Genomic DNA, 287,157 nt, shown 5'->3' with positions numbered 1-287,157 from the left:
GACTCTAGACAGCTGTGACTACATAGGTGGATTGCGGGCATGCCAACAGAGACTCCTACCCCTGTTCTTGGTGCTTATTGCAACAGTCTGTTGGTATGAGTGAAAATAAATGTTTTAGCCTGAAGCTTAAATATTAACAAGGTAGGCACCAAGCAAACCTCAAGGGAGCAGGTATTCCACAAACGGAAGGCTACCACTGAGAAAGCTCTGCCTTGGTTGCCACCCACCTCACCTCTTCAGGTGGGAGCAGGGCTGGCCTAACCACTGGGCAAACCTAGGCGATTGCCTAGGGTGCAGGATTTTGAGGGGTGCTGAAAAGGCAAGAAGAGCCTCCTTTACTAGCTTGAAAGGAAGCTTGGCATTAACTGGTCTTCTATAGCTGCCATGATGGAACATGGAGGGCTTTTCAAAAGCGTATCTATTTTTATTTTTACTTTGTTCATTTTGAGAGTCCAGTAAGTCCAGTGTTCATTCTAGACATCTCACGTCACTTCTCTGTCTGTTGAATGGGGGTAGGTGGCTGCCAACGTTGTAGTTTTCCTAGGGCACTAAAAAAAAACACCTTGTGCCGCCCATGGGTGGGTGCACAGAGAGCAGGGTGTGGGAGGAACACCATCAAAGGCAGGGTTGCCAACCTCCAGGTGGTAACAAAAAACAAACCTATGCTGCAATAGCAGAGCTAAAGCAAACAAGCAGCATGGAGGCTCAAACTACTGAAAAAATATATAATGCAAACCACAAAGAGCAAATACAAAGCCGTCAACACATACATGGTACAAACTCACAGTCAAAAATAGAAGTGCAAACTTATATACATTCCAGCTACACAAATTCCATGTTGAAGAAAGAAGTTCCATGTTATGGGTCCACAAGAGACAACCTGAAAGCACACGGCTTAATAATTTTCATAAGGATCCATCGGAGCAGGACCTGACAAGGTAAGGCAAGACAAAAATGCTAATTCTAGATAATTAATGCGTTTTGTAGTTCCTTCTTCAGTTTGTACGATGTTGAATCAATCTTTATAGCATAAAATTTCAAATCTCCATAACGAAATGGATGAACTAATACAGATAGCAGACCCCTGTGGGTTCAATGTCGCTTCTCCCGATCGGATTGTATTTTTGACTGGGAGTTTGTACCATGTATGTGTTGATGGCTTTGTATTTGTTCTTTGTGGTTTGCATTATATATTTTCCAGTAGTTTGAGCCTCTGGGCTGCTTGTTTGCTTAACCTCCAGGTGGTGGCTGGAGATCTCCTGCTATTACAACTGATCTCCAGCAGATAGAGATCAGTTCCCCTGGAGAAAATGACCTCTTTGGCAATTGGACTCTATGGATTGAAGTCCCTCCCCTCTCCAAACCCCACCCTCCTCAGGTTCTACCCCCAAAACCTCCAGGTATTTCCCAACCCGTAGCTGGCAATTGGACTCTATGGCATTGAAGTCCCTCCCCTCTCCAAACCCCACCCTCCTCAGGCTCCACCCCCAAAACCTCCAGGTATTTCCCAACCCGTAGCTGGCAACCCTAATCAAGCGACTCTTCTTCAGTGTGGATTCTGTCAAGTATTTTCTAGCATTGCAGCTAGGGTTGCCAACATCCAGGCGGGGACTAGAGTTCTCCTAGAATTACAACTGATCTTTGGACTTACAGAGATCAGTTTGCCTGGAGGAAATGGCAACTTCAGACGTTCGATTCTATGGAATTACTTTCCTACTGATCTCCCTCGCCTCCCCAAACTCCACACTCCCCGAGCACCGCTTCCAAATGTCCAGGAATTTCCCAAGCTGAAGTTGGCAACCTTAAGAAACGTTACGTATCGTTGGAATGGGGAAAATCTGTGGCTGGGGGCAGCCAGGGCCATGCTGCCACGCTGACACCCTGCCCCTACCTCCTCTCCATCTCGGATTCAGAAAAACAAGTTTTGTTGACCATGTCAGAGTTATCTGAGAGTGCCTCTCTTCCTGGAAATGGCTGCGCAGAATGGAGGGGAGCGTTCGTTTTGCCTTTTAGTTAACGTTTGGGGCAGAACGTACGCCAGACGTGGTTTCCCCTAGATTAAAAAGCTTTCAGAGCACAGTGGGGGTGGAGGACGGACGCGGCTTCCTTCGTTATAGTGCTAATGACTCCCCAGAATCCTCTTCCGTCCTGCGGTCTTGTCCCCACAGTGGTTTAAAGCAACTAACCGCAGGGATGGCTGGCCCCGATACTTCGGCGCTTGACAGAACAAACATCCACGTGTCTCTTTTCTGCACACAACCGCATTAATCGAATTGATCTGGGGCTGTGCTCTCCTCCAGCTCCCATCTGTTTCAGTGGGGCTTGTGAAGATGAAGGTCCCTGGGACTGTGCCCCGTGGGTCGCGCCTGTCTGCCTTCCTCCACTGGGAAGGCTTCGACCTGTCAGTTCAGGTTGCCTCTGCTCACACGCGTTTTGACAGAGCTGTGGGTGAACCACGGCAGGCCCCCGGCCACGGAGAAAGACGGGAAGTCAGATGGGGACTCTTGGAGAGAGAAGGGTGATAAATAGAACAAGAGAAGCCACAAAGACTGAAAATGTTACCAAGGAGTTGAATTCTGGTTCTGACTATGAGGGTGGGGGGTTGTCAGGAAGGAAATGTCTCCCAGGGCTGGTCGGTGTGTGTGTGTGTTTGTGGGGATCTTTCTCGCTTGAGTCACCTGGTTCAACTGATCTCAAGCATGTTTCACAGCAGCAGAGTTAACTAGGGTGGGGAAATCCGAGTACCTTGCCCTAATCAGGGTACCTTGGAGAGCCAGAGTGGTGTAGTGGTTAAGAGCAGTGGTTTGGAGTGGTAGACTCTAATCTGGAGAACTGGGTTTGATTCCCCACTTCTCCAGATGAGCAGAGGAGGCTAATCTGGTGAACTGGGTTGGTTTCCCCTCTCCTACACATGAAGCCAGCTGGGTGACCTTGGGCTAGTCACAATTCTCTTAAGAGCTCTCTCAGCCCCACCTACCCCACAGGGTGTCTGTTGTGGGAGGGGAGGGAAGGTGATTGTAAGCTGGTTTGATTATTCCTTAAGTGGCAGAGAAAGTTGGCATATAAAAACAAACTTCTTCTTCTTCTTCTTCTTCTTCTTCTTCTTCTTCTTCTTCTTCTTCTTCTTCTTCTTCTTCCAAATGGAAGAGGGGGGCAAAATGGTTTTTTAAAAAGTTATGTGTTGACAATTATTAAAATCCTGTTGAGGTATGCAGTATTTCAGTTTTGAATAAACACATTTCCAAAGTGGTAGGCGAAAAAGCCACACAACAACTTTGCTTAGAGGCTCAGTGAGGGCAGCAAGCCTGGCAAGGTAGCAGTTACAAGTTCTCCTTGGTGACTATGCCTGAAACCTAAGGTAATAAAGCATATTCAGCCAACAAACATTCTTGGAAGGATAAGAGAAACTGACATCATAAAACGACAAGTGGGTGTTTTGTGCGCAACTTCTTACAGGAAAGAACAGTCTATTTGATCAGCAGGGCTTTCAGTACCTCAGCAACTGTTCGTAATTTGCCTGGTGCTGCTTCTTCCATGTGCAGAATGCAAAGCTTACATCAGGAAGACTAGATGCACTACTGTCTTGTAGCACATTTTATTTATTAATTAAAATATTTAGACCCCACTTTTCCAATAGCCCAAGGTGTCTTACAAATTCAAAAATTAAAACAATAACAACCCTCGTTCCTGGCTTGTAGGACATGGTCATCTGGAGTACGCAGCTTGACCTGAGAGGCAGATAACTACTTATGGGCTAATATTAGGGTTGCTGACCTCTAGATGGGACATAGATTTTACCCGAAATTACAATTGATTTCCAGACTACAGAGATCACTTCCCCTGGAGAAAATGGCTGCGTTGGAGGGTAGACTCTATGGCAGTGATGGCGAACCTTTTAGAGACCGAGTGCCCAAACTGCAACCCAAAACCCACTTATTTATCGCAAAGTGCCAACATGGCAATTTAACCTGAATACTGAGGTTTCCTCCCAGCTTGGCAAGGGGCTGCAGGGAGTCCAGGGAGGGGGGGGCTTTGAAGGGCTAGGCAGCGTGGAGCTCTTCAAAGCCTGGGCGGCGTGGAGTCCAGGGAAGGGGGGGCAGCTTTGAAGGGCTAGGCAGCGCGGAGCCCTTCAAAGCCGGGCAGCGGGGAGTCCAGGGAAGGGGGGGCTTTGAACAGCTCCATGCTCCCTTCAAAGCCCCCGCCGCCCCCGCGCGCGCCCACAGAGACGGCTCGGCGTGCTGGACTTGGCACGCGTGCCATAGGTTCGCCAACATGGCTCTATGGCATCACATCCCCACTGAGCTCCCTCCCCTCACCAAACTCTGCCCTTCCCAGGTCCCACCCCCAAATCTCCAGGAATTTCCCAACCCAGAGTTGGCAACCCTAGCTGAGATAGAGTGGTGATCAGGTGGATTCGTTGTTCTTTGTTCCTGACTGCTATGATTTAGTGGTGAACTCTTAGGCTAAGCTACCTTGGCATGATTTGTCAGCGTGAAGTTGCCATTCTGGCATCTTTGGACAGAAGACTTAGGGATGACGGCCTCCAAGTGGGACCTGGGGATCCCCTGGAATTACAGCTCATCTCCAGTCTGCAGAAATCTGTTCTCCTGGAGAAAATGGGTGCTTTGGAGGGCGGACTCTATGGCATTGTACCCCACTGAGGTTCCTGTCCTCCCCAGGCTCCATCCCCAAGTCTTCAGGACTTTCCCAGTCTGGATCTGGCAACCCTACCCCCCACCCAGGGGGAACCTGGCAGGAGGGACCTAAGCAGACTCTATGGCACTAAACCCTGCTGAAGTCTCTCCCCTCCCCAAACGCTGCCTCCCTGGGCTCCATCCCAAATTGCCAGGAATTTCCCAACCAAGAGTTGCCAACTGTTGGCATTCTTCTACTGGGACATTTTTCAGTCGGAGAAGATCACAAGGCCTTAGCTGAAAGATGTGTATATGTAGTTTCTGAAGAAACATCTCACTTTTGAAAGAAAGACCCTTTTCCCATGGTTCTATCAAACTGTCCCTTTCCATCAAACTGTCCCTTTCCATGTAAACAAGCTGATCTGGAAGAAAGGGTGATGAAATGTCCCATGGAGAGCTGAGAACCCACCTCAACTCCCCGGGGATGTTCTGTCCCCTCGTATATCAACAGCCTTTGTGGATGGATCCCGGCAGTGTTCTGGCTATTTTGGGTCCCTGTCTTCCTGGAAACGGCATGCAGGCTACTAGCAGAGAGATTTTAATTTAGCACTTTAATGAATGTTGGGGGGAGACGTTTCAACCTGACGTTTCTTCTGCAGATTGAAAAGCTTTCAGGGCAAGTTGGGGGCCGCCTCACTCATTATGGGTCTAATCTTTTCCCAGAAGCCTCTTCTGCCTCCTGCGCAAACAGGCATTAATGAGCTTCAGAAAGAAGGCAGCCGAGCAAAGCGTTCGCTGCAGAGATGCAAGGAGTGAAAGGCTTTTGCAGGCCTGGAAGGGTTTCTGGCAGGGAAAGGAAGGTCCTTGCGAACATCCCTCATCCCTTTCCAAAACCTTCGCCCAAACAATTTGTCTTGGCAGCTTCTAGCACTCAAAGTGGTAGATGTCTGTGCGTTACCAAAGCCTACCTCCAGATACTAGCTGGTTGCCAACCTCCAGATACTAGCTGGAGATCTCCTGCTATTACAACTGACCTCCAGCCGACAGAGATCAGTTCACCTGGAGAAAATGGCCACTTTGGCAATTGGACTCTATGGCATTGAAGTCCCTCCCCAAACCCCGCCCTACTCAGCCTCCGCCCCCCAAACCTCCCGCCAGTGGTGAAGAGGGACCTGGCAACCCTACCAAAGCCTGAATCCTCATTTTTTCTACATGGTTTCTTTTTCCCAGGTGCAGTTCTGTTGGGAAGCAGACTTTCCCCCTTTGCAGTTCCTGAGTTTCCCCTAGATTTTCTCTGATCTTGCTCAAACCTGCTTGGGAAAGCCTGCATGACAACTAGGCTTAACCGGCCTCCTGTTATAGCCTCCGCCCCTGGCCTCTGGCCGTGGGAGAAAAATAGGGGGAGTGTAGGGTTGCCAGCTCCGGGTTGGGAAATACCTGGAGATTTTGGGGGTGGAGACTGAGGAGGGCCGGGTTTGGGGAGAGGAGGGACTTCAACATTGTATAATGCCATAGAGTCTACCTTCCAAAGCAGCCATTTTCTCCAGGTGGACTGATCTCTGTCGCCTTGAGATCAGTTGTAATAGCGGAAGATCTCCAGCCACCACCTGGAGGCTGGCAACCCTAGGGGAGGAGTGCTATCACACTAATGCAGGACCAAAAGTGACATCACTTCTGTTTAAGCAGAAGATGAGAGATTCAAAACAGATAAAAGGAAGTATTTTTTCACACAACGCATAGTTAAATTGTGGAACTCCCTGCCACAGGATGTGGTGATGGCTGCCAGCTTGGAGGGCTTTAAGAGGGGAGTGGACATATTCATGGAGGAGAGGGGTATTCATGGCTGTTAGTTAGAATGGATACTAGTCATGCTACATACCTATTCTCTCTAGTATCAAGAGGAGCATGCCTATTATTTTGGGTGCTGTGGAACACAGGCAGGATGGTGCTGCTGCAATCGTCTTGTTTGGGGGCTTCCTAGAGTCACCTGGTTGGCCACTGTGTGAGCAGACTGCTGGACTTGATGGGGCCTTGGTCTGATCCAGCAGGGCCTTTCTTATGTTCTTATGTTATGTAAGCATCCAGAAGTGACTCTTTTTGCTGCCTAGTTCCTCCGCACCCAACCTCTTGAGGGTTGCTAGCCAAGGGCTGGCAATCCTAATGTCTGCTCTCTCTGTGTGTGAAAGTTCAGATTTTCCCTGTCCTGCCCATATGGCAGCCATTTTCACCACCCCACCACTGGCCTGGGGTAGTGGTGGCTTTTTTGAAGATTTGTTTTCTGATAGGTAATGTATCAGCATACTAGAAGAATAGTATAATGCTATGTCAACTGCTGGGGATTTTTTTTTAAAGCCCCCCAGTGCCATGGCCGGGGGAGCAGTAGCCACCGTGGGAACTGGGACAGGGAAACTTGTCATCCGGAAACCTCACTGGCGGTGTGCTGCATTATCAATTGAAACAGCAGTCAGGGTTCTGAAGGAAAGTGTTGCTGTGTGGAAGAAGAAGAGTTGGTTTTTATATGCCAACTTTCTCTCCCACTTAAGAATCAAACCAGCTTACAATCACCTTCCCTTCCCCTCCCACAATAGACACCCTGTGAGGTAGGTGGGCCTGAGAGAGCTGTGACTAGCCCAAGGTCACCCAGCTGGCTTCGTGAGTAGGAGCGGGGAAACAAATCCAGTTCGCCAGATTAGCCTCCGCCACTCATGTGGAGGAATGGGGAATCAAACCTGGTTCTCTAGATCAGAGTCCACAGCTCCAAACCACCACTCTTAACCACTACACCACACACCCATGCCTAGCCTTTCTCTCTCACTCTGGCCCAAATTCTCTTATCTGAAACCCCTTATTCTGGGTAGCTCTCGTTTTTGGGCTGAAGGAGGGAGAAACACCTGCCAAAGAGACAGAACTGAAGAGAAGGGCTTGGAAAGCAGATGGCTAGTCTGAACCCCACCACCTTTCTTTTGAGAAGGGAAGCCTTTTCCTTGCTGGCATGCTGAAAGCACAGTCCAATTTATGCTTTTAATCACCTTTTAAAACTGAGGACAGCACTCCCGTCTCCACCATTAAACTTATGCTGGTACCCACTCATCATTATTACTGGGTCCTCCATACCCAAATATTCTGAATGAATTAATAAATATTCTGAACAAGCTTTCCTGGGACTTCTGTTAGCCAAATTGCTCTTTAACTTGGGGAATTAGCAAGCAAGATGGCAAAACTACAATATTTATATAGCGAGAGCAACCTTTGTATACCACAGCCGGGAACTGTGACCTTTAAATAAAGACAGAAGCAAAGGATTCCGAATTAAGAGAGTTTATGTTGCTTTCTTTCAAATCAGTGATGCATACACACATACAGAGAAGTCTAAGAAATTCAAAGAGAGTAGTACAAGCACAGATGCCAACGTGGCAGGGATCGTTGATGGGGTGATATTTACCGTTCTTGAAGAGGTGTTGTCCAAGTTCACATGGAGTCTCTCAGGTTCACTGGAGGTTGCCCTTGCTTCTGTTTCCTAGCTGCCGGCTGCACGGAGCTCGCAGGAGCAGCCGTGTCAGTTTCAACGGAGCGTGCAGTGGCCATCCAGTAGCGTTTGGAGCGGGCACACGGCTGGAACAGTAGTCGTGTGCCTGCATATCGGGTTGCCAGGTCCAGTCCGGGAGTTTAGGCGGCCCATATGCTTTCAGTTCCATGCAGCATGTGTGTGATTTTTACAAAAATTGATTGCGTGGGCGAGGGAGCCAAACCATGCTGTCCCTTGCCTTATCTTGTTGAGTTCTGTTCCTTTCAGCATTTTCCTCCCAGTCCTTGTCAGAGCCTGGGCAGGAGAAAATGTGCTTCAAATACAGTAGTAACCTCTTTTGCTGCAAGTTCTATTTGACAATGGTGACTGGCAAATATCCTTGTCAGTTTCATTACTACTCTTTGCATCTCTTAAAACAGACAGTGAAGCACCCAAAAAAGCTAATATGAATGAAGCATCATTGGCTTTTATTATAATAATTGCAAGTAAAAATGGGACATTTTTGTTTTATCATTTACTAATAAGGAATTGGACATCCCTTCTTGGATCTGTGCTAAAGTGGCCCTCTGGCCTACCCAGTCATTGAGAGTGGAAGTTAATTTAAGGGTTCCAAGAAAAAGAATAATAAAATATACAGGGCCATCAGAAAATAGTCAGATGTTGATCAAAATTGACTTGAGCGCTTTACATCCCGGAGCTGCTAGAACAGCCTTCACACCTTCAATGTTCAACAACATTGAGGAAATGATCCTAAAGATTTGAAAATATGGCCTTTAGTTCTTCCACATTTTTCATACCTTTGTGTTTTCCATGTTCTTCCTATGTTGGTGATGGTGGAAACTGACTTATGACAAGCCCGTAGGGTTTTCAAGGCAAGAGATGAACAGAGGTGATGTGCCATTGCCTGCCTCTGTGTAGCAACCCTAAACTTCCTTGGTGGTCTCCCATCCAAGTACTAACCAGGGCTGCCTATGATGGTATCCTACCATATTTGGTGAAAAGTCAACAAGGGTGTCCTTTATCCAAATCCCAAGAGCACCGTAGAACCTCGGAAAGGCCTCTTCTAGTTCATAAAACATACATATTTTTATTTGGTAACCTCATTGGTAACCCTAACTGGGTGTAGCTCTTTGAGAGCTACCTGGCTTGGCGTGCAGGGGGGGCGTTCAGAGAGGAATGACTTCTCTGGGTTGCTCCAGTGAAATATCTGAGTACCATCAAGCCAGGAGGAGAGAAAGGTAATCAGTCACTGCAGGAAAAACGGACCAAGTGATGCCGATATGGAAGCCCACCCCATCCTCTAGGTAGCAGTCATGTGGTCCAGGCACTTAATTAGGGGTGATTAATATAAATCGGTGGTCAACATGCATCGCAGAGCAGAGCCACAGCGTTTTGTCAGAGCGACAGACGAGACGTCCAGGTACGGTACATTTCCATCTTTCATGTGAATGAGTTTGTAATGTGGCATGAAACCAATCCCATGGAGTAGGGCGCCATCGTTCAAATGCCAAAGCTGGCATCTCCAGTTCAAGTGAGAGCAATCAGAGCAGACAAATGCTGGGCGAAATAAATCCCGAATGGTCTGACTCAATATGGCATCCGTGTGGGTTCCTGTTTGAAGCATGTAAGGCTCCAGCGTGGTTCCCAAAGTCAATACTCTGTGTGTGCATAACATTTTCAAGAGGAAGTATGGGAAGAGAGTCGGCTGCGATGCAATGCTTAGAGCAGGCGAAAGCAACCTTTTGGGAGGCCCCAAAATTATAATGTCTACCTGTGAAGATATTGTTGTGGTTGCAAACAAAATGGTGGTGGCAGGGTGGGGGACGAGGGTTGCATTTGGCCAGACATGCTTGGAGCAAGCCCTGCTAGCGTCCCAGGGGTTTACCTTGGACTTGGCTGGCGGCTGTGTGGGCCTGGAAGATGATTACAGGTGTTAAGTCCACTAGCACCTTAAAAGTTTACCAACATTTATTTCAACACACTTCTCCAGTGTGTTAAGAGGAAATTGTTTGGGGGAATTCTGACAGGGAAAATCAATGCCAAGCCTGTTACTTTCTCCTGTGTACCATCAGTGCTGCTGGTGTCTTGACTGCTTCGGTGGAGATTGCCCCTCGGTGTCATGCAAAGTAGTCTGGCGTGCTGTTTACAGGTGCCTACCTTGGATTGGACTAGGATTTGGGAAACCAGGTTCCACTCTGCCATGAAGCTTGTTAGATGACCTTGGGCATAACACACTCCTCGTCTAGCCTACCCCCATAGGGTTGTCTTGAGAATAAAACGGGAGATAGAAGAAAAAGGCACGGCAGCCTGCGTTCCTTGGAGGAAGGGCAGAATAAAACCAGCTAGATGGAAGCAGGGCGTTTTGCTGTGTTTCATCACTTTGCTCTGGAGACCTCTAGTGGATTGAATGTTGGACGCAAATCCCGGAGCTGAACCTTCAGCTCAGCCATGATATTAATTCAACTTCCACTCTCTCCCGCTCTCTCTTGTCTTAACCTACCTCACAGTGCTGTTGCAAGAAAAAAATGGAGCGCCCATTTTTTTTTAATGATCCTGAGCACCACGGAGAGCAACACCAAAGGAGAAAGAGAGAGAGGTCTGGGGAAAGAGAGACTTGAGCATAGTGTGGGGTACCCCCGTTTGCTTGCATTGAGGTTTTGATGTGTGTCTTATGTACAGAATGCTTTCTTCTGCAGCAACACGCGGCACTAAAACATAGTACTATTTAAGCCCCTAGCAGGTGAATTGTTCTTCCGAAGTGAAGACTTGCTAGGTAGAAAAAAAGAAAGGAAGGAAGGAAGGAAGGAAGGAAGGAAGGAAGGAAGGAAGAAAGGAAGAAAGAAAGAAAGAAAGAAAGAAAGAAAGAAAGAAAGAAAGAAAGAAAGAAAGAAAGGGAGAAAGAAAGAAAGAAAGAAAGAAAGAAAGAAAGAAAGAAAGAAAGAAAGAAAGAAAGAAAGAAAGAAAGAAAGAAAGAAAGAAAGAAAGGGAGATCCCTCTTAGACTATTCTAGTTTTCTCCAGAGTTCAGGATGGTTCCTAGAATGTATTTCTGGTATTGATGGTGTGAACAAGAGCACATTTTTAGAGAGCCAGCGTGGTGTAGTGGTTTGGAGAGGTGGACTCTGATCTGGAGAACTGGGTTTGATTCCCTACTCCTCTACATGAGAGGTGGAGGCTAATCTGGAGAACTGGATTTGTTTCCCCACTCCTATACATGAAGCCAGCTGGGTGACCTTGGGCTAGTCACACACTCTCAGCCTCACCTGTCTCACAGGGTGTCTGTTGTGGGGAGGGAAGGGAAGGTGATTGTAAACCGGTTTGATTCTTCCTTAAGTGGTAGAGAATATCGGCATATAAAAACCAACTCCTCCTCCTCCTTCTTCTGCCTTGCATGGCTCACCACAAGAAGCAGTCGGCTCCACACTGGAGAGACCCAAGTTCAATCCTGCTCCCTCCTGACAGCACACAAGTCAAGCTGTGCGCCGTTGGGAAGGGGCAATTCCTTTATACCACTCTTTCTGGTGCAGAAGAGGAACTCATGAGAGGCAGCGTGGTGTAGTGGTTAAGAGTGGTAGATTCTAATTTGGAGAACCAGGTTTGCTCCCCCACTCCTCCACATGAGTGGCGGACTCTAATCTGGTGAACCGGGTTTCTTTCCTTCACATGAAGCCTGCTGGGTGACCTTGGGCCAGTTACAGTTCTCTCTGAACTCTCTCAGCCCCACCTACCTCACAAGGTGTCTGTTGTGGGGAGGGGAAGGGAAGGCGATTGTAAGCCACTTTGAGACTCCTTCAAGGTAGAGAAAGGCGGGGTATAAAAACCAACTCTTCTTCTTCTTCATTCACATTGTCTCAGCAGTTGTGTATAACACTACGCTCCTTTTGGCAGTGGTCGGTCCTGCCCTTGTGGACTCACCCAGCCTAGGAGATGTGGATTTAAGGCAGAAAGAGAGAAGCAGATACGGCTCAGCTGACTGTGCTGTCCTTGGACAGAAAACCTGTTTGTCATTCAGAAAGAATGTTCCTTTGTCCAATGTCCTGCTCTGAGCAGCTTCACCAGATCTTGAATGTGTAGGCCGGAAGAAGAGCCACAATTATGTATGATGGGAGAGAGTATCCCAAAGCAGGCAACATGAAAGGGCAAATCCAGCCTGACCCGGGCTGCATCTCCAGGGGCTTGTTTTTGTCCTATTTGAACCAAGACCCCTACAAATCCCCCCACCCTGCCCAATGAACAGGTCGCTCCCTACTTAACCTAGTTCTGAATGGTTTGACTGCTCCGTAAGAGAACGTTGGAACTGTTATTTTGTGAGGAAGCTGAGAGATCTCTACTTGGCACTCTCCGTTCAAACTTTTTTCTTAAACTTAAGTTCATGGAACTACAACTTCCCCAGGATCATTGCACGAAAATTGTAATGGTTACATAAATTACACCTTGCTTGTAGGCATTACTTATACTCTCATTCCCTCTACTTACTGGGGCGGTCCCTGTTTTTAGTTCCTTTCCCTGATAAGTTACTGTCTGTATTGCCTTTTGGGGGAAACACTTCCCCAAACACTGGGTTGGATCCAGCCAGAGCTTGTTCACCTCACCCGATTCCTCTCCTTACTACAGCCTCACATGGCTTTTGTCGGTGCGGGTCCCATGATCACCAGCTTAGCCTTTTTGGGGTAGCCAAAGGGGACTGTTTTGTTTTTAGCAAGCGAATACATTGTTTGAAGAAATCTGTGCGCATATTCTCCCACAATCTCTTGAGTAGAATAGCCACAGCTTGAGTCTACCCAATGCGGTGGGAGAATGGGTTGTGCCACTTCAGATGTCAACTGGGGGACAATTCTTATTGCTTCCTCGTGTAAAAGCTCCCCCTTGCAAATACAAATGGTGCACACCAAGGAGAACGTTCGCAAGTGATCCTTGTACCACCTGTGCTAATTTACCACTTAAATAGAAACATTAACATAGGGACGTTTGAGTGGTGTCATCTAGGGTTGCCAACCTGCAAGTACTAGCTGGAGATCTCCTGCTATTACAACTGATCTCCAGCTGATAAAGATCAGTTCACCTGGAGGAAATGGCCGCTTTGGCAATTGGACTCTATGGCATTGAAGTCCCTCCGCTCCCCAAACCCTGCCCTTCTCAGGCTCCGCCCCCCAAAACCTCCCGCTGGTGGCAAAGAGGGACCTGGCAACCCTACCATCATCCCACCTCCTGCAGTCAGCAGTTATTTTCACTCTATTGCCTCTTCCTTCTAATGTAGCTGCATCTCAAGACACATTCAGAGAGGAATGGATCCATCTTGGCCATGGTGCACATCGACACAAAGGCACACGCACGAACATGAAGACCCCAGCTTGCACATAGCCTGCCATTTCACATCTTGCAGTTCATGAGGTCTGTTTTGAACTGTTTGTTATGACATGGTTGTACAATTCTCCCCTCCCCTCCCCGCACTAGTGTCTCTTTAGCCAGAGAAGATGCGGTCTTTGTTTGGAGATCAGCACATGGTGTGTGTGTGTGTGTGTGTGTGTGTGTGTTTAAAATGCCATCAAGTCACAGCAGTCTTATGGTGACCTCGTAGGGTTTTCAAAGGAAGAGGCTTCAGAGGTGGTTTTCCAATGCCTGCCTCTGTGCAGCGACCCTGGTATTCCTTGACGTTTTCCCATCCGAATATTAACCAGGGCTGATCCTGCTTAGTTTCTGAGATCTGATGAGATCAAGCTGACCTCAACCATCCAGGTCAGGGCAGCACATGGTACAGGTAATTATATATTAACACAGTCAGAGATTTTGGCAATGTTCAATGGTTTCAGTGTGGGCATTCAGTCAACATCGAGCACGGGGATATTGCAGTCCTCCCAATTTTTGTATCTGAAACACTGGAGAAAATAATGCAGGTGTGCCCTAAATCAATGAACTCATGTTTTCCATCTTACTCCAAGTCTTTTTTTTGGGGGGGGGGGCTCCTGACTCATGATGCTCTCTAATCTCAACACGCTCACCCCATTCGTGCAGGTGACCTAGGACCATGCTGAGGCTGCTCCTGCTGTCTTTGGGACTCCTGCAGGGAATCCACACCGTCTTTGCCTCTAGCTCCAGCCACAGCCGTCTGGATGAGGTGGGATCCATTCTGGAGGAAGTGGGAAGGGCCAGCTACCCGAGCCTTCTGCAGCTGGTCAAAGAGGCACCCCCAGGTCAGTTTCCTTACACTGCCCGCATCTGCTTGTGCTGCCTTCCTACATTTGACCCAGACCTCATATTGCAAACGACTGTCCTCTTAACCTAAGAAGTGCTTGGCTGGATCAGACAAGCGGCCCATCTAGTCCAGCATCCTATCTCACACAGTGGCCAAGCAGTTCATCTCTTTTTTGCATGTGGAAATAGTGGTGCTTATTGCCTGTGCTGAAAAGTAATCCTCACTGAATCCAGATCTGAGACGTTCACACTTCACAAGGTACTCAGAGCTTACCCAGTGTGGCTTCTCTTGGCGTGGCACTAAACAAACAGACACACGTGTTTGTAATAGAAGATAAACAGTTGACAGACAGAGCACATGGTTCGAGCCACACGGTATTTATTACATACATCTCTTTGAGAAAGGTGGCTTGGGTTGGGATGAAATATTCAGCTGAGCATTTCACATCCTGAAGGTGAAAACGGGTGTAGGGTTCTAAAAACAGTCAGGCTGGATCCATCACCTACAGAATGAACCCAACTTGTGCTTCGGGAACACATACCAACAAGCTCAGTGACTGATCAGCTTGGCACTGCTTGTCATGCCAAGGGGGTGCATCAGTCAACAATCTTGCCTTATTCTTCATGTACTAGGTAGGCTATCTGCCTTTCCAGATCACAGAAGTGGGTTTGCATGGTTTTTATGGTTGGAGGAGATATGCTGGCCTTGTACCTATAATATGTATATATATGTGTGTATAATGTGTATTCTTTTTATTATGTACATCTTTTTATTGCATTGAGTAAATTAATTTTCTGTAAGAAAATTAAACACATATACATAATCTTCATTCATCCTTGTGAATCAAAACAAAACCCACATTTGAAAAGACAAATGCAAAACTGTCTAGCGGAGGCACATGATGACATGGGTGCTGAGCAATAGGCAGCTGGCTTTGGCCCAGTTTAAACTGGACCGTGCCGAAAACTTTCATTGCCAGTTATTTTATAGGTCACCCTTGGGTCGAAACCTGTAAATGTATTTGGCAAGCGCCCCTGCACTGTCAAACTACCTCGGCCGTTCTTAATATGTTATGTCTGTTTTCATCTTGAGACCTGTTTCTAAAGCAAATTTATAGTGGTTGCAGCAGCAGAGGCAGCTGGGAACCCCATGGAGGTTATTGAAGGGAAGGTATTCCAGAGCTCCCTCTTAGGTCTCTGACCCCTTCTCCTCACACCCAAACTCAATGTTTGCAACCTCCTGTTTTTTTCTTCTTCAGTATTCTTGGCACACACAAAAATTCCATAATCTGCCAAAATCATGGGCACATGTTATTCAGTGCTCAGAAATGTTTTATTTCCAGTCCAGAGGGCACACAATCCTATTCAAAAAAAGTTGCTTGCTTTATTTATACTTAAATGCTGCAGCATGCGTCATTTTATCAGCAACATCTGCTAGACCCCATCTGGCTGACATTCCCCTCTGAGCTCAGCTAATCAGGGAGGAGTTTTTTCGATGCATCAGACGAGGCTGACTGGAGGCTATCAAGGATTGCACATAGCTTAACTAGCTGTTCATTTTTTAGAAGATGCACAAATTCAACTGGCATATGTCAAAGCTAGTATGGACAGCAGAGAATACATGACTTAAGTATTCCATCTATATTAAATCTAATGAATCCCAATTCTAAGTCTCTGGCCAAAAGCCTGTGAAGAAAATGTCATCCTCACTGAATCCAGATCTGAGACGTTCACACGTCACAAGGTAATCAGAGCTTACACAATGTGTGTGCGTGAAAAACCATGTTTCTACAGCACTGCCTATTTCATGTTCCTCTGAGCATACAAGTGCTACTTTTGCAAACTGGGAAGGCTTAGTACAGGCTTCCAACACACCTGCAGAGCCCAATCCTGCAGTTTTGGTTAAAAGCTTTAACCATTTTTCTGTATCTATAGCTACACACATACACACACATGCACATAAACATCACAACAGGAAAATAAATGAAAAAGAACAACACAGTTAAAAAGAAGAAACATGTGACTTAACTGAATGGGCACAAGGGTTTGGATCCTACAGAGGGATTTTCAAAAGCAGAAGGTGGGGCATTTTTGCTGACTCCCAACTCCCACTGCAGATCTCTGACTCCTTCCCAAGATATTTTGGGTGGGGGGGTCACCTTCCCCCCCAGGAGTAGCATTTCAGAGGGTATTTTGGGCTGCAGAAGGAAGGGAAGGAAGGGAAGCCCTACTCTGCACGCAAAAGTCCCTTCTGTGTGCAGAAATCTCCCGTGGATCCAAGCCAGGGTATTTTGTTGTTTACTTAAATGGAGTTTGGAATAGTTTTTGTCATTCCTGTCAAGATTCTGGGGGAACTGCTTCTGTCCTTCAGTACAGTAAGTACATAAAAATATCCCTGCTAGACCAGCATCCTGTTTCCTATAGTGGCTAGCCGGATATCTTTGGAAAGCCCACAAAGCAGGACATGACTTCTGTGCTTTTATTTCCTGGTTATCAATTTAGACTTGCTGATGTATGTTTGAATTGCTGTGGTTTGTAAGCTACTTTGAATACAAACTAGTAGGAAAGAGAGAAGGATGCACAGAAAAATAAGTGTATCCTGGCACTCTGGGGAGTCAGCAGAGAACTGTACATGGGCTGAAGCAAGAGGTTAAGCGGTAGAGGATATGGGGAGAAGGAAGCCTTCCTCTCCTGAGTTAATTTTCAGGTGGCTATACTGAGAAGCCCCGGCTATAGTAGGAGCCCTGTGGTGCAGAGTGGTAAGCTGCAGTACTGCAGTCCAAGCTCTGCTCACGACCTGAGTTCGATCCCGCCAGAAGTCGGTTTCAGGTAGCCACCTCAAGGTTGACTCAGCCTTCCATCCTTCCGAGGTCGGTAAAATGAGTACCCAGCTTGCTGGGGGTAAAGGGAAGATGACTGGGGAAGGCACTGGCAAACCACCCCGTAAACAAAGTCTGCCTAGGAAACGTCGGGATATGACGTCACCCAATGGGTCAGGAATGACCCGGTGCTTGCACAGGGGCACCTTTACCTTTATACTGAGAAGGCCCTGACCTGGATAGCCCAGGTCATCCTGACCTCTTCAGATCTTAGAAGCTAAGCAGAGTTGGCTCCAGCTAGTTTTTGGATGAGAGACCTCCAAGGAATGCTAAGGGCGTGACGCTTAGGCAGGCAATGGCAAACCACCTCTGAACATCTCTTGCCTTGAAAACCCCACCAGGGGTTGCCATAAGTCAGCTGTGACTTGATGGCCCAAAAAAAAATGTACTGAGAGGATCTGGCCCTGATCAAGGGACCCTCTTCTACTTGATATGTAATCCTTAGGTCTAAAGGGGATGGGGCCTTTTGGGTAATGGCAGCACAGTTAAGGGACACTCTCCCTTCTGGGCCTGTGTGGGATTCCTCCCTTTGGCCTGTAGGAAGTATTTACAAGCAAGTTTTTACTACCTGATCTTAGTGAATTCTAAATATGGACACTTTAGAGTTTTTTAAAAAACAAATTATTTTTATCCTTTTGTCTTTTGATGTTACCCCTTCCCCCTCCTCCTAAGAACTGGGATTCATGAGAAACAACACCAGCTTGTTCTGAGAATGAGGCTGTTTGGATGTAAGAAAGTACGCCCTGACTCCAATCAATTAATAAAAAAAAAAAATCTAAAAATATGGCTCCAACATGCAACCTCCATTCAGTCTAGATCCAAAATATTTGAAGGCATGCCCCCACCACATGCCTTAAGATTAGCCATGGAGGCCCCATGGAGTGCATCAAGGGGCTACCAAGTACAACAAGGGGCTACCAAGATTGGGCCCTTCCCTACTGGTGCTGTCCTCAGTGTGAACTCTTTACAACAGGAAATAGGTCTGGCGTGCACACTGTTGGAAATTAGGTAGCGAGCTTCATTGCATGTCAGACAGACAAGGGTTAATATTGATTGTATAGGATGCTGACCAGTTGTAAAGGATGATGTAATCTCAAATGTGTCACTTGGCCATTGGTCAGTGGAAACTTCATTGAATACCTGCTTGTTGTCCCGTATACAAGTAATCTGCATTTTACTGCTTTTGCTATTTCCTTTGTGTTGTAGTGAAGGCAGCACCCAGTTACAATTTGGATCTCATCTAGTGAAGATGGGGTGTTTCTGTTCTTTAGAAATGCCAAGTTTGTAAGCTTAGAACCCGCCAGGACCATTCTGGCAAGTTTAGGGAACTTAGCAATGTAGAGAGGAATTTATTGTTTTAATCTCCCGTGAACCTTTTCCCTGATTTAGAAAGTAAAGGTTGATGATTTTACTAAGACAAACGACTCTGTCTTTGGTGTGTGCGAATGCTTAACTCTGACTCTCACTAGCCATAACCACACGATCCATAACCTCTGATTAATGGTAGCAGCTGATTCCAACACACCCATTCCTTTCAGGAAACATATGCAGTATTTCTGCTTTATTGAGTTAGGCTTTTCGCCGCCAGATCAGAATTACGTTTATGGGCTGTTGATATGATCTGCGTAGATGAGGTTTTAGTATACTATGATGGACGATTCAATCGTTTACTGATTTTACATTGATTTGCGGAGAGTATCTTTACTGCTTTCCGTAGGCCGGTAAAATAACATGTTGGATTTAGTAGGCAGGACATTACATTTTACTGTTCCCCAATTCTCTGAGGGATGACAAGTTCCAGAGGCAGTACGGTCCTGGTGTAGGGTTGCCAAGTCCCTCTTCGTCACTGGCAGGAGGTTTTTGGGGCGGAGCCTGAAGAGGGTGGGGTTTGGGGAGGGACTTCAGTGCCATAGAGTCCAATTGCCAAAGCAGCCGTTTTCTCCAGGTGAACTGATCTCTATCAGCTGGAGATCAGTTGTAATAGCAGGAGATCTCCAGCTAGTACCTGGAGGCTGGCAACCCTATCCTGGTGGGGTGGCCCTTTGAGGCAGAGTACTACAATATTTGCACATACCTGCCATCTCCTCTCAGCTGGGAGTGCTCATCTTCTTCAGGATCTCATGGGTACATGAGCAACTGAGCCACTTTGAAATCATTTCCTAACCATTATTCTCCCCATCCCACCCTTGAGGAAATATCCACAGCGGTAACATTCCTTTGTCATAGGCTATGGCTTCAGTCCCTTAGGGCAAACAGTGATGGGACGCCAAACCTACAGGAATAAATGCATACATACCCTTAAACAAAAAAAGGGGGCCTCTGATTTTTATGTATTCTGGTGGGATCCCAAAAAGAATAGAATTTCTATCCAACCAGCTTTTGCTTTTCAGATGCCCTCAATGTCTTTCCCCCCTTTGTAAAGTTTCACCTTCTTTCTCAGATTTTGAACAGTTGGCTCTGGAGGTGCCAATAGCCCAAGACGACCTTGTGCCAGAGGCCAGCATGATAGAGTCACAGGTATGTTGAAATATTCCATCGGTCCTGGCACATATGAAGCAGTCCATCCATCTCAGTGCTGTCTATTTCAATTGACAGTCTCTCTACATGGTCTCGGGCAGAAATGCATACATACCTTTCCCAGCTCTTCAAGGCATGCACTTGGCCTCTGAGCTATGGGAGTCTCATTTGTCATGTGAACATTAAACTGGAAAGGATTACTAAGACATGTATTCCAATGCTTCTGCACACTGGGACCGCCTGTACTCTACCACACACAGGTTGACCCCACCACACAAGTCCAGGGTGCAGCATGCCACTGCCAGAGAACATGCTGTAGAGGTACTGGTGGGGCAAATAAGTTCAGTTAACCCAAGAGAATTAGGCTGTATTTTTTATCTTCCCTTGCAGTGTGTGAATTAAATGGAGCTTAATTTATATACTGTATTTTAACGACAGATCGATGTACTTAAAAGTTTTATGCCAATAAAGGTTTGAATGAATGAAACGGAGCTTAATTTCAGCTAACTGTGGCATGTGGAAGTTCGCTTGTGCAAACTTCATTGAAATTAACAGGAGCTGAGTAAGAACTTCCCAGAGGGAGGGTAGTGGCCTCAAGTCTTCTCTTTTTCCTTTCATATAGAGCCAGTGTAGTGCAGTGGTTAAGAGCAGTAGACTCTAATCTAGAGAATCGGGTTCAACTCCCCACTCCTCCAGATGAAGCCTCCTGGGTGACCTTGGGCCAGTCACAGTTCTCTCAGAACTCCCTCAGCCCACAAAGAGGCAGGCAATGGCAAACCACCTCCGAACATCTCTTGCCTTGAAAACCCTACGGGGTTGCTGTAAGGCAGCTGTGACTTGATGGCAAAAATCAAACACACGTAGAGGCACAGCCAATACCAGATATACATATATCTAAAGAAATACCATGGTCGAGATACCTGTTAAACAGCTTTATTTGTAGTTAGGATGGGTGCTTGCACCTGTATTTCACCCACTGAAACAGCTTGCTTTTTTGCAATTCTGTAGGAACACAACAGGAAGTTCTCACTCAAATACATCCTTGCCTGCTACTTCTTACAGGGAGGCAAATGCAATGGATCAGGATTATCTTTGAACACGCCCACCAGAAACCAGCAAGCAGGCTGCTGAAGGCTGTTTTTAAGCCCAGCTTCACTACCGCCTTTGCATTGTCTTGCAAATCAAATGCTCAGGTTGCTTGCTGTTTTTCAGAACATTTTAAAACAGCATATATTTGTTAATACATGCATAACATGCTCATACGTCACTGTATCAAGAACAAAGACACCCACTAACATGGTTAAAAAAACTGGAAAACTAGGGATTAGAAGGAAGGAAAATTTTCTCGCAACATTGTCTGAATTTCTCTGTGAATTTTCTGTGGTGCAGAGTGGTAAGCTTCAGTACTGCAGTCCAAGCTCTGCTCACGACCTGAGCTCAATCCTGACGGAAGTTGGTTTCAGGTAGCCGGCTCAAGGTTGACTCAGCCTTCCATCCTTCCGAGGTCGGTCAAATGAGTACCCAGCTTGCTGGGGGTAAAGGGAAGATGACTGGGGAAGGCACTGGCAAACCACCCCGTAAACAGTCTGCCTAACAAATGTCGGGATGTGATGTCACCCCCATGGGTCAGGAATGACCTGGTGCTTGCACAGGGGACCTTTACCTTTTTATTTTTGGCTTTTAGTACAAATCCGCCATTGATGAAAAAAAATTCCTTCTGCATCTGAACACTTCCAACAATTAGCTTGGTCTGCTTTATACATTTTTTGAAGATCTTTTGGAGATCACATACATCACTGTATCAAAAACAAAGACACCCACTAACATGGTAAAAAAACTGGAAAACTAGGGATTAGAAGCGAGGAAAATATGGTGCTAAGCAATGGATACACAGAGCCAGCTTTTATTTATTTACAACATTTTTATCCCACCTTTCAGCCAAAACAGGGCCAACCCATGGTGGGATATAAACTTGCAGAAGCCAGTGCTGAATAGTGGTTAGAGTGTTGGATGAGGATCTGGTAGACCCAGCTTCAAATCCCCACTCTGCCATGGATGGAAGCTTGCTGGATGACTTTGGGCCAGTCACATGCACTCTGTCTAGCCTACCTCACAGGGTTGTTGTGAGGATAAAATGGAGGAGAGGAGAATGATCTAAGGTGTTGTGAGTCCCCACTGGGGAACAAGGGGAGATATAAATGTAAACAAAATTAAAATTGTTTTCTTGCATTGGGGAGAAAAGCAGGGTTACATTACATGTATACCTTAAGGGTATATAAGTATGTCTTCAGGGCAGTGAGTGTAGTTTCAAGCCACATTTAAAAGGTTACCTGTCTTTGCCATCAACATGTGAGGTTTAAATTTCCTTCCTTATTGCTCTCCTTCCAGATGTTGTCATCAGCCCTGCAGGCCCAGGGACGGGAGGAGCGCTCCCCAAGGAGATGCGTCCGCTTGCAGGAATCCTGTCTTGGCCACAAACTCCCTTGCTGTGATCCGTGCGCCATCTGCTACTGCCGCTTTTTCAACGCCAATTGCTTTTGCAAGAAATTCAGCAACACTTTTCCATGTGGCAAGAACTAGCCTGAATTCTGAAGGGGTTTCTCTCGTCCTTGTGCGCAAGCTGGGCTCTGATGCTCCGTTTACTGTTCTAATAAATAGCCTAAGTAAAGGAGTTACAGAAGTCTAAAGTGTTTGTTTTCAAAGCAAAAATCAGTCAGCTCTACAACTTTCTCTTACACGGGCGGTTACTTGGAGTTGACCAAAATGTGCCCTCCCCAAGTACATTTAGGTCCTTAAGGTTGTGAAAAGGAATATTTACTTACTCAAGGGCTTTGGGTGGGTTACATATAGCATATTCAGCCTGGAATAGAGAGCAGGAAGTTACTTCAAGGACATGTTGTTATCAAGAAGCCTACTGCCAAGTCTAGCGCTCATGGAAAAGAACTTGGATCTCTGACAGTTATGAAGCAGATGTAGAACAGGGAGGGAAAAATCAAAGACTGTCAGTCTGAACAGAGGAGCAAAGGACGTCTACTAATCCTTACACCAGGCGGTGGATTCCAGTGGCAGACAGTCCATTCCTAGTAAGCGTGAGCACATGCAAAGCAGGCTAACAGTTTTGAGGAGGCAGGGAGGGACGGAGCTGCATTACCCAGCCCTGGGGGCTAGCCTTTTCTTCACACAGCGCATAGTTAAATTGTGGAACCCCCTGCCCCAGAATGTGGTGATGGCTGCCACCTTGGAAGGCTTTAAGAGGGGAGTGGACATGTTCATGGAGGAGAGGGGTATTCATGGCTACTAGTCAAAATGGATAATACTCATGATGCATACCTATTCTCTCCAGGATCAGATGAGCATGCCTATTCTGTTAGGTGCTGTGGAACACAGGCAGGACAATGCTGCTGCAGTTGTCTTGTTTGTGGGCTTCCTGGAGGCACCTAGTTGGCCACTGTGTGAACAGACTGCTGGACTTGATGGACCTTGGTCTGATCCAGCCATGGCCTTTCTTATGTTTTTACTAAGAGACACTGCAGTGATCAATGGAACATACAGGATAGGAAGAGTTACACCCATTGGGTGTGTTGAATTCATCCATGCATGCTGTTTCACCAGCTCAAAATTCCCTCTTCTGTGCAACTATTAGTGGCACAGGTGCCATCTTCCTTTACAGCTGACCGCACAAGATTTACATTCTATTATGTTTTGTGGGACTATGGTCTTTGAGAATACAAGGAGAGCCAGTGTAGTAAGCTGCAATGTGTAAAATAAATTTGAATACCTCCTTTGCCACAAAGTTTACCAGGTGACCTCTTATTCCCCCTGGAGGAGGGGAAAACCTGTGCTTCTTGAAGAAAGGGTGAGAGAAAAATATAATGAATAAATGAATGTACAGTGACCCCAGACAATCCTATTTGGCAAGTCCAGCTAGGAAGTTGAGAGTGTTGGCCACAACTCAGCTAAATGCCAGGCCACTGAATTAAAGAGGTGTTACTCTCCTTTTAAAACAAAAAATGTTGGGATTTTTAAAATATCAACTTTGTTGGAAATGAACCCAGTAATGTAAAAACTAGGTCACCGCGTTTCTTCCATGTTTTCACATTTGGAATAACCATCAGTGACCCAAATAATAGCCACTGGGGGTGAACATTTCAAACCATTGTAGAGGCTATTTCCTGGAGGACTGGAAGTTGGCCAAAACCTGAGGTCATGGCTTGGGTCATGAAAGCTCTCTCTTCCTCCACACCTAAATCTTATTTGTGTGTTTAGCCAAACCACTGTTAGCACAATGAATATTTAGCACACACAGAAGCGGAGCCCATTAAAGAAACAAAATAGTTTACTTTGGAACTAATGCTACAGGAGGGAAAGGGGGAATACATACCTAACTGCAGGAAATCAGCAGAAAAGGATAGAAGAAACAGAACAAGCTTAATAATTCCATTGTGGGAACAAATGAGGAAATAGCAGAAAGAAGGCAATACCCACACCATTATCTGACTGGCTTTCCCATATACTGTCCTCTGCAGGAGCTTCTTCTTCACTGGTTGGCAACATTATCTTGCTCCATTTGATAGTCACCTTGAGTTCCTCTTGCCTACAGCTCATTTCCATTACTGATTTCCATTACAGCTCATCTTTATTAGATGTCATGGTTAATCCCTTTTGAGTAAAGCAGCCCACTGCAATAAGGCTTTCCTGCAGCCTTGGCATATACCTCTATCCTCCCCAAGGAGTTACCCATCCATAGGACTCTGTACCTGAGCTGATTCAGCAGACTTCTACAGATGGTCCATCTTTCTAATAGGCCATTTATGCAGGATCAATTTTGACGCTCGCTCAAAGCTCTTTTTTAAAATGCAAACTAAAATGCCTATTCACGGTCCCGATGCAAAAGGAGAAATTCTACCCCCCACTCACCTGCTCCTTTGTTCTTGTTTGCATAGCCATTAGCAACAGCTGTGTGCATAGCTAATGCGCCCATGTTTTCTTGAGGAGATTCTTCCTGGCAGCGGCAGAGCAAACACAAAAGGTCGCATTAAAGGGGGTCTTAAGAAATGCGAATCAGGTATGCGCCAGCTTTGCAGTCAGTTTCTGAATGACGTTCAGCGTGAAAAACTAAAAAAAAATATGCGGGGCACTTCAGCCTGGAACCACTGCTAATTACCAAGTATAAATGGCCATAGAGTTTCTCCTTTCTTTTGTCATTAAAAACTTTGAAAACATTTCTATCATTAGTCATGTGAGATGCTCCCAAATCATTGTACCATTGATTAGTGACTTGATCCAGCATCGATTTAAAAATTTCTGTAAATCCCCTCTGTCTGTAGTGGGTGGGACCTTTCCCTCCTGTTTCGTTGCCCAGAAACCTGGTCACTTAGCTCTTCTGACTTGTTTCCCCCTGCAAGTCCCATAATTCAATTAACATATATAATTCATTCTACATATCTGCAGCTGTCTCTAGCCTCACAATGTGGATTAGCTGTTTATTACCAACAGGAAAGATTGTTGCTGCCTTTGCCTTTTCATTCTTTTTGTCTCAGGTCATTTAATCCCCTGTGTTTTCCAAAGGTCTCTCTTGATTTATTACTTCCCATAATAACTCAGCCATGGCTAGCTTAAATTCCACCCTTCTATTCCCTGGCTCATAGTTCTTCCCGATATCTTCTCCATTCCAAACCACAGATTGCTGCCCCACGCAGATGCCATATTTATGCAGTTGTTTCCTTACAGCTTGTTCACAACTGTCAGAGCCTCTGGCTATTTTTCTAAACCCCCCCCCATTTGCCTTGGTCCTTAACCTGTCAGGAAATCAAGTGTTTAGCATGCAGTAAAATGGAGCCAATTAAAGAAAAAAAGTAGTTTATTTTGGAATGAACACTGCTGGTGTTCATCGCCAAAAGCCAATGAGGAAACGGAAACATTAAACTTTTAAGGTGACACAGTGCTCTTATTTATTTTTGCTGTCATTGCTCTTCTAGCAAGATTGTTGTGGTATTGAAGAATTCCTTGCAACCCCCTTTCTAACGCCCCCTTACCCAAGTGGATACTTCAATGACTCTACTTTTTCAAGCCAGTACTCCTGCTGCTTCCCCAGGATGCCTCATGGGCCCACAGGTATGCCTCCAGAAGTGTACATGGGGGGAGGTGTTAAACAGCACAGGGTTGCTCCCTACGGTGGGCTACACTGCAGGAGTGTCCTAAAGCCTCTCTCTTTCTCAGGCCCAGATGATGCTTAGCCCAACTTGCAAAGCTGGCCAAAGACACACACAGAGGCAGTGAAAGGCACATCAGTACCTGCCCTCATCACAAAATAGGGATGATGGCCATGAGCAGTAGAATTTACAAGAGGGGCACCTGTGAGAACTCGGGGGGGGGGGGAGAAAATCCCTTCATCCCCCCTTCTTGTTCTGTTTCTTTTACTTTGGTCCACCCATACAACCAACCAACCATTTACCTCCCTCTCTCCAATCTGCCCAGTTGAGATTTCCTCTCCCCTCCCAGCCCTTCAGTCCCCCCCCCAAAAAAAAACCCTCTCAACTGCTGGATTTCCTCCCACTTCACCGTTTACTCCCCCTTAGGTACACCAGCCTTCAGGAGGGGCCTGAATTACAGCTGATCTCCAGACCACAGAGCTCAGTCCCTCTGGGGGAAACTGCAGCTTTAGAGGATAGTCTCTAAGGCATCATGTCATGAAGATGCCTTATACTGAATCAGACCCTCGATCCATCAAAGTCAGTATTGTCTACTCAGACCAGTAGTGGCTCTCCAAGGTCTCAGGAAAATCATCTACTTGCCTAGTCCCTTTAACTGGAGATGCCGGGGATCGAACCTGGGACCTTCTGCATGCCAAGCAGATACTCTACCACTGAGCCACAGCCCCTCCCCAATAAAAGACCATGGTCTACTCAGACTGGGCAGTCACACTCCAGGGTTTCAGGTAGAGGTCTTTCACATTACCTGATCTTTTTAACTGGAGATGCTGGGTATTGAACCTGCGACCTTCTGCATGCAAAGCGGATGCTTTACCAGGGAGCCATGCCCCCTCCCCAAAATATCCCCGGTTGATCTCCCTCCCCTTCCCAAACTATGCCCTGTTTACCCCGCCCCCTCCAGACACTTCTCACCCCCTCCAGACACTTCCCACCCCACAGGTGTCAACCCTAGGTCTATGAAGACAAAATACCTAATTGTGTCAGGAGGAGTCACCAAATTTTTTTCGGGAGGAGGCAATGAGGGAGCCTGCAGGGCAAGTTCAGGCAGGGAGACACTCGAGGCTGAAAAGCCCTCCATCAGATTCTCGGATCAGTATTCACTTTCCCCGCGTCCTGCGCCCAGGCTCTTTTGGAAGGCGAACGACCAGTATTTAAATTAAAACCACCACCGCCCCCATAAGCCAACACAGTGCATGGGAGGCTTTGCCTTGGATTTACCGCTCTCTCTAGATGCACAGCCCTCAATTTGCAAAACCTGAGCAAGGCTGTCAAAGATAGGACGTTTTGGAGGACTTTAATTCATAGGGTCGCCATGAGTCGGAAGCCGTTTATGCGTGGGAGGTTTTGCCTTGGATTTGCAACTGTCTAGATGCACATTTCCCCTTCCGAATTCTCAAAACTCTGCAGGGGGGGTGGTTATTTTTGAGTTTTGAGAATTTGGATGGGGGAAAATGTGCATCTAGAGAGCAGCAACTCCAAGGCAAAACCTCCCAGGCATAAATGGCCACGCACAGATGCACGTTTTCCCCATCCAAATTCTCAGAACTCAAAAAAAAAGCCCCCCATGCAGAGTTTTGAGAATTTGGATGGGGAAAATGTGCAACTCTGTGCGGCCATTTATGCCTGGGAGGTTTTGCCTTGGATTTGCTGCTCTCTAGTTACACATTTTCCCTATCTAAATTCTCAAAACTCAAAAATAACCCCCCATGCAGAGTTTTGAAAATTTGGATGGGGGAAAATGTGCAACTCTGTGTGGCCATTTATGCCTGGGAGGTTTTGCCTTGGATTTGCTGCTTTCTAGTTGCACATTTTCCCTATTTAAATTCTCAAAAATAACCCCCCATGCAGAGTTTTGAAAATTTGGATGGGGGAAAATGTGCAACTCTGTGTGGCCATTTATACCTGGGAGGTTTTGCCTTGGGTTTGCTGCTCCCTAGTTGCACATTTTCCCCATCCAAATTCTCAAAACTAAAAAAAAAAAAGCTCCCCATGCAGAGTTTTGAGAATTTGGATGGGGAAAATGTGCAACTAGGGAGCAGCAAAGCCTCTCGTGCATAAATGGCCTCCAGAGACAACCGTGGGGGCAGGCGTGGCCGCTCTAGCCGTACACCTCTATGGTCTTTCGGGTCGCGCGAGTTACTCTCGGCTCTCATGACGCCCGGCCGCGCATGCGGAGCTGGAACGGCCCCCGTCGCCCTTTCCCGCGTCACGTGACGCCCGGGGAGCCGCTTCCGCTTGTCACGTGACACCAGGGGAGCCGCTTCCGCTTGTGTAGCCGTTGCAGCTGGAGTCGCGACTGATTCCCCTCCCCCCCTTTCTCACGATGTTGTCGTCTTTCCCTGAATTGTACTTCAACGTCGACAGCGGCTACCTGGAGGGCCTGGTGCGCGGCTTTAAGGCGGGCGTGCTGAGCCAGGCCGACTACGTCAACCTGGTGCAGTGTGAGAGCCTGGAAGGTAAGGGCGGTGGCGAGCCTCTCTGACCAGACGCAGTCTACCTCCCTTCCTCTCCCCGCCCCTAGCGTCCCCCGCGAAGCGGGTAGAAGAGTCCTCTCGGTGTGCCTCTTGCATTGTAGGCCCGGCCCAGCTGTTACATAAAGGCTCTGGAGAGCGCTTCCTGGGAATTCTCCTCTCGTCGTCTCTACAATAAGGAGGCAGCATGGTATAGCCCGGCCTCGGAAGCTAAGGAGGGTCAGCCCTGGCTAATATTTGAACGGGAGACCCCCACAAGCAACACCAGGGTTGCTATGCAGAGGAAAGCACTGGCAAACCACCGCTGTTAGTCTCTTGCCTTGAAAACCCCTGTAAGAGATGGCCATAAGTGGGCTGCAACTTGACGGCTCTTTACGCGCACACAGTCTCTACAACGACCCTGCCGAGTGGTCTGTCTCTCTTGTTTTCCCTGCCCTTCTCACCGCACAGGACCCTGGGTGACAATAGATGTTATAATCTCCTCTTAAACTTAAGTGAGGAAGTAAGGAAGAGCCCCATGGCGCAGAGTGTTAAGCTGCAGTACTGCAGTCAAAAGCTCTGCTCACGACCTGAGTTCGATCCCGGCGGAAGTCGGTTTCAGGTAGCCGGCTCAAGGTTGACTCAGCCTCCCATCCTTCCGAGGTCAGTCAAATGAGTACCCAGCTTGCTGGGGGTAAAGGGAAGATGACTGGGGAAGGCACTGGCAAACCACCCCGCAAACAAAGTCTGCCTAGTAAACGTTGGGATGTGACGTCACCCGATGGGTCAGGAATGACCCGGTGCTTGCACAGGGGACCTTTATCTTTAAACTTAAGTGCATACCTTCCAAACAGGCAATTAAAACAAGTCACTTTGTTGTAGGTGGGGGTGCTGAGGCTCCCTAGCAGAGGAGGCATTCTTATGAGGACTGCTGGGCTTGTGGTGTGGTCTCATTCCCATGGGCAGGATTTGGCCCTGTTGGGCTGACTCTCTTCCCTGCAGCCTTGAGGCAGCCTCTTCCTGTCCCCAGGGCTTGCTTCCTGGCCCTGTTCTTGAAGCCTTATGCAGAGACCAAGTTGTTCCTGCCTGTATGTCACATTCCTGGGCAAAAGTCTTGATTGCATTTCTCTTCTCCCTGTGCTGGTGTCTTACTCTTTGCTGTTGCTGTATTCTGTGAGCACATGGGTATGACTGACCTGTGCCTTCATTTTTTTACCCCCTGTAGCCCCAAAGACAGTCATTCAACATGTGCAATAATGTAGCAGTGTGTACTGACCAGTATTGGTGAATCCTTCTGTGATAATTGACAGTTCTAGAGGCTAATATCACTTTCACTTCTGGGCACTGGCAGGCCATTGATAGGTTCCAACACCAGCAGCATTAGCCTCAAGTTTGCTTGAGTCCAGATGCATTGTCCCCCGGGTGACCCTAGCTCCCCTAAATATTATCTTTTGGTTGGAAAGAGTGCTTGAATAAAGACAGAAGCTCCTTGCTGCTCAGTGGGCAGCAAGGACGTGTGCACAGTTGTGTCTGTGTAGCAGCGACAGAGTTCCTTCTCTGGAGGAGATCCTAGCTTGTCTCTTACGTTAGTGTGAGAGAGGCACCTTCTTTCTCAGGTAGAGAGAGTGCGGTGTAGCCCTGTGCCTCCTACCTTTAAAGGGCAGAGAAAAAGGATTGCAGCAGCATCTTGGTGACTGCTCTGGCAAGGAGTACAGGCATGTAAGAAGAGAAAGAGTAGACAGGGAATAGACGAAGGAATAGGGGTAGGTGGGTATCCAGATTTCTTTGCAGCAACAGGGCTGTCTTCTTTTTTTCAGGCATGTGCCTCTGGTCCTGATTAATCATAAGTGTTCATCTAAGGACCGGGCGTGTTCCCCCTCTAACATAACAAAGACTGGGAGGCAGGTCAGATGAGATAGTGAAAGGCCCAAGATCATCCCAGTAAGAATCGTGGCTAAGCAGAGATTCAAGTGCAGGAGCCAGCATGGTGTAGTGGCTAAGAGCGGTGATTTGGAGCAGTGGACTCTAATCTGGAGAACTGGGTTTGATTCCCCACTCCTCCACATAAGTGGCGGACTCTAATCTGGTGAACTGGGCTGGTTTCCCCACTCCACATGAAGCCAGCTGGGTGATCTTGGGTCAGTCACAGCTCTCTTGGAGCTCTCACAGCCCCACCTACCTCACAGGGTGTCTGTTGTGGGGAGGGGAAGAGAAGGTGATTGTAAGATGGTTTGATTATTAAGTGGTAGAGAAAGTCAGCATACAAAAACCAACTCTTCTCCTTCTAGCTGCCCTCATGTGGCTCTGCTGTCCCTGGCATATAATGGCTTGGGGGATAATTTTTTTCCAACCATGATGAAAGGCAAAAGGGACTTGAGTCTGAGGAAGATTGCTTTGCATGCCTTGTGCCTTGCGTTTGCTGCAATATCTAGAAGTTCTTGAGAGCAGAAGTTCTGCAGAACTGGTATTGCTTTCAGCTGTGCTGATGAGAAGTGCAATTGCTAGCTGTGAATAGAGAGGGTTCTTCCATTGTTGCAAAGGGAAAGATGGGGCTAAGGAAGGCGGGCTCCAGCTAAGGTCCTTGAGTTCTTTTTCCTGTGTTGTGCAAGGGAGTCACGTTACCCTGCATCGTGGCTGGGCCTTCCTTCACCAAATTCAACTCTGTTGAAGAGAACCCATTAACTAGCTGTGAATTGAGAGGGTTTTTCCACTATTGCAAAGGGGAAGATGGGGCCAAAGAAGGCAGACTCCAGCTAAGGTCCTTGAGTTCCTTTTCCTGTGTTGTTCAAGGGAGTCACATTCCAGCTGAGCCTGCCTCCACCAAATTCAGGGTTCCGCAGCTGTCCTGTCCCTTGTTCTTGTCTCTCTTCCCCTGTTTTCTCCACCATAATAGCATGTGTAAAACCAGAAGAAAAAAGGTATTGAGCCTCAGAGTGTCACCCAGGCAGATGGCTTGAACAGGAAGGAGGTTTTTTTCTCTTCTCCCCTGCATAAAGTCTGGGAGATCCCCACCCCCAGCAAAACAAAAATTGCATTGATCAACCCTTTTTGATTCTGGTTATGCAAAATTATGGAGTTTTGGACAATTATGGACCAACCTTCCCAAGGAGCTGTGTCTGGCCTTTTCACTATCAATTTTCAGGATGCAGTTGAAGGGAGTTTTATTTAGGACTGCGTTTGACCGATATAGTTTTTATTTATTGGCAGTCCTAAGTGTTTTTAAATTATGACTTCTTATGGGTTGTTGTTTTCAGTGTTTTTTGTAATGTTTCATTTGTATTGATATTGTAATCCTGCCTTGGGTTCTGCAAGGGAGAAAAGTGGCTAATAAATGTTTTCAATAAATAAATAAATGAGTAGTGGCAGAGAGGTCAGAAGAGTGTGCTTTCCTGAGAATTGCCCTCCCTCCCCACCATGCTTAAAGAGCCATGGCTTTGGATCAAATAACAGGCCCAAGAGATACAAGCAACTCTGAGTGTCACACCTGCCAATCCATCATCCCACTGGGGCCTTCAGAAAGGGGGGGGGAACCTACCAGAGTTCTTTGGTGAATGATAGTTTCACCATTTTTATTTTTAGAAGAAAAGCAATGTAGATGTTTTTGTTTCTGAGTGAAATTGCTGCTGGAGGTCAGTGGAATGGCTTGTAGTATGGGGGGGGGGAGCCAAAACGCTCCTTGTCCTCTGAGTTCTACACCTGTGTGTGCGTGTGCACCATCAAATCACAGCTGATTTATGGTGACTGTAGGGTTTGCAAGGCAAGAGACGTTTAGAGGTGGTTTGCCATTGCCTGCCTCTGCGTGGGCTGAGAGAGTTCTGAGAGAACTGTGACTGGCCCAAGGTCACCCAGCAGGCTTCATGTGGAGGAGTGGGGGAATCGAACACGGCTCTCCAGATTAGAGTCCACCACTCTTAATCGCTACACCGCCCAGGCTCCTCTACACCCACCTGCCTTGAAACTAGCCCTATTGACTTCTGTGGAGCTTAACTTCCAAGTGAGCATGCTTCAGGATACAAATTTTAGAAGCAATTGCAATATCTGAAGAGGAGCTAACATATGTTGCGCATCTAAAGCGACACAGAAAATGACTAGCTGACAGTCAGGATTTCTCAGTCTTCAGCACTTGGTTACCAGGGAGCTTTTACTGGTTCTGAAGCCTCATTTTTGTTTTGTTTCTTTTCTCCCCCCCACATGAGTAATTTATCACACTGTTAACATATGAAAGAGCTGCCAGGGCAAAGAATGTTCCTTCAGATAACGGGTAGTTCTTGATTAATACTGTTCTTACTAAGGTTGGTAAATAGGCTATAAAAACACTTCTTTGTGGTCAGGGAGCTAAACATATTTAGAAAGAGAGACAGAGGAGCTCAAGGGCTGATGTGCCAAATTGTGGTTGACTTGACTGGTGGTCTTAGCTCATAGGTCACTCTTCCTCTTTCCTCCCTTCCTTGGTCCAGCTCTGTGGGCAATTCTTTAGCCCAGAATATGCAAAGAGGCCATTGGAAGGGATTCTCCTATGGCTGACCTTTCATGGATGCTCCCTCGACGTCACCCGATGGAGTTGTCCTGCCATGCCAGTATTTGCATCTTTTGTGATACCAGATTCCTTTGAGATGCTTTACTTGTGTTTGAGATGAGGAGGACATCCTGGCACATTTGGGTACTCCTCCTCCCATCATCCTTGGAGGCAGGAACTAGATTTCTCTTTACGTCCCTAATGGGGAAGGGAGTGCCCCACCCTCTTCAGTTCAGAGGCTTCTGCACTTCCTAAGGAGGCAATCTTAGGAATAGAGAATAAAACTGCTGATATCATACTGCCCTTGTACAAATCTATGGTGAGACCACACTTGGAATACTGTGTACAGTTCTGGTCACCACACCTAAAAAAGGATATTACAGAGCTTGAGACGGTGCAGAAAAGAGCAACCAAAATGATTAGGGACTTGAGCAACTGTCCTATGGGGAGCGGTTAAGATGCTTAGGGCTGTTTAACTTGGAAAGAAGGCGACTAAGGGGAGACACGATAGAGGTCTATACAATTATGCATGGTTTGGAGAGAGTGGACAGGGAGAAGTTTTTCTCCCTCTCCCATAATACTAGAACACGGGGTCATCTGCTAAAGCTGGAGGGTGAGAGATTCAAAACAGATAAAAGGAAGTATTTTTTCACACAACGCATAGTTAAATTGTGGAACTCCCTGCCCCAGGATGTGGTGATGGCTGCCAACTTGGAGGGCTTTAAGCGGGGAGTGGACATATTCATGGAGGAGAGGGGTATTCATGGCTATTAGTTAGAATGGATACTAGTCATGCTGCATACCTATTCTCTCTAGTATCAGAGGAGCACAGGCAGGATGGTGCTGCTGCAGTCGTCTTGTTTGTGGCTTCCTGGAGGCATCTGGTTGGCCACTGTGTGAACAGACTGCTGGACTTGATGGGCCTTGATCTGATCCAGCAGGGCCTTTCTTATGTTCTAACCTTTATACACATTAGAACCACATTCTCACATCATAGTTTTTTCTTAATTTTTTTCCACTCTCTTCATCGGAGGCACTTATGCTGGCTTTACAAGACAATTAACACACAATATAAACAAGTGTAAATAGTAAGCTACAAACTGTCTTGCGCAAAGGGTTTCTCAAGCCCATGTTTGCTTGCAGAGCAGGCAAAGGCTAATGTCTGGCACCCCCAGAAACCAAGCAGCATTGTGCAGCGGTAAGAAAGACTCCAAAAAAAGCAAGCAGGGGTACCTGCTGGGCACAGAGGCTTGTATTTGATAACCTCAGGGAGCAGGGGGCGGTTGCAGGGAAAGGCATTTGACGCCCCAAGAAAGGCAGGTTCCCTATTTCTTCCTCACTGTTCAGATGATGCACGCATGAAGCTGTCTTCTACTGAATCAGACCCTTGGTCCATCAAAGTCAGTATTGTCTACTCAGACTGGCAGCGGCTCTCCAGGGTCTTAGGCTGAGATCTGTCACATCACCTACTTGCCTAGTCCCTTTAACGAGATGCCGGGGATTGAACCTGGGACCTTCTGCAAGCCAAGCAGATGTTCTACCAGAGTATGAGTACTTGGTGGAATCCATAGCCCTTTGTAGAAAACACTTTAAGTGTGTGATACAAGCTGCCTAGTATTCACCCTGTAGCCCTGTTCATGCATAATAGAGTGAGCCACACACGTCCTGTACTGTATGTACATGCATGCATCTGTTTGTAAGAAACAGCGAATGCACCTTCATTTTGCAATAAATAATAATAAACTGAAACAGGAACCAGTACCTGGATAAACGCAGGCTTTGTATCACTTGTTCTGCTGCATGTGCGCTGAATGTACCACGAGTGTTACTCATTGCACCCATTAAAACAAAGTGTACTGTGTACATGAATTATGCATGCGTTCAGTGCAACTTCTGGACAGGGCTTGTACAGGTAGTGCAGAAGAATTAAGGACCCAGAGCATGGCTTAAAGGCATGCAGTGCAGCAACTTTTGTCGAAACTAATCAAGTGTGATCTAATTGGTGCTTGAATGCGGGACCGCCTGGGAATCCTACACGAGCCATCTTGAGTTCCCTGAAGGAAAGAAAGGCAGGGGATGTGCATTAAATGAAATGCATGGCAAATATTCACAGCTGTGATGCACAAGGTAGTGAGATGAATAGACTCATTAGGCACAATACAGGGTGAACTGTAAGAACTGGACAGTCAAAAAAAGGCAATGTGCGGAAGTTGTGAAATAGCAACACTGTCAAAAATAGGAAATAGGTCACCCTTTCTCACAAGTTAGTCCCATGGTGTTTGTGCAATTTACAAAGCACCAGAACTGCTAGGAATCAATCACTTGGGCTGTAAACCTATTTGTGGTTGCTTAGAAGGCAGGACTTGGAAATTGGCAGGGCTGGCTTCTGACTGGGTGTGCACAGGAGCAAATTGCCAAGTGATAGTAGGTGATGTAAAGGACCTCCACCAGAGACCCACTGCCAGAGCAGATATACTGACGATAGGTCAGTGGTCTGACTCGACGTAAAGAAAGCGTCATGTGCTGTTGGGCATAGCTTAGTGTTAGTGTATCTCCTTAAGATGCAGTTGGTCCAAGGTTCAATCCCCGGTATCTCAAATTAAAATGATCAGGTAGTAGGTGGTGTAGTGGTTAAGACCGGTGGTCTGGAGCAGTGGACTCTGATCTGGAGCACCGGGTTTGGTTCCCCGCTCCTCCACATGAGCGGCGGAGGCTAATCTGGTGAACCAGATTTATTCTCCCGCTCCTTCACATGAAGCCAGCTGGGTGACCTTGGGCTAGTCACAGCTCTCTCAGCCCCACCTACCTCTGCGGGTGTCTGTTGTGGGGAGGGGAAGGGAAGGTGATTGTAAGCCGGTTTGATTCTTCTTTAAGTGGTAGAAAAAGTCGGCATATAAAAACCAACACTACTTCTTCTGCTTGAGATACTGGAGAGTCTCTTGTCAGCCAGAGCAGGTAAGACTAATCTTGATGGGAATTTTTCATTTTCTTAGAAAAATCATAAAGGAACTGAAGCTGTTGTGGGCTGTGTGAACCAGGCATATGAAACAATTGTGAGTCAAATAAGCTGGAGATACCTGCATTGTTTTTCATCTGTTATTGTTTTTTCAATGATTTGATGTTGGTGGTCAGGGAGAGAAAAATGAACTAGCTGTTGGTTATGTTGAGACTAACAGGCTTTTTCTAAGAGGGGCAGGGGATGAATGAAACAGTCTTACTGTAACAAGAACGTGCTCTCGCGTTCAGTTACAGAATCTAGACTACTTGGCTCTCTAAGAATTGATCTTTTAAACTATTTAGGTCCAGTGAGTTCAAGGATCTAACAGGTTAAGGTAGTTTGCATCCTTTTTTTTAATAGTACATACAAATTAATTGTGAGCTCTATTCTTTGAGCTCTCGCCAGCAAACCAGGTAGAAAACCTTCACAGAGTTACTACCTTTTATTTTATAAAAATAAATAATTATCTTTATTAGACAAGATGTTAGAAAACACAAGCATGTGAAAATTAACCCTTTAGCAGTTCCCAAAACAAGTGCCAGTATTATCAAATCCCCTAGCATTTCTCAACCATATTAAAGTAAATAAAATTTTATTAAAATAAATAAAAGCAAAACAGATTTCAGCTGATCTTAAACTGCTTTTAGGATTTTTTTCTATAAAGAGTTCAATCCAGAGAAATCCAATTTCCGTATCACATTAACAATCATATGCTAATTTTTTCTGTCTTAAACATATGCTCATCATCTAATGATTGGTTCTTAACTGTTGATGAGATAATTAAACCAGTGCACCTAAAAATACATCTGATACGTGCTTGTTATGTTTTCAACCAAAATAGAAGGCCAAACTTAACTCTTAATGCCTGTTAAAAGGCAATAAGTCTTATTTGCTGGTCATTGACTGTATTATTAAAGATTTGATTTGGCAATAAATCTAATATTTCTATAACTGCTTTAATTGTCAAAGGTAAAAGAAAATCCGTATGCATTCAGATTGAACTATCGATGAACCTGATATACGCTCACGACTATACAGAAACATGCACAATCAGCAAGAAAACTTGCGATATAATCAAAATCCTGCTTTAGTATATTTTAAAAGCTGGAGCGAAGGAAGTCCAAACATGGGGAAGATGGCTGGCTGGTGACTGTATATTTCTTTGTACCCATGGCTATTCTAGCAGTGGCAGAGAAAGGGGAAAGGGTGCCCTTTACACATCTGTGTAATCTCCCCTTGTCTTTGAATACGTTCCATGGTTTCAGGGATTTTTTGTCTGCCGGAATAATTTTCTGTACTTGCAGTTCTTACTTCCGTCACGAGATGGCACCTCAGGCCTTATGTTAGCTGTCTGTCCAGCCTCTCTTAATCTGTGTGACCTGGATATGTGCTATCCTGGGACAGAGTTTCCCCATCCGTGTGCCCCTCTTGGCTGACATAGGATCCCTTTGTCAGCAAGCTTTCCATTTTGGCCTGTTTGTGTGTGTGTGTGTGTGTGTGTGTGTGTGTGTTTTTGAGCACACAGTCCTTGTTTGCCTCGAACGAAACAAGCAGATGTTTAAGAAGTCTTGTCACGTGAGCTTTTATCACTGTGCTGGGTAGGAGATCTGTCCCTTCGGGCTTTGCTTCTGGGTCTTTCCCTTGAATTCAGTGTGCCCCTGTGGGTGAGTTTTCCATTTCAGTCTCCCTCTGGCAAAGCAGTAGATTGCATTCACAGTTTCAGGGTAAGAATCTTGCTGCCCATAATTCTGCATGTGTGCCCCAGTTGTTCCTTTCAGTGACAATGATATGTGGGGTCTAGTCTGCTTCCCTCTTCCAGTCTAGAGTATGAAGGGAGACTGGAAATCAATGCCTGCCTTCTGGAGTAGAGCCGGTCTTTGAGGTTTGCCTAGCTCTAGGAAGGAACTCTAAAAGCAGACACAAAATGGAAAGCAAGCAGCCCAGCAGTTTGGTATTCACTAAAGACCAAGCAGAGAGCAGCTTGCCCTGGGTGCGGCACCCACCAGAGGGGAGAGAAATAAAATGCTCCTGAGCATTGGCAGTCATCGCAAGGGGTAAGAACTGAAGAACATTGGAAGAGCCTGTTGGATAGGAGCAAAAATCCATCTAGATCAGGGTTGTTTCTAACAACCAGGAACCTCTTAGAAGCTTGTAAATCACTGTAATGTAATGACTTTGAGGTAGGGGAACCCAGTTCAAACCCTTTCTCTGCCATTAAACTTACTGGATGACTATTCTCTCTCTGCGTTATCTGCTTCACAGGGTTGTTGTGAGGATAATAAGAAGGGTGGACCTCCTACACCATTCTGAGAGCCTTGGAGGGAGAGGAAGGCTGAAAATGAGGTAGATTCGCAGGGTAGGAAGCTCTCCTGCTTGTCCGTAGCACCTGGGTTTAGGTGATATACTACCTCTGAACATGGAGGTTCCATTGAGCTATCATGGCCAATGGGTAGCATTTACCTATTTGGCAGAGATCCGCAAAATGTGCACTGGTTGGCAAGGGTTTTAGTCCAGTCAAGCTGCTTATGGGAGAGAGTCCTGATGAGGGAGGAATCAGTTCTTGCCTTGACAACCAGATAAATCGCTTACTTGAAGAAAAAGAGAAACCAAGGGTTAACTCTGTAAAGAACACCTTCCAGTCTGCAGTCCCTTCCCCTAATCTCGGATATGTATGGTTTCCATACCTGACCTGGAAAGCCCCAGGCTAGCCTGATCTCGTCAGATCTCAGAAGGTAAGCAGGGTTGGCCCTGATTAGTATTTAGATGGGAGACCTTCAAGGACTACAAGGGTCATGACACGGAGGCAGGCAATGCCAAACCACCTCCAAACATCTTGTGTCTTGAAAACCCTACGGTGTCACATGAACACATGAAGCTGCCTTATACTGAATCAGACCCTTGGTCAATCAAAGTCAGTATTGTCTACTCAGACCGGCAGCAGCTCTCGAGGGTCTCAAGCAGAGGTCTTTCCCATCACCCTACTTGGCTAGTCCCTTTAACTGGAGATGCCAGGGATTGAACCTGGGACCTTCTGCATGCAAAGCAGATGCTCTACCACTGAGCCACAGCCCCTCCCCACCATAGGTCTGCTGTGACTTGACAGTACACACACACGGCTTCCAGAGTCCTCAGTGGAAAGGACTGAGAGCATATGAAGAGCCCTGTAGGATCAGACCAATCAAGCTTGCTGTGTTGTTTTCCACTGTGACCAACCAGATGGCCCCGGAAAGGCCTATAAGGCACCGATGCTCACTTCTTCTGAACATGGAAGTTCCATTTGACCAGCATGACTGCTCTCCTTGCATTTGTCAAATCTGTTCTTGCTAACTTCACGTGGCAGTGAGTTCCTCTGCCTTGTGTAAATGAGTTCCTTTCCTTTGGGAGGGGCTGTGGCTCAGTGGTAGAGCATCTAGCATGCAGATGCTCTACCACTTGGCATGCAGAAGGCCCCAGGTTCAATCCCCAACATCTCCAGTTAAAGGGACTAGGCAAGAAGGGGATGTGAAAGACCTCTGGGAGAGCCGCTGCCGGTCTGAGTAGACAATACTGACTTTGATGGACCGAGGGTCTGATTCAGTAGAAGGCAGCTTCATGTGTTCATATGTCTGTCTGTCTGGAATCATAGCTGCTGGTTGGGTGTTCCTGAAATGCAGTGCACTCTTGCTTGGGGGTGGTTACATCAGTTCTTGACTGCCTGCAAGGTCTGTCGCTGAAAACTGCTGCGAAGCTGAGAAGTGGCACGAATCAGTCCCAGCTTCGGGGTTGCGAGAGTCGTAGCTGCGGTTCTTCCCTTCAACGTTCAGCGGCCAAGACGAGGCACTTCGTTGGGCGCTCTCAGCAACACGCTACAGGTGGTCGGACTCCTCCTGGCTGATGGAAGCCCCTTTATTCCTGCCGGAGGTTGCATTCTCCCAGAGGAGCCTTGCTGGGAACTTGGCTGCGCTCCCCCTGGCTGCAGCACCTGCAGGCGCTTCCAGTGCTGGCGGAGTCCCTGCTTCCCATTCGATTGGCTGGGCTGCAGCTATTTTAACAACGCACGCTGGCCCCTTTCGCATGCTTGCGGACTTCGTCCCGGCCCTTGAAAGAGCCTCTTTTGGAAAGCAGGCTTGGGAATCTTACTGCGTCTTCACCCATCCCCGGCACTGGCCCTTCGGAGCGCGACCTTTTTCCTCGGAACAGCCAGAAACCCATTAACCTTTGGAAAAGTTCTGGAGTCCGATAAGCTTTGTAGGCGAATAGAAGCTGTGAAGAGGAGCCAGAGTGGAGCTACGCACCAGGACACAGCTAGGCCTTCCCTCTCGTTTAGAGCACGGGTGGCCAACGTGTGCACAACGTCTACTCTCCAGGCTGGAGTTTGGGGGCCAGAAGTGTATTTTGCTGCACGGGCTGTACTCCTTGTACAGGGTCGAGTTCTGCAATAAAGCAAATGCTATTCCCATAATAAGGGTTTCACGATTACGGAGCATGTGTGATACAGCACATCTGGGACATGACATCCAGAGAGGTAGAATTCAAGGGTGAACAGTATCTTACAACCTGGAAGCTTGTTTGACTTGCTTATGAGTAAAACTGCAGGCAAAGTTTTTTTTATTAGGCCTTGATGGAAATTGGACATTTGTCCTGCACATCTGCCCGTGGCGCAGAGTGGTAAACTGCAGTACTGCAGTCCAAGCTCTGCTCACGACCTGAGTTCGATCCTGATGGAAGTTGGTTTCAGGTAGCCGGCTCAAGCTTGACTCAGCCTTCCATCCTTCCGAGGTCGGTAAAATGAGTACCCAGCTTGCTGGGGGTGAAGGGAAGATGACTGGGGAAAGGCACTGGCAAACTACCCCGTAAACAAAGTCTGCCTAGTAAACGTCGGATGTGACATCACCCCATGGGTCAGGAATGACCCGGTACTTGCACAGGGGACCTTTACCTTTTTTACCTGCACACCACTGGTTGCTATACAGGCTCACCCCTCCCTAGACTAGCATTCTGTGTGAGTTCCTGCTATGCTCTCTCTTCTGGGAGGGGTGGTCCCTTCTCTGCAACCCCAGCCTGGGCCTGACCTGCTGCTTCAGCAACTCGCAAGTCCTTTGTTCTGTTCTTTTCTGGAGCTGGTCCCATTGAAACAGATTGGAATACAAAGTGCCAAAGCTTCTGGGTCTTGAGACTTCATGGCGAAACTGTGCTCCCTTTGGATTGCTATTTACTGCCGAAGAAGAGCAGAACTGCGTTAGGGTTATGGTGAAGAGCGGCACCTCCAGACCAGTGACATAGGCCAGATTCTAGCACGAGGATTGGATATATCGAGCTGAGGGAAGATGGGTTGTGCAGCATCAGGCTGGATGGCTTTCCCCTGGCTGTTTTAGGCCAGAATGCAATGATAGAATGGAGACTGAAACTCTTCAGACTGCAGGTGGGGGAACAACATTTTGTCTCTGAAGAAGTGAGCTGTGGCTCATGGAAGCCCATACCCTGTGAGAAACTTTGTTAGTCTTTAAGGTGCTACTGGACTCCTACTCTTTTCTGCAGCATTTTGAATGCTTTTCCTACATGGAAAAATACCTCGCAGATAGAAAGCCGTGTCACAGGAAGAGGACTGGGCTGGAATATTTTCTCCCTGGTGTGCTAGTTTTCCTATTTGCGGGGAGTTTTTTTTTTTTTTAAATGAGCAGTCAAAAGTGGTACCCCTATCTGCAGTCTGAAATGCTATGGTCCATTTTACTGCCTCGTTCTCCTGTGTGCATAGAATGAGTCATAAGAACATAAGAAAAGCCATGCTGGATCAGACCAAGGCCCATCAAATCCAGCAGTTTGTTCACACAGTGGCCAACCAGTTGCCTCTAGGAAGCCCACAAACAAGACCACTGCATCAGCATTATCCTGCCTGTGTCTCTCAGCACCTAATATATTAGGCATGCTCCTCTGATCCTGGAGAGAATAGGTATGCATCATAACTAATATCCATTTTTGCTAGTAGCCGTGAATAGCCCTCTCCTCCATGAACAGGTCTTGTTCACACGTTAAGGACAATGGGGGTGGTAGGATTGACTGCACTGTTTCAGTTTGATTGCTGGTGGAGGATTGTGGAAGAGCACACTTCACCACACTCTCCTATGTCAAGAACTCCTTACAATTAGAGAAACAGCAGGACTGATTTTGTGTGGAATCTGCCCCCTGCAGTCTGAAGTGATGCTGTCTCTTCTACCTCCTCAAACCTCTGCCACCCCATTTCTACCGTATTGTCCTGCATGTGTGAATCACACCTCACCTACACAGGTGTCTGATTTCAATACATTTTAGGGGTTTCATGACTTTCCTAATAGCTGCTTCATAGATCCCTGCCTTCCTGTGCAGCAAACAAGTGCTCATAGGTCATCTTCCAAGGGCCTGCTTCATGAGCCCTCAAGCGTCTTGTTAGTCTTCATATCCCTCTTTGACCTTCTCCTGCTCAACAGACTAGCATGATCTCAGAAGCTAAGCAGGGTTGGCCCTGGTTAGTATTTGGATGGGGGAACCACCAAGGAAGTCCAGGGGTGTTGTGCAGAGGCAGGCAATGGCAAATCACCTCTGTTAGTCTCTTGCTGTGAAAACCTTATGAGGTCACCATATGTCAGCTGTGACTTGAAAGGGCGGGGGAGATGTGTGTCAGGAAAGCTTGCAGCTGGGCAAGCAAACCTATAAAATACTTTGGATGGAGGTGCAAACGTGACACGTGCTCTTGGTGATTCTGTCCAGGAGGCTGCCGCCTTCTTGGTTCTGTTGTTTTTATTTAAAAGGGACTGTGGTTCACTGGAAAGGGCCTCTGTTTTGCATGCAGAAGGCCCCAGGTTCAATCCCCAACCACTCCAGTTACAAAGATGAGTTGGCAAGCATTGTGAAAGACCCCAGCCTGATATCCTGGAGAGCCACTGTCAGTCCTGAGTAGACAACACTTACCTTGATGGACGGAGGGCTAGATTCAGTGTAAGGCACCTTTGTGTGTGTTGGTGTGAATACGCCAGTTCTCCAGAGGCATGCTTGAGGTTGCTTTCGACTGATAAAATAAAACAATTAAAACATGAAAGAACAGGTTAAAGCCATGAAAGCGCAACCAATTTTTTTTAAAAAACGAGTCTGTGGTATTAAAACAAATCAGGGTATAACAGCAGCATAATATACACACTGAGCAGCCTTAGAATGGTGTAGATGCAATGATCCTAGATTGAAGTGAAAATTGCCAGGAGAATAGGGATATCTGCGTGTGTGTTTGTGTGTGTATGTGTGTTGCCAGCTGGGCACTTGGGCATGTGTAGCAGGCAGTTTTAAGCAAAGGGCAGCACCGGATCAAATCAAATATTTAGCTTAGCTTGCTCATGATGCTCCTGGTCTCTTCTCCCTGCCCCCTGCCGCTCCTAATCTGGGAAGTGATTTCTTTCTCCCGCTCCTTTGCTGCGAAGCTGAGAAGTACTTACACAACTAACTGCCACCCTGGAGGTCTGAGAATGCCTTGAACTTCAGATTCCAAGAAACCAAGAGCAGTGCTGGAGAGCTCTTCCCATCTGGTTCCGTTCAGCCTTTACCTCATCTGCCTTCTCCGGGTGCCCCTCGACTCCCCGGGAGGATGCATCTGGCTCATGACCTCCGTAAAGCTGAAGGAAGGGCCGGGGGGGAGCCTCAGTGTTGGGGGGCGACAAGTGGCACTTGGCAAGGGGCGCTCTCCTCCTTGGCTCGGTTCGCAGTCTGTAGGGATGCTTTCTGGGAGCCGGAAGGGCGTGGACGCGGACCAAATCAGGGAAGGTTTCCTTCTGTGCACGCCGGGGGTTTCGTCAGAGCAGCTGCACGAAGAATGAGCCGATCACCCTGTATTTGGAATGTCTGGCTTTGGATGGCTTTGGTGAGAGTCTTGGAAGTCAGCTGGTGGGAGGAACGACTGAAAGAACTGGATGTGTTTTGCCTGCAGAGGAGGAGGGGGGAATGACCTCTAAGACGGGGGCTATGCTGGCAGTACTTAAAACCAGGATCCCCGAGGAGGACAGATCCTGTCCATTGAGTCTGGCATCAAAAGTCAAGGGCTTTTAAGATGGGAAGAGTGGCCTCAAATATAAGTGCAGCTGAGCCTTGGAAAAAGCTGCTCAAGGAGGTGGAAGTTTTCAAACCAGGATACCTGGATGTGAGGGCGATCTGGCTGTGACATCTGTCACCCCATTGATCGCCAGGGTTGATTCGGCTGACCTGGCTGGCTAGGCGGGTGTCCCCCACCTCCCTCACCACTCCATGTGCGTCCCTCCCAAAGCTTCGTGCTCAGTGGAAGAGGGCAACCATCCCAGATAGAAGGAATGTACCGTTCTTCGGTCTTCAAACCAGGATACCTTCAGTTTAGGCTTGTAGCAGGCGGCTGCAAGTCGGTGGTCCAGCTGTGGATTGATGGCCTGTTGGCCCGCTGCTCACCTCTGCCCTTCAAGTGGATAAAAAGGAGACCGTGGGCATTAGCCAACAGAAGTCCTCCCGTCAGACCTCTAGTATGAGGCATACACTGCCACACCTGCACGTATGCACCCAGTAGATGGCAGCGTGGTCCAACTCCTTGGACAGGGATTCAGCTAAAGAATCTGCATCAGGTATTTGTAAAAGGGCAATAGCCACCTAGCAAAGGGAAGATACAGATTGACACGGCCAGGCCTGGTACCTAGAGGCAGACTGCTGCTACGCATATCCCAGAGAATGGGGCAGATCACCTCCTACAACCCCCAGTTCAGATTGCTCCAGCGCTTTGCCAGTGGGCTGCTCACCTTGGCAGTGATGGAAAGTGCCGTCAAGCCAAAGCTGACTTCTGGCAACCCTGTAGGGTTTTCAAGGCAAGAGACATTCGGAGGTGGTTTGCCATTGCCTGCCTGCACGTGGGCTGAGAGAGTTCTGAGAAAACTGTGACTGGCCCAGTGTGACCCAGCAGGCTTCATGTGGAGGAGTGGGGAATCGAACCCGGTTCTCCAGATTAGAGTCTGCCTCTCTTAACCACTACACCATGCTGGCTCTCTTACATTGTCTAAGGCGGTCCACCTCAGACAACAAAAATTCTTTCTCAGGAGTGACTGAACTTTTCTTGCTTTACAGGTAAGCCTCACCTAACCTAGAGACGTTAGGTAACTGCAACCATGCTCTGTCTATCAGAGGCAGGGAGCAGACACCGCAGCAAGCCTCTGTGCCAGTTGTCCCCATATTCAGTATTCCAAGGTCTTAAAGCATCAGCTATACACCATCAAGGGCTCATTCATTTTCTCATCTTTGAACATGATATGTAACATCACGTACCCACATGTTGTGAATGGTCGCTGTGCTTATCTTGCATACATTCGAGTCTTTCAGAAACATGTCACGGACTGTACCTCTTGCATTCCTTAGCCAACCCCAGAATTTCCTCGGGTATGTCTGAGTCATCATCCCCTTACTGAGTTTTCACTTTATGCATGAGTTGAACTGGGCTGTGGCACACGAAAGCTTCCGCCACAATAAGTTAGATAGTTTTTCAGGTACCCCAGGGCTTTCTTTGATTTGCCAGCTCATAGTTCTGCCTGCCCTGGGCTTAAAATGGCAGGCTTCCTTTTATGAGCTCACTTGGCTAGAGATGTGAAATTTTAGATTGATGGGGTGTGGTGGTTTCCCTTTGGAGAAGACGACGAATGTTGGGAAACAAATACATGCCGTGCTCACTTTCATATCAAACCTGCACTTGTTTTTTTTCCAATGTAAGGTGCATAATTTATAACTATATATAAAATTGTACTATTTGGCATATTTGTGGTTTTTAAAAGAATAAATGTCTGTTTTTACCAGTAAAAATGTGAATTCTCCCATTGTGAGCTGCAGACAGATGCTTCCTATACTACTTTGGCACATATATGTTAGTTTCTGGCCTCTGAAAGATAGGAGAAACATAAAAATTGAAATGGGAAAATCTTGTGACTGTCACCATGTTTGGATGTCTCTGCCTTGGGGACCCTATTTGGGTGTAAAGGCAGCATAGAAATATTTTACATAAATATACTTTAACACAGAACTCTTAAATTGTTATCACCAAACACATTACAGCCTATTATTTGTGGCAGAGTTATTCACATTTAAGCAGTAAACATCTTTGAAAATACGTTGTATAAGTCTACTGTGTACACCTGAGCATGTATCGCTGTGTAATGCTGTTCTATATAAAAAAACTTCATACTGCACATTGTGGGTGAGCAAAACCTGATCTTAAAAGGATTTCACTCATGCAAAGGAGAAAATGTTTCACAAGACTGTTTCCCCAGTGCTTTCCCACCCCCAGGGGAGGATGCCCTTAAAAGTAAGAACCTTTCCCCCCCACATATTTCTTCCAAGCCGTTATATTTCTTATCGCTTACTCCACTCCTTCCTGACATCTTCAGATAGGTTAACATGTGAAGATCTGAGTTATAGTCCTGGATGGCTTATGCAGGGATAAAAATATTGTTGTCTTCAAGGTGCCATCTGGAATTCTTCCTCCTTGAGAGTCCTTGGCAGACTGTCTCTAGGAATAGCAGGTTTCCTGTGTCGAGGCCTAGCCCTTCCCGTTGGGTGCTACTTTTAAAAAACCTGTTGCGGCACCAAACTTATGCCCAGAGCCCGGAGACCAAGCTTACGGTGGGACCAACAACAACTCATCCAAGATGTCTTTTGTGGTAGAGACCAAATGGGCATGAAACTCTTTCTTACACGTTGGCATAACAGCCTGAGCTCTTAAGCAGTCACTCAGTTCCAAGTACCAGGTCAGAAAGTAGCCAGTTGTCTGTCACATACATGAACACATGAAGCTACCTTATACTGAACCAGACCCTTGGTCCATCAAAGTCAGTATTGTCTACTCAGACCGGCAGCGGCTCTCCTGGGTCTCAAGCAGAGGTCTTTCACATCACCTGCTTGCCTAGTCCCTTTAACTGGAGATGCCGGGGATTGAACCTGGGACCTTCTGCATGCCAAGCAGATGCTCTACCACTGAGCCACAGCCCCTCCCCAGGTTACAAAACAAAAGTGTGTGTTAACTTTGGTGGACTGGTGTCAGAACATGTGGGCATGTGCGTGTTTAGCTATATTTGCCAAAGTAGTGGAGGCAGGCTCTGACCTGGAGAGCCCAGACTAGCCCGATCTTGGAAGTTAAGCAGGGTCCAGCCCTAGTTAGTAATTGGATGGGAGACCACCAAGGAAGTCCAGGGTCGCTACACAGAGGCAGGCAATGGCAAACCACCTCTGGAAGTCTGTTGCTTTGAAAATCCTACGGGGTCACCATAAGTTGGCTATGACTTGAAGGCAAACCAAAAAAGTGGAGCCAGAGAGCTGGATTGGGAGAAATGAGGTTAGAAAGGCAGTGGGACATTCTGATGGAAAAGTTCAGTGGCTGGTTTAGCTGGCGGGACGGGGACGTGAACCGTGCGAATGGCATTTCAGTACAGCCCCACGTCTGGCTTGCCTCTCCTAGGCCCACAATGCTGTCTGGCAGGTTTCAAGGCATTTGGTCCCGTGTCTCTCCTCTCCCCCACCCCAGTGACCTAATAAAGAGACTTTTGAGAACATTTGCAACCCCATTTTTTTTCTGTGACAAAGCAGCGGCACCAGCCGCCAGCGTAAAAGAAAGTGCAAAGTTCAAGGGCGTGCTGCGTGCCTCGATTCTTTCCAGAGCGAAAGACTGGACCTGTGAGCCAAGCGCTCACCTACTCACATCTGTGGGCGTGCACCAGGCAAGGTGCAGCGTGTTAACTGAGCTGCCTCCCTCTGCCCAGCAGGTGTCGCTAGGTCACCTTGTTAGGTTCACAACGCTGCCTTCGGTCAGGAGTTCTGCTCTAATTTTTTTTTTGTCTCCTCTCTCCCCTCCCTCACGCCCCCCCCCCCAGATCTGAAGCTCCATCTGCAGAGTACAGACTATGGGAACTTCCTGGCGAACGAAGCCTCCCCCCTTGCTGTGTCCGTCATCGACGACAAGCTGAAGGAGAAGATGGTGGTGGAGTTCCGCCACATGAGGAATCACGCCTACGAGCCCCTGGCCAGCTTTCTAGACTTCATCACGTAAGTGTGGGCTTTCCCGTCCGACGAGGGGGGCTGCGGGCTTGTGCCGGGGGCCAAAGGCCTCGGCCCCCTGGCAGCTTGAAAGCGGCCGGTTGGAAACAGGCCTGGCGTGCTGCGCTCAGTCGTGGAACCCCGTTGCCTGCGGGGAGTTTGTTTCCTCTAACTGTGCAGGTGAGCACTTAGACAGCTTCTTGGCTTGCCTCTCTGCCAGGCAAGCTGTCAAGAGGCCAATTCAGGGTAGTTGTGGAGGGTAGCCGTGATGGCCTACGGTAGAACAGCTAGATTCGAGTCCAGGAGCACCCCAAACGAGATTTCCAGGGTATGCACTTTCGAGAGTCCGGTATCTGACGAAGGGAGTTTTGATTCTCTAAAGCTCGTATCCCCCAAAATCTCGTTGGTCTCTGAGGAGAGCCTGCGTGGTATAGTGGTTAAGACAGGTGGTTTGGAGCGGTGGACTCTGATCTGGAGAACCGGGTTTGATTCCCCACTCCCCCCACATGAGCGGTGGAGGCTAATCTGGTGAACCAGGTTGGTTTCCCCACTCCTACACACGAAGCCAGCTGGTTGACCTTGGGCAAGTTACAGTTCTGTTAGAGCTCTCTGAGCCCCACCTACCTCACAGGGTGTCTGTTGTTGGGAGGGGAAAGGGAAGGCGATTGGAAGCCGGTTTGAGTCTCCCTTAAGTGGTAGAGAAAGTCAGCATATAAAAACCAACTCTTCTACTACTGCTGGACTTGAATCTTGTAGCTCAGAGTAGGATCGTATGATCTCTTTGCCCTGAGCATAAAAGCCCCAAGATAAAGTAGGGTAGTTGTTACCACGCTTCCCTACGCTCAGGGCAGTATCTTCAGTTTCTGAACTCATAGTAAGCAAGCCGGGATGGAAGCCCGTGGGCAACGGGTGAGGATGTTTAAGGGATCCTGAGGGCCCCCGTGTAGAGATCCAAAACAAGGCAGTGGTGTTGATTCCCAGCTCCTTAGGGAAACCATATTTCATTTAGCACATCATGTGAATACTGTCTTCTCTCCTGCGGTTCTGAAGCATTCAGCTCTGTGATGAAATCCCATAATGTGCATTTCTTTACGCTAAGGTGGTTTCCCTTTTGTGGATGTGCTGTGGGATATACACAAGGAAGTGCTCTTTTTGATCTTTATCACTAGCGCATAGCAAACATCATTCTACTGTTCCACCAGGCCAGGAGCGAGTTCAGTGGTGGAGTGCAGACTTTGCATGCCGAAGGTCCCAGGTTCAATCCCTTAGATAGTAGAGGATTTCTGCAGAAAGCGTTGGAGGGCCACAGCCTGTATTGGGCTAGATGGGCTCAGTCAGTAGAAGGGGATGTTTTATGTTCATCTGCCGGGGAAATCTTTCCTCTTTGGCTTCTGGGATCTAAGCGAGGATAACACAGGTTCCTCCTTGTGGGGAAACTGCCCTTCTCTTTGGCACATGTGACCTTGGAAAAAGAGCCTGGAGTAAACAGACTTTATCTTAACATCCTTGTAAATGGGTCTACAAAAGCTAGTTATTTGTAGTTAAGCTCGTACACACCTCCGATCATGTGTGCCAAACACGCACGCATGGCCCTTCATCTAAATTCCAAGTTGCCCTCTTCTGGAGCACCTTTTACACATCAATAAAAAGGCCAGTAGCATTCTGGTGGTATTTATGTACTTATTAAATATTTTTATCCTGTGCTCTAGGTTAAAAACATCCAAGGCAGCATCCAAGAACAAAACAATTAAACGACTAAATGCGAGAGCGTGAAATCAGCTATAAAGTAGAAAAGCAGCCATGACAAATTCATGACTTTTAAAAGGGTGGCAATAAAACCATGTCGAAAGCAGCTAAAAGCCAGATAAAAAGTCATGCAAAAAACCCCTGCTAAAGCAGCTGGAATAAAGGAAGCAGCTCCAGACTAACAATTGATAGTGCGCAAATGCTTTGGAGAATAGTTTTTTGCCCGGCCAATAAGACTTACTAACCTAGTCAGGTGAAAGTCTACAAAAAGAGAGTTCTGGAGTTAAGGTGCCATGACCAGAAAAGGCCCTGCCTGTAGTGGCCATGAAAGTGTCTGAGCATAAAATTAACGTCGTCTGGGCTGGCTGGCTCATATGGGAGCAGGTGGTCCTTTAGAAACTCAACTTCAGATATTTAGGACTTCACAAATAAGTGAATTGTGCTTGGAAAAAAACGGGCAGCCAATGCTAGCCTTAAGTACTAGTGAGATGTCTGCTCTGTGCCAGTCAGTAATTTTGCCTCTGCGTTTTAAACCGGGTGATGTGTTCAGTCACCAAGGGCAGCCCCGCTTATAGCTCATTACAGTAGTCTAAGAAGAACAGTTGGTTTTTATATGCCGACTTTCTCTACCACTTAAGGCAGACTCAAACCAGCTACAAGCACCTTCCCTTCCCCTCCCCACAACAGACACCCTGTGAGGTGGGTGAGACTGAGAGAGCATGACTTGCCCAAGGTCACCCAGCTGGCTTCGTGTGTAGGAGTGAGGAAACAAATCCAGTTCACCAGATTAGCCTCCACTGCTCATGTGGAGGAGTGGGGAATCAAACCCAGTTCACCAGATTAGCCTCCACTGCTCATGTGGAGGAGTGGGGAATCAAACCCAGTTCTCCAGATCAGACTCCACCGCTCCACACCACCGCTCTTAACCACTACACCACGCTGGCTCTCATTTGGGGTGGGAGGGGTGATCCACATGTGAATAACTGGCCAGTTCTCACTTTTCAAGGAAAAGCCAGTGTTCATGCAGATCGGCTGAAGTTGGTTAAAGGCGCTGATTGCCACGAATAATGCTTGAGCATCTGTTCATAGGAATAGATCTGAAAGCACTCCTAACTTGCTAGGGGGAGGGGTGCCAATTCATCAGCCCCCACCCATCTTATTACTTACTGTCTGCAGATTGCTGTATGTAATATAGTTTGCATATAATGTAGTGACAGCCTGGAAGTAGGGTGGGGGGAGCCTGTTGCCATTCACTAGAGCTGCTTTACATGGTTGCCTGGAGGAGATTCTTCCTTGCCACAAGTAACTGAAAAGGTGGCTGCAGGGCCGGCTTAATGGGGGTGGGGGTGGGCATGAGACCAGTTGCTTATGGAAGTTTTCAGAAAAGCTACAGGAAGAGACATGGTTCCACAGGAAGGAGTTGAAATGTGTCAGGAAACCTGGCTTTGGTTTGACGTCTGGAATATTTTGGGCAGTGCCGTAGATTTTTGGGGGAGCTCTTTTCCTGGCGATGGTTGGAGGAATATAACCCAAGGGCTGGGGATGAGAGAACCACTTCAGGCCCTCTTGGCTATGGTCCTGAAATTGTATCTGGAAAACAGAGATCTTGATAAGATTCAAGAGATACTATTGCCTTATCAGGGAGACACATTTTCTTCTTGGTGACACCAAGTAGACCTCTGCTGGGTCCTGGGTCCATTCTGATACTGACTTAGTTTGAACTTTGCTTACAGCTGCTAAGCTATTTATTGCGGCATATTGGGGAAAAAACAGTAACGGCATTTGAAATTTAGTTTAATTTGCTAAGATCATAGAATCATAAGAGTTGGAAGGGACCTATAGGGTCATCTAGTCCAACCCCCTGCACAATGCAGGAATTCACAACTACCTCCCCTCCGCACCCCCAATGACCCATACTTCATGCCCAGAAGATGGCCAAGGTGCCCTCCCTCTCATGATCTGCCTAAGGTCATAGAATCAGCATTGCTGACAAATCTAGCCTCTTCTTAAAAACCTCCAGGAAAGGAGAGCTTACCACCTCCCAAGGAAGCCTGTTCCACTGAGGAACTGCTCTAACTGTTTGAAAGTTCTTCCTAATGTTTAGACGGAAACTCTTTTGATCTAATTTCAACCCATTGGTTCTGGTCCGACCTTCTGGGGCAACAGAAAACAACTCAGCACCCTCCTCTATACAACAGCCCTTCAAGTACTTGAAGATGATTATCATATCCCCTCTCAGTCTTCTCCTCTTCAAGCTAAACATACCCAGCTCCTTCAGCCTTTCCTCATAGGACTTGGTCTCCAGACCCCTCACCATCTTTGTGGTGAGATATTACCAAAGAATGCAAAGAGGTAATTTGCAGCGTATGGATGTAAGTTTTGAGAACACTGGGCAATCTTTGTTCTTTATTGGAACAAAAAGAAAAAGAAAAGAGAAAACATACTTTGCTTTTTATTAATTGTTATAAATGTCTTTCTCTTACGTATTAAGGCATTATGTAGCATAATGCATACAATAAACATGTGGGGGAGAATATACATGGTGAAGCACAGGCCACAAGCGCTGGCTGGCCAGGGACTTCTCAATCAAGGGACTTCTGAATCAGCAGCCTGGTTTGGATGATTCAAAAAACGCCACTTATGTTAGCTTGGTTGTGGCTATTAGGGAGGAGGCTTTGAACCAAAGCCCCTTTGGAACAGGCAGACAAGACAAACGTACTTGGCTAAATCAAATTTTTAAGGCTGTGTGTGTGCTAGCGAGGGAATCTGCTGTCCTTTCCCCCCTTGGATCCCAGAGAGACTTCTAAATCATTACGAATGCTTTCGCTAGTTAGGATTAGGCAGATCAAGGCCAGCAGTGGAGGAGATCCAGCATCTGCTGTGCTCTGAAGAAGGTCAGAAGAAACCTTGGGGTGGCCCCAGCATCTGCACAGAAGTCTGGGGCGGAGCGCCGGCCGAGCCTTGCGAAACGATTACTGTCCTGCTTCGAAGAAGGGGTGCTGTGGGTGGTTGGAAGCGGCGGACAAGCCAGGCCTTCCCTGATCTCTGGGGGCCTTCTGGGGCCCCCAAAAGCCGGTCTGCTGGCTGACCCTCTCTCTGCTTGCCACTGTGCGTTCCCCCTCCCACAGGAGTGCCGCGGTGGCCTCTTTGCACAGATACGCCGTGTGCTGTTGCCCTTGGCTCACGTGCTGTGCTGTTGTGTGCATCTGGCGCAGACTTGGTCGAGCCAGCTTTTTAACTGCCAGCGAGACTGTAGTGCTTGTTCCTGGGGTGGAGTGGGGTGGGGGGCATTCCTTGTTTGGAATCCCTTTTTAAAAAAAATAAGGGCTTTGCCCTCACGCAACCAGGGAAGGGCTGCAGATCAGTGGCGGAGCATCTGCTTTGTGTGCTGAAGGTCTCAGGTTTAATCTCCAGTTATAAGGATCAGGCAGTAGGTGCTGTGAAAGAAAGCTCTGCCCGAGGCCTAGGAGAGCCGCTGCTGGACTGAATAGGCAGTACTGACCTGGGTGGACAAATGGTCCACTTTAATATAAGCCAGCTTCACGTGTACAGTTGTAGCAAAGCAAACATCTTTTTTTTTTTAAGTGTCTTGCCACAAACAGTTTCCGTGTCGAAGCAGGACTTTTGTCCCCTCTTTTTGGAAGGGAGCTTGCCTGCGCCACCTCTTGGCCCCCATGGAGGGGCTTGGGAGGATGGCGACCCTGTCAGTTAATAACTCTTGATTGGTGAGCCTCATGTCGTGCTTGCAATGGAAAGGAAGCGCCAAAGGGGCTACCCAGATGCCATTGCCAGTGAGGGAGGCTCTATGTTCCGGTCACCACAGTTAAAAGGATATTGCAGAGCTTGAGAAGGTGCAGAAAAGAGCAACCAAAATGATCAGGGAACTAGAGCAACTGCCCTATGAGGAGCAGTTAAAACGCTTAGGGCTGTTTAGCTTAGAAAGAAGCCGGTTAAAGGGAGACATGATAGAGGTCTATAAAATTATACATGGTATGGAGAGAGTGGACAGGGAGAAGCTTTTCTTCCTCTCTCATAATACTAAAACATAAGATCATCTGAAGCTGGAGGGTGAGAGATTCAAAACTGATAAAAGGGAGTTTCTTCATATGACACATAGTTAAATTGTGGAACTCCCTGCCCCAGGAAGTGGTGATGGCTGCCAACTTGGAAGGCTTGAAGAGGGGAGTGGACACATTCATGGAGGAGAGGGCTATTCATGGCTACTAGTAAAAATGGATGCTAGTCATGATGCATACCTATTGTCTCCATTATCAGAGGAGCATTCCTATTATCTTAGGTGCTGTGGAACACAGGCAGGATAATGCTGCTGCAGTCATCTTGTTTGGGGGCTTCCTAGAAGCACCTGGTTGGCCACGGTGTGAACAGACTGCTGGACTTGATGGGCCTTGGTCTGGTCCAGCATGGCCTTTCTTATGTTCTTAGGTTCTTGCCTTATGGCTGGACCTTGGTCACAGCACCGTACAATGTGGTACAGTCCAGACCCAGGCTTACCACCTCACCAGAAGCTATTAATAGTTTGGCCGGGATGGGGGCTGACTCTCCATCTTCATAACTGAACTAAGACCAGGCCTGTCGCGCTCTTTCAGCCTAAATTGCCTCACAGGCTGTAATGAGACTAAAACGGAGAAGGGGAGAATGATAGGGAGAAAAGAATGGTCATACATATCTAAAGATATTTATTTGCCAGTGTGAGGGTAGCAGTCAGTGTCTGGGAGACCCAGGTTCGAATTCCCCACTCTGACGTGCATGCTCTCTGGTGGACCTTGGGCCAGTCGTGCACTCTCCACCTAACCTACCTCACAGGGTTGTTGTGAGGATACAATAGAGGAGAAGAGAATGATGTAAGCTGTTATGAGTCTCCACTGGGGAGGAAGGTGGGTCCAGTGTTCAGTGGCAGTCCACGTGGGATTGACAAAGTATTTCTAACAAATGACGGGGTTTTCTCCCAAGAATTGCCCCAAGTTGCCTCTGCCTTGTGCATAGGGTGCTCCCTTTTCATTCTCCGCACACGCACACACCATTGCTGATGTTCGTGGTGCTCTTTCACAGGCAGAAGAAGTGTCGCTGGCTCCCTGCAGCCCGGGCAGCTCGCCATATTGCGCAAACCTCAAAACGAAGCTCTCCGTTTTGAGGGAGTGTTACTCACATCCTTTTCTCACAGCTTTGGGAGGTGCAAAGTGGGCTGGCAGCTCGCTCCCTGGTGCCCGACTGCTGAGCTGGTAGGATTTATTGAGGCATACGGCAGGCATCAACAATAGGTATTAAGTGTACCTGGAGAACTGCACAAGCATTTCCTGGATTGGGTCACTCACATTTGCCCTGTGGGCTGAGATGACTCTCCACTTGGCTCCAAAGTTCCTTTCTTCTGCCTTTCCATTGAGGATGTGTTCTCGTTGACCCAAGTGGTGGGGGGAGCAACCTCTGGGCTTTCTGCCCTTGTCCCTTAGAGCATTAGCGTGTCAACCTTGCTTCACTCCATGCGAGAACTCTCTCAGATGGCTAGGCTAAGAACGATCAAGGGCTCTCTGGGAGCCAGCATGGTGTAGTGGTTAAGAGGAGTGGTTTGGTGAACTGGATTTGTTTCCCCACCCCACATGAAGCCAGCTGGGTGACCTTGGGCTAGTCACAGTTCTCTCTGAGCTTTCTCAGCCTCACCTACCTCACAGGGTGTCTGTTGTGGGGAAGGGAAGGTGATTGTAAGCTAATTTTATTCTTCCTTAAGTGGAAGAGAAAGTCAGCACATAAAAACCAACTACTCCTCCTCCTCCTTGTTCTTCTTTTTCTTCTTTTTTTCTTTCCTGGGAAACTTGATGCAGGCCACTGCTGTTGGGCGTATTAATTGACCAGCAGATCTGTTCTGCTTCTGCACTGAAAACACCTGATAGAGGATGCCAAGGCCACTGTGAACTGTGCCGCATGGCTGCTACTGGTCTGAGTAGACAATACTGACTTTGATGTTATTATTATCATCCATGTGTGTGTAAAGTGCCGCCAATTCACAGACAATTTATGGCAACCTGTTTTGGGGTTTTCAAGGCAAGAGGCTAACAGAGGTGGCTTTCCTCTGCATAGCAACTCTGGTATTCATTCATTCCCATCCAAATAATAACCAGGGCTGACTCATCATCCATAAGTATTGCTAATAAATAGTGTGTAAAAAAAAAAACCAAAAAAAAAACCCAAACCCCTAAATGTGCCCCGAATGGCATTCAGCAGCCTTGGCGGTGCTCTCCTGGCCCAGTTTAAGGCTTAGACCTTGAAAGGTTCTGTTTTATTCTCCTCCTTCCAGGGACTTCAGGGTGACTTCTCTGGGGTCTTTTCTCTCACCTGCCCTATTTGATCCTCCCAATAACTGTGAAGCTGGTTAGGGAGGCGGACTGGCCCCCAGATTCTCCCAGTGAGCTGTACAGCAGAGCCGCCACACCTGCCTGCCTTGTTTCCTTTCAGGTACAGTTACATGATTGACAACGTGATCCTGCTCATCACCGGGACGCTGCACCAGCGCTCCATCGCCGAGTTGGTGCCCAAGTGCCACCCCCTGGGAAGCTTCGAGCAGATGGAGGCGGTGAACATTGCGCAGACTCCGGCCGAGCTGTACAATGCCATCCTGGTGGACACGCCCCTGGGTGAGGCGGAGACCCTGGTTGAATCCCACAGGGAATGTGTTTTGGGAGAGGCTCGTGATTTGGGGGGAGGGCGCGAGCTTGGAATCCTTCTGTTTCCTGACATTGGCCAGCAGTTGCATGCAAACAGGAAATTGCCACAGTCTGCAACGCAGCAATTGCCGATAATCCTCTTGCTCTCATTAAAGCGACCGACCAGCGTGGAAACCGCTGCAGACTTTTAATGCTTCATACGCAATCATTCAGTCAAACCTTTATTGGCATACACAATACCTACAGAGAACATAATCATACAATTTTACTCCACAGAGCTTGCCTGTTCCTATTTGCGGTGTCTTTCGCGGATCCACATTGCATATTGCAAAAATTTGGCTACATGGTCAATCATGGCCACATCCTGAGTAGACATAAGAAAGGCTACCTTGTGCTCAACTGGGAAACAACGCGTTGATGAACTTAAGGCGGATACTCTGATAAAGGGGCCAGTGCAAAAGAACACCTGCAACCGATTCTATGTGATTCATTCCACAGGGGCACAACCTTGTAGAGAGTGGTATTGATTGAAATCTCCCCTGTAATACTGATGAGGGTAGCACATTTAATCTTGCTAACATATATGCCTTCCTTTGTTTTGGGTCTGTTAAATGAGAAAAATAGGTTGCCACTGAATGTTCACATTTTGCCATCCCCAAACTCACACAAGCCCCATTCCTGACTTTACTGTTGAGTTCTTGAAATTCAGTGTCTAGTAATCTGTGTTGGATAGCTTCAGACGCAATTCGCCGTTTTACATGTGATTGTTCCTTGGAGGTGCAGTCTGCCAATCTCCCTGGATGGCCCACGAATTGAAATTTTTCCCGGCCACCACCCCTCCTCACAATTTCCCTTTGTCTTTCAGCCGCCTTTTTCCAGGATTGCATCTCGGAGCAAGACCTCGATGAAATGAACATCGAAATTATTCGTAATACGCTGTACAAGGTCAGAATTCAGAGGGGTGGGGGCTGCTAATCTCATCTGATAAAATAGAGGGGAAGGGGCGGCAGAAGCAGCAGTTGACCAGGCTTTAGGTCTGTTCTCATCTCCCACCCACCATCCACCCCCAAATAGGTTTTTTAGGTTGTATGGTCATCTGTCAGCAATGCTGATTCTATGATCTTAGGCAGATGATGAGAGAGAGGGCATCTTGGCCATCTTCTGGACATGGAGTGGGGGGCACTGGGGGTGTAGGGGGGAGGTGGTTGTGGGTTTCCTGCATTATGCAGGGGGTTGGACTAGATGACCCTGGTGGTCCCTTCCAACTCCATTATTCTATGAAATACAGTGCAAGGCGTGTTCTGTTGAGAATCAAATTCATTAATATGGTCTGATCAATCACATGCCAGCACCACAAAATATCCAGACACAATAGTTTTGCACCGCAGAATCGCAGACTGCCCGTACATATAAAGGTGTAAGGTCAATAAAAGCAACCCCTGGTTAAAATTATAATCTTAAAATTGTAAAATATTCTAACAATCATTCTCTAATAAAGTTCTGCGTATTCTAATAGCAACAGCACAGAACTTGGCAGTTTGGAGCGTAAGCCGAGGGTCTTCTCCTAATAGGAGCTTCTTTGCCAAAAGCTCAGCTGATTCTTCAGGGAATTTACCAAGCAGGGGGGAAATAAGCTTTGATCTAACTTCGTGGTAGAATGGGCCACTCTGTGAGCAGAGTCTGAGATGTTGCAGAGGAACTGTTTGAGGGGCAGTTCTGTGGATTTTTTCCTTCTACCTTTCGCCAACCATTTGCAACCATTACATCCTTGAAAGAACATACCCCAGCCGGAGCTAGAAACAGCTTTACGAGGCCAAGAGCAGGCACGAAGCTGGCTGCTGCCACCCCTGCCGTTTGGGTGTGCGTGTGAAATGCCACCAAGTTGCTTCGGACTCCTGGCAACCCTGCGATGTAATGACCTGTCTTTTGGGGCCCTGTAAAGATTGCAGCGTCCCGCAGCATGTGCCTCTTGTGGTGAGCAGGTTGAAAGAGACCTGGCATGTCCTCTATGTGGGTCGGAAAGTCCCTAGGTGGTTAAAAGATTGTCCACTAAACGAGCTTGTTCTAGGCGGCCCATATTTCTTCCAGTGTTTAACGATTGCCAGATGGACGCAAGCCCTGATTGAAGGGAGACCAGTTTTGCTCTCGTCAGGGCCGCAGGCATCTCCTTAAGTCCCTGGGTGAGAGAGGCCGTGTGTCTCGGCTGCGGCTACAGCCTTTTTACCTCCCGGGTGCCGTGAGAAACTGGAGGCAAGCTTCTGGGGACGAGTGAGCAAAAGAGGATGTCTTCGGACTGGGAGAGTCATGGTTAAAACCCTTCGAGGACACCCTGAGAGCTAGTGTGATGTAGTGGTTAAGAGCAGTGGTTTGGAGCACTGGACTCTAATCTGGAGAACCGGGTTTGATTCCCCACTTCTCCACATGAGCAGCGGAGGCTAATCTGGTAAACTGGATTTGTTTCCCCACTCCTCCACATGAAGCCAGCTGGGTGCCCTTGGACTAGTCATGCTCTCTCAGCCCCACCTACCTCACAGGGTGTCTGTTATGGGGAAGGTGATTGTAAGCCGGTTTTATTCTCCCTTAAGTGGTAGAGAAAGTTGGCATATAAAAGCCAACTCTTCTTCTTACTCTTCCTCCTCCTCCTCAGTGCCAGGTGCTGAAGTAAGGGGGCAGGTTGCAGCCGGCTGTGCTGGTGTGAAGGCCATTTTGACCGGCTTGTTCTACACACGGGCTCCCTCTGCTAGGCCCACTGCATAGATAGATTTATTAAATACAGTCATTGACCAGCATAACAATAAAAAAGCAATTGCATTAGTACACAATCGTACAATAGTATACTTTGCTGGCTGTTTCACATTGCAACAACAATTTTGGTAGCAATATAGCAAAACTTTGCCCCTGTACGTGAGATGGTGGGATTCTTGTCTTCAAGCAGAAAATTCACCATTAAAACACTATCATGAGTGGCTGGTGTATCCAGGGAATCTGGACAGCAGAGGCAAGATTAGGTGATTTCTGAGATGCCTATAAAATTCACAGTTCGGTAAAATATGAACAATTGACTCGATCGCGTTTGCACTGCAGGGGCATAGCCGTGCCTCTATAGGCCAGCATTGGAATCTTCCACTAAGCAGGGCTGATGGAAAGGCATTAAAATGAGCTCTAGAGAAAACCCATCGGTTTAGGCCTACTGCAGCACCCAGCCAGACTTTTGAGAGGAAGATCATCGCTTCCTGTTCCTCTGAGTTCCCCCTCATCCACATGAGGTTAACGTCCTGCTTGGACTTGGTTGATCACAGGGCTGTTTCTGCATTCACCCTGGCACTCAGAAGTGCTGCAGAACCACTCCGCTGCCTTAACGAAACAAGGAAATCTTGTGTTTAAACATGACCCTGGCTGAGGCGAGAGAGCACACCTGTGGGACTTTGAACTCCCAGAGCCTCTCTTTTCAAGACCAGTAGCAGCCCTGTTAGAACGGGACACCGTGCAAGAGGGCAAAGCCTTTGTCTCAGCCGGTGTGGCATTTAAATCAGTCCTAAGGCCAGTGCTCATTGCGACTGGCCTTGGAGCGGGTAGGCACGTGAGGGGTGGGGGGATTGTGGGGCCCTCTTGGAACGTGGAGGCGTGCCCCTGGGCTCCAGAGAGCCTGCTGCCGCTCACTCCAGCCGGCCTTGCCTGGTTTGAGCCAGATCCAGTTGGCTTTCACGCACTGAAATCAAGAAGGATAGCACGGCGGCGGCGATGCTATCGCTCCCATCTCGCATCTGGCAAGTCACGGGGCATGGATTATATCTGTTTTCTTGGTTCCCCCTGACCCTAACTTGCTAGCGTTGGATCTATAATGGAAGGTTGTTTTCTGCGATAAGCGCTTGAGATTCCCCGAGCTGCCGTCACATGCATTAACGGGCAGGAGTGGAAAAATCGTGCGTGCATAGAGAAGTTTCTGCTGTGGGAGAAGGGTGCGTGCATGCCGCACAGTGGTTGCCCATTGACTCACTCCCGGTGCAGTCCAGTGGACCGGCAGAAAGCCATGGCATTTGGCAGATCTGCGTGAAAGCAGTCTGCATCTCTCTTCTGCTGTCCTTCAACTGAGAAGCCAAATGTAGACAGGCGAGAGTTCAGTGGGTTGGAGGGGGGGGGAGGCAGTGGACTGGAGCAACCTTGCTAAACCTTATGAGACTTAAAGGGAAAGGGGCAGAGAGCTGCTGACTTTCCAAAAGGATAGTGGTGGAGGCAGCGGACCTCACCACGGAGAATTGAGCACTTGCATCAGCCAGTTCTCGTTTTGCCAGCGTGGTGTAGTGGTTAAGAGCGGTGGTTTGGAGCGGTGGACTCTGATCTGGAGAACCGGGTTTGATTTCCCACTCCTCCACATGAGCGGCGGAGGCTAATCTGGTGAACTGGATTTGTTTCCCCGCTCCTACACACAAAGCCAGCTGGGTGACCTTGGGCTAGTCACACCCTCTCAGCCCCATCTACCTCACACAGTGTCTGTTGTGGGAAGGGGAAGGGAAAGTGATTGTAAGCCGGTTTGATTCTTCCTTAAGTGGGAGAGAAAATCGACATATAATAACCAACTCTTCTTCTGCTATTGCTGCTGTTCCTCAACACTTTTCTCTTGTTAAGTTGAGGGGAGTCTAGTTGGGAGTCAGGCAGCTCAATTCCTCGGCAGACCTATTGTGTTAGAGCTTCCTTGGTCAGACACATGTTGTGTGTGTGGGGTGGTAGTGGTGGTGTTTCACAAAATAAAATTAAAAGTAAGCGCATGTTTTTGGAAACAGATTCTACCGTTCAGTTGGTCTCAGATTTCCTAGCGTTCAGCAAAGGACATTTGGTTTTGGCCGTCTTTCCTCTTCTAGGGGAAGAGGGGACACATGGGCAGCCGCAGCTGGCTAATGTATGGAGTCATTTTGTTGGTGTGCTCATGGTGGGGTAGGGGTGAGAGAGGAAGTGTACAGAGGGGCAAAGGGACATGTGAGTGGGGGTCAGTCACAGCTGCAGTATTTGCTCTAAAGGTGACATAGGGCATTTTCACACACGCCGAATAATCCACTTTCAACACTTTGCAGCTGGATTTTACTGTGTGAAATGACAAACTCCACTTGCAAACGATTGTTGAAGTGTACTGAAAGCGGATTGTCTGGACATTAGGAAGAAATGCCTAGACATTAGGAAGAAATTTCTAACAGAGCAGTTCCTCAGTGGAACGGGCTTCCTCGGGAGGTGGTGAGCTCTCCTTCCCTGGAGATTTTTAAGCAGAGGCTAGATGCCATCTGTCAAAATGCTGATTCTATGACCATAAGCAGATCATGAGAGGGAGGGCATCTTGGCCATCTTCTGGGCATGGAGTAGGAGTCACTGGGGGTGTGGGGTTGTTGTTGTGAATTTCCTGCATTGTGCAGGGGGTTGGACTAGATGACCCTGGTGGTCCCTTCCAACTCTATGATTCTATGATTGAAAGTACATTATTTGGCATGTGTGAAAGTGCCCCTAGACACCCCTTGAGTGCAGACTCGGAGCATCAGGGAAGCTGATGATGAGTATGATTGAGAGGCTGACTTGCTCCCTTCTTGGCTCGGTTATTTTTTCCCCCCTCTCAGGCCTACCTCGAGTCCTTCTACAAGTTCTGCAAGGTCCTGGGAGGCACAACCGCCGATGCCATGTGCCCCATCCTGGAGGTAAGAAGCCAGCTTTCGAGTCTTGCTGGAGCGGTGCCAGTCCTGTTGGCATAACCCAGTGGCTGCTGCTGGTGCCAGTCTGTATCAGGGCCTGGCCCGTTGCCTTTCCTGCTTCAAGTGCTGATATTCAGCCAGGCAATCCCATTGACAAAAAATAAAAAATAAATAAATAAATAAAAGCCAAGATGTTTCGCTGCTCTGCATTGACCTCCCTGTTGGCGGTCTGCCAATGTTTCAACCTGAGTGTTTCCTGTAAACAAACAGGCTTCTTATTTTGACAAAGAGCATGTTTGAGTTCAGCTGGCTAGTTTTCTCTTCCCCCCCCCTCCCAATACAGCATTTCTGTAACTTTAGCAACCTAGGGACCCTTATTCTGATTTTAAAATTTCCCAGATTCCCTGAGCCCTCCCCGTCATGACTTTTCAGCGAGTGTGGCAAGCTAAGCGTGCCTCCTTTGGCTGTGTTTTAAAAGCAAGCTTAAGGGGGGGAAGTTTTCCTTGTCTCCACATGGCCTTACAAGGCCAGTAGTTCTCTCAGGGTAGCTGGCTGTATAAGGCCACAACTCAAAAGTCCCTGACCTGCATTCTGATTGGTCTCACCCCTTGATTGGGAAAGATTTCGCACCAGAATTTCCTGGTTGGGTAATAACCTCTTGCCAGAGGTCCACTCAACAGGGGTGGGATAGGAGCTGGAAGACGTTTCAGAGCTGCTCGTGGGACTAAAAGACGACCAGCATGTCACAAAACCTGAATTTCTGGTATTCAGTTGAAAATCACCACTGGTTTCTGTGGATCCCAGAGTGACATCTTTCCGTCTGTCCAGTAGAATCCTTAAGGTTGGGAAACAGTGAAAATAAGTTCAATTTTATACCTGAAGTAAATAGGATAATAGCATTAGGGCTGTGCCTCCTTAATACCCCTCAGCCAATCAGGGTTTCTGGGGCTGAACTCTTGGATCTTGGCAACCAATCAGTGTGTTTTATGATTAGTGGTTGGATAAGATTTAGAAGCTGGGTGGGTGCAAGGGGTGTTGGCTGTCCAAGCTTCTACCCTTAGAAAGAGGGGAAAGCCGCTGCTTTCCCCATGAAGCGGAGGGATCCCATTCTGCATTCCTTGAAGACTGAGAGGGATCCTTTTTCTTATTAACTGGATGGTACTAGGAGAGCTTTCCAAATGATTTGCAGACCCTCTGGAGTGCTCTTGCAGAACACAGAGCTTGCCGGGCACCTGTTTGAGAAACGCTTCTGTGGCATGTCAAAAACTGTTGTTTCTCACCTTGAGACTAAGGAATAGAACATTTTGTGCTTGAGGGAAAAGTCATTCAGGTTGCGTTAGGTATAGAATTTAGTTTTTCTTGGGTGGAAACCGGAATTTATTGCAGAGATCTTGTTCAGGACGCTCATCACAGACTTGTTTTCTGAGCCTTGCAACAACGAATACACTGATTGAGGTGCCGAAGATTGAACTAGGGTTGCCAATGAGGAGGGACCTCAGTGGAGTATAGTGTCGTAGAGTCCACCCTCCAGAGCAGCCGTTTTCTCCAGGGGAACTGATCTCTGTAGTCTGAAGATCAGTTGTGATTCTGGGAGACCTCCAAGGCCCTACCTGGAGTCTAGCAATCAAAGTGTTGGCTAGGGCTGAGCAAAATGGAAGTACTACAAAGAACAGCACTAATAACATATAATTATGCAAAAATCAATATTGAATTTTAGTAGTTATATTGTGCGATATGCTATTGTAATATTCATTAATAAATTACAATAAATACAAGGCTTTTCTATTGCAAACAGTGCACCAATAATACATGGGATACCACAATTACATCACAAAAGTCCAGATGTGAAGGACTAGTGAGGCAAAATTTGCCAATTCCAAATATTCAAACAGTCAATGAAGTGCACCGAAGATGCCACTAGATTCCATGAGATGGGGTTCCAGTATTCCACCCATTTCTCCTATGCAGGTTTCATCAATCAGAAGGGAATTCCTTACGAGGCTGTTAAACAATGCGTGTTCTACAATACACACAAAGTGCAATACAGTAATCATACAATTATACAATATATGCAAGCCCCAAAATTTGACAAAACATACATACAATACATAAAGTAACATACTCCTACCTGGAGGCTGGCAACCCAAGTTCAAACACGCGAAGTTGCTGTACACCCAACCAGACCCTTGGCCCATCAAAGTCAGTCTTGCTTACTCAGACTGGCAGTAGTTATCCGGGACCTGAGTTTGAGATCTTTCACATCACCTGACTATTACCTGGAGATTCTAGGGATTGAATCTGGGATCTTCTGCATGCCAGGCAGGTGCTCTGCTACCGAACCACAGCCTCTCCCCAGATTTAAAGTCTAAATAATGCCCAATCAGTGCAAGAGTTGTAATAAGACGCAGGTGGGGGCGTCTGAATACGGCATATGACAGTGGTTTTGGTGGACTGGAACACACAGATTTCTGCCAGCTGGTACCCCTCATGCCTACACCAGGGACACGGCAGGGGATTGTTGTTGGAGAGGCATTTAATTGATTTGTTAATTCTTTTATGACCCCCACCCCCACCCCTCAGCAACCTGAAACCTGGTTCTGCTTTGCCTGTGGCACCTTTAAAGACAGCATCTTCAATATGAGATTTCATGAGTCAGCGCTCACTGCTTCTTCATGTATCTGAAGAACATGTGAAGAGGTAGGGAGCTCTGACTCACAAAAGCTCTAATTGAAATAAACCTTAGAGTTTTGAAGGTGCTGCTGGCCTTTTGTTTTTAATTAACTGCAACATGGGCATGCCTCTGCAATCTGCTTCAGCTGCCCAAAAGATCCACCATATACTGGAATGGCCAGGTCTTCAAATCAAGACCTACCCTTTTACCTCTTTTAAAAAAAATTGTAACGTCTGGCCTGATGAACACATGAAGCTGCCTTATACTGAATCAGACCCTTGGTCCATCAAAGTCAGTATTGTCTACTCAGACCGGCAGTGGCTCTCCAGAGTCTCAGGTGGAGGTCTTTCACATCACCTCCCTGCCTAGTTCCTTTAACTGGAGATGCCAGGGATTGAACCTGGGGCCTTCTGCATGCCAAGCAAAGGCTCTACCACTGAAGAGTTCTGGTGAACTCTAAAGTTCACACGCTGTTAGGTGTCCTTGTGGCGACCCTAAGAAGAAGGTGCTTCATTGTACATTGAGCTCTTGGCGTTTTGGATTTTACTCGTGCACATAAGCTGGGCAGACTTGGCCCAAAATCCTCTTTATTTGGCACCTTTTCATATGGCCGAGGGCTTCATCTCTCTTGGCTGTGGCTACTGTGCCCACTGCTGTCTCCCGACCCTCTCCATCCTCACCTGTTCCTCTCTTCTTACAGTTTGAAGCCGACAGGAGGGCCTTCATTATCACCATCAACTCCTTCGGCACGGAGCTCTCCAAGGAGGATCGGGCCAAGCTGTTTCCCCACTGCGGGAAGCTCTACCCAGAGGGCCTGGCTCAGCTGGCCAGAGCGGATGACTATGAGCAAGTCAAAGCAGTGGCTGATTATTACCCAGTAAGGGACTCGGGGGCATTCTGGCTAGGGAGGGGAAGCTGGGGCTGGCTTGGCGAACTCACTCCACAGGACTGGTTTGGGGGCATGCTCATTGGGTTCGTTCTTGGCCACCAATGGGCAGAACAGCCTCATGACTTGGTCTCTCCTCCCCCCACCCCCCTGTGTAAAGGCGGTGGAAGGGTAATTCTTGACCATCAGTGGGCCGACATGTAGTGGTTAGGAGCGATGGACTCCAATCTGGAGAACCAGGTTAGTCTCCCCACTCCTCCTCATGAAGCCTGTTGGGCGACCTTGGGCTTGTCGCAGTTCTTTTAGTGCTCTTCCAGCCCCACCTAGCTTGCAAGGTGCCTGTTGTGGGGAGAGGAAGGGAAGGAGATTGTAAACCAGTTTGACTCTCCTGAAAAAGGTAGAGAGAATCGGCAATACAAGAACCAACTCTTCTTCTTCACTGCCTTTTGCAACACCCTGCAATGTTCTAGAGCTCTTGATCTAAGGCTGTCGCCATCTTCCCTGTGTGACTCCTCTGCCTCTCCTTCCCAGATGTGAAGTGGTTCTCTCCAATAACCAGCTTTTTGCAGCTTAATAAATGCCCCTGTGGCTGCTCTTGCATCGCAGGGGTGCTCTCTCTTAAGAGCAGCGCTTCTCTGGCTAGAGGATGGCACTTTCCCAACTCCCAAACTTTTCCCTGGGACAATGCGACTCCCCACCACACACACCCTGGGTGAAGCCTGCTGGCTGCATTTGATCGATTGCAATGCAGAAGCGCATTCCACGTGCCTCAGCCACTTGCTAGAGGGTGGCTTTTGGCATCACTAGTGGTGAACGATGCCTCCCCACCCCCACTACCTTTGTGCTATCTTGTCAGTTTTTTTAATTTTTAAAAGCTCTTTAGCGGTTAAGCTCAGTCCATTGCGCTGCTCAAGGTTTTTTTTAATAACTGGTGATTATTTGTTCAAGAACTTCGTTTATAGCTGCCTTTGTCCCCAGTGGGGACTCCAAAGCAGCTGGCATCGTTCTCCTCCCCTCCTTACAACAACCCTGCAAAGTAGGTAAGATGAAGTGTGACTGTCCCCAGATCACCCAGCAAGGATCCGTGGCAGAGCGGGGATTTGAACCTGTGTCTCGCAGATCCTAGTCTGACACTCTAACCAGTACTCTAAAAGGCTCTTGAAAGAAACACTCCTTCATTCTCTGCTGCTTCATTTATCTCTTTAAGTAGTACTTTCCCCCTGAAACGCCCGTTTCCCCAAGATGGAAAAAGAGCCCTTTAGCTCTATGTCCGTGTTGTAGTGTTGCGCTGTGGTAGATGAGGGGTCTTTCCAGGCCTGCACGTTCTGCAGTCTTTCTTCTCTCCTACAGGAATACAAACTTCTGTTTGAAGGAGCAGGCAGCAACCCTGGTGACAAAACCCTTGAAGATCGATTCTTTGAGCACGAGGTGAGCAAACCTTTCATGCCGGCCCGGTTGCATCGTGAGGCTGGCTCGACTGCCGGCTTGCGTTCTGCAAGCCGTTCGCCTGGTGAAGAGGGCCGAGAGCCTAGCTGCAGGGCCTGCTGCCGCCACTGTCCAAGGAAGCGGTTGGCAGCGAGCGCCAGCCAGGGCTGCGTCTTCGTGTTGCAGCGCCTGCAGCAGAGCGAGCTGGGTCAGGACTCGGTCGGCGCCAGGGCGCTGGCCCACAGTAGCCAAGCCTGCTTGAGAGCGGCAAATCTCATCAGGCCAGGAGCTGCCCAGGAGGGATTTATTCAGTCTTGGCTTGATTTGATAGCAGGAGCAAAAGCCAGTCAGGAAAAGGACAAGCATGAATGGCTGTGGTTTTGGCAGGAACATAGAAGCATGAGCTGTCCAGCTACTCACAGGAGCCTTGCCGGTCCTGGTGGTGCCGCTTCTTTATTCGAGCAGGCTCCGGATCCACTGAAAGGCACGGGAATCGTTTGCCGGAAGGAAAACTGGCCGCCCCATTCTGTGCGATGGGAACCAAATCTGCTTGAGAGAGCTCTAGCCAGAACAGGGGTAGGGTGGAATGTGGGAGCTGTGTTTGGGCCTCCCCCCCCAATCTGGTTTCATGTGGGTTTACCCTGCAAGGCAGTTGCAAAACATGTCTTGCAGTGAAGCAGGAGCTGTAAATCCATGCCAGCAGCTACCAGAAACTCTTGTGGGTTGGATCAGAGTTGCGGAAGTAAGAGGAGATGCCTCTTTCAAAATGCCAAAACTTGAAAAGCCTAGCAAAAGGTGTGTGTGTGTATTTCCTCCTTTATGTCATGGGTTTTGTGTGAATGGTGTCAGAAAAACTGCAAGGCAAACTCACAATACAGTAATGCAGGGGATTGCAACCAAATAGGGGTGTTCAAAAGAAAATTGGTAAAATTCGGGTTTGGGTTTATTGGCCTCAGTTTTTTTCGAGAAACCCGAAATAAGCTGAATTCTCATACTGGTAAATATGGGAATTCGGTTTCTTTTCGGGTTTCCTGAAAAAATTCGGCCCTGGGGGGGCATTTTTTGAGGTAAAGCCCCCAAACTTGCAGGGACTCTCTTTGCAAGAACCCCCAAGTTTGGTGAAGATTGGGTCGGGGGGTCTGAAAGAGGTCGCCCCCTTCCTCCTCCATACAGAAGCAAGAATGTAAGAGTCAGATTCTCTGTTCGCTAATGGGCTAATGCTTGTCTATGGAGGAGGGAGGGGGCGACCTCTCCTGAGTATATAACACCGGACCCTGTGATCCAATCTTCACCAAACTTTGGGGTTCGTGCAAGGAGAGTCCCTGAAAGCTACCCTGAAAATTTGGGACCTCTACCTCCCAAAATGCCTCCACAGGAGCTTTGCAAAAAAAAATTCCCTTTATTTGCTGTTGTGGGAATTTTCCATTAGCCGACTTCCGCAGGATAGCGCCTATGTGGCAAAAGTCGGCTAATGGAAAATTCCCATTTAACTGGAAAAGGGTTGCTGACCCTAGTTGTAATGGCTTCTTTTCCCCCGTCCGCTGCACACAGGTGAAACTGAACAAGCTGGCTTTCCTGAACCAGTTCCACTTTGGTGTCTTCTATGCGTTTGTGAAATTGAAGGAGCAGGAGTGCCGCAACATCGTGTGGATTGCCGAGTGCATCGCCCAACGCCACCGGGCAAAGATCGACAACTACATCCCCATCTTCTAAGCGCCTCCCCCTCTCCTCCCGCTGTGGATCGTCCCGCCGATTCCTCAAGTCCCCATCCGAACCCATCTTCTCCTGCCTTGTGGATCTGGAAGTGGCTTTGGGGGAGGGAGCGCCGGGTGGGGTCCAAGGGACCCTTATCACATTATGTAGGGCCCAGCTCTCGCTCTCTCCTGGGAGGGTCCCCATCCCTCCTCCTCGTCGTACCGTGTCACTGTATGTGCTTGTGTAGATCAGACTAAATCATTCTATATCTGAAGTCGACCTTTTTGCCCAAAGGAGGGGGACCGGTGGGGCGCTGCAGGACAGGAGGGTGTCCTCCAAGTCACTTTGTCTGTGGTTTATGAACGTAGCCCGGAGAAGTTGGTACAGTGGTAGCTGTGCGCAGCTGCCTGTCCGGCATTATTACATTATAAAAATTAAACCAGTTCTCTGACCTTGGCTCCCTCCTCTTCCCGGGAAGTCTGGGAATGCCAGCAAACCCTCACAGAACTGCCATGAGCAGCAGTCTGTCTACAGGCAACTATGAAGGTTAAACTGGTTTAAAGCACTGGGTTGTTGTTGTTTTCTTTGTTTATGGTGTCGACATGACCTTGGCATTCATTACCGAACCACCTGAAGCTCAAGTGAAGGATGCCTACGTTGGCAACAGTCGTTTGGGGTTTACATGCCATCCGCTCCCTTCATAGTTGGGTCCAGACCATTCCACCTGCTAATTGAGGGAAGAGCTGGCAGAGCTTCTGGCTTCTGGAAGCAGTAGCGGCCCACCAAGGGCCCAGGGGCACCTCTTCACAGCTTTCCACCTTTTGGTAGGCGTGACTCATTTTCCAGGAGCCTTGAGAGGAAAGGGGCAATTTTCTTTTCTCCGGCTGCAGAATTTCTCCAGGGCATTCCTCGTCCTGCTAGGTCAGGGCGGAGCAAAGGCAGGTCACTCTTTCCTTGAGCCCCTGGCTTTTTTCCCCCCCAGGTCAGGGTCAGAAGGCTAAGCAACCTCACCGCGGCAGCTGTCCACAGCCTCTCCCCACCAGCCCCTCCGCTCCAGGGCTAGACCTGATGACTCAACCAGAGGCAGTGTTCTTCATAGTATTGCGAGCTCTAAAAGCAAGGCCTCTGGCGGGTCTAGCATTTAGAGTCTGGGCCGGGCCTGGCCCAGGAGCAGCCCACGGCTGAGATGAGGCCTGCTGCATTTGTGGGCAGGCTGCTGGGCCCGCGCAGCCACATCTTTGAATTAGGTGAAACCCCCCCCCCGCCCCGACACATGCTTTCCTCCCCACCCACCTTGGGGCCCAGTGCTGTGCAGTATGCCAGCCCCTTATTCCCCCACCCCTCTTCCAGCCTTGGGTATTGATAAAGCGCCAACTGGCCTTGGCCCTGAACAGGCCCGGTTTTCCCTGGCAGCTGCCTTCTCAGTCACATACTTCTTGGTGCTGCATCTCCCCAGCCCCTGCCCAGGCTCTAGTCTTTGTTGCCTCTTTTTATTATTTTTTTTGCCCGGGGAGCTTGCTGTCACTCTGGTTTCCTTGTGTGCGTGCAGCTCCTGTGCCCTGCCCCCTTTCCACCTTGGTGGGCTCGGGGCTGCTGGGGCAATCCTCGTTTTGGCTGCTGTGCGCCCAAAAGAACGCAGTTTGCACCTCTGCCCACGTGGGCTTTCGCGCGGTGGTTGTGCTCCCGAGTGTTGTGCTTGCTGTTCTTCATCTTCCAACTGTGACAATAAATTATTTACCAAAAGGGTTGCCCGTCTCTTACACCTCAGGGATGGAGTCTCGTCCCGGCCGGCAGGCGAGAAGCCCACCTCTAGGACCACACCTGGCAGGGAAGCACTGTGTGTGCAATGCTGAAAAGAAAAATGCAGATCTTCAGCTTGCAGAAACCCCTTGGAGATCGGGGAGGGTAGTAGCAGGCAGCCCCCTGGCAGGCTGGAATGGAGATCTTGGAATCCGTGCCCTGATGCCCGGCAGATGACTCCATATGGGAGAGAGACACCGAAGAGGCAGTCTGGATGTCCCTGCTTTGGAAGCCGTGTGTGTGTGTGTGTGTGTGTGTGTGTGTGTTCGTGTTCAGAGCATGTAACCCACCTGGGAGATTGGCACCTGCCTCTAAATCGGCCAGTGTGTTTCCAGGACACACCAATGCAACCGATAAGATGTCTTTCTCTCACCTCTGCCCCATAAAACCGACTGTAAAGTAAACAGAGCTCTTCCTACACACTTGACACTGAGAGACACTGTCCTTCAGTGTTCCTCCTCTGAAGATGCCTGCCACAGCTGCTGGCGAAACGTCAGGAAAGAAAATACCAAGACCACGGTTATACAGCCCGGATAACCTACAAGAACCAATAAACAGAGCTCTGCCCGGTTCCCACAGTGCCCTTGATTTTACACGTCTTTAGGTGATGGGGAAGTGGGGATGGAAAATAGCCACAGTGCAAGATGTCAAGTGGCCTGATGGAAGTGCTGTGTGGCTGGCCTTCTGCTTTGTGCTCCTCAGCTAGGGGATGATGTCTGGGAAATGCATGAGTGTGCCATGTGCTTTGGGTGTGCCTTCTCAGTGAAGAAGCAGAAGCCAAGGCACCTGCCTCCAAACCTAGCATGCATAGAAGATGCACTCGTCTGGCTTGCCTCACAAACAAGGGAGACTGTATGGGCCTGCAGGATTCTTTGTTCCTCCCGGCCTGCTCTCTGTCGTTTTGGTTTGCATAACTTTTCTTCCATAATTTTCTTCTATAATTTTCTTCCACAATTCGGGCATTCAAAGATGTGTGGTTCTGAGGCCACAAACACACCGTGGTTTGGAGACATTCTCTCTGACCCATGAGGACTATGAACATGCTTTTAAATATTAGGTTCTAAGGGGAAGGAGAATGAGTGCCCCTTGCTCTGGGTTCTACAGGGTAGTAGAATGCAAAGGCTGGGAGGAGAAACCGGCTAACGCCAGTCTGCTTCCCTTGCCCGTTTCAAGATTTCTCACAGGAGCCACTCAGAAGTTGGGACTGCATGGTATATTTCTTGCATGGGGGAGGGGGGCGGTCTCATTGAGTAGTGCATGAGCCAGGGAGGTGTCAGTTGGAGCATGTGCACCAAGTTAGGCAAAGTGCATGCGCAGGAAGTCTGGCGTGAGAGGAGGCATGGGCGAGAGCTGGTTTGGATCCCCACCCTGTCGTAGGAGCATGCTGGGCCAGGCACACGCTTTCAGTCAAACCTACTTCACGGGGTCGTTGGGAGGATAAAGTGGAACATAAGAAAAGCCCTGCTGGATCAGACCAAGGCCCATCAAGTCCAGCAGTCTGTCCACACAGTGGCCAACCAGGTGCCTCTAGGAAGCCCCCAAACGAGACGACCGCAGCAGCAGCATCCTGCCTGTGTTCCACAGTACCTAAGAAGGGAAGAATGTTGTAAGCTCCTGTGGCTTCCTACTGGGGAGATAAGTAGGGGTATTAATGAAGTTGTGAACAGACGCTGCACTTGATAGGCCTTTGGTCTGATCCAGCATGCTCTTACATTCTTAATAATAAGTAGGCCAGATTGGTGAACACACATGAAGCTGCCTTCTACTGAATCAGACCCTCGGTCCGTCAAAGTCAGTATTGTCTACTCAGACTGGCAGCGGCTCTCCAGGGTCTCAGGCAGAGGTCTTTCACATCACCTACTTGCCTAGTCCCTTTAACTGGAGATGTGGGGGATTGAACCTGGGACCTTCTGCATGCCAAGCAGATGTTCTACCACTGAGCCACGGCCACCACTGATGGTGATGCAGCCATCAATGATCAAAGAGAAGTTTGACCTCTGTTTCCCCCAGCCTAAATTTCACAGTCTCGGGAGGCCTCACGGTTTGTGTGTTTGCAGCAGCTCCCAGCGTCTCTGCCACTAGCTTGTCTCCACGAGGAAAAGTAGCTGGAGCAGTCTCCCTACACCCAACTGACAGTTGCTAGGGGGAGAGGTTGCTGGGCCCTGACTCTAGGCTGATCCTTCAGGTTATTCTGAATGGATTCTGGTTCAAGTCTCCAGTAACTTACAAGCTCACTTTGGCCCATTGTTGAAGTGTTGCACTCGTTCAATCAAGTCTACCTTACAGGGCTGTTGGGAGGATAAACTGGAGGAACAGTGAGAAGCATGCCTCAGAAACATGGTATTCAATATTCAGTCTCTTGTTCTCCTCTCCCTGGTGTACCAGTTAGAATGTCAGAGTAGGATCTGGGAGACCCAGGTTCGAATCCTTATTCTGCCATGGAAGCTTGCTGAGTGACCATAAGCAAGTCACATACTATGCACCTAACCTACCTCAAAGGGTTGCTGTGCGAAAAAAAGGAGGGGGAGGATGTTGTAAACTGCTGTGGGTCCCCAGTGGGGAGAAAAGCAGAGTATAAATCTCTAAAGTAGAATTCTCCTTCATACCTTTGCCAATAAGGTGGAGACCCTTCAGCCCCTCCCCCCCCACCGCCAATCACAGAATCCATTAATAAATTGGTGGCCCGGCTGTGAGAGGAGCAGAAAGAAAAGGTCTTCAACAAGAGGGGCCATAACTGGGATGCTTTCCTATGAATCAGCAAGTACAAAGATGTGCATGGTAACTGAGGAAGGAGGAATGTCCCGCATCAATTTGTACTTCTCTCTCGGATCTTTGGTAACAGGCTGGGTATTTGTGCAAATATACCCCCATGTGCAGAACTTGGCAGCGGGAATAACTGGGGAATCTCCCTGGATTGAAGGCTCCCCCCATTTCCCCCAGCTGTGTGGCTTTTCAGCAGCCACCTTCAAGGCAAACTGGAAGCAGAACTAATTCCCCCCTCCGCAGGGGGGATTGAACCTGGGACCATCTGCATGCCAAGCAGATGCTCTACCGTTGAGCCACGGCCCTCCTTGCTCACTCTCTCCTCTTCTGCCAGGGGGAGAGGCAAGGGGACTTTGGGTTGGCTTGGGATTAAGAACATCATAAGAGCCCTAGTCCAGGACAGAGTCCATCTAGTCCACGACAGCTGCTGGCAAGGTGAGTGTTAGTTTTGCCTTTCCTGAAACTGCTGCTGGGGAGCATTAACAGGTTCTCGGTGAGAAATAATTTATTTTACACATTTTTAAAATCTTGGTATTCTCCCCCCCCCCATTTCCTCCAAGAACCCTAGGGTGGTACACAAAGAGTCTTCTCCTACTTTATCCTCACACCAGCCCTTTGAGGAGGAACAGGCAGACTGCCCACCGTTGCCCTTTTTGGCTGAGTGGGATTTCGATCCCGTTGCTTGTTTGATACCAGAAACCCCACGAGGTAGCTGGACAGCTCAAAAACTGAGATCTGTGGCAGGGTTTCCCTCAGCATTGAATGGGGACAAGCATTCTAGCTGGACACCTTCGCTGCAACCCCCCAAGAGATGTAGCCAAAGTACACATAACTTATTTTATTTTATTTTGCCTGTGACAATATTGGCCTTGCTCTCATCGTGCTGATTTGCATCCTGTGGGCATGGAAGTCTCTGCCCATTGCTGGAGGCGATGCGACCATTGCGTGGCCTTCCTCGCTCAGCTCCTGCATGCCGTTGAGACTCCGGGAAAAGGGTAGGAGGGCTTGCAAAGTCTCTCCCCTGCCCTCAGCAGCAGCAGAGATGGTGGGTCTATAGGCAAGTAAAGAAAAGTCTATCATCTCTTTGAAGGCGACCAACGATGACTGAGATCATGGGTCTCCAAGCAGCAAGAAAAGGTCGGCTTTGGTTTTCATCCCAAGTTCATGGAGGTATATCGCAAGGTTGAGGTGTAGGAGAAAAGCCAGTTTGAGGACAAGGAGCCAAGGATGGAGATCCCTCCCCACCTCGTTCCTTGGCCACCTGTACAACTCTCACTGAATTGGCTACGGGGTCCCCCCCGCATCTTCTGAGAACTTTGGTTCTTGCACTGGAGGAAAGAAAGAGATGGGTGCCCGGTCTCTTCCCCTTGCCTCCCAAAATAATTCCAAACCCTAATGGGGGGGCAAGCATCAAGGATTGCTGGGTAGGATCCCCACACATTCAAAAAGACATATTTTCAGCAGAAGCACATTCCACCGGGGGCTCATTTGGTACCAAGGAGGATAGTGCGGGGACGGCCCTCTTGGCTTCTCCTTTTCGAGGCACCGCGGGCACCGAAACGAGCCTCAGTCGGAGCGGGGCGTGTTGCTCTGCTTCGAGTGCAGGGCCTTGGGCAGCTTGGGGTTGATGAAAAAGGCTCTCAGCAAGAAGTCGCGGACAGTGTGGTGCAGGTAGTTGTGGACGAAGAACATGAACCAGACGCCCACGCCGGGGTAGTATTTCACCAGAGGCCGAGGGGAGAGGAGGCCGTCGGCTATGCTCGTCACCACTGAGCTGAGATCCTCCATGGCTATCTTCATGAAAACGACAAACTGCTGGTTGATGTCCTCGATGTACTCTTTGCCGTACGCCTCCAGCAAGTCGGGAGGTAGGGCTGAAAGCAGCTGATGTTTCTTTTCTTTCCAGAACTCGGGATCACAGGTGCTTCCTGCAGAGAATTGGGATGGCGGGGGAAGGGAGAATCCTTTAGAAGCTCTATTGCAAAACACCCACCGTGCCAGAAGCATCCCTGCACCTGTCCTTGCTCTTCTGGCTCTATCGATTCATTAGCTCCCTGCCCTCTTGGAATGCCACTTTTATGAGGAACTCCGATCACGTTATATCTCTCCCCTTTTAACATACAAATCTAATGCCTCTGTGTCTGACATAATGCCTTTTTTGCTAAGTGACAGGGATCCCAAGGCTACATTGTCAGCAAGATTTGTTTCAGTCCTTATATCCCTCAAACATTAGATTTACGCTGCTCAAGGTCAATGCATCAAGGAGCTTCTAAGGGATAAAGGGAAAAAAACATCCCTGCAAGTTTATGGGTAATCGCAGTGTTTGACAGGGAATTTGGAACCTGCTGCAAAAATCAGCCTGAAGTATTTTTGAAGTCCCGTTTTTATGCAAGTTGCTAGCCCTTATGATCGTGGTTGAAAGTTTTGGCAGCGAGCCAAGCGAGCCTTGGCTCTTATTTGTTCCCACCTGACAGATCTTGCAAACAGAAGAAGCAGATCTGAGTCATTTGCCTAATATCATCAGGACAAAAGATTAACCAGGGGCTGGGAATGATTCACAAGCCACGCTGTCGAGAAGGCCCACGCGGCGATCTTGCCCCATGATGGTGTTCAACACACAAGGAACGTGGCTAAAAAAACAAATAGTTTCTTTTCTCACAGCCTTCTCTAAAAGAAGGCATGACATAGGAGTAGAGAGGCAGAACTGGCAAGCTGCTGGTTTGAATCTCACCTCTGCTATAAGCTCCTCACATGCTAAGATGAGGATACTTGTAGAGCTGGCATAAAAATTACAAGAAAACATGAACTGGACACAGTTTGGATCCTGGGGAGTGTCCTTTATACATGTTCCTTGGCCATTTATGCACGGGAGGTTTTGCCTTAGATTTGCCACTCCCCGCATGCACATTTCCCCCCATCCAAATTCTCACAACTTAAAAATAAGCCCCCCAGGCAGAGTTTAGAGAATTCAGAAGGGGAAAATGTGCATCCAGAGAGCAGCAAATCCAAGGCAAAACCTCCCATGCATAAATGGCCTCTGTGAAAGGATGGGGTGGGATTTGCCCATTTAGAGCAGCGCTGGGAGACAGCGGAGCCGGCACCTGGCTCTTGCAGGGTCTGCATTTCTGGGTGACAGGCAAAGGGAGACCTTTCCCAACCTGAGCGCGCCGTCAGCAGGGCGAAGAGAGGAGTCTCTTGTTGAAGGTAAAGGTCATGCAGATATTTCTTTGGGTAGAGAAGTGATTTCTTCCTCCTCCCTCTCCCCCAACCCATGTGGTCATTCTCTTACCGGTTTTGAAATACCCGGGAAAGATGACGCTCACTTTGACGCCCCAGGGTTCAAGTTCGCACCGGAAGGATTCCATTATGAGGCTGAGCGCAGCTTTGGAGGCCCCATAGGCAGCTAAGCAGGGGAACGGAATAATTCCTGTGGGGAAAGAGAATTGAGTGGGGTTGCTGTCAGCCAAAAGTGTTGTGGGGGGATACATGGCACCATCTCTAGGGTGCCAACCTCCAGGTATGTATTAGAAAGTATTGAGTCTACGTGCTGATCATTAGCTTTAGTTAACCTCCAAGTACTAGCTGGAGATCTCCCGCTATTACAACTGATCTCCAGCCGATAGAGATCAGTTCACCAGGAGAAAATGGCTGCTTTGGCAATTGGACTCTATGGCATGGAAGTCCGTCCCTCCCCTAAACCCTGCCCTCCTCAGGCTCCGCCCCCAAAACACCTCCCGCCGGTGGCGAAGAGGGACCTGGCAACCCCCCTGATGTAATAGGAAGTCATCGTTCGTCTTCGTGGCTTCTGTGCATGCGCAGAGCCAGCCACGGAGAAGTTTCACAAGCTTCCTGAAGAGTCATCTCCTTTGGAGCACTCCCCTCCACTCCATATGTGACCAAGCCCTAATGGCTTTTCCTGCCCAAGGATCACGTGACGGAGGGGCAGAGAGAAGACTGGTTTGTGAGCTTCTGTGTTGACTGTCTGAGGTCGCTTTTTCGTATTTTTTCTTTCTGCTCCGTAGGGTCCAGCTGTTGTTGCAAAACAAAACAGAAGCAGCACCTTTAACAACTACCAGTATTTATTCCATCATGAGCTTTCATGAGTCAGTGCTCGCTTCATCAGGTGCAATGAAAGAAAGAAAATCATTTCCCTCATTTTTATGGTTTCTCCCCTTCTGTGATTCTCTGCATAAAAATGAGGCAATTTTTTTTCTTTGATTGCATGTGAGGGAGTGAGCACTGACTCAGGAAAACTCATGCTAGAATAAATACTCTTTGTCTTTAACATCCTACTGGACTTCTATTTTGTTTTATTCTTGTTTCAGACTGCCTTCCACTTTCTGGAAAAACAAACATTATCATCTGTTGGTAGGAATGGAGAGGGGAGTTCCTCCTGCTACCCCATCTATCTATAGACACCGTTTACTCACATTTTCATCTTGGAAACATCTTGGGTATCGAGCTCAAGAGCCTTTGAGTAGTCCCAGCCTTACCTGCCGGGCTACTGACAGTTACTATCCTTCCTCGTGATGCGCGCAACAAAGGCAACAATCCTTTGGTCATCTCCAAGGCCCCAAAGAAGTTCACCTCCATGCAAGCGCGGAACTTGCTTAGCGGGGTCAGGTCAGCATCAGCAATGACATCGTTGAATCCGGCATTATTCACCAGGCCCCAAAGCCCTGCGTTCCGGGAGAGAAGGGGACAAATGTGCAAATGTTAAGCTCCTCTGCTACCCTTGAGGGCAGGATACACGAATCTGCCTTATACTGAGTCAGATCATTAGTCTATGAAAGTCTGTCTTGCCTGCTCTGACTGGCAGCAGTTCTCCAGGGTCTCAGGACTTTCCCATCACCTCTTACCTGAGATTTTGACTGGAAATGCACAGAGCTTCAACCAGGGGGCCTTCTGTATGCAAGGCACATGGTTCCTGGGAACTGCGGCTAGTTAGTGTCCACATTGGTGTGGGTAGATCAGGAAAATGATTTTTGATGCTACTTCAAAGTGAAACCAAAAACAACATCATCTTAGAATCATAGAGTTGGAAGGGACCACCAGGGTCATCTAGTCCAACCCCCTGCACAATGCAGGAGATTCACAACTACCTCCTCCACACACACCCAGTGCCCAGAAGATGGCCAAGATGCCCTCCCTCTCATGAACTGCCTAAGTTCGTAGAATCAGCATTGCTGACAGATGGCCATCTAGCCTCTGCTTAAAAACCTCCAGGGAAGCATTTGATGACAGCATTTGCCCCGACAGAGCGTGTGCGTGTGTGCCAACCTGTAGCTAAAGCAAATGTGGCAAGAGGCTCTGGCCTCAGTGGTACAGCATGGATTTTGCACCCCTGTTTCCAGTTAGCCACAGGCAAAAGGCCTATATTTGGTGCCACAGGAGCCGAGTTAATATTTTCCTTCGGCGTATCATGCATGGAACGTGATGTGTGTGCAAAGTGAAATGGGCTTTGCAGAAATGGGCTTTGCAGCTGGATCAGGAGCTACGCAGAGGGAGTCAAAGCAACAGGCATACAGGGACACATTCAGACTTCTGTCATCTGGGGCAAGCCCCTGTTTTCACAGCAGCGTGTGTACACACGCATGTTGCCACCAAGAGTTTAACATAAAATGGCCAATTCACAACACTGCCTAAAGCTACCGCCCTGCTGATGTACGAAAATGTGATCTTTGAATTCCAGGAAAAACTGTTCATACAATTTGTTCCATCCGAAGTCTCTAGTGATATCCTAAGCCCAAGGACACCCCTGAAGGTTTGCTGTGCAGAGTGCCCGGAATTGGCACTAACTACACAATGAAAATGGAACCCAGCGTTAAGCTTCTGACACTTGGAAGGCCACCAGTGACAAAATTCACTCCAAATGTAAACTGCCACCACCACCCTCTCTGTTTTTTGAGATCTTTGCTTTTGTTTATTTATTGGACTTACATCCCACTCTCTATCCAGGCCGCAGCCAGGCTCAGAGCAGCGAACATCCATTAAAACACAATAATAGCTAAAACGGAATTGGCGCCCATTTTGCAGATGTCTGCTGGTAACTTCATAATCTGACAAAACCTAGCCTCCAACTTCAAAATATGAGGATTTGATAACCATCTTCAAGCACTTGAAGGGATGTCATATAGAGGATGGAGCCGAGTTGTTTTATGTTGCCCCATAAGGTCAAACTAGAACGAACAGGTTGAAATTAAATCAAAAGAGTTTCCATCTGAACATTAGGAAGAATTTCCTAACAGTGTGGTTCCTCATTGGAATAGTCTTCCTCGGGAGGTGGCAACAGCTCTCCTTCCCTGGAGGTTTTTAAGCAGAGGCTAGATGGCCATCTGTCAGCAATGCTGATTCTATGACCTTAGGCAGATCATGAGAGGGAGGGCATTTTGGCCATCTTCTGTGCATGGAGTAGGGGTCACTGGGGGCGTGGGGGAGAGGTAGTTGTGAATTTCCTGCATTGTTCAGGGGGTTGGACTAGATGACCCTGGTGGTCCCTTCCAACTCTATGATTGTATGATCATTGCACTCCTCCCCACCCCGTTCCAGTTTGCTTCCATGCATGCCAGGAAGAGCACAGAGGGTTTAACCTGTCCTCTCAGTCTGAGCCTTTATAAAGTGCAGGGTTCTCTGGATGTCTTCAGGTTTGGTCAGGTCCAATTCCAGCAGGGTCAGCTGGGATGAGCAGTTTTGCCGCAGCTCTTGGGCCCCGGGGCCGTTCAAGTCCAGTACGCTGGCATAGACTTTAAGCCCCAAGGAGTCGAGGTGAGAGGCTGTCGCTTTTCCAAAGCCGGAATCACACCCTAGAAAACAAGGAGTGGAGGAGCCTGCTTAGGAAAAAGGGGCAAACCAACCAGAACTACAATCTATAGACAATCTACTTTCCCTCTGCCTCATCAGTAGCCTGGGAAGAACAGTAGTAAGACTCTTACTACACAGAGTTGTAGTTTGTGGATAAGAAAATAAAAGTCTTGATCCAGCTGTGTTACAACCCACTGGTACTAAACGGAGTTAAAATATGCTTGATTTAGGCTGGATTGCACTCATAAGTTACACTGCAAGGTAAATATGCATAATAAAAGACATTTTGATACCACAGATATCATTATTATATATGGTTGCAAAAGAGGCAGAAAATTTATGTGTCCAAAGTAATCACAATTCCCAGCACATTCCGGGTTTTCTGCCAATTACATAAAAAGAATTCAAATAGGCACCAGCACTCGAAGTTTACAAAGAATCTCGCTCTGATTTTGGCCCTCTCCAAATTTGGCCCTCTAGTTGTATCATTTTCAGAGTTTCTAAATTTCTTTTTTATTATCACCAAGGCATTAGTAAACACACACACACATCCACCATCTCAAAAAAAAGGATGTAAAATTAAAGTTTGACCACAAACCAGTTAATTAGAAAACAGTATCCAAGCATTAATATAATTGCAGTAAGTATTAAATAATTCCAGTCACCTGGATGGCCCAGGCTAGTCTGATCTCAACAGATCTCAGAAGCTAAGCAGGGTCAGCCCTGGTTAGTATTTGGATGGGAGACCACCAAGGAAGTCCAGGGTTGCTCTACAGAGGAAGGCACTGGCAGACCACCTCTGTTAGTCTCTTGCCATGAAAACCCCTAAAAGGGGTCGCCATAAGTCGGCTGCGACTTGACGGCACTTTACACACACACACACACACACACACACACACACACACAGTGTAGTGGTTGCCCTGACCTGGATGGCCCAGGCTAGCCTGATCTCGTCAGATCTCAGAAGCTAAGTAGGGTCAGCCCTGGTTAGTATTTGGATGGGAGACCACCAACGAAGACCAGGGTTGCTGTGCAGAGGAAGGAACTGGCAAACCACCTCTGTTAGTCTCTGGCCATGAAAACCCCTAAAAGGGGTCGCCATAAGTCGGCTGCGACTTGACGGCACTTTACACCCACACACAGTCCAAAACAAAATGAAAGGATCCTGGAAAATTTTGATTATCAAAACTCACCAAGGCCTTTTATGCATGGCTGTTGTGGTCACCCCTCCGACGACTTTGGGTCTTTGTTTTGATTATGCATGCCATTTCCGACCCTGCGATTCCCCATGTTTTGCCCATGTTTTGAAGGACCTGTTTTATCTCAAATTTGAAAACGTGGGCAAAACGCGGGGAAACGCAGGGGGAGAGCAAGGCAACCTCTGAGGGTCAGAAACAGCACGCGTCATCAAAAGAAAGACCTGAAGTCATCAGAGGGGTGACCACACGAGGGAAACAGCCATGCATAAAAGGCCCCAGTATCTCCAGTTGTTCTACAAATACGTTTCCTTCCTTGGGAAGTGCATGTTAACATTTCCCCCTTTAAAGAGGACTACTAGTTTAAAACAGATTGCCTGCCTATTTCTCTGCAGAAACAGAAAAGTGAAAGCATCTCAGCTGTCTTAAGTTTATTGAGTGTTCCTGATGACAGGCCCCGCAATAACTGAACTGGGGAACTATCAATCATAACATCAGGTTTCTCTCAAACAGTTGTGTGAATCAACCTCTGCAGGCCGTTGCAACATTTCAGCAAGAGAAAGCCTGAAGGAACTTCCCAGAACACTGAGGCCAAAGCAGAGTGGACCAGTCAGCGTCTCCCTGGGCTTCTACAATGTTCAATCCTAATGCAACTAAAACTTTGTTTTTCTGGCGCTCTTGCAGGTATACATTACGCGCCACTCAATTGTCCTTGCAAGCGGCTCTTCGGGTTGCTCAGAAATGCTTATTGGCTCTGGATTTTTAAAATCGAGACATTCCTTTGCTTCATTCCAGCTTTGGCTAAATGCATCCATTTTTGAGTCGGTTGGTGGGAGGGACATCTCATTTGTTTAATCAAACACATCTGGTGGTGGAAAGTGTCTGTAAGTCACAGCTGACATGGTGAGCCCGTAGGCTTTTCAAGGCATGAGCCAAACAGAGGTGGCTTGCTATTGCTTGCCTCTGACCCGGGACTTCCTTGGTGGTCTCCCAGCCAAGAAGTAACCAGGGCCTTTGGTTTAGCTTCTCAGATCTGACAAGATCAGAATAGCCTCCCCCCATCCAGACCAGAGCCAAAAAAAATGTAATTTTTTGTCACATTATTGATTGTAATATTTAGGATTTCATAGTTCAGTAGTTAATAGTGAAGCTGCTATTCTGCATCTGAGATTAGAGGATTTGTATTCTGTCTGTCCAGTAGGTATTCGTGGCCGTCTCCAGTGTTAGGCACAGAATTAAGAGTCTACCCACAAAGGGGGGAAACAGAACATCAGAGATCTAACAGGCCCGTTTTAAGGCTGTAGTTTCTTGCTTCTCCTATAGCAAATAACCTTGTATAGGAAAATTCAGGCAAGACATACTTAGCCAAACTTGAATGAAACACATGAGAATAAAGAAGGCTACCAAGCAGGAAAGGCCTGTCTAAGGGTAGCATGTAAGGAAATTTGTACAAAAGCACAAAATGGGCATCAATGGCTTTGTTATAGATCAGGAGTTATTAGGAAAATAGTAAATAAATATCTTTTCTGTCGAAGGCTTTCACGGTCAGAGTTCATTGGTTCTTGTAGGTTATCCAGGCTGTGTAACCGTGGTCTTGGTATTTTCTTTCCTGACGTTTCGCCAGCAGCTGTGGCAGGCATCTTCAGAGGAGACACTGTCCTTCAGTGTTACTCCTCTGAAGATGCCTGCCACAGCTGCTGGCGAAACGTCAGGAAAGAAAATACCAAGACCACGATTACACAGCCCGGATAACCTACAAGAACCAAATATCTTTTCTGTTTGGTGTAACGTGACATGATGAAAAGCCAGATCTCAGCTTGCCTTGAGGCTTAGTGAGGGCAGCAAGCCAGGCGGCACAGTAGTTTTCTCACTCATTCATCCTCCTGGAAGGAGAAAAATGTAACTTCCACTAACTGGTGCTTATTGGATAGGGTTGCCAGCTCCGGGTTGGGAAATACCTGGAGGTTTTTGGGGCAGAGCCTGAGGAGAGCAGGGGATGGGAAGGGGAGGAACTTCAATGCCATACAGTCCAACTGCCAAAGCGGCCATTTTCTCCAGGTGAACTGATCTCTATCGGCTGGAGATCAGGTGTAACAGCGGGAGATCTCCAGCTAGTACCTGGAGGTTGGCAACCCTATTATTGGATAGTGGTGACTAGCAAGGGTTTTTTTGGGGGGGCGGGGGGAGGTTAAAAGCTTAAGTGTTTCCTCCTTGTTGAAGATCAGGGGCAGTCTACAAGAGAATGTGCTATTCCTGCCACAGTTCCCTCCAAGCATTTTTAACTACTTTACGAAATGCTTCCCACAGGAGTCATCCGAGGGCAACTCCTATTGTATGTGTGTGTAAAGTGCCTTCAAGTCGCAGCCGACTTATGGCGACCCCTTTTTGGGGTTTTCATGGCAAGAGACTAACAGAGGTGGTTTGCCAGTGCCTTCCTCTGCACAGCAACCCTGGTCTTCCTTGGTGGTCTCCCATCCAAACACTAACCAGGGCCGACCCTGCTTAGCTTCTGAGATCTGATGAGATCAGGCTAGCCTGGGCCATGATACTTCTAATTTCCTAACTGAGATTACATATGAACTGCCGTTTTGTTTAAAGGAACAGGCGTGGCACCAGATCCCGGTGTTCCAACAGAGCGCAGGGAGCAGCCTCTGGAGTAAAGGACAGCAAAGCATCTGCCGCTCAGAAAAAGCAGAGGTCTCCCTCTCAAACAGGTGGTGTAAGTCTGCTTGAACAAAAAATATTGCCCGGCGATCCTTCCAGGATTGATTCTCTTTGCCCCCCACCCCCTTCCCCTGCTTTTAAAAAATCTTCTGCCTTGTAACCTGGGGACGTGACCTTGCTTCTGCAGTTTATTAGGTCATTTCACTGCTGCTTCTGTGCCTGGCTGAAGGGAAACAAAAATGCATGTTTATCTGGAAAGCCATTGCACAAAAGAAATCCGCTTTAAAAATAGCCTCTGTTGACCCGCCCAGAGTTGCCGCTCCATTAACTTTGCCAGTTTGAAGCAGGTGTTGGCTGTCGGACCTGGTGCGTCCCGCATTTGTCCGTTCTGGATCATAATGCTCCTGAGGCTTTGGGCAAGCACGAGGGAAGGACCCGAGGCTTAGCAAAGATCCGGCTCAAGCTGCCGACCAGCAGTTAAGCAGGCAAGCCTCAGACGCTTCTCCCGTCAACCCCACACCTTCCTCTACTGTTCACAGTTGCCGCTAGTGGCATGGTCTTCGGACTGTGTGCAGGTGAAGAAATACATGTGCACAAACCCAGGAAGCAGGGAGGCCTGCCATGACGTTCTGGCAGCCCTGTGAGGCAACAGCCCCCGGCGCATGAGCATAGGTGGTTGAACTAACCAGAACACAAAGGTGGCTGCTTAGATTGGTATGCGGGCAGCAGAATTATTGATTGCTTCCCCACGTACACATGTTCCTGATCTGGAAGCTAGATATTGGACTGCAGGCTGTGCTATCATCAATCAAACAATCTTGAATTAGTTAAGTATTAATAATTCTGCCTAATGGAGGAGTTCTCCAATCCATCTGATGAGGTGAGCTCTGACACACAAAACCTTCCGCTGGAATAAACAGAGTTGCACTTACCTATAACTGTTACAGCATAGTTATCAAATACCGTTGGTACATATTCCGATGGGAATGTGTTTGTTGTATAGGAAATTAGAAGACATGTTTTACCAACAGCACCATCTCCAACAACTACACACTTAAGTGTCTGCATAGCTGAACTCTGCTATTGTATCCGGTCCAAGATAAATCGCCACCCTCCATCCACCCAAGGGAATCGATGCCTGCTCCCCTCCCCTGCCTGGTTTTTCTTCTTCTCTGTAACTGCTGGTCATCTTCGTGTCTTCTGTGCAAAGCACGCATGGGACTGCACTGAAGACACGAAGCTGAACATCGGATTCCCGTTTCATAGATTTGCAGAGCTGGAAGGTGCCATAAGCTTAAATTCTTGTGTCCGCAAGTGGGAAGGTGTAGACGCTTATGCAAAGGAGCATGTAACTGCTGCGGTTGAAAAATAAAATTGGAAGGGGCAAACCCAAAGAGGCAAAAACAATCAGTAGTAGAGTTGTTGAACAAGAAGACAATGGAGTCGTCTTTAATTGTAAACAGGAGGGGCCGAGCAACATAGTACTGAAGCCAAAGGAGCCATCGGACGCCACCATTTCCCTCCTCCTCCTCCTCATTAGATTTATAACCTGCTCTCTTCCCAGTTAAAAATGGGGCTCAGAGCGGCTAACAATGTTGTAATAAAGTAAGTGGAGTACAATAATGTTGTACTTAATAAAGTAAGTGGAGTAGCCTGCATTCACACTGACCATAGTTAAAGCAGGGCTATGTGTGATGTCTGAATCAAACCAGATTATTCATCTTGATTCTCTACTTATTTAAGAAAGGACGTAGTTCCCATTTGAAATCTCCACCTGTGTTTAGCTTAGATGTCGGCAGGGCCTGCCCAAGGATTTTGGATGCCCTTGGCAAAAGGGCTTCTTGCTCATCACAGCATGGGGATGCATCTGCCCCACTATGGGGAAACTGCCCCAGAATCACACCACCCTCACTGGCTGTGGCGTGCTACGTCGCCACACCTCCTAACAGGTGCACACTGGGAGGGGAGCAGAACTGGCACTGGAAAAAGGCTGCCAACCCCACAGGCTGCCCACTAGGGTTACCAGGTCCCTCTTCTCCACTGGCGGGAGGTTTTTGGGGTGGAGCCTGACGAGAGGGGGATTTGGGGAGGGACCGTATTGCCACAGAGTCCAATTGCCAAAGCAGCCATTTTCTCCTGGTGAACTGATCTCTATCAGCTGGAGATCAGTTGTAATGGCAGAAGATCTCCAGCTAGTGCCTGGAGGTTGGCAACCCTATTCTGAGGAGGTAGAATGGTGGTGTACCACTTCTGATCGCTCCAGTTTGTGCAGATAAAAGTAGGGTTCACTCGGCTTCACTTTAGAGTATCCCTCTGAAAACTGAGAACAGAGTGAAAGATTTTACTATTGGGTACGATTTGGATATGTTTACTGTTTGGGGCTGAAGAAAAGATTTGAAACGGCCGTCCCCCACCTTTTCCCAAAAAGTGTGCTTTGGGGACAGTACCTACTTTTGGACATTTTGAAGAAAATACAACATTTACTTGAAAGAACATGGCAATTGGTGCACAGAGACTGCACCTTACTTAGATTGTACATACTGTACATCACTTTGATTGTTCTTATATGTATCTTTCACTCTTGTATTGTTGATGTTACACGTGTAAGCACCAAGAAGAAGTTTTTGCTACTTTTGTACCGGAGACTCCGTTGCAGATTTTCTAACCAGTGCCTGGAGGTTGGCAACCCTACTGTCCACTGGGGCTGAGGGAGCTGGCTGCCATTTGCTGGAGCAGACCCCAACGCTACAGATGGGCCACAGGGCTGGTTTTTGCTGCTCCCCCCCCCCACCTCTGGGGCCCTAGGCAACTGCCTCGGTGTGCCGGGCAGATGGGCCAGCCCTGCAGGTAAAAATTCCAATGCAAACCTGGATTCCGGGGGCTGGCCAGCCCAGCCCTTTAATTTAACAGCCACTTCCCTTCCTCGCACCCCACCCCACCCCGGCTGCCACAAGGACCTCCCTAGATTATAAATGCCACCGAATGTGTTTGAGCCGCAGATCTGTCGTCGCTTTGTATTAAACAGAATTAAGTGTATGTAGGTATTGGCAACTGTTAGGTCAGTTTACTAACACGTCCTCTTCCGGAAACAAAACGCAGAGACAGAGCCGTGGGTAACGGGAAAGGGAGGGTTCGGGCTTCCAACTTTGGGGTGGGGGCAGGGGGACAACAGGTACACAAAGGTGGCCTCCTGGCTTTCACGTATTGGAGGGTTTGCATTGCTTGGATCGCACCCTGCTGCGTCTCCCCGCCCCGCCGCCCAATCCTAAGCGACTTCTGAGTTGGTTTTGGAGTTGGCTCACCCAGGGTTGAGCTCGGTGCCAAAGGCAGGGCAGGGCAGAGAAGATTCCTCTCCCCAATCCTGGTCAGGCATGTGACCTCCTCTGGCCGTGGGAATAACTCTCTGTCCTGCTTTGTCTCCCTCCAAGCGAATCTCCCTACGACAGGTTGGTAGCATGTCTCAAGGCAGGAGAGAGAGAGCGTGCAAGGGAGCAAGAGGAAAGAATGAAAACAAACACCCCTCCCGCCCCCAGCCAAAGGGTACACGCTGTTCTCTTCCCTTCTGATGGCCTGGCTGATAGCTTCCCTTCCCAGAGATTACAGACCTCGGCAGGTTTATGGCAACATTAACCATTAACAGTGACGCACCAAGAGTCAGAGGAGGAAGACAATGGGCTAGGCAGGCTGCACGCAGATCCGCGGGCACACACCCTGCGCTGCCTCCGAGAACAGCGGTGGGCCAAGATCCTGCCAGCTCTCTTCGGGTCAGGATTTGCACCTGGGATCAAATCAGCCTGATCCTTGGCTTTTGAACTCCCGCCCCCCTGGTCATGTGGCTAAGAGCTCACTTTTTCCCTTACGCTCAGCTCAAACATCGGGTTGCCAACGTCCAGGCGGGGCCTGGAGATCTCCCGCTATTACAATTTCTCTCCATGCAATAGAGATCAGTCCCCCTGGAGAAAATGACTGCTTTGGCACACCAGTGTGGCATAGTGGTTAAGTGCAGTGGTTTGGAGTGGTGGACTCTAATCTGGAGAAACGGGTTCGATTCCCCACTCCTCCACATGAGCGGCGGAGGCTAATCTGGTGAACTGGGTTGGTTTCCCCACTCCTACACATAAAGCTAGCTGGGTGACCGTGGGCTAGTCACAGCTCTCTCAGCCCCACAGGGTGTCTGTTGTGGAGAGGGGAAGGTGACCTCTGGTATTGTATCCCACTGTGGTCCCTGGCTCCATCCCCAAATCTCTAGGAGTTTCCCAACCTGGATCTGGCAACCTTACCCCCATCTCTCGCTGGTGGATGGGGGGGGGGCAACCCTATTTGGCATTGACTAGGGAAAGAGGTGCCTTTGTCTTGGTGTGTTTAGTCATCTTTTCTCTCTCTGCGCTTGGAAGAAAGTAGGGAGAAAGGAACACAGCAATCTTGAGAGGCGCTTTTTGGCAAATGTCACAATTTGGATTATTATTTTTTTTAAGAGAAAAGAACTGACGAATGTTCCCTTTGCCCAGTTTTTATACAATTCAGAAAGAACATCCAGAAACTGAGAGAGAAAATGAAAAGTGCAAAAGTGGGAGAGAGCCTTACCGACAGAGTAAAACTAAGCCCTGTTGCTCATTTAGAATAGGCCAACAGTCTCCATTATAACTTTGTCACACCTTGTCGGAGGGCTCCCCTTGAGCACAATTTGGAAATTTCAGCTGGTGCAAAAACACCCTTAATGGCCAGGCTTTTTACCTGGCAAGAGCAGATGGGCCATTTGCTCCCCATACTGGAACAGCTACAGTGACTATCCTACCTTTTTCAAGGCCAAGTTCAAGATGCTTGCTGGAGTCTTTAAAACCCTAACCAGTTCAAGGTTGGGGCATCTTAAAGAGCATTTACTGCCATATGAAGCCCTCTTCCTCAAAGGGCTGTCACTTACAGGAGGGCAGGGAGCTGTTCTGTTGGCAGCAGAGGATAGGACTCGCAATAATGGGTTTAAATTGTGGGCGGACAGGTACCAGCTAGATATTAGGGGGAAATTTTTTACAGTAAGGGCGAAAACACATGGTCACTTTGGCCTCCTTTATTCCCTGTTTCAGCCAGGATTCAGCCAGGATCGAACGCACGTTCGGCAAAACACATGCGTTCGATCCTGGCTAAATCCTGGCTGAAACAGAGAATAAAGGAGGCTAAAGTGACCATGCATTTTCGCCCTAAGAGTTGTTCGATAGTGGAATCCGCTACCTAGGTAGGTGGTGAGCTCCCCCTCGCTGGCAGTCTTTAAGCAGAGGCTGGACAAGCACTAGGCTGATCCTGCATTAAGCAGGGGGTTGGACTAGATGGCCTGTTGGTCCCCTTCCAACTCTGATTCTATGTTCTGAGATAAACTTACCAACCTCCAGGGGGGTGGCCTGGAGATCTCCCAGAATTACAACTGATCTCCAGACTACAGAGATCAGTATATCTTGCTGAGGTCCCTCCTGTCGCCAACCCCCCCACCCCCCGCTTCCAATTTCCAGGAATTTTCCAGCCCAGAGTTGGCCCCCTATTCTGACATCTTCTCAAGCAGCCATTTTCTTCAGGGGAACTGGTCTCCATAACTTAGAGACCAGTTGTCGTTCCAGGGGACCTCCAGCCACCACCTGGAGACTGGCAACCCTACCCTAGACTTCTTTGATGGTCTCCCATCCAAATACTAACCAAGGCTGACTCTGCTTAGCTTCCAAAATCTGACGAGATCAGACTAGCCTGGGCCAGCCTGCTCATGTCCCATAATCTCTTGCAGCACCACAGCATGGGTTCTCAAAACACAGAGGCCTCCTCCAGAACCCAATGTGGAAAGAGGCCTGGAGCCATCTGAAAGCCGCTGGCAGGCACGAGCTGCCACCCAATCCACCGGGCAGTTCTCCCTACATGAGCTCCAGAGAAATGAGTAAGAGGTACAACATCTCCCACGACTCATTTTCAGTGAAGCTTGAGCGGGAGAACTTCCCATTGGGAGACAAATTGAATAAGGCTGTCCAAGTCCTCCCACCACCCACACGCACTCGCACACACACACACACACACACAGAACAAACACAGCGCTTCTTGCCAGAAGTTCCTGCCCAACTACAGAGAAAACTTCTAAAATGAAACCACCTGGATTGCTGCAGCAAGAGAGTGGGGCCAAGCTGCCACCATGGGGAATCCAGACATTCTGTGGACGCCCCACATAAATGCCCCATCTGATCCAGCAACCCCTCGAGTTGTCGAGGGTTGCCAACCTCCAGGTGGGGCCTGGAGATAGCCCAGAATTACAACTGATTTCCGGGCTCTGGAGATCAGTTTCCCTAGAGGAAATGGCTGCTTTGGAGGGTGGACTTTAAGGCTAGGGTTGCCAGGTCCCCCTGACCACTGGCAGGAGATGGAGAGGGGAGGGTTGCCAGATCCAGGCTGGAAAACTCCTGGAGATTTGGGGATGGAGTCTGGGGAGGACAGGGACTTCAGAGGGGTACAATGCCATAGAGTCCACCCTACAAAGCATCCTCAGGTCCCCCCTGGAGGCCAGCATCCCTATTTAAGGCATCCCTGCTGAGCTGCCTCCCTAACTCCACCCTCCCCAGGCTCTGCTCCTAAATCTCCAGGATTTTCCCAATCCTGAGTTAGCAGCCCTACTTCGATTGTTTGGGTTGAATCCTGGATTCCACATGTGGTTAGTTGGGGCCCCACTCCGGCCTCCTCCCCTTCTCTTTCCTCCTTCAAGCCACCCACACAGCCCATCTGGGGTCAGGCTTCCAGTGGGGGATCTGGGCAGGGGCCCTTTCTACTGTGCCCTCTAGGGACGGGCCAGATTCACCACGCCCTTGGGCAATTGCAGCAGCCAAGTCAGGAGGCACTTTGCACGAGCGTGGTGAATTTGGCCCGTCCCTAGAAAGTAGGGTTGCCAAGTCCCTCTTCGCCATCGGTGGGAGGTTTTTGGGGCAGAGCCTGAGGAGGGCGGGGTTTGGGGAGAGGAGGGACTTCAACGCCATTGAGTCCAATTGCCAAAGTGGCCATCTTCTCCAGGTGAACTGATCTCTATCGGCTGCAGATCAGTTGTAACAGCAGGAGATCTCCACCTACTACCTGGAGGTTGGCAACCCTAACTCTATGGCATTGAAGTCCCTCCCCTCGGTGGCATTATAGCCCACTGAGGTCCAGGTTGTGGCTAGACATCTCCCGCTATTACAACTGATCAGTTCCCCTGGAGGAAATGGCTGCTTTGGCAATTGGACTCTATGTAGGATTGCCAGGTCCCTCTTTGCCACTGGCAGATTTTTGGGGCGGAGCGTGAGGACGGCGGGGTTTGGGGAGAGGAGGGACTGCAACGCCATTGAGTCCAATTGCCAAAGTGGCCATCTTCTCTGAGAACTGATCTCGGCTGGAGATCAGTTGTAACAGCAGGAGATCTCCAGCTAGTACCTGGAGGTTGGCAACCCTACTAGAAAGGTGCACCCACGGGTCCTTGACTGTGAGGCTTTTACGATGCCAATGACCAAGCAACATTTTTCATTAGCTCTCCACAACATTCGGTAGCAGAAGAGTAATAAACTTAAGTGTTTGGTAAATGTCCTCTCTCATGGGGGCGGGGGGGGGAAGCCTTTCATTCCAAACACTCTGGACTGCATACATCCTGTCTTTATGGGCTACAATTCGCATTTACAATGTTTGCTGAGGAGTTACTGATAAACAGGTTTTGCTCTCTCTGAATCCCAGGGTAGGCCTTCTCACTCGCCTGTCCCTAAGCACTAGGCTTTTCCGCTGAGGTCCGGCCACTAACACCACTCCGCAAACGATTCCACGCGACAGTTACAGCCAGCAGACCAAAGTGTTTCCAAAAATCAGAATAATAAAAATAAATCAGATGTGAAATTGGAATGATAAAAAATTAATTAGCCGTGACGGCTATAGATTAAACACAGGAGCTATCCTGAGTTAGCTACCCGTTTATTTTTCACCAGAGGAGACCAGGATAATGCACATAGTTCTTGCTTCACCACTTTCCATTTTATCCTCTCAATAACCCTGTGAAGTAGGTTAGAAGGAAAGTGCACGACTAGCCCAAGGTCACCCAGCAAGCTTTCATGGTTGAGAAGATATTTGAATCCAGGTCTCCTAAATCCTAGTCTGACACGCTACCCACTGTGCCACGCTGCCTGTCTGAGACTGGGGGACTTTGAGGCCTGGGTGGTAGAATCCTGAGGTGGGTAAAACGGACTGCAGGTAGGAATGTCATTTTTGAATGCTTCTTACAGGTAAAAAAAACCCAAGATATGATACTTGCCATACCACTATAGCATTGAACACATGAAGCTGCCTTATACTGAATCAGACCCTTGGTCCATCAAAGTCAGTATTATCTACTTAGACCGGCAGCAGCTTTCCAGGGTCTCAGGTTAGAGGTCCTTCACATCACCTACTTGCCTGGTCCCTTTAACTGGAGATGCTGGGGATTGAACTTGGGACCATCTGAATGCCAATCATATGCTCTACCACTGAACCACAGCCCCTCCCAAATATAACACTATTGTGACAGAGCAATTACCAATTTTTAAAGAGGCATCAAAAAGCCCTCCAATGGTGTGGTGCAGTAGGGGGGTAGGAGGGTGGGCAGGTGGCAAACGAAGCATAGGATGATCAAAGAAAGCATAGAAATCGGTCATGCGGATGCTCTGCTTTCGCAGCGAATGCCGTGGCAGTGACTGTCGCACAGGGAAGATATTCTTTGAGAATACATCCCAAAGGTAGTTGTGGGAATCAGCCTTTCCAAAGTTATTGAGAGACGGCGGCATCTTGCCCATGGCAGAATTGCTCACACTCTGTCCCCCACTTCAATTTCCCCTCCAACTCCCCTTTCCATTAACATCTTCTCTCTTAGCATGCGTGATAGTATTTATAGATCTATTGGTTTATTTCATGTTTATCCTACCATCCTTCCAAAAATTTCAGGGTGACGCCCTACTTTTATCTGCACATACTGGAGAACTGGTGCGATCAGAAGTGGTACGCCACCATTCTACCTCCTCAGAATAGGGTTGCCAGCCACCAGGTACTAGATGGAGATCTCCTTCTATTACAACTGAACTGCAGCTGATAGAGATCAGTTCCCCTGGAGAAAATGGCCGCTTCGGCAATTGGACTCTATGGCATTGAAGTCCCTCCCCTCCCCAAACCCCACCCTCCTCAGGCTCCGCCCCCAAAACCTCCCGGCGGTGGTGAAGAGGGACCTTGAACCCTACCTCAGAAGCCTACCACCTCTTCAACGGTACTCTTACACCAGGCATAAATCGCAATACTTGGAGGGAATACTGCAACGGAGATTTCTCTACCATCACTTAGAAGCTGCAAACAATGTAGATTAAATTAAGATTTCTGAGGTAGCACAAACCCAGATATCACAGCTGCTCAACTGTTTTCCCACCACACTCTGTAGTAACTGATAGTACAATCCTAAACAGAATTACACCCTTCCAAGCCCAATGACTTCAAGTGACTTGGAAGGGTTTTTAACTCAGCTTAGGATGCTACTTGAGTAGACTGTTTATCGATACTGATACCATTCAGCGTATACTGAAGATCTGTGAACGGGAGATCACCAAAAGAATCACAAGCAGAGTTTTCTGACAGCCAGGGTGGTATAGGGGTTCGAGTGTTAGACTGGGATTTGGGGAAGCCAGGTTTGAATCCCCGCTCTGTCACGGAAGCTCCCCGAAAGACCTTGGACCAGACATACCCTCTCAAGCCCTATTCATGTGTTACAGCGAACGCATGCACTTCTGGCCTGTACGTGCATACATCTGTTTGCAAGAAAAAGCCAACATGTGTTCACTTTATGAGTGAAACCGGAGACTGGTACCTGGATTTACCTGGGATTTCAATCACTTATTCAGCTGTACGTGGATTGAACGTAACATAAGCATACGTACAAAGAAAAATCAAGCATACCATGTGGACAGATTTAATGTTTTGCCATCTGCGCTACTCGAAGGCAGACTTTGGAAAATTCCTCTGCTTGACAGGCTCTGCCCTTGTGACAATAATTGTATAGAAACATTTGCTCACGGTTTATTTTATTGCAGTTTCTACACAGAACCTCGCAATGAACTACTAAGCCCCCTGTTCATTTATTGAACAATCATTCGCCCCAAAGATTGGAGACGGTGGCACAGTTTTTAAAGTTTGTTTTAAAAGCCCATCAAACAGCTAATTAGAATTAGAAGTGTACAATGTACATGTATGGTAAGTTCACCGGAACTTGTGGGCAGGGCTGCTATCTAACCTACTTTGCAGGGTGGTTGTTGTGGGGAAAAAGAGGAGGGGAAAACGATGTCCTAAGTTGGTTTGGGTCCCCAATGGGGAGAAAGGCAGGGTATAAATTATGTAAATAAATAAATTTCTGAGCACAATATAGTTTAAATATTTTCCTCACGCGCACCCCTCCCAGCAGCAGTTAGCCATTCTCTCAGACTCTGTCCCGCACCTGCAAAATGGAAATAACGGTGATCACCACATAAGGGTTTTGTGCTCCAGAGAGAATGAGATATTCCAAAGCTTAGCAAAACACTTCGGGGAAATGTACTCTCGCTGAACGCCACACCACAGCACAGATAAGAACGTGTAGATTTTTAGATTATACCTAGGGAGAGTCACAGCGCAGAAGTCAAACAAAAAAACCAACCTTGGAAAGAATCCAGTGAAAACATCCAAGCTGTGCAGGCTGGCATTATTTGTGTACCCGGGTAAAAAGAAAAGCGAAAATCATTCCCGTTGTTGAGGAAAATGGGTGTTGGCACAACGCGAGTGAGCGGCCACTGATATTTTCAGCACTGATTTCTTAAATTTCCAACACCCCCTTCTTATAGGGCAGGGAGCAAATTTCAAAATGCAGAAGAAAACCACCAGAAATAGCAAAGCCCGTCACAGAGAAATACTTGACGGTGGACGACACCTGCCAAGCAATCTTTGTCAAAATGAAGGCATGCTTGTGCAAACTGTATCTCACAGCACACATGTTTTCTGCCCCTAGTCATATTTTACAGGACACACAAAGAGGAATCATGGAAGAGATCGCCTCTACATTCCTATCCGAGTATCAGATCAGCCCGCCAGGTACTACCTGCAGAGAACAGGCACAGCGCAAAGGTTGCTTGAAGAACCAGCAGCACCAATGACCCAAATTCAGCTTACCTGTAAATAGTTTGTCTAAGAAGAAGAGTTGGTTTTTATATGCCAACTTTCTCTACCACTTAAGGGAGACTCAAACCGGCTTACAATCCCCTTCCCCTTCCCACAACAGACACCCTGTGAGGTAGGTGAGGCTGAGAGAGTGTGACTAGCCAAAGGTCGCCCAGCTGGCTTCATGTGTAGGAGCGGGGAAACAAATCCAGTTCACCAGATTAGCCTCCGCCGCTCATGTGGAGGAGCTGGGAATCAAACCCGGTTCTCCAGATCAGAGTCCACCACTCTTAACCACTATACCACGCTGGCTCTGTAGCTGATCTTTCCACAACGGGGCATTGTACAGCCCTTGAAGATGTGATCTAACTAGCACTCTGCCCCCAAACCTGCTTCTGTCGAGAGGGAGAGCAGTAGAAACACAGCTAAAGCCATCTTCATTAGTCAGTAAATGCAAGCAAAGGAAATAGGAAACATGATATGACTGCTTCCCTTTTAGGGATGTCACAGATTTTGTGGTGAACGCATTTGACAGACGATCAGAGTCAATCACCCAGTCGGTTTGGTTTGCCCCGAATGACTCAGATGCCCGCTGAAAAGGTTTGCATCAGGTTTTTGTTTTGCTTTTTTGCAAAACTGTGCGTACACAAAGCATACTACAGATTAAAACAGATCAGCAGGCATGAACATTGCTAAGCCTTGGCCTGGATAACCCAGGCAACACTAGTCTCACCAGATCTTGGACGTTAAGCAGGGTTGGCCCTGTACTTGGATGGGAGACCACCAAGGAAGTCCAGAGCTGCTACACAGAGACAGGCAATGGGCGAAAACGCATGGTCGCTTTAGCCTCCTTTACTCTCTGTTTCAGCCAGGATCAAACGCATGCATTTTCGCCGAACGTGAGTTCGATCCTGGCTGAATCCTGCCTGAAACAGGGGTCTAAAACGCATGGTCACTTAGCCCAGTTCCATCCCCGTTCCTCCCAGGATCAAATGAACCCCCATTATCTGGAATGAGCAGGGACTAAACTATGTGCAAATGGATCCATGTAAACAGAAAATGCGGGTTCCTGCTGAGTAAGCTTCCCCCCCCCCAGCTCCTGGTGATTGGTCCTTTCGAACTGACTAATGGAGGCTTTCCCCCCCCCCCCGCTTGTAATTTTAAAGCATTTTAAGAACTAAAACAAAAACAAAAACGGAGCTACCTGAAAGAAGGGGGGGGGGAATCCAAGCCTCGTTTTAAAAAAGACTTTCTTTTTCTCAAAAAAAGCTCCCAAGTAGCAGCAGGCAGGAAGCATTTGAATTCCTGCCTCTTCACAAACTGCCTCGTGATTGGCTGTGAGTGATGTCAATCATCTGTGTTTCCCCTATTTCTGTTTCTGTTTCTCCCAGAAGAGGAATGGGAAAAGGCGGGTTCATTTCGCTTCGATACAGAGTAAATAAGGTACCGTCTGTTTGTGAAGATTTGATCCTGGGTGAAACTGGGAGGGAAGTGGGCTGGAACGGGGCTGGAACTGGCTAACTGACCATGCGTTTTAGACCAGGGAATAAAGGAGGCTAAAGCGACCATGCGTTTTCGCCCAATGGCAAAGTATCTCCGCTCATCTCTTGCCTTGAAATTCCTACAGCGTCGCCATAAGTCAGCTGCGTCTGGATGAAACTTTCTGTCACTACCAACGTTGCCAGACTCGTTTTTTTTAAAAACAGTATTTATTTATGTCTTATTAATACAATTTGTGGCTGATTTGCTTAAACAATTTACTTAAACAAGGGAGGGGGCTAGAACGTGCGTGCGCAAAAAGCTCTGCGTTTCGTACTGCACTGTCACAGAGGAACGAGCAACCACAAACTGGTAAACGAACACACGACGCACGCACACAAACAGTGCATCAAAAATCGGCTCCCTGTTCACGACTGGTAAACACGATGTGAGCTGAACCACGGCCTTCCCTACTTCCCTTCCAAGTCAGTCGTAACAGTGAAACCAATTCAGTGACGAGAAGTGTCTAAGAGAGTTAATACAGAGCATTGGTTAGAGAGTCGGACAAGGATCTGGGACACCCGCGGTTAGACCCCTTCGCTGCCATAGAAGGGTGACCTTGGGCCAGTTTCTCTCTCTCGGTCTAACCTACCTCACAGGGTTGTTGTGATGATTAAAATGGAGAAGGGGAGAATGATGTAAGCTGCTTTGGGTCCCCACTGGGGAGAAATCCAAGTACAAATTTCTAAAGAAGGCGGATGCAGGCTTGCATCTAACTAAGCCATTGGGCAGAATACTTCCTGCACATTTCCCCTTGGCCATCATAAGAGCAAGAGACTTCGCTTTAATTTTTGTTTTGAATGAAAGCTAAAAAAAAAATCCAAGCTGATTTCCCAAGGGGTGCAAGCTTAGAATGAGAGTGAAACCTAGGGGTGCCAACCTCCAGATACTAGCTGGCAATCTCCTGCTATTACAACTGCAGCCGATAGAGATCAGTTCACCTGGAGAAAATGGCCGCTTTGGCAATTGGACTCTATGGCATTGAAGTCCCTCCCCTCCCCAAACCCTGCCCTCCTCAGGATCTACCCGAAAAACCTCCCGCTGGAGGCGAAGAGGGACCCGACAACCCTAGTGAAACCCCACTATCCAAGGCCTTTGGGACCTCAATCCGAGGCACAGTCTCCATACACAAAGGCTATGGTGAGGTCTAGCAAGCTGCCTAGCACCCCATGGGAACTGAGTGTTCAAGCAGGGGCTCTCACTAGGGTTGCCAGGTCCCTCTTTGCCAACGGCAGGAAGTTTTTGGGGTGGAGCCTGAGGAGGGCGGGGTTTGGGGAGGGGAGGGACTTCAATGCCATAGAGTCCAATTGCCAAAGCAGCCATTTTCTCCAGGGGAACTGATCTCTTTTGGCTGGAGATCAGTTGTAATAGCAGGAGATCTCCAGCTAGTACCTGGAAGTTGGCAACCCTAGCTCTCACCCAGCATCCTTCACAATAGGTAGGGATTCTTTGGCACGCAGGTCCCTACGAAAAAGATTCCCAGAAGGAAGAAAGCCACTGGAATGCTCTGATATTAACTGTTAATTAGGTAGGAAGCCTCTGCCTTCTCCTTGGAAAGTTTCATTTTTTTAAAAAAAAGATTGAAACCTATTTACTGCAGATGCAAGAAAACGTCCCTAACTGTAGCACACTGTGAAGAACATCACATACATCCCGAGAGAAAGAATGACCTCATGTTGGCTAAAGGGCTTGGTAAAAAAAATCCCATGTCCTTTGTGCTTTCTTTTGGCAAGTTTATATGCAGGCGTCCGTCTCTCTCCAACTGCTGCTTTTTAGCTTTAACTCAGAAAGGGGCTGGAAGAACTCCGATACGGCACATGGGAGGTGCCGTAATTGCATCTGGGCAGACATAGATTGACCCACAGCAGCCCCACTGTTCTGCCCCATGGAGAAACTGGAGAATGTACAGCTGGAATTCAGAGTGGCAGATCTAGCCCCCCTCAAAGCCCCATGCTGATGTTGCTGTGACATAGAACCATAGAGTTGGAAGGGACCACCAGGGCCATCAAGTCCAACCCCCTGCATAATGCAGGAAATTCGCAACTACCTCCCCCGCTCCACACCCCTAGTGACCAGAAGTTGGCCAAGATGCCCTCCCTCTCATCATCTGCCTGTCATAGAATCAGCATTGCTGACAGATGGCCATCTAACCTCTTCTTAAAAACCTCCAGGGAAGGAAAGCTTACCACCTCCCGAGGAAGCCTGTTCCACTGAGGAGCCGCTCTAACTGTTAGAAAATGCTTCCTAATGTCTAGACGGAAACTCTTTTGATTTAATTTCAACCTGTTGGTTGAAATTAACATCAACCTGTTGGTTGAAATTAACATCAACCTGTTGGTTGAAATTAACATCAAAGGGACCCTCCTGGTTCTGTGTTACTTACAGACAAATTTAGGCCCTCCTGATATGAGAGCCTGGGAGATCTGGCAGGGAGGAAGAGGAAGGTTTTAACTCCTCCTAGGATTGCTAACCTCCAGGTGGGGCCTGGCAATCTTCCAGAGTTACAACTGATCTGCAGGCTACTGAGATCAGACTGCCTGAAAAAAATGGCTGCTCTGGAGGGTGGACTCTGTGGTAGGGCTGCTAGGCCTCCCCTGGCCACCAGCGGGGGATGGGGGGGGTAGGATGGCCAGCTGCAGGTTGGGCATCTCCTGGAGATTTGGGAGTCTGGGGAGGACAGGGACCTCAGTGGGGTCCAAAACATCCATTTTCTCCAAGGGAACTGATCTCTGTAGTCTGAAGATCTGGAATTCCTTGGGATCCCCAGGTCCCACCTGGACGCTGGCATCCCTACTCTATGGTATTGTACCATGCTGAGGCCCTTCACCTCCCCAAACCTCACTCTCCCCAGGGTCTATCCCCAAATCTCCAGGATTTTCCCAACCCAGAGTTGGCAACCCTAATTTTTCCACTCTTGCAAGCTTTCACCACTAAGAAGCAACCTACCTCTGTCTCCCCCCCCTTCTTCCAGTTTAACATAAGAATGGGTGGGTGGGTTCTGACTGGTGAAACCGGACAGGGTTCAAAATAGGATGCCAACCTCCAGGTACTAGATGGAGATCCCCTGCTATTACAACCGATCTCCAGCCGATAGAGATCAGTTCCCCTGGAGAGAATGGCTGCTTTGGCAATTAGACTCTATGGCATTGAAGTCCCTCCCCTCCCCAAATCCCACCCTCCACAGGCTCCACCCCAAAAATCTCCAGGTATTTCCCAACCCGGAGCTGGCAATCCTAGTTCAAAGCGCTAACCCCCTCTGCCCTCACAGTCCCTAAAGTGAATCTATCCCCCAAGCTGTTTCCATTGCTATGTTAATTTCTAAAACTGATTGGGAGAGCCAATCAGGAAGCTCCCAGCATTTCATTGGGGGCGAAAATGCATGGTCACTTTAGCCTCCTTTAATCGAAAGGCGAAACGCATGCGTCCAATCCTGGCTGAATCCTGACTGAAACAGAATAAAGGAGGCTAAAGCGACCGTGCGTTTTCGCCCTTGGTTAGATCACTGGTAGTCACTGGTTGACAGAGAGCTTCATTGGCAATGACCATTAACGAAAAGCACCACATGGCTATTGTTAGGGTTGCCAGCTCTGGGTTGGGAAACACCTGGAGATTTTGGGAGTGGAGCCTGAGGAGGACAGAGTTTGGGGAGGGGTGGGACTTCAAAGGGGTATAATGCCATAGAGTTCACCTGCTAAAGCAGCCATTTTCTCCAGGTGAACTGATCTCTGCCACCTGGAGATCACTTGTAACAGCAGAAGATCTCCAGCCACCACCTGGAGGTTGGCAACCCTAGCTATTGTACGCTCCCCTGCATCATGATGATGAGAGGGAGGCATCTTGCCCATCTTCTGGTCACTAGGGGTATGGAGGGGGAGGTAGTTGTGAATTTCCTGCATTGTGCAGGGGGTTGGACTTGATGGCCCTGGTAGTCCCTTCCAACTCTATGATTCTATGCTGCTCCACCAAACACACACATACAATAATGTAGCTACTGATATTAAACTTGTAACTACAACCTTTTAAATTACCGCATAACCTCTTTGCCCCACACTACTGTCGAACTTTAACCAGCTCCATGTGTCTGGAGTGAGGAGGAAGGCTTCCCTCTTGGCCCTCTCTCCTCAGCAGCAGGCACAGCAGCTCAGGTGAGAGGGTGAGACTGCCAAGGGGCCCGAAGCTGGTCATGGAGAAAGGGGAGTAAGCCCACCACCCCACATTCGGGCCAGCTTGTGCTTTCCCCAGGTGTTGCCAGGATGACGCACAGAGGATAGGGTGAGAGGCAGCGGCTGGCCCAAACTTTCCCAGCAAGCTTTCGTGGCAGTGTAGGGATTCAGACCTGGGTCTCCCAGATCCTAGCCTGACCTGAACTGCTACACCTCACTGGCTCCAATGAAACAGAGTGTGGGTTAAGCAGTGTGTTGCAGACTGCCTTGCAATGAGGATGGGGGGGGGGATTCAGCTTCTGGAGCTTGCTCAGGTTTACTAGGTGCACCTACAAATATTGACAGATGCTGCTGAAATCCAGGCGGATCCTGGTTCTCTGCAAGGTTGCCAAGAGTCAACCTGCTCTCCAAAGATTCTCTCTGTCTCCCTCATGTCTCAGACCCATCCAAAATATCCTGTGAATGTCAATCTCATCATGGCCTGTGCTGTTTATGGGCCCCTAGGGAGACCGGGGGGCGGGGGCTGAATTTGGTTCCTCTAGCCCCCCCTTCCCTCTATGTAAGCCCTAGTTCCTGAAGTCTACGGGACTCTCGTCCCATGGCAATTTAACACAGATCAATCCGGAACATCGCTCAGAGGTCATGCCCTGTTTCCTTTGGCTTGGCAGGTTTTAGGCAGCGGAATGATTGAAATTTTAACTTCGGTTTTGCATAATCAATGTTTTCCGTGTGCTTGCTTTTCCAACTGTTGCTAAAACCTTTCTGTTGGAGCAGATGAGGACTTGCACCCTGCGCTCGGCTTTAGCAAAGCCTTCCGCCTAAGGAGCTTTCCTCTGACACGTATGCCCGCAGTGAGGGTTGCCAGCTGACCAAAGAAGTCCACCTGCCTTGCTCCTGTGCCTTTAGCAACCACTTGATCCACAGAAATCCGCAGGAAGAGCTTTTTCCTCCCCAGCAGAGAGGTAAACATTCTTCAGCCTGCACATAAAAGCACAGTTGCAGGAGTGGGTACGAAAGCTGGCAACCCGCACAGAGCAGCTAGACACATTCCATTGTTCCTGTACGTCCACAGTGCTACGTGTCCACAGCCAGCTTTTTAAAACCCTTGTGCTGGGTCTTAAACAAGAAAATACTTATGAAGAAACCTGCTGTCCTCAGAAGCATTCCAGAGTTGATGGCAAACAATCTAACACACCAAAAGAGTACAAGCACAGGCCCAAAATGTATTTCAAAGGGCACCAACGGCAGTATAGAAAAGTGACATTTGGTTTCCTGGACATTCATTTACTGTCCCTTCTGGCTGACAGTAAACTTAAAGGTTTCACTCCCAAACCAGGGCTAGACTCCAACGGCAAAGACAACAATCCTGGCAAATAAGGTTGCCGGGTCCCGCTTAGCCTCCAGCGGGAAGTTTTAGGGGTGGAGCCTAAGGAGGGCAGGGCTTGGGGAGGGGAGGGACTTCAATGCCATAGAGTCCAATTGCCAAAGCGGCCATTTTTCTCCAGGTGAACAGATCTCTATCGGCTGGAGATCGGTTGTCGTAGCAGGAGATCTCCAGCTAGTACCTGGAGGTTAAGTCAACAAAAACGAAACTTGGATGTTGGCAACCCTACTGGCAAATGAAATCAGTCAGGTGCTCCTGTTTGCTTTCCGGCTATAGAATCTTTTCTGCAGGACTGTTGCTGCAGCCATGAGGACCAGAACCCCTGTTTTGTTTTTGCTTCTTTCAAGATGAAAGTAGAGATGCTCACGAGTCTAGAAGGTGCCCCAAGACCAACCCTGAAATGCCTCTTATAATAAATTCTTGCTGGGATCAGGCAAGGAAATATATGCCACACGGTGAGGGTTACCAGCCGACCAGGAAAGAAACCAACCTGGCCTCCTCGTGTGCATTTGACAACCACTTGATGTGCAGAGAGGGTTGCCAGCCTCCAGGTGGGGTCTGGAGAGCACCCAGAATTACAACTGATCTCCAGACTACAGAGATCAATTCCCCTGGAGAAAATGGCTGCTTCTGAAAGTGGATTCTATGGCATTATACCTGCTGAGGTCCCTCTTTCCCCCAACCCTGACCTCCCCAGGCTCTACCCACAAAATCTCCAGGTATTTCCCAACCTGGAGTTGGCAACCCTATCTGCAGATGCTCCTGGTGAAACCAAGCCACAGCTCTGGCAATAAAGTCAAGTGGGTAGCAGGTGTGGAGCACATGTAACCCACGTGGGAAGGGGAGACGGGCTGCCAGGCTGAGATTGGATGGCGCTCAGTATCTGAGCAGATAACAGGAGCGTGGGGAGTAAAAACTTATCTGACGCGGGAAGAAAACGCAGCAGTTAAAAACAAATCTGGCCAAGGTGATTTAAAGAGGCCCTTCCTTCAGCATCATATATGATGCAGGAGATAAGGAGAGCAGAACACGGCAGGCAGAGGAAGGAACAGAGATTGCAGTCAGGTGTTTAATTTGCTTTATGGCCATATCGTATAAAGAAAAAGGTCGATTTGGAACAGGGCGGAGATGAGCTCAGGAAGTGGCCTTCTTAGAGGAAAGGCAAGATAAAAGGTATTAAATCAATTAACTGAATGCAGATTCTTTGCCTCCTGACCTTTCCACAAACACACCCCGCCTCTCCCTCCCCTATTTATTAATTTAGCCCACCTTCCCTCCTTCCGGGGGCTTAAGGCGGAATTTTGAAATCTCCCATCTGGGTAGGCGCGGACCAAACCGCTCTGCTTCCCGCCACCAGCTGGCGTCCCAACGGAGAGAGTCGAGAGAGCTTCGCGAGACAGGTAGACGCGTCCCTATCGCAATAAATCAGTGCAAAAAAGTTTCTCAAACACATTCGGCTCTCCCGAAAGGGGGGGAGGGAAGGAGAGCAGGTACCACAATCAGCCATCCCTCAAGTTCGGCTCCCGAAGAAAAGGTAGAAAAACTGGACAGCTGCTAAAGACCTACATACACATGTATGCAAGAAGTGTTATTTAAGCCATTCCCTCCCTTGCATATACCTGTCCTAACCACTCTTGGAAATCTCCAGGAGAAAAAGAAAAGTTACATCCAGGGAATCAAACTCCTGCCAAGCTACCCAAACCACCTGGGCCGATACAAATGAGGTAAGCATCAACACGTCAGGGGCTTTTGCTCATTCCCTGGCATCTGTTCCTGGGTCTCTGCCACTCAGGCCCAAGGCTCCATCAACACATTACAAAGTCCTCGTGTTTGTTGAGGAACAGCATGAGGACTCTGCATCACACGGGCAAGGGGAGTTTTGTGTCTCCCAGCCGGACACTGGCTCTTTTCTCTTTGCCACCAAAGCAGGAAAGGGAGAAGCCGCTTTAGCCTCTCCCCCCCTGCTGTTTCTGCAGCTGCAGACCACCCCTTTCGGCTCTGTTGTCAAAATCCCATTACTGCTACGGTTTTGTAAAGCGTTGGAGCTTGAAGCCTTTTATGCGGGGATGTTTCCCCGCGGTCACCCCCGCCGACTGCTTCGGGGCCTCCTTTTGATGATGCTTGCCTTTCCCGGCCGTCAGAGGCCGCCCCGCTTTCCCCGCGTTTTCCGGGTGCTGTTTTAGCCAGAATTTGGAAAACACGGGCAAAACCTGCAGGGAGAGCGAGGCGACCTCTGAAGGGCGGAAAAGGCGTGCATCATCAAAAGGAAGCAGTCGGCGGGGGTGACCACAGGGAAATGTCCCTGCATAAAAGGCCTTAGTCAAACCCCTGTAGTTAGACCTGTCGCTAGCGACGTGAGCTCAGGTGTGGGCATACAGCACAACGGGCAACCCAAATATCTTATTACTGGCTCTGTTCATTCTGTTGGGACACTGGCTCCATCACCACCAGGGTAGATCCAGATAGCAGATAACTCACTTGAAAACTTCCTTTGGCACCTGTAAACACCTGAGGAAATGCCACTTGTCATCTTCATCTAATCACTTTACTAAACTGATCATCTGTCAGCCACTCAACATCTGTCAGGAAAGGAGAATGGGGCTAGCCCAGGCTTGGCCCGGGACTCAGATGCCGGCTTGCTGGCACGGTTGTCACTGCGGCGAAGTCCAGTGTTACCCATGTGGCCCTGTCACCTGAGCCTATCTCATGGATCTGCCAACATGGAAGAGTTACTTGATACGCAGCCTCCGCTAACGAAAATGTCTGCATTGCTCGAAAGATCATATGCGTACCCGCCAGCAGCAGATCCAAGAAAAGAGATCAGCGGTCACTTGCGCAAATGAGACTGGAATGGCGGGGTGAGGGGGGGCGAAGGGACCCCAAATAGGGCCTGCATCTCCAATTTGTGCTTTTGGAATCCTGGGCAGTGCAAGGGAAGCACCATATCAGAGGCCCATTCAAAAGACACCTTCATATGTTAACAGCTAGAATTAACTTTGCAAGATATTGGAAAGGAAACTAATTCCCGGATATAAACAATTGGATAGATAAGGTTAAACCTTATGTATTAATTAAGCTGACTTATTATAAAAATGATAAAGATTTGGAAGATCTAGATGCTGTCTGGACACCAATAATCTCCAGAACGGGAAAAATGTTCAAAAATCTAGAATGTGGAGAGGAAGAGTAATATTTTTGCTGGCTTTAATATGTGTAGCTTTCATTATATTATTATTATTATTATTATTATTATTATTAGTAGTAGTAGTAGTAGTAGTAGTAGTAGTAGTAGTAGTAGTAATGGTATGTAATTTTGATTGATTTTTTGTTTCTTTTTCTTTCCCCCGATTTTATGTGTGGATGCAATTTTCATGTATGTAATGAAGTTTTTAAATTTAAAAAAATCTAAAGATACCTCCGGTGTTTCCCAAAGTTTTGACAATGCAGTGGAGTCCCTGCTTTTGCCTGTATTTAGACTACAGATAAATGCACCATCGTACAAACACGTGATTCACGCACCAGGGGGAGGGGAGCATTAGGACTTGCAGGTGCATTAATTATTTAATGCAGGGGTGTCAAACTCATTTGTTACGAGGCTCGGATATGACAGAAATGTCACTTGGTGGGGCTGGGCCATGTCTCGCCAGCCCAGATCGGGACAGGAAGGGGTGGCTGCCTCGGCTGGCTAGCGGGCCAGGTAAGAGCGCTCTCAAGGGACCGGATCTGGACTGCTGGACTTATGTTTGACACCCCTGATTTAATGCCTCCGTTTCTCATGGCTTGCCAGTAGTTCGGTCACGGCGTATACATTGGGATTCACTGAATTACAGAGAGGATGTCTCCTTCCTTCAGAACACGGCCTGGTTGACGGGGGGGAGAGGGGCATTCTCTCCCACATTTCCTCTCGCTGCACTGTCCGTGCCAGGTGGGCAGCGATAAGCTACATCACGCCCAACCTGGGGGAATGAGAGAGAGGGAGAGAGGAAAAGAGCAATAAAGATAAGAGTTACGATTTTTAAAAAAATCCCTATTATCCACATCCCCCAGTGCTCCATCCTGGCTCTTTTATTGTCCATTATGTCTCTAAATGCCCTCCACCTGGCCTGCCAGCCTCCCGCATCTCCGGTGGTGCCCGGAGGCAAGCATCAGCGGTCTACTGGGTCCTGTCAGCACAGCTGCTTGGCAGAACATAACTTGATTTCCATCCTAAAAGTGGCCATTTTTCTTGCTTGCCTTCTCTACACACACACACACACACACACACCTGCAGCGAGGCAGATGGATGAAACTTGGCTTGGTGGCTCTGAGCCACACCTGCAAGATGCAGTTACTATAGAATGGCCAACGAATAGAAGAGATGGAGAGACAGCCAGGCAGGCCTCTTTGGCCATCGCCTTCCTTTGAGCTTCTTCCTGCACCCAGCGTGGTGCAGTGGTTAAAAGTGGTGGTTTGGAGCAGTGGACTCTAATCTGGAGAACCACGTTTGATTCCCCACTCCTCCATGTGAGCGGCGGAGGCTAATCTGGTGAACCGGGTTGGTTTCCCCACTCCTTAACACGAAGCCAGCTGGGTGACCTTTGGCTAGTCACAGCTCTCTTAGAGCTCTCTCAGCCGCACCTACCTCACAGGGTGTCTGTTGTAGGGAGGGGAAGGGAAGGTGATTGTAAGCTGGTCTGATTTTTCCTTAAGTGGCAGAAAAAGTCGGCATATAAAAACCAACTCTTCTTCATCACCATACAAGGTATAATCTATCTTTCATGTTTGTCGACGTATACACATCCTGAGAAGCTTGACATCATATACAAGGTGTGAGCTGTGAGCCATGTTTTAATACACATGGAATAAACATTTCTACACAAAGCCACACAAAATTAAAGGCTTTTATATATTTTTTTTACCTTGTATTACGTTAATGGAGATGTCAGGATGTGTATTATATAATAATTTTATGTATGACCCCTGAGGAAGGCCTAGATAAGGCCGAAACACGTCTGGTCTTCCTTTGGCCCTTGTATGTATATACATCAACTGTGAATGTGTTTTATGTAAATGTTTATTGTTTTCAGGTAGCCTACATTATAGGCTCTGTGTTTTTAATATAACTGTGCACCATATTATTAAAACAGATATATTTGTTGATATTTAATAGTGTTTAGCTCAACCCCTTTTGTTTCGATCTGCCTCTGTGAGACAACCCTGGACTTCCTTAGTGGTCTCCCATCCCACTATGAACCAGGGCCAACTCTGCTTAGCTTTTGAGACCTGATGAGATCGGGCTAGCCTTTGATGAATTTAGAAGAGCAGAGCTCTGCTTAGAATTGCCCCGTTAAGCACCTAAAAACATAAGAAAAGCCCTGCTGGATCAGACCAGTGGCCCATCTAGTTCAGCATCCTGTTTCACACAGTAGCCAGCCCGGTGCCCTGGAGCGCCAAAAAAACAAGGCATAGGCCATTTATGCTTTTTCAAATCCGCCCTTTAAAATGACTATTCATGGCCCCGATGCACTAGGAGAAAGTCAAACAAATTCCACCCCCCACTCGCCTGCTCCTTCGTTCCTTCATTTGCAAAGCCATTACCAATGGTCATTTACATAGCTAAGCCGGGGCTGTGATTTTTCATGGTTCCTTCAGTAAATGCTTCGATGCCGGGGCAGAGCAAATAAAGAAGGTCGCATTAAAGGGGCTCTTAAGAAAGGCTTCACAGCTGGAATGACGGTTCAGCGTGAAAACATCAAAAAACCTTCAGCCTGGAACACGCTGCTAATTACCAAGCATAAACGGCCATAGAGACCAAGGCCTTCCTCTGATGCAGCTTCCTAGCACTGTTACTCAGAGGCTTACAGTCTCTGTATATGGCCATTGATGGACCTCTCCTCCGTAATCTTAATCCCCGTTTACAGTCATCTACATTTGTGGCCATCACTACCTCCACTGGCAGTGTTCCCCACAATTTAACTAGTCCTTGGGTAAAGAAGTACCTTTTGTCGGTTCTGTAGCTATTGCCTATTAGCTTCCACACACATTTTGTCATTCAAGTTTATTATTAACGCAGCATAAACCAGTAAAACAAACAGTAAAACAGTAACACATTTTGTGATCCTTACGACATCCCTGTAAAGTAGGCCAGCATTTTTACCCCCACATTGCAAATGAAAGGGGAGGGGGCTGGGAAAGAGGGGTTCACCTAAGCCACCACTGAGGTCCAAGGGGCAGAGAGTGGAATTTGAGCCTGGAGGTCACAGATTGTAGCTTGTTCTCCTAACAAGCTGCACCTCTATATGAGGACTGGAAAGTATTTGTGTTTGTTTGGGGGGGGGGGGAGCCAAACCAAATTCTATGCAAGCTGCCAGGTTCCAAATAAAGAACCAAACAGAGCAAAAGCTCAGGTGGATCGATAGCCTGATGTTTACTGACCCCAGGGGTCACTTCCAGTCTGGGAGTTGGTTGCCAATGACCAGGTATGACTTCCTACTTACTAAGAACATAAGAAAAGCCCTGCTGGATCAGACCAAGGCCCATCAAGTCCAGCAGTCTGTTCCCACAGTGGCCAACCAGATGCCTCTGGGGAGCCCACAAACAAGACGACTGCAGCAGCATTGTCCTGCCTGTGTTCCACAGCACCTAATATAATGGGCATGCTCCTCTGATCTTGGAGAGAATCGGTATGCATCATGACTAGTATCCATTTTTACTAGTAGCCATGAATAGCCCTCTCTTCCATGAGCATGTCCACTTCCCTCTTAAAGCCTTCTAAGTGGGCAGCCATCACCACAGCCTAGGGCAGGGAGTTCCACAATTTACCGTAACTATGCGTTGTGTGAAGAAACACTTCCTTTTATTTGTTTTGAATCTCTCACCTTCCAGCTTCAGCAGATGGCCCCACATTCTAGTGTTATGAGAGAGGGAGAAAAGCTTCTCCCCGTCCACTCTCTCCATAACATGCATAATTTTATAGACCTCTATCATTTCTCCCCTTAACCGCCTTCTTTCCAAGCTAAGGCTTTTCTTCAAACCATGAGCAGAAAAATGGTTGCCCTGCTGGGCTCCCCCTCACATTTAAGTGGAGGCACACGCTCTAGATCCATCCTGAGCCTGGGGTCAACATGAGGCAAAAGGTGGATGATGATGCAGCCTCCTAACCAGAAAATGGCTCAACAGCATACGGCATTTCCTTGATGCTACCTGAGCATTGGGTTCTCACCTGGGATTAGCAAGAATAAGAAGAGTTGGTTTTTATATGCCAACTTTCTCTACCACTTAAGGGAGAATCAAACCGGCTTACAATCGCCTTCCCTTCCCCACAACAGACACCCTGTGAGGTAGGTGGGGCTGAGAGAACTCTAAGAGAGCTGTGACTAGCCCAAGGTCACCCAGCTGGCTTCATGTGTAGGAGTGGGAAAACCAACCCAGTTCACCAGATTTGCCTCTGCCGCTCATGTGGAGGAGTGGGGAGTCAAACTCGGCTCTCCAGATCTGAGTCCACCACTCCAAAAACCACCGCTCTTAACCACTACGCCACGCTGGCTCTCACGTGTCGTCAGGCATGGGAGTGATGTGCAAGAGTGATAAAAAGCGCATGCGAGCAGCAGCCTTTGCCCCTTGTGTCGCGTTTGCACTAATACTAGTGCAAGGTCACATCCCAGGAATGCCATCTTCAACTTCAAGAACTAGGGTTTCCAACCTCCAGGTGGAGCCTGGAGATCTCCCAGAATTACAACTTATCTCCAGTCAGCAGAGGTCAGTTCCCCTGGAGAAAATGGCTGCATTGGAGGGTGGACTGTGTGGCACTACATCCTGCTGAAGTCCCTCCCCAAACCCCACCCTCCCTGGGCCCCATCCCCAAAATCTACAGGAACTTCCTAATCCACACCTGGCAATACTATTAGTACCTCCGAGAACCCCTTCTTGCTGCGATGGAAGTCCAGCAGTAGAGAGCTGGGCTGCTTCCACACCACGGCTTTGCTCGCGTTTTTTGTGTCTAAATGTGAGCGAGTTTTGTTTCGGAGCCTCCATACAACGCTGGCCCTCTAATCGTCCACTTTCCAGGTTTTCACCCACTTTGTTGCGATCTTTCCCACACGTGGTTTGTTACAACCGTTTCAAAAAGACTGCGGTTAAATAGCCTTTGTATGCTGTCGCCGTGGGGGGCTCGATCTCGGAAAGTGTAGGGGAAATCAGCATGCAGATGCCCCTCTGTCGCCTGTGAATGCCTCTGGATCCACAGCGATAGTAGAGGTAACATAGAGAAACCGTTGCCATGTGCATGCAGTCCTGGTGCGATTAATGCCCCCCCTTCCTTGAAGCTCGCCCACCCCCTTGTCCCCTTCCACGCCACCAGCAACAGAAGCAGGGAAGCCACAAAGAAGTTTGAATAGTGCTATATTTGCCACGCACAAAGTAAAACAATCCAGTTCTACAGAGGTGTGCAGAGTCCAGGCAGGCTCAGGCACTACAAAGGAAACCTCCTCTTTACCTGCGGCTTCATCGTGTTGACTATGCAGGTGTCCTGCATAGAAAAAGAAATATCACAATAAGCATGTTGGTCACCTTGTTCAGCTCTTCACACACACCCAAACCCATTCTGAAATCTATAATGACCGAGATTAGTTTTCCGCTGAAATCTTTCCAGTCTGGCATATTGTACATTGAATTATAGAGTTGGAAGGGACCACCAGGCTCATCTAGTCCAACCCTCTGCACAATGCAGGAAATTCACAACTACCTCCCCCCCACCCCCAGTGACCCCTACTTCATGCCCAAAAGAAAGCAAACAAAAAACCCAAACCTCAAGGGTCCCTAGCCAATCTGACCTGGAGGGAAATTGCTTCCTGACTCCAAAGTAGTGATCAGCATATAAGAAAGGGCCACAAGAACCAAACACTGACTCTTCCTGCCCTCCCTCTCATGATCTGCTTAAGTTCACAGAATCAGCATTGCTGTCAGATGGCCATCTAACCTCTGCTTAAAAACCTCCCAAGAAGGAGAGCCCACCTGAAGAAGCTTGTTCCACTGAGGAACCGCTCTGTCAGAAAGTCCTTCCTAATGTTTAGCCAAAAACTCTTTTGATTTAATTTCAACCCGTTGGTTTCGGTCCGACCTTCTGGGGCAGGGGTCGGCAAACTCATTAGTCAAAAGAGCCAAATATCAACAGTACAACGACTGAGATTTCTTTTGAGAGCCAAATTTCTTAAACTTAAACTATATAGGTAGGTACACTGTTTATTAACTTAATAAACTTTAATTGAAGTTTTAAGTCTTAATTAAACTACACTGAATAAAACTTGATATCATACTTAACAGTGATCTTATTTATTGATAAAAATTAAATTGTAAGTCCCTGCCATTTCCCCCTCCCCGTCTGGAGTCCTCGTCTGGAGGCTGGTCTACCACCATGAAAGCCTATTGGTAGACCTGGCCTCCGGCTGAGTCCCATTGGGAAGCCAGATCTACCCATTGGCTTTCTTGGCAGTAGACTTGGCCTCCGGAGGCCCATAGAAGCCAATTGGTAGACCTGGCCTCTGAAGGGGGACTTTTTCCCCTCCTCGGAGTCCAGGTCTACTGCCAAGAAAGCCAGTGGGTAGACATGGCCTCCCAATGGGACTCAGCCGGAGGCCAGGTCTACCAAAGGAAGCCCACCCCGCCCAACAGCTGATAGGCGGGGGGCGAGGAACCGCCGAGCTGCCCGCCCAGCAGTCGCGCGGCTAGAGGGGAGGCTTTAGCCTCTCAACCATTGAGGGCAAGGGAAAGGGGGACCCGGCCATTCCCCACGGTGGGGGGGGGAGAGCGCACTAGCTCTCTCTCTCAGGCGAGCCGGCTCCGCAGCCCGGCTGCCGGTGTGAGTGGGCGCATGAGCAGGGGGTCCGAACCAAGTTCGGAGAGCCGCACTCAACGAGCCAAAGAGCCGCATGCGGCTCTGGAGCCGCAGTTTTGAGACCCCTGTTCTGGGGCAACAGAAAACAACTCTGCACCGTCCTCTATATGACAGCCCTTCAAGTACTTGAAGATGGTTATCATATTACCTCTTAGTCATTTCCTTTCCAGGCTGAACATAATAAGCTTCTTCAACCTTTCCTCATAGGACTTGATCTCCAGACCCCTCACCATCTTCGTTGCCCTCCTCTGGACACGTTCCAGCTTGTCTACGCCCCTCTTAAAATTGTGATGCCCAAAACTAGACACAATACTCTAGGTGAGGTCTGACCGGAGCACAGTAAAATGATATAATTATTTTGCATGATCTGGACACTATACTTCTGTTGATACAGCCAAAATCACATTTGCCTTTTTAGCTACCGCATCACACTGCTGACTCATGTTCAGTGTATGGTCTACTAAGACACCTAGATCCTTTTCGCACATACTACTGCCAAGACAAGTCTCCTCCATCCTATAATTATGCATTTGATTTTTCCTACCTAAATGCAGAACTTTACGTTTATCTCCACTGAAATTCATTTTATTAGTTTTAGCCCAGTTTTCCAGCCTATCAAGACCATCCTGTATCCTGGCTCTGTCTTCTACCGTATTTGCTACCCCTCCCAATTTAGTATCATCTGCAAATTTAATTAGCATCCCATCTATTCCTTCATCCAAATAATTTATAAAAATGTTGAACAACACAGGACCCAGGACAGATCCCTGAGGAACTCACTTGTTACTCTATACAATAATGTACAAAACAATTTTGTGGTTAGCTGCAGGCTGTTGCAGCAACAGTGAAATTTCTGTCACTGATTGGCTTAAGTGATACCTTAGAACCTTCACTAACATTGCAAAGTGATGGAAAATGAAGGCTATGCCGAATGCCTGCACCTTTCCCTTTATTTCTCAGCACCAAGAAGGGCTGGGACTTCAGCGGAAATAAAATTTAAAATGGAAATAAACAAATGGCAATAGATCATTACAGCATTATAGCACAACAGTAATTACTATGTGTTTGTGTTTTTAAGCCTTGTCGTGGTACAGCTAGCAAAAAAGTTGGGAAAATGACAACTGTGAGGGTGCTAATGGGGGGAGAATGGGGGTAATGTGGACAGGACCTTTACAGCCAGAAAACGTGCACCATTCCTTCTACATGATACGTGAACACATTTGAAGGGGGGAAACCTGGAAAGAGGATTACTGGAGCATAATGTTGATGGAAGCAGCCACGGCTCACTTAAGGAGCTGCTGTCGCCAGACAAAAGTCACAGGCAGAGAAAAGTCACTCCCATCACCTGCTGCTGGTCACCGGACACCCCAAGGATTGACCCCAGAGACTTCCTGAACAACATCCTGAACAACAAGCCTTCCATTTTGCCAATTTTGCTGCCAACTTCTTAAAAAAAAAAGTCACCCAATGTCGCATGCTCCCTGGTTTGCCATGAGCAATGTCACCAACAGTCTGGCTGGGGGTTATCCCAGAACAAGATACTGTGGCTTGAGGCTGGGGAAATGTGATCCTCTGGAAGGACTGCCAAGAGAAAATGATTAGGAAATCAGCATTTCTCATGCAAAAAAGGTGAATGGGAAAGCCCTTTCATCCTCCCTGGTAGGAACTCCTCCAGGCTTTTGCTGACTTATAGGGAAGCCATTGAGCAAAGAGCCCTGGTGTGCTTTTGAGAATCCCATCAATGCTCGCCCTTGGGAATGCCAGAGTTCAAAAGCTCTCTTGTGGTCTATGTGGGAATCCACTCACACGAGGAATCCAGTCCTGAGACTTTCAGCTTTTACGTTTTCAAAAAGATTCTGAGGGCCAGAGGCTTCGGAGATCTGTTTCTCCTGTAGTTGTCAGAAGCATCTTTGATAGGGGAAAACTGCAGCTGGGCTCTGATTAGGGATGCCAACCTCCAGGTACTAGCTGGAGATCTGCTATTACAACGGTTCTCCAGCTGACAGAGATCAGTTCACCTGGAGAAAATGGCTGTTTTAGCAATTGGACTCTATGGCATGACGTCCTTCCCCTCCCCAAACCCCGCCCTCCTCCGCCCCCAAAACCTCCCATTGATGGCGAAGAGGGACCTGGCAACCCTAGCTCTGATGCTGGGGGTACCGTTAACCCTTGCTTCCTATGCCATTTTCCAGCTCTTGCTTGCACCCTTAAGTTAGCTTTGTGACCCACGGGAAAGGTGGACAAGAATCACAACACGGATTTTCAGACATAATTGAAGATGCATCAGCATTCATTGTCAGATTAGGATCTGGGAAACCCAGGATCAAATACCCCACTGGGTGATCTTGGGCCATTTGCTCTCTCTCAGCCTAACCTCCCTCACAGGGTTGTTGTAAGGAAAAATGGAAGAGGAAAGAATGATGTTGTAAGCCACTTCAGGTCCTCGTTGGGGAAAAGCAGGGTATAAATATCCAAACAAATAAACCTTTGTTGTTGGGCAGCTTCTGTGGTATCTTCCTCAGGATCCCGGGTTATCATATTTATGTATTTACTTCATTTATACCCTGCCTTTCCCCTCAAAGACTAAAGTGGCTTACATTGGTCTCCCATTCTCCATTTCATTCTTACCACAACCCTCTGAGGTAGGTCACGCTAGTTTCCATGGCAGAGTGGGGATTCGAACCTGGGTCTACCAGACCCTAGTGAAACAATCTGACCACTTCACTACGCTGGCTTTCCTTATTCTTTGCACATGCTGAAAATACCAGGTTAAAAAATAAATAAAAAAGCATGCACAAACACCGTGCCTACACAAAAACAATCAGTGTGTATAAAAACTATTTGAATGTAGTATCTGAAGTCTTTTTTCAGAAGCTGAATAGTGTGGAAGTCAAAGATGGAACAGTCGTAGTTATAATTTCTTGGGTCTGCCTGCTTTCTCTGAGAATAGCAGAAATTGTAGGCTTGTCCTAACCCTTGGCCTGGTACTTGCTTCCTCTTAGGTCCCTCAATGCCTGTAACCAGCGCAGTCAGGCAGCCTACCTTGCAGGGCAGGTAGTCCAACCATTGAATATAGTGCTCTCTGGATATCTTCCAAGGCCACCTTCACCAGGCTTGACATAGGCCTTTTATGCAGGGACATTTACCCGCGGTCCCTCCCTAGGCTCCAACCCTAAATCTCCAGGAATTTCTCAACCCAGAGTTGGAACCCTAATTATCACTTACACACACACAGTTGCATTTTCTCTAAAAGTAATGGGTACAGAATGCTGAAGCCAGCAAAGGCGTTTTATGCAGGGACGTCTCCCCACGGTCACCCCCCCAACTGCTTCGGGGCTTCCTTTTTGATTATGCATGCCTTTTTCGACCCTTAGAGGTCACCTCGCTCTCCCCGCGCGTTTTGTCTTCATTTTCCAGATTCTGGCTAAAAAAGCATCCAGAAAATGCACGGGGAGAGCGAGCTGACCTCTGACTATCAGAAAAGGCATGCATAATCAAAGGGAAGCCCTGAAGCAGTCGGTGGGGGTGACCGCGAGCAAACATCCCTGCATAAAAGGTCTTTGCTGGCTTCAACATTCTGTATCCATTACTTTTAGAGAAAATGCTAATATAGATCAGCAGCTGCGTGTATGTGTGTGTGTGTGTGTGTGTATAAGTGATAAATAGGGTTACCAACTCTGGGTTGAAAAATTCCCGAAGATTTAGGGGTGGAGCCCAGGGAGGGACCTCAGCAAGGTATAATGCCATAGACTCCATCCTCCAAAGCAGCCTTGTTTCCTGTCAGGGGAAGCGATCTCTTTAGTCTGGAAATAAGTTGTAATTCCAGGGGAGCTCCAGCCCCCGCCTGGAGGTTGGCAACTCTGACCGGTATGTACGTGTGTTTTCTGCTCATTCTCTGTCCTCAGGCAATCTGAGCAGCACAGGCTGGTATTTCAATGCCTTCAAATGTTCTTAAGTCACCCTCAGACCAGATATACCAGTTTGGATTCTTTCCATTCTTCTCCGGCCTCAGGATTTCACAGGGGACAGGGGGAGACAGGCTTTCCGACTAGACTGGCGCTCGCGCGGGGTTGCTATCTCTGAATTTTTAACTCGGACGACATGGGGTATGAGAATCGATGCAGGTGCAACTTTGGATCCTGACGTTAAAACTTTGGAAGTTGGAGGGCAAATTCGCACGCTACGATGTCTTCATGTCCCTCACGTGTCCAGCTGACAGGCATGTGCTGGGAGTTCTCTCTGGGAATTCAGTTTGTAGGTGTATGCAGGCTCAATATGGATCAAGACTGGGGTGTGTGGGGAACCCTCCCCTGATACCCTTTTTCTGACCTGAAGCAGCTGCTATTTTGCCCCACTGGTGAAACTTATATGTAGCACATCAGTACACAAGTAGCCTGTCAAAAGACCCCCCCCCCCAAAAAGGGGGGGTTAAACTCAATCTGAAAGTTGAATCAAAACAAAAGGGTTGAGCTGAACAACACTAAAATAACAACAAATTTATAAGTTTTAATAGGGTGCACAGTATAGTTAAAAACACAGGGCCTATAGTGTAGGCTAACTATTCCCAATAGATAAATACATATGACACGTACACAGTTGATGTATATCCATACAATGACCAAACTAGGACCAGACCCATTTTGGCCTCATATAGGCCTTCCTCAGTGGTCATACATAAAATTATAATATAGTGCACACCCTAACATATTCATCACATGAAGCTGCCTTATACTGAATGAGACCCTTGGTCCATCAAAGTCAGTACTGCCTACTCAGACTGGCAGCCATTCTCCAGGGGCTCAGGTAGAGGTTTTTCACATCACCTACTTGCCTGGTCCCTTTAAGTGGAGATGGCAGGGATTGAACCTGGGACCTTCTGCATGCCAAGCAGATGCTCCGCTACTGAGCCACAGCCCCTCCCCTCTTGCCTTGAACACCTCTTGATTAGGGTTGCCATGAGTCAGTTGCAGCTCAGTGGTAAGTTGTTCTTCTGCACCTCCTGGCAGTAGTCAAGGGGGACAAAAATCTCGGAAAAGGGTCTGTATTCAAAGCTAATTTTTTTCTGAAGGATTTACCCTGACCATCACAATGGGAAATGTATGTGAAGGTGGGTGGAAGATTCTGTTTGAGAAAGGAGGCACCAATGCTGTATTAAACTTTTACAAGGTTGGGGCTGTGCAGTACATGGCAGAAGCCACAGTACACAGGGCACATTTGTTGTTCAAAATGGGCAGTATTTGCCCAACAGTTGATGGGCAAATGGCACTTTGAGATGTCTTGAGGTCTCCCAGGATTCCCAAGCCAGAGATCAGAATTAATGCCCCTTCCTCAACCAAAACTCAGTATTTAAATTCAAATAAAGAACTGTGTGGACACAGAACCACACCAGCTAAAGGCAGTCACAGCTTATTCCCACGCCTAACTGGTTCCATTGGCCAGAGCTAACTTTAGCTGAATTGTCTGATGTGCAAAATGACTTTGTAACTTGGTATCTGGGTTTCTTTTTAGTAAAACATTTCGTAAAACATTCTTTTTAGTAAAATATTTAGTAGACATTGAAAACTGGAAGAGCAAATACAGATCTGGTCTCTTCATGTATTAGGGGAAGGTCTGGAGACCATGCACAGAAGTGGAGAACGAGGGAGGAAAGGCGAGAGAAGTCCTATGAGGAGACCAAGTCCTATGAAGTCTGGAGACCAAGTCCTATGAGGAAAGGTTGAAGGAGCTGGGTATGTTTAGCCTGCAAAGGAGAAGACTGAGGGGTGATATGAAAGCCATCTTCAAGTACTTTAAAGGGATGTCATATAGAGGATGGTGCTGAGTGGTTTTCTGTTGCCCTAGAACAGTGGTCGGCAAACTCATTAGTCAACAGAGCCAAATATCAACAGTACAACGATTGAGATTTCTTTTGAGAGCCAAATTTCTTAAACTTAAACTATATAGGTAGGTACACTGTTTATTAACTTAATAAACTTTAATTAAAGTTTTAAGTCTTAATTAAACTATAGGTACACTGAATAAAACTTGATATCATACGTAATAATAATCTTATTTATTGATAAAAAATAAATTGTAAGTAAGGTATCAATCATGACAATGACTGACAAACACTTAATGTGAACAACGGCCTTGCATCTCCCCGACCCCCACTGACCTCTCTGCGGCCGCCCTGGCGCATCCCGGCCGCCTCAGCCTCCCGCGCTCACCTCTCAGCCTCCTCCTCCTCGCCGCCTGGGCTCTTTCCTTCCTTCCCTCCCCGGCTGGCCTGCCGTCCTGCCGTCCGCCCCTCCTCAGTGCCTCGGCCTGCGAGGAGGAGGAGGAAGAAGAGGAGGAGGAAGGCGGAGGGGTGTCCTCCCCCCCTCCCCTCTCGCTGGTGTTCTCCAGCGGCGGAAGGAAAGGGCAGGCCACGAGGGCGACATACTGGAGCTTACAGGTGAGGAAGGCAGGGGAGGGTGTGTGTGTGCTGGATCGGGGCCTCCCTCCTTCTCCCCGGTGCTCAGGCCAGCACATTGCAAAGATCCGCCCCCCCAGGTGCGGAGGCGGCTCTGGGCTGGTGGAAAGGCGGAGAACTTTTGCGGGACTTCTGCGTGCCAGGGCAGGGAAGGGACGCCAGGCTCTCCTCCGCAGCGATGTACAGCCCCGATCCTCCGCCGAAGGAAGCCAGCCCCCCCCCGCGCCCTCCACGCCCAGGGAAGGTGGCTTCTCTCGGGTGGGCAGCCACGATCCTGCAGCCCAGACCCGCACTCAAGGGGCCAAAGAGCCGCATGCGGCTCTCGAGCCGCAGTTTGCCTACCCCTGCCCTAGAAGGTCGGACTAGAACCAATGGGTTGAAATTAAATCCAAAGAGTTTACGTCTAGACATTAGGAAGGATTTTCTAGCAGTTAGAGTGATTCCTCAGTGGAACAGGCTTCCTCGAGAGGTGGTGAGCTCTCCTTCCCTGGAGGTTTTTAAGCAGATGGCCGTCTGTCAGCAATGCTGATTCTATGACCTTGGGCAGATCATGAGAGGGAGGGCATCTTGGCCATCTTCTAGGCATGGAGTAGGGGGTCACTGGGGGTGTGTGGGGGAGGTAGTTGTGAATTTCCTGCATTGTGCAGGGGGTTGGACTAGATGACCCTGGTGGTCCCTTCCAACTCTATGATTTGATGATTCTATGAAAAGAATTCCTAACACAGGAAATCCCCCCTTTGTTTCTGTCTCACCCAGGCTCAACTGTGGCTCAACTATATAGGCAAACCAGGTGGTCGCCTAGGGTACCAGGCTCTAAGGGGTGTCCAAATAAGACTGAAGCAAATTTCTAGGATTAATGAAAGTATTTTTAAAAATCCCAACAAATATCTGTTTTTACACGGTTCATTTTGAATGCGAAGCAAATAAAGGTACATGTTCATTTTAGATTTCTCATTTTGGTTGGGGGGAGAATGACACCAAACTCATATTTCACCAAGGCACCAAAACCCCTTGGTCTGGTCTAAGTCTCACCTGGCCCTTCATGCTCCTACAACCCAGCCTGACACTAAAGTTCAGGAAGGCTGTTCTCATATAATGTTTTTGCAAGGTCTGCTTGCAAAACCCAGATCTGAGCTATGCGATGGGTCAGATTTAACAAGGGGTTGCCAGAACGTATAAAACAAGTATGCTCCTGCAAGGAACTCTGATATAATCGTTTTCAGCAAGTCTTATTGCAAATCAGTTCTCAGGGAGGAGAAGGTACAGCAACATTGCTCAAAGTAGTTCATTCTAAACTAGAAAGCTCAGCTCTTGGATGGCTTGCCTAAAAACTGCCAGAGCCATTGGCTCGGAAATCTCAAGGGTGAAGTACGCAGGGAGGGGTGACCCATTTCATGAAGGATGGAGCTCAACCTGGAAAGCAGGAGCCTCCCAAGAGGATATAGGGAAGTTTGCCATTTCACATCCTGGATAGGGTGCTTTTCAACCCCCTGATGCAAGGGGAGAAAGGGCAGCTGAGATTTTGTGCTCCCTGCTCCTGTGGTTCGAGCCCCCCACTCACTGCCAGGTTGCCAGCCCTGCCTCAGCAAATGCCTGGAGATTGGGGAGGATGTGATGTCATTTCTAGACTATGCTCTAGGAATTTCCCCTATTACTTATGGTAAACACCATAGAAACATGGGGGAAATCCTAGAGCATTCCTATAGAGGCCATTTTCTGGCCATTTTTTCCTCCAGCTTCTCTTTTTCTTGAGGGCAGGGAATGGGCGCCAGGGGAAGGAGTTTACCCTCTACAGGTGGGCAAACTGTAAGCCCACCCACTGTGGCAAACAGGTATGTCACCCAACAGGTGAGGGGGGAGCAGCCACTTTCTATTCCGCTACCTTGGGAGATTGACAGAAGTGGGTCTGTGGGTGTTGAAGGGTGGCCAAGGGGCTCTTCCCTCATTTTAATCTCATTTTCAGTTCTGATTAAACCCTTCATTTTGCTAACAGGTAAGGTCTGGATTGAATAAGCACACTCTTCAGCCATATCAACACTGCTCAACTTTATTAGCTTAATTTCAGATGAACAGTCATGGCTTCTCCCAAAGAATCTTGGAAATTGCATTTTGGTGAGGAATTATTTATGTTCACCCCCAGTACAGAAATGGTTCCCATGGAATTGCTGTTAAACTAGTTTAAAATCTGTAGCACAGTTCCGTCTTGTGAGTTCCTGCTGTTTCCAAAACTTGGTAGCTATTTACCTGTTTATATATTTTATCATCTGGAAAAGTAAAGGGGGCCAGAGGTGCATTCAGCAGATTTTAGCCCAGGATTAAAGCTCAGGAAACAGTATGTTATTTACAATGCAATCCTATGCTGAGCTATTCCAACCTAAACCCATTGAAACTACGACAGTAACTCTGCAGTTAGTATATAATATTTTTACCAGCATAGACGACACCATTTGGGATCTCTGCTTCAGGCACTAAACTGGTTTGGTCCTACTCTCCCTATAGGACAGGGGTGGGGAACCTTTTTTCTGCCTAGGACCATTTGGATATTTATAACATCTTTCGCGGGCCGCACATTCTGGCCCTGCCCCCTTTAACCCCTCCATTGTTGCACTTCCGCCCCCAGCCCTCTTGTAGTACAGAGGAGATACGTTTCTCCACAACCCGGGTGGGAAAGGGTTGACACAGTTTCTTGGGTGGTCCTAGCAGCTCCATAGCTAACGACTCTTCTTCAAGGGGGAAAGAAGGTTCCTTTTCTCAGCAAAACAAACTCACATCCGCCTTGAATAGAGGCTATTCCGGTCCGCAGGAGGGGGCGGATCGCCAGTCTTAGATCCTTCTGAGCTAGAGATCTGCCAGGACCCACAAAGGGCCAGACCAAATGATTTTGCGGGCCTTATACGGCCCCCGGGCCTGAAGTTCCCCACCCCTGCTATAGGATAACATTTGCCATAGACAGGTTTATATGGGAGGGGTCTGTGGAGCGACTTCCCAACCTTGAGACTTAGAATGTATACATTTCCAGTCCCGAGCCTACCAATGACCACCAAACGATCACTCCAACCTTAATGCCTACTGAAATGGAAGAATGTCATTGAATTATGGAATCCATGGCTAGAGGATGTCATGACGGCTTCAAGAGGGGCTAAGAAAGATTCATGGAGGAAACGAATATCAATGGCTACTAGCTACAATGATCATCCGGAACCTCCAAATTTGAAAGCAGTAAATCTCTGAATACCAGTGTTAGGAGCCATGAGGAAGAGATCATGGCCTCTATACCCCATTCTTTGGTCTTCCAGGGCAACTGTTTGGTCACTGTGTGGAACAGGATGCTGGACTGGATGGACCACTGGTCTGATACAGCAGAGAACCTGCATAGTTATGTTCATGAGCCATTATAGAATGGGCATTGAAGACAGAACAATTCCATACTAAGCAGAGCTATCCTGAGCTTGATTCAAATAAATGCAGACAGGAAAATCCAGAGATTAACCATCACTGTGAGAAAACATCTCATTTCAATAGCTAGAACTAAGAAATACGTTAAGCAGAAATTTCCATGAGTTGAAACTGAAAGACTGCACTTTGTAGACCGTTGGAAATAGTGGGTGGGGGGAAGGGGATTGGAGTTCAAAGGGGAAGCATGGAAATCGCAGAAATGAGCACATTCTGCTTGCACCAAAGAAGAAGCTTAAACTTAAGTGATAAGAGGCCTAGTATGAAATAAAGGTTTAATACATTCTGTTTTGGTCTGGCCAGAACAAAACTGAATATACACATACCACTTCCGATGGACTCCCTGTGATTACCAGGGTGTGAGTTCACAGAAGTGACTAATCAGTAAAAACCACAAGTTAAAATAATGCAGTGCAAACCACAGAAACTGCCACAAATAAACTGAATTGGTGTAGTTTCCCCGGCCATCTCGCAGCTGTACGTGAGACTGGGAACTAACTTGCAACCCAAAAGACGAAAAGGTCTAACATTAATTTGCCGATGTCGACTCTTCGTCTATGGGTAACTACAGCCTGCGCTTGACCTGTTCTCCAGCTCTGAGTCTCTCCCTTCTTTGGCCATACACAGAACCTCACCTATTTGCCCAATGCCTCACTGAAGCTTGGGTATCGACACCAGTCTTCCTGGGCACAAAGTTCTCCCTGTATGTCATTCCTAAGCATGAATCACCTTCACTCCAAGTTTGATTTTGAAATCTACCAAACCCAGCAGAGTTTCAACTGTGAGAGAGACCCTGACAAAATGTCTGAAACGATGGCCAAAGGCAACAAATCGCAGCCTGCTACATGGTGCACGGTGCTGCAAATACGTTGGGTCTCTGAGGGGTGGAGTTTGCTTTGAGCCAAAGATCACCTTGGCATGAAACCTCTGCAGTTCCTGAGCCCAGCCATGATGCATGCCAAGCAGAAAGAGAGAAGAGAATGCTTCTGATCACTACACATGAACACGTGAAACTGCCTTATACTGAATCAGAGCCTTGGTCCATCAAAGTCAGTATTGTCTACTCAGATTGGCAATGGCTCTCCAGGGTCTCAGGCAGAGGTCTTTCACATCACCTACTTGCCTAGTCCCTTTAACTGGAGGTGCCAGGGATTGAACCTGGGACTTTCTGCATGCCAAGCAGAGGTTCTACCACTGCAGTGTTCCCTAAGTACCAGGTGCACTTAGCTTCCCTATATCTAGGATTCAGGGGCAGGGTTTCCAGGTCAAAAGCTGGGATTTCCAGGCAGCCTTGAGTCTAATTTTTTTAAAGAAATCAGTCTGGACCAAGCAGGACTTAGACGTTCTTCAGTTCATTAGTAGTTGGCTGACATCAAAACAGCATGCAGACATCAAGGGCTTGCCCATTGGATGCTTCTCTCCAAAGGTCTAGCTATACTGGCCCAGCCACAGAGGCAGACTAAGCAACCTCCTTGTGCTCTAGTATACCAGATGCATCTGCCTTGGCTGTGTAAGTACCAGGGGAGGGGGGACAGCTCCTCCTTTCCTTCCAAGGGACACAGAGCAGAGCCTTCTGATCTCCATCAACTGCTCTAGGCATAGAACTGTAAAGGGAAGGAATTAAGAGTCCTTTTCAGAGGTTACAATCATGCATACAAGAGACTGGCAGCTGCGCGTGGTAGTCATGTTGTCTCGAAGGGGAAAAGTGTGGATTTGCAGTTTCAGAACACATGACCCAGAACCCTGAAAAACCAGGGCTTTATTTAGCGCGAACAGGGCCTGTACGCACCTGCAAAATCTGTGCATTGCCCCTTTCGGGCAATATGGCAACCATGCAGATCAGGAAGATCACAAGTAGTGTGCACTCCCGGTACACACAGCTGGCAATTACCTGGTACACATGATCTAAAGAAGTGACTGGTATTTGTAGATAACCGGTACATCTACAGGCTAAACTAGACATTATGCCTGCTCCATCGAGTCGGGGTTCTCAACACATTTTACAGACAGACACAGCATTGGGGAACTACCATTCCCAAGCACTCTTTTAATGTTTTGTATGGTAGATTGTGATGGCCTTCGGCCACAGACAATAAACTTTATCACTCCCCCCCCCCAAGCACTCTGGAGCCCAATTCAGCTCAGGACTATGACACAGACCTGCACCATGCTCCCGAGCTGAATTGGGCCCCAGAGGCCTTGGGAACATTAGTTCTACTATGGAGCAGTGGGAAAAGACTCACTTCCTAACAGCCTCCAAGCCAAGCCAGACAACCTGTGGGTGAGGTTCCATGTACACATTACAAATTCCTCGTTGGGGAACAGCACGAGGACTGTGCATCACACGTGCGACGGGAGTTTTGTGCCTTCTAGACACACAGCAGCTGTTTTCTGTTTGCAAACAAAGCAGGCGGAAGTGGCTTTAGCCTTTCCTCACTGCTGCTTTTGCATCTGCAAACTGCCCTGTGGAGATATTATTGGCTCCATCGTGAAACATACATGTAGCCCCATACTTAACATGTTTTTTACAATGGAGCCAATAGTGGCCCCATAGGGCAGTCTGCAGATGTGGAAAGAGCAGTGGGGAGAGGCTAAAGCTACTTTTGCCTGCCTGCTTTGGTCACAAACAGAAAAAAGCCAGTGTGCATCTGGGAGGCACAAATCTCACCTCACCAAAGTGATGCGAAGTCCACATGTTGTTTCCCCAACAAACGGGGGCTTTGTAATGTGCAGATGGCACCTTGGTGACCCGGCTCAAAAAGCGGGTCAAAGGCATGAATGAGTGGCCGGGTGGGGCTCAGTGGAGCAATAAAGACAGCAAAACTCTCCACTTACCACAGAACATCAAAGGTCACGGCTGATCCACAGTTGCCTAAAGGGTGCCCAAATTGATGCGCTTCTGATGTTTTTTTCCCAAGGGCTGGGCTGGCTCCATCCCGGTCACCACCATCTTGGCCTCTGCACCCCAGTAAGACTTCTCCCCAACCTGCATGTTCTGAGACCATCAGACAAGCAACCCAAGCACGACAGTGCGCACAGTTTGCCACGCCTGAGAGGGGCAGCTGCATGCAGATCGATGCACAAAAAGCACCTCTGTAAGGGTTGGTGTGTGCTTCTCAAGAAAATATACAGATCCTGGGAAGAAACAGGACAACAGTGAGCTCTTCCTCCTTCTGCTTGTGCCAACTCCACCTCTTTGGATGGTAGAGGCCCCCTTCAGCCCTGCTTTCCTCCACCCTCTCTGGAGTATTTCAGAAGGCACACATCATTTCCTTGCATCTCAGATACATACAGACAGCTCTGACCTTTAAGACCTTAAAAGGCTTGAGACTGGGACACTTGCAGGGCCCATTCCTCCTGTAATGTCCAGCCCTTCAATTAAGATCCCAAGTCCTCCTGTCTGTGACCCTACCTCCACAGGGGAAGCAGATGGAGACCAGAGACAGGGCTTTTCCAGTGGTAGCACCTTGCCTTTGGAATGCCCTCTCCCTTGGGGATTACCTGGCACCTTACTGTCCTTTAGGAACTAGTACAAAATATTTCCTTTTTGCACAGGCTCTTAACTGAGGAATTCCATTTAATTGTTTTTATTTAATTAATTTATTTATTTTGAACATTTATTAGCTGCTTTTCTACCTTACGGAACTTAAGTCGGCTTCAAATATAAACAAAACAATAACCATAACAATACATTAAAAAAACACAATTTAGAAAAGCCACTGAATAGAAACTAAATTGGATCTTGTAGGTTATCCGGGCTGTGTGACCGTGGTCTTGGTATTTTCTTTCCTGACGTTTCGCCAGCAGCTGTGGCAGGCATCTTCAGAGGAGTCACACTGAAGGACAGTGTCTCTAAATTAAATTATTAAAACTAAATTATTCAAATGCTCTCCTAAATAAAACCATTTGCTCAGGGGCGGTTTTATGCATATTTTTGGCTGCTGAATGTTTTGTGCCATTTTAATGCCCCGGCTTGCTTTTAAGCGCACTTATTAATAATAATTCTTATGTGTTGTTTTTATTGCATTTTTTACCTTGTGAATCACCTTGGGCGAGTCTCTGCACAGGTGGCATATAAATGTTCAAAATAAATATCCGTGTCTATGGCACAAATGCGTATTTAAGCAAATCCAAATTCTGGCTGGGTGTATACATGTTATAAAGTCCTTGCAGCTGCCAGATGTGTTTCTAGCATACATGTAGTGGGAGTTCTCTGCTGGGAACTTAATTCCCAGGTGTGCATGGGCTTTATTTGGATGGGGACCGTGGCACACAAGGAGAGGAGGCTAAGGCCTCCTCCCAGGCATTGCTGTCCTGAGCTCAAATGGCCCCAGTGACCTCTATCTTCCCCATTATGGAAACTTACATGCAGCGCATCAGTACATGTTACGTTTCTTCAACGCGGCAAACAGCGGCTCCATTTTAGCTCAAGAAAAAAGGTAAAGGTCCCCTGTGCAAGCATTGGGTCATTCCTGACCCATGGGGTGACGTCACATCCCGACGTTTCCTAGGCAGACTTTGTTTGCGGGGTGGTTTGCCAGTGCCTTCCCCTGTCATCTCCTTTACCCCCAGCAAACTGGGTACTCATTTTACCGACCTCGAAAGGATGGAAGGTGACTCAGCTCAAGAAAACAGCACCTTTAAAGAACACTCATCTAAGGCCTGAAGCTATCCTCACCCTGTTTCGAGCCTCCATCCATTCTCAGCTATTTTCATTGCTTTTATTCCCCCCCCCCTTTCTTTGCCCTTTTCTTTGCCCAGATATAGGAGTTCTGGTCTACACACAAGGATTTCTGGGGTGTCAGGAGTTGGGGACAACCATTGTTTCCTTTCCCAGGCTGTCTGGGGAGACTGAGAGGGGAACCCCCACCCCTCCTTCCCCCAGCATCCGAAAATGGAGCATCCTGCTGGGTAGACTCACCAGTAAAATCTTGTCTTGAGCTTTCCGTTAGCCTCATTGCGGAGTCGCTGCTGGCGTTCTGGCTTTCCTTCATTTGTTCTGGGCGCTCCATGGTGGTGGTGGTGGGGATCCCTTTTGGCTCTCTGTTTGCCAAAGTGGCTCCTCCATCAAGGTCCGTCAAAGAAATAACACCCCCCCCCCCAAATGACTTAATAGTCATTCAGTGAGGCCTGCGTTCAAATCTCCATCCAGCCATGACGCTCAGGGCTTGCCAAATGAAGCTCCCTTGCTTATTATGGGCTGGGTGGGTTATGTGTCCTCCAGGAACTCTGCTTCTTCTTCTGCAGCCCCTGGTAGCTGAAAGAGATCTTTGGAATCCCACAAAATACTTTGGGGAGCATCGTCAGCCTTGGTGGATTATGGCCTTGGTGGCTATGCCAAGAATTCTGTGATTCACTGTTTTCAACCCTTACTGATGCCATTCCCACTTCTCCTTCCCTCCCCGCATAAGAGAGAGATACACAATGTGGAACATGCGTCTGCAGTGCGAAGGGGTTGGCCCTTCCACTACACTGACAATGCAGAAAAAGCAACCACACACAGATGAGATGCAATCTAGCATTATCACTCAAGGATGGAGACGGATGATCATTTCCCCCCCACAGGGTTCAACTGCTGGTTTTCAGGGGAATGGCCTTATTATAAGGATCTTCCCCCACCATTTACTTTGTTTTTTTTTTCTATTTTAGACATTCCTGAAAGTCTAAAGCAGATCACACATTGGTAAATGGTCAACCCAATCCATCCAGCGCCAGAATTGTGAAGATTTTTCAGTGTTGGAGGAGAAAGGATCTGCTTAGAACTTTGGGGTCTCCAAGAGCCAGATGTTGAGTCCAGGAGCCTTCAGTGTTATGGAAAAGGCAAGAGGAGAACCAGCCTTGGTGAGACTTCTTGTGAGCAATCTAGGTACTTGAATTTGAAAGCCTCATTGACTTCAAAGAGTGTAATTCTGCTTAGGCATCCCTCTTAGCCACCGTCGGGAGGTTTTTGGGGCGGAGCCTGAGAAGGGCAGGGTTAGGGGTGGGGAGGGACTTCAATGCCATAGAGTCCAATTGTCAAAGCGGCCATTTTTCTCCAGGCGATCTGATCTCTATCAGCTGGAGATCAGTTGTAATAGCAGGAGATCTCCTGCTACTACCTGGAGGTTGGCAACCCTACCAAGATAGCAATCAGCCAGTCCCTTATGGAAAAAAAACCCTTCCATTGAGGTTCCTACCCTCTTTTATTAGGTACGGAGTGAATCTTATCTACGCTTGCGAACACATTCAGTCGAAACAAGCATCTTGGCACACTTGTCCTGGTTTCTATGTTACAGCAGAGCTGTAAATGGTTTCTGATGTCCCCATTAGAAAAAGACGAGCTTGCAGAATGACCACAAGAATGTCTGGATAACGTACTATCGTCAAAGGCACCCCCTAGATTTTCCCTCTCTGAATTTTTTCCCAGAAGCCTGACAGCTAAATGCAAATTCAGCTTTTACAGTTGTCTTCTTCCTGCTCACTCTACAGGTAAAGGCAGGCCATAGATGGTCTTCTCCCACCCCTCCCACCAATAAGTGCCTTATGCTGGCATTTGTTTGAACATACTTTAGTTATTACTTATTTCTTTAAAACATTTATAGGCCCTTCTTTCTCCCAGAGAGCTGATACCCAAGGCAGGTCATAACAATAAAACCAATGTATTGTTTAAAAAAAAAAAATCAAAGAGTAACCATTAAAATAGCCAGCAAAAACAAATTCAAAACAGAGTCAAAGCAAGGCCAAAAGTCCTTTTAAGAAGTTCAGTCTTACATCCCCTCTGGAACTGCAGGAGGAATGAATGTGGAGTCCGAGAGACTTCTGCAGCATCAGAGCAGCTACCAAAAAAAGGGCCTGTGAATGGGCAGTCAGTAAGGTTGCCAGCCTCCAGGTGGTGGCTGGAGATCTCCCGGTATTGCAGTTGATCTCAAGGTGATAGTGATCAGTTCCCCTGGAGAAAATGGCCACTTTGGCCATTGGACTCTACGGCATTGAAGTCCCTCCCCTCTCCAAACCCTGTTGTCCTCAAGCTCCACCCCCAAAACCTCCAGGTAGTTCCCAAACCAGAGCTGGCAACCCTAGCAGTCAAGTGTTCATAAGCGCGCAGTGATGGGAACCACTAGAAGGCATTGCTTTGCAGAGCAGAGATGCCATACTAGATCATACAGGGTGGATTTGGACGCTGTGCTGTGGTAAGAGCCCCACGACGCCAGTGGCAATGCTGGAGCAACTTCACTGGTGCAGGGATGGTGGAAGAGTAGACCGTGGTATCGCTAGCTCTTTCAAAACTCAAAAACTCCCACCCCTGGCAACATCAAGTTACACTGGCATAGGAGTAGCTGTGGGAGGGAAGGCAGGTGGTGTAGCCCGACCTCGTCAGATCTCGGCAGCTAAGCAGGGTCAGTACTTGGAAGGGAGACCACCAAGGAAGGCTCTGCAAAGGAAATCAGTGGCAAACTAGCTCTGCTTCTCCCTTGTCTTGAAAACCCCTTGGTAGGGTCACCATAAGTCACCGGCAGCTTGACGGCACTTTGCACACACACAAGAGCAGCTGTATGTTAAAATGTTCCCCACTGAACTCAGCGTAAAAAAGTAAAGGTAAAGGTCTCCTGTGCAAGCACCAGGTCATTCCTGACCCATGGGGTGACGTCAAATCCTGACGTTTACTAGGCAGACTTTGTTTACGGGGTGGTTTGCCAGTGCCTTCCCCAGTCATCTTCCCTTTACCCCCAGCAAGCTGGGTCCTCATTTTACCAACCTCGGAAGGATGGAAGGCTGAGTCGACCTTGAGCCGGCTACCTGAAACCGACTTCCGTCGGGATCGAACTCAGGTCATGAGCAGAGCTTTTGACTGCAGGACTGCAGATTACCACTCTGCACCATAGGATCACACATAAAGCACAAGCAGCGTTTGGACAGGCCACTGGGAATGCTGGGATACAATCGTTTCGGAGTCTTCTTCAGTCCCACATATTTCACCATAAATGTATGTATTCACTTCAATTAAAATTAACAAGTTCCTCATATGGATACATGGTCTTGCCGTATTCAAGTTTTATAAAAATCTGTAGTACAGTAGTCTCAAGAATTTTAAAGCAGACCAGATGCACAGCTTCTTACAAAAGGCTGTAACAGGTTCCTCAAGGGATACAAAGTGTAGCAGCAATTTATGTACATAGCACTTCACTGATGTGAATTGTCACTTCTATATATAGCACCTTGCTGTTGTTGTTTGGTTGGTTTTCCAATACAAACTGGTTTTGCAGAAATTTCAGCATATTCTTGTACTAACTTCCTAACCTATGGTAACAGTACAGAGATGTTTATTTTTGTTGGAACCTCCAGGTAATAGCAGAAGATCTCCTGCTATTACAACTGTTCTCCAGCCGATAGAGATCAGTTCACCTGGAGAAAATGGTCGCTTTAGCCATTGGACTCTATGGCATTGAAGTCCCTCCCCTCCCCAAACCCCACCCTCCTCAGGCTCCATCTCCAAAATCTCCCGCCGATGGCGAAGAGGGACCTGGTAACCCTACATTGTACCCTGCTGAGGTCCCTCCCCTTCCCAAACCCTGTCCTTCCCAGGATCTACTCCTAAATCTCCAAGAATTTCCCAACCTGGAGTTGGCAATCCTGTCCCCTGGAAAAAAAGATATTTTGGAGGTCAGACTTTATGGCATCACATCCGTACTGAGCTCCCTCCCCTCCTCACACTCAGTCCTCCCCAGACCACCCCCAAATCTCCAGGAATTTCCCCAACTGGAGTTGCCAACCCAGCTGTATCATTCAGTATATCTGCACACTTTATTTGTTCATTGATTCCATTAATTCCCCTGACTTTCTCCCAAATAGGGATTTAAACTAGCTTACAATGTTCTCCTACCCTCCATTTTAACCTCACAACAACCCTGTGAGGTAGGCTAGGCTGAGAGTGTGTGACTGGCCCAAAGTCCCCCAGGGAGCTTCCATGGCAGAGTGGGGATTCAAACCTGGGCTACCCACTCTAACCACATTGGCACTTGGTTTGCACAGAAAGGGAGCACTTTGCACACGCCATCAAGGCTGAGAAAAAATATAGCAGCCTATTGCTAACACTTGTTTTTATTTTAAAACATTTACAGTCTACCTATCCTCAAAGGGTGTGAGGTGGCAAATGAAAAACGAAACAATTCCAATTCCAAAAGTGAGGACTCAAACAAACAAACAAAAGTCCACAAATCCCACATACTCTAAATACTCATAGCAACGACCTTGTCCTCAAAAATACAGTCAACATTAGAAGAAGAGTTGGTTTTTAAATGCCAACTTTTTCTGTCACTTAAGGAAGAATAAAACTGGCTTACAATCACCTTTCCCTCCCCACAACAGACACCCTGTGAGGTAGGTGAGGCTGAGAGAGCTCTAAGAGAGCTGTGACTTGCCCAAGGTCACCCATCTGGCTTCATGTGCAGGAGTGGGGAATCAAACCCGGTTCTCCAGATTAGAGTCCACCACCGCTCCAAACCATGGCTCTTAACCACTACACCATGCTGGCATATTCATTACTCTCCAAAATTAACCGACAGGACTGAACGTCATGAAGAAGAAGAGTTGGTTTTTATACCCTGCTTTTCTCTACCTTTAAGGAGTCTCAAAGCACCTTACAATCACCTTCCCTTCCCCTCCCCACAACAGACACCTTGTGAGGTGGGTGAGGCTGTGAGAGTTTGGAGAGAACTGTGACTAGCCCAAGGTCACCCAGCAGGCTTCATGTGGGGGAGTGGGGAAACCAACCCAGTCTTCCTGATTAGTCCGTTGCTCTTAACCATTATACCATGCTGGTATTTCCAAACTTTCCCGCGAGCTTTCCTGAAGCAGCAAAGAGATGTTGTATGTCACACACACAACCAGGCAGGCTATTCCAGAGATCTGGGCCGGTTCGCAAAAAGGCCTGATTCCTGGAGAAAGACAGGTGGGCAAAACAGAAGGAAGAAAGCAAGAGCACAGGATGCCGGGAAGAACACTTGCATGTACCACCCAACCTCTGGACACAAATACTCCAATGAAACATTGGTTCCAACTGGGGAGGCCCAGACTGTGCACCCCCATCCCAACTAACATGGAGGGGATTCCATACATCAGCATCTGATCACTGCAAATACCCGGCTCACCCACCGCACCAGGAAAGGGGGTGTCTGTGTGCCGTGAGCCCCCACATTCGGGTAAGCTTCCGCCGAGTATCAGTGCAGAGCTGTTTCCAAGTATTTCACTACCCTAAGCAATGTACACTCATCCTCTCTTGGGTAGCGGCACCTCCCAGCCAAACCACCATGGTCCTTTGGCACCTTCCTCCGTGTGCCGCCCCGAGCAGCCGCTGTCATGCCTTTGCCAGAGAACCGGCCCTGCATCGGTGAAAACAGGAAGTGGAGTCATCCTTTTGGCTGAGCACCAGGCATTCCACTCTAACCATTGCTGATGCTAGCCTTAACACTCATAATCCCTTTTGCCTTATAAAGGTAAAGGTAGTCTCCTGTGTAAGCACCGGGTCATTACTAAGAACATAAGAAAAGCCCTGCTGGATCAGACCAAGGCCCATCAAGTCCAGCAGTCTGTTCACACAATGGCCAACCAGGTGCCTCTAGGAAGCCCACAAGCAAGACGACTGCAGCAGCACCAGCCTGCCTATGTTCAACAGCACCTAAGATAATAGGCATGCTCCTCTGATCCTGGAGAGAATAGGTATGCATCGTGACCAGTATTCATTTTGACTAATAGCTAATGATAGCCCCGTCCTCCATAAGAACATAAGGAAAGCCATGCTGGATCAGACCAAGGCCCATCAAGTCCAGCAGCCTGTTCACACAGTGGCCAACCAGGAAGCCCACAAACAAGACGACTGCAGCAGCATTGTCCTGCCTGTGTTCCAAAGCACCTAATATAACAGGCATTCTCCTCTGATCCTGGAGAGAACAGGTATGCATCATGACTAGTATCCATTCTAACTAGTAGCCATGAATACTGCTCTCCTCCATGAACATGTCCACTCACCTCTTAAAGCCCTCCAAGCTGGCAGTCATCACCACATGACCCATGGGGTAACGTCACATCCTGACGTTTCCTAGACAGACTATGTGTACGGGGTGGTTTGCCAGTGCCTTCCCCAGTCATCTACACTTCACCCCCAGCAAGCTGGGCACTCATTTTACCAACCTTGGAAGGATGGAAGGCTGAGTCAACCTTGAGCCGGCTACCTGAAACCGACTCCTGTCGGGATCGAACTCCGGTCGTGAGCAGAGCTTTTGACTGCAGGACTGCAGATCACCACTCTGCACCACGGGGCTCTTCTATAGGATCACACATAAAGCACGAGCAGAGTTTGGACAGGCCGCTGCAAGGGAAGGGAGATTGTCTCAGTGCCCACATAATACAGGTGAATCCAAAAGTGTGGGGAATGCCAAGGAGGAAAGACACATATGTAGTGTTGCTGTTTCAAGCTCTTGCTCACCGCTCCCGTACTGATGGCACCAGCCGGGGAGCTCTTTCCTGAAGCTGCTCCCCGGAATTCGCTACTACCCCTGTTGTTCTTGTCACTCTTTGCAGGTAATTCTCCAATAGGTGTAGAAACAAGGACGGCCCCCTCTCCCCAGTGTCACCCCAAGTCAGCTGCGGTGTCTAGGGGACATTTGACTGCTCTCCTGTGGGATGGCCAGTTCTTGTGGTCCACCAGGCACAAGTGGAAGAAAAAAGGAGGGGAATAAAACCCAACCTAAAAACTTTACTAGGTTGATACCTGCACACATAGTATTTGAGAGACTTATACTAACCAGTATTACAACAAGAACCTATTATACCAGATGTTGAGAATATAATTTACAACACAAACCAGGCATGTGTATATATTTGTACTCATTAATGTATTTCTGTAAATGTGTGCAGGTTTACAAAGGGTTTTAATTAACCACTGATGAAGGCCCCATAGGCCGAAACGCGTTTGGTATGTGGTTATAGTTAACAACCTCAGGAAATGCCATTGTGCTATTTTAATGCTTTTAAATAATTTTAACTTTTATATAGCGCTTCTAATAAATTATACTTTCAGTATTTATACATAGACTTACATATATTTTCCTTTCACCCAACCTTGGGTACCCAGCTACCAGGCACAAGCCCAACAATGAAAGCAACTTTAAATGGTCCTTACTAGAACTAGCTTTCGGAGGCTCAAAGGTACCATGGAAGGTACCATTTTGGCCACTTCCTTCCCTATACCGATCTTACCACCTAACGTTCACCACCCTCCCATCCCCTCTGCAAGTTACTTGGTTATTCTGCTATTGACATTTACATGCTACTGCCATTGGGGGTTTGAATTCACTCTTCTCTACTTAAGGATAGATGGACTCACATTCTAGCTGTATCTGAAGAAGTGAGCTGTGACTCACGAAAGCTCATATCCTACTAGAAGTCGTGTTCGTCTTTAAGGTGCCACTGGACTCTTGCTCATTTCTACTGCCACAGACAGACTAACACGGCTACCTGTCGTGATCTAGGACCATTCTGTGACAGATCTGTATGGCTGTATGGCTTCCCCAAATCCCGCGAAACCTTCACCTGTTACCTAGCTCTCTGTCACGTGGTTTTCAAAGGTATTGGCGTCCAGCCCAAACGAGATGGTTGACAACCCCCTTCATATGATTTGCTGCCAGAACAACATTCCCGGTGCCGTTCAATAAAGCCTGGACCATTTCTCAGCCATGTTTCCGTGAGCTAATGAGGTCGTGCCGGTAGGGATCTTTCTCCAACCCCACTTGATATTCTGCAGCATGGGGCTCCCACTTGGGAGAGGATCCTCTATTCTCCAGTTGCTTTTGCTCTAACAGCGTGCAGAGGATGGCGCCTAAGTAGTCACAGTGCCCTGATCACTGCTGGTGTGAGGAACCACACAGGCAGATCTCCTTGGCCCATCAAAGTCAGTACTGTCTACTCAGACTGGCAGCAGCTCTTCAGGATCTCAGGCAGAGGTCTTTCACATCACCTACTTGCCTGGTCCCTTTAACTGGAGATGCTGGGGATTGAACCTGGGACCTTCTACATGCCAGGTAGAGGCTCTACTACTGAGCCACAGCTAGAGAAAATGATGGGTAACCAGTCAGCTCAGGGTTGTAGGAGGAGGTCACTGACTGGCTCTGAGGATAGCCGTGTTGGTCAGCAACAGCTAGGTTTGAGCCCAGTAGCACCTTGGAGACCCACCAAGATTTTCAGGGTAGGTTTTGAGAGTCAAAGCTCCTTTTGTTAGATACCAGAGCTTTGACTCTTGAACGCTTATATCTTGTTGGTCTCGAAGGTGGCAGTGGACTCGAATCTAGCTCTGAGACTGGGCTCTCTTAGGTGTGCTGCATGTGAGACTCCTCTCATGTGGGTGATCAGAAGCTTGAACCCAGGCCTTCAAGCATGTTTCACTTATGCTGTTCTATACAAGCTAGGGCGTTCTCTGCAGTTGCTTCTGTCTCTGTATATACGGTCAGTTTCATCACCAGAGCCAATGGGAGATCAACTCAAAATCCCCAATGATGTGTCCTTGTAGTTGGGGAGCTGATCTGCAAGATGTGGGTTCTAATTCTGTCTCTTTCCCTCCAGTTAGTGCTTGGTCAAAAGATTACCTTGAGCTTAAATATATATATTTCTCGATGGCAAGATCTGAACTGTCTCGTCTCCTGTTTCACAGCTCTGTGCTTGCCCCAGTGATTAAATTGGGTATAACTACCCAATTTATTAAATTGGGTATAACTACCCAATAACTGCGGGGTTGTCCCTGCCTCAGGTCACGGATACATCCTGAGAGTTCCGCACTTTCCAGATGCACGTGGTCCTGATTTGGATTGGGACCGTGCTATTTTCCTGAGTGGATACTTGCCCCGTCGGAGGCTGCATATGGCTAAATGTCGGTGTCCCCAATGGAGCAAACTGCGGTTTCTTGGGGCCATTTCAGGTCTGGGAAGCGTTGGAAGGGGGATCTAAATCCTCTCTGCATGGGTGCTGCGGTCCTGATCTAAATCAGGCCCCCTACACGTCTTGGAAGTGAGAAGCTCGCAGAACGTGTCCGCAACTGGACCTGGGAATGTATCGCTTTAGAGAGATAACAGGGGTACTTTCTATCAGCGCGCACTCGAGTCTTCCTGTGATGCCTGGCCGGCTGCCTTTGATCTTGCCAAGGGCATTGTCTCCCCCGCCCCTTCCACTTAAGAGCCCCTTTAGTTGGAGGAAGTCTCCTTCGGGCTGGAGGAAGTTCCTTCAGCCTAAGGTAGGATACACGGGAGCCAGAGGTCTGTAATAGTTAAGAGTGTCAGACTAGGAGTTACGAGTTCAAATCCCCACCGTCACCAAAACTGGCTGGGTGACCTTAGGTCTGTCATTTTCTCAGCCTTACCTACCTCACAGGGTCATGGTTGCGAGGATAAAATAGAAGAGGGGAGAGTGATGTTGTAAGCCACTTTGGGTCTCCATTGGGGAGAAAAGCAGGATATAAATATCTAAAGGACTGTAGCTGCCAACAGGACGCCCTGTGTAGGTCAAAAGCAGAACATGTTTGTCTCCCAGAGATAGGCTGTCCCTGCACATGGAGGTTCCATTATGGCCCTCGCCATTGTATGAAAAGCAGAACGCTGTGTCCCATTATCCAAAGTGTATCTTTTCTATTCTGTAGTTGTATAAATAGAGGCCTGCAGATGTTTTCTGCTTTCAGTTATCATTTTTGGGAACTGTGGCAACAAAGTCATTTCACAATGTTGTTTTTCACTAAAATTGTGTTCCAATGTGAGACTCTTCTCTTCTCCCTTGCTCCCATATCCGCATCTTCTTAACCAAAGATCTGATCTCTCTCCACACCTTTCCTACTGCTTGGTCCTTCCTAGGACATCCGGTCACTCCCCTGCCATCGAATTTAACAGTGACAGTGAAAGGAGAATCCTTCACATCTTCTGTTGAACCCAAAGTGCTGTCCTAGAGCCTAAAACCCTGTATGTGTTTACTTAGAAGCAAGTCCCACTGAGCCCAAAGTTACTGGACATACCCCAAGTTACTGGACATAGGACTGCATCCCTAGGCAGATCCATCAAAAGGGCCAGCTCCACTTTGACCTTCTCCAGTTTATTGGCACGTCTTAGGAGGGAGTTTTGGAACCAATGACCCTCCCCCTTAGCATTTGTGGGGGGTTTGGGGGTGGGGGAGGGTTGGCGGAGGGGCCTCCATGTCCTGCTGTTCCCGGCTGAGGCGAAGGACAGGTTTCCTGTGCAAATTCCAGAGATCCATCCCTGCAAAAAGAGGATATCCCCTAATGTTTCAAACTTGGGTTCTGATGGTCTCTCTAGCCCTTTATGGCGCTCTAATCACAGGGGTTGCTATTGACTGTTAATGGGGGGACGACTACGGGGTCATGCTGTTCTCCAGACAGCGGCCTGGGGCAGAAGACCATTTTGGTGCCCTAACTGACCCCACACACAAACGCTCACATTCCATCGTAAACTCACATAGCAGTCAGAGCACCACACATTATAGTGCACACAAGTGCATTATATTCAAAGAAAAAAAAAAGTCACATTAAGAGGAAGGATACTTCCCCCCACCCCCAACAGAATCATTTTCAAGCAAGTTGTTGTAAAACTTTGCTCAAGTTACCAAGGACTTGATGGAATCACCCAATCTGACTCAAGGGCTACCAGGTACTTATGTCTGCCCTGATGGACTGGGGGGTCCAACCCCACCACTCTCTCCCCCAGCCCCGAACAGCCTACAGATGGATTTGAGCCAACGACCAGCAGAAAGAAGCCTACCCAGCACAGTTCAGGCGGCTCCAGCCAGCCAGCCAAGGTGCATCCCGCAACGGAAGGCCAACCACTACCCCACCGTCTCAACCCCAAACACAGCAACCCTTGCAAGTGCAAAGTGGAATCCTCCCCTTCCCCAAATTTCCTTCCTGCTTTGAAGCCAGGCAGACCCTCTGGGGTCACTTCCCCCCCCCCCAAGCTCTCCAGGAAACTCAGCCCTGCCGACCCATGGAAGATGAACCACCTGGGGACGCAGTAGAAAAGAGCAAGAGTCCAGTAGCGCCTTAAAGACTAACAAAAATATTTTCTGGCAGGGTATGAGCTTTCGTGAGCCACAGATCTTCAGATCTGAAGAAGTGAGCTGTGGCTCACGAAAGCTCATACCCTGCCAGAAAATTTTTTTGTTAGTCTTTAAGGCGCTACTAGACTCTTGCTCTTTTCTACCACTGCAGACAGACGAACACGGCTACCCACTGTGAATTATCTGAAGAAGTGATGTGTGGCTCACGAAAGCTCATACCTTACCAGAAAATATTTGTGTTAGTCTTTAAGGTGCTACTGGACTCTTGCTACTCTTGCTCTTTTCTTCAGATACCTGAAGAATACCCCACCAGAAAATATTTTTGTTAGTCTTTCAGGTGCCACTGGACTCTTGCTCTTTTCTACCACTGCAGACAGACTACCACGGCGACCCGCTGGGAACTACCTGGGGACGGCCCGCCTGGACGCCGGCCTGACTCACCTGTAACGAGCACGGCTTTCCCCGCCGCGGGGATCCTCCGGCCGCGCGCAGCCCCTCCCAGGAGCAGCCAGCAGGCGGCGCCCGCGAGGCCGGCGCCGAGCGGCAGGGGCAGCAGGCGGAGGCTGGCCGCCAGCAGCGGCAGGACGGCCAGCCCCGCGCGCAGCAGCAGCCGGCGAGCCTGCAACAGGTCGCAGCGCAGGAGCCGGTGCGCCAGCCAGCACAGGAAGCACAGCCAGAGCGAGTGGCTGCACGCCCAGCCCAGCTCCATGGCCCCCGAGGCAGGGAGGGGGCGGAGAGGGGGGAGGGGGCGAGAGGCAGGCGAGGCCCCGGCCGGAGGTGCCCAAAGCGCGCATCTGGGAGGAAGGCAAGCGGCACATGGTTTATAAAAGAGCAGGCAGCGGGGAAAGGGGAGGAGCTGCCCCCGCCCTGCCAATGGGAGAAGTTCAAGGCTCACTTGGAGTGAAGCGCGCACACACTCAGTCGCAGGCTGTGTTGCCCCTGGGTAGCCGCTGAGCTGGGTGGGGTGGGGCTCTTTCCCTCCTTGGGGCTGGGGGTCTAGTCGCCTGCCTGCCTGCAGCCCCCGCTCTCCCTCCTCCGGCTTTCCCCCCTTGCTCCCTCTTCCACGTGCTTGCCTTGCCCCCCCGTGAGCCACGGAGGGAGGCCAAGGGCAGAGGCCGGGCACTGCGCCTCTTGCTCCACTCCAAGGGCAGAGGCCGCGCACTGCGCTGGAGCTGCCCTGGCGGGGAGCGCTTCGCTCGCCTCCCCTGAAGAGCTGCTGGCCAGCCTCTTCCTGGGACTTCGAGGATCCTGCCTCTTAACGTGACTTTTCTTTTCCTTCGGATGTAATGCGCTTGTGGTGCTCTGTCATGTGGGATGCTTGCGTTTGCCCCCCCCCCCCCAACTGGAGAGGAAGGAACGAAGGCGGGGAAGGATGAGGCAAAGAGCTTGGGGAGAGGGCGCATCGCCTGCATCCCGAAGGCCCCTTTCTCTAGATCCCTGCCAAAGGTGGCGCGCAACAGTCTCAGAAGCAGAAGAGTTGGTTTTTATTTGCCTGCTTTCTCTCTACCGCTTAAGGAAGGATCAAACCGGCTTACAATCACCCTCCCTTCCGCTCCCCACGACAGACACCCTGTGAGGCAGGCCATATGGCGATACGGGCCAGCACTTTATGGTGAAGAAGAGTAGGTTTTTATATGCCGACTTTCTCTACCACTTAAGGAAGAATCAAACCGGCTTACAACCACTTTCCCTTCCCCTTCCCACTACAGACACCCTGTGAGGTAGGTGGGGCTGAGAGAGCTGTGACTAGCCCAAGGTCACCCGGCTGGCTTCATGTGTAGGAGTGGGGAAACAAATCCAGTTCACCAGATTAGCCGCCGCCGCTCATGTGGAGGAGTGGGGAATCAAACCCGGTTCTCCAGATCAGAGTCCACCGCTCCAAACCACTGCTCTTAACCACTACACTACACTGGCTCTTCAGTAGAGGAGGGATGCCGGAGGGTTCCCCATCCACCTGGAACTAGGGTTGCCAACTCTGGCTTGGGAAATTCCCAGAGATTTAGGGGTGGTGCCCGAGGACAGAGTTCAGTTTCTCCTAGTCTATGGTATCCACTTTCTGAACCTACCACTTCCTCCAGATCTCTGCAATCTAGAGTTCAGTTGTAATTCTGGGAGAACTTCAGCCGCCACCTGGAGTTTGGTAACACGACCTGGAACAGCAACCTCAGTCTGTACAGTCCTGAGCATTACTGGCATTACCAGGCAGTTGGAGGGGGGGGGCTTATAGACATCTCCCCCCCAACTCTGAAATGACCCACTAAGCCTTCACTTCCTCCACTTGCAGAGCCTAACAAGTCATGTGACCACGAGCACTCATCCCAGGGGAACTTCCCTGTTGTGTGAAACGCCTCTCTTCAGCCTGCCCCCCTCCTTCCTGGAAGTGCGAGGAGCAATGACCCCTGGCTTACTCCCTGGCAGGAGCAAGAGGAACCACGAAAGAGCTGTTCCTTGAATGCCCAGCAGGCTGCGCAGTTGCGTCACCAAAAAAACCCTCATTAGCCGGTGGTCAGCCACTTACCGTTCCAGAGCCAAATGCGGCTCAGCAGGGAACCAAACGTGGCTCTTATAAAAAGAAATGTTTTTAAAGTTCAGGTATATTGGAGAAGTAAAGGGGAAGCTGGAATAACCAGTACATGAAGGGATTGGCAGGTATTTGATGGGACTTCTTAGAGATGCTTTGCAGAAAAGGAGATGCTAAAGGTGAACAGTGGCCAGGAATCCAAGTGTGAACCATGCACAGGTGTGTGCCAGAGAAGTAAGACAGTCAAGCATTGTGCATGCTTATTACTTATGATGAGACCTTGTGTGTCTTGAGGGGCTGTGGCTCAGCGGTAGAGCATCTGCTTGGCATGCAGAAGGTCCCAGGTTCAATCCTTGGCATCTCCAGTTAAAGGGACTGGGGAAGTAGGCAATGTGAAAGACCCTTGCTTGAGACCCTGGAGAGCCGCTGCTGATCTGAGTAGACAATACTGACTTTGATGGACCGAGGTTCTGATTCATTATAAGGCAGCTTCATGTGTTCATGTGTGTGCCCCTTCCTAATAAAGGACTCACAACAACCAGTTTGGGCTGCAGAAAAAAAAGTGCTGTCAAGTTGCAGCCAACATACAGCGACCGGGTATGGTTTTGAAGACAAAAGATGTGCCATAGCCTGGCTCTGTGTAGGGACTGGACTTCCTTGGTGGTCTCCCATCCCAGTACTGACCAGGGCCCACCCTGCTTAGCTTCCAAGATCTGACAAAACCCAGCTAGCCTGGGCCATCCAGGTCAGAGCAACATTACAAATTCTTAATGAGTCTTACAGATTTATCATCTTGGCCATCGTCTGGGCATGAAGGGTCACTGGGGGTGTGGGGGGGGGGAGGTAGTTGTGAATTCCCTGCATTGTGCAGGAGGCTAGACTAAATGACCCTGGTGGTCCCTTCCAACTCTATGATTCTATGAAATTCTTAATCAACATGTTAATTACCGATTTTGTTAAGTTCTATATTTTCAGTTATGCAAATGGGGCATTCTTATGCTGGCTCTTTGTTCATCTCTTGCTGTGGATTTGTATGCAGTTTCCCTTTTTCTTGTAAAAGGTTGCTGACCCCTTTTGCAAGCAACTGGAGGCAGCTGGAACTCATCATGGTGGGGGAGGGGAGATGAACGAATGGCATGAATGAAGGCTTCTGGTTGAGAGGCGCTTGTGGCAGAAAGCTCCAGGTTGTCTTAAGGAAAACCGAACAACGTGTGTGTGTGTTAAGTGCCATCAAGTCGCTTCCGACTCATGGCGACCCTATGAATGAAAGTCCTCCAAAATGTCCTACCTTTGTCAGCCTTGCTCAGATCTTGCAAATTTCCCAAACCATACTGTGTGTGTTAAGTGCCGTCAAGTCGCTTCCGACTCATGGCGACCATATGAATGAAAGTCCTCCAAAATGTCGTTAACTTTGACAGCCTTGCTCAGATCTTGCAAATTGAAGGCTGTGGCTTCCTTTATTGAGTCAATCCATCTCTTGTTGGGTCTTCCTCTTTTCCTGCTGCCCTCAACTTTTCCTAGCATGACTGTCTTTTCCAGTGACTCTTGTCGTCTCATGACGTGACCAAAATACGATAAACCATACTAGGCAATCCTAACCAAGGGTCTCACTCTGTGTTATGGGTGTGATCTACTGCTTTTCAAGAGACTTCTTGGCCTCCCCTTCGGCAGGAGACAGAGGGGGGTACATCGACTGAATTTCCTCCTTCCCCAACTTCTCCCAGGTTCAGGCCTGGCTGTGGGTTTGTTTCAAGACACTGACTTTGTCATCATGCCTGTTGATCTGGTAGAGTCACTTCAGAATTCCACTGATCATTGGGCCCTTGAAATAGCCAAGGGGTCCAGGCGACTCCTCCTCCTCCTCCTGATGACAACGGCAGTGTCTTGAAACAAACCCACAGCCAGGCCTGAACCTGGGAGAAGTTGGGGAAGGGGGAAATTCAGCCAATGTACCCCCTTCTGTCTCCTGCAGAAGGGGAGGCCAAGAAGATCAGACCCATGATACAAAGTGAGACCCTTGGTTAGGCTTGCCTAGCATGGTTTGGGAAATTCCTGGAGATTTGGGGGCGGTGCCTGAAAAGGGCTGAGTTTGGGGAAGGGAGGGAGCTCAACAGGGATTTGGTGCCACCGAGTCCATCTTCTGAAGCGGCCACTTTCGCCAGGTGGCAGCTCCCAGGAGACTGGTGAGAACGGGACTTACTGGAACAGCAATATCACTGATGCCACAATATCACTTCTGGCTACATGACTGGAAGTGACGTCACCACCACGTAGGACGCTCTAGGAGTCCCCCCCCCCCACAGCTGCCCCCTCCCACAGTCAGGGCCACCCCAGGCTCAAGCAAGGGCTGACCCTTGCCTCATGCAAGGCGGATGGGTGGGCGCCAAGCTGGCTGTTGCCCAAGTCCAGGAGGGGAAGGGTTTGTGTGGCCATCGCCAAGCTGGCTACTCAAGAGTCAGAGGATGTGGGCACAAGCAGCAGTGGGACCCTGCCTGCTTTTCCTGTTTCCCCTCACGCTGTGGGATCGGGGCTGTGGGTAGTCAATCCCTCCAGTATGGGGCTTGAAGCAGCTGCCCCAGATGTCCCATGGCTAAGACTGGCCCTGATCAGGAGCCCGGAAACTGATCCTTAAGAGTTCACATTCAACTTCAAATATCCAGTGAATATTCCTTTTAAAAAAAAATCATATTCAACAGCCATTCAAGCATCCAATGGTGTTTAATTTTGGCATTTGACGTTGAATCTTTGGATTGGATCTTGTTTTGAACCAGCCCCTTTTTATAACCTCTCTCCATCCCCGCCATCTTTCTATTGTGCGTATAAATTGGTGTGATGGGTTTATACTCCAGTGCATCTCATGAAGAGAGCTTTGACTCATAGAATCATAGAGTGGAAAGGGGCCATACAGGCCATCTAGTCCAACCCCCTGCTCAATGCAGGATCAGCAGGGGGGGGGACTGTGGCTCAGTGGTAGAGCCTCTGCTTGGCATGCAGAAGGTCCCAGGTTCAACCCCTGGCATCTCCAGTTAAAGGGACTAGGCAGGTAGGTGATGTGAAAGACCCCTGCCTGAGACCCTGGAGAGCTGCTGCTGGTCTGAGTAGACAATACTGACTTTGATGGACCAAGGGTTTGATTCAGTATAAGGCAGCTTCATGTGTTCAAGATCCTCTGGCAGAGAGGAGTTACACATTTTAAGGAGAGGGGCTGTGGGTCAGTGGTAGAACATCTGCTTGGCATGCAGATGGTCCCAGGTTCAACCCCCAGCATCTCCAGTTAAAGGGACTAGGCAAGTAGGTGATGTGAAAGACCTCTGCCTGAGACCCTGGAGCTGCTGCCGGTCTGAGTAGACAATACTGACTTTGATGGACCAAGGGTCTGATTCAGTATAAGGCAGCTTCATATGTTCATGTGTTCAGCCTATAATCAAGGTCAGTGTTATCTACTCAGCCATGAAAGACGCTCCAGGAATAAACTGTGTCCGTCTTCAAGCCGCACTCCTGTTCTATCTTAAAGTACAGACTAAATGTGGCTGCCATCTGGAAAGATCAAAAATCAAGACATTACTTGAAAGTGTTGAGGAGTTCTTATTTGAGGTCAATTTGGTCAGTCAAAAATATTGAGGTAAAATCTGAACTGTGCAATTTCATTTGATTATATTTTTAAATTGAAATTCAGGCGGGAGAATGCTGTAAGCTGCTTTGGGTTCCCACTGGGGAGAAAAGCAAGGTATAAACGCATACATAAAGAATTCAACTCTAACGTACAAAGATAAAAGTAGAAAGTGGCTTAGTGCGGCACCTGTGCAGTAACAGAAGGCCAGGATGGGCCAGGGGATGGATCCAGCTCAGGATCTGCAAATATCGTTACTTCTAAGAACCTAAGAATATGTGAATTGCACTAGTAGATCATACCATGGTTTCTCTTGAAGACTATCTGGGGTGGAGCCATGGCTCCATATATGGGCCTCTGCTTTGCATGCAGAAGGTCCCAGGTTCAGTCCCTGGCAATTCAAAAAGGATCAGGTAGGAGGAGATGTGAAAGACCTCTTCCTGAGAGCTGCTGCCAGTCAAAATAGACAAGGCTGACCTTGGCAGATCAAGGCAGGGGTTTCGTTTGTTACATAAATGTCACTTGGTCAGGCTGGGCCATGCCTCGCCAGCCCAGATCAAGAGTGGGGGGTGCTTCCTCGGCTGGCGATCCCACAGTGGACTACCCAGCCCAGATCAGGACTGGGGGGGGTGCTTTGGTTTGCGAGCCCGCAGTGGGGTTGCCAGCCCAGATCGAGGGTGTGTGTGGCTGGCTCGTGGGCCAGATAAGAGCTCTCAAGGGGCCGGATTTGGCCCTTGGACATTATGTTTGACACCCCTGCTCTAACATATTTTTGTGTCTTCAAAACACCAGCCTCTTCCCTGGCTTGTTTCCTTCTGCTCCACTTAATCCAGAATCCCCTGCTTCTTCCCCAACTGCTGCCAAGGCGCCTCCATATATTACTGTGCCAACTCATGTTCCATTTGTCATGCACAACCAAGCCTTCAGGCTCCATGACGCTTCGTGCTCCCAACGCAACCTATGCCACAACGTGACCCCCCCTCCTGCACTTGGCGTGTGCTTTCGGAGGATTAGAAGAGAGCCTCCATGTGCCAGAATCAACACCAGCACCCAGAATTCACAAGGCACCCGGGAGCCCTGCCAGATGCCTGCCAGTAGTGCCAGGGCCAACACAGCAGATCCCGATTTCCTACCGGGAGGGCAGCTTGTGATCCCAAAGCAAAAACAAGACTTCTGGGGCCCTGACTGGCCGTAACTGCCCTGGAGAAGCTGGCACTTGAGGATCTCAGAAGGACGTTCCTTTTTCTAGCCTTGCACACGGCTCTGTGTGTTACAAAAACAAACCCAACATGGGGGAGGAAGAGAAAGGGAAGGGGGTGGGGGAAACATATTTTATAACCCCACTGATGGAAGCAGCAAGGGCTCACCTTTTCTGAACAACAGCAAACTGCATACTTTTTCCAGGCGGTGATGGGAGGAATTAATGGCTGTTCCAGGTGCTCTGGGTCAACTAGGAGGTCATATTTAATGTGGAGCTTGAACGTAGCCAGGTGCTGTTCAGTAGGAGAGCCAGCTGGAGAGCCAACGTGGTGTAGTGGTTAAGAGCGGTGGAGTCCGATCTGGAGAACCGGGTTTGATTCCCCACTCCTCCACATGAGCAGTGGATGCTAATCAGGGTGAACTGGGTTGGTTTCCCCACTTCTACACACAAAGCCAGCTGGGTGACCTTGGGCAAGTTACAGTTCTATTAAGAGCTCTCTCAGCCCCACCTACCTCACAGGGTGTCTGTTGTGGGGAGGGGAAGGGAAGGTGATTGTAAGCCGGTTTGAGTCTCCCTTAAGTGGTAGAGAAAGTCGGCATATGAAAACCAACTCTTCTTCATCTTCGTCTTGGAAAGCCAGCCTCCAGGTGGGACCTGAGGATCCCACAGAATTACAGCTCATCTCCAGACTACAAAGATCAGTTCTGGAGAAAATGGATGCTTTGGAGGGTGAACTCTATGGCATTGTACCCCCCCCCCCAAATCCCTGTCCTCCCCTGGCTCCATCCCCAAAACTCCAGGAGTTTCCCAACCTGGATCTGGCAACCCTACCTCCCCCCCATCCCCTGCAGATGGCCAGGGGGGACCTGACAACCCTATTCTTCTGTCACCAGTCCAGCATTAACACTCACACACTGCAAAATCTGTTTATCGCATCTTTTCCCCTTCCTTCCAGGAGCTCAAGGCCGCACGCATAGCTCTCCCTCCCCATTTTTAGCCTCCCAACAACAACCCTGTAAGGTAGGCCAGGCAGCGGGAGGCCAACCCGGGCCTCTCAGATCTTAGTCTGATACTCTAAGCTCTATACCACACTGGTGCTCAGCAACACAAGAGAGCCTCACAAATATTTTATGGTCTCTCGTTTGGAAATGCAGCGTCAGAGCTAGGGTTGCCAACCTCCAAGTACTAGCTGGCGATCTCCTGCTATTACAACTGATCTCCACCCAATAGAGATAAGTTCCCCTGGAGAAAATGGCCACTTTGGCAATTAGACTCTATGGCATTGAAGTCCCTCCCCTCCCCAAACCCCACCCTCCCCTGGCTCCACCCCAAAAACCTCCCGCCAGTGGCGAAGAGGGACCTGGCAACCCTAATCAGAGCAGAGACTACTGGGGAGTGCCTAAAGCACAGGATTAGGGGCATAGCTCCCCACAGGCTCACAGGGTTACCAATCTGCAGGTGTTGGTTGGGGACCTCCTGGGATTACAACTGATCTCCAGGTGACAAGAGATCTGCTCCCCTGGAGAAAATGACTGCTTTGGAAAACGGAGTCTATGGCATTATGTCCCCTGGAGGTCCTTCCCCTCCCCACATCCCACCCTTTTTAGGCTCCACCCCCAAAATCTCCAGGTATTTTCTAACTGGGAATTGGCAACCCTAGTGATGCAATTGTACCCTCATTCCACCTAGGGGCTAACTTGAGTATTAGATGGCCCAGTCCGACTAAGCAGGTGTAACCTGGCCTGGGAATAGCAGGCCCTTACCTCTCCCAAGGTGGGCTGTGGAATGCCTTTATTAGGAGTCAGTGTGGCGGTGGTAAAAGGATGCGGGGGGTAGGGAGATGGAGTGTGAGTGTTTTCTGAAAGATTTCTAAGGGGAGAAATATTTCATTGGTTGAAATGTGTCACCAGTTGGCCAAAACCTATAACAGGCTATAGGGATTTAGGGTGAGTTCTTTCTCTCTCTTCTGTTTTTCCTTTTGCTTATCTATTTGATGTCTGTAGCTGATGCTTAAACCAGTATGCTGTATTGTGCCATAGTTTGGATTATCCAATTGCTCACAGAAGATTTCCCATCGTCATTGTGGGTATCCTATGCGTTATGTAGTGAGTCAGTTTTCTAACTTTTGTCAATCTTGGACCTAACAGAGAATGTACTGGAATTTTTAGCTATTTTGCTTCCTTTAACTTTTAGAAACAAAACATCTTAATATTATATTTGATTTGGTTACTGCGTTAGCAGGAATCGCCTTGGAACTCGTGGTAAAATGGTTGGTGGTTCTGCCAGGTTTGGGGAAGTTTGCTCAGGGTTCCAGGTGTTGGGACTGGGAACAACATCCCTGTAAAGCGGTTTCAGTCTTGACTGGGTCTCCTCCTCTTCAGGTCATCCCAGCAAAAGCCTTGCACCATACATCTGCCTTTACCAAGGGCGGTTGCAGAATGGGGCTCCCTTGTCACCCTAGAACAGGGTTTGGCAACCTTTTATAGTTGGCAAACTGCATCAGAGTTCAGAATAAGAGACTGACAAAGAGCCATCGTTAAGGATGCCCATCTGAATAAATGAAACTGTATAGCTGAACACGACTGACAATTGACATGTTGCTTAAGAATCCATAGACTTCTGCAACCCCAAAATAGGTTGTTGCAGGTCCCTTATCAGGAAGTAGCACATGCTACATCTCACAATAAATAATAAATAAATTCCAGCGCAAACCATATGCAGATTCATGCCAGTGCAATAATAAACAAATCTCACCAAACCATGCAAATATACACAGGAGCACCCTGTGCCGTTCTTTGTGCACTGGCATGAATCTGTGTGTGGTTTGTGCTGGGATTCCCGGCAACTGTTCGCCTCTATCATTTCCCTTTCAGTAAAGCTTCTCTAAGAACCCTTTTTGTCCCATAAAATCCTTTCCTTGTCATTCCCTTAACAGTCTGGTTGGAGGATATAATATACTCTGTAGGGGCCCTTATACTCTGTAGGGGGCCTGGTTTGTTCATCAGAGATTTGTGCGATCTGTTTTCGATTGTGAGAATCTGTATGAGCTGTCTTTTGTACTATGCCTATTAAAGGTTATTGAATTGAATTGAAAGTTGGAGGATATAGGGTTACCAACTCCAGATTGGGGATTCCTGAAGAGGATGGGGACTTCAGCTGGATTTAATGCCACAGAGTCCATCCTCAAAACACTCACCTAGGGGAGCTGATCATGGATATCTACTTCTTCCAGTACCAGAGCTAGTGTGCCTCTTTAAATCAGTAGCTGGGCAGCAGGATGCTGTTGCACTGAGTCTTACTGTTTTGGGGCTTCCTAGAGGCATGTGGTTGGCCACCTGGTGAACAGAATGAAGGACTAGATGGTCTGATCTCGCAGGGCGAGCGTGGTGTAGTGGTTAAGAGCAGTGGTTTGGAGCGGTGGACTCTGATCTGGAGAACTGGGTTTGATTCCCCACTCCTCCACATGAGCGGCGGAGGCTAAGCTGGTGAACTGGATTTGTCTCCCCACTCCTACACACGAAGCCAGCTGGGTGACCTTGGGCATGTCACAGCTCTGTTAGAGCTCTCTCAGCCCCACCTACCTCACAGAGTGTCTGTTGTGGGGAGGGGAAGGGAAGATGATTGTAAGCCAGTTTGAGACTCCCTTAAGTGGTAGAGAAAGTCGGCATATAAAAACCAACTCTTCTTCTTTTTCTTATGTTCTTATCTCTGTAGTCTGGAGATCAGCTGTAATTCTGTCAGGTAACCAGGCCACACCTGGAGGCTGGCATCTCTAGTTAGAATCCTCTCTCCAATATACTTTAACTAAAATATTAAATCTTCCTTTTTTTTAAAGGTATGTTCGGCTGCATACTGAGCCACATTTGAGCAATTAGTGGCAGACCCCTGCCCTAGGAGGAATTTCCTCGGAGGAATAGGTTTCATCCTTGCCCTCTTACTAGCCATTCAAAGTGCTTGGGTGGTGGTGGTCTGTGGAGCTCGATCATGGGTATTTTATTTTTGTGCATTTAACTTGTAGTAGGTTGTCATTGTGGTTTGGCTTTAATGGGCAAATTTTAACACTTGGTTTGTACCAGGCACTGCTTGGGTGCATTTTCTAGAGCTGTGACTGATACATCTTACAAATAAATAAAATATATAGTCCTCAAGCCAGGGTCAAAGAATGGTAGTTTGTCGCCCAAAGCAACGTAAATCCAAGGGCTGTCACCTCCTGCATTACTGACAGATGGGAAGGAAACAGATCCCTATGGTCTATCACCTCCGATTCATTGCAGTATCAAAAAAAAAACACCTGGGTGCAGGGCTGGCATAAAGACTCTTGGTGGGGGGGCTCATTTTACAGAGAAAACTGAAAAGTCTAAAATGAACATTTTACTTACCGGGCATTCAAAATGAACAACGGGCAAATAAAAACAGATACAAGCTCTTCAAAAGCCCTCCCTGTTCCACCCTGGCAGTTACAGAGGACCAGGGGTCACCAGATTCGAGAAGCCAGTTAATCCCTTCAAGCCAGTAGAAGAGGCTCCTCTTGCCTTTCTGGCATCCCTCAAAATCCAATTAAAAAGGTAAAGGTGCAAGCACCGGGTCATTCCTGACCCATGGGGTGACGTCACATCCCGACGTTTACTAGGCAGACTTTGTTTGCGGGGTGGTTTGCCAGTGCCTTCCCCAGTCATCTTCCCTTTACCCCCAGCAAGCTGGGTACTCATTTGACTGACCTCAGAAGGATGGAAAGCTGAGTCAGCCTTGAGCCGGCTACCTGAAACCAACTTCCGTCGGGATCGAACTCAGGTCGTGAGCAGAGCTTGGACTGCAGTACTGCAGCTTTACCACTCTGCGCCACGGGGCTCAAAATCTGATTACAGTGAGCTTTTTGCTTTCTATTGGAACTCAGATGTCATAGTCTTCCGTTGTACATCGGAGTTTCATCGAGGAGCCCAGCAGTTTGGAAGGGTGACTTTCCAACCCTGACCTCAGTTTTTACTAGCTGGACTCTCTATTTCATACTCTTTGTGATGTTGTTGTTGTTGATTACAATTGCTGGCACTAGAATGTGTTATTAGCCATTTATTTATGTAGTAATAAACACATAGAATTTGTATACCGTACATGTCAATATATAGGAGTTAAGTTTAGGAAACGAACATAGTATTGTAATTTAGGTTTGGCCATAGCTGCTGATGTTTTCTTTTGTGTTTCCACTATACAGCACAAGTTTTGGTTAATTAACCCCTCAAAATCTGCCAGCCTAGATGATCACCTAGGTTTGCCTAGTGGTCAGGCTGGCTCTGCTTGGGTGGCTGGGACAGAGAACCAACCAGCCCTTGTTAGTTCATGAACCGACATGATTACTGTATATAAAATGTCTATTCTACAAATAAAGGAAAGTGCAAAGAATTAATTAATGCAAATCAAATTACTAATTAATGAAAAGGATATAGTCCCTGGCTGCTTAGTTTGGCCCCTTCTGTGATGTATGTGTACCTTTAAGAGAACCTACAAGAGCTATTTGCTGTTTCCATTTTCTCCAGTTTTCTCCTAAATTCTCAAGGACGTTTAGTTGGGGGGGGGGGGAGTTACTGTTCCATCATATCTATCTAATGAAGGATTCTAAACCTGGAAGCCCCTCTACAATCTGCCACTTCTGACACCATTATGGTTGCCAGGTTTCTTTCTTTGCCACCGGCAGGAGATTTTTGGGGCGGAGCCTGAGGAGGGCAGGGTTTGGGAGGGGAGGGACTTCAATGCCATAGAGACCAATTGCCAAAGCGGCCATTTTCTCCAGGTGAACTGATCTCCATTGGCTGGAGATCTCCAGCTACTGCCTGGAGGTTGGCAACCATAGTCACCATGTAGAATCCTCTTGAGCCATGGTGGAGAGGGATAAGCTTACCTATTAGCTCACCCTTCAGTCCTGCCCAACAGGCAGCACACACAGTAACAAGTCTCTTTATGGCTTCCCACACTTACAGATGGAGAATGCTCACACACAATGGAAGACTGCAACCAACAGCACAAAACAAGGCCTCCTCCCACACAGACTTTGAGGCGGAAACACAAATCAGCTCTTGAGTGCTCACTTAAAAGGCATACCTTCATCACTTCTTCCTTCTAGTTAAGCGGTGCCTTGTTCCAAAGGTCCAAATAGCCTGGCACACACGGTCATGGGCAACCTGCAAAGAACTCCATAAGTAGAATGAAACGATGCTAGATAGACTGGTCCGATGGTTTGAATCCAGGTTCTGGCAGGCACTCGGAGCTTGGGTTGCCAACTGCTGCTAGGGAAATTCCTGAAGGTTTAGAAGCAGAGCCTGGGGAAGCTGGAGTCTGGGAGAAGGAAGAGCGCTCAGCAGCAGGGATACCACACTATAGAGATCACCCTCCAAAGTTGCCATTTCCTCTAGGGCAGTGGTTCCCAACTTTGGGCACACGCCCCACAGGGGGGCAATTTGATTTTTAAGGGGGGCAATTCGAGAATGAGTTATTAACAGTGAATTTTTTGCATTTCTTATGGTTCTAGGGGCCTCATATACAGTATATATATATAATTATATTGTGACATACACATTTTTAAAATTAAAATCAGAATGTACACGGCGGTCAGCTGGTGACAATGGAGAGGGGGAAAGCCCGCTAATAGAGAGAAGTGGTGAATAGGAGTTCACTTTTTTAATAATAAGAATTATATGTCACGGGTGGGGGGGGGCATCAGGATTTTAGAGATGCTTAGGTGGGGCCAAAAAATGGTTGGGAACCACTGCACTAGGGGAACTGGTCTGTGAAATCTGGAGAGGTGTTGTAATTCCGGGAGATCTCAAGGCCCCAGCTGGAGGTTCGCCGCCCAAAGCACAGGTGGCCACCTTTGTGGAAAAGGCTGCGAGTCTGAAAAACCCTGTGTACCCCTGCGACGCTCACACACTGTGTCCAAGCCCTGAGTCGTTCGTTGTGAACGGGATGACAAGTCTTTCGCTTTCCCTTCTAATGTTCCTGCCGCTTAGCGTTTTCAAAAAGTTGCGCTGAGCCAGACGGAGTCCAGGCCTTAGACTGACCCCTGGTTTCCCAAGACCTTTGCCTGCACCAAAGGCTCCCGGTCTCCTCGGCCCGGCCTGAAATCCCTTTGCTGACCTCAGGTTTATCTGGTAATCGAGTGGCAGTCGGTAACTATGGCGAAGGCCAATGGCATCCCCCCCCCCAACAGATTCTCGGTGTAGTCGCCCAAGGCCTTGACTTTGATTACTGAGATGAATGTCAACATGCCCCCCTCGAGAGCTTTTTGGAAGGAGCTTTCCCACGTGGCGGAATGTGCCCAACTATTGAGCCATTTAAGGTTGCAATCCTAATATACTTGCCAAGGAGTAAACCCCATGAAACTCAGTAGGATCAGGCTGCACAAACCTTGCTACTGAATCCAAGTGTCTGTAGAGACAAATTTAGGCTTCGAATTTCTGCTCTGCCAGTCCAGGGCAGGAACCTGAGAAAAGCAGGTCCCTTGTAGTATTTCAAGCACAGCAGTGTGTGTTATAATTATAAAACGGTGGGCCACCAGCAAAGGATTTCAGACTGGGGTGAATTCTTTCCCAATGGCCAAATCCAAGCTTTCCGACCAACATAACCCACACAAAAAGGAAGCTTCTAATCTAGCCCATAGGGTTAACTGGAAGCACATAGGGGCAAACTGGTCCTTTAAAGTAGCTGGAAAGATCCAGGTGGGTCTCTGCCCTGTGGGGAGTGGCACCAGCAGTAGGGTTGCCAGGTCCCTCTTCGCCATAGTTGGGAGGTTTTTGGGGTGGAGCCTGAGGAGGGCGGGGTTTAGGGAGGGGAAGGACTTCAATGCCATAGAGTCCAATTGCCAAAGCGGCCATTTTCTCCAGGGGAACGGATCTCTATCAGCTGGAGATCAGTTGCAATAGCAGGAGATCTTCTGCTATTACCTGGAGGTTGGCAACCCTAACTGGCGGCCAGGAGAAAGCTAAGCCATGTGCCCTCTGTGGTACTGGGCAAAGCAGCAGGGGAGGGGGCTAGGGTTGCCAACCTCCAGGTACTAGCTAAGATCTCCTGCTATTACAACTGATCTCCAGCCAATACAGATCAGTTCAGCTGGAGAAAATGGCCACTTCGGCCATTGGACTCTGTGGCATTGAAGCCCCTCCCCTCTCCAAACCCTCCTCAGGCTCCACCCCCAAAATCTCCAGGTATTTCCCCAACCCAGAGCTGGCAAACCTATACTCTCCTTTGGCATTGCCTTCACCTTCTGATGTCCTCTTACTCTTGTTTCAGTTGGCCACAACCCCCCCCCCTTAGCAGTTGTTTACAAAACACCTCCCCCATGGAGGGGGGGGGCAGAGTTATCTCCAAAAACCAGTTAGTCTCACTAAAATGCCAAAAGAGGGGAGCTGAGTCCACCAGACTGTTTTCTCTTGGACAAGGTCTCTCGAGGTCAAGCTCTTTGGCGTCCTCCACTTCTGCACGTACAACATTTTGCATGGGAGGAAATAACTTCCGTTTCATTTTTTTGTTATAAACCAAATATTTAGCCTTCGTTGTTGTGCAGGAGGAAGGCCCGGTCGCAAGCAAGCAAGCAGGTTGCTGTCTGCAAATGTTTGGAAAGGTGGTGAGAGTTTATTGTCCCAAGCGGCCATTTTCTCCAGAGGAACTGACCTCTGTAGGCTAGAGATCGGTTGTAATTGGGGGAGATGTCCAGGCTCTGCTAGGTAGGGTTGCCAACCTCCAGGTCCTAGCTGGAGATGTCCTGCTATTTCAACTGCTCTCCAGCGGATAGAGATAGTTCACCTGGAGAAAATGGCCGCTTTGGCAATTGGACTCTATGGCATTGAAGTCCCTCCCCTCCCCAAACCCCGCCCTCCTCAGGCTTCGCCCCGAAAACCTCCAGCCAGTGGCGAAGAGGGACCTGGCAACCCTACATCACATCCCTGCTGAGCTCCCTTCCCCAAATTCTACCCTCCTCAGGCAGGCTTCATCCTCAAATCTCCAGGGATTTCCCAACCTGTCATTGGCAACCGTAGCTTCACCACTTGGGGAAGCTGGATAGACATAACCATATTGCTGGCTAGGAGATTAAACAGGTCTGGACACTTGACCTGTTGCTGAATCTTGGAAAGGACTCAGACTTCCTACGGGCCTTCTGATTGTGAACACTGCAGCTATTTGTTTATTGCCAAACTCCCTATTCTTGGTTTGAATATCAAAAAGGCCCAGAAAAGGGTACGGAGAGACATTTGAACTACTGCTGGCTTTTGTCTCTCCAAAGTGAACGACTCTGGTTTTATTTACTACTACTTCCCACCAATCGGGTGCAACCTGATGCCAGCACCATTTTAAATGTGCATATCTGCTCAGCATCTTACTAGACAGGGTCTTAAGATCATGACCCAAGACATCTGCTTTTCCTCCCCCCTCGCAGCCATTTTCTTTACAACATCCAGCCCGATTAAGAGTTCTAGGGAGCTCAAATGTCTGCAAATTGGGTGGTTTTATTTGGGTTCGTTCTTATTTTTAAAAAATTGACATGGCTTTTTTTTTTTTTTTTTAAGATTTTTGCTTTGGACCAACGATTTACAGACCCTTCCCCTATTATCTTGCTTTTGTTGCTCCCACATAAGGACCCCAGCCTCACTACAATCTAGTTTCTTCACAGGTTGGCACAGCCAAGCTTCCAGAAGCAGGCAAGAACCTCTAGGTCAGCTGGAATAATAATAAAATAAGTATATCTGGATTTAGTATTATTTGGGAGGGGGATCTCAAATATAAAACAACAAGTAAATGCCCTGACCTGGATGGCCCAGGCTAGCCTGATCTCGTCAGATCTCAGAAGCTAAGCAGGGTCAGCCCTGGTTAGTATTTGGATGGGAGACCACCAAGGAAGGCCAGGGTTGCTGTGCAGAGGAAGGCACTGGCAAACCATCTCTGTTAGTCTCTTGCCATGAAAACCCCCAAAGGGGTCGCCATAAGTCGGCTGCGACTTGAAGGCACTTTACACACACAATACTATAAATAGTTTTATATGTTATATTTGATTCAATGATTTAATTTAATAACAATATGGTTTTAAATAATGTCTAACTTCAAAACGGTATTTTATTAGTACCATGTAGACGACCTATGTTTTATAATAAGGTTGTTATGATTATTGGGGAACTACTAGTTTTTTATTAATATATAATGTTGTGTTACTGTGTATTGCATAGAAGAATATTGTCCTCTCTTGGGTTTTTTTTAATCCATATTATTGGTTCTTACTTAGACATAAGAGGTAATGACTGAAAGATCAGACTTTCTCATATCTATTTATTTATTCTGTATTCTTCCTCTGTTATAATTTGTATTTTATTTTATATACCTAATAAAAATGTTTTTTTTAAAAAGAAAGACCGGGCGCCCGACCTTAGGTGTGAGCAGAACGTGGCTCGAGTTGATAGATGGTAAGAGGCAAGCTGACAGGAATTGTGTGCCCTCATTAATGGCTGATGTCTCATCCTTGTTTTATGGGCTTTGACCTGCATTTCACCTGAAAATCCTTGCCAACTAAAAAAAAAAAGTTCAACACAGTCTATGCAAGAAAGACAAAGGAAATCTAGCAAACAGCCACAGAGCGTGTCTGCACGGGGCCCAGCGTGTAAAGGGACGCCTTCTGCTGAAATTGCGGCCATGATTACCAACCTCCAGGTGAGGCCGGCAACTCTCCCAGGTGACAGAGATCAGTACCCCTGGAGAAAATGAATGCTTTGGAGCATGGCCTCTGTGGCATTTGACCCCACTTAGAAGAAGAGTTGGTTTTTATATGCCAACTTTCTCTACCACTTAAGGGAGAATCAAACCAGCTTACAATCACCTTCCCCTCTCCACAACAGACACCCTGTAGGGCTCTGAGAGCTGTGACTAGCCCAAGGTCACCCAGCTGGCTTCATGTGGAGGAGCGGGGAAACAAATCCAGTTCACCAGATTAGCCTCCGCCGCTCATGTGGAGGAGTGGGGGATCAAACCTGGTTCTCCAGATCAGACTCCACCCCTCTAAACCACGTCTCTTAATAAGGTAGCCAACCTCCAGGTACTAGCTGGAGATCTCCTGCTATTACAACTGATCTCCAGCCAATAGTTATCAGCCCACCTGGAGAAAATGGCCACTTTGGCAATTGGACTCTATGGCATTGAAGTCACTCTCCTCAGGCTCCACCCCAAAAACCTTCTGCCGGTGGCAAAGAGGGACCTGACAACCCTAGCTCTTAACCACTACACCACGCTGGCTCTCCTAACCAAATCCTGCCCTCCATAAGCTCTGCCCCCAAATCTCCAGCAGTTTCCCAACCTGGACCTGGCAACGCTAGCAGCGCCATCCACTGTGCAAGCCTGCTGCCCCCTGCTTGACCAGGGCCTTTCCTCGTTCCTGTTTTCCTTCCCCAGGCCTTCAGTCTACCTGCCCAGGAGTGCAACAGCCTAACCTGGCCTTATTCACCCTACCTCCACCCCGACAACATTTCCAGACAGCCTGTCCCTTCTCCAAGGCGGCTGGTCCCCAATTCAGCTGCAAGCCCTCCGGGGAAGGGTGCAGCTGAGAGGCTGATGCATAGTTGCCATTCTTGCTTCCCCCTTCACCCGCTTTACCCCGAAGGAGAAATAAATCACTCGAGTGGAGCCCCCTTCGTCTCCTCCTGCCTGTACCTCTCAGCACAGCGGCAATACGAAGGAGGACATAAGAATGGATCTGACCTGTAGGAAGTGGGTGTTGTGTGGGTCTGGCTTCCAGAAGGGGCCAAGGCAGCCCCGCTTTAAGGCAAACAGAGCCTGTTCCTTAGCCTTTTCGCGTATTCCTAGAAAATTGTACCTGGCAAAGCTCCTTGCACCTCAGGCTGAGTCAGAACTGAACTCAGTGTTTTCATGTGCAGGCTTGCAGATGGGGCATAGCAAGGAACTGCTACTTCCCAGACGCCTGGAAACAGTTATTAGCCAACTTATTCAATCCCCTTTGAGCAGATTCTTTTCCTAACCAGGCAAGTCAACAGAAGTAATTAACATCCGTCACATCAACCCTTACAGGTGTGAGCTGCTTCAGTTATACCCCTGTAATTTCCGCTGCCAGTTAGACCAGCCAATACAGAAATTGATAGTCTAATGGTCTGACTCAGTAAAAGGCAGCTGACAGTCACGAGGAAACATCTAGCAGTTTTCTTAATATTCTCATGTTTCTCTTAGGTATTAGGTCATGAATTCTCTCCAGGTGGCACACACCTATGAATTTGCAATTAAGGTATAATTTTGGAAATAGTTGAATATTCTAACCTAGTGAAAAGAGGAAGTGAGGCATTTGAAGAAGAGGTCAGACACATAATTTACCTGTGGGTCATTATGTCAACGTATACCTTTGGGAACACTAAAGGCGTATTAATTGTCTGGTTACATAGGATTGTTTCCCGGAGCACCTCGTATAGTTGTTGTGATGCACGGACATATTGTTCCTTGGCTGGAGGAACATATTCCAGCCCCAGGAGCATTCCTCCAACTTAAGTGACTTTTCCATTGAAGGAAGAGTCACTTAAGTTGGAGGAAGGCCTTAAACTTCACTTAGCAGAGTGGTAGGATAGAAGCCACTATGTCCCAATTTTTTAAAAATTAGATTTATATCCCGCCCCTCCCTCACCGAGGTGAGGCTCAGTGTGTCTCACATCCTGCACAATGGAATCATTTTTACCATTTCTATAAACTGCTTTTTAAAATTGACTTCTAAAGCTAAGCATCTCCTTCTCAATGAATGACTGAGCTTTTTATGTATTGGTGGTATTTTTTTTCCAGGTTCATAGTATCCTTTTTGGCTTTGTTTTGGAATTTTGTGGGAAATAGTAAGAATCTTGCTAAGATTACGAATGCTCTTGGCAAACGGATGGGGGAGAGGCGACATGGCTACTTCAGAAGAGGACTTTGCCAACACAATTTATGGAGTAATAAAACTATTACTTCTTAATAGGGAAGCATAAGCCAACCGCTTTCCTTGAGAAATGCTGCTAATTTGCTGGAGCTGTCTCAAACTTCCCTTTGAGTTAGCACCAACGTTTGGGGCCAAGAACTACACACCACCAAAACCTAGTGGCAATTTGGCGATGAACAAAAAGAAGGGGCTGCTGGTTGCTACCATCCAAAAGTCACTCAAAACTGTCCGTGGGGTGGGGTTTCAATGGTCGGTTTTCTATGGCCACCGTAAAGATGTACTAAGCCCGGCAGGCTGGTGGGGAAATGAGGCTATCCTGGCGAAGCTGGTGCTAGGCCTTCATCGCCCCCTGCAGTCAATACAAGGCAAAGCAGGTTGAGGAGCTCACGGTCCCTGTTTAAACTCTGCTTTGTTTTCATACATCGCTCTGAATTCACAAGCGAACGATTAGCCTGAACGGTGACAAGCTTTTCTTTTGGGTTTCTCATTTTGAACGACTCCTGAATAGGCTGAACCATGCAAATTCTGCCTCTCAAAACCGAGCATTTTGGAGCCTCCCTTGTACAAGAATATATGACCCAGAGGCATACATCCGGATAGCAAGAGGAGGATCCAAGCGTCCCATTTCTCCCCAAAGTGGGAAGAAGGTGTCACAGAGCTATTAATCTCCCCGATTGTGCCTATTTTGGGCCCCTCCTTGTAGCATGTGCTAATACCCTGTTGAGGCCTGCAAAACTTCTTTGTCCCCAACAAATCGGAGGGGGAAGCAACTGGATTTCCAAATGCACCTTTTGGAGAAGCAACAGGAGATTCCAAGTGGGGGTGTCGGGGTTTGTGGAGCCACAACATAAGCAGTCAGGAAGAGGCGGAAGATAATTTAATCCACTGCATTAGAAGTAAGACGAGGCAAGAGAGAAAAAGTAAGAAGTCAACCGATTTATTTAGTGCCACCAAACTCTCAGACCAATGACCTCTCCAATTCCTGAGCAACACAGGGCCTGGATCTTGCGCCCAGACCAGGTGCTGGGCGGAATCAGTCCAAACACACACAATACACACAAAAATATAATACTGTTTGCAGCCAGGCAGAGCGCCCCTTCCTTGAAGAAGTCCACCTGGTTCAATCCTGACCCATCAGCCAGGGAGAAGGGGTAGGTTTTGATGAAGTAACACAAGCAGCAGCACACGCTGGCGGGGTCCTTTAAGGCACAATTCGGGCAGGCAGGCCACGTTCCCGGCAACCGTTGCACGATCTGGTGGGCCTTGCCTCCCCTCCAGCCACCAGGCCCACTCGGCCGGCATCCTAATTCGGCGAGGCTCCTCCGGGTTCCGCAGCCTGTTCTTCACACGGCCACTCCAGGTGCCTGAGCCAGGCCCAAGGCTTGCACCAGCTCATCGCTTAGGCCGTTCTTCAGGGTGCGCCTCACTGAGAAAAAAGACAAAACGGGAAGGGTTAATGGAGCAGAAAACAAGGCCCTGGTGAGGGGGACGTTCGAGGGGAGCCAGGCCTGCAACCAGAGCATGCACTGGTCCATAAGTTGCCATTAAAAAGGTAAAGGTCCCCTGTGCAAGCACCAGGTCATTCCTGACCCATGGGGTGACATCACATCCCGACGTTTACAAGGCAGACTTTGTTTGCGGGGTGGTTTGCCAGTGCCTTCCCCAGTCATCTTCCCTTTACCCCCAGCGAGCTGGGTACACATTTTACCGACCTCGAAAGGATGGAAGGCTGAGTCAACCTTGAGCCAGCTACCTGAAACCAACTTCCGTCGGAATCGAACTCAGGTCGTGGGCAGCACTGCAGCTTACCACTCTGCGCCACGGGGCTCTTAAGTTGCCATTAGGCTTCAGTATAACCCAGCAACCCTTACAAGGCCTCATCCCTGACAGCCAAGGGACTCTTGGTCCAGAAGGGAATTGGCATTGTCCTCACCCCCCAACACATGAGTCAGCATCCCCATTTGCAGGCAGCAAAGAAGAAGAGTTGGTTTTTATATGCCGACTTTCTCTACCACTTAAGGGAGACTCGAACCGGCTTACAATCACCTTCCCCTCCCCACAACAGACACTCTGTGAAGTAGGTGGGGCTGAGAGAGTGTGACTAGCCCAAGGCCACCCAGCTGGCTTCAGTATAGGAGTATAGGCTTCAGTATAGGCTTCGTATGTAGGAGTGGGGAAACAAATCCAGTTCGGCAGATTAGCCTCCGCCACTCACATGGAGGAGTGGGGAATCAAACCCGGTTCTCCAGATCAGAGTCCAGTGCTCCAAGCCACTGCTCTTAACCACTACACCACGCTGGATCCCTGTCAGGGCAACTCAGGGGGTGTGCCCCTCTGTAAGGAAAAAAGTACATTCCCACTTCTTCCACATAAGAGATCAGTGCGCCATTCTCAAGAGAAGCCACGCTGCCCTGATTGTGAATGGGTGGCACATGCTCGTCTCTGCCAAAGTTATGTAGAACACCAATCCAAGAAAAGGAAGATGATTCCATCATCAGCTCCAACACCCTCTTGGTGAGGAAAGTTGAAAGCACAACAAATGTTTGTTTATTTAGGTATTTATATCCTGTTTTTCTCCCAGTGGTAACCAAAAGCAGCTTACATCATTCTCTTATCACTCCCCCATGCCGGTGAAAACTTGTCAAAACTACGGCGTCTCTAAGGCTGTGTATGTGCACCATAATTCCACAGGAGGGAAAAATATTTATAAAAAGAATTTATCCACTAAAAGCCGTATAAACAGCATTCTAAAGAGCACAGAAGGACCCGGATTCAATTCCCAGCATCTCCAGTTAAAAGGCTCAGGCAGTAGGCGATGGGAAAGATTTCTTTCTGCCTGACCCTGATGAGTCACTGCTGATGAGAGCAGGCACATTGGGGTCAAAAGACCAAGGCGCTCTCTCAAGGCAAGGCAATGTCCCATGTTTTTTTCTGCTTTTGATTTTATGGGAAATTAGATTTTTTTGGACTTCAAGCTGTCTGTAAGTATATCACCCACTTTCAGAATAGTACAATTTAGGCAATTAAGTTTTGCAGGTATTTGCTTAGATGCACATGTGTAGATTCACCTGCGCTGGGAATTTTACATTATACTTCAAATTGAACCATCTGTTTTTCCTTTCTTGGACAGCTACCTCCCCACCAACTTTAGCAGCCAAGAGCCTGAGAGTGGGAAGACAAGGAAAAGAAGACAGGGAGGGGAGGGGCTGTGGCTCAGTGACAGAGCATCTGCTTGGCATGCAGAAGGTCCCAGGTTTAATCCCCAGCATCTCCAGTTAAAGGGACCAGTCAAATAGGTGATGTGAAAGATCTCTACCTGAGACACTGGAAAGCCACTGCCAGTCTGAGTAGACAATATTGACTTTGATGGACCATGGGTCTGATTCAGTATAAAGCAGCTTCATGTGTTCATGTGATAGATAAGGCAGAAAAAAGGACTGAGATGGGGGGGGGGGGAAATATACTGGAAATAGGAAAGTGAAAAAATGCACAATATCACCCCGGAGTATTGGGCAAAGAATCTCTTGTAGTGGTGCTAGGCACATATAGCCTTAAAGATTATATATATTCATGCAACGTATGTTAATTAAAGTTAAATCTCCTGCCAGAAGACTGGCAAGTAGGGAAACTCCATGCTTTAGCTTCATTGCTAGCTAGCAGTTAGATGTTTCTAGGTGCGCCGCCAAGACCTTCGCAGAAATGTCAACATAGATAAAAATTGAAAAATGTTCTTTTGAATCCTGGATGGGATACCTATCACAGTATTGACCACTTCACTCTGTTCATGAAAATCCAAACTTTTAGGCAAGTTTCTAGTCCTCATGACAGAGATGTTTGAAAGTGCGTGGGCCATGCAGTCTCAGAAGGAACAGAGGCAGCTGAATATGATTTCTAGACCCACGCAGGGCCATAATTCTTTGACCAGCAAAACCAGAACTACACAAAGCAAATTGACCCAGTTTTGCTGGTCCTACTGGTTGCAAAATTCAGTTTTTCTTTGGTGCAGAACCCAGGTTTGCCTCACCATCTCCGACCTAGAGGACAAGCACTTACGAGATTTCCTGTTCACCCGGGAACGCTTGCGATCCTTCCCAGCACCTGGTCGCGGCGGAGTGCTCTGCGTGACGGACTTCACCAGGCGATCCATGATCTCCTCTGAAGCATCTTCTGGGGAGCCGGCTGTATCATCCTGGGGAGGGAGAGCACTAGGAGGGGTGTGCTTTCCAACACCTGGAACAAAAACTGGACTGTTTGAGGACTGTAGCAACCCTACCCCTTGGCAAATCTCAGCTCCCCAATTTTAGGGCTCGTTTATGCAAGATTTTATTTCAATTTGGACAATGTGGGTTTACTTATGTGACCCGGGAGTAAACTTGAGTGAAAAATGAAGGCACCAGACCAAATACAGGCACCGAGAAAAGGACTGGGGGACCAACCTTAGCGTTCATCTTGGGATCAAAATTTTGGGTAAACCCCTGGCTGGTCACCCACAAGCCCCAGCCCATCCCCCTTTCAAGCCTCAAATGGTGGCTTGTCATGACCCCCTGGTCAAAGGCATAAGCAGCTTAGCACATTTTGGAATGGCTTTTGGAAAAGGCTGAGCTTTGGCAAGTCTCCAGAAGAAGAGAAGGGAAGGTTATCGAGAAGATCTCTCTATTATTTTCCCAAGCATGGAGTGACGCCCCCTGCAGGTGGACCGTAGCAACTGTGTATGGGTCACAGGAAGCAGGGACGGACGTTCGAGTTAGCGTAAGGGGTTCCATCCCAGGGGAAACCGGTGCGCATCCCAGAACCCTCCACCAGTGCTCTGAGAAAGAGAGTAAAGCTAAAAAAATAAAAAACCCTCCCCAGTATGGTGACTGTAAATTCAAAACACACAGCAACAAAGTTTGGACAAAAAGCTAGAAAAGAAGGAGATCAGAGAGAGGCAGACGTTCTGGAGATGTCAAAGAACTGAGTGGAGCGGGGGGTGGCAGGCCGCTACCAGTGCCCCCACCTCTTGTTTGGAAACTGGGCTGGTTTCCCCAAGAAGCCCTGTCCCTTACCTCTGCTGGGCCGACTGCGGCGACCAGACAGCTCTGCAGGGGAGATGAGCACGCTGGTCATGGTTTCGTGGCCTGCTTCAGCCTTTGGCTCTGGACTGGCTGACAGTACCGCTGGCGCAGAGCTCTCTTCGGGCTTGCTAGCGCTGGCAAATTTCTCCATCTGCAAGCAGAGAAGTCGTATCAAGGGGAGCGTCCAGGTGGCAGGTTTCACAGGTGCCTCCACCATCCATACACATACACATCAGTCTCCCGCCAGCCCTTACCAGTGACCGTTGCATTGGCAGGTCAGACTCATATGGGCCGGAACTGTGCACTGAGTCTGCAAAAGGCAGCTGCCCTTGCACAAGGACACAAGGATTGGACCAGAAGGTCAGGCCAGAACCAACGGGTTGAAATTAATCAAAAGAGTTTCCATCTAGACATTAGGAAGAATTTTCTAACAGTTAGAGCGGCTCCGCAGTGGAACAGGCTTCCTTGGGAGGTGGTAAGCTCTCCTTCCCTGGAGGTTTTTAAGCAGAGGCTAGATGGCCATCTGTCAGCAATGCTGATTCTTTGACCATAGGCAGATCATGAGAGGGAGGGCACCTTGGCCATCTTCTGGGCATGGAATAAGGGTCACTGTGTGTGTGTGTGGGGGGGAGTAGTTGTGAATTTCCTGTATTGTGCAGGAGGTTGGACTAGATGACTCTGGTTGTCCCTTCCTTTCCTTTATCCCTTAGAAGCACCTAGATCCATTGATCTTGAACAGCGTAAATCTAATGTTTGAGGGATATAAGGACTGAAATAAATCTTGCCACTGACAATGTAGCCTTGGGATCCCTGTCACTTAATAAAACAGGCATTATGTCAGACACAGAGGCATTAGATTCATATGTTAAAAGGGGAGAGATATAACGTGATCGGAGTTCCTCATAAAAGCGGCATTCCAAGAGGGCATGAGCTTATGAATCAATCGAGCCAGAAGAGCAAAGACAACTCCTGTCTGGGTGGTGGTCCCTTCCAACTCTATGATTCTTTGGATGTTGGCTTCCCACATTTCTCTTCTGGTGTGCAGGATCCGAGCCCACATCATAGGGAGCAGAGAGCATATTAAGGGGCCTCAGAATGGCTGAGAAAATCAAGCTGGACCGGGAAAAGAGGAAAAAGATGGGGACGCCACGCTGAGCTACCTCTGTGATCATCCTGCCGCGGGTTTTGTTCCTCTCCCGGTACGCTGCCCGTTTCTTCCTCTGCTGCACAACTCTCTCTTGGCACGTGCGGTATTCCAGGGCAAACTCCCGGATGGTTTGGCAGAATCCAGTGACCTTCACATCCCTCACCTTATGTGCCTCATAACCCAGGTAAAGGAGGAAGGAGCGAAATCTACAGGGGGGGAAAGGATTCCATGGGGACAGATGTACCACACACACATTAATCTGGTTTGTTATGATCCCTCCCAACCACGCACCCCAAGTCCGACAGTGCAATACAGCAGGAAATTGCTATACCGGGACAAAGGAACCCTGGATTCATTTCTCTGTTGAGCCATAAAGCTCACTGCGGGACCTTGGAGGAGAGGAGAATGATGGTGCCTCTCTTGAATTACACCTCACAGGGCTATTGTGAGGAGGGTAAAAGAGGGACAGAAGACACATGTTACTCTTATTTATTCCTTGAATAAGGGTGGAACAAAACCGTAATATATAAACAAACTGTGGCTGCATCAGGGAGTCAGCACTCTAGTGGATCTTGCTCAAGAAGCCAAGCAAAAATACCCAGAATTTTGGTGGGGAAGGAGACAGGTTGTATTGCCCACTGTATTTATAGTTGTTTGGAAAAAATGTACTGATTAACCCATTATGTCATTACAAGGTTATATTTCTAGATTGTCTAAAAGCTATGAAGTTGATGAAACAAAATATTGGGGAGGGGGAGTAGAAAACTCTTGGGCCAAAGTGGCTGCAAAACAACAACAACAGAAAGAAAAGGGCAATTCCTCGGATTAGCATGAGAAAAGAGGGATTCTTTCGCTTGAACGAGGATCTTGCAGAGGAATTTTACTCCTGCTATAAAGAACTCTACATGTCTAGGTCACCTTATAAGGAACAATTAACAGTTTTCCAACAAAATCTTCAAATTCCTCATATAAATGGAGAAACATTTATTTCAAAGAGCTACATTTGAGTCTATTATAGCACCTTAGAGATCAACAAGATTTTGGGGATATAAAAGCTTTCGAGAGTCAAAACCCCCTCTGTCAGATACAAGTAGAAATATAAATTCAGTCAGTCGTTTATTACAGCCATAGCAGAATAAAACATTCATTAACAGAGTGGTTATAAGAATGTATATAAAGTTTTCCATTAAAATATATAAATAAGAGAATAGGCATCACTGAAGCAACAGTGTACTTTGGTAGACTCTCGCAGCTGCACAGAATCTATCAGCTCTATCTGAGGTTTCAGATTCAAAATCTGCAAGAAGAAAGGAGGTATACCATTCTTCCAATGGTCCTGGGATTTTTTTTGGAGGATGGGTGTAATAAATATATATCTAAGGTATAAAGATCTGGTTCAATGCTTGCAGAACTACCTGACATTCAAACCCACTAGTCGAGGTTATGTATTGTCCCATAAATTGAGTAGGAATATCTGATGAAGGGAGCTTTAATTCTCAAAATCTTATACCCTGAAAATCTTGCTGGTCTCTTAAGGTGCTACTGGATGCAATACCAAGCTGATGCATGGAGTGAATTGGGCAAGCCCTTCCTCCATCTCCCAACTACAAAAATCAATTCAATATATAGTCCTCAAATAAAGGACATATCAGATATTAAACTGACAAGAACAGGTATTATGCTTGATCTTAGCCATCAGGCCGAGAAGCGATTTTTGAATAATGATCTTAAATGTCAGTTTCTTTTGAACGATTCGATTCCTGAAATAACTAAGACGGTGGCCCAATATCTCGCAGAAGTGCTTAAGATTAAAACTGCTTTTAACTAGTATATTTTATAATATCTTAATTTATATGGAATTTTATTGTATCCATCCAATCTGTATTATGCTTTAAATGTATTTTATATGGATTTATGATTATGGCATCATAATTATGCCAGTAAAAGTTTGTGTTTGTGCTACTGGAGGCAAATCTAGCTCTTTTACTGCTCGTCAACGTGGCGACCCTGTTATGTTAAATGCTCCTATCAGCATGCGAGATTCTCAACAAACCATAAGTGAATAAATAATTTGATACCCTCAGAATTATAAACCCTTTTTCAATAACTGCTTTTCCACAACTGCAATTTCCAGGTTCTTTGAACGATGCCAGAAGATCCCTAATTTATAAAAAGGTGAAGATCCTGTGCCAATTTCCTGCTACTGTTTTAGCTCTTTACTAAATCAAGACTATAAGATATTCATCAGTGCATTGGCCAAGAAGCTGAATCTGCTTCATTGCAAACTGAACCAGGCAGATCAAAGTCTGTTGATCTAAGGAAAATGATTAATGACGATTGCTGTGATGCTGAAATGTGCCTAATGCTTCTATATGCAGAAAAAGCTTTCAACTGTGCGCTGAATGGCAGCTTCATTTCTGAATTTTAGGAACCTTTGCAGTTGGCAGACACTTCATTCACTACTTCCAAGGCCACTCACGAAACAAGCCAAGGGTTACTCTTTTAATGAACAGGCAGAAGCGTGAAGTATTACATCTTCAACAAGGAATAAGAGATAGGGAGGTGCACTATCAGCATTGCCGTTTCCTATTACTGCAGAATAAGAAGAGTTGGCTTTTATATGCTGACTTCCTCTACCTTTTAAGGAGAATCAAACCGGCTTACAATCTCCTTCCCTTCCTCTCCCCACAACAGACACCTTGTGAGGTAGGTGAAGCTGAGAGAGTTTTGAGAGAACTGTGACTAGCCCAAGGTCATACAGCTGTGAAGGAATGGGGAAACCAACCGCTGCTCATGTGGAGGAGTGGGGAATCAAACCTGGTTCTCCAGATTGGAGCCCACAGCTCTTAACCACTACACCACACTGGCAGAACCACCCCCGACAGAAATACTGTCAATCAAAAGGTATCTGAATTTGCTACTGATAATAGCTAATTATACAAACATTGTGGCTTTAATTGTAAAAACCACCTTCATCAGTTTCTTCTCCACATAATCAAAATATATGGAGCTATTTCAGGATGAAAAATTTACACATGCAAAAATACCCTGACATATTTTCTAAGGGAATCCAAAACTGAATCTTCAGTGGGCTACTTAACCAGTAAGGTATCTAAGAATATATTTAATTTACTTTAGCTATTTATACCCCACCGTTCTCACCAATGGGGACTCAAAGCATCTTGCAGTCCTGAGTTTTATGCTCACAACAACCCTGCAAGGCATGTAATGCTGAGAGAGTGACTGGCCCAAGGTCACCCAGCAATCTGCCACGGTAGACTGGGAATTTGAACCCAGATCTCTTGGATCCTAGTCTGACACCCTATCCCTGACACCATTCTGAATCCTAAAACTGAGCACGATAAAAAGGTAACATGATTAAGTAATACTTCAGTGCTTAGTTTCTTGTTTGCAACTACAGCTCCTGTCCCCCGAGTTCCTACCCCATCCCTCTTCGATTCCCACCCAAAACTTTTCCAATGACCTAAAAATCTAGGAGCCCCGTGTGCAGAGTGGTAAGCTGCACTCCAAGCTCTGCTCACGACCTGAGTTCGATCCCAACGGGAGTCGGTTTCAGGTAGCCGGCTCAAGGTTGACTCAGCCTTCCATCCTTCCGAGGTCGGTAAAATGAGCACCCAGCTTGCTGGGGGGTAAAGGGAAGACGACTGGGGAAGGCACTGGCAAACCACCCCGCAAACAAAGTCTGCCTAGGAAACGTCGGAATGTGATGTTGCCCCGTGGGTCAGGAATGACCCGGTGCTTGCATAGGGGACCTTTATCTTTACTTAAAAGTCTAGCCCTCATTAGCAAAAATACCACTAAAATTTATTGAGGGTATTCTCGATGCACCAAATTCAAAACTCGCCCTGCAGCGAAGACAAAAGGAACAGACCAAAAACTGAGCGGCAACAGGCTGGAGGCCGCACACATCTCGCGAGAGGAGCACAGACCTGTTCAGCACCCGCCGGTGGACCACCTTGAGGATGATGATTTTCTGGGTGCTGGCCTGCAGGAAGTCCAGCAGCTTGCTCTTCAGGGCGGGCTTCGTTTCATGCTTGGCGATGGCCTTCAAGCTATCCCATGACGCTTTGCACCGCTGCTCTAGCTGGACTAGACTGTCAGCGAGCGCATCAAAGTCGACCTGAGAGGAACAGTATAAAGCAGTGGCTCCCAAACTTTTCGGGCTGCCACCCCCTTGGGTCCACAGACTCAACCCCTGCGCCCCCCCATCCTATAAAAAGCATTATTCAAAATAGGGGTTTGCATGACACAATAATAACAATAAAATTTCAAAACAGTAGCAATCAATTGCACATCTATTCAAAATGAAATTAAAACTTTTTACTTTAAATTTACTCAACAGAACTGATGTTGATCCAGTGGTACCAGCTCTTCTAAGTCTGGGGGAAAATTCTGATAGTTTCCACCAAAATATTGTCGAAGGCTTTCACGGTCAGAGTTCATTGGTTCTTGTAGGTTATCCGGGCTGTGTAACCGTGGTCTTGGAATTTTCTTTCCTGACGTTTCGCCAGCAACTGTGGCAGGCATCTTCAGAGTAGTAACACTGAAGGACAGTGTCTCTCAGTGTCAAGGGTGTAGGAAGAGTAATATATAGTCAGAAAGGGGGTTGGGTTTGAGCTGAGTATTGTCCTGCAAAAGTATTGTCCTGTAAGTATCAAGATAATGTGCTAATGAGGGTATGGTATGTTAATATGGAACCATTGTATCCTGAAGTGATCTGTTAATGTGTGTAATCCAAAGCTAATCTGTATGGCTATTGTTGAATGCTGTCTTTGTCTGGAGGTTTTTCAGGGCAGGAAGCCAAGCCTTATTCATTCTTAAACTCTCCTCTTTTCTGTTAAAGTTGTGCTGATGTTTATGAATTTCAATGGCTTCTCTGTGCAATCTGACAAAATAGTTGGTAGAATTGTCCAGTCTTTCAGTGTCTTGGAATAAGACCCTGTGTCCTGTTTGTGTCAGTCCATGTTCAGCCACTGCTGATTTCTCAGGTTGGCCAAGTCTGCAGTATCTTTCATGTTCTTTTATCCTTGTTTGTATGCTGCGTTTTGTGGTCCCGATGTAAACTTCTCCACAGCTGCAAGGTATACGATATACTCCTGCAGAGGTGAGGGGGTCTCTTTTGTCTTTTGCTGATCGTAGCATTTGTTGTATTTTCTTGGTGGGTTTAAACACTGTTTGTAGGTTATGTTTTTTCAAAAGTTTCTCCATCCTATCAGTGACTCCTTTAATAAATGGCAAGAATACCTTTCCTATGGGAGACTGTTTTTCTTGAGTTTTCTGATTTTTGTTTGGTTTAATGGCCCTTCTGATTTCATTCTTGGAGTAGCCGTTTGCTAGCAGTGCGTGATTTAGATGATTAGTTTCTTCCTTGAGAAACTGTGGTTCACAGATCCGTCTTGCACGGTCCATTAATGTTTTGATTATTCCTCTTTTCTGTCGGGGGTGGTGGTTGGAGTTTTTGTGTAAGTAGCGATCTGTGTGAGTTGGTTTCCGGTAGACCTTGTGACCTAACTGAAGGTTTGATTTACGGATGACAAGGGTATCAAGAAATGGGAGTTTACCCTCAATTTCCTTTTCCATGGTAAACTGAATGTTTGGATGGATATTATTAAGATGGTTTAGAAAGTCCATTAATTTTTCTTCACCATGGCTCCAAATGGTAAATGTATCATCTACGAACCTGAACCAGACTGTAGGTTTGTAAGGTGCTGATTCTAATGCTGTCTTTTCAAAATATTCCATGTAAAAGTTTGCTATTACTGGACTGAGTGGACTTCCCATAGCTACTCCATCAATCTGTTCATAAAATTCTTGATCCCATAGGAAATAACTTGTTGTCAAACAATGGTGAAATAAGGCTGTTATATCTTCTGGAAAAATCTGGTTAATCAATGAGATTGTGTCTTTTACTGGAACCTTGGTAAAGAGGGATACAACATCAAAACTGATTAATATATCCTTTGGATTGAGTCTTAACGGACTGATTTTGTTGATGAAGTGAGTTGAATCTTTGATGTAAGAAGTGGTTTTTCCAATGTGGTCCTGTAGGAGGGTGGTCAAATATTTAGCTAATTCATATGTTGGGGAACCAATGGCACTCACGATGGGTCGGAGTGGAACGGAATCCTTATGAATTTTAGGTAGTCCATATAATCGTGGTGGTTGTGCTTCAGTCTTGCATAGTTTTCTGTGTGTGTCAGGATGAAGAGTGGAATTCTTGATCAGAATGCTAGTTTTCCTGGTAATTTTGCAAGTTGGATCTCGTTTTAGTTTTTTGTATGTGGCAGGGTCCAGAAGTTCCTCAATCTTCTTTTTGTATTCTTCTGTTTTCATGATCACTGTGGCATTGCCTTTGTCAGCTGGTAGAATAATGATTTCTGGATCTGCATTGAGGGTCTTGATGGCGTTTCCACCAAATTTGCCAGCATGGTGCCATAGCTTGATCAATTGTAAATTAGTGAACAACACAGTTGAAGGGGCCCACCTCTAGCACCCCCCTGCTGCCCCCTTGCCTCTTAGTGCCCCCCTAGGTAATTCCACCCCCCAGGGGGTGGTACTGCCCACTTTGGGAACCACTGGTATAAAGCCTGCATAGCCATCCTGGAAACCTGCTGCCAGTAGGGCGCGGAGCTGGTCTGAGGGGCAGTCTTGGCCCACAGGAAGGAAAAGGAGAAAAAAGCCACACCTCACCTTGGCTGAACGCGTGATGGCAGCAATCTCAGAGTAGAGGTCAGTCGTATCTGGGAATTTTTCCACCACGGTGTGGCACAGGTGGTGCAGCAGGGTCTGCCGGTGCACCGTGTCCTTCACCTCCGACACCTTGGCCAGGTAGTTCAGCTCAAACCCTCGACTCTGAAACCCCAAACTGCAGTCAGCTCCCTTCCATGCTAGGCAGCAAAGTATGGTTGTTTATGCAGGGGAAGTTTGTGTTTGCTTTGCTGCAGTTTTCTGATCCTTGCTTACTCATGCAAAAGTCTTTCGGGTAGGCTTTGGACTATCCATAAACCACACATTGCTTGATCTAGAAATGCTAGCTCTGGTCCCAGATGTAAACTCATTGGTTACTAAATGGAGATAGAAAGAGCAGGACTCTCTCCTTCAAACGCTTTGGGGGGGGGGGTTTGTGCCCTGGCACTGGAGCAAGATGCCTTCCAGAACCCCTCCATCCCTCCCCTCCAATTTCTCCTCACCTGGGAGCCATTCAGGAAGTTGCCCATGGCTAGGAGAGTGGCAAGGATGTGCTTGAAGGTCTGGTTTTTGGCCAGCTGCTCCATCCCAAGCTTCAAGTCAAACAGAGGTTCAGCGATCTCCTAAACAGAAGCAGCACCAAGACAATACAAGACAGCCCGTTGCAGCCTTTGGGATATGGAATAATTTACCCACTGCAACTGGAAAAGGGGTTCTTTGGGGAATATCCCCAGCATCCACATCAGCGGAGGAGGCTAATCTGGTGAACTGGATTTGTTTCCCCACTACTCCACATGAAGCCAGCTGGGTGACCTTGGGCTAGTCACACTCTCTCAGCCCCACCTCCCTCACAGGGTGTCTGTTGTGGGGGGGGGGAGGGAAGGGGATTGTAAACCAGTTTGATTCTTCCTTAAGTGGTAAGAGAAAGTTGGCATATAAAAACCAACTCTTCTTCTCCATCCTTGCTTCTAACTTTAAAAGGCATTTACATGGAATTTTATACCACAGCAGGCCCTGAAGCTAGGTCCTGAAAGGGAATGCAAAGGTAAGATTGTTCCAGTCCCCATGCATAGCTCCATACAGAGCTCACTTGCTCCAGGATCAGAACATCAGTCTCTCTATCAAAAGCTCCAGCCCTCTTGCAAGACTGCCGGGCTGTGTGCGGGGCTGGCCTCCTCCTCTTTAGTAGGCAAAGCCCCGTGGGACCCTCCTGGCCCAGCCAACGGGGGGGGTGGGTGCTGAACAGCGTACCTGTTCCATGGTCTCGTAGTCCAGCTTGAAAGCCCACAGTTGGAGCCGGGCGGCGAGCTCAGAGATCGAGGAAAGGGTGAGAAGGAACTGCTCTGCCGAGCCCAGAGGGACGTCGGGGTTGGCTAGCTGGGCTTCCTGAATCCGCTGCTTCTCTTCTTCCGTGGGAACCATGGTTGCGATTTTCTATTAAAAACGAGAGGCTAGAGACGTCAGGGCTAGCTGGAGGGTGGTGCTTGTCTGCCCTTGAGGGTCAAGGGCCCTGTGTGTAAGGGGGACGGGAAGGTTGGCCACCTGGCCCACCTTGCCTGACAGCCTGAAGGAAGCAAGCCCGGCAAGCCGCCCTCACCTCAATCCCTTCCTTAGTAATTGCAAACTCGTCAAAGTTGAGAATGGCCATCTTGATGATGTAAGCAGGAGGCAGGACCGTCAAGCCGATGTTGATGGCGTTGCTTCTCTTTGGATCCAAGACCACGATGACTTTCTTCCCGTCAGCAGCTTTCTTGGGGTGGGAAGAAAAGAGGTTGCAATCCAAAGGACACGCACAACTGCATCACATTTATACCCCCACCTTCCCAGAACCTGGCTGGCATACATGAGCCAGTGCAGTGTAATGCTCAGCATGTCAGACTAAGATCTGGGAGACTCAAGTTGGAAACCCCACTCCGGGTGACCTCAGGTCAGCCTCTTTCAGCCTCACACCTCATTGGGTAGTTGTTCAGGGAATGAAGTGGAGGAAGGCAGAGCAATACTGTATGCCACTTGGAGTCCTCATTGGAAAGAAAAGTGGGATATAAACAAAAAAAGTATATGGAGGCTCCTCCCATTCATCCTTCCAGCCCCGCTCTGATACGCAGAGAGAGAGGGATAATTTCCCAAGGTCTTCCAATGAGCTTCATGAGTGAGTGTGAAATTAGATGCACACCTTTTGAGATTAAATTGTAGACCAATCATGTTTATATGTTTTGAATAATGCCAAGAAGCTACAAATAAATAAATAAATAAATATGTGACAGACAAAACATCCAGAAATTATTAACATAGCAGGATGGAAAGAGTTGAATATAGAAGAGACAGGAGAAATACATAGGATTATATATATTTCTTCAGAAAGGTATAGAATCATAAAATCATAGAGTTGGAAGGGACCACCAGGGCCATCTAGTCCAACCCCCTGCACAATGCAGGAAATTCACAACTACCTCCCCACACACACACCCAGTGACCCCTATTCCACACCCAGAAGATGGCCGAGATGCCCTCCCTCTCATGATCTGCCTAAGGTCATTGAATCAGCATTGCTGACAGATGGCCATCTAGCCTCTGCTTAAAAACCTCCAGGGAAGGAGCACTTACCACCTCCCAAGGAAGCCTGTTCCACTGAGGAACTGCTCTAACTGGTAGAAAATTCTTCCTAATGTCCAGATGGAAACTCTTTTGATTTAATTTTAACCCGTGAAGTTGTAACTTGGATCTATTAAAGACCGCACAGATGATGGTAGTTAGATATTTGGGGGCAATTAAGCTAGAGTAACTGTGTGTGTGTGTAAAGTGCCGTCAAGTCGCAGCCGACTTATGGCAACCCCTTTCGGGGGTTTTCATGGCAAGAGACTAACAGAGGTGGTTTGCCAGTGCCTTCCTCTGCACAGCAACCCTTGTATTCCTTGGTGGTCTCCCATCCAAATACTAACCAGGGCTGTGAGTAACTGTACAGCAGCAAATTTAGCATTCTAGATTAATTATATGTATAGCAGCAAACTCAGTATGGTTCATTATATTTATTTGTCTTTCTATTTACTGTATTTTTTGTCCTTTTTGTGGGTTTTTTTGTATTTTTATGTTTTGTATTTTCTATATTTTCTGTATTTTTCTGCATCTATTATATAACAACAACAACAACAACAACAACAACGAGCCAGTGTGAAATAGAGTGAAGATCCTCCCTGCTCCATGTCCGGACATTTTATCCATTACATCATGCAAGCTAAAATGTCAGCTTTCGGGACAGAGACCCAAGATCAGACTGTCTGGTGATCTGCGCCCAAGGAGAAAACCCCTTTTAAACCTTGGCATGGCAATGCACTGCCATCCTGGAACCAGGTCTTTATAACTCATCCCCATGAGGTTCCTGCTTCAATGCACAGATTACCCCAAATGCAATCAACCTGGAAGTGAGAGAAATCTGCCTCTAAGGCCCAAGTGGGCAGGATGGCAATGGAAAACAAGAACAAACACAGATCGGAGAAGCCATGACAAACTCCCTTTGGCTTCTGAAAAGGGCGAGCACATGTTTTGTAGGCAGCAAGCCCCAGGTTGACAGCCCAGCACCCCCAGCTTAAAGGATCACAGGGAGCCTGAAAGACTAGAGAGTTGCTGCCAGTTGAGAACAAATACAATTGATGTAGGAAGCTCAGTACGAGACAGTGTCATACTATGCTCATACATGCCTCTGGCAAAGAATTAGCTCTCAACGAGTCTGAAGAACTAATGCTGTAGAAAATTCGTTCTTGCCCCCTATACAGTTTCAAATTCCTGTACATTCCCGAAGCACAGTTCAGTAAACAAACTCATGAAGCTGTCTTATACTACGTCAGACCCTTGGTCTACCAAGGACAGTACTGTCTACTCTGACTGGCAGTACCTCTTTAGCTTTTCAGGTAAACAACATACCATACCAGCAGCCCTACTGGATCAGACCAGTGGTCCATCTAGTCCAGCATCTAGTTTGTCAGAAGGGTCAACCAGTCGCCCTGGAAGGTCAACCAACAGGGCACAGAGGCCAAGGCCTTCCCCCTCTGATGTTGCCTCCTGGCAGTGGGCTTCTGTGGTTGACTGCCTCTAAATATAGAGGTTCCCTTGAGCCATCTTGGCTAGTAGCACAGCTTAAAGCCATCTATGGGAGTGGCTCCAAGTTCAGTCTTGCCTACTTTGTCTGGCAGCGGCTCTTTAGATCCTTAGGTACAGCTCTTTCCTTTCACTTCCTCCCTGTTCCTTTTAACTGGAGATGCCGGGTATTCAACCGACAACCTTCTGCATGCAAAGCAGAGGCTTCCCATGAGTCACTGTGAAGAATGTTGTTGTCTCACATAAGTTAAGCCTTGAGGGCTAGAGAAGCACAAAACTGATGTGCCAGGTGTCATCCTGGAAACCTACCTTAGAGGGAAGCACATCCTTTGCCTTGGACTCAAACAGATGCTCCAGCTTGGCTGTATCAATCTCAACCTTTTTCAGGGATGCCCAAAGAGTTGCCTTCCCAAATCTGCCTCTCCCCGGTGAGCGATCCACATTTTTCAACTCCCTCCAGAAAAGCTTAACCGTCTTCTTCTTAGCAGGACGGTGAGCATCTCCGGTGGAGGAACTGAGCGAGCCAGGAGGGGGACAACCAGGTGGGGGAGGGGGAGGAGGAGGGGGACAACCAGGTAGGGGGGGAGGAGGGGGAGGGGGAGGAGGGGTATAGCCAGGAGGAGGAGGAGGGGGAGGAGGAGCCAGAACACCACTGGCAGTTGTAGCAGTACAGCGGTCAGGTGCCCCGGATGACACCTTCTCCATCATTTCAGTCTCTAGTACATCGAAATCTTCCTCCCTGCCCAGGTCCGAGAAATCCAGATCTTTGATTTTCAGCAGTTTTGGGCTTGGTTCTCGACACATGACCTCCAGGTCCTTTTTGAAGGGAGCCATAAGGGTACTCTCTAGACTCTGTAAGTTGGTTTCCGCATCAATGCTGAACTGGGTCCGTAACGGTCGGGTCTGCGAGCTGGACGGTGCCTCTGCCCTCTTGCCTGGACAGCTCCCGCCTTCTTCCAGGCTCAGCTGCTTCCTGGTTTCTGCCAAGTGGTCCTCTGCAGGGGCCAGAAGTGTCCTCTCCAATTCCACCGGGGTCTTGGAGAACAACATGCCAAGCATAAACTTTTTCTCAGAAACGCCGCTGGAGGCCTCCGTGGCTTCGCCAGGCGGAACAAGTCTGTGACCTGGACTGGGGATGGAATCAAAGCTGAGGGGGTGAGTGCCGCAGACACCGTTGTCCGACGCGTTCTGGCCAGCCCCTCCACTGTCAAAGCTGCCCAACGCAGAGGCGGGCTCTGCCCCATTGGCAGTTCCATTCTGCCCTTCGCTCCACTTCCCTAAGGGCAAAGCACGAGAGATCAAGTTAGGGTCCCCCAGGAAGGGCTAGGAAAGAAACAGCACAAGAGGAAGCTTGGAGCGGAAAGTGGACATTCTCAGCAGGAGAGAAATGGTTGCAAGCCCTCGTCCAGGTCTGGGATATACACGCATGGAATCCCTTGCTCTCCTCCCAAGAAGGGATAGTTGCCCTCTGTTACCTGGGCTGACTTGCTCAGTGCCTGGCGTCGCCTCAGCCAAGACCTCTGCTCGCCCTCGGGACATTGCAAACAGCTTCTCTTGCTGGGAGGCAGCCAGGTTTTCCAAGAAGCGAGCTCTGCAAAAGAAGAGAAAGCCCATCTCACTGAGGACTAAGGAAACGGCGGCCAGTTGTAACACTGCAGCACACGCAGCGGGCGTAGACAGACTGGACCTGCTACAGCAACACAAGGAGGCGATGGGCCCGCAACATGCCACTGCGGCTATCCCTGAGGGCACTGCTCATTTGTCAGAGAGAAAAACCACACCGCAGGAATGCATAACAGGACAGGAGAATGATGTAAGCAATTTTAGGCCCCCATCGGGGAGAAGAGTAGATTAAAAACATTTTTTTAAAAAACAAATCTGAAACTCACCTGGTGTCTATTTTGAGAAGTACAAATTGCTGTCCATTCTTGGCACTCAAAGAACCCCAACTTATCAGTCGTAGCCCATTAAAGCTCCTTGGCAGGGTGGTTGTTTCATACATCCCAACTGGCTTCATCTAACAACCAACCCTACAAACTTCATCAACAACGGAGAGCCTTAATTGATTCACATCCCGCAAGAGCAAGCTCCGGCCCCTTCTGATCACCCCCGGGGCTCTCATAAGTGTCAGAACATTGGAATTCCCCAACATGGTGAAGTGGGAAACCCAGATTCAATCCTGTTCAGCTGTAATCCAGACTGGGAGGACCGTTTGGCTGTCTCTCACTCAGGGCAACTGGGAGGATAAAGCAGACAGGTCTCGCAGAACACTTCTGAACACTGAAAAGATGATGACATGAAAATATCCCAAGTATCCCTATAATTTACTGTCCGCTTTTCTGCACCCCAGGCACTCAAAACAGCTCACAATGAAAACATCCATGAGACATTGCAAAACAAATTTGCCCAATGGGGGAAAGGTTAACGTTTCCTAAAGTGCTCTAGCTGTACTGCAGGTAAGTTACCCTGTACCTTCATCCACATTATTCGCAGCAATTGCCAGGAGTTAGTGTGACAGCTGGTGTGGTGTAGTGGTTAGAGCGTTGGAATATGATCTGGGAGACCTAGGTTCAAATCCCCTCTCTGTCGTGGAGGCTCGCTGGGTGTCCTTCGGTCAGTCACACCAACTCACCCTAACCTACCTCATAGGGTTGTTGTGAAGATAAAATGGAGCAGAAAAGAACAACATAAGCTGCTTTAGGTCTTCACTGGGGAGGAAGGCAGGGTATAAGTGAAGTAAAATTAAAAAATAAACAAAACATCTTGCACCTAAGAGAATATGGCTGCAGGAATGGGTCCTCGAGCAGCAGAGAAGAGTGAAAGGCAAAGAAGAAGAAGAGCTGGTTTTTATATGCTGATTTTCTCTACATTTTAAGGAGAATCAAACTGGCTTACAGTCTCCTTCCCTTCCTCTCCCCACAACAGACACCTTGTGAGGTAGGTGAGGCTGAGAGAGCTCTACAGAACTGTGACTAGCCCAAGGTCACCCAGCAGGCCTCATGTGTAGGAATGGGGAAACCAACCCAGTTCACCAGATTAGCCTCCGCAGCTCATGTGGAGGAGTGGGGAATCAAACTCAGTTCTCCAGATTAGAGTCCAACACTCTTAACTACTACACCATGCTGGAAGAAGGCAGAGGTTTTGGCTAGCTTAATGTGGGCCACAAAAAAAAATCTGGAGGGCTAGGGAATCTTTTTGCCTGCATTTGCCACCGACGATCAAGCAGCACTGGGCAAACTGCCCTTCTCCCTCTATCAAGCACTTCTTGAGCCCTTGAGGACAACTGAGAGATCTGTAGCAGAAGCTTCCTGGTTCTTTGCACCCACCCCTTGACAGAAAACATGCTCTTCGGGCAAATAATGGTTCTTCGTTCAATTAATGTTTTGGGCCTGAACCACCAGGACAATCCAATTGAGAAATCTGGGATAAGCGAGCATGAGTATGTGTATTTCCAGGTCTTGTACACATGAAGCTGCCTTATACTGAATCAGATCCTTGGTCCATCAAAATCAGTATTGTCTACTCAGACCGGCAGCAGCTCTCCAGGGTCTCAGGTAGAAGTCTTTCCCATCACCTACTTGCCTAGCCCCTTTAACTGGAGATGCCAGGGATTGAACCTGGGACCTTCTGCATGCCAAGCAGATGCTCTACCACTGAACCATGGTCTCCTCTCCCCTCTCACCAGAAATACTCCTAGTCTGCCCCTGGCAAAGCGCACACACATCTGCACTTACTCAAAACGCCTCAGAACAGGCTTGTCCGCAACGGCCACAGGGGGCTCCTCTTGCCTGGGATGAAAGGTCAGTTAGCACCAGTGGGTCGAGGCACCATGCCCTGCATGCCCACACATTATGCCAAGGCAATGCTAGCCCCTAAGCCGAGAGTACATGCGGAAAGGATGCCGCCGAGCTGGACCTCTCTCCTCCTGCCTAACTTCTCTGCACTCCCCTCCAACCGGCAGCCTGTCTTTTGGCTTAAGCGTCCAAGCAAAAACAGAAGCCAACCCGAGGGGAACGAGACATGTTCCAGCCTTATTTTGCAACGTCAGCATAGCAGAAACCTGACCCGGATCTTAGCCAGACACCAACACAGCTGCCCCGGAAAGTAAGCATCACTGCACAACATCTGCATTAGGCGCAGGGGAGACCTTTGCGGCCCCCTCCCCTCTAGAAGCTCGCAGATGCAAAACTCCTAGCCACCCACGTCTGCTCAGAAGCAACCACAAGACAAGACTTCCCATTAGAGCTTTGTGCACTAAGCCATACGTGCACCTCTGATGTGGATAAGCATGATGCAGCTATTTTAGGGGTTCTTTAAAAAAAAAACTTGTAAAAGCATTTAAGGATTTTGACCATGAGTTTTAAGTGTTAGCCCCACTCCCCCAAGAGCTTAAACTAATTTACTGTGGTGTACACAACCGTTCCTGCATCAGCTTCATGAAGGGGATATAAGGAAGTGGTATGCATGGCCATATGATCCCCCAAAGCGGAGGAGCTTTGATTTTTACAGTTGCACTACGAGACTGGGGAGGGGACCCATACAAAAGTGCAGGAACGCCAACTCTTATTTGTTTTGGAAATTTATCCACCGCCTCTCCAGAGACCGCCAGCTCAAGGTAGGTGACAAACTCACAGCAATACAGTAAAATTATTTATTTAAGAATATAAAAGATAAGTTTCCCTTTCATCAACGACTATGCCCATGCAAAACAGAGAAAGTGGAAACAATAGAACATGTTCTGCTTCAATGTCCCTTCTACAACGACATAAGATCGCAGTACATTCTCCCAATATTGTCATCCTTTCCTGGGAGAGCGGAAGAAGCGAATGTTTTCCATCTCTTAGCAGACCCCTCTTGGGAGATAACCTTTCAAGTCGCCAAATTTTGCCTCCGGTCTAGTGGGATTCATAAACGACTGATTGAAAACCTTTCCCCATAGAAGACATTTCCTCCTCCTCTTCAAATCATCCCTCCCAGAATCATCAACTTTTATTATTTTATTTTATTATTTTAAATCTAACTTTGATTTTTATTCAGAGCTGATACTGAATTGAAATAAAACTTGATTGACTGAAGAACTATCCATAATAAAACAAGCCAGGACGATCTCCTTATGCTAGGAAGGACATGTGATGATATAATGGCTAGGGTTGCCAACTCTGTGTTGGGAAATACTTGGAGATTTTGGGGGTGGAGCCGGGGGAGGGTGGAGTTTGGGGATGGCAGGGACTTCAGTGGGCTATAATGCCATAGAGTTCACCTTCCAAAGTGGCCATTTGCTTCAGGTGAACTGATCTCTGTCGCCAGGAGATCAGTTGTAATAGTGAGAGATCTCCAGCTACTACCTGGAGGTTGGCAACCCTCTGGAACCCAACGGAAAATGGCCAGGAGCGGGTCTCTCCAAGGCACAGGCTTCAAATGGGGCTGATTCAGATATTACAGAGAATAGAGGTTGGGTCTGGGATCCCCCACCCTGCCTCCCAGGCAGGCTGGGCTTGCGGGTTCTCATTCCCACATGTGTGGTGTCTAATTTGGGTTGGCACCACAGCACATGTGGAAAAGGAACTTCAGCCTACATCATTATCTGAGACTAAAAAGGTTGGATGGGTGACCATTTGGCTTGGGGGAAGGCCAAAGGTATCAGGGAATACATGGGTCCCCCAATGTAGCAAACACCCCGCCCCTTCTGGGGATGGTTCAGGTCAGGAAATGGCACGGGTGGGAGAGCAGGGCTGGGGCCCGTTCTCCTCTGACAGCACGCAGGCAGCAACTGAGGAAATCCCGCAACTCCCACCTGACTGTTACACAAAGTGGGCACTCCAGACCCAACCGGTGCCCTCCACAATATGTGAATCAACCCCCAGGAAGAGGGCTTTGCATCCCCGGAGAGAACACCGTCCTCCTACCCTGCCAAACAACAAGCAGGAGCCCCGGGAAAGGCCGCACAGGTCTCGCCGGCACAGCATTCCCTCAGCAAGACCCCCGCAGAGAAGCCCCAGGAAAAGCATGCAAGCACAACCGAAGTCAGTCTTTGCAGTCCAAAACTCACATGCTCGGAAGACCCAGCCCCATGCTGGGCAAACGGACCCCTCCTCTGGGCCAAGGAAAACCACACACACACACACACACACACACAGCTTTGAGGCATCACTTACCAAGCAGGGGCAGTTTCATGAAGTCTGGAAAAGGAAAGGAAGTTTAAGCAGAAGAGACAAGCACCCAAGAGCGGAAGATGACAAGATGAGCAGAAAACACGCTAAGGCGGAAAAGATGTGGGTGTCCCCTCCCCCAACCTCAATGCAGGTAGCAACCACCCACCCAGCAACCAGCAGTCCTGACTACACAAGGACACTGGCTACTGCTGCTGCCCATAGGCAGGACTGCTGGTTGCTGGGGGTGTGGGGGATCCTCACGTTGCTGAATCTGTGGGGACTTCTGGAGTGATGTGGACAGGCAGCGGCCGCCACCACAAAATGGCGGCCACTGGGGCCGAGGCCAACCTTCCGCAGCTACTCCTGAATGGGTGCTGTCTCTAGGCGCAAAGGCGATGCCTTCTAAGTTTCCTTGAAGCACCCCGTACCCCAATGAGGCTGACAAAAGCTGGGATTAGCCCTTTCCTTTGGGGGAGCAGGAAGCGGGTGCTGTGAAACACATTGGTGGAGAACATGTTGGGGACAACTGGTCCAGAGGACACGCTCCCCAGCTGGACCATGGGGTGGGCAGACTCTGCCGTGCAAGAGGAATAGGGCAGCTGGGCTGGGCCATCGGCAGAAAGAGATAAAGAGGGCCATGCCAAGAGGAGGAAAAGAGGCAGAGGCTTGGGGGGCAGCAGCAAGCAAGGAAAGATGTCCCAGATGTCCCTCCAAAAGACCCCTCTGAGTTGTCTGCAAGGGCCCTTGTTTCTGCAAGAGCTAGAGACCTGTAACACTTCCTGCTTTTCCTCCAACTGCAAAAACCCACCGTTAGAGAAGGAAGAGGAGATATGCCGTGCCCCTCCCTCTACCACACACTGTGCCTCCTCGCTCCTCCTTCCGGATTTTGCCTTCTCCTGCCTCTGCAGTCCCTTAGAGGCTGCTTTGCAGAGGGCAGTTTCCAGCCTCTTCCTAGCAGTCCCATCAGCAGAGGTGCAGTTGGGTCCAGAGAGGGTGACAGAAACCTCTTTCAAATTGTGCACATCACCCACTTTCAACAGCTGGTGACAAATCCCCACTCTTCCAGCAAGAACCATGCCTGGGCTATTTCCATTGAGCCTCTCGGCGGCAGCAGCATCCTGCCTTTGTTCCACAGCACCTAATATATTAGGCATGCTCCTCTGATCCTGGAGAGAATAGGTATGCATCATGAACTACTTCCCAATCACAAGCCCCACCAGGCAAGGTCCTTGCCTGCTTCCTTGAAACATAGGGCTGGTGTCACAGTGGGGGAACAGTGCTCAGAAGAGCCAGAACTGGCATGGCAAAGAGCCACACATGACTCCTGAACCACTAAGTGCCACTGGTGTGGAACATTAAAAGGACCACACTTATAGGGCCTCTTTCTGGCCTGAGCCCACCACCCAGCAAAGAAACTGCCAGCAAAGAAAGAAGAGAGCAGGGTCTCTCCTCTGGGCCATCTTGAGTACCCCTGAGCACCCATTCTCTACAACCTCTAGCAGTTCTACACCACGCATGCAAAGTCCAGTCTCTCAACAATGGCTTGGTGAAAGAGAAAGGGGGATGTGATCGAGTCTTCCCAGGACAGAGAGACTTACTTGAAAACGCTTCTCTCACCCAGGTTCCCGGGCTGCTCCCCTTCCAAAGATACCGATGGCGTTGAAAGCTGCATGCTTGATGCACTGTTATACATGTTCGTAAAGCTGGCCCTGAAAGAGAGGTCCATCTAGATGTTGGGGTGTACAGAGAAAGCAGAACAAGTACTCTTAATGTGCACAGGAGACTGATTAGTGGTGTCTGCAACCACAGGGCAGCAGCACGAGTTTGCAAATCTGCCAGGCCTTAGGATTCTGTCGTCCCTGGGCAGATGAGAGATTCTGCAATGACATTGCAACAGAGGAGGAGGTGGAAGAGGAGGAGGAAGAGGAGGTGGAAGAGGAAGTGGAAGAGGTAGAAGAGGAAGAGGAAGAAGAAGAGGAAGAAGAGGCGGATGAGAAAAGAGGGATTTGAAGCTGTGGATCTGAAGGACATCACAACACCTGTGTGTTAGATGAGCCATCCCTTCTGTCAACTTTAAGTATTTGAAGGGCTGTCACTTAGAGGAGGGCAGGGAGCTGTTCCTGTTGGCAGGAGAGGATAGGACTCACAATAATGGGGTTAAATTGCTGGAGGAAAGGTACCGGCTGGATATTAAGAAAAAAAGTAAGAGTTGTTTGACAATGGAATCAGTTACCTAGGGAGATGGTGAGCTCCCCCTCATTGGCAGTTTTCAAGCAGTGGCTGGATGGACACTTGCCAGGGTGCTCTAGGCTGATCCTGCATTGAACAGGGGGTTGGACTAGATGGCCTGTATGGCCCCTTCCAACTCTGTGATTCTATGATACTATGAACTGCTCCACTCTCCTGCTGGCTCTCTTTTGCTCCTCAGCTGATCTTCCCCCTTTCTCCAGAAGCTCTGATGATACTTCCTAAGTCCTGTTGAAGCTCCAGCCCTTCCATAACCATATTCAGCATCACTGGGTGGGGGGCGAAATCACAAACCAACTTATCGCATCTGGCGTCCTGTGCTCTCAGTGGGAAACAGGATAGACACCATACACCAGGGGTGTCAAACATAAGGCCCGCAGGCCTGATCTGGCCCCTTGAGAGCTCTTATCTGGCCCGCCAGCAAGCCGAGGTAGCCACTCCCCCACTCCTAATCTGGGGTGGCGAGGCATGGCTCGGCCTGACCGAGTGGCATTTATGTCATACCCGGCCCTCGTAACATTTGAGTTCAACAGCCCTGCCATACACCAATGCATGAAACAGCCTTACACCAAATCATACCATCGGCCCATCAAGGTCAGAATTTTCTACTCAGACTGGCACTGGCTCTCCAGGGTTTTAGACAGGAGGTCCTTACATCACCTGCTACCTAATCCTGGAGATGCTGGAGACTGAACGTGGGACCTTCAGCATGCCAAGTGGAGGCTTGACCACTGAGCCCCTCCACATCACAGACTACCTAACCCCATTAAACTGGAGAGGGGCTGAGGCTCAGTGGGAGAGCATCTGCTTGGCATGCAGAAGGTCCCAGGTTCAATCCCCGGCATCTCCAGTTAAAGGGACTAGGCAGGCAGGTGATGTGAAAGACCTCTACCTGAGACCCTGGAGAGCCGTTGCCGGTCCGAGTAGACAATACTGACTTTGATGGGCCAAGGGTCTGATTCAGTATAAGGCAACTTCATGTGTTCACGTGTAGATGCTGAGGAATGACCCTGGGACGTTCTAAGCCACTGCCCGTTTCCAAAGGGGGATTCTGCCCTTCCAAGTTCCCTGGGGCCTGCTCAACTCACTGGCCATTGCTCTCCACATCCAAGCCCAGATCCCGAGCCGGGCTGGCCTGAAATTCTTCAGCCACTCGAACCTCCTGGCTCTCCTCTTGGGCCATGATGTACCCCATAGACCGCCGCCCCCTCCGGCTCTCGTCCCCTTTCCTCCGCTCCTTGCGCAGGCCGGGCAGCGGCTCTTCAACTCCGTCCTCATACTTGAGGGCATTCTGCAAGGCAGAAAACAAGACACACTAGAACGAGACCTGTAGCAAAGTAACGGGAATATCCCCCCCATCTAGATCTCTAAATCCCATTCTGGAGATCTTGCTTGCTGGACAATGGCTTGCTGCCATTCCCACAAGGAGCTTGGGGCAATACAGGTCACATGCTGAGGATGAGAATGAGAAAGGGGTTAACCTCATAGATGACAAACTGCTGCTTCAAGTCCGGTTCTGTGCCCTTGTTGCTGACGTGCTCCTGAACGATCCTCTCCATGCCCTGTTGCTCCAGGCAGTCCGTTAAGTCATAGAAGGAATCCTGGTCCGGGAGGGCAGCCAGCGTCTACACAACACCAAGAGGGCACAGCAGTCAGGGCATGATGGCCACACCCTGCCCAGCCAGGTAAAAGAGCCTTGGTTACTCACCGTGAAGGCTTCTTCTGCTCTGGCCTCCTCTCCCAGAGCGAGAAAGAGCCTGGCACATCCCACCCACCCCCTCCCCACCCCACAAGAGTCACCTTGTTGATGAGGGTCATGGCAAACACCTGGAGCTCCGTATCGGCTCCATTCTTCTGCTCCAAGATTGACACAAGCTGAGACCACGGATAGCCGCCTGCAGGGCAATGCAGGGAGAATGTGGGTAGCTGGACCAGCCAGGGATCCAAGCCAGGTGCACTGCTTCTGCTCCCTCCACAGATGGGTCCCTGGGCTGTTTTCTCTCCCCGGGTGGGATCCTGCAATCTGCAGGTGCAAGGACTGCAGGTCTTTCCCACATCCACCTTCCCGCAAGCAGTCTGACCCCAGGGAGAGTTTACCACCAGGATTGTGGGGCCCCATGTGGATGTGCTTACACATGTGCAGAAATATTTTGTAACCCCCACACGGTGCGATGTACGTGGCAGAGGGTCTGGTAACCCCATTCTTGGGATAGAAAAGGGCTGATAGAGGGGAGGGGAAATGTGGAAGATCCATGACAGGCAGTGCGTTCCATTGACAGACTGTGGGATCCAATCCTCTCCTTCCCCCGTTTCTCCTCCCACACCATCAGTCCTGCTCTGGGGCCCCAGGAAACTTGAACACATGAAGCTGCCTTATACTGAATCAGACCCTTGGTCCATCTAAGTCAGAACTGTCTACTCAGACCGGCAGCGGCTCTCCAGGGTCTCAGGCAGAGGTCTTTCACATCACATACTTGCCTAGTCCCTTTAACTGGAGATGCCGGGGATTGAACCTGGGACCTTCTGCATGCCAAGCAGGTGCTCTCCCACTGCGCTACACCCCTTCAGCAGCTGCTGTTCCCACCCCGCAGTCCACAGCGTGTGGGTCAGATACACTTCTCTCATCACAGGAAGATCTACCTTTATAGCACAGCCAGTTCCTCTGCACTGAGACCACGTGGTTCTGCAAATGCAGAGAAAGTGTAGGAAGTGCCTTCTAGGTAAGAGATAACAACCCACTGACTCTGCCTCCCAAGAATGTCCCAAGCAGAATGAGATTGTGAAAAACTGGCCCTGGGGGATGAATTCTTAGCATCTGGTATTCAAGGGTATACCGCCACTTGAAACGATTTTACAACTAAGAGACACTGACCCTTCATGAGTTTTGCTTACTCTGTTCTTAAAGCCACCTGAGCTGATAACATCACAGCGCCCTCTAAATTGCAGCTAAAGCCCCCCTCCCTCTAAAGTGCGAGATCGGCACCCTCACCTCTGACCTGTTCTGCTGCTACAACAGCCTGGATCAACAGCTGGGCATTGGATTCTGTATATTCCACAAAGACAAGCAGCAGCTTCAGGGAACTCTTGACCACAAGGCGGTACTGGAAAGAGGGGAGAAGCCCGCCGCATCAGTTTTACGCCAATTCATGCCACAGAGTTGCCGTTCAGCGCCACCGACAAGAACCATAAACAACCTCTTAAAATTTTGGCTTTAGGACTTCTTTGTCATAAAGAAGATACCCTGCATCTCCAACCCGAATTTGGGCTGCAAAGAGGCGACCTCCCTCTTCACACACACCCCAGGTACGCACAAAAGACATTTAGAAAAGGAAAACAAGTTCTGTGTTTTTTTATTGCAGTTATAGCCTTCTCCTTGAAACGACTCTGTTTCTGCCACCTCTCAGCCTCTGAAACTCCCCAGCGGCTCCCTGTAGATGCTTTGGGAGCACAGGTTTTGCCAAAGGGCCCGCACAGGAGAGTCTTCTGGAGCAAAGCCTAAGGCACAAATCCTGAACTGGTTCCAAGACAAGGATAGCCCCGGGGGCAACCCAGTCTGCCACAAGGCAACCTTGTGGGCTAAACTGCGGCTGAGCTAAAGGAGACACAAAGTGATCCAGAGAAGATCCAAGTAAGGTATTCACGGGAAGCTCTCTTTCCCCATGCGGGACACCTGGAAAAAGATTCCCGGGCACCGCTCTCAGTGGAGGATGAACCTCAGCAACGCGGCACAGTCAACAATGGCTGGTTTTTATTTTCAATGCACTTTTGTATTTTCAATCCTCCACTTTGTTTCTGCTGCCCAGCATGGCACACAAACTAATGCCAGCTAGCCACACCCTCTGCCCACTGAAGTCGGCAAATCAGCCTACAGACACCCTACGCAGAGAAGCCTCAATACCACAGCCTGACAGATGTGTTTTTCTCTCCACTACCAATCCCTTTTGTTTGTTTTTAACATCCAGCCTGATGAAGAGTTCTGGTGAGCTGAGAAGCTGGCACTGTTCTGTGTCAGGTTTGGCCACCCCTAATATTACGTGGCTTTGGTTTCTGGATTCTGCTTTGGGCCAGAGTGGCTCTCGCAACCAATTTCTCTGCCGGCAAGGCAAGGGAAAGTGAGGAGGAGGACGTGTTCCCCTCCACAGCCACTGAGGGGCATACTCACCAAGCTCCCACACAGCATATAGAGCCACTGGACCGTCTCGTTGTGGTTTATGACGCCCATCATTCCGTCCACAAAGAGCATGATCTGACTGAGAGCTGGGGGGAGAGGAAGAATAGCAAAAAGCATGCACCTGGGGAGGAGGATGCTGGCATCGCACAGAAAGAAGAGCAGTAGGGCCTGCCAAAATGATAAGAGCATCAGACTCTGCCCAGAGAACGCAGCCCCGGGGGGCCATTTTTCAGACAGTGGGGTTTTGATTTCTCCACCAACCCAAGGACTTGGCAGGGGAAGCAACAGGCAGGAATGATTTATTTCAGTTACATTTATAACCCATCCTTTCTCCAAGGCGTTCAGGGCAGGAGACAGCGTTCTTCCCTCCTTCAGTTTATCCTCAACAACTGCCCCCTGGGAGACAGGTTGGGCTGAGAGCAAGTGAGAGGCCCAAGGTCACTCGGCGAGCTTCCATGGCAGAGTGAGGACTCAAACTTGGGAGTCTCCCAGATCCAGGAGCAGAAGCAGTTGGTTTTTATATGCTGACTTTCTCTACCACTTAAGGAAGAATCAAACCGGCTTACAATCACCTTCCCCTCCCCACAACAGACACCCTGTGAGGTGGGTGGGGCTCAGAGAGTGTGACTAGCCCAAGGTTACCCAGCTGGCCCCTCTGTTCAGATGTCAGAAGAAGAAGAGTTGGTTTTTATATGCCGACTTTTTCTATCACTTAAGGGAGACTCAAACCGGCTTACAATCACCTTCCCTCCCCCTCCCCACAACAGACACCCTTTGAGGTGGGAGGGGCTGAGAGAGTGTGACTAGCCCAAGGTCACCCAGCTGGCTTCGTGTGTAGGAGCGGGGAAACAAACCCAGTTCACCAGATTAGCATCCACCGCTCATGTGGAGGAGTGGGGGAATCAAACCCGGTTCTCCAGATCAGACTCCACTGTTCCAAACTACCACTCTTAACCACTACACCACGCTGGCTCTCTAACCACTACGCTACATGGGCACCACACTTCATGGGCACCAATGCTGGCACAGTAAATGTCTGGCAGCATGAAGGCCAAGCCTCCTCTCCACGCCAGGGGCCTTCTCCAATATGGGTTTCTGGATCATACGTTGCAGTTTTCTTAGTCACTACTCCCAACCAGAGAATTGGCGATTCCTGCACCTAAACAATGAAAATAAAAACATCTGTGCTTTCAAACTTCTCCCTGTCCCCACATACTCCAAATGTAAAAAATGACCTAGCCTGCACCCTTTTAGTTGAAATCTGGCCACCAATAGCCTCATAAAGGCAGGAAAATACCAAAGTAAACGCAGAAAAAAGAGGCCTACAATGTTTGGCTCAGTTAAAATTGGTGACTGTTAATTTTGCCTGCCTCATTTGTTTGGTGCCTGGTGGAAGTAAAGAAGTAGCAACCTGCAAGATTTACCCCTGAGTCTTCCCCTTCCCATTTCCTCTTGAAAACCACCATACACTGTGCAGGACCCAAAAGCCACATGGGGATGGATGCCTTGCCACCAACAAATACTCTTTGCCCTGTTTCGCCAATGTGTCCTGCCTCTCTCCAGAGAACTGCACAAGGTGCTCAAAGTGAGAACAATAGAATAAAATCATAACAGCACAAGAATTATAAGTGTTATTACAAGCATGGAACTGTGTCCAAAAATGATATTCATAAAACAGTCCTCAGTTTAGAAGCAGATCATAAAGACAACTTTATAAAAAGATGGAACCCTGCAGTTAAAAGCCTGGGTACAGAGAAATGTTTTGGCCTCGTGGCTAAGGGACATTATTCATTCATTCATAGCCTTATTTATTGGCATAGTAGCTAAAACATCAAGTACAAAAATAGGACATCCAATACAAAATACAGGGCAATTATAAAATGGCCATACTTTGGCCAGACCTATACAAATAATAACTACAAACAGCTTTGATGCTCCATATAGAGACCAGGGAGGCCATTATATAACCTGAATCCTTCATTCATTAACTACATTCACTACATTCATTAACTACATTCACTATTACTCCAAAGTAACCGTAAGAAATTTAGCAACCGCTTCAGAGAGCTGTGGGTTATGAACCTTCAGTAGTCGATGGGCTAGCCGTCTACTTTCACTGTCCTCACCATTTTTTATCCATGTGTAATTAACTTCTCTCGCTTGGAAGGGACATTATGATAGGCACCAGCAAGCATTGAGTAGAAGGGCCTTCCAAAGGCCAGGTACTACCAGTGGAAAAAACCCATCTGGTCACTGCCCGCCTCTGCAAACAGGGGCCATGGGGAACATGGCTTAGGAAGAAGATTTTAACAACAATAAAGTGCTATCAAGTCACAACTGACTGATGGCCATGTCTCATGGGGTTTTCAAGGCAAGAGATGAGCAGAGGCAATGGCAAATTGCCTTCCTCTACATAGCAACCCTGGGCTTCCGTGGTGGTCTCCCATCCAAGTCCTAACCATGGCCAACCCTGCATCACTTCTGAAGCTCAGGCTAATGCAGGCTATTCAGGCTGCTAGGATCTGGATGTGCAACTAAGAATATCACTGAATCTGAGACCCCTTGAGGGGGTGCCCAGATACTCCCAGAACTTCCTGCTGTGGGGTGGGCTTGCCCAACCCCTGTTACTCACCTCTCAGGATATAGTTCTGGTAATTCTGGTCTGCTTCTGCTCCCACTGTGATGAGGCATGTCAGACCTTCTGAATTCACAAACTCAGGCACCAGGTCTTTATCCTCCTGCAAGAGAAATGCAGAAGATTCTATATCTTCTGTCCGAACCCTGAAAGCCCCCTTTGCCCCTTGGTTGATGCATGCTCAGACATGGCATCATGGCAGGCTGAGAAGCAAGGCCCCAGTGTCACTGTGAAGTTCCAGAGCACAGGTCAACTCCAATTGTGGGTGCAATTGAGGGGGGCATAAACCGCTGCCAGCCCCTGCTATTGGGAAAGTCTCCCAAGTAACATCAGGGCCCTGTGGGACCTAAATGAATTCTGCAGGGCCTGCCAAACGGAGCTGTTCCGCCAGTACTACAACTGAGGCCAGCTGCATGTTCTTTTCCATTACTATAATTGCTGGCCTCCCCATGTTCCCCCAACCTGGTTTGGGGGTCCGCTGCCTGGCCAGGTTTCTCCAGCGCCTATGATTGTATCCTGTATTAGTGCTGTCTTGCTTCATTGCATTTGTACTGCATTGTATTGGTTTGGAGTTTATAATTTTAAAGTATGTTTCAGAGTATGTTTTAACTGATGTTTCTGAATTTTAATGTTGTGGCCCGCTCTGAGCCCAGCTTGCCGGGAATGAGGGGGGCTATAAATGCAATAAACAAACAAACAAACAAACAAATATTGCTGGTGAACTCTGTCCCTTATACATATATCATCCTTGCCCATCTATGTGCACAATCTAGTATCTCGACAGGCGATAAGAATGAAACGAGGCTTGAAGATAGGAGCTATTTGATGGGACTGATACAGCCGCTGAAGGGGAGGGGCCATGGCTCAGTGGCAGAGCATCTGCTTGGCATGCAGAAGGTCCCAAATTCAATCCTTGGCATCTCCAGTTAAAAGGATCAGGTAGGAGGCGATGTGAAAGACCTCTGCCTGAGACCTGGACAGAGCTGGTGAGTCAGGGTGGAGTGAAACCCTGACAGGCTACAAGTCCCAGCAGAAAAGACTGACCTCGACAAACCAACGGTCAGCCTTCAGAAGGCCATTTCCTGTGTCCTTTTGGCCAGCCAGAGAACAGAGCACTCAAGCCAATTAAGTGTGGGAGAGGTTGGGTTGGCTGTACATGAATGCATCACCAACGCACTGTGCAGGAAACCAGCGGGGCAAGAATCAGGAGAGAGAGAGAACATACCTGGAAAAGCTGCTTCAGCGAGAAGAGGGAGCGTCTCAGCTCGGGGCCCTTTGAATTGTACAGCTTCTCTAGGGGAAAAGAAAGGAAAACAAATATTTCACAGGCTGCAGAAGATGTTGCACAAGGAGCAGGTACTCCTGGAAGCTAAGTACCCCAAAGAGTCAATCCCCTTGCAAAATGGAAGGTCTTGGATGCACACAGAGATTTTGGCTTGGCTTGTTGTCATTCTCGTGCACTCCCCCCCCCCGCCCCCCATGCACAGCATCAACAAAGACTTCCTGGGTTTGGAAGTCTTCAGATTTCAATCGGTCATAATGCGTTGATGTGAGTGCCTGGAGAAATTGCTTCTCTTCAAAAACAGGGGTTGTAAATCACTTTTTGTTTACATTTTTAGGTGTAGTGGTTAAGAGCGGTGGTTAACAGCGTGGTGTAGTGGTTAAGAGCAGAGGTTTGGAGCGGTGGAGAACCGGGTTTGATTCCCCTGCTCCTCCACTTGAGTGGCGGAGACTAATCTGGTGAACTGGATTTTTTCCCCCACTCCTACACACAAAGCCAGCTGGGTGTCCTTGGGCTAGTCACTCTCTCTCCGCCCCACCCACCTCAAAGGGTGTCTGTTGTGGGGAGGGGGAGGGAAGGTGATTGTAAGCCGGTTTGAGTCTCCCTTAAGTGGTAGAGAAAGTCGGCATATAAAAACCAACTCTTCTTCTGACATCTGAACAGAGAGGCTTGGCGGCGGGTGTCTCATGAAACCTTTGGGAAAGGACTGGTCTGAATGGAGAAGTGGGAATGAAAGGGTTCCAATTCATCCAGCAGCACAGAGCCAGTAACCTATTGTGATTTTTAGGAAGTCCAAGTATACTGGGGACTGCAGAGCGCCCTGTACTCCAAAAGCGTGGCCCTGGAATATCCAGTCCTTCTGTTTTGGAACTCTTGGTCAATCCCGCCTTCCTCATTCTAACAATGGCCTTTCAAACAACACACAAAATGGAAATATGAGAGGGCTACGGAAGATTAACAACAGCGGAAGCCTTAGTTACATTCAGTGTTTATTTGTGTAATGAAATTGGAAGAACTGAAAGAAGGAGGCAATGGAAAGACACTCAAAGACTCACACTAGCTGTATCAGTCTTAAAACACGATATACAGAAGTGTTGGTCTGCACACTGAGATGCAGGAGCCCATGGAAATTGGGGTTGGGGGCTTTATCTCTAAGAACACATTATGCACCAGCTTTTTGAATCAGCCCCCATGAGTCCCTCTAATCCAGCATCACCCCCAAGAGCAGCCGGTCACGTCCCCCAGTGATGATCAAAGAAAGGCACGGTACCCCCGCACCTGACAACTGCAGACTAAAAGCCACTTTAACTTTCATGGCCGGCAAGACTTCAAATTCTTGGAGCGGGTACCAGGGCATCACTGTACCTTTTGTTAGCAAAGGCCATCTGTTAGGTTATGTACCCTGGCGCAATGTATCCTCATCTGAGCCTTGAACTTACCAACTGGTTTCACTGGATGCCCAAGGCATCCGCAAGATTAGCTAGGAAAGGGTTCTAAAAATGCCTCTCTACCGCTTTTTGCTATGGCTCTGATAGTCCAAGACCAGGATCACTTACTCTATTGGGTGGGGGGGTTTCTTTATAGGAGCCTCTCAACCCCCCACCCACCAGGTCTTTATCGCTCACCCCCTCAGGCATAGTCCCCATAGTTGCTGCGGCAGAGGCCTTTGACAGAGTCAGGCCTTTCATGAATGGGTTGTTTCTGTTGGATATGCTGCTCTCTCGATGCACAGTATTTGCATTGCAATTCTCAAATCACTCTGCCCAGGGGTCTGAAACTGACGGGATTCTGTCAGCATTCTCGCTAGCCGCAAACAACAATAAACCTGTTCTATCAGGCTGAAGTCTGAAACTGACCAACACTTGCTGTGAAACTGACCAAATAAGGAGCCACATAGTTCATTTGTGATTATTTCAGTATTCTGGCTAGTTGCAAACAAAAAAACCCTGTTCCATCAGGCTGAGGTCTGAAACGGACCAACAGTTGCTGCGAAATTGACCAATAAGCAGCCTCATAGTATTCCAGTTTCGAGGGGAGGAGTTGGATGAGGGGGAAAGTCAAGTGGAAGGGAGAAGCAAGAATGGGCATGGAGAGAAAACCCCAAATTGACAAGTATGCAAAGGACCCAGCTTTTGATTTGGGATCGAGGCAGACATTAAACTCGGGGTAAAACAGCATCCACAAAACACAGGGAAAACACGAGGGGAGAGCGAGGCGACTTCTAAAGGTCTGAAAATACATGCATAATGAAAACAAAGCGCCAAAGTACTCAGGGCTTGACAGCGATGGAAACAACCTGTGCATAAAAGACCTCAGTCTGCTCGCCTTCACTTGTGGCAAATCCCCTGCAGCTATTCCGCATGAGCTGTTCCTGCAGTCCAGATCCTTGTATTGGCTATAGCTTGCATCAATAAGGATGCTGTGAGATCCACAGTGATTAACACTAAAATATCCTAGTGATTCTTGTCCTGGCAGGGTTAGGAGATGCATGACCAAGCACTCATGCTGATGGAAAGAGCACCTGAGACCCAAATTTTAAAAGGAACTTAAAAAAAAAATCTAAGATTCTGGAATCAAGACATAATGAGGTCAGCTACAGGATTTCTTTACTCCAGGACATAGTGGCAGAGGCAAAAGAGATAATGTACCAGGTGGTGCATCCGTGTCTGCTGTCCAACCCCAGAAGCTGGCTACAAAATCAGAACCACTATTAAGTCCAAACCCCTAGACAACCAAGGCCCACATGAGAATATGCTGCTCAACACTGCAAGATGCAGCCTTGAAAGAGCTACAACATACCAAAAGACGCTCAAGAGAAGCGTGAGCATATAAATATTTTAAATAAAGAAACCTAAATGGCAGAAGATGACTGATCCAGATGAGGCAAGCTATCAAGTACAGCAGCCAAGAAGATCCCAAATATAGCAGATAAGATGGACTGAAAACCAAATCCACCAAGTCTCTCCACTAAACTGTGGACCTTTTCCGTGTTACAGTGAACACAGCACCACCCACCTGTACATCTGTACACCTCTTAGTAAGGAAGAGCGCACCAATGTGCATTCATTTTATAAATTAAGCCGAAGATCAGGATAGAAATTGAACTGGATAAATACAGAGTTTAAAATCACATGTTCAGCTGTACATAGGGTTGCCAACCTCCAGGTATGAGCTGGAGACCTCCTGCTATTACAGCTGATCTCCAGCCGATAGAGATCAGTTCACCTTTAGAAAATGGCCGCTTTGGCAATTGGACTCTATGGCATTGAAGTCCCTCCTCAAACCCCGCCCACTTCAGGCGTCGCCCAAAAAACCTCCCGCTGGTGGCAAAGAGGGATCTGGCAACCCTAGCTGTACATGTGCTGATTTTAACATGAGAATTACTCAGTGAGGGTATAAACAAAAGCCAAGTGTACACTATACATGGTTTGTATGGGTGTTTACAGTAACTTGCGGACGGGGCCACAGGCAGACCCCAACACTCAGACAAAAGGGCAATGCTTCCCCACTACTAAATGTGGGAGAGAAAAGGCAAGCAACGGACAAAGGGGATGACCCAGGTTACTTTTCTTCGCAAAGTTATGGGGAATGGAACAACGCGTCACAGAAACTCTGACTGCTGCTTTACCACACACCATGCTGCGGAGATGTTTTGAGACTCCAGTCTCCTAGTTACCAAGATGCATGCCCCCGAAGCCCTAAAACCTGCTGATCTAGTGTGCGGAAAGGCTCAGGCATTCCTGTTCTGAGGCATTTGCTCAGTCAATATAAGGACAGGCTGGGCCACAGCTCCCGCCAGTACACGCACCCCCAGACAATCAACTTAGCGCCTCTGTTATCGGGAAATCCCAAAGCCAAGTCTATGCTGTTCTCCAAGAAGCAAAATGAATAATAAGCGTGGAGTTTGGCTGGAAACTGCCTGTCAGAGACGAAATCACCGGCATTTAATGCGTTGAGCCTTCCAAGTAAGAAGCACAAGCTTAAGCATGCAGCAGAGACAACGCAAAATTCAGAATCAGAAGCCGATGCTTGGCTGGGAAGCCCAAGACCACACCACAAGGAAATAAAGGGAGATCCTAGCTCAGGATCCCAAGCAAGTGCAGATCCTCACATTCTGGGGAGAACATAGTGATTCTTGTCTGCTCTGTTTTGTTATCATGACAACCCTGTGTGACAGGAAAGGCTGAACGTGAGCAACTGGCTCAAAGTCACCCAGCGAGCTTGATGGTTGTGTGGAGACTTAAACCTGGGTCTCACCTGTTCTAGTCTGATTGACTAACCTCGGGGTCCCCAGCCTTGTAGAGCCTGTGGGCACTTTTATGATTTTGAGAACGCACAGTGGTCACTACAACAAAAGGGCTGCCATGGGGTGGACTGGACCTAGAGTTGCCAGGTCCCTCTTTGCCACCGGCGGCAGGTTTTTGGGATGGAGCCTGAGGAGGGCAGGGTTTGGGGAGGGGCTTCAATGCCATAGAGTCCAATGGCCAAAGCGGCCATTTTCTCCAGGCGAACTGATCTCCATCGGCTGGAGAGCAGTTGTAAGAGCAGGAGATCTCTAGCGAGTACCTGGAGGCTGGCAACCCTAGCTGGACCAATCACACGATGGCTGCCACAGGGGCCAAGGTCCAATCTCAAAACATGGGGTGGTTCTGCAGAATGTCAGCAGTTTCCAACCAAGCTCAGCAGCCCCTGACAGAAGAGGCAGCTGTTTATGAATGTGTGCTCCTGGCAGACACAAAGGCAATGGCTCCTGGCCTGTTCTGAAGCACCCGCTCCAGCGAAGGGGAGGAAAATCAGTCTTGGTTCTTTGCTTGGGGGGGAAAGCAAGTGAGCACCAGCAAACATTGCTGGGCACCATGTTGGGGATCACTGCTGCACACTGGAGCTGTTTTCGACAGGCCTACAGAGTGATTCCCTACTCCCCCTTTTATTCTCGCAGAGTATACATTTATTTCCTTGCATAGATTATGCCAGGGGTCTCCAACAGGTAGCCGGTGAGCTACTATCAGCTCACTGGCTGCTGAAGAGGAGCTCATGCATCCTCTAGAACACGGCTTCTTTAACTTTTTCCACTCGCGACCCCTTTCCTCCCAAGACATTTTTATGCGACCCCGGGTATATAGGTATATAAAATAGGTATTCAAACCAAACATTTACAGATAATAAATCATAAAGAAATTTATATTTAAACAATTTTTTGGTAGACATACAATTTTACCTTTTTTTGTTGCCAAATTTTTCGCTACCCCCACATTTCGTTTCGTGACCCACAGTTTAAGAAGCTTTGCTCTAGAAAATGTAGGGAAAGATTGGGGGGGAAATCTGCTCTAGGCTTGAAGGTTTGAGTTTGAAAGACTTATGTAAACATCTGCAACTGCAGTCATTTATCAGACAACATATCAAATGCATATCTTCAGGAGGGATTTTGGTCTGTTTTTTTGTTTTATTTTTAGATCAGCGTGACTTGTTCAATGCCTAATTAAACCCATGACCTACACAAAACTTAATGCAGAATTAGGAATGCCATTTCCCCGTTGTGACTCATGTTTTCTCTTTGATAGCAGGTGTCACATGGACACCAAAAAAGCAGCCCTTCTGTTGAGAAATGAAAGATGGGAAGGGTGAAAGTGATCCCTCTGAATACAAGCGAGAAGCCAAAGCGCCGGCCTTTGCAAGCCTGTAATGAAAATCAGTTTGAGAACGAACAAAGAGGCAAGATTTTTGGTCAAGCCCCTGCAGACACCAGTATTGAAGAACCAGAATGACGCAGGGTGGGTGGGTAAAACATTTCAGTGTTGGGGAGCAGCAGAAGAGAAATAGCCCTCTCGAGGAACGGAGGATGCAATTGTGGGTTTACAGCTCAATCCCACACACACTGGGGATATTATCGTCTGTAACTCCTGCTGCTGGCTGGACAGATACTTGCATCGAGATGCAGAATAGCAGCTTTGTCACTTGGATGCAATGCTGAAAGCCACGGGGGGGGGGGGAGTGCATCCTAGACTGAGCCTTCCACCCACAAAGCACCCAGCCCTAAACAGAAGAGTCACTGTGGATGCCTTCCTCAAGCTGCCCGGGGTCACGCTGGCCAAAAGCCAGGGGAGCAACTACAGTCCAGCAAAGGATAGCTGGCCTGCAGCTTGCCGTCTTCCTGTTTGTTCTACGATCACAGAAATATCTCTTACAGCTTCCCGGAGGGTGAACGAACAATCGAGGATTGGAGAAAAATATATACATGGGGAAACACGCCTGTAAATGGTTGGCACAGCAAAGCCTGCACAAGCTGGGTGTGGTGGGGGCACAGCTAGAAGAAGAAGAAGGGTTAGTTTTCATATGCCGACTTTCTGTACCACTTAAAGGAAGACTCAAACCGACTTACAATCACCTTTCCCTTCTCCTCCCCACAACAGACACCCTGTGAGGTAGGTGAGGCTGAGAGTGTGTGACTACTAGCCCAAGGTCACCCAGCTGGCTTTGTGTGTAGAAGTGGGGAAACCAACCCACTTAGCCTCCGCCGCTCATGTGGAGGAATCAAACTCGATTCTCCAGATCAGAGTCCACCGCTCCAAACCACTGCTCTTAACCATTATACCACGCTGGCTAGAGCACATAGGGTAGCCAGCTCTGGGTTGGGAAATACCTGGAGATTTGGGGGGCAGAGCCTGAGGAGAGCAGGGTTTGGGGAGGGACTTCAGTGCCATAGAGTCCAATGGCCAAAGTGGCCATTTTCTCCAGGGGAACTGATCTCTATCAGCTGGAGATCAGTTGTAATTGCAGGAGATCTCCAGCTAATACCTGGAGGTTGGCAACCCTAGCACAGGGTCTTTGTGCCAGTGTAGTGAACTGTGTCTGGACAAGGAAATTTGAAATCTGAATCCTTTCTAGGGTTGCCAGCTCCAGGTTAGGAAATGTTGGGGGTGGAGCTGGGGAGGGTGGGGTTTGGGGAGAGGAGGGACTTCAACGGGTTATAATGCCATACAAGCCACCTTCCAGTCCATTTTCTCCGGGTGAACTGATCTCTGCCACCTGGAGATCAGTTGTAACAGTGGGAGATCTCCAGCTACCACTGGGAGGTTGGCAGAGTCCAGTCCTTCTTAGTCCAGCTACCACTGGGAGGTTCCCAGGCACAAACCTTAGCTAGATGGCATTTTCTTGGCTTAGTCAAGCAGCAGGCAAAATGACATGTGTTTAAAAATATCCTGTCATCTGCCAGGAGCTCTTGGGACAAGACAGGAAAGTTATCTAAAGTTGCAGGAGGCATGAAGGAGGAAGCAACAGCTATATATGACACACGACCACACGGAGCAGCCTCATTGTAATGTAGTTAGATGATGGCTGAGGCAGCTAATGGAGAGGCTGACTGAGAGAAGGCCAAGCAGAAAGTGAGACAGCCCAAAGAACTTAAATAAAACTCTTCTTAAGTTAAGCAAAGCTGATGTGTCCTGTGTTCACGATACCACACTTATGCTGAATCACCAAGGTTAGTATAGCAAGCTGAAGATTGTCAGCAGCTCCCCAGAGTCTGAAGGCAGCTGTCAGGATCAGGCGTCTGTCCCTAGCATCCCAAAAGCAAACGCATCCAGGCAGGTAGCTCTGAAGCAGTAATACTTTATTAGGAGCAAAAAGACAGATAAAGAACTGACTGCCTACCACAAAGGTGAGGCCAGTAATGGGGAATACAGACAGGTTACATGCTTAAGACACTACGGACTGGAAAAAGTAAACACTGCTAAGCAACCCCGAGATAAGCAGTTCCCAGGAAAGGCAGACAAAACATTATCTCAGCTGCAGAAAACAGGATGAGCGAAACTGTACACAGACGTTCAGAGGCATGAGAACCAAGGACATGACTCGCAGCCAGAACCTGGCCTAGCTCATGTCAAGAGCCTTTGCTCCCGCTGGAAGGCAAAGGTCTGACAGCAGCGACCTGTCACATCGCCCACGACCTGAGGGCCCCCCCCCCCCAATTGGAGATGCTGGGGATTGAACCTGGGACTTTCAGCATGCCAAGCAGATGTTCTATGTCGGGTGTCAAACATATGGCCTGGGGGCAGGATGCAGTCCCTTGAGAGCCCTTATTCACTCTGTGAGGCAGACCCACCCCCCAGTCCCAATCTGGGCTGGTGAGGCATGGCCCGGTCCGACCAAGTGACTTTTATGTCATATCCGGTCCTCGTAACAAATGAGTTCGACACCCCTGTTCTGTTCTCAAAAGAGGATTAGATAGATTTATGGAGGTTGGGGTCTATCAGTGGCTACTAGCCGTGGGGACTAAAGGGTTCCACATTCAGAGGCAGGGATCCTCTGGCTACCAGTGCCAGGAGGCAACGTCAGTGGGATGCCTCGGCCTCTGTGCCGTGTTTCTGGCCACTGTGTGAGACAGGATGCTGGACTAGATGGACCACTGGTCTGATCCAGCAGGGCTCTGCTTATGTCTTCTACCACTGAGCCATGGCCACTTCCCTTCTTAGTCCTACCAAGCCAAGAGAGACTTCCAGGAAACCAGGTGGACAGGAACAGCATAAAATACGCTCAGAGAGTTCCTTACCCTATTTTTAGTTCTATTTTTTCAGTTGTTCGGTATTTTCGGTTCTGTTTCCCTTCCCCTTTTCTCCTCCCTCTCTCTGACTGGTTGTCCCCATCACGGACATTAATATTCAGGGCGTCAACTGGACTTATTAATTTTAAAAGGTTTTAATTATAGTCTGTTTTTATAGTATGTTTTAAATTGTGTTGTTCGATTGTTAGCCGCCCTGAGCCCGACTGTAGTCGGGAAAGGGCGGGATATAAATCCAATAAACTGAACTAAGTTAAACTAAACAGGCTTGTTGAACTGGATTAAGCTATGGGGACTTCCTGCCTACAGGCGGCCCCTGTCACCCTCGTAGGATATAAACAGGAGGCAGGCATGCCTAAGAAGTTGTGGTGGAGAGGGTGATGCAACACAAGTCTTCAAACCAGGAACCAAGCAAGGACACTTCAGCAAACAGTCTGAGCAAAAACTCGGAGAAGGGTCCAAGAACGAGAGAAGGAAGCCACAGGAGTAGAGGGTGAACTGTCCCCAATGTGCCCATTTCAATCTTTCCGCAGAAGAATGCTCCATACTAGATCCTTGACCCCCCCCCCCCATTCAAAGCAACAAGAGAATTGACCGACTTGTCTGTGGCCATTTATAGCTGGGTGCAAAAATAGTTCACTTCTAGCTTCCAACCGCATATTGCAAATGGAAGTTAAGACACATAGCAAGAAGAGGGGAGGAAACTACCTAGGAGTTCATTAGTAAATGCTTCCGAAAACAACACTATCATTGGCAGGATCTGCCTAGCCGGTCTAATGCAGTCAGTCAATCTCTATTACAGCCGACAAGCTACACAAAAACAGAACAATGTTAATTAACAAAAATTGTATCTGTACATATATCATTCCTCCTAGTACATCAGACAATGAAAAAAGGTTACAGGCTATCAGAGAAAATTATATACAAGACATTGTCTAAGCCTGTATTGTCTTAGTAGAGGACAGAAACCTAGCTACTTGTATAATGCTTATTTGGTCCAGTGAAGATTTTTGGGGAATATTCCAGGAAGATCCCAGGTTTCACTGGTCTTTCACCCCAGAGGTCAGCTCCTAAGCAAATTTACTTGCATGAAAACCCTACTGACTTCTCTGGGATTTCTTTTCTCAAACAACTCAGATAAAACAGGCAGCTTCTGGGTAATTTGTTCCGTTTTCATGTGCATTCAATTTCTACCTGCCACTGCTAGCCAGAAATGAGATTTTTTTTTTTGGCAGCACCTAGTAGAAGGGTGGCCATGACAGGATTAGAACCCAGAGATCTCAAGATGCTGGTGGTGACCCTTAAACCCCACAATGGCTTAGGACCAGATATTTGAAAGAGCACCTTCTTCGAAATATATGCACCCCCCTGCAGATTAATATCCGGAAGCCTTTCTTCAGTTGTTACCACCTTCTGAAGCAAGGTAGCACCAGGGGCTTCTTTGGTGGTGGCCCCTTGGTCGCAGAATTCTGTCCCAAAGAAAAGACATCAGACAGGCAGTCTTCGCTTTCCCAAGAGAGCTAAGAAATGCTCCTGTTTACCAAGGCCTTTGATTCCAACCACCAGGATTTAATATAAATTATATTTTGCCTCTCATGTTTACAGCTGTTTTGACTACTGATGATTTATGGATTCAATTATTGTATCTTAGGTTCCCCCGCACCACAAGTCAACTTTTTCTGCGTTTTTATTTAGCTTTTAGATTCAGACCATCGACCTGAAGCCTTTAAAAAAGAGAGTCCTGGCTCTAAGCTTTGGAAACGGATCAAGGCAGCTTCTTGGTCACCTAGCAAAGGAAGAAATCTGCAGGAAACCAGACTTTTGTGGTTTGTAAATCAGTTCTCAGATGCGCTGCTGAGCAGGCTTCTAGTGCCCACCAGCAGTCAGAAAGCAGCTGTCACTCACAGAGGAAACTATCAACATCTTTACTAGAAAAAAGCCCAATATGTAATGTTAATGTAGCTCAAGTCAAACGGCTTTGTTAAGATGCTCGCAGAAATGAGACTGTCAGCGTGGTGTAGTGGTTAAGAGTGGTGGTTTGGAGCGGTGGACTCTGATCTGGAGAACCGGGTTCGATTCCCCACTCCTCCACATGAGCAGCGGAGGCTAATCTGGTGAACTGGATTTGTTTCCCCGCTCCTACACCTGAAGCCAACTGGGTGACCTTGGGCAAGTCATACCCTCTTGATGTGATTGAGTAACCACGTTCAGACACGCAGGCTACACGCATACCTACCGAAGCTGCTTCCCAATGGCCCCTCTTTTGGTGCCTCTTGCATAGCAACCAAGCATGCTCACAGGTTCCATTGTCTGCTAACGGAAGGCTCCGATAGCCTTCAACCCTCCACCCATCTCTCTCTGTAGCTTCAAGCAAGCAGGCACACACACACACTCCCACCTACCCCTCTTCCTTTAGGTTTCGTTTCTACTCGCTAGAGAACAATAGAGCTGTATTCAAATGTAGCCATGCTCACACAGGCGGGGTATAAGCTAATGACGTGGCAGTGACAAGCAGCATCGAATGTTATTTGGAATGTCAGTTGTCTATATAAAATTATTGCATTGCCCCTCCCTCTGTGTGGCCAGATAGCAGAGCTCATCAAGTCTGCATCTGAGATCACCCGGATTCTTCCTTGGCCAATAAAGAAAGCCGTGAAGCTCAACCCAACCTCCTGGTCTTCATTTACTCCAATGGACTCTATGTAAACGAGGGGTCACATCGCTCTCAGCCCTGCCCACCTCACAGGGTGTCTGTTGTGGGGAGGAGAAGGTGATTGTAAGCCGGTTTGAGTCTCCCTTGAGTGGTAGAGAAAGTTGGCATATAAAAACCAAGTATTCGTCTCTTCTTCTTCTTTCTAAGTGTAATTGTAATATAAAGCAGTATTTATGTCCACAGGCATTCAGGGAATGGCCCTGAGGCAATAAAGACTAAGGTTTCCTTAGCATTTTCTCCTCTGGAAGCCCTTCTTTTCCAGAACAGTCAGTCTACCCCAGCGGTCCCTAAGCCTGTGAGCATTTTTGGGATCTCGAGAAACAGCAATGGGAACCACCAAAAGGCTGGGAGGTTGCAGGCCGAGCATCCTCCTATGATAGGGGCAGCTGTTTCTGAACAGGAGCTCCTTGCAGACCCAAAGGTGATTCCTCCTGGAGTCCTGTGAAGTACTTCCTGCTTCAGTGAGGTAGAGGAAAGCCAAGATGGGCTCTTGCCTTTGGGGAAAAAATGAAGTGGTCACCAGGAAACATATCAGCTGGCACCGTGGTGGCCACGTGGGGATTATCAGCCTAGCCCACCGGTAGCCCTCTGCTCCTGCGACCATTTCACCATTATCGGCGACTCTGCTGCAGCACGATTTTCCTCCTGTTGCCAACAGGGCTACCAACAACAGCAGCTGTGGGACAAGCCCTTAATGCTGTCAGGCACTTTTCAGAGGATTGTCTGAGGAGGCTGAACTTCGTTCCCAATTTGAGGATTGTCTGAAGGTTCCTGCCGGTTGAGCCAAAGGAGAAATACCCCAAGGAGGAACAAAGAGAGAATCCCTGCACTTGAAGGTTGGGTTCAACCTGCCCCTCAGCATAACAGATCCACTTTTACATGGATTATTCCATTCCCAGCTGAGAGAATCCCAGCCTGAAGGCAGCTCAGCTTCCAGTATGAACGTTTCTAGCATCGCTGGACCCTTGGCCCTCTCTCTGGGGAGGTGCTGAACACCATCACATTAAAAGGAACACCAGTCTTGAAGAGCTTAATTGTTTTACATTCCTTCTCTTCCTCCTCCCCGTGCCCATTTTAAAGCTTGCTGCATCGAGGACAGGAATGACGGCCAGAAGTAGCTTCCCAGCCTTTCCGGTGGCCGAATGATAAGACCCTGAATGGTTTCTCTCCACTCCGCTTCCTGCCTGCTAACAAACAGGATAGAAAGCTGCAGGATTTCGATCACCACAAGCTTTGTGTTGCAATATCCCCTGAGTCACACTGTAGTATCACCCTTCCCTTGTGAATCTGCTTTTTTTGCAAAGAGCACTAAGCTATGTGCGAGAAACTAAGAAATGAGCTCCAAGCATCCAACGGAACCCCAACCTCAATGTTTTCTACCCTGAAGGAAGTTTAAAAAGCAGTTTGTGATACACTATGGGGGGAAAAGCGATATTCAGAGCATTTTTAATATATCAAAAATTGCAAACTAAGCACAAATCTCTTATGTGAATTTAAACAGCTCTTTGGATACCAGCCAGCATAAAGAGCTTAATACTAGGGCTGCCTGGTCCCTCTTCGCCAGCAGCGAGAGATTTTTGGGGTGGAGCCTGAGGAGGGTGGGGTTTGGGGAGGGGAAGAACTTCTATGCCATAGAGTCCAATTGCCAAAGCAGCCATTTTCTCCAGGTGAGCTGATCTCTATCAACTGGAGATCAGTTATAATAGCAGGAGAGCTCCAGCTAGTACCTGGAAGTTGGCAACCCTATTTATTACCCTTCTCCCATCACTTGAGACCCCCAACCTTCCTCTAAAACACTTAAAGGTTGCCCACGCACCTCCCTGCTTTGCAGGACACATACTTTCGACCACAGAGAAAATGCTGGCAGTAGAATTAAGTATCTAGAAGCAGGCTGTCTTCACCACCACCACCCAGAGTGAATGAAAGCAGGAAGGTCAGTGGTATATGCCTTCGTTGCCACTTTTCATGGGAACCTCACTGCAATATGCAGTCCCAAATCAGGAGGGCAAGCTACCCCTGCAAAATTAGTAACAACAGGAAATCCTCGGACTTGTCCTTCACTGCACTGAAGGTCCTTGATCCAGAGAATGAGGACAACAGGAAGGACCCAAGCGAAGCACGCAAGACCTGAAGAGCGACCCTAGGATTTACTTTGCAGTGAACTCTCCCTCCATCTCTCCATCATTAGTGCCAGGAAATGTGTGCATGAGCATTCCAATCACAGAAAACTTTGAACTGGAACACTGCCCGGGGGACAGCAGGCAGAGAGCCACCACCGATTTCTAGCCCGTTCCTATCTCAGCAGGGAGTGCATTCTCTCCCCCCCACACACACACCAAGGCACTAAGAAATTAGTTTGTCAGTAACAAGCAGGCCATGATTATGCTGTGAACTTTGGCTCCGTTGGCAGGGTTGGGTGTTCCAGTTCTTTCCCAAATGTTCTGTTCATGCAGCAAGAATCCAAGCAGGGCCACAACTTTTAGAGCTGCCTTTTTGCAAACCCAAGATCAAAAGCACAAGGGAAGAAGGTGGAGACATGGCTTATAACAGTGGAACCAAAGACACTCACTTTCTCTTTTCTCATGTGTATTATCCATCGGACTGTATTCTATAATGCTTACTGGAGGGCCCCTTAAGCAACGAGTCCCAAAGGCATGTATATGCACATGTTTATTTCATAAAAAGAGTTTTCCCCATGTTGCAAGGGAGCACAGATGGCCTGAGGGGGTGGCTGCTGGTCAGGGAAAATTCTTTGGCCACGTCTTCACATGCATGAGGGGTCAGGAGATTACCTGACCCTCACAGCCTCCCTATCCCAGTCTTAATGTATCCTCTAGGACAGGGTTTTCCAACATGGCATCCAGGAGCATCATGGTGCCCACCAGTAGTTTCCCTGGAGCCCTCAAGCTTTTCAGAAAGAGGGCAGGGCCATAACAAGGCAGGGCTTAAGAACATAAGAAAAGCCATGCTGGATCAGACCAAGGTGGTCCATCAACTCCAGCAGTCTGTTCACACAGTGGCCAACAAACCAGGTGCCTCTAGGAAGCCCCCAAGCAAGACGACTGCAGCAGCATTATCCTGCATGTGTTCCAAAGCACCTAATAGGCATGCTCCTTTGATCCTGGAGAGACTAGGTAAGCATCCATTTTTACTAGTAGCCATGAATAGCCCTCTCCTCCATGAAAATGTCCACTCCCCTCTTAAAGCCTTCCAAGTTGGCAGCCATCCCCACGCCCTGGGGCAGGGAGTTCCACAACCGAACTATGCGTTGTATGAAGAAATGCTTCCCCTAGCCCCGGGAGCGGTACAGCCCTTTCACAAATAAACCCTAGCTGTTTTAAACAATCCCGAATTTAATCCCAATCCCAAAGAGAATGGGATTTAATCCTAATCTCAATCCCAAGGGCAATGCTGTGGTAGTTGTGGGTTTCGTAGAGGCACCTGGTTGGCAGCTGTGTGAACAGACTGCTGGACTCGATGGGCCTTGGTCTGATCCAGCAGGGCCTTTCTTATGTTCTTAAATTTGACAGGTTTCCTCCCAGAAACATGGAAGGTCAAGTGAAAAGGAATTAAAAGGCTGCCAGTCAGATATTGCTTTGTTAATCTCCACTGTTTAGGCCCCGCTGGAATATTTCACAGACCTGCTACTGTCTGGCTCCTCCTCACCCCACCCAAGAAATGCAAAAAGTCTCAGGCCGCCTGCAGTGAGTAACCGCTGTGTGCTTCCTGCAGCAAGAAGCCGCAGGTGCACCCAGCACTGCCTCCCAGACAAGAGTTGCAGCAGCGTCTGGAGCTGCCATCGGGGCTGTGCCCTGCAGGGTGCTGCTACCCACACATACACGCTCGGCCAGTCAACATTCAGCACCGCCGGGGGCCCCAGAAGCCACCCACGCCAGCTGAAGAAACACTTGCAACATTGATCAGCACAGACAAGACTGGAAGCAGGCAAAGGTGGGTAGCGGGAGCGAATGCTGACTCAGAGAAACAACAGCCAGGGACTGGGGCCACCGGCAGCTGCTGCGAGATGCCAAGGAAGTGTGGAACAATTGCAATGGGGGGAGGAAGAGGAAGCGGCTTGTTGGGCCCGACGAGGAACCAAGACCCAGAGACGCCAAACTGCCAGACTCCCTCTTGTGAGCGGCTGCTGGTTCGTACCTTTGGGTGGGCAAAAGGGCTGCAAAGGAAGACAGTTACAAGATCTGCGTTCAGGCTTTGAAACCTACTTCGTTTCCCTAGGGAATTAAAATGTCAGACCGAAAGCAGGAACCCTCTTTTAGAAGGGATCGCAGCTTCAGTCTGACTTGCGCACAGGCAGCCGATGGGCAAGGAGGAGCTTGAACCGTGCAGAAAATGGTCTGCAAACAGGTGGTTAAGAATGGCATCTACTGGAAAGGCTTCCTTGCCTCCTGCCCCGTTCAACAAGGTGCTCCTCCAACCCTGGCTTTTGATGTTATCATCCCCCCACTCGCCAATCCCATTCCCAGACCTGCTCTTTATATAGAGGGCTGCGTACCTGCAGGCTAGAGCTGCAGAAACACTGAACCCAGTTACGGGTGCCGGAATGCATTATTTCAATTGAGGGGGGGCGCTTTTACTTATCTAAGAAGGCATTTCCAGTCCTTATACCAATGAAAAGGAGTTTGAATGCCAGAAGCCAGACCTCAGCGTAGCAATTCTGGAGGCTTGGGACCGCTGGCAGATTAGAGACAAGCTGCAGCAGAGAATGGGATGATATAGCATAATGGCAAGGTGCCTTCGGCCTGCAGAAAGGAGGGGAAGGATGTTAGGGCCTCGACTACCAGCCAGAGGACCAAGGGTCATTGGAAAGTTAAATCCGCCTCTCTCCCATGAAGATCACAGGGAAAGATCATCCTAGCCCAGCCGTTGACCAGGAGCTGTGTGCAGGGAGCTTCCTTCCCCCTTCCTTGCCAGAGAAAACTGCTCAAAATTGTACAGGGGCCACCGGGGTGTGTGTGAGTGTGAGGGGAAGGGCATTAAGCTGCTAGCCCAAAGACCAAGGGTGGCAGTTCTTTTCCCAGAACACTAGACAGAAAAAGTTCAGCCAGCCCTCAACTGGATGTAAACACCTCCCTATTATTAATTGCATTAATGTGTTAATTTTCAGCATTGCTTTAATTGTATTTTAAATGTTGTATTTATTGTGTATTGTATATACATGATGTTTGCTGCCTTGAGCCCGCTTCTACCAGGGGAGGGCAAGATATAAATAAAATTTCTATTCTATTCTAATTCTTACTAAACTCACCAACTTGTTCTAGCAAATATCTCCTGCCTCTTCCCCTTCCCCTGCATTTTTAGCTTGCAAGAATAAGGTGTCTTGTTTTCATTTATGTTCAGCCCCCAGCACCAATGCCATGTATTGAGTTATTGGGACTGAGGACAAATCCAGCAACACAAATTGGGATCGGGAACAGATTGGTAGCCAGTATAACTGCTGAAGTACTGGGGTAATATGATCCTGATTAAGAGAAATGTCTCAGAAAACAAACTGTACCAAGAAAAGCCAAAAAAATGGTTTTTTTAAAGGGTTTATTATAAGAGAAATAGGAAAAGCATGGATGGATTTAAAAAGTGGTGGGGAAGAGGGCAAAACAAATGCAGGGAAAAACCATGCAAGAACACAGAGCCCAGACTTCAAATAACACGTAATACAGTTCATTTTACTCCACTAAGCACACACTACCTAGGCTGTATCAGGTTCCTCAGAGCGTGGGCAGCATTCCTTGCACTAACAAGATGCTGGAGGAGTCCTTAACCCCTACCCAATCTCTTGCAGACCCCAGTTTCCACTGAAGACAAGGGAAAATCTCAAATGTCCAGATATTTATGGTCAATGGAACTGGACCTAAGCCAGCTTCCTCTCTAAGAATAATGAGCTGATTTAGGGGGTTACCGCACTTTGTATTCCCAGTGATGTATTAAGAGGTTGAAAATGTTGTAAAAAACATCGCTTTAAAAGGGTTTTTGGATACCACAGCTTATAAATGGTTGGAAGACATCTTCACAGCTAAAGGGGCCAAACAAAGTGCGAACAGTATTGTTTTATAACGTTTTCAAACTCTTAATACATCAGCGGGAATACAAGTGCGATAACCCCCTTAGCCAATGCCAGGTGAAGCTGAATCTCTGATGTCAGAGGCTACTGTTACCAATCAGAAACATAAAATATAGCCCACCTCCATAAAGCATCTAGCAATAGCTCTGAGCCCTGACCTGGTTGGCCCAGGCTAGCCTGATCTCGTCAGATCTCAGAAGCTAAGCAGGGTCAGCCCTGGTTAGTATTTGGATGGGAGACCACCAAGGAATACCAGGGTCGCTATGCAGAGGAAGGCACTGGCAAACCACATCTGTTAGTTTCTTGCCGTGAAAACCCCAAAAAAGGGTCACCATAAGTTGGCTGTGACTTGATGGCACTTTACACACACAATGGCTCTGAACTTCCATGACGAAATATGTAGTCTGGACTAAACCAGAGTGTTCTTCAATCCAAAAAGGATTAACTCTGTCAGGATGGTCCAATGTGAATTAGAAATGAATGGGATATTCTAATGTAAACCCCAGGTGTCCAAAATCCCTGATGCTCTAAGTGGCACTTGTGAGCCCTAGTAAGGTTTCAGGGTTTCTGTCACACCAATCCTCTGAAGCCATTCATGGTGGTGGAAAGTGACATCAAGTCACAGGGTTTTCAAGGCAAGAGCGAAACAGAGGTAAGTTTGCCATTGCCTGCCTCTGCGTAGCAACTATGGACTTCCTTGGTGGTCTCCCATTCAAGTACAAACCAGGGCTGACCCTGCTTAGTTCTGAGATCTAACAAGACCAGGCTAGCTTGAGCCCTCAAAGTCAGGGTGAAGCCATTCTTAAAAGGTCCCCTGGGCAAGCACCGGGTCATTCCTGACCCGTGGGGTGACGTCACATCCCGACGTTTACTAGGCAGACTTTTGTTTACGGGGTGGTTTGCCAGTGCCTTCCCCAGTCATCCCCCCTTTACCCCCAGCAAGCTGGGTCCTCATTTTACCGACCTCGGAAGGATGGAAGGCTGAGTCAACCTTGAGGTGGCTACCTGAAACAGACTTCTGTCGGGATCAAACTCAGGTTGTGAGCAGAGCTTGGACTGCAGTACTGCAGCTTACCACTCTGCGCCACGGGGCTCTTCTTAGCTTTAACAAAACAGCAATTTCAATCACACGGTTGCTACTTCAGCACAATCAAAACAAAAACACCTTGACTGTAACCTACCTAAGGCTAGGGGATAATGTAACCTATTTAAGGCCATGAGATCTCTAAACCAAATAAACAAGTTACTAAGAGGACTTGGATCTCACACCAGGAGCACAAACAGAGTTTCAGGAAAACACATAATTCATCCATGCACCTTCTTAGGAAAAGTTGGGGAGGGGTCCATCAATCAAATTGATATGGTCAACTGACCAATCACATGCTAACACATCAAAATTTCCAGACTCAATAGTTTTGCACTCCAGAATCACAGACTGCCCGTACAAATAAAGGTGTAAGACAAATAAAGGTTAAAACAAAATTGGACTGTGAAGAGCTCCAGAAGGATCTCTGCATACTGGAAGAATGGGCATTAAAATGGCAAATGAGATTCAATGTGAGTAAGTGTAAAGTGATGCATATTGGGGCAAAAAATCCCAACTTCACATATACACTGATGGGATCTGTGCAGGCAGCAACAGACCAAGAAAGGGATCTTGGGGTGGTAGTGGATAGCTCAATGAAGATGTCAGCCCAGTGTGCGGCTGCTGTAAAAAAGGCAAATTCCATGCTGGCCATAATTAGACGAGGAATAGAGAATAAAACTGCAGAAAAGACCAATCAAAATGATTAGGGGACTAGAGCAACTGTCCTATGGGGAGCGGTTAAGACGCTTAGGGCTGTTTAGCTTGGAAAGAAGGCGGCTGAGGGGAGACATGATAGAGGTCTATAAAATTATGCAAGGTTTGGAGAGAGTGGACAGGGAGAAATTTTCTCCCTCTCACACATTACTAGAACACGGGGTCATCTGCTAAAGCTGGAGGGTGAGAGATTCAAAACAGATAAAAGGAAGTATTTTTTCACAAAACACATAGTTAAATTGTGGAACTCCCTGCCCCAGGATGTGGTGATGGCTGCCAGCTTGGAGGGCTTTAAGAGGGGAGTGGACATATTCATGGCGGAGAGGGGTATTCATGGCTATTAGTTAGAATGGATACTAGTCAGGCTGCATACCTATTCTCTCTAGTATCAGAGGAGCATGCCTATTATTTTGGGTGCGGTGGAACACAGGCAGGATGGTGCTGCTGCAGTCGTCTTGTTTGTGGCTTCCTAGAGGCACCTGGTTGGCCACTGTGTGAACAGACTGCTGGACTTGATGGGCCTTGGTCTGATCCAGCAGGGCCTTTCTTATGTTCTTAATAAAAACAACCCCTGATTAAAATTATCATCTTAAAATTGTAAAATATTCTAACGATCATTCTCTAATAAAGTTCTGCGTATTTTAATAGCAACAGAGCAGAACTTGGCAGTATGGAGCGTAAGCTTAAGATCTTCTAATAGGAGCTTCTTTGCCAAAAGCTCAACTGACTCTTCAGGGAATTTACCAAGTAGGGGGGAAATAAGCTTTGATCTAACTTTGTGGTAGAATGGGCAACATATCAGTGCATGTTTGATGGTTTCAATGTCCCCTGTCCCACACGAACAAGACCTCTCTGATCTAGGGTTCTTCTTATATTTCCCTTCTAAAACAGCAGATGGTGGGGCCTGGCATCTGGCAAGGGTAAAGGCTTTCCTATGATTAATAGGCTCAAGATGAGAAAAATAAGACGCAGGTGAGACTAAGTATTTAGACTTATCAGTTACTAGGAAAAATGGTGATTTTCCAAGGACTGTCTGGCGTTTAATGTCTTCCACCCTTTGCTTCAAGAAACTTCATGCTTGGTCTACACCCATGGCTAACAGGGTAGGTGGAGAAAGGCCCAGGCAGGCAGGGAGGGGACACCAACTGAGATGCACCTTAATAACATTAGCCTGGCAAATGTGAAGGCAAGAGAGCAATCTAAGAAAGCACAAACCAACAGCACAAAGGTGGCCGGCACAAGAGGCACCTTCCACCAAGGTAGTAAGAAAAGCCCCATAAAGCCCCAGAAGCAAGTTTGCACAGGAGAAACAGAACAGCTGCGAGTGCCAGAGCTTAGACTGAAAAAGAAGGTTGGGCGCGGAAGGTCCATTTTGTGCAGAACCGCCCAAGACTGGCTCACAGAACCTCGAGGAAGCGATCAGAAGCAATGCTAGAGCAGGAGGGGCAACAGCAAAAGTTGGGACTCACCCAGGATGGCGTGCACACGAACTGAGAGCTGTGTGCGCACGAGGAGAATCGGCCGCCTCCCTTTCCTGCAACGACAGGAAAGCAAAACAGGAGCAGGTGAGGAGATGCCGTCTCGGCCCGGGAAGCCTCCCAAGAACTCACACAAGCCCTGGAGAACTACTCCAGCGAACATGTCCCCACCAGCTGTGTTCATGCCTATGGCCTACCACTCTGCTGCGGACAGTGCCTGTGACTGCGCCCTTTGCATGGCAATATATTTAGAAAACATATATGCCACCTCTTCAGGGACCTGCTCAAGCAGGTTCACAGAATAAACTACAACGAGGTCACGAACACAGCAACGTAAGAATGATCAATATTCAAATCAGCAATATTCAAATCAGCAATATTAACATCAGCAATAAGTGTAGCATTCAGCACCCTAAACTAATATTTATAAAACAGTCCTTAGGCTAGGAGAAGACCTTATAAACAGCTTACAATGATGGAACCCTTCAGTCCAAAGACAGAGGAAAAAGGTACCGAAAAGATGGCAAGGTAAGCATTAGGTGAGCCTTGAGGGGAAGGGCAAGGTGCCACCACTGAAAAGACCCTGTCTCTGGTTGCCACCCACCTTACCTTTCAGGCCAGGATACAGAGAACAGGGCTTGGGAAGAGGCTCTTAACAGGTGGGTATGGGAAGAAGAGGTGGTCAAATATCCTGGCCCCATGCAACTTGGATTGTGGCTGGAAACAAAAGGTAGGCCAATGCAGATCTGTCAACATGACAGTTATTCCTGTATCCAGCCCCCGACAACAGCCTGGCTGCCACATTTTAAACCACTAGGTTTCCAGACAGTTTCCAAGGGCAGCCCCATGTAAAGCATACTGCAGTAGTCTTGTATGGAAGTTTAGGGGCTGATCAATTCCAAAAGACCTGATTAATAAACTGTGTTCCTGGAACCATCGCATAAGACGACGAGCCATGTTTGAAGGCAGCCTCATCTAGCTGAAAACCTGAAACGCTTTCCCTCTCAGAGCAGGACAGGCTGTTTTCGTGCCCATTTCCCTACGAGAATGGTTCTCGTGCCCAAACCTCTGTAGAGAAGATCTGGCAAGTTACCTGATGTCCTCGTAGAACCCTTCCAGTTCATCCTTCTGCTCCAGCAGAGAAAGTTCAAGGTCCAAATAGTGTCCCGATGGCAAGACTTGCAAAGTGCAATCCTCCAGCTGTGGAAAGACAAGCACAGCCACAGGTCAGAAACAGAACCGTGCCGAGAAAGCGAGGAGAGAGAAGCCAAGCCAAGGAGACAGCATGGAATATATTAGGACAGAGGAGCGGCGGTGCCAGATTGGATCTTCAACAGATATGAAAAAACACCGCAGCTATGACCAAATAAAGATAATGAAGGTCTTAACACAGTGTATATGAAGCCCCGTGGCGCAGAGTGGTAAAGCCGCAGTACTGCAGTCCAAGCTCTGCTCATGACCTGAGTTCGATCCCGACGGAAATCGGTTTCAGATAGCAGGCTCAAGGTTCACTCAGCCTTCCATCCTTCCGAGGTCGGTGAAATGAGTACCCAGCTTGCTGGGGGTAAAGGGAAGATGACTGGGGAAGGCACTGGCAAACCACCCCGTAAACAAAGTCTGCCTTGGAAACGTCAGGATGTGACGTCACCCCATGGGTCAGGAATGACCTGGTGCTTGCACAGGGGACCTTGACCTTTACCACAGCGTGTATGTAAACAATAAATCGAATATATCTGCAGTGATAAATTTTATCAACACGTCTAAGCCAAAATACAAAATCAAACATGGGTGAGAAAATGCTCCTATGAAACAGACTAAAAAATAGTAAAGGCATCTGAAGCGCCGCTTCAGATTCACAATAAGAGCAAGGATTGAGCGTCCAGGTTCTAACATATGTCAAGCGTAAGTCATTGATTATGCGCAAATCAAAGTAGTAAGGACAAAGCAAGACAGTAAAAATCCTGTTTCGTGCCTCCTTCATCAGTTGCATGTCAACGTATCCTGAAGATGTTCCAGGGATGCACTGATTCGATATTCTCCAAAGAGAATTAAGCTCCAAGGATGCACATAATCAATCCTCCATGTTGGAAAAAACAAGTTTCCAGGGATGCACGTTAGCAATCTACCAGTTAATGGCTCACAGGCTCACCACAGGGTCCCCTTTCTTTCCTAAACTTTCTGCCCACAAGACCTGCATACGTCTCGTAAACAAAACGAGAGACTCGGGAAGCCAAGACTCGAGACTTGATTCTATGCAACATGCGCAGCGCAGAGGAGTCAGGAAGGACAATACCTCTCTGCCTGCTCGGCAACATCAATCCTGCCCAGTGCATGTGGACCATGTCAGGTCCTCCTGGAATTGCAGGTGAAAAAGCCAAAACCAGCAGATCAGCAACACACAAGAAAGCTTCCAGGCCAAAGTTACCAAGCGCACCAGTCTTTTCACACAGGCCACCACAACCAAGGAAAAAGAGGGCCTTACAATTCCCCCCTCACACAAGGAGAGAAACTTGGGTTTCCAGAGCTCCACAGCTGTACCGTACCCACTGAGAGAGAAGATCTTGGTATCAACCCCCCGACTCCGGGCTGGACCCCTTAGAAACCACACCAACATGCCTCCTTGAATTTCCAGCATTTAGGGGGGTGGGTACAAGAGAAATTGAGCCTCACACTAAATATCCTGGTGAGGATTGGTGGTGGAAAGTGCCATCAAGTCGCAGCCAACTTATGGCGACCCCATAGGGTTTTCAACGCAAAAGATGAATGGAGGTGGTCTATCATTGCCTGCCCCTACGTAGTGTCCCTGAATTTCTTTCATGGTCTCCAAATACTCAGTTGTCTGCCCTCATTTTTGCAAAAAAGAATGTAGAAATGACAACGAAAACCATAAGCAAACCCATGGCAAATTCTCATACCGCTGTAGTGAGTCAACTACGGATTAGACACCAATACTACTGATAGGTAGGGTTGCCAACCTCCAAGTGGTGGCTGGAAATCTCCCGCTATTACAACTGATCTCCAGGCAACGGAGATCAGTTCCCCCGGAGAAAATGGCTGCTTTGGCAATTGGACTCTATGGCATTGAGGTCCCTCCCCTCTCCAAACCCCGCCCTCCTCAGGCTCCACCCCCAAAATCTCAGGTATTTCCCAGACCAGAGCTGGTAACCCTACTGACAGGACACCGATACTAGCTAGGGCCATCCCTGCTTAGCTTCCAAGATCTGACGTGATCTGCCCAGCCTGAGCCATCCAGGCCAGGGGAGAAACTGCACGACAGTTCTGGGCTGGTTTACAGACTGAATTTGTTCTCGCACACCCTGTCCAATTCCTCTCTGTTCAAAGCACATGAACAGATGCGCTCCCGGCAACTAGCCCTAGGGACAAACAACACAAATAGCCCCAGACAGCTCCAGAAGGCCAGGAACAGGGATGGAGACGTCCTCAGGGCAATGCAAGGCCCAAGTGTCGTCTGCACTGTTGATCTACCTGGGGCCCGATACTGAGCGGATTTAAATTGCAAGCCAAGCCACAGCAATTTTATTGAATCCTTCTGCAGTTCGGGTGTGGTAGGCAACTGCATATGGAAGCAGTTTTAAGCTGCGCCGCTCTGCAGAGGCCAAAGCGGCCTCCCGGAAGAATGTATGGCAAACAGAAATCTTTCTTTACCAGAAACAGCACCCTCACAGCTACGAGGGAAAGCTGATTTGTCCTTGTGGCTGTGCTCCTATCACTAGTCCCACCACGAATGCCATAGGGTTGCCAACCTCCAGGTACTTTATATGTCACTTTATATGTGACTATTGCTGATGACCTGCTACGGTGTGGTACATTTCTCCGCTGTGTTATTGTATTTGGGATATTGTAGCTTACACGTATAACTAGGAATTGGCATGAATTTAATGCCCTGATTGGAATATTGTTGTTTTTCCGTTGGTTTTCCGTTTATTGTGCATTAGTCATTTAGATCAGTCTACATTAGTATTAAATGCTTTAGCTTTGACAATTAAGCTTTGATTCTTGAGCCCACTTGCTACAACCTCCAGGTACTAGCTGGAGATCTCCTGCTATTAGAACTGATCTCCAGTTGATAGAGATCAGTTCACCTGGAGAAAACGGTTGCTTTGGCAATTGGACTCTATGGCACTGAAGTCCCTCCCTTCCCCAAAACCCACCCTCTTCAGGCTCCACCCCAAAAACCTCCCACTGGTAGCAAAGAAGGACCTGGCAACCCTACACTGCCGCCATTCTGGTCTGTTCTGTCACCTTTTTTTGCAAGAGCATGACTGCCACAGATATTTCGGTGTGTAATTTGTGTAAATTGTGTAATTTGGCATTTCTACATTCGTTTCAGAGTGACAACCTGGGGAAAAGCAATTTCCCCAGCACCACCCGAGTGTACCAGGCCAGTTTTTTTAAAAACTGGGTGTCGGATTTGAAAGCAGAAAACGTGCAAAATCTGCAAGCAACTTAAGCCAAAAATCAAGTCCAGCAAAACAGCAGGCTCTATCTGCTTCTGCAGCAAAGGACTTGGGGTTTCTCCTCTTACAACGAACTTAGAGAGAGATGTAACCAAGCACTGCTTCGAGGCATGAGAAAAATCATTCGCCACACCCCTCGGCAGGAGCTTCTGCTGACTCACGCATGAGCATGGAGGTCTGACTCATTGCAGAGTGATGTGGCGGCTCCCTGCGCCTCCTCAAAGTCATCATAGCCCCAAGAGAAGAGCTCGGTCTGGTCACAAACACATTTTCCTTTACGTGGGCACAGGGAGGCAGGGCAGCATATTAGCCTTCTCTGGTTGGCCACTGTGTGAACAGACTGCTGGACTTGATGGGCCTTGGCCTGATCCAGCATGGCTTTCCTTATGTTCTTGTGCCACTTCCCCATCACAACTAGGAGTCCCTGTTTTGAAACCAGGTGAAAGCCACCCTTCAAGGCAAAACAGTCAGAGCGCATGTAATTTCTCTCCCCCCCCCAACAGATGTAATGCAAATTCAAGCGGTGTGTGTGTGTGTGAAGGACTCAAATTAAATGAAGGGCTGTAAACTGCAGAGATGCAAGTCCATTCTGGAAATAAGACGTTGCCTAGAGGGGAGAGCACCTGGGAACACCAGGTACAATGCTCTAAGTCGGGAGTCTGATGTCCATGACTCTTTTAAAAAGAAAATGAAATATTTAAGTTAGGGGGATGTTAGAGTCACCAGTGCATGAAGGGAATGGCAGGCAAAAAAAATTTACAGGACTGAAGGGCTTCTTAAAGATGATTTACAGACAGGGAAAATGACAGAGGTGAACTGTTGCCAGGAATCTGAGCATAAACCATGCATAGATTTATGCCAGCACATTAAAACAACGGTGAACTGTTTACATTTATTACTTATGGTGAGACCTTGTGTGTGTGTGTGCCACAAGACATCCTAATAAAGTACTCACAACAACCAGCATTTGGGCTGTGGAAACTTCATGGATTATCAATTAACATGTCAATTATCAGCAATGCAAAGTTGTATAGCTTCAGTCATGCCAATGGGCTGGCTCTTTGTTGATCTCTTGTATCTGAATTTTGACACAGTTTGGCTTTTTAATTGTGAAAGGTTTCAGACCCCTGCTCTAAGCTACCTGGAGGAGGGAAGCTTGTCTCCGGAACATCACTTTCATTGGGACTGTACATGCCAGGGGGGCATAGCTACAGAAAGAAGGGCAAAGTGGATCGGGGCGAGTGAAAATCCCAGAATTTTTAAAAAGGTGGATCGCTGAAAGGGGGAAACCCTATTTGAATAATCCTTCAACGCATCCTCTAACCACGCATGCAAGGAGTTTGGTGGATCCGATCACCCTGTCCTCTTACTGCTTAACTAGGGTGCTCGGGAAGGGCAAGGCAGAGAGACAGTCAGATTATCCTGGCCCCACTACAAGCAGCTAGACCACACAGATCCTCCCCAGGTCAGCTTCCTAGGGTGCAGAGAATGCTCTGATCAGTGTCCTGCTGCACCCGTTTGGGCAGCCCAGAGTTAATGTGCAAGTCTTATTAGGAGGAGGGGCTGGACCTTTCGGACCGCCGCTGCTCCCGCCCCGCCTGCTTGTTTCCCATGCTGAGTTTTGGCAGGAAGGCAAATTGGCCCCAGAGGGGGGTTGATAAGGCTCCAGCCTCAGCATTCCTGCTTTGGCATCCAAAGCAAGGCTGGCCGTCTCTCGCACCCCTCTCTCGGGACAGATACAAACTGTTCCACTCCCTGGCTGGTTGGGAAATCTCCGGGCCACTTCAGTGAGAGGAATACCGCCCGGGGAAGGAAGCAGAACAAGAACTCTCTCTCTTTTACCTCTGGGGGGGGGGTACCAGGCCACAGTCCAGAGAATATTATTGGTTTGTCCCTCGAGGGCTCCATCACCCCTCAGCAGTCCCACTCCTTGGTAGCCCACAAGAGGGAAATTTGCAAGAATCACCCTGGTGTCTCAGAGCAAAGTAGAGCCTCCCCTGGGAAAGGACGACTGGTAACTCACCTCAGATAGAAGACTAGAGATCAGCTTTGAACTTTCTAGAATAGTTTCCACACATTTTTTTGGGGGGGGGGGTCCTTGGAAATGGTGCAAGTCTGCTTTGCAGCAAGGTTTCCCTGGTGGTCCGGGGGGGAAGGGGATGCAAGGTAACTCAAAACCAGATGGCCAACTTCCTTGGCAAAAGCAGCAACGCTCAGTCTCCACATTAATAGGATGGTACTGGATGTACTTGGGAGAAGGTTTATATTTAATATTCCCAGATGAAATGGTTGGAACGATCTCTTTAGGAAAATCTGACTGTTTGCGGACTAACTTGGGATGCAAAAAACAGGTCTGTGCGTACTTGAACAGTGGCTCAGCATGAGAAAACTCAAAGGCTCTGCCATGGGACAAAGGCATTTCTCCTGTCAAGAAAGAGCAAAACCCACCATGCAAGCCACATTCATCCGGAGGAGACCACGGTTTGCACATAAATGACAGGGCAGCTCCCTGTTTATGCCGCAGCAGACAAAGCAAGCTCATGCAAGATGACAGGGTGGGGCTCATGTCCCTTCGGAAAGTGTGTTTTGTACACCGATGGAGACATGCGCTTTGTTTCTGAACACGCACTTATCTTTGTGAAAGCAAGATCCTCATTTGAGGACACACTCAGCAAAAGCAAAATCTGGTAACAGCAGAGCTTTCTAGTTCGGAAGACAACTCACATCTGAACTTAAAGACTAACAAAATTTTTGGAAGGTTATGGGCTTTTGTGAGCCACAGCTCACTTCTTCAGATACCCCAAACTGAGCTGTTTTCTAAAGAAGTGGCTCACGAAAGCTCAGAAATGTTGTTAGTATTTAAGGTGCTACTGGACTCTTGCTCTTTTCTACTGCTACAGACAAACACCCATTGTGATCTATCACATCTGCTACTGGCGTTTTACTTTTTTGTGTGAACGATGTTTGAAAATGTAGCATCTCTATCTGTTTGCACCTCACATTAAAATACAAGCATCTTCCTAGAAAGCAAGGCAGCAGGTCATTCAAATCACCTCATCGCCTCTACAATCCAGCACTGTGTTTTCTGCAAATTGCAGAACTGGGATTGACAAAAATTTGTCTGTAAACTAAACTATCTGAGCACCGACTGCAAATGCTTCATTTTATTATTATTATTACATTGGATGGATTTTACCACTGTGGCTACATAAATGCAGCCTACATGGGTACCCTTAAGTTAACAGGGAAACTCAAGTTAGTATACAATGCCTCAACTCAGTTACTATCTGCAGTCACTCCATTGGCTGCCCATCAGTTACTGATGGGCAGTTCAAGGCACATCTGTTCACATACAAGGCACTTCATGGCTTTTGACCCTTGTAGCTGCAGGACCACCTCTCCACCTAGGCTCCACTGCAACAAGCAAGGCCTCCTGGGATGCCATCCTACAAAAAGGCGTCCAACAACTGCCCGAACGTGTGGACTCTCTCTTGTGGCCTTGAAATATGAGGAGAGCAGGAAGGCTCCCATGTTCTGTGGCTGTGGCTTAGTGGTAGAACATCTGCTTGGCATGCTGAAGGTCCCAAGTTCAATTCCTGGCATCTCTAGCTAAAAGGATCGGGTGGTAGGTGATGTGCAAGACCTCCACCTAAGAACCTGGAGAGCCATGGCCAGTCTGAGTAGTCGATCCTGACTTTGATGGACCAATGGTTTGATTCAGGGCAATCCGGCTTCATACGTTCATCAAAATAGAATTGTTCAGGAAGGCATTTCTAGAAAGGTAACAGGGTTGCATTACAAAAGAATGGTTCAGGAAAGAGCTTTTTACGAATAATGAGACAGTGGACTATGCCATTGCGTATAGCATGCGTTATCTGTTTGCTATATGCACTATCCTGTACCCACCATATGGTACTCTACTTATGTAACACCACTTTCTGCATTGTTAACTCATCATGTCTAATATTTTTTGTTTTGTTTCAAGTTTCTGGAATCCTAATCTGATTACATGTTGTTTATCAGATGACTCATTCTAAGGCTTGCATTGATTTACACGGTGTAATCTGTCTTCAGTCTCAGAGAGAAAGGCAGACTATAAATAAAGCAAATAAATAAACAAAGCTTGCCAAATGAAATATTAGAAGCTGCAGTAATATTTCTAGAGTTTAGCTGAAGCTATACAAACTGACTGGGAACTACGTTCAATGGGACCTGATCTTAAGGCAAAGCATGACTTTGACTTACTAATAATGGGCCAGGGCTAGAGAGCTGCTCAGATTTGAACAGGGGATGGCAGAATGACCAATGATTTTTCCAAACTGCAGGGTTTAAATGTGTTTGTGAAAAAGCCCGTTCACATGCATGCCTTAGGCTATCCTGGATAACTGACTAGGTCTGCCAGTCCTCTCATTTACAGGAGAGCTGGGGGAAGCTAGAGAGTAGGGAGATGCCTAGAGACACATGGTGGCAAAAGACTCTAGTCTGAACACCGCAGAGCCCATGGAAGGCGTACAAAGTGGCAAAGTCAGCAGTAAGCAATCAATACCGTTGCAACCACTCAGTGGCATCCAGGACAATTATTTAAGATAATTGGGTTTTCCATGGGATCTAAGTAGTGACAATGTTGTGCGATTCTCTGCTGGTAAAATCTCTCTGATCCAAACCAGGAAGCAACCAGCAGGAGTTGGTTACCTTGCGTAATGCTGATAGGATTTTTGAGACTGAAGGCCAGAGACTTGTAAAGTAGATCCTTGCCCTTCGTGGGAAATACAATCTTGCCGGGACAAAATTAAGACTAACCTTACTAGGATAGTGATTTTATCAGTTGAGAAAACCTCCTAAAAGCCTCTTAAAGATCCAGTAATTAGACCATTACTAAAGAAATCCTTGTTAGATAAAGGGACTCTAGCCAATTCCAAACCTGACGTTTCTTGGCAAGGTGACTGAACAAGTGGCAGTAGAAGCGTGTGAGATTTCTTTTTCTGAATGACACATCTGCCATTGACTCTTTTTCACTAAGAGAAAACCACTGATCTACAGTGTTAAATGCCATCCCTGTATTATTTTAATTAATTTATTCAGAATATTTGTATTCTGCTTTTCTTCACAATGGGGACCCAAAATGGCTAACAATACCAGAGGTGGGGGAAGAGAAGAAGAAGAGTTGGTTTTTATATGCCGACTTTCTCTACCACTTAAGGAAGAATCAAACCAGCTTACAATCACCTTCCCTTCCCCTCCCCACAACAGACACCCTGTGAGGTAGGTGGAGCCAAGAGAGCCCTAAGAAAGCTGTGACTAGCCCAAGGTCACCCAGATGGCTTCATGTGGAGGAGTAGGGAAACCAACCAGGTTCACCAGATTAGCGTCTGCTGCTCATGTGGAGGAGTGGGAAATCAAACCCGGTTCTCCAGATTAGAGTCCACCGCTCCAAACCACCACTCTTAACCACTACACACAGCAACAAACCCGACAGGGACAGGAAGCTCCAGGTGTTCTAAAGTTCTGGGCCTTTTCTTTCCACCAGCTAATCTTCTGCCTGACCTGAGGCTCAAAACTGAGGGACAAGATGCCTTTGGCTCTTCCAAGCTGACTGGAGCACACTACGAGGACTAAAAAGACAACCTTGTCCTAACTTGTTATTTTCTCCTGACTGTACTCAGAAGGTGGTCATTGAGAAGAAGGAATCTGCACCACAGAAACCTTCTGTATGGACTCCTGCAAAGAGCCATCCTCTCCCCAATTTACACTGGGCTCTTAAGTGAGACCATCTGCAGCTTTAGGACGGGGGCCCCTGTCCCTGCACTTGGTCGGTATCTGGTAGCCAGGGTCAAGCGGCTGAGGGAGAGAGCATTCAAAAACTGATCTGAGATGAGACGGAGGACATGCTGCTGATCAGTAAAGGCTGATATTCTGGAAGAGACCATTTCACTAACACAGGATGGGAGAAGGGCAATGCTTTAGCCAACTCAGTAAAGAGTATTTGCATTAGGTTGCATTAGGTTGCCAGCGTGGTGTAGTGGTTAAGAGCGGTGGTTTGGAGCGGTGGACTCTGATCTGGAGAACTGGGTTTGATTCCCCACTCCTCCACATGAGCGGCGGAGGCTAATCTGGTCAACTGGATTTGTTTCCCCACTCCTACACACAAAGCCAGCTGGGTGACCTTGGGCTAGTCACACTCTCTCAGCCTCACCTACCTCACAGGGGAAGGGAAGAGAAAGTGATTGTAAACCAGTTTGATTCTTGTTAGAGAAAGTTGGCATATAAAAATGAACTCTTCTACTTCTACCACTGTTGGAAAACCCAATTTGCTCACATGGCACATTTATTGATGTCCAGAAGATCCCTGATCTTCTCCTCATTACAACCAAAGGATTGTTATGCAAGAAGCTGAAGTTTTGGGAAAATAACATTAAAAGTTTGCAACATTCGGTCTAAACAGAACAAAGTTTTTTTTTCAGATTCCTGGCGCATCTTTCCAAGGTGCTTAGAAAAGAAACGAAATGTGTGCCCCTTTTGAGGGTTTTAAAACTCACACATTGTGCCTCATTATCACAACCACACTAACATTTGCCACATCCAACCATAATAAAAGCTGCTATTTTGAGCATAAGGTTTTGAAGCACATGCTTGAAACCCGAGCTTGCTTCGCCTGGAGCGCCTTTAGTCATCAACTACAAAAAATACCCCATGACTATATGGACATCAGACATTCAACTGCCTCGAGCCAATAAACATGCAAATGAAAGAACTCGTCTGGATGGTTTGCAAGCCAATCCTCCATTCTGCAGGAATCAGCACACGCAGTCCTGTCGGCCTTCTCACTTGCCTTTTCAGGATCCCACCCAGAATCTAGCCCAGCTGTTTAGTGGCCCGCCAGATGCTCCCGTGAAGTTCACATCCCATCATCAGAAGTGCTCTGTCTGTGATCACGACGGATCTGTTTAACGAACAGATGTTGACAGACCTGTCCCCCTCTGTGGCGCCATCCTAGAAGCTGGGAGATATGCAGTGACGTGGGGTGGAAAATTTCCCGATGCAATATTTTTCCATAGAAAATTGTCCGCCCCACATATGTGAACATAGTCTGTTCGTTTACAGTTGTCAGGGCCGTTGTGCCCCAAATCAATCATGTTAGATGGGATTATGAAGCATGGACAAACCCCAGCTTTGCACATGATACATTTGCCTTCCTTTTGATAACGGTACTTAAGCGTTGCTCACACAATTTAAACATTTAAATTATTTGTTTAAATCTGAACTGGAAAATCTTCCAGAAATTTCCCCCAGAAAACCCACATTACTTGAGATACGGTGCAAGATGACCCAAGCCCAGCAGCCTTTGTGTTTGTAACTCTCATATCGAGTCACGATACAAGATTATGGCAATTATGCCAGCCAACTGTGGCCACTGAGAAGATCACTCTGAGAACTTGGGAGCATTTGTTCTGACGGGATATCAAGCAGCATCCGCTGGGATTTGCGGAACTGAGCAGACAACTGATGACAATTGGCCATGTTCTGGACATGGTGTAGGGGTCACTGGGGGTGTGGGGGGTAGTTGTGAATGTCCTGCATTTTGCAGGGATTTGAACTAGATGACTCTGGTGGTCCCTTCCAACTCGATGATTCTATGAATCTATGGTAGCGGGTACAATAAGAATGCCAGACCACCCCAGAAAGATGCCGTTTTCAGGATTAGGTGCTAGAAGGAGGAAGATTTAACTAAACGGTGTGACTGAGTGGTAGGCATCAATGCAAGTTAAATCTTTGTGGGGTCGGCTCGTATTTCCATAGAACTATAGTCCAGTCATTATCTTGCAAAAGCATGCGTTCCAAGGCAGATTGCGAAAGAATTTGAAATAAACATGAATTTGAAACAAAGCGCTTATCTGATTTCCTGAAGCTCTTCAACCCGCCTGCTCTCGCCAATTCATGCATATTTTGCTGTCTGCAGCTATCAGTACATGTGTTTATCTCTGGAGCTGTCCAGGAGATATCACCTCCTGCCGAGATCATTGCACAAGAGTGGAAAAGACGCTCCAGGACTGTGTTCTAGTCTGTTGCAAAACTTTTTGAAAACAAGGTAAAAGTTGTTTCTCAAATGTTTCCCAGAAGAAAAACGTCGGGTGTGCGTGTAAAGTGCCTTCAAGTCACAGCTGACTTATGGTGACACCTTGGGTTTTCAAGGCAAGAGATGTTCAGAGGTGGAAGGCAATTGCCTTCCTCTGCATAGCAACCCTGGACTTCTTTGGTGGCCTCCCATCCAACTACTGACCAGGGCTGACCTTGCTTAGCTTCAGAGATCTGACCAGATCAGGCTAGCCTGGGCCATCTAGGTCAAAGCAAAACACTGGGTATTCTAAACAAATCCAGTTTGCACACAAACTCCAGGTTGCAAGGTGCTCAGAACTGAGAATCCACTGGATGCTAGAATGGCTTTTTCGGCTTTTGGCATTAACAAATCAAGGTGGTCAGGAGAGGCAAAGGACCAGAAAGAAAATCAGCTGCCCCCTTACTGGGTCCTTCATTCCTTTATTCTGTTCTTTACGCTCACGGACCAAAACGAATTCAATAACTCAATAATACAGAAATAACCAAACATACAGAAATACAATATCTGAGCAATACAATCTGAGCAAAAAAAAGGGGCCCTTTCTTGGGTTGGTACCCATCTAGCCTCAGATTGTGGGGGAACCGATGTCCAAACCTCCATCTTTCTGCAAGCAGCCAAGCAACCCTTTACCGGCTTACAATCACCTTCCCTTCCCCTCAACAAACACCCTGTGAGGCAGGTGGGGCTGAGAGAGCTGTGACTAGCCCAAGGTCACCCAGCTGGCCTTATGTATAGGAGTGGGGAAACCAACCCAGTTCACCAGATTAGAGTCTACTGCTCCAAACCGCCACTCTTAACCAAGCTGGCTCTCACACTGCCTCAACCCCTTGATCCTCTTGGTTGCCCTCATTCTGACGTCACAGAGGCAAGGGGCCACTTCGCCCAGTGCCTTAAATGCCTGCTCACGTCCAAGGCAAACGAACGAACAAGGAAAAACACAACTGAACTCTGCAGATAGCCAACCCAGGGTGAATTTAGCCACGCCAACAGCAAACCATGGGCAGCGGGATCCCGGTCCTCCACCACTCACTTGACCACCATCTGCAGTTCCATCTCCTACCCTCCTATAAGCTGAGTCAGGAAGGGGGAAGTTCAGCTACGGTGCTGTACCACAGATAACGCCATGCTGCGCTATGGCAACTGCTCTTCTTGCCTTAAAGGCAGGGAGGGACCAACTAGGCCAAGCTAGACTGTACTATACTGGGATGCATGATTTTGTTTTGTGGAAAGGAGGTCAAAGGAGAAGCACAGGCGTTGCGAGTTAATAAAAGGAAACGGCATAGTTAAATTGTGGAACTCCCTGCCCCAAGATGTGGTGATGGCTGCCAACCTGGAAGGCTTTAAGAGGGGAATGGACATGTTCATGGAGGAAGGGGCTATCCATGGCTACTAGGCAAAATGAATACTAGTCGTGATGCATACCTATTCTGTACAGTATCAGAGGAGCATGCCCATTATATTAGGGGCTGTGGAACATTAGCAGGATACTGCTGCAGTCATCTTGTTTGTGGGCTTCCTGGTTGGCCACTGTGTGAACAGGCTGCTGGACTTGTTGGGACTTGGCCTGATCCAGCATGGCCTTTCTTCAATCAAGTTTTATTTCAATACAATATCAGCTGAGTAAAAATCAAAGTTAGGTTACAATAATAAAATAAAATAATAAAAGGTAGTGATTCTGGGAAGGATGATTTGAAGAAGAGGAGGAAAGATCTTCTATGGGGAAAGGTTTTCAATTAGCTGTTTACGAATCCCACTAGACGGGAGACAAAATTTGGCTACTTGAGTGGTTATCTCCCGAGAGGAGTCTGCTAAGAGTAGGGAAACTTTAGCTTCTTCTGATCTCCCAGGAAAGGATGACAATATGGGGAGAATATACTGCGATCTATGGCCTTTCTTATGTTCTTATGACATACCTGCCTATCATCTATTTCGCCACAGGTAACCAGGCGATTGATTGCTTAGGGGGTATCACGATTGATGTAAATGGGACGCCTGCGGGAAAAACCACTCACATGGTGCTTCATTTCAACAGAGCTGTTACCCCAAGCAAAACAGCTATGTTTGCCACAAAAGGAAGTCCGTTTGGGCACAGTGTCCGCCCCCAGGCCCCCCACAACTAGGGTAGGCACAAAGTCAACCCAGGCCCTGACCCAAACCCTCCGGAATATCCACAGCACAGTGGTATCAAGATGGGCTCTATACTTAGCAACACACGCAACAGCTGCTTCCTCCCAGACAACACTCAGGACTGGAAAGGAAGCTGGCTCATCCCCAGAAGGCCCGAGTCCGTCACTCCAAACCATCCCCCAGCAGTTTCTAAGTAAAAGTCAATGTTGGTTTCCATGACTTTTCACAATGTTCGCTGTAACCTCAATCTTCCGCCTTCCAGTCTTGTACCTGTCACAATTTTATCCAAATGCGACGGACCCCACATGCTTCCCATGACTTATGTATCTGTTCAGTGTGGGATGTGAATATCTCGGAAAAGACCTCACGGGGAGGGGAAGAAAGCTTAATTTTAGAGGCAGACCAAAAGGGGGGCATTGTTTTCAATATTTAGCCGTTTTACACAGGATATATTCCAACGGTGCTTAATGTGGCTTCGTATACTATCGAGTTGGCTGACGCATTTCACACTTATTCTAGCCAAATGGATTTCTCTTCTGACCGGATCACGTTTCATGCTCTAGGTGCTAATACTTTGCATATTCCACCCCTGAATTCATTGTTAAATTTGCCCTGCCATCTCATGGCTTACTGCACTAGATTTAGATGTTCATTCTAGTCAAAAGGGTCTCATGCCTATGTTAGGTGAACTCTTCTTTGACTGGATCATGTTTTATTTATATATTATTTATAGCTTGATTACAAAACGTAAAAACGATGCAAACAGACAGCCATAAAAAGTCCAATAAATAGAACAACGGGACTAGGATTACAAAATTTAGGAGACAACAGAGAAATCAGTCCAAGACATGACATGTGTGAGTGTTTTGCCGTCAAGTCACAACTGACTAATAGGCAACTTCATAGGGTTTTCAAGGCAAGAGATGTTCAGAGGTGGTTTGCCATTGCCTGCCTCTACGTCACACCCCTGGTATTCTTTAGAGGTCTTCCTTCCAAATACTTGCCAGGGTCGAAGCTGAGAGTGTGCGACTGGCCCAAGGTCACCCAGCAAGTTTCCATGGCAGAATGGGGATTCGAATCTAGGTTTCCCAGATCCGAGTCCAACACCTTAACCACTACACCTCACCGTCTCTTGACATACCACAAAACAATGCAGGAAATGGCTTACAAAGGTAGAAGAAAGTGCCGTAAAAGCACAGGTGATATACACAATAAACCGAGCAATGGAATACAATCCTGTTCCCTTAGAAAAGTGCCTTCCTGAAACATTCCTTTGAACTACCACACTGCTCCTTTCATAAGAATGCCCCCCTGAGCATTTGCTTTGCTCGTTCTGCAAGAGGAGGGAAGTGCGGAAGCCTCCCATTCCCCTTAGTATCTAAGCCAGCCCAACCGTGTACATCTCTAAGCCTCCAAAGTAGTGAGTTCTGACTCACCAAAACTCATTAAAAAAATAAATTGTGTTCATTTTTAAGGTGCTTCCAGACTTCCGACTCAGTGCAACCCTTAGAAATTCTGCACCTCCACACGCTGGTACAAGATCCCCCCCCAATAGCTGGTGCTCAAAACTACCACAGTGTAATACTTGCTTATTTGGGACCAGGAATGAGTACAATTTTTCAGGCTCCCCAGAGACCTTCATCAGGCTAGAGGTTAAATATCAAAAGGGGGAAGGGGGGGTTAAGAGAGAACTAGTTTTGTTTTACGGCCTGATTAAGAGTGCTCAGGAACTCAAAAGTTTTTGGGCTCGTTATTTTGTGCTGTTTTGATTGGCATTAGACTGCTTGTGGTGGACCGGCATACAAACCTTGCCTAGTTTGGCTGATACTCAACAGGTAAGGCTCTCTAGATGCTTAGCACAAATCTAGCAACTACTGCTTCTGGGCAAAGAAGAAACCATTTTGTAAGGACTTCAGGCGCCGTTGGGCATGGAAAATCTTTAAGGGTGCTTGCCAGGAAGCTGCTCCTAATTTCCCAAATGGATGCTTCATCTTGGCATGGGAAGCCAACACACCCAGCCACAATTTGATTCATGCAAATGTCCCACTTTACTTGCCCTGCCTGCCCCAATCTTCCACCCAGGGAGGCCTGGACTTTAAAACCAGAGAGAACCCCCAGAGGAGCACCTATGCCAAAACCTACGCCCAAAGGATTTGTAGCCCCTGAAAAATGAACACGGCGGTTCCTAATGGAGGCAATTTACAAGTCTTGAGGGGGGGCATCTGGGGTTTTATGCAGGTTTTTCTCCCCCCTCGCAATGGCTTCTGACAGCGAACAGAAGAGAGCAGCTTTATATTGCATCCCCTGCCCTAACCATCAAATCCCAACTCTCTCCCCCAGGCCCCTAAAAAGGGGATTTTAACATAAAAGAGTTGACTGACAGCCATCAAACACAAGGATCTCGGTGAATGTATGCCAGAGGAGTGTGTATTGTATGCACACATCAAAAATACAACTATATAGAGTTGCTTTCTTTGGATTGCCATTTTTGTATCCTAGTCTTGTACTTGTGGCTGTGTGTGTGCGTGGGAGCATTTGATGATAATGTTGCATACTTAGCGGATAATATCAGATTAAAGGTCTAACGCATTTACTGTGGCCGCAGCTTCCGTGAGCCATGCGCCCCTGCCTCAACCAACACACTAGCCTTTCAGGTACCTGAACATAAGAAAGGCCCTGCCGGATCAGACCAAGGCCCATCAAGTCCAGCAGTCTGTGCATACAGTGGCCAACCAGGGGCCTCTAGGAAGCCCACAAGCAAGACAAGCACATGAAGCTGCCTTATACTGAATCAGACCCTTGGTCCATCAAAGTCAGCATTGTCTACTCAGACTGGCAGCAGTTCTCCAGGGTCTTTCACATTACTTACTTGCCTAATCCCTTTAACTGGAGAAGCCAGAGATTCAAGCTGGGACCCTCTGCATGCCAAGCAGATGCTCTACCACTGAGCCACGGCCCCTCCCTGACTGCAGCAGCATTGTCCTGTCTGCGTTCCACAGCACCTAATATAATAGGCATGATCCTCTGATACTGGAGAGAATAGGTATATTGAGTATAGCCAACCAAAAAGACCCAGGAAAAGAGAGTGGACTGAGCTTCTTTCCTCTCTTAAATGTGCTTAAGAGGCCTCTCACCCCAGAAGAAAAAAAGAGGATCGCCTGCTCTCTGCTTAGGCTCAAGGGCTCCCTCACTCCAGAAGCAAAAAAAAAAGAAGAAGAACGGAAGAATCGCCTGCACACGTTCAGGAGTGAGCCCTCTCACTTTAGGGAAATAAAAGATCGCGAAGGAGATGAAGAAGAGTTGGTTTTTATATGCCGACTTTCTCTACCACTTAAGGGAGACTCAAACTGGCTTACAATCAATCACCTTCCCTTCCCCTCCCCACAACAGGCACCCTGGGAGGGAGGGAGGGCTGAGAGAGCTCTAAGAGAGCTGTGACTAGCCCAAGGTCACCCAGCAGGCTTCACGTGGAGGAGCAGGGAAACAAACCCAGCTCACCAGCTTCGCCTCCGCCGCGCATGTGGAGGAGCGGGGAATCAAACCCGCTTCTCCAGAACAGACCCCACCGCTCTTAACCACGCAGACCCCACGCCGGCTCGAAACACACGCAGAAACAGGCAAAAAAGAGAAACGGGAAGGCGCCCCTCGCACTCCGCAAACGCGACCCAGAACTATTTTTTTAAAAGAAAAGGGCAAGAGTCCAGTAGCACCTTAAAGACTAACAAGAATATTTTCTGGCAGGGTAGGAGCTTTCGTGAGCCACCGCTCACTTCTTCAGGAAGTGTTCTGAAGAAGTGAGCGGTGGCTCACGAAAGCTCCTACCCTACCAGAAAACATTCTTGTTAGTCTTTTAAGGTGCTCCTGGACTCTGGCCCTTTTCTACTACCGCACACCGACTAACACGGCTACCCACTGTGAATGATCTGAAGAAGTGAGCGGTGGCTCACGAAAGCTCCTACCCTACCAGAAAACATTCTTGTTAGTCTTTAAGGTGCTACTAGACTCTTGCTCTGAAGAAGTGAGCGGTGGCTCACGAAAGCTCATACCCTACCAGAAAGCATTCTTGTTAGTCTTTAAGGTGCTACTAGACTCTTGCTCTGAAGAAGTGAGCTGTGGCTCACGAAAGCTCATACCCTACCAGAAAACATTCTTGTTAGTCTTTAAGGTGCTACTAGACTCTTGCTCTGAAGAAGTGAGCGGTGGCTCACGAAAGCTCATACCCTACCAGAAAGCATTCTTGTTAGTCTTTAAGGTGCTACTAGACTCTTGCTCTGAAGAAGTGAGCTGTGGCTCACGAAAGCTCATACCCTACCAGAAAACATTCTTGTTAGTCTTTAAGGTGCTACTAGACTCTTGCTCTGAAGAAGTGAGCGGTGGCTCACGAAAGCTCATACCCTACCAGAAAGCATTCTTGTTAGTCTTTAAGGTGCTACTAGACTCTTGCTCTGAAGAAGTGAGCTGTGGCTCACGAAAGCTCATACCCTACCAGAAAACATTCTTGTTAGTCTTTAAGGTGCTACTAGACTCTTGCTCTGAAGAAGTGAGCGGTGGCTCACGAAAGCTCATACCCTGCCAGAAAACATTCTTGTTAGTCTTTTAAGGCGCTACTGGACTCTGGCCCTTTCCTACTGCCGCAGACAGACCATCACGGCTACCCACTGTGCATTTTTGTTAAGAGTTTGGAAACAGCCCCCCCCTTCCCCCCCGCACTCTGCACGCGCTCAGGGGTCCCCGGACTCCGCACGGATGGAGCGGACGGGCCGCCTCCCCTCCCTGCCTCCCTCCCGACTTCCCAGCCCGGCGCGGCGGCGTCTCACCGGCAGAGGCGCGGCCAGCAAGCGGTGCGCGGCGGGCAGCTGGGCGGCGAGGGGCAGCGCTTCCCGCACGGGCAGCACGGGGGCCCGCCGCGGCTCCGGGAAGGCGGCGCACGAGAAGGGCTCCGAGTCCTCCAGGAACTGCAGCCGGCACAGCAGCGAGCCCGGAGCCGCCTCCAGCCCCGGAGGCTCCCCCATGGCCGCAGCGCCAGACGCGCCCCGGACCGCCAGCCCAGCGAAAGCCGCCGCGCTCGGCAGCACCGCCCGGGGGAAGGGCACCGGCACGGGGGCGCGGCCAGCCATGCCCAAAGAGAAGCCGCCCGGCCCAGGCGCGCCACTGCCGGCTCTCCTTGCGCCGACGCGCTGGGAACGCCCGTCTGAAAGGGAGCGTGTGCGTGTTGAGTGCCGTCCAATGGCTTCCGACTCAGGGCGACCCTATGAATGAAAGTCCTCCAAAATGACCTCTCTTGGACAGCCTTGCTCAGGTCTTGCAAATCGAAGGCTGTGGCTTCCTTGACTGAGTCCATCCATCTCTTGTTGGGTCTCCCTCTTTTCCTGCTGCCCTCAAATGTTCCTAGCATGACTGTCTTTTCCAGTGACTCTTGTCGTTGCCGTCAAGTCGCTTCCAACTCATGGCAACCCTATGAATGAAAGTCCTCCAAAATGACCTCTCTTGGACAGCCTTGCTCAGGTCTTGCAAATTGAAGGTTGTGGCTTCCTTGATTGAGTCCATCCATCTCTTGTTGGGTCTCCCTCTTTTCCTGCTGTCCTCAAATGTCCCCAGCATGACTGTCTTTTCCAGTGACTCTTGTCGTCACGTCGCTTCCGACTCATGGTGACCCTATGAATGAAAGTCCTCCAAAATGACCTCTCTTGGACAGCCTTGCTCAGATCTTGCAAATTGAAGGTTGTGGCTTCTTTTATTGAGTCCATCCATCTCTTGTTGGGTCTCCCTCTTTTCCTGCTGCCCTCAACTTTTCCTAGCATGACTGGCTTTTTCAGTGACTCTTGTTGTCTCATAGTGTGACCAAAATACGATAGCCGCAGTTTAGTCCTTTTGGCTTCTAGGGTCAGTTCAGGCTTGATTTGATCTATAACCCATTGATTTGTTTTTTGGGCAGTCCATGGAATTCGTAACACTCTCCTCCAACACCACATTTCAAAGGAATCTATTTTCTTCCTATCAGTTTTCTTCACTGTCCAGCTTTCACACTCATACATAGTAATAGGGAATACGATGGCATAAATTATTTTTTTTCTCTTTTTCTTTTCTTTTTTTTAAACGTTTTTATTTATATAGTTAGAAGGGTACAGGAAAAAAAGGGGAGGATATGTGTTGTATTTATAAGAACAATACATTATTGTAAAATATTATCTATGTAAAACATGGTTACACAATAACATTCATTCGCTTTACTTATATCAAACTAATATTCTGTTATATTCAAAATTTTGGTTAACAATTATTGAAGTATGAAAAATAACATATAACTAGGTATATATGTTATAATATGTTCAAATTAACTAAAATTCATGTAGATATAAAAAAGCGCCCACTGTCATAAATTAGTCTTGGTGGCCAGTGACACATCCTTACACTTCAAAATCTTTTCTTGCTCCTTTATGGCTGCCCTTCCCAGTCTCAATCTCCTTCTGATTTCTTGGAGCATAAAGGCCATTTATGCACGGGAGGTTTTGCCTTGGATTTGCTGCTCTGGCCCAGGCTAGCTAGCCTGATCTCGTCAGATCTCAGAAGCTAAGCAGGGTCAGTTGGTATTTGGATGGGGGACCACCAAGGAATACCAGGGTTGCTGTGCAGAGGAAGGCGCTGGTAAACCACCTCTGTTAGTCTCTTGCCATGAAAACCCCCGCTTTACACACCCAAAACCTCCCATGCATAAATGGCAAGAACATAAGAAAAGCCACTCTGGATCAGACCGAGGCCCATCAGTCCAGCAGTTTTCAAAACAGGTGGCCTTCAAAACAAGAGGCCAACTTTTGGGCTGGTGTGATAAAAGCCTGGAGCAAGAATGCTGATTCTATGACCTTAGGCAGTTCATGAGAGGGAGGGCACCTTGGCCATCTTCTGGGCATGGAGTAGGGGTCACTGGGGGTGTGGGGGGGAGGCAGTTGTGAATTTCCTGCATTGTGTATGGGGTTGGACTAGACCCTGGTGGTCCCTTCCAACTCTATGATTCTATGATTTTATGATTCTAAGAAAAGGGCTGATAGGACGGATAAGGAAATTTAATAAGTATAGTAACTCGGCTCCAAGTTTTATACTGCGGATAGTATTTATCTGTATTTTATTTGTCCTGTTACCATTTTTTTTAATGTAAGGTTTTAGGTTTTGGATTTGTAGCATAGCAATGCAATATGATATTTACTGGTCTATGACTGCAATAAATTATTATATATAAGGTCCAGCAGTCTTCACACAGTGGCCAACCAGGTGCCTCGTCTTGCCTGTGTTCCACAGCACCTAATATAATGGAGGGGCCGTGGCTCAGTGGTAGAGCATCTGCTTGGCATGCAGAAGGTCCCAGGTTCAATCCTCTGGCATCTCCAGTTATAGGCAAGTAGGTGATGTGAAAGAGCCTGAGACCCTGGAGAACCACTGACTGTCTGAGTAGACAATATTGACTTTGATGGTCTGATTCAGTATAAGGCAGCTTCATATGTTCATGTGACATGATCCTCTGATCCTGGAGAGAATAGGTATGCATCACAACTAGTATCCATTTTGACTAGTAGCCATGAATAGCCCTCTCCTTCATGAACATGTCCACTCCCCTCTTAAAGCCTTCCAAGATGGCAGCCATCACCACATCCTGAGGCAGGGAGTTCCACAATGTAACTATGTGTTGTGTGAAGAAATACTTCCTTTTATCTGTTTTAAGTGGAAGGGAAATTGGCGGTGTGTGTGTGTTTGTGTGGAAGGATCTTCAGTAAAATGGCGAGGGGGGGCGAAAGAGTAGGATTGACCGAAGGCACCTTCTTCAGATTTACAGTCAGAGGATCGCGTTTGGGAAGGGCTCCACTCGGTTGGAAGACTGCCTGCAAGTAGAAATCAAGTGGCTCAGCACCCTTCTGCTTGCTGCGTTATTTCCAAGTAGATGAGTTGTTGTTGTTGTTATGTGCAAAAGAGCCTCCAGGTGCTGTAGGGAGAACAAAAGGCCTCTTGCAGACTGAAAAGGGTCCATTTGCTTGCTACCATTCCTTCTTCTCAACTGGACTCAAGAGATTCATTTCACCAAAAAGGGTTTGAAGTAAGTAAGAACACACCTGGGGACTTTCCCAATATGTACAAAATCCTATTTCCCCACATATTTGGCACTCCCCCTCCATCAGTCTACCACATGCTCTGTGAGTGACCCCCCTCCCGAAATCATATTGATGATAACAATTCTGTCCAAGAGCGCACCATGCTAGACGTACAGGGGATAACATCATCCTTCGCAATGCTTTAAATCAACCCTACCCTAGAAAAAAACCCCAATATCCTGTCGGTCACTTGAGGGTCCTGCTCATTGGCTATTGGACTTTAGAATCATAGAATCACAGAGTTGGAAGGGACCACTGGGGTCATATAGTCCAACCCCCTACACAATGCAGGAAATTCACAACTACCTCCCACACACACACACACAGTGACCCCTACTCCATGCCCAGAAGATGGCCAAGATGCCCTCCCTCTCATGATCTTCCTAAGGTCATAGAATCAGCATTGCTGACAGATGGCCATCTAGCCTCTGCTTAAAAACCTCCAGGGAAGGAGAGCTCACCACCTCCCGAGGAAGCCTGTTCCACTGAGGAGTGAAGGGAGGGAACATCTCTGCCGGTTAAGCAGCTTCTAAAGTCACAGGAGCCCCATTTCAAAATCCTGCGGGACTGGGGGGGGGGCTGTTGAACTTCCCCTTGCTGTAGGAGGCATTGAAACCCGTCAGCGTCCTTTTTTTGTGCTTCAAAAAAAGAGAGTCTGATTAATTGCAAGCATAGGAATGAAAGGGAAAACTCTGCCCTCGTCTGAGGGCAATTTGAATTTCCCCAATAATTCCTATTCAGTGCCACCCAGTGCTATCCTATACAGTGCCACCCAGGGAGAAGTTCTGTAACTGCGATTGCCAACCGGTAATCTAACTATAGAACCATGCTGCTTGCTTCCCCTTGAGCCCAAAGGGCGCGGCCAAAAGCAGAGACTCCACCCCTTCGCTTCCCCAATTGGGAAGGGGCGGGCGTTTGAGCTGGACGCCCGGAGGAAATCGACGTCAGTTTAGAGACTCCGGGTAGGACACGTGGGAGGGGGAGCTCTGGGCGCATGGGGTCGGGTAAGGTGATGCGGCAAATGGGCAAAGGAATCTTTGGGGGAACCCTAACCCGACAACAGATGTGCAAAAAGCAGAAGGCCAGCACTTTTCCCTTTAAAGGATTTGAATTACAAAATCAAAACAAGTAATACAGTGATGCGTTCATATATACATATTTGCTTTTATATATGCATTTTACTTTTATGATGTGCTTTAATGTTTCGTTTTTAATTGTTAGCTGCTTCGGTGATCCTGATAGGAAAGAAAAGCAGGATAAGAAAGAACATTTTATTATGTTCTACGACATAATTCTTATATTCTTTGTAATTAAAGGGTTTTTCCTCCAGGTATAACATTCTTCATCATAACACCTCCGTATGACTGAATATTATCTTGAAATCTCATGTTCCACTAATCAATAAATAAAATATTTTCCCCCCTACAAACTGGTCAGCCAGTTCATTTTTACTGGTTTTTAAGTATGTCAATTTAGCTAATAAAAACCAGTCAATCAAAATCTTCTAAATCACCTTACCAAAGTGAGGGGGGTCTAATCCCCCCCCCCAGAAGGCCGTCCACACCAGAGCTGCAGATTGTGCTTCGAGGGACCCAAAGTGACTTGCAACGTATAAAGAGAGATCAAACGTACATTGTACATGGATTGTACATTGGTTCGCTGTAACTACTGTGGGTGTGTGTGTGGGGGAGAAGTAAAAATATTAGGTGTGAATCTCATCACAAAAGTTCAAAGTGTGAGCTTTTTGTGTGCCTGCAACAGAATAGCGCTTACCAACAACAGATGTTGAGCTGATCAGAGGTCCAAGCAGATATGCAAAGGGATACGTTTAAGTGACAATGTACAGATATCGGTCTAAAAGTAAAACATAAAAGTCTAAAAGTAAAACATAAGAACAGTCTATCAGTGGCCACCAGGTGGCAGAGTGGCCTAAGCGAAAAGTCAGGAAAGATGCCAATACCCGGCTCCCCTGATCTGTCCCAATGTCTTTTCAGAAGAAGGGCTAAATGCAATTTTGTGCAAAAAAAAAGTACATAAATGTCTGCGGTATATTCACTGCCCCAATTCCAATGCATCTCAAGGTAGTCATATGTCTCCCACAGAGACCAATCTGGTTTGGGTGGAGGAAGTCAGTGCTTTTCAAAACTCCCAGAGACTTGTAACACCCGACACCTATAGTCACCTGTTCACATAAGGTGGGCATGTTTCTTTTGTTTAGATTTTTGGGAATACTTAATAACTCACAGCAGCTCTGAGGCCCATGGACAGCTCACAAGAGGGAGGGGTGGTCTCTTTCTAGAGCACAACATGACAGTTCCCTGGATCAGTGTTTTCTGGAATGACACATGGGACTTTGTAAAAAATTCCCACTACCCCACTTCCAAATTCCATTGTTTGGGACAAAAAAGCCCCTCTAATCACAAATTCAGTTAGTTTTATGTGGTGTTATTTTACGCTTTTGGGTTTACAGGGAAAAAACTATTTGTGACTGTATTTGGGGACATAGTTTACTAGTGTGCGAGTGACAGCGTCTTCAAAGCATGAAGTTGTAGCGCCCCTTCTGTATGCATTTTGCCCCCAAAAGTTTGACTAGGGAGGAATTTCTTCCCATAAAATTGGCTTTACCATGCTCCGTTCCCTCCTGCCTCAGCGGCTGCATTCCAAAAAGATAGCCATGTGGTTCTCCCCTCCCCCAAATAAGCAGGAGTCTTGGGGGACTTTACATTGCCTTTGCCTTTAAGGTGCCCAAAGAATCCTGTTGATTTCTGGAATGACACATTTGGAGTCCTGCTTTCTTTCCTTCTCTTGTTAAGTTCACCTGTGCTAGTCCCAAAGGCTGTTGAAAATGGTGGTACTTCAAGATGGGAAGCCGCTGTCGACAAATCAACAAGGAGGACAAGATGTATTTATTTATTGACTTATTATGTTTATAGTCTGCCGTTTGCACTCAGACTCAAAGTGGATGACACAGTGAAAACTGATATAATCAGTAGGATGAGGTGTTTAATAAGCAATGTAATAGGATTAGGATGACACACTTCTGAAACAAAGCACAGCATAGTAGACATGATACGAAGAAGAAGAGTTGGTTTTTATATGCCAACTTTCTCTACCACTTAAGGCAGAATCAAACAAACTTACAATCACCTTACCTTCCCGTCCCCACATCAGATACCCTGTGAGGTAGGTGGGGCTGAAAGAGCTCTAACAGCTGTGACTAGCCCAAGGCTACCTAGCTAGCTTAATGTGTAGGAGTGAGGAAACCAACCCAGTGCACCAGATTAGCCTCTGCCGCTCTTGTGTAGGAGTGGGGAATCAAACCCGGTTCTCCAGATTAAAGTCCACAGTACTAAACCACTGCTCTTAACCACTACACCACGATGGCATTGTATATACAATGCAGAAAAATGGTATTACATAGGAGGATAGGGTAGGCTTGCCAGCTCCAGGTTGGGAAATTCCCAGTAATTTTGGGGTGGAGCCTGGAGGGGCAGGGTTCGGGGAGGGGCCTCAGTGGGGCATAATTCCATAGGCTCCATCCTCTAAAGCAGCCATTTTCTCCAATTAAACTGATTTCTGTAGTCTGCAGATGAATTCTTGTTCCAGGAGATCTCCAAGCCCCACCTGGAGGTTGGCAATCCCGGGAAAGACATAATCTGAGTTATCCCAGACCCTTAGATGGCCCACAAAGCCTCACACACAGTCCCTGCCCCAGAATGCCTGCCAGTGACTTGTCCTTGAATAGTTCTGGCACGCAGATCCATTGGACTCAAATCCATTGACTTCACTGAGCTCAGTCATGATGCCCGGGGCTGGCAGAGACGAACTGCAAGAGTCAGCTCTTCTCTTCTTTAGCAACTCTTTTCCAGAGATGGAACAAAATCCATCAGAAGCCACAGGTTTTGGGGTTTGCTAATGACCAGCCTCGCTTGCCATGGCTGGAAACTGTTGTGCTGATTCTGTGAGTCATTTGCTGAGCCGTCAAGCCCGCTTAGAGCAAGCAGCCTGTGAAAGAATCCCATTCTGGGAACACCATCCAAATCGTGAGCCAGGATGACTTTTTTTGTGTGATGTGATAAATTTCCATTTTTTTTGGCTCTCTGCATGGCCTCCAGGAAGCCAAAAAGAACCCTAATTATACTTCCCTTTGCCATCATCACCACGCCATGTTGGATATCTTTGGGATGTGGCAGTGTGTTTGACTGCCTTTCTGAATGGATGGCTTGAATGAAAGGGGAGGTCTTTTGCAGATCTGTCTATTGGGTGAGCATTTCCCTCTCTGTTGCTTTGGTTCTTGCAGGCCGGGCTCTCCCTCCACTGTTTGGGGGACACGTCTCCCCTGACAAGAGACAGTTTTCCTCCCTCTGTCCCACGGCAGTCATCCCCCCCACCATTCAGAAGAAGGAAGGTCAACCCGGATCCATTTTGTCTGGATGCCTCTTGAGCCATCAGAGCAGAGATGGGAACGGAGCTGCTCCCCAAAGCAAAGACTGACACTTGGTCAAACCAGAAGCTCCTGCCATATGGACCAGCAGGAAAGTCAAGAATCCTTTTACCGGTTTGATCTGAAAGTATCCTGGGAGTTCCGTCTTGGTGAGGGCGGACTGAATCCCACCTGCTGGGATTGATGCAATTCCAGGGGAACTGACTTCAGGTAGGTTAATGCCTTGGGGAGCAGGGACATGCTGCCTGTCTTTGTGGGTTTATCTAAGTTTTCAATGCCTGTGTATAGATGAAACGGGGTGGGGGGGGCGTTCAGGTTGTGAAGTGAGTCCAGGGATTTAGGGAAAGTGTTGGGTCTGGATGAATGAACTGTTCAAGTGATTGGAATGAAAAGAAGCTAAAGTTACCTGCATTCCTTGGAGCAAGGTAATAGCTGGACAATAAACTAAAGGCACCGTTTTCTGTCTGGACCGAGGACCTTCGCTTAAAGCAAACCCTGCTTTTGTCTCTTGAGTGAGAAAGAACAGCCACTGTTTCTTACATATGCTTTAGATCTTTGCTAGATCTTCTTTACACACACACACACACACACACACACACACCCCAAAACAAACTGAGAGGTCCCTGAAGTGGATATTGGGCTGCACTGTCCAGAAGTGCCCTGCACATCCCCGGCAGGAGACTGTTTTTAATTTAGACGATTTCCGTACCAGAATTCCATTAAAAGCAGCCACTCATCTTAGAGGTATTATGCGGGAGGGGGAGCCATAAACTGTTGTCCTGACCCAGCCCTTTCCTGTGCAAAATCCAGGCATAAAAATCCATGTAACACCTTTGGGGGAGGCCATCCAAAATGAGGCAAAACAATAGTGCAAACTTTCGCTCTCATCCTGACTCTTCAGTGGGCCCAATCTTGAAAACCATGGGATTTTGCTTCAAAAGTATACCTCTCTGCTTTGGGGGAGGAAAAAAGCACTAAAGGGCATGCCTAAAGCTGCCACCACCACCCTCCCCATCTAAGCCCAGTTCTTGGCTTTCTCACATCACGAGAAGTTTTGGTGGCCACATAGGGCTGCCAACCTCTAGGTACCAGAGGTTGGCAACCCTAACTCTATGGCATTGAAGTCCCTCCATCCCTCCCCAAGCCCTGCCCTTCTCAGGCTCCGCCCCAAAAATCTCCCGCCGGTGGTGAAGAGGGACCTGGCGACTCTATGGGTAAAGCTTGAGCCAGTCACTCCCTGTCAGCCTTGCCTCTGTGCTTTCATCCCAGCATAGGGTTGCCAACCTCCAGGTAGTACAGCACACTTGCTCAATGTTATTCTAATAAAAAAAAAATATTTTTTAACCATCAATAGTGTCTATTCTTTTTTAGTGTTTTCAAAATGCAACAATGTTACTTGGACACTTTAGATATTATATACAAAGTACAAACAAAATCAAATAAAGCAAAACATAACACTCCATGGACACTCTTTTACATCAAGTTAACACCAAATCAACACTTTTTTTGTTGTTGATTATTCTAATCTGTCCGTTTTAAAGTTCCCGTCTGGGAGGTTCGCAGCAGTAATTGCTTGTAAGTTTCATTCACTCAAGAATTACAAGCGGCGTGTCCATTGAGTGTTATGTTTTGCTTTATTTGATTTTGTTTGTTCTTTGTATATAATATCTAAAGTGTGCAAGTAACATTGTTGCATTTTGAAAACACTAAAAAAGAATAGACACTGTGTGTGTGTAAAGTGCCTTCAAGTCGCAGCCGACTTATGGCGACCCCTTTTGGAGTTTTCATGGCAAGAGACTAACAGAGGTGGTTTGCCAGTGCCTTCCTCTGCCCAGCAACCTTGGTCTTCCTTGGTGGTCTCCCATCCAAATACTAACCAGGGCTGACCCTGCTTAGCTTCTGAGATCTGATGAGATCAGGCTAGCCTGGGCTATCCATTCATTCACTCAAGAATTACAAGCGGCGTGTCCATTGAGTGTTATGTTTTGCTTTATTTGATTTTGTTTGTACTTTGTCTATAATATCTTAAGTGTGCAAGTAACATTGTTGCATTTTGTAAACACTAAAAAAGAATAGACACTATTGATGGTTAAACAATTTTTTTTATTAGAATAACACTGAGCAAGTGTGCTGAAATATCTTCCAATAATTATACCAGCACCAGAGGTGGATTTTTCTGATTACTAAACCTCCAGGTAGTAGCTGGAGATCTGCTGCTATTACAACTGACCTCCAGCCGATAGAAATCAGTCCCCCTGGAGAAAACGGTCACTTTGGCAATTGGACTCTATGGCACTGAAGTCCCTCCCCTCCCCAAACCCCGCCCTCCTCAGGCTCCACCCCCAAAAATCTCCTGCCGGTGGCGAAGAGGGACCTAACAACCTATGGCCCAGCAGCTGCCCCGCTTGTCCCATGACTGAGCCAGCTCTGTGCTCCATCCCATTTGGACCAAGAGGGGCATGACACAAGCAGGGGATTGCAGGGGGACTGGCTTGGGCGGTGAGTGAAAAGCTTCCACAAGCGTTGCCAACTACCGGGGGGGGGGACGACTGGAATTACAGCTTTGCAGGGTGGGCTGTATGGAATTATACCCCACGGAGGTCCCTCCCCAAACTCTGACCTCCCCAGGCTCCAGTTCCATACCTCCAGGAATTCCTGAACCCAGAGCCGGCAACCTTAGAGCTCCCAACCTTGTTCAAGGCAGATGACAATCTGAGTTGATACAAAGGCCCATAGGGGGAGATGTTGTCTTTTCTGGAGAACAACAGCGACATCCTTATAATGAAGCTCGGAAAACCGCCTCCTACCCCTCTTTTGCAGCATGTATAACCTCTGTCTGTGTGGGTTCTATGGGGCTAAAGCCAGGAACATAACTTACATGACAAATTAATGTAAAACAGAATTTCTTTAACGCCAAACCCTGCAGAATACCGAACAATATAACAAAGATTTATATTGCCGACCCCCAGGTATAACAGCAAACAGAAACTGCCAACAGAGAACCTCTCAATTAACTTCCATTTAGAGTCCCATTGAATTCAGATTATATTAAATAACCTATTCTTGCTGGCAGAAGCTTTGTGGAGAGTCAAGTCTGACTTCTCCTCAAGCACACCAAGTGACTGGACTCTTCTAATTCACTCGTCTTTCAAAAGGGATTCAACTCCGACTAACTGGACCCAGTAACCAGACTGTAACCTGTAGCAGAAAAGGCCTCACCATGCCTGCAACAGCAAAATAATTATAGCGCTAACACCTGCTATACTAAATTTAATCCCCCTTTTACTAATTAACTTCTCACATAGGTAATATCTGAATTACTTTGTAACAAGTGGTGATATCTCAGAAAATCTTATTCGGCTCCCCAGCAAAGATATGCTGCTAACCTCCATTCTGCTCCTACTGGGCAGAGCAACTAATTCTTTGGGGTTACACAGAGTGCTGGATATTGGCCACTTCTGCCGTCAGTTCTGGATATTGGCCACTTCTGCCGTGCGTAAACCTATTGCCTCAAAATGTGCACTGCAGTGGTTATGCTCTGGCTCCAATGCAGGGGCTTGAATTCCACGGTTTAGCAACAGAAAGCACACCATGTTCCTACAGGACTCACAGCACAATCCTACGCAGAGTTACTCAATTCTAAACCCACTGAAATGAATGGGTTTAGACTGGAGTAACTCTTTTTAGGATTTCACTGTAGGCTTAGAGTTGGCAACCCTACCGTTGAGGGAAACAAGCTTATCTGGGGTTAGGGTTGCCAACTTCCATGTACTAGCTGGAGATCCCCTGCTATTACAACTGATCTCCAGCTGATAGAGAGCAGTTCCCCTGGAGAAAACGGCCGCTTTGGCAATTGGACTATGGCATTGAAGTTCCTCCCCTCCCCAAACCCCACCCTCCTCAGGCTCTGCCCCAAAAACCTCCCGCCGGTGGCGAAGAGGGACCTGGCGACCCTATGTAGGCTACTTAGTGGGAAAAGATTTCTGCATGTTATAATGGCGTTTCTTTGTGCACCATTAGGGTTGGTGTGGGGGGGCGGCTTCATGGACTCTGAGTCTCTATTTCTATCCCCCCTAGGGTTGCCAGCTCCGGGTTGGGAAATTCTTGGAGACTTGGGGGTGTAGCCTGGGGAGGGTGGAGTTTAGTGAGCTCAGCAGGATGTGATGCCACAGAACAGGGGTCTCTAACCTGGTGCTCATGGGCACCATGGCACCTGCTGACACCTTTCCTGTTGCGCACCAAGTGATTTTAGAGAATGGGTGGGGCTCTTGCTCAGCAGGGCTTCCGATTGTCGAAATTCCAAAGATGCCCACAGGCTCGATAAGATTGGGGTCCCCTGCCACAGAGTCCACCCTCAAAAGCAGCCATTTCCTCCAGGGGAACCCACCTCTGGAGTGCGGAGATCAGTTGTAATTCCAGGAGAACTCCACGCCGCACATGGAGTTTGGCAACCCTATTGGGGAGCCCTGTTAGCAGAAGGGGGGCATGCTGAATAATAGATCATGTGCCATTTATGCATGGGAGATTTTGCCTTGGATTTGCTGCTCTTTAGATGCACATTTTCCCCATCCAAATTCTTAAAACTCAAAAATAAGCCCCCATGTAGAGTTCTGAGAATTCAGATGGGGAAAATATGCATCTGAGGCAAATTCAAAGCAAAACCTTCCATGCATAAATAGCCATATAAGCACCTCTCCTCACGATTCCTAGAGGGTCACAGGAGAGCACGTGACCGCATCCTGCCTCCACAAAAGCTTTTATCCTTATTGGAAGGGTGAAATTCCAGCTCCCCTTGACAACGGCTCCTGTCCATCCTGGTTGCTGAGAAACCTTCATCCACCCATCCCTTTCCTGATTAAACATCCCATTGCTGCTGTTCTGTGGAAGAAGAGAGGTTGTCTTTTTCCAAAAGCAAATTAATTTTTTAAGAGGGGAAAAAACCCTTTTTTTAAAGAGTTTTATTGTTAGAAAGTGCAAAAAACCCAGAAACGTCAGAAATTAAGAATGAAAAAACAATACAATTTCAATACCTTTATTGGCATACCATCAAGCAGTCGATCAAATAAAACCAACCCTCTAAACATCAGTTAGAAAAAAACAATACATAGATTTACATAGACCAAACAAAAAAAACAATTACAAAAATTACATAGACCAAATAAAAAAGACCATTCTTGAACTTCGTTTGCAAACCCCAATGTGAGCATCAATACATTCCACTAATTCTCTGCTCATTAAGACATAAAATATTGGTTTACCTAATTAAATTACTTCTATTACAGTCAGAGGTTTTACCAAAATAAGGTAACAAATTACCCCACACCTTATTAAATTCTTCCCCCACCTTATATCCTTGAATTACTCTGGTATTAAAAGTAATTTTTTTCCAAAATCATGAACATTTTTATTTTCTGTTGCCACCTGTCCAATATAGTATTTTCTGCCATTTTCCAATTTGCGGCGAATACCAACCTCACTGCTACAATAAAAAAACTTACTAATGTTTTCTGTGTACAATTCCCATTTTCGTTCAAAAATAGATTAAAAAGAACTATCTGCAGTGAGGGTTCTATTTTTTCTTTGGTAATCGCCTCAATTTCCTTAAAAATTTCTTTCCAAAATTTTTGTGTAACTGGATAGTCCCACCACATGTGGATAAGTGTACCAAAACGGCAGCAAAGGGTGGTACAGCACTTGTAACTCATGCATTTTGGGGCAGATAGTAGCAGGCAGGTAATGAATTAATACAACAGTGAGAGCCAGTGGGGTGTAGTGCTTAGAGTGTTGAATGCAGGCTGGGGAGGTCTGTGTTCAAATCCTCACTCTGCCATGAAGCTCACTGGTTGAACCTGTCTCCCTGTCTCTCTCAGCCTACTTCACAGGGTCAACGTGAAGAAAAAGAGGCTGAGGGGAGAAGCAGAGACGGCCTCTATCTCCTCAAAGGAAGGATGGGATAAAAATACATGACAGAGACAAACCTCTTGAGGCAATGCCTGGTTTACCTCTGAAAGATCTGGCATCTGAAATAAAAAGCCACAAAAATGGATCTATTTAGTGTATTTTTAGACCACCTGTCCTTGAAGGAGCTCAGAGTGGCATAAGGGGTTCTCCCTTCCTCCACCTTTATCTTTGCAACAACCCTGTAAGGTAGGTCAGGCTGAAAGAGAGTGACTGGCCCAAGGTCACCCAGTGAGCTTCCATGGCAGAGAAGGGATTTGAAACCTTGGTCTCAGTGGTCTTAGTCCAAAACTCTAGCCACTGCACCACACTGGCTTTACATTACAAGTCATTACAAGGAAGCTTTTTTTGTTAATGGGATGGTTTTTGGGTAAAAATGAGAGTATAGGTGATGGGGAGAAACCACATCTGGATTCTCAGTAGGAAAGGGTGTTAGTTCCAGCAATAAATGTGGAGGTATCTTAGAATAGAATAATAGAATCATAGAGTTGGAAGGCACCACCAGGGTCATCTAGTCCAACCCCCTGCACAATGCAGGAAATTCACAACTACCTCCCCCACACACCTTTAGCGACCCCTACTCCATGCCCAGAAGATAGCCAAGATGCTCTTCCTCTCATGAACTGCCTAAGGTCATAGAATCAGCATTGCTGACAGATGGCCACCTAGCCTCTGCTTAAAAACCTCCAGGGAAGGAGTACTTACCACCTCCTGAGGAAGCCTGTTCCACTGAGGAACCGCTCTAACTGTTAGAAAATTCTTCCTAATGTCTAGATGGAAACTCTTTTGATTTAATTTCAACCCGTTGGTTCTGGTCCGACCTTCTGGGGCAACAGAAAATAACTCGGCACCATCCTCTATATGACAGCCCTTCAAGTACCTGGGCCACCTATCTGTATCTATCTCTTACTTCATGCTAGAGAACGAAAAGGGATATCCTGCCCTGCTCTGTTTACTGATTTAGTTGAGCAAATTGAGAAAGTGAATCCCTGCTGCCAGGATTCCTCAGAGGAGCAGCCGCAGGTGACTCAGTCAGAAGGAAGCGACAAATTCCACTTGTTGCTAATTTATTTTTTTCTAAGCCATGTAGTTAACAGTGAATCTGAATAGTACAGCTGCTGACAGGAAACAACCGACAGCCCCTCAGACATCTGCTCTGTTACCTTGGCTTCTGCTAAGCCTCAAGCATTAGACTGAGCTCCTTGCTCATCAGCAACGGAGCCCCAGTTTCAGGGGTGGGAAGAGGGGATAAGATTTGCGTGGCTGGCGGCTCTCAAAAATAACACCGGAGCTTTGTCCAAGGGGGCAGGCTATTTTGAGCCAAAGCAGGATCACAGAGGAAAAGGAGGGCACCGTGGAATGTAGAGAAAGGGGGATGAAGTGGTCCAGAGACCTACTCTAAGAATGACCTCTTCCCACGGGTTGCCGTGCTCACAGACTTCCTGACCAGCAAATCCAGATCTCCGTTGGGTGCTCCTCAGATCAGAGCACAGTGGTTTTAGCAGGGATCGGCAGTCAAATTTATAATAATAATTGTGTGCTGTCGTGGTGACCCCTGGGCCTTGGGAGGGGCTGTGGCTCAGTGGTAGAGCAACTGCTTGGCATGCAGAAGATCCCAGGTTCAATCCCTGGCATCTCCAGTTAAAGGGACCAGGCGAGTAGGTGATGTGAAAGACCTCTGCCTGAGACCCTGGAGAGCCGCTGCCGGTCTGAGTAGGCAATACTGACTTTGATGGGCCAAGGGTCTGATTCAGTATAAGGCAGCTTCATGTGTTCATGTGAAGATATCTGTTTCTACCACAGAGATATGGAATTTACTCAGCTGGCCCATATCTCAAGCTGCTAGAGTTATGTGACTCCTGAGCTTTATTCTGCCACCCCACCCCACAACCAGGATTACTCTCTGCTGCCCCCACGGGGCCAATACTTAGAGATGCAACTGTCTGGTAGCCTGGTCCCCAGACCTGCCCATTCTTGTCTCTTAAAATACTTTTCTCTGTGGCCAGATATGCAGGGCAGTTTCCCTCAGGGTCTCCCCTCCAACTGCTTCAGGGCTTCCTTTTGGTTATGCATGCCTTTCCCGACAGTCAGAGGTCGCCTCGCTCTCCCCATTCGGCGCCTTTTGCTCATGTTTTCAGGATGTCGCTTTAGCCAGAATCAAGAAATGTAGGCGAAATGCATGGAAATGCATGGGGAGCGCAAGGCGACCTCCAACTGTTGGGAAAGGTATGCATAATCTAAAGGAAGCCCCGAAGCAGTCAGAGGGGTGACCATGAGGGAGTGGCTCCCCTTGGAACAAGTGATTGTGTGGATTGGCTTTCCGCAATGGCACCTCAGTTCAGCCCATCTTTTGAACCCATTTTAAGATACAAGTTGTATTCCCAACGGAGGCTTTCAGAAGCCAACTGATCAATCCACCGTGCAAAATGGTGGCATTTGGCTCCCTTATGCCCTCAGACAAATTTGTCAAAATGTCTGAATTTCCTTCAGAAGTGGAGATGTTTTGTCACAAGCCCAATGTTCTGTATCTGAAAGTCAAGCTGCCAGAAAAACAAGCCGACCAACGGAGTGATGCCCTAATTCTGGAGCAGCCTACTAAAACACAGTCTCTCGGAGTCTGGTCTGCTGAACCAGCCGGCATCTGGCTACAGACAAGCTGCCTTTCTATCCCTGGATAGCCCTTAGCATTAATGCAACCCCCCAGGGAGCATCGAAAAGCTGCTCAGCTGGGGCCAAAGATGGTTTATAGTTGGTAAGGGAAACATTTTTTCTGCTGTTTTTTAGATCTGGATGAGACAGGAAAGGGGAGATGAAAGATGTTCAAAACCTTTGTCTACAAATGTCCTGATGAAAACATCTCCTGCTCAAGCTCAGATGATCCATAAATTCTGCTAGCAAAAAAAATAAGAACCTACTGAGTTCCCTCTCCTCTCCAGACGGAACCTTGCCTAAATCTCCAGGAATTTCAAAATTGGCAACCTTATCCCTTGGGGCTAAAAAACCCTCTCTCATTTGCTCCTCCAGAACGCCCTGCTGGAAGTTAGACACATCTCACATGAAAACAGTAAGCTGGCAGCTGAGGCGGGGGCATTTATTTGCCCACCACGCATATTCCCATGTTGGGTGGCCAGAAATATTTCTGTGGACCAGCTTGGGGTTACAGCTATTGAGAGGGCAGTGGGGGGCAGTTTCCCCCTCTTTCCTTCAGTCTCGTGGGGTACACTGACATTAACATTAGCAGGACAGATAGAGCTTGGGAATCCTGTGATTAGAACAGAAAGCCCTGTCTAGACAATATAGCACATGAACAAATGAAGCTGCTTTATACTGAATCAGATCCTTGTCCATCAAAGTCAGTACTGTCTACTCAGACAGGCAGTGGCTCTACAGGATCTCAGGCTGAGGCCTTTCACATCACCTAGGTACTTGCCTACTCCCTTTATCTGGAGATGCCTGGGATTGAACCTGGGAGCTTCTGCATGCCAAGCAGATGCTCTGCAAACTGAGCCACAGCCTTCCCCCAAACGGCAAATCACCACCTTGCATCTGAGGCTAGTTTTATGATCAACGGTGATGCTACCATCCGTGGCAGGGCCCCACTAAAAAAGGCCACCCTGGCTCCACAAAACTCCAGCCCCTGTTTTTTAAACCTGGAGCCCAACCCCGTGGGACCTCCTACTTCGTCAGTTCCGTGAGTGTCTCTTCCGGACTCACGGCCCACATAGGTAGTTCCACTCCTCTTGGGTAGGCAACGCCACTGGAGTCTCTACAGCTCCAGATGTTTCAACAGTCATCAAGGTCTGAAGGCACAGTGACTTTGCCATCAAGATAAGCAGATCTGGGAAAGGCAAACACCCTTGCAAGGGAGGCCATTGGTGACCTTCTCATAGCTGGGGAAGAAATAGGCAGGGGCAGGTTCTGTGGAAGTGGAGAGACCCTCCAAATTAGGAGGCAGGAGAGCACCTGGGATCCTTTAGAGCCAGCGTGGTGTAGTGGTTAAGAGAGGTGGTTTAGAGTGGTGGACTCTGACCTGGACAAATGGGTTTGATTCCCCACTCCTCCACATGAGCGGCGGAGGCTAATCTGGTAAACTGGATTTGTTTCCCCACTCCTACACATGACCTTGGGCTAGTCACACTCTCTCAGCCCCACCTACCTCACAGGGTATCCGTTATGGGGAGAGGGAAGGTGATTGTAAGCTGGTTGGATACTTCCTTAAGTGGTAGAGAAAGTCAGTATATAAAACCCAACTCTTCCTCTTCTCCTCCTCCTCCTCCAATGGATGAACCCAACAAACCTCCTCATCCCCTCCTGTCACACCTCTACCCCTTCCATCAGCTGTGGATACCCTGGTCATTACTCTAATATTTAAAAAAGGTAAAGGTCCCCTGTGCAAGCACCGGGTCATTCCTGACCCATGGGGTGACGTCATATCCCGATGTTTCCAAGGCAGACTTTGTTTGCGGGGTGGTTTGCCAGTGCCTTCCCCAGTCGTCTTCCCTTTACCCCCAGCAAGCTGGGTACTCATTTTACCGACCTCGGAAAGACAGAAGGCTGAGTCGACCTTGAGCCGGCTACCTGAAACCAACTTCCGTTGGGATCGAACTCAGGTCATGAGCAGAGCTTGGACTGCAGTACTGCAGCTTACCACTCTGCGCCACGGGACTCTAATATTACAAATACATAATACCATCAGCACGCTTGGCAACCCGACAGCTGATGCAGTGTAGTGGTTAGAGTGTTGGACTAGGATCTGGGAGACCCAGGTTCCAATCCCCACTCTGCCATGGAAGCTTGCTGGGTAACCCTGAGCCAGTCACACCCACTCAACCTAACCTACCTCACAGGGCTGTTGTGAGGAGAAAAATGGAGGAGAGAATGTTATAGGCTATAGGCTACCTTGGGTCCTCATTGGGGTGAAAGGCAAGGCATAAATGAAGTAAAATGAAATTTAAAAAGGCTGTAGCTGTCACGATCAGCCAGTGCAGAAAAGCGGAGGTGGTTCCCTGAGGGGAGGTGGGGTGAAGAGGAAGGTGGCACAGTTTTATCTTCTTCATAATGTAATTGAGGGCTTGTCCTAGGATTAAGCCAGGAACCTCAGGATCTTAAAGCTCAGACCTGGCTTAGGGAGCTACAGTGGATTTTCTTCAAGCATCCAACAGTATGTCAGGGCGACCACTGTGGAAGTCGGAGCCTCAGGATTTGTGGGATTTGCTCCAAGGTCTTGGGGTTGGGGGGAGGAGAAATGTCCGCGGAGGCAAATTGGGGCCCAGGATATGTTTGACATGGTTGATCAAGGTGTTCCTGCGTTTGAAGGCTAATGAGCAGCTTGCTTTGAAGATCTAGGAAATGATGCTGGGAAGGGGGGGTGGCGTGTGACCTTTTCCTCTAGTGCTGATGCAAATCCTCTCCCCCCGTTTCCCAAACTTCAAAAAGCCCAGCCTCCTGGATTTAGCCAAGTCAGAGAGGCTTCATTCTGCCTGCCACTCACAGGATCAATGTTGCACACTTGGGTATTCTTTGGGGCAGCATGGCCCAATGCAAGGAAATCGTGTCACACATGAACACATGAAGCTGCATTATACTGAACCTGACCCTCGGTCCATCGAAGTCAGTATTGTCTACTCAGACAAGCAGCGGCTCTCCAGGGTCTCAGGAAGGGGTCTTTCACATCACCTACTTGCCTAGTCCCTTTAACTGGACATGCCGGGGATTGAACCTGGGACCTTCTGCATGCTAAGCAGATGCTCTACCACTGAGCCACAGCCCCTCTGTATGAGGTACAAAAATTTGGGCTTGCACAAGGCCAAGCTTGATGTGATGGAGGGGGATCCCTGGGGGTTCGCACTCCCTCCAATTCATGTGTAAGGCAAGGGAGAAGGTGTCTAATTTTCACAGAAAATAGAGAATGTGAGTGAGGGGAGCTGCACCCCGTCCCTTCTCCCAATTATCTTGCTTCGCTCTGTTTCTTGCAGCATTTTTCTTACAGCTGGACCTGGATCTGGGAGGGAAATGCTTCAAGCTATGAAGCGCAGCAAGGTGGGGTGGCAAAGGGGACAGGGTTTCGTTCCTCTCATCTGCATGCTTTTGGCAGATGGTACGCAGGACACAGCCTCTGGATTGGCCCAAACTGGTATAAATCCAGGAAATTGGACCTCCAAGCCTGCAGCTGAGCCAAGAGAGCAGGACCATCACTACATGCCAGTTTCCACCACGGGCAACTGAAATGTTAGAAGTGAAGCATGGCGTACCCAGCTTTGCCACACCAATGCGGAAGCTGATGCGGGAGGGATTTGGAGAGGGAAAATTGGTGGCTGCGAGTGAGTTCTCAACCCTTTTCTTGTTGCTGATTTTCTCCTGCAAATGCGCCCCTAACAATTTGCCCATCATCTGTCCATCCCCCACAAATCTGGCACTGAAAGTAAAAGCAAGGCCAACTGGGGAAAACTCACTATGCATAGATGGGTCAAGCACCCCTCACTCCTGCCTGTAGATCCTCCTATGTAAGTAGGGTTGCCATCCTCCAGGTGGGACCTGGAGATCTCCCAGAATTACAACTGCTCTCCAGGCTACAGAGACCAGTTCCCCTGGAGAAAATGGTTGCTTTGGATAGTGGGTTCAATAGTATTATACATCACTGAGGTTCCTCCCCTTCCCAAATCCTCCCTACCCCCAAATTTTCAGGAATTCCCAACTCAGAGTTCTCAACCTTATCAGTAGGAATTTCCCCCATTATTTACTATACTTACTTAAATACAAGACTAGTTCCCCCCACCCATATGCTGCCACAAAAAAGAGGGGATCATCTTACATTCACTTACAAACTACACTTATATGTGTATGTATAACCTTTTCTGAGGGGGGGAGTCATTCCACATTCAGCGTTGCCTTCATGGCACCCTGCTTGTTTTGCAAGAAGCTCAGGGTATGTGGCTCTCCCTTTCTCCATTTTTTCTTCACAACAATCCTGTGAGGTAGATTAGGCTGAGAGTGTGTGACTGGCCCAAATTCACCCAACAAGGTTCCATGGCAGAGCAGGGATTTGAACCTAGATACAAGTTTCAAACTCTAAACACCGCACTTCACTGACCACTCAAACCACTACGGAACACTATCAGTATTTTGACAAATGAAATAGGACCAAATATTCTTTATCCATTCATTTAGCTATTTATATGCCATTTTCCTCCCCAATGGGGACCCAACGAGGCATATGGCACCCTTCCCTCTTCTCCATTTTATCCTCAGAACAACAGCCCTGTGAGGAAGGTTTAGGCTGAGAAAAAGTGAGTGGCCCATCGTCACCCAGCAAGCTTCAGTGGCAGAGTGGGGATTCGAACTTGGCTCTCCCAGTTCCCAGCCAGACTATGCCATCCTGCGATAATGTCAGTTTTAGTTCGCAGAGACCCCCAAGTAGGGAAACAAACTAGGACTCTGCAGGCCAGAATAGCTTCCCTCATGTCTGAAATCTTTACTGGAAACCCAGCGATCCCACCTGTATCTCTCCCGCCCCCTTCCTTTTCCCATTGCCTGGCTGCTGGGTGACCTCTCTCTCTCTCCTTTGGACCCCAGCCATTGGAAACAATAAAGTGAGGGGGTGGAGGAATTTGCCACATTAAATTACTTCCTCTCCGAGAGGAAAAAGGGCTTGGACCTCAGCAAAGGATTGCGGTGACGGTGCCATGGCTTGGAAGAGGCATTTCCTTTATGTACCCCTCCCAAAACATACAGGGATGACTCCCCCCCTCTTAATTCTGGATGTTCCCTTCCCTCTTGATTTCCCAACGTAGCCAGATGTTAGCTATTTATTAGGGGCAAAGGGGTGAGTGTGTGATCCCGGGGAAGGGGTGGGCATGGGTGGTGGGCGATGCCCTGGATTACAAGGAGGGGATTGTTTGCTGGTTGCAGTACAGTCTGGCGGCTGGGCTGGGAAGCCCTCTGGGGCGAGCCCCGCTGAACTCAAAGGCCTCGCCGCAGATACGCTGCTCCTTTCAATAGGGCTCGTGCAGGGGAAATGCCTGGGGAACTGCGTGGCTGACAGCTGTTTTTTAAAAAAGCAGGCTGCAGCAAAATCCCAAAACAAAAGCCATGTGATAACTTTCATTCGAGACTAACCAAGTATAGCACAATGCAGTGTTCAAGTTTCAAGATCCACAGAACTCTTCCTCAATCTCGATGCTGGCCTTAGATCATGGCCTGAGGACCTAAATACATACTATGTTGTTTACAGGGTCACCTCAAGTGAATCTCAGGTGACCCTGTAACACACCAGTGCAACACGTGTTATAACATGCCAGTGTGGCATAGTGGTTAGGAGCAGTGGACTCTAATCTGGAGAACTAGTTTTGATTCCCCACTCCTCCGCATGAGCGGCAGATGCTAATCTGGTGAACCGGGTTGGTTTCCCTGCTCCTACACATGAAGCCAGCTGGTGACCTTGGGCTAGTCACAGCTCTTAGAGCTCTCTCAGCCCCATCTACCTCACAGGGTGTCTGTTGTGGGGAGGGGAAGGGAAGGTGATTGTAAACCGGTTTGATTCTTCCTTAAGTGGTCAAGAAAGTCAGCATATAAAAACCAACTCTGCTACTTCTTCTATATAATTTCTGCATCAACACGTCAGATTAAGATAGTTCGTTTCAGTTTTCTCTCAGATTTCTGCTTGGTTTCAAATTTCTGCAATCCTAATCCTATTACATTCCTGGCTGGTTGTCCCATCCTTGGAAATGTATTGATTTACATTGTGCAATGTGCCTTGAGTCTCAGTGAAAAAGGGGACTAAATAACATAAATAAAATAAAAAGGAAAGGGGAGATGAAACCTCTGAGGCCCAGATCGTGGCCTGAGAAATTTCTCCCTCTCCCCACCACCCCCCACCTCTTAAACTAACATCTAATCCTGATCTCGTCAGATCTCAGAAGCTAAGCAGGGTCAGCCCTGGTTAGTATTTGGATGGGAGACGACCAACAAATACCAGGGTTGCTGCGCAGAGGAAGGCACTGGCAAACCACCTCTGTTAGTCTCTTGCCATGAAAACCCCCAAAAGGGGTCGCCATAAGTCAGCTGCGACTTGAAGGCACTTTACACACAATATCATATAAAGGAAAGGAAGGCACTTTACACACACACAATCTGATGAAGAGTTCTGCAGAACTTAAAGGCTTGCATGGTATGGTGTGTTATTTTGGTTGGTCTGAATAAAAGCTTTCACTTGACGTTCGCTTTTGGATTTTGCTAAGGACCAACACAGCTACTTACTATTTTCCACTAAGTAATTTATTGTGGGAGAGCCAGTGTGGTGTAATGGTTAAAGTGTCAGACTAGGATCTGCGAAACCAAGGTTCGAAACCCCACACTGCTAAGGAAACTAGCTGAGTGACCTTGGGCCAGTTTCACACTCTCAGCTTTGACACTGGCAAGTACGGTATTCGGATGGGAGACCTGCAAGGAATCCCAGGGGCGTGATACGTCGGCAGGGAATGGTGATGTCCCCTGCCTTAAAAACTCTATGGAGTCGCAATAAATTAGTTGTGACTTGAACCAACGGGTTGAAATTAAATCAAAACGTTTCTGGCTAAACATTAGGAAGAACTTTCTAACAGAGCGATTCCTCAGTGGAACAGGCTTCCTTGGGAGGTGGTGAGCTTCCCTGGGGAGATTTTTAAGCAGAGACTAGATGGCCATCTGTCAGCTATGCTGATTCTACGGCCTTAGGCATATAATGTGAGGGAAGGCACGAAGGTTTGCATCAGTGTTTGGCTCTCCTGGCCCTTTCTTGCATGCCCAGGGTGTGTGTGTGGAGGGGGTGGGGAGTTAATTTCCTGCATTGCGCAGGGGGTTGGACTAGATGACCCTGATGGTCCCTTCCAACTCTATGATTCTATGATTGCAAAACCCACACAATTCATTGTGGAGAAAGTCTGGTGTACTGAAGGTGGTTTGGAAGGCTCATTGCTCCTGAGGAGTGCATGCTCATGCACTGGTTTTGCAGGTTTTAAGAAACCCCCACAACCTATTTGTCTAGGCTGCGCAAAAGGACAGACGCCTTTTACAAGTCCCACTTGAAAGCCTACCTCCATCCTAGGGTTGCTTGTTCCCTCTTCACAACTGGCAGGAGGTTTTGGGGGCGGAGCCTGAGGAGGGAGGGGCTTGGGGAGGGGAGGGACTTCAATGCATAGAGTCCAATTGCCAAAGCGGCCATTTCCTCCAGGTGAACTGCTCTCTATCGGCTGGAGAACAATAGCAGGAGATTTCCAGCTATTACCTGGCAGTTGAAAGAATTCGGCAGCAATAATGCCAACATTTAATAAATATGTTATTACAATACCAAGTGAACAAGTGCTATTACAAAAATGTGAATACACAAATTACCATCGCATGTAACAAAACATATACAATACAATTATATACAGGGAATTCTTTTTCTAGGAAGACGATGCTTATAAATTGTTTCACATACAGGAAAATATTTTTATGACATCAGTATTTGTATCAAATGTCAAAGATGTGTACAAAGGTCCAATAGATCCAAATTGTTGAGTCACAAACAAGTCTAGCTCTAGGCGTTAAAAGTTCAATATATGTATAGGCAAGTAGCCTCTCCGTTAGACCATCAAGGCCGTGGAGCCACAAAATTAGGCAGCTTCAGCCAACAGATTTCTTCTGCTTTACCTTCTCCCATAATACTAGAATGCGAGGTCATCTGTTGAAGCTGGAGGGTGACAGATTCAAAACAGATAAAAGGAAGTATTTTTTCACACAAGGTGTAGTTAAATTGTGGAACTCCCTGCCCCAGGATGTGGTGATGGCTGCCAACAGGGTAGAAATGTAATAATTAATAACTTGGAAGGCTTTACACTTGGAGTGGACATATTAATGGAGGAAAGCGGCATTCATGGCTATTAGTTAAAATGGATACTAGTCATGGTACATACCTATTTTCTCTAGTTTCAGAGGAGCATCATCTTAGGTGCTGTGGAACACAGGCAGGATAGTGCTGCTGCAGTTGTCTTGTTTGTGGCTTCCTAGAGGCACCTGGTTGGCCACTGTGTGAACAGACGGCTGGACTTGATGGGCCTTGGCTTGATCCAGCAGTGCCTTATGTTCTTGCCTGGCAGTTGGCAACCCTACTCCAGCCTCCTTTCTACCGCAAAGGCAAAACGACCCGTTATTTTCAGCAGGGGCTCAACGTTGCCTCCTGGGGTTGCAGCATGGCGCAGGGAGGGTGAGTGTGTATGTGTTTTTTTTTAAAAAATGAAATTTTATTATTTTTCCAAAATTATTAATCACATAGTTTAACAATGACATAAACAATAAAAAATAAAAACAAATAGGTAGCATTGTTAAAAAATTTATATATAATAAAAAATTGTTGACTTCCCCTACACCTCCGTTCATCTTGTGATGAATTGGTATCCTCAAAATATTGTCGAAGGCTTTCACGGTCAGAGTTCATTGGTTCTAGTAGGTTATCCGGGCTGTGTAACCGTGGTCTTGGTATTTTCTTTCCTGACGTTTCGCCAGCAGCTGTGGCAGGCAGCAGCAGTAACAGTGTTACTCCTCTGAAGTTGCCGGCCACAGCTGCTGGCGAAACGTCAGGAAAGAAAATACCAAGACCACGGTTACACAGCCCGGATAACCTACAAGAACCAGTTGGTATCCTCCTTTGCACAAAATTCTAATCCTAATATTATTGTTAATATTTATTGATCTCTTTGACCTTTATATTTTTCAAGGGAAAAAAATAATAGTTAATAATATCATATAGCCCTGACCTGAATGGCCCAGGCTAGCCTGATCTCGTCAGATCTCAGAAGCTAAGCAGGGTCAGCCCTGGTTAGTATTTGGATGGGAGACCACCAAGGAATACCAGGGTTGCTGTGCAGAGGAAGGCACTGGCAAACCACCTCTCTGTTAGTCTTTTGCCATGAAAACCCCAAAAAGGGGTCGCCATAAGTCAGCTGCGACTTGAAGGCACTTTACACACAATATCATATAAAGGAAAGGAAAAAGAAAAAAAGAAAGAAATAAGAATAAAATAAAAAAGAAAAGAAATAGTAAATCTCACTGGTAATAAATGGATGAGCGTAATAAAAAGCATTTGATTACGTCCATTAAAAATTAATTATTTTGTAAATCCTCCATTTCTCCCTAACACTCATGTAATACATATTATGTTTCTAGTAAATTGATATCATGTATAATTCTATTTCCATTAGAACCAATCCTTTTCCCCAGTTCCTTTTCAAGCTTAGCCAGAAAAGACCCTAGACTCTTTTAAATGAGTCCCGGGATTTCCGGGGCGAGTGTGCGTCTCGAGCCTCCCGTCGAGCCCTCCCGTCGAGGGAGCCAAGCCAGGCCGGACTGAGCCCGGCAGCAAGGAAGGCGCCGGCGGGCGTCGCTTGTCCGAGCAGCCTGCGAAGCCCCCCCCCCCCCGCCTCCAGCCAAGGCCGGCCGGCAGGGAGAGAGGGAGGGAGGGGGATTAGCCGAGGGGGCGGGCAGGGCTCGGGTTACGGGGCTGGGCTGGCTGCGGCTGGGGACGGGGGGCGGGCGGAGCGCTCAGCTGGGCCACCTCCGACCGGAGCCGCGCATGGAGGGCGCCGGAGAGCCGCGATGCCGCTAGGGGGGACGGGCCGTCGGGGCACCCGGGAGAGGCGGCCATGGTGAGTCGGGCTGGGGCCAGGAATGGCAGCCCTGGGCGGCGGCGGCAGCTTGGCACCGAGAGGACAGCGCCTGGGACCTCGGGGAGCCTCCTGCCTGCTGGCCCGGCCGCCTTTCCCTGGAGGGGCGCTGCCAACTTTCTGCCCGCGGGGAAAGGAAGGAGCCTGGCACGGGACGGGGGGCACCGCCTGGCGGGCTGCCCAGCTCGCCCTGCAGGGAGGGCAGCGCCTGGTGCTTCCCGCTCGCTCCCCCGGGGGTGGGTCGTCTTTTTTTTATATATAAATATTTTTATTGATTTTCAATAATAAATAGGGGTACAGAAGGGGGGAAAAAAAGGAAAACAACTTTGCATACCTATTGTTCAACATTGATATGCCTAGTGGGTCGTCTTGAGCGAGCGACTCTCCCGGTTGGCACCGGGCGCTGGGCACCTGCGGTTGCTTGCCACCCGTTGCCGCTCAGAGCAGGCACTGGGGGCGGGGGCGGGCATCGCGACCCCCCCCCCCCCAGGAGGCGGCTCGGCTTTGCGTTGCCCTCTGAGCCCACAAGCCACAGGTGGTCTTTCCGGGAGGTGGTTTTCTGCGCTTGGGATGGCACAGCGAAGAGGGCACGGAGGCATCATGGGGGTTCTGCTCTGTCCCAGCTGTCCCTGGCACAGGGGGTGGTGACTTCTGGGCATGGAGTATGGGTCACTGGGGTGTGTGGGGGGGAGGTAGTTTGGAATTTCCTGCATGGTGCAGGGGGTTGGACTAGATGACCCCGGCGGTCCCATCCAACTCTATGATTCTATGACTGCTTCTAGCCGTGGGGCTGCCTGGCTGGTCCAAACTTGGCTTGGACGTGGCGCCCAACAGTTTGCATCCAGCTGTAGAGAAGAGTCCAGTAGCCCCTTAAGGACTTAACAAAGATTTCTGGCAGGGAATGAGCTTTCATGAGCCACAGCGCACTTCTTCAGATCAACTCAGGAAAGCTGCCAGAAATGTTGTTAATCTTTAAGGCGCTACTGGACTCTTGCTCTTTTCTACTGCTTGAGACAGACTGACGCGGCTACCCATCGTAGTGCGCATCCAGGAAGGGATAGATATATCTTGCTTGGCGCAGCAAAACCTCTTGAACCAGCTCTGGGCAGGCACCTCAAGGGGCACATTCCGGGGGCACGGAAAACTCTCCTGTTCCTTTCGGGGGGCAGGTGTAAGCAAAAGCTTACAGACCCTTACAGCAGGCAGGTGAGCAACAGACCTTCCTAACAATTTGCATCATGTATTTATGGGTAGTTTCCCCTTATTTTATTTACTTCATTTGTACCCTGCCTTTCTCCTCGGCGGGGGCAGGAGTGGCTTGCATCGTTCTCTCCATTTCATCCTCACAACAACCTTGTTAGGTCGGTTAGGCTGAGAGCGTGCAGCTGGCACAAAGACACTTGGCAAGCGTGGTGTAGTGATTAAGAGCAGTGGACTCTGATCTGGAAAACGGGGTTTGATTCCCTACTCCTCCACATGAGTGGCGGACGCTAATCTGGTGAACCGGGTTGGTTTCCCCACTCCTACACACGAAGCCAGCTGGGTGACCTTGGGCTAGTCACAGTTCTATTAAGAGCTCTCTCAGCCCCACCTACCTCAAATGGTGTCTGTTGTGGGGAAGGGAAGGTGATTGTAAGCTGGTTTGATTCTTCCCTAAGTGGTAGAGAAAGTCGGCATAGAAAAACAACAACAACAACCAAGCTTCCATGGCAGAGTGGTGATTTGAACTGGGGTCTCCCAGATCTTAGCCCAACACTCTAACCACTACACTAACTTGCACCGCCAGCCTGTCAAACCTGGCAGGACGTGATTGTTCAGGAGGGTGGTTAAGTGTATGTAGTTATTTGGGCCCTCCTGCTGTTATCCTGAGAGCTTCCAAAGGCTGGCAATAACTGCACAAAATTTGGTGTGGAGGGGGGAGGGAGGAGTGTTTCTTGAGCTCTCTGTGTTTTAGACATCTGGGATCTTGATGCCACAAGCATACACCACTTAAGCACATGATGTGGATTACGAAATGGAATTTGGGCTCAGCCAAGGAAACCAACTGGCGGCGGGTTCAGGGCAGGCGAAGGGTGAGCCCTTCTTCACCCAGCGCATAGTACACTTGCGGAATTCCCTGCCACAGAGTGGTGAGGTGGCTGCCGTTCAGAGGGCTTTAGAAAGGATCAGGTAAATTTGTGGAGGAAGGAAGATCTGCAGTGGCCATTTCCCATGATAGCTTGATGGAGCCTCCATGTTTGCAAGCAGTCTTCTTCTAAATCCCAGATGACAGGAGCAAACAACAGAGAGGCAGGTCTTGCGTTGGAGGCTTCCAAGAAGCATCTGGCTGGGCGGGGGGAGGATTGTGGACTAGATGGATGCTGGGTCTGATCCAGGGGAGCCTTCTTATATGCTCACATAGCTTGGAACGAGTCTAAACACTGCTTTCCCGTTATTCTATCTAAACCGAATGTGGGACTTCATTGGAGAATAAAGGGCAAGGGCACATATTTCCAAATAATACTTTGAAAGTCTTAAATATTTGCTGTTTTTGTAGTTGTGCACAAAGGGGGGGAGTATATTTATGTAGTCAGCATGCAAAAAAGGTAATGTGATATAGACTGCATGTTTTTAAAATCCTAGTGTGACCCTGTCATAGAACCATAGAGTTGGAAGAAACCACCAGGGTCATCTAGTCCAACCCCCTGAACAATGCAGGAAATTCACAACTACCTCCCCCCCACACCCCCAGTGACCCCTACTCCATGCCCAGAAGATGGCCAAGATGCCCTCCCTCTTATGATCTGCCTAAGGTCATAGAATCAGCACTGCTGACAGATGGCCATCTAGCCTCCGCTTAAAAACTTCCAGGGAAGGAGAGCTTACCACCTCCCGAGGAAGCCTATTCCACTAAGGAACCACTCTGTTAGAAAGTTCTTCCTGATGTTTAAATGGAAACTTTTTTGATCTAATTTCAACCTGTTGGTTCTCTAACCACTAAATTGCACTGCTTGTAGTTCATTGGGCCCGTGGTTCCACCTGAAGATTAAATGCAAGTTTGGAAAGGTAGAAGACTCTTCAGGGAGAACAGGGAATAATGCCAGTTGTCAGAATTTGGAGAGCCTCCCATTTAGGATGATCATCCCTAAGGGATGATGGTATAAATGTACCTGCTCATTTAAATGGGGACAGGTTAGAACTTGGCAATGAGGATATAGCAGGAAATGACAGTTGTTAAAAGGGAACAAAATATACAAGGCAAGGAGAGGCGGGGTTCAAGGACACACAGTAAAGGTATGGATACTGAAATGGTAGGAAACTCCGAGCTGAGATGGGAATTAGTGGGCATTTCAGAAGCCTGATGGAAAAGAGATATTTTCCAAATAGAAAGTTTACGTCCTGGTTTTCTGCAATTCGAGCAACACACAAAGAACCAGTGGGATATAGTTATTCTAGACCAGTGGTCTTCAGGCCGGAGGTGACAGTCATAAACACATGAATAATCTGCCTTATATTGAAACAGACTGTTATTCTGAATCAGAAAGTCAACAAAGTCTACTCAGACTGGTAGTGGCCCTACAGGTTCTCAGGCAGATATCAAATCACCGACTACCTGGAAATTCTAACTGAATATGCTGGGGATTGAACCTGGGACATTCTGCATGCCAAGCAGAGGCTCTACCACTGAGCCATGGGCCCTCCCAAGGTCCCACCTGCTGGATCCAGAACCCCTATAGAGCTACCATTTGCTTTCTGGAAGGACAACCGTTGAAGTGCTGCACACTACAGAGGCAGCCAAAGAAGAAAAAGTTATAATTTTAACTACCCACACACTCAGGTCATGTCAACAAAGCAAAACTTTTAGATTTCTAGGTAGCATAACTGACTGTGCCTTAGTACTGTTCACCATGGAGCCAGCACACAAGGAGGAAGAATTTTCTAACAGAGTGGTTCCTCAGTGGAACAGGCTTCCTTGGGAGGTGGTAAGCCTTTCTGCCACGTGTACCATACATCTTTCACAGTGACGACAAACACAAGTAATTCATTCCATTTCTCCACAATCTCTGGAGGTTTTTAAGAAGAGGTTAGATGGCCATCTGTCAGCAATGCTGATTCTATGGCCTTAGGCAGTTCATGGGAGGGAGGGTATCTTGGCCAACTTCTGGGCATGGAATAGGGGTTACTGGGGGTGTGGGGGGGAGGTAATTGTGAATTTCCTGCATTGTACAGGGGGGTTGGACTAGATGACCCTGGTGATCCCTTCCAACTCTATGATTCTATGAGGCGGCCCTGGATTTAATTGTGAGTGGGGCTCAGGACTGAGTGCTTGTAGGCCAAATAGGAATGGTAGCCGTAGCACAATTAAATCCAGCAAATATGTAAGTGGAAACTGACCAGAAAGACAGACAGTCTGGATTTTCAAAAAGGAAAAATTATCAGCGAATGAAGGGACAAATCAAAAGGTAATTGGAAAGGATCAAGTCTCTTTAGGTTGCTTAGGAAAAGTGAGAAGGCTTCCATTGTGAAGTGGAAGTCCTGTCCGAGTGAGAACAAGAAGGAGCCAAATTGGGCAGGCAGGGGGAGTTTGTTGACAATAAAGGAAGAAAATTGGAATTTGAGACGTATGTTGCTAAAAACATGAAGGTAAACAATAAAACATATTTAAGTGTGTCAGCTAGGTAGGCAGTTTGATGGTTAGATGACAAAGTAAAAAGATTGCTGAACGATCTTTGTGTCTGAGATTGTGGAGAAATGGAATGAATTACTTGTGTTAATCTTCACTGTGAAAGATGTAAGATACACGTGACAGAATTTGGAGAGCTCCAGAAGTCTGCAAACACAGTGGGTGGACAAAAACACAGTGAACTCAGTGTCAAAATTGTAAAATGATGTACATTTAACTTTACATATTCATGGAATGGGCTCTGAAGTGGTGACGACTGACCAGGAAACGGATCTTGTGGTTATGGTGGACAGCTAGATGAAAATATTGGGTCAGATGGGAAATAAAATGGCTCATCTTGTAATGCCCTTGTGGTGTGGCTGCATTTGCAATAATGGGTACTGTTCTGGCCACCTTATCTTGAACAGGAAAAGGGCAACCAAGGGGTTGGAAAATCCTCCTTTTGAGGAAAGGAGTTTGAAGCTTTTCAGCTTTGGAGAAAAAGACTTTGGAGAACTAAGCAGTGGGCATGATAAGAGTTTTTAAAGGTGTTGTATGGCCGGGAGAAGGAACTTTTCCTCCCTCTTCCAGGATACAAAAACTCAAGGGCACCCAATCGAGTTGTTGGGCATCAGATTCAGGATAGATGAGAAGAATACCTCTTAAAACATATGGAATCCATTGCCACAAGGCGCAATGGCGGCTATTAGCTTAGATGGCTTTAAAAGGGAGACTAGACACATTCCTGGAGGAAAGATACACAAAATGGCTATTAGCCATGATGTTGAATATCAGTGATGGGATGGGGGGGATCGCAGTACTGGGGGTGTCTCTTGCCTTCACTCTCTATTTGTGGTCTTTTGAGAAGCAACTGATTGGCTGTTGCGTGTTAACAGGGCTTTTGGTCTGATCCAGCAAGGTTTTTCTGATGCTCTTACCGTTTCCAGAGCTCGACAGTGATATTTCTTTTCCAGCCACCCACCAAGCTTCAAGGAATTGGCTCTTTATGCGGCTCCCTGTTCCCTTTTGAGGCGGATGGCACAACCACAAATAGAACTCATTTGCCGTTCGCAGTGAAACAGCCTCTCATTTGCAGTTTGTAGCAGCTAATTGGCACAGCGGCCTCACCTTGCCCATTTTAAGTCCGGGCACAGACAGATGAACTGCACGGATGGAAAAAGACAGAATCAGCTCTTAGCGTACAACAAGCCAGAGGCCTGTGAGGAATTGTAGGAGGGGGGAACATTTTTAAAATCCCACCCTACTCCCCCTAAACCCCTCCGTTCCCAGGACCCTCAAGGAAGGGGCTGATTCCTCTTCTCTCACTCAGGCGCTCCCACGATTACATTCCTTCTAGAGCATTCCCTTTCCTCATGAGGCCATTTTTCTGTCCCCCCAGTTAATTTACAAAGTCATATTTTTCTGCATCCCTGCACCAAGTGTGTAGAGCAGTGGTTCCCAAACTTTTTGGGCCACCTCCCCCTTGGTTCCACAAACTCAACCCAAGAACCCCCTACCCTACCCTATTAAAAACATTATTCAAAATAGGGGTTTGCATGACTCGCTAAAGAAGGTAACAATAAAATTTCAAAACCGTAACAATAGATTGCACATCTATTCAAAATCAAATTAAAACGTTTTTAGTTGAAATGTATTCAACAAAATAGATGAACTTGATCCAGTGGTACCAGCTCTTCAAAGACTGGAAAAAAATTCTGATAGTTTCCACCAAATTTGCCAGCATGATGCCATAGCTTGATCTATTGTAAATTAGTGAACAACACAGTTGAAGGGGCCCACCTCTAGCACAACATATTGTGATGTTGTATACTTTTATGTGTCATAGGCACACTTACTATTTACTTCATTTATACCCTGCCTTTCTCTTCAAATGAGGACCTAAAGCGGCTTTCTGCCGCCTTTATCTTCACAACAGCCTTTTGAGGTAGGTTAGTTAGCCTGAGTGTGTGTGATTGGTTCAAGGACACCCAGCAAGATTTCATGACAGAGCGAGGATTCCAATCTGGGTCTCCCAGATCCTCTCAGTCCAGCACTCTAGCAACTATACCACATTGGTCCTCCCACTACACTGTCTCTCAGTGGGATTTAGTTCTGAGTATACATGCTTCAGATTGCATTGATATGGTAGAGAGCAAAGGCGGAAGAGTACAATTTCCTGCAGCTAAGGATGCATTTTTTTCCCTAGAGGAGCCTGACTGGAGATTAGACTGAACCCTAACTGCTGACTGGGGTTCGTGCTGAAAACCTGGAAGATCTCAGAGGCCTGAGTCTTCTAAGGGACATGTGGGGTCACAGTGGCACTCGAGGGAGAATCCGCTGGCCCCTCCATCTGCAACACAAGCAAATGAGCTCATTCCACGTGCCTTTGAATTGCTTCCCAGTGCAGGGCTGTTCAGACGTGGGCCGGGATGGGCGCGCTCGGATATTGCTTTGTTCCATTGCTGCTCCAGGGTGGCCTTTCAAGAGCTCAGACGGGGATGAGAAAATGAAGCCCTTTAACTCTGCATCTAGCATATGGGCCGGAGGCGGGAGCACAATGCGCCAGTTATCCAGCTCCCTGGGAACACTTGGCTTTTGAGCAGGCAGAGAACTGTGTCTGCGTTATGATCCACAGACCCTTTGCTTGCTTGGCACCTGCAGGTCGTTCCTTTGCTTACGCACAAATACACCCATGGGTTACAATTCCAGTGGAATGTCAGGAATGCCTTCCTTATATTCCTTCCTTATATTCCGTTGCAGCCTTCCTTATATTCTGCCTTCCTTATATTCCGTTGTTGACTTTTGCTGGTCCTGCTCCCGTTCCTTCATCCTGACACTCAGAAATTTAGCAGGGGATGGTTTCCTGGCGGGCAAATGTTCACTCGCTAAGATTAAGTATGTTGGCATCGATATATAATCAGATATTGTGCTATCAATGCATAAAAGAAGTCCTTTGTCTCCTGGATTGTCTTGTTCGCATAGGAACACCCAGTTGCAAATGACTGTTATTATCCTCCTGCAACTTCAGGAGCAACAAGCGGGGCAGGAACAGCGTTCGCACACACCTGTTCATGAACTGCTGTAGCGCCCCCTCCCTTTTCCCATTGCGCCTGTGCAAAAGCGCAGATGTGGCTGGCACCCCCTGCAGCCCAATCCCCCTTTCACCTAATTTCTCCTTTCCCTGCCAAACTGTGCTTGAACGCTACACCACAGCTCAGCAGGAAAAGGGAAGAAAAGCCCTTTAAAGGGCTAAAGAATGTGTATGGCAATGAGCTTCCTTGTGCCATTTTGAAAACAGAGAGAAGAAAAAGAAGAAGAGGAATAGGAGGAGGAGTTGGTTTTTATATGCCGATTTGCTCGACCATTTAAGGCAGAATCAAACCGGCTTACAATCACCTTCCCTTCCCCTCCTCTCCCCACAACAGACACACTGTGAGATAGGTGGGACTGAGAGAGTGTGACTAGCCCAAGGTCACCCAGCTGGCTTCATGTGTAGGATTGGGGAAACCAACCCGGTTCACCAGATTAGAGTTCGCCGCTCATGTGGAGGAGTGGGGAATCAAACCCGGTTCTCCAGATCAGAGTCCACCACTCCAAACCACCACTCTTAACCACTACACCACTCTGGCTCTCGGACTTAGCTCTACATCCCTCACCAGAGAGAGGCAGTGGAGGGAGTAGCACGCAGATCCCCCTCTTCACAGTCAGTCTGAGCATTCCCCTTTGAACTGGAGAAAAAGGTTTAGTTTTGCTTGAGTCCAGGTCCAAGGGGAAAGCCCTGGGAACTCCACATGCGAAGTTTAACGTGGGACCCAAGATGGGGGAGACCGAGCTTTTGGTAAGGCAGTACAGTTTGAGATTGGGGTGACCCCCTCACCTCTTGAACATTGGGGGGGGGTGGCTGAATGCAACAGTCAAAACTGCAAGGCGATTGCACTGATTTCAGTACGTCTTTCCATCTTGCAAACAACCACTTCTGATAGTCCAAAGAGGGACCAATATGCTTTGAAGGCCTTTCAGAGATTTGTCCCTAACCTGACCTACAGGATCCTCTGTACCTTCACGAAGGACCCTGAAGTATCTTCAGGGCAAGGCATTACTCCATAGCAATAGCTACTCAGTGGAAGTACGATGTGTTCTGTGTACAATATTATATCTCTCTGTTCCAGGGCAGAGTTTTTTTCAGTGCTGGGTCTTCGAGTGTTCAGGTTCTAGGGTGACCATTCCCAACAGAGAGATTGTGTCTGTGAAATGATTTGACCAAAATATTTTTGTGCTTTGGAAACATAAAACCGCAACTTCCTTGGTGTCAATATCTCCTCCAGTAGCCGTGGTAGGTTGTAAACAGTTGGAAGATTGTGTTGCAAACAGGGAACCAAGATTCTCTGTGAAAGGAAGAGGGCAAAGCCATAGATTAACACGATACCAGAGCATATCTTTTTCAGTCTGTAAAATACTGCATGTTTTCCTTGTGAAGGGGGGACTTTATCATATGTTTTGTTAGCCGGGTTGCCAGTTCTGTAGCTTAGCCCTAAGATTTAGGGGCTCATTCCTGGGGCCTCAAGGCAGAAGATTGGAATCTGAAGGCTGTCAATTGGCTTGCACAATTGATGGCTTCTTCTAAGACCTTTTTGCATGCCTGCTGGTGGTAGAGAGCTAGTGTGGTATAGTGGTTAGAGTGTCAGACTAAAATCTGAGAGGCCCTGGTTGGAAGCCTGCTCTGTCCTGGAAGCGTGCTGGGTGAGCCAAACGTAACTCACAAAATTGAGGATAAAATGGAGGAGAGGAGAATGATGTAAGCTAGTTTTGGTCCCCTTTGGGGAGAAAAGCGGGATGTGAATGAATTAAACAAATAAAATTAATCCACAGGTAGACTGAATATGGGAGGTAACAATTTCGCACCCACGGTTTGACGACATTTGGTGTTTAGTTCACAGTTACTTGCTAAGTGGGAGGGACTGTGGCTCAGTGGTAGAGCCTCTGCTAGGCATGCAGAAGGTCCCAGGTTCAATCCCCAGCATCTCCAGTTAAAGAGACTAGGCAAGTAGGTGATGTGAAAGTCTCCTGAGACCCTGGAGAGCTGCTACCGGTCTGAGTGGACAATACTGACTTTGATGGACCCCAGGTCTGATTCAGTATAAGGCAGCTTCATGTGTTCATGTATGTTCTTTTAAAATGTTTTTGTGTGGTGAATAGTCTGTATCTTCAAAGCCACAGGACTGAGACTATGTGCAGTCACATGTGGTACAATTCCTTGTGGTGTGTGGAAGTTAGGATTGGCGACAGGCCTGGAGAAAAACATCCTCTCCCTTTAAGAGAGGTTTAATGTATGGAAATGGGCAGTGGAAATCTTTCAAGGGATGGAGATAAATAGCATCACCTGATACAAAACATCCCATTAAGCCTCTGTTAGAGGAACAGGACATTTTTTTCTCCAGACCAGTTAGCAACCATAAATACGGTGCAGCATCTTCTATCTAAGGTTGCCAACTGCCTGGAGCAAAAAATGCCTAGTCCCTTTAATAGAGGCTTAATTGTAACCGTTATTTACCTCCATCCCATGACAAGCTTCAGCTGCACATTTCCACATGTGAAATCTCCATTAAAGGGACAGGGCATTTTTCTCCTGTTAGCAACCCTAGCCAAAAAGAACTAGCAGACATGCAAGCAAGGAGCTGCTGTAGCTTCACCCCACCCACTCCCACTGCTTTTCATATTGGCCTGGAGATTTGAATCTGACACTGGAATCAGTTTGTTCTATGTCTACTCCTATTAACGTGCCACTTGATTAGCCCTCCTCTTACCTGTGCGGAAGACAGTTTGCAGGTGACAGCAGTGCAGGCCACTAGATGGCGCTCCTTTGATATGGCTCTGCAACAGACATTTTTTGTTGTAGAACTGTGCCCCGGGTTGCTTTCTATTGTTTCCTGCCCTCCCTTTTTTTGTGCGCATCAACTTGATAGGCAAAAGTTGCAGCCGACTTACGGCGACCCCACAGGGCTTTCAAGACAAGTGACTAACAGAGGTGGTTTGCCATTGCCTTCCTCTGCACAGAGACCCTGGTATTCCTTGGTGGTCTCCCATTCAAATACCAACCAAGGCTGACCCTGCTTAGCTTCTGAGATCTGATGAGATTGGGCTATGGATGGGCTATCCATAGGGTTGCTGACCTCCATGTACTAGCTGGAGATCTCCTGCTATTACAACTGATCTCCAGCTGATAGAGATCAGTTCACCTGGAGAAAATGGCCACGTTGGCAATTGGACTCTATGGCATTTAAGTCCCTCCCCTCCCCAAACCCTGTCCTCCTCATACTCGGACCCAAAAATCTCCAGGCATTTCCCAACCTGGAGCTGGCAACCGTAGCTTTCCATTCTGGGAGAGCTCCAACCCCTACCTGGAGACTGGGAGCCCAGCTGTACAAAACACTAGGAGTTCTGCTTATTAAGAGAAAGCACAGAAAGTGTGACTGGAGGAGAGGAACACGTAGGAGAAGCCGTATCTGCTGCCTGGTTCTCCGGTGTGCTTGAGGGATTTGAAGGGGCTGGAGGCAAATCACTGAGCCCTAACTTGGCAAAGCCTCTGGGCAGCTGAGGGTTTGGATTAAAATGGTAGCTTTCTGCCTGACCTAAGCTGCAAGGTTCAGTCTCAGCTGCAAGCCTGAAAAGAAGCAGAATTCAGGCCGCTGTCTTGTGGTTCTAGTGCTGGATTAAGAAGAAGAAGGAATTTGTTTTTATATGCCGATTTTAAGGAGAATCAAACCGGCTTACAATCTCCTTCCCTTCCCACAACAGACATCTTGTAAGGTAGGTGAAGCTGAGAGAGCGCTAAGAGAACAGTAACAAGCCCAAGGTCACCCAGCTGGCGTCTTGTGTAGGAGGAGGAGGAGAAGAAGAAGAGTTGGTTTTTATTTGCTGACTTTCTCTACCACTTAAGGAAGAATCAAACTGGCTTACAATCATCTTCCCTTCCTGTCCCCACATCAGACACCCTGAGAGGTAGGTGGGGCTGAGAGAGCTTCAAGAGCTGTGACTAGTCCAAGGTCACCCAGCTGGCTTCATGTGGAGGAGTGGGGAAACCAACCCAGTTCACTGTATTAGCCTCTGCCACTCATGTGGAGGAGTGGGGAATCAAACCCATTTCTCCAGATCAGAGTCCACTGCTTCTAACCACTACACCACACTGGCTCTCCAGATTAAGATCTGGGAGACTTGGTTTCAAATCCTGACTGTTTTACGTACATTTCAGGATTGTTAGCAGAGGCGGATCTACTGTGAAACTAATGAAGCTTAAGCTTCAGGGCCCCTAATCCCAGAGGGGCCCCCTGAAGCAACTTTTTTTAATGAGTGAATTTCTCAACAAAATCGATGGAGTTTTTTAGTGATAGAACCATAAGCCAATGGGTTGAAGTACTTAATATTGACTTTAGAATATGCTCTAATACCCATTTCATATGGCCTGAAAATGTCCCTGTAATTGGTCAAATTTCAAAATTTTCTCGGGGGCTTGCAGCGCTCGAACCCCCAGCAGTAAGGGCGCACTGAGCTCACCCGAATATATTCACAGCCTACATTTTGGCAGCTGGATCCTCAGATCCTTCGTTGGTGCTCGGCTTAATAGTTCTGTAGTTTTATTTCGTCACTGCATGGCCCATTTTCAAGGACTCCACCCCACCACCCTGTTCTCCACCATTTCGGCCTCAAGGTCCTTGCAAGGGCAGCAGGGCCCTTTGGACCTTGTTGGACGTTTCCCTATCGTTGCTGGTTGCGAAGGGGCCCCCATAACAGTTCAAGCTTCAGGGCCCCAAAAATGTAGGTCCGCCACTGATTGTTACATCGAAGGGAGAAGCACAGATATGATTCAGAGCCCCTTGGAGGAAGGCTAGGACAAGAAAGGGCCAGGTGGCACCCAGATGGCCAAGGATACCGCACAGGTGTTGCGCTATAACAGCCTCTTTATTACTAGATCTTTCTAGAGGGCTTTCCCAGCATCTGTCGAGAGTGTCCAGCCCTGCTAGGCAGCTCTGCCCCTCGTAAAACTAGTGTTTGTGCAACGAGTGGGAAAAGGAAGACGCCCGCCTTTGTTCCGTGTCTGTGCCATAGCTGCAGGGTGTGCGTCTGTGGCGTAAGGTCCCAGGTAGAAACGACTTCCTGATGGTCTTTGGGAAGAGTCAGCAGTGCAGCTACGGAGGAGTCCAGATAAAGCCGGAGAGAGGAAATGAATAATTAAGGGCAAAGCAGGTCTGTGCTTTCCGAGAGATGGCCCAGGCACTTGCTAGGAGTGGCCGACGTCCAGAAAGTAAGGTGTGTGTGGCTGCAATGCACAAGGCCGAGGCAGGAGACGTTTCAACAACTTTTGCTACTGCGGGATCGAAGGTGACTTTTTTAAAAAAAACTTTATTTTAAGTTTATTTTGTAACAACAACAACAAAATAAAAATACAACAGTAGGTTAAACCTCGTACAGTTGAGATATGTTTCAATACTCGGTTCCAATATATGTTCCAATATTATACATCATACCACTTAGTAGAACTTAATAAATGCAAATCATACGATAGTTTCGTGGGCAACGTTTACTTCTTGATGCCCCCCCCCCACATATTCTAGAAAAGGCAGCCATCTATTTTAAAAGTTTGTAGAGTAAAATAAGTTGTTTATTACTTTGAGTGGTGAAAATACCTTATCTAAAATTAAAAGGTTCCACACCTTCTCATACTACGAAGGTGATGTTTTTGACTGAGCCAAGGGAGGCCGCAAGAATGGGGACAGGCCACAACAGCAGCTGTCCTGTTGCACCGAGACCCTGAAATGCTGTGGCTAGAACACACTGCCCGTTCATGGGCACTCTGGCGTGAAATGTCTATCTGTGGGGGACTGGGGCCAGAGATAAGTGCTGGCAGGAGCAATTTGCTCAGCCTTGTGCAGAAGGAGACCACGTGGAATGAGGTCAAGACCACCACGACAGAGCCCAGCTGAGGGGCTGTGAGCTGTTAGGGATGGGAAGCCCTTTGTGGAGACAAGCAGGTGATAATGGGGGTGGAGGGGGGGGGATAAGAACCGGCTTCCTCTGAGCATTGGCTGTGTTAATAATAGCGAAGAGTTGGGTTGTATACCCCAATTTTCTCTGCCTTTCTCTCCAGTCTCAAACCGGCTTACAACTGCATTCCCTTCCTCTCCCCACAACAGACACCTTGCGAGGTAGGTGGGTAGGGTTACCAGCTCCGGGTTGAGAAATCCCTGGAGATTTTTGGGGCAGAGCCTGAGGAGGGCGGGATTTAGGGAGGGGAGGGACTTCAATGCCATAGAGTCCAATTGCCAAAGTGGCCATTTTCTCCAGGTGAACTGATCTTAATTGGCTGGAGATGAGTTGTAATAGCAGGAAATATCCAGCTAGTACCCGGAGGTTGGCAACTCTAGCTGTACCTCTGGTTTTGGCCACTGTCTTCTGTTTGAGACAATAGCTAAATGTAACAGGAAGAAATATTGCAAGGGTAACTGAAGACCCCTATTGGGTTTCAGTTATTATCAGAGGGCTAGCTGATGGCTGTAGATTCCTTGCTCACTGGGCTATTTTACATTTTGGAATGAGGTTTTTCCCCAGGCTTTCTGGAGGCTGGTATGCCAGTCCCTTTAATAGATCAAGAGGGGGGAAATGCCTGTGGATATGCTCCCTTTTGTGTGCTTGGGCTTCATAACCGCCCATATTTTGGCACACGTCCCTCGGTGCACAAAGGCGTCTTTTACAAATCATGTGTCAAATCTCCACCCTCCTTTGATCTGCATGGAAAAGCCGGAGCACGTGAGGCCAGATGCTCTTTGAATAGGCTCAGTGTGGGCTGGTGCCTCTCGTGGCAGAGGAGGTGTTACTGTGAACTCTGGGAGCTGCTGCACGCTCATCTGTATCAGATCATCAGTGTTGTCCTGTTCAGGTTGGCTGCAATCGCTGAGGTTTGGAGCAGAGACTGGTCTTTGCCAATAGTAGGGTTGCCAACCTCCAGGTGGTGGCAGGAGATCACCTGCTATTCCAACTTATCTCCAGCCAATAGAGATCAGTTCACCTGGAGAAAAGGGCAGCTTTGGCAATTAGGGTTGCCAACCTCCAGGTAATAGCTGGAGATCTCCTTTTATTACAACTGATCTCCAGCTGATAGAGATCAGTTCACCTGGAGAAAATGGCTGTTTTGGCAGTTGGACTCTATGGCATTGAAGTCCCTCCCCTCCCCAAACCCTGCCCTCCTCAGGCTCCGCCCAAAAAAACTTTCACTGGTGGCAGAGTGACCTGGCAACCCTATTGGCAATTGGACTCTATGGCATGGTCCCTCCCCTCCCAAACCTCACCCTCCTCAGGCTCTGCCCCAGAAACCTCCCTCTGGTGGCAAAGAGGGACCTGGCAACCCTATTGCCAACTTCCAGGTGGTGGAGATCTCCCGCTATTAGAACTGATCTCCAGGCGACAGAGATCAGTTCCCCTGGAGAAAATAGCCACTTTGGCAATTGGACTCTATAGCATTGAAGTCCCTCCCCTCTCCAAATCTGCCCCCCTCAGGCTCCATCCCCCCAAATCTCCAGGTATTTCCCAACCTGGAGCTGGCAACCCTAGCCAATAGTGGTATAGGGTTTACACTGGATTCAGTGGTTTTGTGGGCTCCCTCCCTTTCCTCATTAATGCTGGCTGTTCTGGGAACTACAATTTCTAGAATGCGCTGGGGGAAAGCAAGTGGAGGAAAAAAGGTGGAGCTTGCCCATCTCTACCTGCATTAACCCCCTTCTTCCACTGAGCCAGGGTGGCTGGCACCCTGTGTTTTTGCTCTGAAGTTTGACCCCTGGTGGTACCTCTGTTTCCTTACCCGTCACTTGAGAGTCTTTTCATTGGAGATGCTAGAGTTTGCAGAAAGTGTAAAATATTTTCTCTGCCAATGAAAATTTAGTTAACACCTCCCAGATCAGTCACACATGTCTGTATCCATGGCACACCCAATAATATTGCCACCCCATTCAGACCTATAGGCCCCTTGTGTAGCCAAAGTGGAGCGCATCTAATAATACTGAGAAGCAGGGTTGCCATTTACAACTGATCTCCAGCCGATAGAGATCAGTTCCCCTGGAGAAAATGGCTTTTGGCAATTGGACTCTGCGGCATTGAAGTCCCTCCCCTCCCCAAACCCCGCCCTCCTCAGGCTCCACCCCCCCAAATATCCCGCTGGTGGCAAAGAGGGACCTAGCAGCAACCCTACCGAGAAGGCCCTAGCGTTGAAGCACCATCCTAAATTGCTATGGAAGCCCCATTCGGGCCTTCCAGGCTCCTGAGAGTCCATCAGCTGTTTACCCTGTTCTCAAACAGTTCCCCCATTGTTGGAAGGGCTAGAGGCTTGTTTACAAAAGGTAAACAAAGGTTGGGTGCCCTGGGAGACCAAAATTTAGTGCCAGCATTTAACTCCTGTGCAAACGGCACAAACTGCACATAAGCCAAGCCAGGACTCCCACTAAGGTTGACTAATCCTTTCTGAGGAATTCCTGGAGATTTCGGGGTGGTGCTAAGGGGTGGAGTTTGGGAAGGGAGCTCAGTGAGGCTGTGATGTCACTCTAGGACTTCTTTTTCTCCTAGGCTCTGTGGTATACCATAGAGTCTGCCCTCCAAAACGGCCATTTCCTCCAGAGGATCTGTTCTAGAGGTCAATTATAAGTCCAAAAGAATCCCACTCCCACCTGGAGGCTGGTAACCCTAATTCCCACAAGGTAGGATTGCAGTTTCCAGATCATGGAGCCTGGTGATCTCTGCATTATTTTACACTTCTCTTTTCAGCATAAAAGTCCTCTCAGTGTAAGTTTTTCTGAAGCTGTCTCTGTTGTCAGGGCATCTGGTAACACCAATCGCAGTGGTATGTTTAAGTGGTAGCTCAGTGAGCAGGGCAGCATTTTTGGCCTGCTCAGTTTTTTTGGTGGCGTGCTGTTCCTTTCATTGGCTTAACAAGGGATTTCCTATTTGCAGGAAGACACGCATAATGAGCTGTTAATGAGGACAAAGCCCCTTATTGTGTGAGAGAGAGTTTGCTGTGATAGTTAGCTGTTAAGTCCATTGAGTAGGATTGGAGTTTGTTGGGGAGGGGCATGAGGAGGGCAAGGTTTGGGGAGGGGAGGGACTTCAATGCCATAGAGTCCAATTGCTTTGAGTGGAGCAGCCAATCGGGCGCAAGAAGTCACCAGCTGAGTATTTATAATATTTTTCTTATATCTAAGAAGCCTTGACTCCTTGCAAACGGAGAGCTGAAGAAGCCGCCCTGGCGGCGGTGAAAACGCAAAGCATCCGGACGGCGTTCCAACTCCTCCCGGCGTCAGTTTCTTCTCCTGTCTCTTGTGGGAACTTAAAGAGATACATGAACTGTTATTGAGTCTTCTTGACCATATTTGAGACATATGAACTGTATGAGAGTCTTTTTATACTCGATTTTGTACATAGCAGTTCGCTGATTCGTTTTATTGTGTCCACTACGTCTTAGCTAAGTTTCCTTTGATACGTGTTTGCACGTTCATTTATTCTTTTGTCAATACATGTTTTTGCAGTTATTTGAGAGCCTCGTACTATCCTTATTTCAGCTTGTCTATATTAGTACTTGTGTATCTTTGCTCCAGTACGTAGAGGTTGGCAACCCTACCGTTGAGGGAAACAAGCTTAGCTGGGGTTAGGGTTGCCAACCTCCAGGTACAGAGAGAACAAAGTAGACACCACTGTACAAGTATCAAGAGATTTGGAAATCAGTACAGGAGCGAAGCCAATTTAAACAAAGTGCAAAATTCTTTATAAGCTACCACATATAGTTCAAAACAATACAAGACAAAATGTACAACAAACCCCACAAAATTCCATATATACATATGTACAGAAGTTGTTTGACATAGTTGTCTCAATTGTGAGTACAAAATCTTCTTATTGAAGACAAATATCAGGTGATCACATACTGTTTTGAACTATACGTGGTAGCTTATAAAGAATTTTGCACTTTGTTTAAATTGGCTTCGCTCCTGTACTAACCTCCAGGTACTAGCTGGAGATCTCCCGCTATTACAACTGATCTCCGGCCGATAGAGATCAGTTCCCCTGGAGAAAATGGCCGCTTTGGCCATTGGACTCTATGGCATCGAAGTCCCTCCCCAAACCCCGCCCTCCTCAGGCTCTGCCCCAGAAACCTCCTGCCGGTTGCGAAAAGGGACCTGGCAACCCTACTGGCTACCCTAGCCGGGGTGTAACTCTGCCTGGGATTGCCCTGTTAAAGTCTGTTTTCGTGTCCCAAATAGGACAGGACTACTGATTTTTTTAGCGTTCTTTTGTGAGCCATTTTGGTATTCCACAATCCAGGGGGGGAAGCGGCAGTTTAACTGCCACTGCCAGGGCGGGGCAGGCTCCGTGTTCTCTCCTTGACAAGGGTCCCTCTCCCTGGCTGTCTTGGGGAGGGAGGTGGGAGCTGGAAGGACCTTCCCCCTGCTGCCTGTCCCCTCCTTTGGCTGCTGGAGGCCCAGCAAAGCCCGCCAGGCCGAGCCTGGCGTAGCTGCCTGGGCACCCGAGCCGCAAGCTGGACCAGCGCGGAGAGGTGAGAAGAACGGGCCGCCCCAGTTCCCTTTTCCCTGTCTCCCAGGCTCAGGCCCAGATTTCTTCCTCTCCCCGCATGGGGGAGGCTCCCTCCCTGGGGATGCAAAAGGGGGTGTCATCAGTGCAGAGGGCCCCAGCCTGAGTATAGTACTACACAGCCCGGTTTTCTCCACTTGTGCAACAGCCCCTGGTTGCTCCGAAAATGGTTTTGCAGTTTGCACCCGAATAGCACAGAGTGCCCTGACCTGGATGGCCCAGGCTAGCCTGATCTCGTCAGATCTCAGAAGCTAAGCAGGGTCGGCCCTGGTTAGTATTTGGATGGGGGACCACCAAGGAAGTCCAGGGTTGCTGTGCAGAGGAAGGCACTGGCAAACCACCTCTCTGTTAGTCTCTTGCCATGAAAACCCCAAAAAGGGGTCGCCATAAGTCGGCTGCGACTTGAAGGCACTTTGCACACACACCGCGCAGAATATCACTAAGCGCTTCTTCGCACTTCCCCAAGCAGTGAGCAGTTCCAGGAGCAGTGTTTTGTGGGTTTGGATGAGATTGAGGGTGGCTTTGTAACATTAATTTTGTATTTTTAAGTTTTAATTGGGATTTTATTGTTTTCAATTTAGATTTTTTTTACTGATGCATGAATGCTTTTGTATGATGTTACCTGCCCCGAGCCGGCTTCGGCCGGGGAGGACGGGCTATAAATCACAAAATAAATAAAATAAATAAATATTATTGCAGCTGGCTAAAAAAATAATATTTATTTACAGTAAATTTATTTACAAACCCATATGCAAAACAGAACAAGATGGTGTATATATGGTTGCATCAATGTCCACCAATTCCTCCCTCAGGACTTGGGAGAGCCCCCCCCCCCCGCGATACCAGTACTCAGTACTGGTAGGGTTGCCAGTTCCAGGTTGGGAAATACTTGGATATTTTGGGGGTGGACCCTGAGGAGGGTGGGGTTAGGGGAGGGGAGGGACTTCAATGGGGTGTAATGCCATAGAGTCTACTTTCCAAAGCGGCCATTTTAACCAAGTGAACTGATCTCTGTCACTTGGAGATAAGTTGTAATAGCGGGAGATCTCGAACTACCACCTGGAGGTTGGCAACCCTAAGTACTGGTGAGTGCCCACACAAAAAAGCCCTGTTTATTTACAGCAATATACACACAGAGAATCTGCAAAGGGCAGATTCTGTTCCCCCGTAGATCTCTAAGAGAGAACTGGCAGCCCGGCTTTCAGCCTTCTTCCTATGTCTGGATCTCTCAGGGTTTCTAAATCAATTGAAGCAGAAAGGATGATTCCTGCCTCCACCCCTCCCACCCCCTATTGCATTTCAACCTGCTTAAGCTTTACCACAAATTTGTGATTTTGGTCTCTTCCCCAATGCAAAGCTGTTGTTTCCTTAACTGGCATGTACTCCAGCCTCTGGGGCCTTAAAGAAAGGAGTTATTTGGAGACCTTCTAACAGTTAGCTCCCTTTCAGGAAAATTCTAGACCACAGCCATTAACACTTCAGGTCTCAGCAGAGAGGTGCAGTCAATGAGTTAAAAAGAGAGTGACTTTGTTTAGGATTGCATTGCTAGGGACATTAGCATTTTTTCTGCCTTTTTGTCACATTGCAAATGCATGTCTAGGCCAAACCCACTCAAAGGAACTCATACAGCAAACCCACAGTGCGGTTCTCTAAATGTTGTCTACTTGGCTGGTAAAGCACCTGCTTTGCTAAATGACACCTAGTATCCGCTGCGTTTCAGAGTTTGGAAAAAATCTTTTTGACAGCTAGCTTTGAAAAATGCACGGATCTATGCCCGTTAAATACGTGGATAGATTTAGGAAGCGCACACTGTTGAAGGGAAGGTATCCCAGACACAAAGTGCATGAGTCTGTGCAAGAGGACTTTTGCACACTTGGGACTCATAGGGCGAAAACGCATGGTCGCTTTAGCCTCCTTTATTCCCTGTTTCAGCCAGGATTCAGCCAGGATCACCTGGCTGAATCCTGGCTGAAACAGGGAATAAAGGAGGCTAAAGCGACCATGCGTTTTCTCCCATAGCTTTTCCTTGACAAAACCTGGAATAAAGTGCGGGATCTTTGTGAGGAGGGAGGCCCTCTGTTGTGCGTTTGGAGTGTCCCAGAGGCCTTCATAGTTTTGTAGACTGGAAACTACAGTTTGTGGTTCATTTGTTGTCTTATAGGATTCTGAACAATCAGTTTATATGGATGTCTGTGGTCCATGAAGCATTATGCACTAACTATGCTCTTCAGTGTGAGAAAGAGGAATACACTTCCTTTTTGTGAGTCAGTTTAAAAGACGAAGCCCTGTTCACCACACACCTTCCTCCTTTCTGTCTTGTGGACCCTGGTTGGGCAGAAAGGCGGCATTAAAATGTTTTAAATAAATAAATAATCTGTCACTGTCCTCAAGGGAACCCATATTTGGACCAACAGCCTCAACATTCAGTAATCCAGTATATATTATTCAGATGTTCATGTATTAGTTTATTTGGCAACCTTTCTCTGGCAGTGGAATTTGCTTAAGACAGCTTGTTGAAGGATACGAATATTAGCATAAGTCAGTTATGCAACATAATTAACTTAGAGAGTGCTTGAAATACCTTGCACGACTAGGGTTGCCAACTCTGAGTTGGGAAATACCTGGAGATTTTGGTGGTGGAACGTGGGGAGTGTGGGGTTTGGGGAGGGGAGGAACCTCAGTAGGGTATAATGCCATAGCGTCCACCCTCCAAAGCAGCCATTTTAGCAGGAGATTTCCAGGTACCACCTGGAGGTTTGCCACCTTATGTTATGGCATTTTATCTGGCAAGGGATTAAAGATTCTGGATCCCGGTGTTGAGATCAGGAGGGGCAACAATTTGCGACTTGGTCAGTGTATTGTAATCTTGGTCAGTGTATTGTAATCCACTGTGTGTAATCCAGAAAAACTTTAGTGCATCTAAATCAGTGGAACTTGGTGGAACTTGGAATTGACTTTCTCGGTTCTGAGGAGTCTCGCTTCTTCCCATGTTCCAGTTAGACCCATCAGTACACTAAGATAACAGTGCCATTCTAAGCAGAGTTACACACTTCTAAAACCATTGACTTTTATGGATTCAGAAGGGTATAACTCTGTTTAGGGTGGCACTGTAAAAGGTTTGCATTTGTACATAATTGTGCTTTGCATATAGCTGATCATTGGCTGGCTGACAAAGACTGTTGTGTAATTTTTAAAAAATGTTTCATGAGCCTTTAATCCAAAAAAGTACTAATTTTATCCCTTTCATATATCAGTCTTAGGGACATGTGTAACAGTGATTGTCCTGTATTGGGTACTCTTTGCTAGCGCTATTAGGGATGCCAACCTCTCAGTGGGGTTTGAGTTCTCCTGGAATTAAAGCTGATCTCCAGACTGCAGAGATCCATTCCCCTGAAGAAAGTAAAAGCTTCAGAGGGTGGACTCTACAGCAGTACATCTCCGCTGAACTCATCCCAAACTGTGCCTTACATAGGCACCGCCCCCAAATCTCCAGGAATTTCCCAACCTGGGTTTGGCAACCCTAACCAGGTTATTCCTGGCCTTTAAAGTGTTAGCAAAACAGCAGAAGACTGCCCCACTAACAAAGCCATTTTTCTTCTATGTCAAGGGTGATTCTGTGGAATTTTGCCCTTTCGTTGCAAAAACTGTTATTGTTGGATAGTTAGTACATTTATTTCTGGGATAGTCACACACATGAACACATAAAGCTGCCTTATACTGAATCAGACCCTTGGTCCATCAAAGTCAGTATTGTCTACTCTGACCGGCAGCAGTTCTCTGAGGTCTCAGGCAGAGGTCTTTCACATCACCTACTTGCCTAGTCCCTTTAACTGGAGATGCCGGGGATTGAACCTGGGACCTTCTGCATGCCAAGCAGATGCTCTACCACTGAGCTACAGCCCCTCCCCAAAACCCATGGCTTGAGAACACCTCAAACCTTTTCCTAGGCTGTGACAGCAGCAGGACTCAAACCTGCAATCTTCTGATCCAAAGTCAGACATCTTATCCATTAGTCCACTCAGTCTGTTGTGATTTTCTTTGCATGTTTTCCTGTGTCCAAAGCAGCTGTGTGTGCTGGTCACTTTTCTCAATACTGAGTTTGTGATGAGACTTGCCATCTGAGACTTGCCATCTTGTGAACCAGCCCTCTGAGGCAAATCTGCTCTCTATGCCTGCAGCATGTTCTGCAAAGCGAGAGTCCGTTTGAATTCATAGGGAGATGATTTAATAATTGGCAGGGCTATGTGTTTTGGCAACCAGCAGAATGGCTGAGGCTGCAGTCTGCTTGCTCTGCGTCTCCAGAAATGTGGGTGCTGCCCCAGAGGAAGCCATAGTGGAAGGGGAAGGTCTTTTCTTGCCGTCCCCTCCTGGGAGAGAGTCCCGCTACTTCCACAACAGTCTACAGAGAACCTCCTTCGAGAAGAAGAAGAAGAGTTGGTTTTTATATGCAGACTTGCTCGGCCACTTAAGGGAGACTCAAACCAGCTTACAATCACTTTTCCTTCCCCTCTCCACAACAGACACCCTGTGAGGTAGTTGGGGCTGAGAGAGCTGTGACTAGCCCAAAGTCACCCAGCTAGCTTTGTGTGTAGGAGTGGGGAAACAAATCCAGTTCACCAGATTACCCTCTGCCACTCATGTGGAGGAGTGAGGAATCAAACCCATTTCTCCAGATCAGACTCCACCGCTCCAAACCACCGCTCTTCAAGGCAAACACCACTCTGGCTTCAAGGCAGAATGGCCTCGCTCAGGAGTTGTATGATTATGGGCAGGGGGTAGCACTAGCATGCTGTGACATCACAGCTCTCTTCCTTGCCTCTCTGCCAGCCAAGGATGTGAATGTAAAGAAAGAGATTTCCCCAAAATGCTGAGCTCCAGCAGGTTTCAGTGCTAGACCAGAGATGCACATAAGACTACTGCTTGTGTGCAGACACGGTGTGTTTTTTAAAAAAAATTGCATTGGAAGTGGAAGCTGCTTTCCTGTGTATGAGTATGAATTTGAGTATGAATCTGATTTCAGGTGGATATTTGTGATGCTCTGCAGTAAAAGAGCAAGATTCGAGACCAGCGACACCTTAAAGACCAACAAGAGTTCCAGGGTATAAGCTTTCAAGAGCCAAAGCTCCCTTCATCAGATACAAATCTGTGTTTCTGCTGATCAGTTCCAACTAAGCTAAAGAAACATGTTCTGGTTTGCCCAGTTGTTGAGACAGGCTTGCGCCTGAGTAGGCTGTAACTGCTGGTCTCCCACAAAGGAGAGTGATGAAGCGCACACAGATCAAGTACATTTAAAAAGGATTTAGTATTTGTGTGTGAAGTGCTTGAGGGATTTTTTTAAATTATGCATTTGGGGGTGTGTGGATGGGAGGGGAACTGGTGTAGTGGCCCCCCCTCCCCAAGATAGGGATGATTCCTGGGCCAGAACCAACCGTACCAAGAAGGGAAGTGAACGATCCTCTTCGGGTAGCCAATTCCAGAGGCAGGATCACTTTCTGCTTCTCAGAAGCTGAAGGTGGACAAAGTCATGGCTATGGCTGCTTCTGAACTCCACCGTCTCCCCAAGGCATCTTTAAAAGATGCTGGACCAAGGTATCTGAAATTCAGAAATGCCGCATAAATGCTCAGGATGTGACTGAGTTTGGTTATTTTTTTTTAAATAAGGACCTAACTCATAATGCTCGTGTGAGTTGGCCCCATCTCTCTCCCTATTGCCAGAGGACCGTGGTTTGCTTCTGAGCATTTCCAACTTTGGGATCCCGTTTCTGATCGGAGGCGATTAGAGGCAAAGGGCGCATTCCCTCTTCGGCCCCAGATCTCATGTGCAGCCCTCTCCCCAATTTAGAGGAGGGTTGTGGCTTTGGGGGTTTTTTTTGCAAGAGGGGGCACTCGCAAAGTGGGCAACACCGTGAAGCTGTGCCAGGAGTTCCACAAGCCCTTCTGGTGTGCACTCTCTGTGTCTCTTTGTCCCATGTGCGCGCGCACACACACACACGCCCTGGTGTGCTACAATAATAATAGTTGAACAGCAGCCCCGCCCTGCTCAGTCAAGGGAAGGATTGTGCCGAGTAAGCTGTCTACTGCTGTTCTGTCGAGACTCGGCGAGCGCTTTGCTCGCGTGGTGCAGAGACAGGGCTTGTGAGGAGGTGGCGGTTTGGGAGTGCAAAGAAGCGCTTGAAGAGGCCGCACCTCTCTGCCTCTGCCCGGTTGAAGCACCCCAAACCCCTGCGGGGAGCGTTTCTGACCTGTTCCTGAGCAGCTTCTTTCTTTCCCTCTCTTGGTAGGATTCCCAGTCACTGGACGGCTGCATCCAGAGCACACTCTCGGCGCTCTATCCTCCCTTTGAGGTCACCGTGGCCACGGTGCTGTGTCAGGTCTTCGATGTGGTGGAGAAGACGTACCGAGGGGATGGCCTGCGCTACCTCATCGACTTCCTGATTCCGGCCAAGCACATCCTGCAGTGTGTCCAGCAGGATGCCTGTGTAAGTATTTTGGGGCTCCTGGTGTGCTCTAGAAGATTCTGCTGGCACTGCAGGTCGGGGATGGACGCTTGTGAGGCTGATGCCCATGCTCCCGAGGACCCGGGGTTGAGGGCACAAGGGTGATGCCACCGAGAATGCAGCAGATCTGTAGCCAAAACAGCTGAAGATCATGTCATTTCACTGTCTCCCCACGATAATAAAAGTTTTTAGCTGTGGCAATAAGAAATGTTCTCCATGTCCTACTTTATGTAGTTTCAGAGGGTAGCTGTGTTTGTCTGCAGTTGAAGAGGTAGATTTGAGTCCAGTAGCACCTTAGAGAGAAACAAGATTTTCGGGGTAAGAACTTTCAAGAGTCAAAGCTCCCTTCCTCAGATATCTCATTGGTCTCTTAAGGGGCGAATGGACTCAAATCTAGCTTTCTCACCTTAAGTAGTTGCCTGCGGGAACGTCGTATAGCTAAACCTGTAACTGTACCGAATGGTTAAATGTTTATCCTGTGAAACAATTGATAATAATAACTGTGTGCTGTCAACTCACAACTGACCCATGGCAACCCCAAGGCCATCGGGTTTTCAAGGCAAGAGATGAACGGAGATGGCTTGCCTTACGTAACCAGAAAAACAAAGTATAAAAAAAGAAGTCCTCTCGCATACCGCTGTACTTTGGTGCTTCCCCCTCCCCTAAATACATCAACTGGGAGGGCACCCCCACTGCATCCGCACCAAGCCTCTTTCCTCCCCTGTCTCGTTGCTCATCCAGCCTCTTAGCTCAAAGATCACGCCTGAGCATTAGTTACAAAATATGCATTCCAGTAATCACGCGACCCTTCCAGCTGCATATCGGCGCGAGAACAAGCAGGGTGGAGCGGCAGGTTTGTCGGAGTTCTGCAGATGCTCGCCCCTGGGCCCTTCCCCCTTGGCAGGCAGTGGGCTGTCAGGTTTCTGTTGCTGGCACCCGGGAACACTCTTGATGAAGCGGCGCTCTCTCGTTGCTCGTCTGCTCAGAAACCTTGCCAACTCTCTCCTTTCGATTGTTGCTTCGACGTTTGCAGAGCTTGGCGGCCGGCTAAAGAGACCCCTTCTCAGATGGAAGCTGCGGGGCTTGTCGGTTTCAATCTTAGTCTGGTTTTTTGGTCTGTTCTCACCAGCTGCAAAGGTTATGGGGACAGCGTTTGCCCCAGGCTGTGGGGACTGAGGTGGAAGATCTAATTGGATTTAACCCAGCCACACCCTCGACCACTACAGGTTCTTGGCACGGATCGTACAGTTGAAGGAGAACTTTTATTGGCAAACTTCCTGGTAGAGTGAGGCCTGTGGATCGTTCATGTCTGTCCGTTTCCCACTATGTTAAAATTTGAGAGGACCAAGAATCTGTGTAGGAGCCCTGCATTTTATGGATGGTGTTGGATCACCAGATGAAACGGTTTTCCTTGTCAGCCAATAGGACCTTGGTCGTTTATGCATGGGTACTTTCACTCACGTTCGCCTCTGGTCTGAATCAGTTGTTCCTTGGAGTTATGCATGAGTTTTCCGTCCATAAGAGATGACCTCGTGCCCATCCCTCCCAATGTCCGGGTCTTCCCATTTCTCTGTTAACCTGACTCTTCCATCTTCTTGAGCAAAGTCCGGAAGAAATCCCCATGTATAAGGCAAAGTGTGGGACACACAAGCTTGGTTTCTCTCACAGCCAGTTACATAGCAGCATGTCCAGTGGTGGGGATTCAAATACTTCCTGCTTTCTCGGAGCTCTTTCTAAGCAGAAGAAAGGCTTTTTAAAAACCAAGGCTTGGATTTCTCCCCCGCCCTGCTTTCAGATTGCTCCTTTTGTTGTTGTTGTTGTTCTTGAAATGCATTTTTATGCAGCAATTGGGTTTTGGGGGGATTTTCTCTCACGGTAAGCACTACAAGTAAGCCAATTACAAAGCAGCATTTAAAGGGGGGGGACTTGATTTGAGCTTACAGACTGCTGGTGCATAGATTCCCAACAGGAAAGTGTGGGCCCAGCCAGCAACGAACCTCAGGTAAAACTCCCATGCATAAATGACCCTTGTCATGGCCAGGTCTAGGGGGCTGGGACAGGTACAGGTGTGTTCTTCAGACAGAAGACTTGGAGCACAGCACAATGGATCCTGCAGCACATGAGCAGGGAAGACCCTTTTTCTCCAAAGACTATAGGAGGCAACCACAAGTTGATAGGAAGACACACACACACCGCTGATAACTCTCTCAGCTCCCATGTTATAGTTTTTTGCTGACCTCTTCTGCTCTGCCTTTGGACTTGCTACCCAACAGGTAGAACTGTCATGCTTCAGTTCACATCTGTAGGGCTGCAGCCTCCCCATTGCCCCACTCTGCCTTTATGCATCTTTCCTCTTTCCCCCTCTGTTCTGAAGCAGCAGGAAGACACGCCAAGCAGTACTGAGGAAAGCAAACCCTTCCTGTTGGATGATCCTCCAAAGGGTTTCCATGGGCGGTTGTCCCAGGTTAGCTAGGTCTGAAGCATGGAAGCAAACCCACAAACAAGCACTCCTTGGGAAGGGACTAATAACAGTACACTAAAGATAGCCTTTAGGAAGTATAATTTGAAGTTCTAGCCTTTTTTGCAGGTTTGCTTAGCCTTAGAAAAAGCATAACCTACCAGGATATTTGTTGGAGTCTGAATAAAATAATTCCACTTGCATCAACATGAGAAGCCTTTCTCGTAAGTTTGCAGCATTCTTGTGAAGGCTGTAATTGGAGCATCACCTTTCCATTCTCTGTTTGGTCAATGTATATTCAGCAGCGTGTTTTTCTTTCAAGAGCTTCCTTGCGCAGCCAGTTCACCTAGATTTTCTCTTTCTTCCAGGGACAGTATTGTGGTTTCTTGTTCCGGCACGAGGGCTGGCCCCTGTGCGTCCACGAGAAGATCGTAGTCCAGCTCGCCTCCCTTGACTGGCGGATCTTGAAGCCGGGTGACTTTTACCTCCAGGTGGTGCCTTACCTGAAAAAGTCCCCACGAATCATCGTCAAGTGCTTGGCCAAGGACAGGCATAATGTGGAGGAGCTGGTGGTCCCCGAAGTCTCCTACACCTCCATCTTCACCGTAGAATGGCTGGACTGCATCAACAGAGAGCGGATGGGAGCGGCTCTAGAAAACTGCTTGCTGGCCACCGACGATAAAATATTCCGAGTGCCCTGGGAAAAAATAGTCAGTCCAGAATTCATTGACAAACCGAAAGCTATGGAAAGCGACTTATGCTCGGACCCAGTGGCCGGAAGTCACTGCGCTCCCGTCTTCTCCGAGGAGTCATTCCAAAGCATCTCTCCCGAGACAGGACCCCAAACTTCTCATGGGCCATGTTTATTTGGAAGCAACTCAGTCACGATTATGACAACAGAAGAAAAGGCAGCTGGCCCGAGCAAACGTGTGAGCCTCGTGCTCGACGAGGACTCCGAAAGTGACCCGGAAGGGGAATACGTGGAGCTCGCTGATGTTTCTCTGCCTCGATTGGGGCCCCAAATGGGTTCCCTGACCCAGTCGGTCTCTCTTAGTTATTGCACTAAGCCCCAGCCAAGAGCAAAGAGCCAATTGGCGGCCCATCAGGTCAGCGGCAATTGCTCAGAAAAGGGGGTATGTTTAGCACTTACGTCGATGCTGCATGGCCGGTTGGACGCAACAAGGACTCCTGACACCCCAACGGGTGATGCTGGGGTTGGTTTGGAGGACTGTCATGCCACTGGAAGTGAGCCATTGCTACTGAAAATTGCAGAGGAATCTGAGAAGAATCCAACCTCTGGGTTCCCCAGTGTTGCCTCTGCAGTAGCTGGCACTCAGGAACCTCCCCAAGGGAAGCAACAGGCTCACCCAGAGCACGAGCTTGACTGGAGATACGCCATGTGCAGCTACACAGACGATGAGGACCCCAAATGGAAGCCTCCGACAGCAGGGACCCTTGAAAGAAGAGAAGCGGCTTTGGGGACCATGACAGAGGAGGACAATGGTGGAGGGGAATCCAAGCTCTGCCTCGGGGTGTCTGGCACAGAGGTGAC

General features: G+C 48.0%; 4 protein-coding genes, 1 non-coding gene and 1 pseudogene across 5 annotated transcripts; 2 read left to right on the top strand and 4 right to left on the bottom strand.

Annotated features, from left to right (window-relative positions):
* Positions 1-14,184: 14,184 nt before the first annotated feature.
* AGRP (agouti related neuropeptide) lies at positions 14,185-22,327 on the top strand. Its single transcript, XM_056862866.1, has 3 exons — positions 14,185-14,350; positions 19,671-19,747; positions 22,136-22,327. The coding sequence occupies exons 1-3, from the start codon at positions 14,185-14,187 to the stop codon at positions 22,325-22,327; spliced, it is 435 nt and encodes a 144-aa protein (XP_056718844.1).
* Positions 22,328-28,282: 5,955 nt separating this feature from the next.
* On the top strand, positions 28,283-68,778 carry ATP6V0D1 (ATPase H+ transporting V0 subunit d1). Its single transcript, XM_056862531.1, has 8 exons — positions 28,283-28,415; positions 47,788-47,959; positions 56,165-56,343; positions 57,239-57,318; positions 61,974-62,051; positions 65,417-65,593; positions 66,953-67,030; positions 68,579-68,778. The coding sequence occupies exons 1-8, from the start codon at positions 28,283-28,285 to the stop codon at positions 68,738-68,740; spliced, it is 1,059 nt and encodes a 352-aa protein (XP_056718509.1). The 3' UTR covers positions 68,741-68,778.
* On the bottom strand, positions 38,924-38,995 carry TRNAA-UGC (transfer RNA alanine (anticodon UGC)). Its single transcript has one exon. It is a non-coding gene; the product is annotated as a tRNA-Ala (tRNA).
* A 6,073-nt stretch (positions 68,779-74,851) lies between the features above and the next one.
* On the bottom strand, positions 74,852-138,774 carry HSD11B2 (hydroxysteroid 11-beta dehydrogenase 2). The gene is made up of 5 exons (XM_056862762.1): positions 138,507-138,774; positions 79,876-80,088; positions 77,779-77,964; positions 76,575-76,712; positions 74,852-75,213 (listed from the first exon to the last, which is right to left on the bottom strand). Exons 1-5 carry the CDS (start codon positions 138,772-138,774, stop codon positions 74,852-74,854), a joined length of 1,167 nt encoding a protein of 388 aa, XP_056718740.1.
* Positions 138,775-159,629: 20,855 nt separating this feature from the next.
* On the bottom strand, positions 159,630-232,180 carry FHOD1 (formin homology 2 domain containing 1). The gene is made up of 22 exons (XM_056862714.1): positions 231,986-232,180; positions 213,541-213,647; positions 212,439-212,503; positions 191,766-191,833; positions 190,538-190,643; positions 187,897-187,991; positions 186,724-186,835; positions 185,535-185,629; positions 185,216-185,359; positions 184,823-185,025; positions 183,086-183,196; positions 176,811-176,926; positions 175,645-176,612; positions 172,841-172,993; positions 172,495-172,677; positions 171,747-171,866; positions 171,247-171,408; positions 168,486-168,676; positions 164,549-164,741; positions 163,380-163,539; positions 162,388-162,564; positions 159,630-159,760 (listed from the first exon to the last, which is right to left on the bottom strand). Exons 1-22 carry the CDS (start codon positions 232,178-232,180, stop codon positions 159,678-159,680), a joined length of 3,807 nt encoding a protein of 1,268 aa, XP_056718692.1. The 3' UTR covers positions 159,630-159,677.
* Positions 166,067-166,247, bottom strand: LOC130489236 (U2 spliceosomal RNA; annotated as a pseudogene).
* Positions 232,181-287,157: the final 54,977 nt, after the last annotated feature.

Source organism: Euleptes europaea, chromosome 17 (assembly GCF_029931775.1).
Source record: "Euleptes europaea isolate rEulEur1 chromosome 17, rEulEur1.hap1, whole genome shotgun sequence".
NCBI classification, from domain to species: domain Eukaryota; kingdom Metazoa; phylum Chordata; class Lepidosauria; order Squamata; family Sphaerodactylidae; genus Euleptes; species Euleptes europaea.
The sequence above is the reverse complement of the archived record's forward strand: the minus strand, read 5'-3'. Positions and strand labels throughout refer to the sequence as shown.

What these genes read in the sequence shown, in the direction of transcription:
- AGRP (XM_056862866.1), top strand. Translation starts at nt 14,185, where the DNA reads ATGCTGAGGCTGCTCCTGCTGTCTTTGGGACTCCTGCAGGGAATCCAC. An exon ending in GGTCAAAGAGGCACCCCCAG is followed by an intron (nt 14,351 to 19,670) that starts GTCAGTTTCCTT and finishes CTTCTTTCTCAG; the next exon opens with ATTTTGAACAGTTGGCTCTG. An exon ending in CCAGCATGATAGAGTCACAG is followed by an intron (nt 19,748 to 22,135) that starts GTATGTTGAAAT and finishes CTCTCCTTCCAG; the next exon opens with ATGTTGTCATCAGCCCTGCA.
- ATP6V0D1 (XM_056862531.1), top strand. Translation starts at nt 28,283, where the DNA reads ATGTTGTCGTCTTTCCCTGAATTGTACTTCAACGTCGACAGCGGCTAC. An exon ending in TTCGTAATACGCTGTACAAG is followed by an intron (nt 57,319 to 61,973) that starts GTCAGAATTCAG and finishes CCCCCCTCTCAG; the next exon opens with GCCTACCTCGAGTCCTTCTA. An exon ending in ATCGATTCTTTGAGCACGAG is followed by an intron (nt 67,031 to 68,578) that starts GTGAGCAAACCT and finishes CGCTGCACACAG; the next exon opens with GTGAAACTGAACAAGCTGGC.
- HSD11B2 (XM_056862762.1), bottom strand. Translation starts at nt 138,774, where the DNA reads ATGGAGCTGGGCTGGGCGTGCAGCCACTCGCTCTGGCTGTGCTTCCTG. An exon ending in GGCTCAGACTGAGAGGACAG is followed by an intron (nt 77,965 to 79,875) that starts GTTAAACCCTCT and finishes CCCGGAACGCAG; the next exon opens with GGCTTTGGGGCCTGGTGAAT. An exon ending in AACTGTCAGTAGCCCGGCAG is followed by an intron (nt 76,713 to 77,778) that starts GTAAGGCTGGGA and finishes CTTTCCCCACAG; the next exon opens with GAATTATTCCGTTCCCCTGC.
- FHOD1 (XM_056862714.1), bottom strand. Translation starts at nt 232,180, where the DNA reads ATGGGGGAGCCTCCGGGGCTGGAGGCGGCTCCGGGCTCGCTGCTGTGC. An exon ending in CCAGAACTATATCCTGAGAG is followed by an intron (nt 187,992 to 190,537) that starts GTGAGTAACAGG and finishes CTCTCCCCCCAG; the next exon opens with CTCTCAGTCAGATCATGCTC. An exon ending in GATGTGGAGAGCAATGGCCA is followed by an intron (nt 183,197 to 184,822) that starts GTGAGTTGAGCA and finishes CCTCTCTTTCAG; the next exon opens with GGCCAGCTTTACGAACATGT.